This window comes from Vulpes vulpes, chromosome 16 (assembly GCF_048418805.1).
Source record: "Vulpes vulpes isolate BD-2025 chromosome 16, VulVul3, whole genome shotgun sequence".
Lineage (NCBI taxonomy): Eukaryota > Metazoa > Chordata > Mammalia > Carnivora > Canidae > Vulpes > Vulpes vulpes.
Window position 1 is genome coordinate 14,812,774 of NC_132795.1, and position 288,358 is coordinate 15,101,131.

Below are 288,358 nucleotides of genomic sequence, written 5' to 3' on the forward strand. Positions count from 1 at the left end.
ATTTCCAAACTTGGATTCAAAAATCACTACCATTCTAGGAGCACCTGGCTGGCTCAGTCAGTGGAGGGTGGGATTCTTGATCTCCAGGTTGTAGATTTGAGCCCCACGTTGGATGAAGAGATTACTCAAAAAAAAAAAAAAAAAAAAAAAAAGATCTTTAGGGGCGGCTGAGTGGTTTAGTCCATTAGGAGTCTGACTCTTGATTTCGGTTCAGGTCAAGGTCATGATCTCAGGGTTGTGAGGTCAAGCCCCAAGTCGGAGTCCACACTGGTACTGGAGCCTGCCTGAGATTCTCCCACTCCCTCTGTCCCCCCACTGCTCGTGCTCTCTCACCCTCTATAAAATAAATAAATTAAAGTATGTAATATTGGGCAGACCAGGTAGCTCAGTGGTTTAGTGCCGCCTTCAGCCCAGGTCATGATCCTGGAGACCCGGGATCAAGTCCCACATCGGGCTCCCTGCATGGAGCCTGCTTCTCCCTCTGCCCCTCTCTCTCTCTCTCTCTCTCTCTCTCTCTCTGTGACTATCATAAATAAATAAAAATTTAAAAAAAACTTCTAAAAGAACGAGGTACGGGGGACGCCTGGGTGGCTCAGGGCGTGATCCCAGCCCCGGGATCGAGGCCCACATCCGGCTTCCTGCCAGGAGCCCGCTTCTCCCTCTGCCTGTGTCTCCACCACTCCGTGTGTCTCATGAATAAACAAAATCTTTAGGAGAAAAAAAAAAAAAAAAAAAAAAAAAAGCACGAGGTAGGCAAAGTAAGTCTAGGACCAATCATGATGTGACCGAGAGCCGGCACACAGACACTCTTCCGTTTCCGTCAAGAGGAAAGGCGTCCAGGCCGCCCGCGCCGGGCAAGGTCTCCGAGGAGGCCCCCGACGCTGGTCCCAAAACCCGCTTCCGAGGACAACGGGGTGGGGGGAGGCGACGGGAACTCGCGGCTCCTTACAAAGGTCCAGGGCTCCCCGGGGTCGCGGGACGAGGGCTGGGGTCCCCGGCCCGCCGCGTCTGACGAGGACCACGGCCACGGGTGGGGGACAGGCCAACACGTGCCCGCGGTAAAGGGGACCCTTCCGGACGCGAATACTCGGAGCCGCGGTCTGTAGAAATAAAAACCTACCGGAGAAGCGGCGGGCTCGGGGCTCCGGGTCTCGGCGGGGCGGCGCGGGCGGCGCCTCAGGCGGCCTCGCAGGCGCCCGACTGCACCACGGGCTCTGCGCGCGGCGGCACGCGGCCTCCCCCGCCCACGTGACCCCCCGCCCACGTGACCCGCCCACGTGACTCCTCGTCTGCCAAGTGGGCGCCGCAGGGACGCGTAGGCGTCGGCAGCGCCCGGGCACAGCCAGCGCCACGAAGAGGTAACCGCGCGCTCGTGTCTCCCGAGACGGTGCCGGGCTTTGGCCTCTGGAAAAGCGGAGCCGGAGCTGCCCCGTCGCTGGGCGGAAGCCGGCACCCAGCCCGCGGCCGCACCCTCGGGAGCCGGGGCCTCCGGCCTCAGTGGGGTCCCGGGGCCCGCAGGCCGCGGCTGAGGCGGGCGGGCGGGAGGGCGGCCCGGCGCCTGCGGCCCACGCCCGGGCCACGAGGGCATCCTGCTCGAGGCGTCGGCCTGAAAGGGCTGAGGCCGACCTGCGGCGCCCCGTGGCTGCCTTCCCGCCTCCCGCCCGCCAGGAAGCGGCCGCGCCTCCGTCCTTCCCCGGAGGTTTGGGAAGTGCAGTTTCTGGGAGAAACATGGGCTCGCGTCTCCTGACAAGGCCCCGACCAGACTGTTTTTTAAAAGGAACGGGAGTGGGGAAGGAAGGGAAAAAGGAGGGAAGGACAGCTTCCGGGAGGGGGGACCAGGAAGAGGATTTGGAGGCGTTTGGCCGTTAAACCCAAAAAACTAAAAAAATCCTCAAATATCCCACCTAATGGACAGACGACAGACCTTTTCCATCCTCTGGGACAGAATCCAAAAAAGTTTTCCAGTTGGAGAAATAGCGGAAATGAGAGACAGAGAAAAAAACTGGGAGGGGGTACAGGAGGAGGGAGGGAAGGAGGGGGTGCAGAGAGGGGGAGGGGTGGAGAGGGTACAGGGGGAGGGGGTGCAGAGAGGGGGAGGGGTGGAGAGGGTACAGGGGGAGGGGGAGGGGGTGCAGAGAGGGGGAGGGGTACAGGGGGAGGGAGGGGGTGCAGAGAGGGGGAGGGGTACAGGGGGAGGGAGGGGTGCAGAGAGGGGGAGGGGTGGAGAGGGTACAGGGGGAGGGGGAGGGGGTGCAGAGAGGGGGAGGGGTGCAGGGGGAGGGAGGGGTGCAGAGAGGGGGAGGGGTGGAGAGGGTACAGGGGAGGGAGGGGGTGCAGAGAGGGGGAGGGGTACAGGGGGAGGGAGGGGGTGCAGAGAGGGGGGTACAGGGGGAGGGAGGGGGTGCAGAGAGGGGAGGGGTGGAGAAGGTACAGGGGGAGGGAGGGGGTGCAGAGAGAGGAGGGGTAGAGGAGGGGTACAGAGGGAGGAGTGGAAGGGGTACGTAGAGGGGGAGGGGTAGAGGGGGTGGGAGGGAGGGAGTGCAGAGGGGGAGGGGTGGAGGGGATATGGGGAGGGAGGGGGTACAGATAGGGACAGAGGAGTCAGGGGGAGGGGGAGAGGAGGGGTGCAGAGAGGAGGGGTACATAGGGAGGGGTAGAGAGGATGGGAGGGAGGGGGTGCAGAGGGGGAGGGTTGGTGGGGATATGGGGGAGGGAGGGGGTACAGATAGGGGCAGAGGAGTGGGGGGGGTAGAGGAGGGGTACAGAGAGGGGATGAGGAGAGGGGATATGGGGGGAGGGATGGGGTACAGATAGGGGCAGAGGAGGGGTCAGAGGGGAAGGGGTACAGATAGGGGGAGGGAGGAGGTACAGAGGGGGAACAGCGGCAGGGGTGGAGGGGGTTACAGAGCAGGAGCTGTAGGGAGGGGTGTGGGACGCAACAACATAACTTGGATGTAAGTTCAGTTTTTTGGTAACTTTTACACAAAAATTAAAAAAAAAAAGAAACACTCATCTAATGTCTAATGCTTTTTTTTTTTTTTTTTTTTTTTTGTTTCCTGCCGCTCTGCAAACACCGACTAATGAATTCATCTGCCCAGGACGGCCCTCCACGGGGAGGTAAACAGTTACAGGCTCTTAGGCCCTATCTGCTAAGTAAACCCCGGCTACAATGGGCTGGAAGTTAAGCAGCTCGCGCCGGAGAGGCTGCATATAGTTAATTAATTGCATCACGTCTGTAGCTGATAAAGCAGGTCTGGAGGGTGGCTATTTTCAAGTCACACAGCTTTAGGTGGAAGTTGAAAATTAAAATAGCTGCTTCTCTGAGAGATTGGAGGTTTCAGGATCAAACCTTATTAACACTAGGGCTTCAAATGAGGGGGCGGGGTTGATGAGAGAAACCCCAGGAGCTGGGGTGGGCAGGAGGAGGCCCCCAGCTGGAGAGTCCGGAGGCCACGCAAGCCATTAACCTGGATTTTTAATTCAAAAGACAATAAAGACACACAGGCCAATAGGATGTGGTGAAGGCACCCAGGAGAATCCATGTCTCTCCAGCCACAATGTCTTCCCATCAGACCTACCCTCCCTTTGTCTACTGTGCTATTAATTCTTTTAACTTTTTGTCACAGATGATTTCACCCCCACGTGTCACCCAGCTTCAACAAGCATCAACTCAAGGTGAATCTTGCTTCATCCAAACCAGTCCTTCTGACTTGACTTCGCAGCAGCGTCACCTTAGGGGGCATGTTAACACTGAATTTCTGAGTCAGTAGGTCCGGAGTGAGACCTGAGAATCTGCATTTTCCCATTGCTGCTGGTGCTGCTGGTCAGGAAACCCCATTTTGAGAACCACCAGTCTATACAGAGACTCACTTTTTTATTATTATTAAAACTAGGGGCACCTCGGTGGCTCAATGGTTGAGCATCTACCTTCAGCTCAGGATGTGATCCCAGGGTCCTGGGATCGAGTCCCATATCGGGCTCCCTGCAGGGAGCCTGCTTCTCCTGTGCCTGTGTCTCTGCCTCTCTGTGTCTCATGAATAAATAACTAAAATCTTTTAAAAAATAAAGAAATAAAACTAATCTCACATAGCATGTAATTTTGTCTGAAATACTCAGTGCTCAAAAAATGATGCCATCATCACACCTAAAAAAATAAGGATAATTCACAGACACTGCCAAATATCTAGTAAGGGCTCAAACTTCCAAATGCCTCATAAATGTCATTTTTGTAGTCTATTTTAATCAGAATCCAAATAAGGTTCGTATCGTGATTGTGTGATGTATGTCTTTAAGTCTTTTCATCTTTAACCATTAATCCTCCTTCAACTCTTTTACTTCCTCGCAATTAACTCGTCCAAGAGGGTTTGTTATTTTTTAAGAGGTAGAACAGCATGGTGGTGAGCTCCCCGGGGTCCAGCTGCACGCTTGTGACCTTGCTGGGTTAGTCACCCTCTCTTAGCACGGAGACACTGGTAAATGTTTAACAACCAGCTCTGGAGGGAGAAGCAGTGGGGGAAATACAAGCCCCGATTTGTACATTTGCCAATTTCTGTGGTGTCAACACCCCCGCCATGGCCGACTTCAATTTTCCAACGTGCTGTCAGGAAACGGAGAGCCTGGAGATGTGTGGGGTAGCAGCCCGTTGCACGGACTGTCCACTGTAGGGACACAACAGATGTGAACAACCCCAAAGTGCAGACACCAATGAAACATAAGAAAATAATTAAGAAGTGATGAGTTTTGAGTATTTATTACCTTTTTTAAAAAAATAGAATTTATGTAATTATAGGCTTATTCAATTTTTAATAATGGCCATGTTTGACCACCAGCTTGCCAAATTCCTGAAAGTTTAACCATCAGTGCTGGGCTCCTGCACACAGCTGTCTCTCTGTCTCTCAGCCGAGCTGAGTGGCGGGGATGAGGGGAGACAGGCTTGGGGTCTGTGCTCCCTCGGCCTACAAAGCAACCATCTGGGGGGGGCGGTGCTTGTGTCAGATCCCTGCCTACAGGGGAGCCAGTTTTCAGAGTTCCAGGGGAAGGAAGAAACAGCCAGAAGGGTGTGAGCCCCAGAGGTGGCCCTTGGGCCTGGCCTGATCACCACACAAATTCCAGGGGTCCAGAGGAAATGCGACTTAGGGGAACGGACTGAGGCCTGCGCTCCACCCCTCCACTTCACACGCCACTTAATCTGTTTGCTAAAACCAAGACCCTTCTTTTGAGGTAGATCAGGTTACTGGCAAGGTGATTATTGTTTCTAATGGTCTGCAAACAGGTTTTCAACTGTTAACCCCTCCAAGCAACTGGGGACAGGGGGACAAGCCAGACTGGGCACAGGGAGCTACCAGGGGTTGAGGGATGCTAAAAGAGTGGGGCTGGCTTCGGGAAGGGTCCTGTGCTAGCGAACAAGTTGGAGCTGGACTGCAGGCTGAGCACAAGGCACCTGCATTTGTTCCTTTGTTTCCCGCATAGGCTGTGACTCCCTGGCTCCCAGGAGGCCCCCCCGGAGTGTGTGTGGGGGGGTGCTGGGCAATTCCTAGGCTCTCCAGCACTGAGCACAGAATAAGTAAATAGAGGAAGATCGTGTGACTAAACCCTTCGTGCCTGTCACACGGAGCTCCTGGGCCACCACTTCCCAGTAGGCTGAACTTGGGCACATTATTTAACATCTCTGAGCCTCAGTTTCCTCATGTAGCCGGTGAGGTAACAATGATTTCCACTTGTGGGGTTGGGGGTGAATTCTAGATAATGTGTGTAGGGCACTTAGCAAAACACCTGGCACCTAGTAAGAACACAATAAATATTAGCTGTTTATTATTATTATTTCAATGCATGTAGATACTGTCATCATTACTAAATGCAAATCATTTCATTAATAGCTTTTCCTTTCCATGTATTTTCTCATTCAATAAATATTGAAAGTGGTGATTCCTGGGTGGCTCAGTGGTTTAGCGCCTCCCTTCAGCCCAGGGTGTGATCCTGGAGACCCGGGATCAAGTCCCACATCGGGCTCCCTGCATGGAGCCTGCTTCTCCCTCTGCCTGTGTTTCTGCCTCTGTGTGTGCGTCTGTCATGAATAAATAAAATCTTTTAAAAAAAATAATAAATACTGAAAGTGTCATAGGGAATGTCTTTGGGGGCATTGAGGATTTAAGAAGGGGTCCTCTCTCTTAGGAAAGCACTCATTGGGACTGTGAGAGCAGCGCTGTCTCCATGCACCTCAGGGGGGCTCCAGCCCATGAAAGATGACAGTGTTTGGCACAGTTGAACTGGCAAAGAGGCGAGGTGCCTGGGTGGCTGGGTGGGTTAAGCGATGGACTCTTAATTTCGGCTCAGGTCATAATCTCAGGGTTCTGGGACCAGGCTCCACGGTGGGCTCCACACTCAGGGCAGAGTCTGCTAAAGTTTCTCTCTCCCTCTGCCCCTTTCCGACCTCAAATCAATCAATCAATCTTAAAAAGAAATGGCAAAAAAGTAGCAGGGGTCAAAGGGCACCACCTGAGATGTCAGAGGGAGGCAAGGATGAGGTCAGGGAGCCTGGGGTCAGCAGTGGAATGTGGCTCCCTTAAAAGAAAAATTATTCTTTTAAGATTTTTAAATTTACTCATTTGAGAGAGAGAGAGAGAAAGAGAGAGCACAAGAGTGGGGTGGAGGGGCAGAGGGAGAAGGAGAAGCAGACTCCCTGCTGAGCAGGGAGCTCAATCAATGTGGGTCTTGATCCCAGGACCCTGGGTTCACTACCTGAGCCGAAGGCAGATGCCTAACTGACTGAGCTACCCAGATGCCCCAAGAGAAAAATCATTTAGAAAAATATGGTGCCACCAAGGCATTCTTTTGCCCCTTCATGGTATCCACAAACTCGAAGCATGCTAACATGGAAAACCAATGAAACTTCAACATGAAAATGGGAAATTGTTGACACCCAGAAATGGCTGTTTCAATCTTTTCTCTCAAGGGTCTTCCTTCCATTGGATGCATTGTCACAGAGCAGATTACAACACAGTGGGCAGGGGGAGCCCATTTCTGTGGAAGGATGTGACCAGAAAGAGCCTCTGGAAGGTGACATGGAGTAATGAACAGCAGTTAGCTTGGAAGTGTGAGATTTGGATGTAGGAAAAGTTTTTGCTTACTTCATTACTTCTTTATAAAGTTTTGCAACAATCACGTACCTACTTCTTTTCCTATTTTTAAAATTTAGATATAACTTCCAATCCTCAAGTGCACAGATCTTAAGTATACTGATTGATCAGTTCTAGCAAATGCACGAACCCTTATAATCCACACCCCCGGCAAGAAATGGAACATCTTCAGGAAACTGGGTGGCTCAGCGGTTGGGCAACTGCCTTCAGCTCAGGGATCCAGGGTCCTGGGATCCAGAGTCGAGTCCCACATCGGACTCCTGCAAAGAGCCTGCTTCTTCCTCTGCCTAAGTCTCTGCCCCCCACCCCCCATCTCTCATGAATAAATAAATAAATCTTTTTTTTTTAAAAAAAAGAACATCTTCATCATCCCAAAGTTTCCTCATGCCCCTTCCCAGTTAATCTCCTCCCCCAACCCCTTCTGTTTCCCTATCTTTCCAACCCCTGCAAGCAAACAGGGATCTGGTTTCCAGTTTAGGCTGTTCTGGAACTTCATACAAGCAGAATCATAACTAGGTACTTGTGTCTGGCTTCTTTCACTCAACATCTGTGACATCCATCCATGTTGTCACATTTACCGGCAGTTTGCTCCTTTTTATTGATGACCAGTATTCTGTGGCATGGACCTACCCTTGTTTGTGTTATCATCTATCAATGGACACCTGCTTTCAGTTTTTGACTATCAGGAATAAACGTGTAGAAAAATTCATGTCTGGGGCACCTGGGTGGCTCAGTGGTTGAATGTCTGCCTTTGGCTCAGATCGTGATCCTGGGGTCCTGGGATCGAGTCCCGTATCAGGCTCCCCACAGGGAGCCTGCTTCTCCCTCTGCCTCTTTCTCTCTCACTCTGTGTTTCTCATGAATAAATTTTTAAAAAAGAAATGAAAAGAAAAATTCTTTTCTTTTTTGAGGGTACCTATGTTCTCTCCCATAAGCAAATATCTGGGAGTAGAGTCACTGGATTACAGTTGACCCTGTGACACATTCTTCCTCAGGACCTCATGGTCAGGATGAACTGGAGCCAGAGAGGTGGTGGGGCGAGGCGGGGGGGTGGCATTCTAGAGCAGAGGATGCCATGGACTGATTGGAGGACCTCAGCTTCAAACCAGCTCTCCGTCTGGGCAAATCACTCACCCCAGGGTCCAGTTTCCTCATCTAGAAAAGAGCAGCAATCAGGCTAAAGAGATGGAAGGTGGGAGCGGATGGTTTCTGGTAGACCCACCGAGAACGTAGGTGGGTCACTATCAGACCTCTTGCCCTGACTTGCGGTGAGAAAGCATGAGCAGCATCCCTATCACTGAGCCTAAGTGAGGAAAAGAGCATGCTGATCTCGGCTTTCTGGATGTCGCTAGGGGAGAATGACTGAGTGACCAGCTTCAGGAAGTCAGTCCTGTATGTTCTCCAGCTCACAGCTCCCCAGGGCCAATTTCCTGTCTTCTACGCCTCTTCTTCCTTCCTCCATAATCCAGCAGAGCAGGGGATCCAAGTCCAGATCTACATGCTGGTTGTAGGTGAATTGTCCAGGGGGAGAGGAGTGTGCCATGGAAGGATCAAGAAAGGTACGGGGATGCCCTTCAGTGCTTGTAGAGGGGAGTTCCATGGGTGAGGCTTCAGCGGCTGGCGCTGGGGAGGCAGCACGCCAGAAGGCTGAGAGATGGGGCACCTCGGTGGCTCAGTGGTTGAGCGTCTACCTTTGGCTCAGGTTGTGATCCTGGGGTCCTGGGATCAGGCTCCCCGTGAGGAGCCTGCTTCTCCCTCTGCCTGTGTCTCTGCCTCTCTCTGTGTCTCTCATGAATAAATCAATAAAATCTTAAAAAAAAAAAAAAGGCGGCTGAGAGCAGTCCCTGGGCTCCCCCATCACCTCCCACCCTGACCCTGTACTTACTCTGACACATGCTTATCTTCCTGCTGCTCACATACGCTCGCATGGAGGTCAAGAGAGTTATTTTCACTCTGAATCTGTCCCAGTTCCCTGCAAATAGTAAGAGACCACTGACCATTGAACAAATGAATGAGCCATCCTTCTTGTGGCTTCACGTTGGGAAGAGGCTGAGGCAACATTTCTAAGGCTGTGCAGGATGGCTGCGTTGCCCAAGTGACCTAATGCTGGGATCATTATTTCCAGAGCGTTACATTTTCCCACTGCCAATTCCAAGTTAAGTCTCAAAATTCTCAGTCCCTTGTATGAAACCTTCCCCTTTGTTTATAGGCAGGAATATTTCCCCTCTGTGTTCCTGCCTCTGGCAAGATTTTAAACACCGTCAGGATGTTTAAAAGTACACCACTCAAAGTAGAACTTTGGGGAGGGGGGGGTAGAAAAAGAGGATAATGTGAGCATTATTTTACAGATTTTTTTCCCTCCTGCCCAGTGCCATGGCTGTGGCTCTGATTACAATAATTTTCCCTGGATCCATTAGGCCTTATTTTATCAAAATGACTTACTCTTGTTTTTCTTTCCTTGCTCCTGAAGGCATGGCCTTGGGAGGGAGACGGTCTGGCAGCTGCGAGAAGCACTGGAGCAGGAGGCGAGTGGGGCTGCTGGGCCTGAATGTAAGGAAGGCAAAGGCCTAGCAGCTGAAGGGGTCGCCTGTCCTTTCTGAATGCCGCGGAGTGCCCTCCGATGACAGCGCCCAACCAGCACCAGCACCACTGACTTTTACTTTGCTTGACAAAATAAGAACCAACATAACCTGGAAAGTAAGCTGAGGATCTTGAGAGTTTTGTCCTGACGCACCACCAACCGCCCTGAACAAGCCACTTCCCAGGTCCCTCAGGGAGCTTCCACCCAGAAAATGGAGCAAAGGAGTAAGATCATAAAGATAAAGAAGTTACAGAGAGAAACTGAGCCCCAAGGCTTAGGGATGAGGAGACAAGTAATCGAGAGAACTGTGCCATCAGCTACTTTCAGGATCTTCCAGTTTGTTCCTCACTGTCCTTCCTGGTGTCCCAGCCACAGAGAACTGTGCTGCTCAGTCTCAGCCACCCCCACCCACACACACAGTGATGTCCCACTGGGCTGCAGGCCGTTCACCTGGTCTGGAATGCTCTCCCCTCATCCCCGAAGGGTCAAGCGCTTCCCAGCCGGGCTGTGGAACTTCAGGGTGAAGAGGGTGGGCCCCACCCCGAGCAAAGCAGGCCTGGGGTGCAAGGCCTGCCCCACTCACTCCTGGGCATGTGTGGATTTGAGTGAGTCCTTCCATCTTATTTTCCCTGCATGTAAAATGGGGCCAGTGTTACCTTCCTTGGAGGGTTCTCGTGAGGACGAAATTAGACAGTATGTATTTAGCATAGTGCTAGAATATGATAGGTACTCAGATAAGTATGGGGGTGAATAACAGTACAGAACGATCAGTGGGTGTCCAGCAAGCCATGAAGTGTCAGACACAATCCAAAAAGGATTCAAGGGGATCCCTGGGTGGCGCAGCGGTTTGGCGCCTGCCTTTGGCCCAGGGCGCGATCCTGGAGACCCGGGATCGAATCCCACATCGGGCTCCCGGTGCATGGAGCCTGCTTCTCCCTCCGCCTGTGTCTCTGCCTCTCTCTCTCTCTCTGTGACTATCATAAGTAAATAAAAATTTAAAAAAAAAAAAAAAGGATTCAAGATCATGAGCTCCACGAGCTTGGAACCTCTACCTGACTTACCTGTCACTGTGCCTGGCGTATAGTTGGCACTTGTTCAATGCTTGTTCAGTGTGTTATTCCATGTGGAAGGCCATGAATGGCAAAATAAAAAGCCTAGTGATTACTTTGTCTTTTTGTTCAACTAACACATAATAAGTGCTGTGTGCCAGGTACTACAGCAGCCTCTGGGGAGAACCTGCTGGACCCTGCCTTCCAGCTGGCCACGGAAGTCAGGTTTTAGGATGGGATTGCGGATGGGGGTGAGGAGGGCTGGATGGACAGGAGAAAGAGGGAGCCTGGGTGGGGGGAGGCCAGCAGAGAGACCCCAGCAGTGTGGCTTGCCAGGCAGAGCTGTGAGTGTGGCCAGAGGGCAGCTTCGGGAGGCAGGCCAGAGGAGAATTCTTAGCAGGAAGGGGGGAGGGAAGATCTCAAGATAAATTCAGGTTTTCATAGTCAGATTTTCTATCCTTGTACTGGGCCATTAGACAGAGGACCTCATTTTCTGCTTGGTACCAGGTGGTTCAACCTCCTCTCGTTCCAGAAGGGGAGTGGGTTTGGCATGAGAGATTTCCACAGGGGGACTCCAGAATCTCAGGAGCCTGTCCCATCCCTGAAAGGCAGGGGTTTTCCCATTGCCTCTGGGAGGAGGTAGCCCTTTGGCCACCTCCCATCCTCCACCCTCCACCCTTAACTGGAAACTCTGTCCTGCCCACAGCAGAGGAGACTGGGGTTCACTCTGGCCTTCAAACATAGGGAACAATTTCCCAGTGAAACTTGCAGTCCCAGAGCCCAAGACCCAAGGCTTGGAGACTTTTTAAGAGGGAAAAAATTGGGCTGAGTTCCGAGGAGCTTAACAGAATGTTACACAAGCACCTGTCCTTACACCAACTCAGTGCATTTCCATCTCCTTAATGTGCAATTAAATGTTCCCACTTTATGCCAGATTATTTCTCTCCCTCGGCCCTCCTTCTCCCTCTCTCTCTCAATGGCGTGACCTTTTAATTTATCCATCCATTTAACAATTATCTGTTGAATGCCAACATGTCAGAGATACAAAGAAAAATAGGATAGAACTCTAGCTTTCCAGCTTGGCAACAGTTACTGAAAGTTAAAAGTCATCACAGCCTCTGATTCAGCAGTTCAACTCCCAAGAATTTATTCTAAAGATACACTCCCACAGGTGCCAACACTATTATGTAAAAGGACAATTCCTGAACTATTTTAGTTATTTTTTTTAAGATTGTATTTATTTATTCATGAGAGACACAGAGAGAGAGAGGCAGAGACACAGGCTGAGAGAGAAGCAGGCTCCATGCAGGAAGCCTGATGTGGGACTCGATCCCGGGTCTCCAGGATGACGCCCTGGGTCAAAGGCAGGCGCTCAACTGCTGAGCCACCCAGGCGTCCCAAAGATTTTATTTAGTTTTTTTTTTTTTTTAAGATTTTATTTTGAACTATTTTAAATACGAATTCAAAATTAGGAATGATAACAAATGTCCACCAATAGGGAACTGATAGAATTGATTATGATAAATTTAGACAATAGGATACTATCACAAAAAGGGTTGATCTTTTGTGTGTATGTGTGCCTACATGCTGATTTCATTTGATTTTTATTGAAGTATATACTTGATACAATATTATATTAGTTTCAGATGTGAGTTAACAGTTATATACACTGTGAAGTGATCACCACTGATAAAGCTAGCTCCCATCTCTCACTGTATAAAGTTGTCACATATTAACTCCCATGCTGTGCATTGTATCTCTGTGTCTTCTTTATTTTATAACTGAAAGGTTGTGCCTTTTCAGCCCCTTCCTTTTTCTCACTGGTCAACCTACCCTCAGACCCTCAGACAACCACCACATTGATTTTTGTATCTATGAGTCTGTTTGTTTTGTTTGTTTTGGTTTTTAGAGACCACATATAAGTAAAATTATATGGTATTTGTCTTTCTCTTTCTGAGTTATTTCACTTAGCCTCATACCCTCTAGGTCCAACCATGTTGTCACGAATGATGAGATTTCATTCTTCTTAGGCATGAGTAATAATCCATTGTGTGTGTGTGTGAGGTATATATAAATATAAATTTCTTTATCCCTAGCTTGGCTATTGTATATAATGCTATAATGAACATAGGAGTGCATATGTCTTTTCAACTTAGTATTTTCATTTTCTTTTTAATAAACACCCAGAAGCAGAATCACTGGATCATATGATAATACAATTTAAAAAGTTGATCTTGGGATCCCTGGGTGGCGCAGTGGTTTGGCGCCTGCCTTTGGCCCAGGGTACGATCCTGGAGACCCGGGATCGAATCCCACGTCGGGCTCCCGGTGCATGGAGCCTGCTTCTCCCTCTGCCTGTGTCTCTGCCTCTCTCTCTCTCTCTGTGACTATCATAAATAAATAAAAAAATAAAAAAATAAAAAGTTGACGATAAGAAAAGATCAGCAAGAAAGATTACTCAGTGAAAAAAGCATACATATACTATTTTATTTTATTATAAAATATTTATATTTATATAGAATATTTACAAAATATTCTATATTTTATTTTTTAATGTATGTAATTATATACACACAAACTCTATCTAGGTTCTACAGCTGACCTGTCCAACATGGTAGCCTTGGAACTTGGAGGGTGTCTAGTTGGATCTGCAATGGGCTACAAGTACAAAATTCACGGCAAATTTCAAAGGCTTACTATGAAAACAGGAACATATTTCAATATTTATTTATTATCTGTTTGTTTGTCTTTAAAGGTTTTTATTTGAGAGAGAGAGAGAGAGCATGAGCAGGAGGAGGAGCAGAAGGAGAGGGAGAAACAGACTCCACGCTGAGCACAAGCCTGACTCTGGGCTCAATCCCACAACCCTGAGATCATGACCTGAGCCGAAATCATAAGTCAGGTGTTCAACTAACTGAGCCACTCAGGCGCCCCAGTAATTATTTTGATTATATGTTGAAATGATAACATTTTGGAAATAATGGGTTAAAAAAAACATACTATTGAAATTGATTTTACTTGTTTTTAAGTTGTTTTTTAGTATATCTATGAGAAAATGTAAAATTATGTATGTGGTTCCCATTATATTTCTATCAGAGAGCAAGCACCATTCGCGATCAGGAGCCAGCAAATGATTGTCCCAGGGCCAAATCAGGCTGAAGCCCGATTTTACAAATTAAGTGTTATTGGCATAGAGCCACACCCATGTGTTTAGATACCGGCTGTGGCTACTCCCCTGCTATAAGGATAAAGCTGAGTAGTTGTGACAGAAACCGTATGGCCACAAAGCCAAAAGTATTTACCATCTGGCCCTTTACAGAAATGGGGCCTCGGTGTTGTCCCAACCCCTATTCTAGAGGAATCTCTAGAAACCACAGTCTGTAATGATTATCTTTACATTGATACTAGATGGGAGGGTTGATACTAAAGGAAGGCTTTTAGTTCTTGCCTCCATCCCACCGTAATAACACACGATTTGTGTCGGCAGGGAAGAAAAAATGATTAAAATAACTTCTCGTTAAGAACCTGCTTTCAAGGAGGACACACATTCTAGTAGGAGGGGGTCAAGCAAGTGAATAAAGTCAGGGAAAAATACAAAGTCATTGTTGGATATTTGGAATGCCAAGTAGAGAACAATAGCCTGCTGAAAGCTTGGAGATGGCCACAGCATGGGAAGTAACGTTTTATATATATACCTTACTTTGTTTGATCACAACATTGTCATTTTAGATTTGAGGAAACTGAAGCCTAGAAGTATGTGGCTTGCTCAGTGAAACACACCGGCCTCTGCTGGGGAGTTACCCTGGAGAGGTGATCTATTAGATCCAGGAAGATTTTTATTATCCCTCTCCCTGCCTCCATTCCCCTAAATAGCATTTTTGTCTATTTTCTTCTTTCTTTCTTTCTTTCTTTCTTTCTTTCTTTCTTTCTTTCTTTCTTTCTTTCTTTCTTTCTCTTTCTTTCTTTTTTCTTTTCTTTCTCTCTCTCTTTCTTTCTTTCTTTTTCTTTCTTTCTTCCTTCCTTTCTTCTTTTTCTTTTTCTTTCTTTTAGATTTTATTTATTTGACAGAGAGACACTTGAAGAGAGCCCAAGCAGGTGGAGCAGCAGAAGGAGAAGGAGAAGCAGGCTCTCCCCTGAGCAGGGAGCCCCATGCGAGACTCGATTCCGGAGCCCTCGGATCATGCTCTGAGCGGAAGGCAGATGCTGAACCGACTGAGTCACCCAAGCACCCCATCTGTTTTCCTATCATAGGCCTGAGCAGGTGGGAGCTGTGCTTCTCTGGGATGCACAAAATACCTTTAAGAGCCTTTTAGTTATAAGCACTAACCTGCCTGTAAAATACTGTAACAACTCAGAAGTGACTTTGCCATTCTGCACCCTCCTCCACCCCATCCCTCCGTGTCCCTGCTCAGGGGTGGCCTCCCAGACTTCATACTTGCCACACATGCAGTGCTTTTAGCAGGAGCAGCGTGTGATGATACTGTCAGGAGACTTGTTTTTATCACCTAACAGTGAAGCACGGACTTCTTTACATGATGGCACTCATAATCTACTTAATTTTTTAAGAGCTCCATGTTATTTTAGCAACCCTCCCCCTTTTAAATGAAAACATCAGTTAACCTTCTGATTGAATACTAGAAATACCTCTTAAGAACTACTTTTACCTTCTAGTCTTTGCTTTCAGGAAGTGGATTTGTGTTTACAGTTTCTCAGAGCAGCAAGCTAGGTGCAGCCCTGGCTGCGATGGAAAACATGTTCTGCATTAATTCTCAATCCGTGACAGTCTGCAGACAAAGAGCCAGCGATGCCACTGAACGCCATGTCCATAACCCTCGGGTACTTACACAATCGCCTGTGTTATACACCTGTAAAACCCAAGATAATAACTGTCCCAGTAATTATGACTTGCCAGGGGAATGTCAAAATCATGTCCAGGCAGGATAGGTGGAGGAATAACACCTAGATGTCTGCCTTTCTTTTTCTACTTTTCTGGCCACCAGCCTAGCTCGGGCCCCTTTCCTCATCCCTGGACTCCTGTTGAGGTCTCCAGGAGTCTCCTAACCTCAGGCATGCTCTGCTACAATCCATCTGGCATAGGGTGGCCAGATTACACTCCCCCAGACACTGTTTTGTGTGTGTTGCCCCTGGCTCGAACACCTAAACAAAATTCCAGATCTTTATCTTGGCGTCCAAGGTCCTCTTCATTTTGCCCCAACCCACCATTCTGGTCTTACCACCGAGTCATTCTCCAAGCCCATCCTCCCATCTCCACCAAAGAGGTCCTCTTTGCTCCCAATTTGCCTTGCTGGTTTCAGACTCTGCCTCTGCTAAGAGAGACTCCTGCCTGGCTCCCACAATCCTCTTGTTCTACCTAAACCCTGCCCTAGCTCAAATGAAATTCTCCTGAAGACTTCTGAGGCCCTCGAGCCAAAACTTCTTCCTCATCCTAACATAACGCTGATTCGACATTCAGTCTCTGGTATGATGGGTTCGATGGTTAGCTATCTTGTAGATATAAGGATTGTGTACACTCTAGTTCAGCTGTACCAGATGAGAAGGACCTTCACAGATATCATTTTATATCTTCTATAAAATATATCTGAGCACCTTCCATATAATACCTAGTCAATAAGTGTTGGTACAGATTGATCAAGAAAATTTAGGTTATTTCCAGTGTTTTACTAGAAAAACAAAGGCTGCTTGCATAATTTTGTACATCTGTGAGCTATATTTCTATAGAACAACTTCCTCAAGTGAGAACTGTTAGAACGAAGCATGTTCATTTATAGTTCTGATGTCTATTTTCACATTGCCTTGAGGAACTATAACAATTTACACCTTCACCTATAAAGTTGGAGACAGAGCCATCGTATTTAAGGTTTTCAAAGCAATCCATTGAGCAGAAGGACACGCTCGATTAAACCATCTCTTATTTTTGTACATTTAAGTTTTGTCCCTACTCCATACAGGAACCTACTTCCATAGTCAGAAACTAAGGCACCTTGAACAGAACAACAAAAATTCAAGTACCTAACTCTTTCATATACAGAGATGTACTCTTAAAAGTGTGTAAAAATAACATTTTAATGAACATTTCTACTTATTTATTTGACACAGAGCACACAAGCAGGGGGAGCAGCAGAGGGAGAGGGGGAAGCAGGCTCCCCACTGAGCAGGGAGCCTGATGCGGGGCTTGATCCCAGGGCCCCGAGATCATGACCTGAGGCAACAGCTTAACTGACTGAGCCACCCAGGTGCCCCCAAAATAATATTTTTATAGATAAAATCAAACAACCAATTGGAAGATTCAGCATAGTTCAGTAGAAACAACACAGATCTAAGGTCAAAGGTGTAATTTTTCATCTTTTTCTTACAAGTTGTGTGACTTTGGACAAGCCACTTAATCTCTCTGAGCTATAATTTTCCCCTCTGAAAAGAGATCTAGTATTACGTGTCTTTTTTTTTTTTTTTTTATGATAGTCATACTGAGAGAGAGAGAGGCAGAGACATAGGCAGAGGGAGAAGCAGGCTCCATGCACCGGGAGCCCGAAGTGGGATTTAATCCTGGGTCTCCAGGATCGTGCCCTGGGCCAAAGGCAGGCGCCAAACCGCTGCGCCACCCAGGGATCCCTATTACGTGTCTTGATGTGAATGACAGTGTTTAAAAAATTCATCCAGCCTGAGCTAGTAGCCAGCTGGGGAACACTGTCTCACTCACTGCTTCATCGCCAGTGCCTGGAGCAGGTCCTGGAATGTAGCATGTGATGATCAATACACAATAAATGAATGACTCGTATTTCATCTACTTCTCCAAAGGATAAGTGACTTGTCAAAGGTCAGATAATAAACGAGGAAGAAAAGGTGGCCAGGGAAGGAGCTCACAAAGACACACCTCACTGCTAATCTAGCCTATTACCTCTCCTTCTGACCAAAGAATCCATAATTGTCCCCAGCCTCCCTTTGTTCCAAGCAAAGAGCTGTCAGGAAGGCACCTTCTGTAACACATTTTCAAGAGTATTTATGTATCCTATGCTCCTAGGACAGTGTCTTTGGTCTCTGGGGAAATGAGACTTGTTATCTGGGCTCCAAGTCTACCTCCCAGCTTTTAGACCAAACATATTCTCCAAAATCATCCAATTCCCATCTCAATGAATCTGTCCCTTTTATTTGGGCGGGGGATATTCTCCTACCTTCCCCACCCCTCTCTTAGTTCCCTACCAAAGAAGTTCTAGGGCCTATACTAGTTTTCCAACATCTTCTCAAGCTCTCATGGTATCTGCATGAAATCTGCATCTGCAACCACCTCTGTAATTTATGATAAGACCCAGAAAAGTTAAATGATCTGCCCAAGTTTACAGAGTGAATTGGGGGAGTGGAGAGAATGTTAACTCTGGTCTTCAGGTTGCGGGTCCAGAGCTTGTTCCACAGCCCACCTCTCCCCTCTGCCCACTCTCCATGGCTTCACATTTGCAAAGTGCTTTTGTTTCTCATACAATCACCGCAACAGTCTCAGAGGGCATGGGCTCATTGCCACTGCTGGGTACCAACCATCTCAAAATTCAGAGGCTTAAAATAACAATCGCTTCCTACTCCAGCTCCTGCATCTGCAGTTCCTGGGAAGGTTCGGTAGGCAGAGCTGCTGATCTTGGCTCCGTTTCTTCAAGCATCAGGCTGGGGGAGGGGTGCAGCTGGACAGCCCTGTTCCAGGCAGGGCGGGGCTGGGCTTCCTTGGGGCAGCTCTGCCCCACATATCTCTCATCTCCCTCCTGGGACCAGCGGCCTAGGCCAGGCAGGCTCTTCTCGAGGAAATAACAGAGATGCAGGAGAGCCAGCCCAATCACACAGGCTTGCTTTCAAACCTCGGTTTGTATCCCACCTGCTAGCATCCTACTGGCCAAAGCAGATGTCATGGGCAGAGCCTGGTGGGTCAGAGAACGTACCCATCTCTTGATGGGAAGAGCTGCAGAGCCACATGGCAGAGGACACCGACAGAGGAAGAGATGAAGCCTGGAGGCCCTCATGCCATCTACCACCCCTGTCAAATACCAAGCCAAGCTGGCGAAGGGCAGGCCTCCCTGTCACACAGGGGCACAGAGCCCAGGGTGAAGCAGGAGCGGCCCTGAGGGCACTCCCGTGGCTGGTGACCTGGGCGCGGGCCGCACTTGGGCCGCTGCAGGCGGTGAGCAGGGGACCAGGGCGACAAGCCGGCACTGGCTCAACCTCCCGGCCCTGTCTCCGGCTGTCCCCACCCTCACCACCTCTCGAGGCATGATTCACTGCTCTAGGAAGAGAGAAGTAATTGAGGGTGTAATTTATATTGGAAAACTTGCTCTGAAACAAAATTAGAGAGCAACAGAGCGCGCACCCTGGCTCCAAGGGAGTTTCCTGCCGAGAGTCCAGCGCAGCTGGAGGGCAAGCAGGGCGCGGGCAGGGGCCTGGGGGGCGGGGGGGGGGGGGGGGGCGACGCAAAAGGCAGCAGCAGGCGGCTCCAAAGCGATCCTGGCGGAGGAATATAGATGGGCTGCAAACCCCACCTTTTCTGAGACTCGGTTTGCTTTCTGGAAGCAAAGAGAAGTGAGGCCTGGGCACGTGACACCAGGTTTTCTGTGCAAACTTCTTGGAGGATGAGTCTCGCGCCCTGCGCTTTCCGTTGCCAGGAGAGACGGGAGGAGGCCGATTGCAGAAGCTGCGAGGTCCAAACACCCTGAACAACCTCAGGGAAACTGAAGATCCCGTTTCCAACTCAGAGAGCCTCGTGATCATCCTTCCTCCGGCTCTTAGAGGTTAGGAGCTCGCTCCGCAAAGGCTTTTCGGCTTGGAGAGCTAACCTCACCGGCACCTGCTCCGAGGGTTGATACCAGCAGGCACATCCATCACCAGGCCCAGCCGGGAGCCCAGAGGGTCGCACATGTGTGCCCAGCGCAACCTCCCGCCCTTGCCCCGCCAGGGTTCCGCAGCCCTCTAGCTTTCTCCCATTCAGCTTAAGGCACCTGAAGCCTTTCTTGGCCTGTTTCTCTAACTTTCTCTCATTCAGCTTAAGGCACCCAAAGCCTTTCTTGGCCTGTTTCTCATCTGAAAAAGAAGGAAGCAAAACGACACCCTCATCAAGGTCCATTGCAGCACCCTTCGAGGTCCTGTGATTCTCCTTCCCTGCCTCGCCAGCAACTTGCACTGCACCTTGGAAGAGAGAAACGAGAGTGCCCTGAATCTCTGGGCAAGTGTTTAAGAGGCAGTTGGTGCAGATATTTAAAATAAAAACCACAGTGGAGATACAGCAAGCAGAAGCTCTGCCATTGAAGCTATGCCCATGACAAACTGTGCCCTCGGGCAACTTACCTCATCTCTTTGTGCCTCTGTTTGCTCAATCTGTAAAATGGGAGAAATAAATTAAGGTACTCACAGAGTACTCCAAGGATGGGCTGGGCTGGGCTGTGAAGTATTCAGTAAGGGGTTTGGGTACGTAGTAAGCACTCCATACATTTTTAAAATTATCTGCATATGAGACTTTGGTAACCCTCGGGATGGCAGGTTATTCCTTCACTAAGAAGTGAATGCTGAGAAAACTTGTCTATAAAGGATTTTGTTAAAAAAAAAAAAACTTGTTTCATTCTCATTGACTTGCTGATGTGAAATAGGACTTTACACATGTCACGCCTGGCTTGAGGCGGAAATGTAGCTTGCATTTATTTGCTTTCATTTTCTTACACTGTATCTGTGCACTTGCTTCCACCTCCAGTAAGACAACAGTTCTCCATCATGGCTGCACGTTAGACTCCTTTGAGGGAGCTTTAAAAATCCTCCTACCCAAACTCTGCTGTTGGAAGTCAGGATAGCGGTAAGGGGGTGGGGTGAGCTGGTCAATGAGAGTCTGCATGCTTCTCGGGTGATTGTGATGTTCTGATTCTTGAGCTGGGTGGTGGTTACACAGGTCCCTGCAGTTTGTAAAACATTCACTGTGCTGTATACTTAGCGCAGTGCACGTCTCTACATGCATAATATACTTCAATAAAAAGTTACAGGAATCTCTATGCTGAAGTTAACACTGGGGAGCAATTAAATCAAAATCTTTAGGAGGGGGGCCCTGCAATCAACATTTTTGTAGAACTTCCCAGATGCTTGCAATGTGCGCCCTAGGTTAAGAGCCACTGCAGAGGTCCCGAAGGCCACAGTGGGTCCGGGTCTCAGAACTGGCATTCAAGCCAATAGTAGAAAGCCCCATGGAGCAGCCAGGAGTCACTGGGATTGACCCCGGGATTTGCTTAGGCAGGTCCCAAATCCAGAGGTCACTGGGCAATACAGTGGGAGCACCTGGAGAGACACCTGGGTTCAATGTCCAGCTCTGTCACTCACTGGTTGAGAAACTTTGAGCTAGTCATATAGATAACCTCACTGAGTTGCCTCCTCATCTGTTAACTGGTTCTCACAGTGGACTTCTTATCTCACGTGGATGCCCCCCCCCCATATATCAAGGGCTCCATAAATAAGCTATTATTACAAGATGTTGCAAATTTTCAAGAAATCCCAAAAAAAGCCCTTTTGTCTCTGCCTCTGATTTCCAGTAGGACTTACACATTTTCACTACTATTGTTCCTAGCACTCACTTTTCTTGCACCGAACCTATAAGGAAGGAAGAGGCACTGATTTGAGTTTCTGTTGCAATCAGTGATTTGCTTATTGCACATTGATTTGTAAGAGCAAAGAGAGAGAGAGTGTCTTAGAATAAAAAAAATTATAACCTATGTGCTTCCTGAATTGCCATTTTATTTATTGCGATTGTACCTACATCTTCCCTTGATCTGTGGGGAAATAAAGAACGATCCTGCTCACCATGACTCCTCCATATATTTGAACATCATTAATATGCTCTTTTTTTTTTTCCTTCCTCCTTTGCTCTATAGTTTAACATTTCAGGAATTTTGGACTGTTTTCCTGAATGCTGTTCACTTAAAAAAATTTTTTATAACTGTGGTTCCTCAAAACCATAATTGTCTTGAGTATCATTGTAAGTCTAACTTAGTATTATTGGATAAAGATTTAACAGATTAATTCAGTGAGCAGTTATAGGGGCTCACTACATAGAAGATTCTGAGCTGAGCTGTGAACACCATTGATTCCTGCCTTTGAGGAGCACACATCGAGGTAGATTAAGAAACAATATTGGTACAAGGTAGGCTGTCAGACATTCGGCAGTATAGTTTGCAAACAAACCAACCACAGCAGTATGAGGTCAAGAAGATAAATTCTGTAAGTGACAATTGCCAATGTTGCGTTATATAAAAGAGCCTTTTATCTTTGTTGAACAAGGATACTAGGAAAATTACTGATCATCTAACTGTCCACAAACCGTTAGAACTATTTATTTTGTTTTTGTTTTTTTTTTAATTTTTTTTTAATTTTTATTTATTTATGATAGTCACACAGAGAGAGAGAGAGAGAGAGGCAGAGACACAGGCAGAGGGAGAAGGAGGCTCCATGCACCGGGAGCCTGATGTGGGATTCAATCCCGGGTCTCCAGGATCGCGCCCTGGGCCAAAGGCAAGCGCCAAACCACTGCGCCACCCAGGGATCCCAGAACTATTTATTTTGTATTATTCTCTTGCATGATGCCACTGCCAATTTGAACTTTAATGCTTTAGTGTCAATTTTTTTTTCTTTAAAAAAAAGTAACTTATTGTCTTTTAAAAATAAGTGACAGCTGTTTGGGTCTACTTGTGTCAGAAAGATGGGATCGATTTAATCATTTTGTTAGAGACTTGAATAGTTTGCTAGCCTCAGAAAAATCACTTACTGAGTAAATCATCAAGGCCTGAGGAGAAATGCATATCCAAGAACTCAGTCTAAATCTGTCCTCCTCATAAAATGCAAGCTGATGAGATCCCCACATGCTACAGAAAGATGTGAGCAATAGCATGTTCAGTCCAGGAGCAGTGACTGAGGCAGGGAAGGTCTGGAGAGAGTTGGTGTTAGTGGTCCAGGCTGATGCAGAGCCAGCAGTCACCTTAAAATGCTAGAAGCACAGCTCATAATGTCCCTTCCAGGATTTTTCAGGCTGCTTCCTGGAGTCCAGTGATCTCTTCAGGACTTGTTTCCCAGCCATTAAACACCTTTATAGATAAAACACCATGATTCATGAAAGGAAAATTCATATTGGACTTCATTAAAATTAAAAACCTCTGCTCTGTGAAAGACACTGCTAAGAATATGACAAGCCACAGATTTGGAGAAAACACTTGCAAAACACATATCTGATAGAGGATCTGTATCCAAATATACAAAGAACTCTTATAACTCAGCAATAAAACACACACACACACACACACACACACACAGTTAAAAAAAATGGTCAAGGATTTGAACAGACACCTCACCAAAGAAGATACACAGATGGTAAACAAACATATGAGAAGGTGCTCCGTATCATATGTCATTAGGGCATCGCAAATTAAAACAATGAGTAACTACTACATGCCTATTAGAATGGCCCAAATCCAAAACACTGACAACACCAAAGATTGGCTCTGATGTAAATAAGTAGGAACTCTCATCATTGCTCACGGGAATGCAAAATGGTACAGCCACTTTGGAAGACAGTCTGGAAGTTTCTTATAAAACTAAACATATTCTTATATACATATAATCCAGCAAGCTCATGCCTTGGTATTTACCCAAAGGAGTTGAAAACTTATGTCCACACAAAAACCTGATCACAGATGTTTATGGCAGCTTTATTCCTAATTACCCAAACTTGGAAGCAACCAAGATGTCCTTCAGTAGGTGAATAAACTGTACTATGTATAAACAATGGGATATTATTCACCGTCAAAAAGAAAAGAGCTATCAAACAATGAAAAGACATGGAGAAACCATAAAATGTATACACTACTGAGTGAAAGAAGCAATCTGAAAAGGCTAAAGACTGTGATTCCAACTATATGACATTCTGAAAAAAGGCAAAACTATGGATCAGTGGCTGCCAGGGTTTGGAGAGAAGGAGAGATGAATAAGTGGGGCATAGAGGATCTTCAGGGCAATGAAACTATCCCCTACAATACCATAATAGTGGATACATACCATTATACATTTGTCAAAATCTACAAAGTGAACAATACCATCAGTGACCCCTGATGTGATTATGGCTTTTGGTGATAATGATGTGCCAGTTATAGGTTCATTTATTATAACAATGTACTACTCCAGTGTGGAATGTTGATAATGGGTATGGCTGTGCATTTGCAGGAATAGGAAGTATATGGGAACTCTCTATACTTTCTGCTCATTTTTGCTGTAAACCTACAACCATTCTAAAGACAACAACCACCACCCAGGGGCACCTGGCTGGCTCAGTGAGCAGAGCACACAACTCTTAATCTCAAGTTCATGAGTTCAAGCCCCACACTGGGCATGGAGCCTACTTTAAAAAGTAAAAAAAAATATGGCAGTCCGGGTGGCTCAGCAGTTTAGCACTGCCTTCAGCCCAGGGTGTGATCCTGGAGACCCGGGATCGAGTCTCACGTCAGGCTCCCTGCATGGAGCCTGCTTCTCCTTCTGCCTGTGTGCCTTTCTCTCTGTCCCTCATGAATAAATAAATAAAATATTTTTTAAAAAGTAAAAAAAATAAAAAATATAAAACACAAAAATATATATTAAAAAAAAAAGAAGAGAAATAAGCTATCAAGCTATATCAAGCCATGAAAAGACAAATCTAATTGGGTACTACTAAGGGAAAGAAGCCAGTCTGTAAAGGCTACATACTGTATGATCAACTATATGACATTCTGGAAAAGGCGAAACTATAAAGAGTAAAAAGATCGGTGATTACCAGGGCTTGGGTGTGGGGTGATGGGCAAGTGATGATTAGATGAAACGCCGAAGATTTTTAGGGCAGGAAAGCTATTCTCTACAATATTGTAACAGTGGATATGTGACAGTATTTGTCAAAACCGATAGAACGTAAACACTGAAACTTTTATTTTAGTTTCAGATATAGAATTTACTGATACAACACTTAGCTGCAACATCCAGCGCTCATCACAACAAATGCCCTTCTTAATCCCCATTGCCTATTTAACCCATCCCCCTGCCCACCTCCCCTCCAGTAACCATCAGTCTATTCTCTAGAGTTGAGAGTCTATTTCTTGGTTTGCTTCTCTCCCTCCCCCCTTCATTTGTTTTGTTTCCACATGTGAGCGAAATCATATGGTATTTGTCTTTCTTTAACTTATTTCACTTAGCATAGTACTCTCTAACTCCATCCACGTCATTGCAAATAGTAAGATTTCATTCTTGTTTGATGGCTGAGTATTATTCCATTATATATACATATATAAATATAAACATATATATTATATATACATATATAACATTCTTTATCTGTTCATCAGTCATCTTTCCATAATTATGCTATTGTTGACAATGCTGCTATAAACATCAGGGTGCATGTGCCCCTTCGAATCAGTAATTTTGTATTCTTTGGGTAAATACCTAGTAGTACAATTGCTGGATCATAGGGTAGTTTCATTTTTAACTTTTTGAGGAACCTCCATACTATTTGCACCAGTGGCTGTACTGGTTTGCATTCCCACCAACAGCGTAAGAGGGTTCCCCCTTTCTTCATATCCTCCCCAACACTAGTTGTTTCCTGTGTTGTTCATTTTAGCCATTCTGACTGATGTGAGGTGATACCTCATTTTAGCTTTGATTTGTATTTTCCTGACAGTGATGTTGAGCATCTTTTCATGTGTCTGTTAGCCATCTGGAGGTCTTCTTTGGGAAAATGTCTACTCATGTCTTCTGCCCATTTTTTAACTAGATTATTTGGTTTTTGGAAGATAAGTTTAATAAGCTCTCTATATATTTTGGATACAAACACTTTATCAGATATGTCATTTGCAAATATCTTCTCCCTTTCTGATAGGTTGCCTTTCAGTTTTGTTAAGAGTAAATTCTAATGTAAACTATGGATCTTAGTTAAAATATTATTAATAATAGGGGAAGCTGTGAGTGGGAAGAGGGGATATTGGCAACTCTACTATCCACTCAATTTTCTGTAAACCTAAAGATGCTCTAAAATAAAAGTCTATTAGTTAAAAAAAAAATACAGCCCCTTACACGACCAGTTCTGTAGGTACCATTTACTTAAACAGTAAATCATCTCTGCGACGTGTCTTTGAGCAACAAGCAATGATGCAGTATAGCCCATATGGGCTGAAGAATTTTGAAGCCAGCAAGCCTTCAAAGTCATCACCCAGCTAGAGTGTGAGTAGGAAGGCAGAAGGGAGAACAAACTGTGGTGTTTGGTACACTAGGTTCTCCTTTTAGCTACAACCAAGTAGTCACTGAGCACACCGAGGCAGCCTAGCAGGGGTAGCACTGTTCTAAGAAAAAGTTACACTTGTGATTTGGTTTAGCCAAATAATCCAAACAAGTAAATAGTAGCCAAACAGTTCATCCTCCATGATCTTCAATCTTCCCACTGATACAACACAGAGTGTTGCTGTGATGTTTGCAAGTCTTCCTTGAATGCCTTAATGAAAACATTAAATCATTCTTGCATACCATGATGATGATCATGACGGGGATATGTGTGATCATGTAGGACATTAGATACATCATTAAGGAAGGTAGAGGAGGATTCTTTTTTTAGAGTTCATGCTTTTAAAAAGCCTCTCCTCCCTAGGGATCAGATATATTATTTTATTACTTTTACTACTGTTATTCTGCTACTTGTCACTTGAAATCTAAGAGTCTAAGACTCTATACCCTAAATCTAAGAGTCTATACACTCCGTGAATTATAAAGATCTTGATCCAGCAAATAAGTTTCTGTAGAGCAGGGCCTTCGGCGCTGCTTCTCACTATTGATAGAGTTTGCTAACACAACAGCAAGAAGCAATCTGTCCTCCCAGCCCGGTAGCCCTTCAAGAGTGGTGACTCTGCAATGAATTTAAAAATCAGAGATGAGAAGCATTCCAAACTTGAGATTGGCAAGTGAGCATCCAGTAAGAGGAAACAGGATGCAGAGCTGAGGACGTGGGTTGGAGCACACGAAGTTCTAAGTGTCACAACTGTTGACGACGTATCCAGCAGACCAGAAAAGCAGTGCTATGAGTCTGAGCTGAGTGAGCTGAAAGGCCTTCCTCTAGCCCCAGACAGTGACTGCTTTCTCCTTCTATATGGAAAAAACGATTGGGAAGAGATTTCAGATCGCTTGGGATTCACTTGAGTCATTCCTACCGCATTGCTCACTGGACAATATTCTTTTTCCTCTCCGAGGTGGTCATGCAGCAGAGGCCGTTGCCCCGTCCATCCCTTCTAGTCACTGGGCATGAAGCTGTGTCCACACTGCTGATCCCCGCATGCAGCTGTGAGAGCAGACTGGCTCCTGGGAGCAAGCCTGGAGGGAGCTCTAGGGATGTACCCCGGCACCCCAAAGTCACAGGCTGCAGGAGCTGTCACTTCGCAGACACAGTCAGAATCTATTTTTGGTAATTGAAGCCTAGTTCAGATTCTGTTTTTGGAAAAAGATAGCATTTGTTCTCCAAAAACTAGAGGATATTTTCAGGGGGAGCAGGGGTTCTCTCCAGCCCCACTTTAGAACTAAAAAAGGAAAACTGTTGAGAGTACAGGCTTTTTCTTCCCATGAATTCATTTAATAGATATTTCAAAATGACTGGCAAATACATGAAATTCATTGAGTGTTAAAGGCAGAAGGGTGCAACAGGGCCCCCTGATTGAATCTCCTCTTTCTATAGCTGAGGAAAATGAGGTCCAGAGAGGTTAAGTGCTATGCCCAGGGACACACAGCTGGCTCACAAGACTTGAATCCAGCTTGTGCACGTCCCAGCCATTGTTCTTCCCACTATACTGTGCTCCATTTACCAGCCCCACAAGAAGACACCCATTGCCTCTTGCAGAATTTAGAAACTATTTTATTTATTTATTTTTTAAAAGATTTGATTTATTTATTTGAGAGAGGGAGACAGAGCATGAGTGGGAAAGAAGGGCAGAGGGAGAGAGAGAAGCAGACTCCCCACTGAGCAGGGAACCCAACATGGGGCTCAATCCTAGGACCCTAAGATCATGACCTGAGCAGAAGGCAGACACTTAACCTACTGAGCCACCCAGGTACACTGAAAATATTTCTTTCTTTCTTCTTTCCTTCCTTCCTTTCTTTCTTTCTTTCTTGGTTTTTTTCTTTCTCTTTCTTTCTTTCTTTCTTTTTTTTTTTTTTTTTAGAGACTAGTTTTTACAAACTTGGCACTAAACCTGTGACCAATTAGAATAGAGTCTCCCACCACCTTTAAGTCACCAGCTAAAATCCACTGCTCCATGTGGCAGCACACCTTAGGCCTTCTGGGTGACCGCCTCAAAGCAAGATTATTGTCTCAACTCAGTCCTCTGTGTCTAGGTAGCCACAAAATGGAAATACCTTTACTTGGGGAAGAACAAGAGGACAAGATGGGATGAAAAGGAAGCATGTTTAAAATGGATAAAAGGAGGTACTTTTTTCCCCACTACACACAATTGACCTGGGGAACTCACTGCAGCAGGATATTAAGATCAATGGTGAAGATTTGTGTTTTAAAAGATTAGACATTTCACATGCATATCATCAACAGCGAGGCTCAACAGGATGAAAGTAGGATGAAAGTTCTCGAGCTTCAGTGCCTAAGCTGATCACCAGCTGGGGCCGGTAAAAAGAAAAAAAGTGGTCTCCTTGGTCATCTAAGATTTCACAGGAAGGCAGATTTGGGGTATTCCAGTCACCACCACTGTGTAACAAACCACTCCCAACTAGTGGCGTAAACCCAGTAGGCATTTTCTTATGTTCATGGATGCTGTAGAGCACAAGTGAGGAGAAAGCACAGCAGGGATGGCCTGGGTCTGCTTCATGACACCTGGGGCCTCAAATGGGAAAACTTGAACAGCTGGGGAGGAGTTGAGGCTGGGGGCTGGAATTATCAGGAAGCTCCTTTATTCATATGTCAGACTCCTGGCCTGGGATGACTCGAATGCTCACTCCACTGGGACTGTCACCTGGGGCATCCACTTATAGGTCCCAGGAGGGTGTGCCCCAGAGAAGGAACATTTCAAGAAACAAGGGCTCCAAGGGAAGCAGGTGGAAGCTGCGTGGCCTTTTATGACATCAATCTTGGAAGCTCTATAGCATCGCTTCCAACATAATCTATTATTGGTCAAAATCATCACAAGCTCACTGAGATGCAAAGCAGAGGACGTAAGACCTCCTGTTTCCCTCCCCGGTAGGGAATGGCAAGTTTGCATTGCAGAACATGTGGAATGGGAGACGTTTTTGCAGCCACCTCTGGAAAATAACCATCTCTCGGGAAGGGGTGAGGGATGTGAGGTTGCAAGAACACACACTCTAGTGGGAAAAACTGATAGGTGAACAGATAATCCCAATGCGATAAAATAAACTTCAAAGTAGTTGTTTCCTTCTCTTTTATTTTTATTTTTTTAAGAGGTATTTATTTATTGGAGAGAGAGAGGTGGGGGGAGGCGGGGCAGAGGGAGAGAGAGACTCTCAAGCAGGGTCCACACCAAGCACAGAGCCTGTGGCAGGGCTTGATCTCATGACCCGGAGAACATGACCTGAGCTGAAATCAAGAGTTGGCCGCTTAACCCACCAAGCCCCCAGGCGCACCTCCTCTTTTAAATGCTGCCATAAGAATTCTTTTTTCCCCTTTGACAAGAGTCATCATATTTAAATGTTTTTGGTCATCTTCTGTCTTCCTGCTAGACTGGGATCTCCATGCCTCTAGTTCCCTGCTCTACCCCCTGGGCCCAGAAGATGACTGAACCTATAACACGTACTCTGTAACTATTTGTTGAAAGAGAAGGAGTAAGATGCTGTCATAGAGGAGTGGTGGAAGGGTTGTGGGAATAACAAACAACTCAGCCAACCCAGGAATGACATCTGAGTGGGTCTCGAATACTTTTGAAGGAAGAATAACAGTTATTCTAGAATAATAATAATAAATTTAAAAACAGAGAGAGGGAAAAAAAAAAAAAACAGAGAGGGGGGGAAGGGGATAAATTTTTGTCTTTAAATGTCCTCAAGAGACTTCTATTTGCCAAGTTTAAGTAGGAAGATCCTCTTCCTAAACCTGCAGGCTGTGTGCAGCAGTCACGATGTTCTCAGTGGTAAGTGGCAGAAAGCAAGGACTCAACTGGCTTTAAAAAAATGAGTAGTGTGTTCCATCACGTACCAAGAAGTCTTCAGGCAGGCAGCTCAGGAACCCCGTGTCATCCCTCCTGTGCACCAGCTTAGCTATTTCTTGGCTGCAAGATGGTGCCTGCGATGGTTGGCATTGCAGGCAGACGAAATGATACCCAGCAAGAGAGAGGGCTGCCTCTCTTCTGGAGTAAAATCTTTCCCAGCGCCCCCTGGCAGATCTACCCCACATGGGCCCACTCCCGTATGGGCCAGAAGGGTGCCCTGTGCCCCCAGGGAACCGCAATACTGATAAGAAGAAGGCAAGCAGCATGACCAGTTGGACCAATCACATGCTACTTCTTGAGGCTTGGGCTGGAGCTCCTGCCCCTCCTGGAGCCCATGGCTGTGCAGAAAAGAGTAGATTAAAACCCAAACCAAAGAAAACGCCTGGGGTCCCGTTAGGAAGGAGAAAGGGGAGATGACTCTTGAGTATCAACAGTGTTTGCAACATTAAGCTTGGAGAAGTTTAAGTCTCTGTTTTCTCTCTTTTTTTTTTTTTTTTTAAGATTTTATTTATTTATTCATGAGAGACAGAGAGAGGTAGAGACACAGGCAGAGGGAGAAGCAGGCTCCATGCAGGGAGCCCGACAGGGGACTTGATCCCAGGTCTCCAGGATCAGGCCCTGGGCCGAAGGCAGGCACTAAACCGCTGAGCCACCCGAGCTGCCCGTCTCTGTTTTCTTTGTGTGCACGAATATCACCTAATACTTTCATTTCTTTCTTTCTTGTGCCTTTGGCTCACTTTGTTTCTCCTTCTGCATTAGCGGACAGTTGAGTACGTCAAGCGCAGTATCAGTAAAAGCGTGTTACGTGTATGTATGGATCTAAATGTAAACCTACGTTGATTAGACATGAGTGTCCCTTCTGGTGAAAACTTTGATTCGGATGCTTCTGTGACTCACTGATAGCCACGTGCTCTCTGCTCTTCCGTGACCTTATGCCCGTTGCTTGTGCTCATTCCTCTGTCCAGGAAGTTCTTTTCAGTTTTTTCACCTGTAGCAGATACAGAGGATTGCTTCTGTTATAGCCTTCTTCTAGTAATCTAGATGGAGAAATTGGACACTTCTAAACTTCAGTTCCCAGACTCTCTTGCAGCTCAGGTCTGGATATGAAATAAGTACAGTCAACCAGGTGCCTCCGACAGGATCTTGCAGGGGGATGCAAGGAGAAGGCACCATGCTGCTGCTGCTGCTGACAAGCAAAGTGTGAGAGATGATGCTAAGAAGCGCCTAATGCTGGACTCGGCATCCTGTCTTAGTGTCTAGTCACCAGATTCATGGGTATGAAGGCAGTGGTGGCGGCAGCACCATTGTCACTTGTAGGTCACAGCTGCTGTGGTGGCCCCTGGAACCCAACAGACCAGGTAGCCTGATGACTTCTGCTCCTCCAGCCCTTCCAACAATTCTGTAAGCCTTTGCTTGATTCCCAGTACTGTCTTCCTCCACTTGAAATACCCAGAGTGGGGGCGCCCGGGTGGCTCAGTCATTAACCACCTGCCTTCGGCTCAGGTCATGATCCCTGGGATAGAGCTCCACGTCGGGCTCCCTATTCAGCGGGAAGCCTGCTTCTCCCTCTCCCTCTGCCTGCTGCTCCCCCTGCTTGTGCTCATTCTCTTTCTCAATATGTCAAATAAATATTTTTTTTAAAAAAAAAAAGAAAGAAATACCTAGAATGGTTTCTATTTTCTGTACCAAACCCTGACTGATAGATGCCTAACTCATATGCAGCCTTCCGGGCACAGCCCGGGTCTTCTCCGACAGGTTGGGATAGGTGCCTCTGCTGTACTCCCACCATGCCCTGCCTGGAAAGTCCACGCCTCCTCATCTTTGCACTCTGGCACCAGTGCTCAGCCCACAGCACAGGCCACATCAATATTTACTGAACTGCAGCTTCCCCTGCCAAATACCCAGGAAGGTTCAGGTCTAAGGGGCATCCCACCTCCTGCGTAGTCTGCAAAGGCCAAAGAACAAGTTGGCTCTCAATTCACACTGGATTCTAGATGAATGCAGAGCCCTCAGCATTTTCACGTTAGCCACACATACACACACACACAAAAAAGGCCAGCTCACTGCTGAAGATTCAGCTTGGTCCCCAGGAAAGAGATGCAAAGGAACAAGGGAAGTTGCTTATCCCAAGACTTACCTCCTGGTGGTTCTCAGGACCCTCTCTGCCGGGCTTCACTTGGGGTCTGCAGTCGATGGCAGCATAGGCTTTGGAGTCAGAAACTCTAAGTCGGAAGGTGCGTGACCTTATGTCACAAGTTACTTGTCTAAACCTCAGTTTCTTGGTCTATAAAACGGAAATAATAATATCAACCTTACAAGATTCTTGGGGGTAAAAGAGATCATATATGTACAACGTTATTATGGTCCTCACTGCTGTTAATGGTCTCACCCCTATAACCACAATCCTGTTGCTTTACCCGATTTTTCCTACAGCCCAAACACACCCACAAGCAATTAGACTGTACTTCTCCACACTTTCTCCCGAGGTGTTCCATTTACACACTGATGTGATTAACCCTTTCTGTCGAAGATCCAGCTGGGCCTGAGTTTGGGGCCGTACTGAGGAAATACAGAATCAACTATTTCAGTCATTCCTGACCCTTGCTGAAAATCAGGATCACTTGGAGAGTTAAAAACAAAGCACCGACAAAAATAAAGAAATAAACAAACAAAACCAAAAAAACAAGATCTCAAAGGTCCCTGAACTAGAGATTTCGATTTAATAGGACCCACGCATCAGTATTTCTTAAAGCTTCCTCACATGATCACAATGCGCTGCTGAGAGCCAGAGGTCAATGTGGGAAAGATGAGTACTGCCATTACCTCTGGGGGAAGAGAAAGCTTTTACCTTTTTATAATCTCCACATGATGGAGGAAGGGAAAGGACTAAAGATTATGGTTGAATTACTCTGCTTATGATATGAACAAGACATTCTCATTATGCACATGGAGAAATGACTCATTAATCCTCTGGTCAGTGTCGTGCTTTCTCATCTAGAAGTGTCTGACCTGATAAGAGAAGTGGTCAGAAATGCTCTAGGACAGGTAAAGAGCTAGTCTGGAAACACCCGTGAGGGATTCATGTTGGCCAGCGGGGTCTTCCCTGAGCCAGCACTGTGCATGCTCGCACACTCATTGTCTGGTTGCATGCACTTGGGTTCAGGGCATGTGCAATGATCCCTGCCTTGGCATAAAATTTTAGCTAATATCTAAATACCGGAGATAGCTGGTGACAGCTGAGAGTGTGCTCAGACATAAAGTATCACTTTTCTCCTATTATTAAAGTAATACACACAAGAAAATATAGAAGATCGGGAAAACAGAAAAGTAGAACGAACCATAGTAGAAACTAATAATAATGACTAAGACCTATTATACACTTACCAGGTGCTAGATGAGGTGCTAAGCTCTCAACCATATCAATTCATTCACCCCTCCCTACAACTCTATGGGGTAGATAACTATTTGTATCTCCATTTTATAGGTAAGGAAGGAGCATCTGGAGCTCTTAGGTGGTTCAGCTAGTAAAGACAGAGACAAGGTTTGGACTCGTGATGCATTTAATAGGGTTTGGTCAGCCTCAGAGATATAGGTCATAGGGATTCAATGTCAGTTGCTAAGGTTTGGAAAGGTAATCTCTTTGATGTTTCAATCACTCATTCATTTATTTCACAAATATTTATTGAAGGTGTCTGTGTGTAGCATTACTGTTCTAGGCTTGATTATGAAGATATTGAAGAGTATACAAAGTCTATCTGTCCAGTCATTCCTAAAACATTGAACTCTCAAGTATCTCAACAGGATAATGCACGCAGAAGGAACACCATCCTCGGAAGATTAAAAATGCTCCAACTATTCCCTGATGACAAAATCCAAAGCCATGACCTCAAAAGTTTTGCAATATCACGCACTTTTTTTATTGAATATTAAGCATTGTCCTCTGTATTATCATCAATTAATAAACACACCTTGGACAATAATTTAAATTGAATTTCATGAATTTGGCTTTGTAGAAACCTGTTTAACATAGCAGTTGTGTCTTCAACTCAGAAATTTGGTTTCTTGGATGGATGGATGGATGGATGGATGGATGGATGGATACACAAATGGCTAGATGAAAGGATAGATGGGTGAATGAATCAAAGAGAATGCTTGGCTATGTTCTAGATACTTACAAATTGTACCTTTAAAAGATCATGTAGTGTTTTTCAGCTTGTTGAATAATAAATTATGACTCAAGAGAGCATTTTGACTTCTATCCTTTCTGTGGACTAGATAGGTAACCTCAAGCAAGTTGTGATGAGGCCCGCTTCCATCTGATTGTTGTGAGGGATTAAATGAGATAATGTAAACGAATTTGCAGCCTCCTTAATACAGGCTAAACCATCACCATGTTTTTAAACTGTCCTTAAATTGAAGTAATATGGGGATCCCTGGGTGGCGCAGCGGTTTGGCGCCTGCCTTTGGCCCAGGGCGCGATCCTGGAGACCTGGGCGCGATCCTGGAGACCTGGGATTGAATCCCACATCAGGCTCCCGGTGCATGGAGCCTGCTTCTCCCTCCGCCTGTGTCTCTGCCTCTCTCTCTCTCTGTGACTATCATAAATAAATAAAAAAATTTAAAAAAAAATAAATTGAAGTAATATGTATTAAAAAAGCAAAAATTTAAATGATGCAAAAAAACTACACGGTGCAAAATAAGTCTCTTTTGGCAAAGTTTTCTGTTATTACTACTATTAGTAGAGACCTCCAAGCAAACATAACATTTCACTCTTGATTAAGAAGAGGGAGGTTTGTAGGCCAGTAGATAACATCGTTTGAATCAGAACCAAGTGAAATAACACAAGTATTCTGGCTAAATTCCAGCATGAGTGATTAACATTCTCCAACTTCAAATGATTTTTATTATTAGCCAACACTTGTCCATCCCCAATAATACACACGTCGCATAAAGGGCACAGAATGAGACAGCCCTTGCTTGGCATGTTCAGAGTCTGCACATACTTTCCACTGAGGGCTTCCCTTTCTTTTTGATTTGATATTCCATAGCTTTTCAATCCCACTACTTGCGACCCTGGGACGTTTGCTGACCCAGAGTGCCAAGTGTTTCCAAAACACAAAAGAGGTTAAATATGAACACCTGTAGAATGTCGGGGAAGGAAAGACGTAAAGTATATTCTAAACATATTTATCAATAGTTTTGATGCTTGTGAAACAATTGTATTTATTCACTTTAAACTTTGAGTCTGGGATGAATAATGCACACTTTCTTCATTATTGTCCACAACGCCTTGCTGACCAGCAAGAGGGAGAGGGCTATTCTGCAATTCAGTCTCCCAGCCTGTACAGACGGGATCCGGGACAGAAGGACAATGACGGCAGTCTATCTCAGCCCTTTAGTCCAGTCCTGACTCCTTGAAGTACCCAGGCCCTCCTGCTTTTTTTCCGCCTTCTTCCCAGAGGAAGGAAGGGGTGGGGGAGCGGGAAACAATTCAAACCCTCTTTGTAAGCGTGTGAATGAATTTCAAGAATGCTGAACACCTCAGTCTTCCAACCTAATTAGAACACGTAGAAAAGAGACATTTTTAGGACATTTAAAACTTGCAGCATAATAACGTATCTGGAGAGCGGGCACCCGGAGGGTCTCCCCGCCGGCCGGGGCCGCTCCTTGCGCCCCAGCTCCCCCAGGGACGCGGGTGCGCGGCTCACAGCAGCCAGCGCCGCTGCTCTCTGCAGCCCACTTCGGAACTGCCTGGGATTTTAAACTTTGACTGATAAAGGACTAACGTCCCTCGAGTCTTCCAAAGACAGGAAGAAAATCACATTCTTATCACGACCATAAGATTTTGTGACGAGATGCAAAGGTCAAGGTTGAAGACTGGAGGATAGAGATAGTCCATGGGGGGGGGGGGGGGAGGGAGTGGTTAACATTGGGATGCAGCTACGTGGGTTCGGATCCCGAGTTACCATTTGAGCGCCCACTACGTGCCAGGCGCTCAGCCGACCCGGGTGAAGACCGCCTGTGTTGCGGCTTTCCCGGGCGAGTATTAGCTCGGTGGCCGTGGTCAAGTTTCTGTACCTTGGCCCGTTCACCTGTCAGGAGTACCTGTCTCACGGAATTGTAAAGACCTGAGTTCTTGCGTTAGGATATGAGCGACGAGCGCGCCGTCGGGCACACAGTAGGGGCTCAGCTCAGTGGGCCTCGGCTCTTCTCTCAGCGTGAGCTCACCTGGTCTGAGCGCAGCGCGGAGCGGACACAGGTGCCACGGCTAAGAAGGGTTCCTCGAGCAGCTCTTTTGAACAAGCGCTGGACGCTAAGCACTTTCGGCTGCAGAGAGACCCGCTAGGGGCTCTGGAAGCAAGCAAGGGCCCGCAAGCTAAGTCTGTTAGAGGCAAGGGAGCCCCGGACCCGCAGGCGCCCGCGGAGAGCTCCGGGAGGACTCGCCGCAAAGCTTTCCCGCCCCGGTCTCAAGAAGGAGCGATTAGCATTCGCCCCGCCCCCGCCGCTTTCCGGCCCGCTCATTGGCCCGCGCTCCGCGGCGGCCCGCTCGGGGGCGGGGCCGGAGGGCGCCCGGGGCGGGGGGGCGGGGCGGCCGAGCCCGCGGGGCAGTGGGCGGGGACGCGCGGGGAACGTGGCGGGGCGGCCCACCAACCGAGCCCCGGCGCGAGGGGGCGGGGCGGGGCGGGGCCTCCCGGCGGGCTTTAGAGGCAGGTGACCCGGGCGGGGCGGGACAGGCCAGTCCGCCCGCGCCCGTGTCTCCGCTGCCCTCGCCGCCGCGCGCCGCTCCGGACCCGCCGGAGGTGGGCCAGGGAGTGCGAGAGCGCGGGGGAGGAGCCGCGCCGGGCGCGTCCCGGGAGCGCCGCCGCCGCCCCCGCCCCCGGGAGCCCGCTGGAGCGCGGAGCCCCCTGCAGGGGAGGAGGCGAGCAGCGGGCTGGACGCGGCGGCGGGCGGGCACCATGCAGTCCCGGCGGGGCCAGCGCCGGCTGCTCGCGGCGCAGTGAGGCGGCGGGACCCCGGCTGCCGCCCACCGCCTTCCTCGCGCCCAGGTGCTGCCGGGCGCGCTCGCCCCCCGGCCGGCGGCCGGACCCCGCTGGAGCGCGCGGCCTGCTCCCGCTCTGCCCGGCTCGGACCGATCATGCAGGGGGCCCCGGAGGAGGCGAGGGCGAGTGACCGGCCTGCGGCGGCCGCGTCCCGGGCGCGACCCCCTCTCTGAGACGCCCCCACCTGCTGCCATGCGCCGCGCCCCGGATGCCCAGCCTCCCGCCAAACTTTCCGGGGGCTCCGAGTCGCGTTTGTGAGCGAGTGTCCCGGGGCCGGAGCGCCCAGGCTGGCCGCCGACCGCCTGCTTCTCCCGGGAGCCGCGGAGGTGAGAGCCCGCGCCTTCCCCTTCCCGCGTCCGCGTCCGCGTCCGCGTCGCGGCTCCTCGGCCCTTGGGCGGCGGCTGAGCGCTCGGGCCCGGGGTGCAGCCCGGAGGCCCCGGCCTGGAGGGAGGCGGGCTGGGAGTCGGCGGTTCGGTTCCCGGAGGTGGAGGGGAGGGAAGAGGCAGAGACGCTAACTTAGAGACTCGCAGGGCGCCTGCGGGGACCGGCCGTGGGCTCCTCTCTAATGGGGAGTGGTTGCGATCTTCCCTCTAGAGCCCTCAGCTTCTCGTTTCAAGTGCTCGCCCCGGAGCCGGAGCCGGAGCCGGAGCGGGAGCCGGAGCGGGAGCCGGAGCCGCCCCTCCCCGCGCCGCCTGCGGAGGCAGCGCCTTCCCGAAACAGTTGATCTCCGGACGGATCCGAGAGAAAGAGAAACCAACAGGTTGCCGGCCCCGGCGCCACACGCGCACGCACACGCGCACACACCCGAGTCGGCGGAGAGGCCGGCCCGGTGGCGGCGGGCGGCGGGCGGCGGGCTGCGGGCTGCGGCCGGCGGGGGGGGGGGCGGCTATGGCTCGGCCTGACCCGTGCGCGCCGCCCTCGCTGCTGCTGCTGCTCCTGGCGCAGCTGTTGGGCCGCGCGGCGGCCGCGTCCAAGGCCCCGGTGTGCCAGGAGATCACGGTGCCCATGTGCCGCGGCATCGGCTACAACCTGACGCACATGCCCAACCAGTTCAACCACGACACGCAGGACGAGGCGGGCCTGGAGGTGCACCAGTTCTGGCCGCTGGTGGAGATCCACTGCTCGCCCGACCTGCGCTTCTTCCTCTGCTCCATGTACACGCCCATCTGCCTGCCCGACTACCACAAGCCGCTGCCGCCCTGCCGCTCGGTGTGCGAGCGCGCCAAGGCCGGCTGCTCGCCGCTCATGCGGCAGTACGGCTTCGCCTGGCCCGAGCGCATGAGCTGCGACCGGCTGCCGGTGCTGGGCCGCGACGCCGAGGTGCTGTGCATGGATTACAACCGCAGCGAGGCCACCACGGCGCCCCCCAGGCCCTTCCCGGCCAAACCCACCCTCCCGGGCCCCGCGGGGGCGCCGGCCCCGGGCGCCGAGTGCGCCGCCGGGGGCCCGTCGGTGTGCAAGTGCCGCGAGCCCTTCGTGCCCATCCTGAAGGAGTCGCACCCGCTCTACAACAAGGTGCGCACGGGCCAGGTGCCCAACTGCGCGGTGCCCTGCTACCAGCCCTCCTTCAGCCCCGACGAGCGCACGTTCGCCACCTTCTGGATCGGCCTGTGGTCCGTGCTGTGCTTCATCTCCACGTCCACCACGGTGGCCACCTTCCTGATCGACATGGAGCGCTTCCGCTACCCCGAGCGCCCCATCATCTTCCTGTCCGCCTGCTACCTGTGCGTGTCGCTGGGCTTCCTGGTGCGCCTGGTGGTGGGCCACGCCAGCGTCGCCTGCAGCCGCGAGCACAGCCACATCCACTACGAGACGACGGGCCCCGCGCTGTGCACCGTCGTCTTCCTGCTGGTCTACTTCTTCGGCATGGCCAGCTCCATCTGGTGGGTCATCCTGTCGCTCACCTGGTTCCTGGCAGCCGGCATGAAGTGGGGCAACGAGGCCATCGCGGGCTATGCGCAGTACTTCCACCTGGCCGCGTGGCTCATCCCCAGCGTCAAGTCCATCACGGCGCTGGCCCTGAGCTCGGTGGACGGGGACCCGGTGGCCGGCATCTGCTACGTGGGCAACCAGAACCTCAACTCGCTGCGCGGCTTCGTGCTGGGCCCGCTGGTGCTCTACCTGCTGGTGGGCACCCTCTTCCTCCTGGCGGGCTTCGTGTCCCTGTTCCGCATCCGCAGCGTCATCAAGCAGGGCGGCACCAAGACGGACAAGCTGGAGAAGCTCATGATCCGCATCGGGATCTTCACGCTGCTCTACACCGTGCCGGCCAGCATCGTGGTGGCCTGCTACCTGTACGAGCAGCACTACCGCGAGAGCTGGGAGGCCGCGCTCACCTGCGCGTGCCCGGGCCCCGACGCCGGCCAGCCGCGCGCCAAGCCCGAGTACTGGGTGCTCATGCTCAAGTACTTCATGTGCCTCGTCGTGGGCATCACGTCGGGCGTCTGGATTTGGTCCGGCAAGACGGTGGAGTCGTGGCGGCGCTTCACCAGCCGCTGCTGCTGCCGCGCGCGGCGGGGCCACAAGAGCGGCGGCGCCACGGCCGCGGGGGACTACGAGGCGAGCGCCGCGCTCACGGGCAGGACCGGGCCGCCGGGCGCCCCCCCGGCCGCCGCCGCCTACCACAAGCAGGTGTCCCTGTCGCACGTGTAGGAGGCGGAGGCCCGGGGGGGGGGGGGATGGGGGCCGGGGGGGGGTAGCTTTGCCAAGTTCACTTCCGTTTACCTGCGTGGCGCTGAGGCCCCCTCCTGGGGCCCTTTCAAGGGAGCACCTGTCCCGGGACTTCTCAGAGGGGCTCAGCTCACGTGTATTCTGTTCTGCGTTTCTTACTACCTTGTTTTGTTTTTGTTTTTGTTAGTGGAACCCTGTTTTTAATTTATATGTAGTTTTCTTAATTTTTAACTTTGTTGCATTTTGGCAACGCAATTGACCTTTGCTTTTTTGGGGGGGGGGGGCTTTACAATCCTAAGGTTGGCATTATAATGAAGTTCCGCTTGGTTCAGGTTTCTTTGAACTGTGTGGTCTAAATTGGGAAAATAGATTTCCTATACTTGTGTCTTTTTTTTTTTTTTTTTTTTGAAAAAAAAATGTGAACAGTGAAAGTTTAAGTTGCTATGACTGGGAAGCTGTCGAGTGCGCTTTTTCAGCTCGTCTTCTCTCCTTTCACTGCTTAAAGTGTCCAAGATGCTTTAAGGCGAGCTGCTTGTCCCTGTTTATAGTCCCCAAGTTAGGGGAAACCCCAACTCAAGCCAAGGAGGGGGAGCATAATGCGGTCAGGGCCTCCCTAAAGTGACAAGGTTAGAGAGTGTTTAATGATTCTGTGTGCCATCCTGGCTTTATTTATCGAGCTTCGGTTTCTTTTCTGTAGTGCTTGTAACCATTCTTAACAGCACCCAGCGTTGTCTTGAATAAGTTAGAGGTGGCATTACAGAGTGCCGGTATAAATATTTGGAAAAGTGAAAACCTAAGGGATGGTGATTGGTTGAATTCTAGACTGATAAAATGGCAGCTTTGTGCCAGAGGAGGAGTGGGTGGTTCTTAATAGGCTTCAGAGTGATCCCATTTAAAAAAAAAAGAAGAACTGGTGTTCTGATTTTGGTAAAAGTCAACCTCACTCCCTTCTTCTGGAAGTACTTAGAGATAGTTGTTAAAGGGGCTGCTTTTTAGGTTTAAGGACTAAAAAGGATATACCTCCAGTAATTAAGTAAATTTTCAACACTTCTCTTATCTGCTCCACCCCCATCCCACCTCCTTTATCATGTTAAACAGTCTTTTTGCTTTTCTTATTCCTCCTCTCCTGGAGAGCTGTGATTAAGAAACCACACCCACCCTTGAATGGGGTGCTTGAACTGGGGAGGGGGGGAGAGGGAGGCTGGTTACCTGTGAACAAACATTGGCAGCAATGAGAGAAAATAAGTGTCCCTGGACTTTGGACTAGTTTAATAGCCAGATATTCCCAAAGCAGCAAAACATGGCTCTCTGCAGGCTCTCAAAACAAATGACACCCGGAATACACCTGCGTCTGCTTTTAAACTATGGATCAGGGCACTGCTACTGCAGGAGGGAAGCTGTCCTCTCTCCCCCATCTCAATCTGTTTTTCTTACTTTTTTCTGAGAAAGCCTATATATTGATGAGTACACACTTGCACACACACACCCACATGCATTTTGCTGTTAGAGAATTGTTTGCTTTCCTAAATCTGCTTGACCATTCATTCATATACAAAAGCCTAAATATGAACACACACACACACACACACACACACACACACACACGGGTTTCTTTACTATTAAAGAATTCTGTTTGCTTTTCTAATCTGTTTAACTGTTCCTTCATGAAGACTGTGAGGCCACGACTTGGGGAAGGAGGTGATAGTGCATTGGCCAGCAAAATACCAGTGACCAGGGTTGAGTGGGGACTACATTTACATTTAGAAAACTGAGATGGCAAAGACAATTACAATTTTAGGATGGGTCCCTAGGAAAATGACGAGTCTAGGCATTTGTGCTTCCTTTATACTAAAGTTGGAAAAGTAAGATTTAAATCCAGGATGGTTTTCACTTCAGAGATATTAAGGAAAGAAATGCATAGTTCCCATAGTGAATTGAAACACTTTGCTACAGGGAGAAGCCTGGTGGTGTAATTTTGCAAACTCTCCAAAGCTGTTTGTGTTCATAAAAATGCACTGCTCTTACACATTCATACTCTGAATCAAAGTTAAAATTTCAATGGAATCAACAAAACTTAATGCCCAAAATTTTTTGCATGCCTTATTCCTGTCCTTATTCAGAAGCTGCTTTTTTAGAACCTTGGAGTAGATCCCCTGTCTGAGGGCCAAGTTTTCTGTTTTTCAAACGAGGGCCTTTCGTGATCACCTCGACCTCTTCCCTAATATAGTGTGTCTTGTCAGAAAGTACACTGTTCTGCGGCCAGCAGTCACTGTGATTAATTTGGGTTGTCCCCCTTCTTTTGCTTTGTGGAGGAATCGAGGAACGATGCACAGTGTATCTAAAAGTTGCGGCATGAAATGGATAGAAGTGGATTAATCCTTTCAAAAAATTTATTTTTTTTTTCATTTTGGCAACTTGCCAAGCCTAAAGGAACAACCGATTTATTTGAAATAATAATAATAAGGCCTTTGACAAAGGTACTAAGCCAAGAAGAGGCAACACAGGTAATACCTTTTGGGGTCTAGTTGCAGAACCTACTTTCAGAGGTGCTGCTTTCTTTTCAGTCTCTGTCCTCACCCCTGCCCTTCCTCGGAGATAGCGCCCACCTACTTCCCTCAAGTCTTATTACTATCAACCACCCACCTCTACCCAAGGGAGAGAGAGGTCGGATCTATTTACTGTCACCCTCTACTTCCATCGCACACTCTATTTTCCCCTGATTTGCATTTTTATTATGCAAACAATCCATACTCACAGAAACATGAAAGCTTAGTATGTGCGGGTCTAGCAACTTCTTCACAGATAGCTTTGTGGAGTTGGAGAGGATTTACCATTCAGTTTAACGTCACAGGCACAGCTTCCAGGCTCTCCCTTCCACAGTTCAGTGTGGAGTGTTGTCTCACTTCATAGATTGGGGGGGCGGGGGCAGGATTTAGAAGGTTCTCTAAAGGAACTCCCATGACCTCTCAGTGAATCAGTTGGCCAGACCTTAGGAAGTCTCTTTAACTCACACTACTTCCCTCCTCACATTTTGATATTGTCTAAATTGGCCGAAAATAATTTTTCTTGGTGCCTTATTGGTTTATCTTCGCAAACCTTTGTCACCTTTCCACATGGCCATTTCCAATGACGGGCCTGTGTGTGTATGTGTGCGTGTGTGTACGTGTGTGTGTGTGTGTGTTGTGTAATTGTGCACATGTACGAGCTTAAATAATGTGCCAACAGCACTGTTTCCAAGTTGGTATTCATTAGGCTGTTTCCTCCTGGGCCAGGGCTGCACTAATCCTGACACTGGCTGCCAGGAGAAACCCTCATGGATCCCACATAGAACCTTAATAACAGCATCCCTGACCTGCACTCTCAAGTACAGAATGGGAACCCCAGAGCTAGGAAACGTAGTTGTATATTTTAATGAACTGCTGCCCCTGCTAACGGGGCTTCTTTCACTTTTGTGCTCTACAGAAAGACCAAGGGGGGTTGGAGGGACAAAGCTTTGAATAACTGCTTTCTAACACCAAATGTGGCAAACAGGACAGAGAACATCACAAATCTAGGCAGGTGTGAGGTACAGTGGCTGAGAATTGCCTGTCTGCTCCCTCTCTCTGCATGCCCTTTCTTGCCTCCAAAGTCCAATCAAGGGATCCTGGGAAGAAAATATGCCTGGAGTGGGGGAGGATGATTCTGAGGGGGGAAAAAGCTACCAAGACATTAAAGCGGGGCAAGGGGGGGGGGCAGGATGTAAGTAACTAAGTAACCTGACTCATAACTCTCAAAAGCTTCTAGCAGCTCAGTGACAATTACAGGATTTATTTCGGCCAGGATCATGTCTGTGGTACATCATTTTGAGACAATATTACTTCATGTTGTTACAAACTGTGTGTGTAGTATGTGTGTGTTGTGGGTGTGTATATACATAATATATATTATATATATGAGAGATTTAGTGACTTTCGATACGGGTTTGGTGCAGGTGAATTTATTACTGAGCCAAATGAGGCACATACCGAGTCAGTAGTTGGAGTCCAGGGCATTCAGTACTTTTTATGATTTTCCTATATGTATAGTGCCTATCATGCAGCATCCTCACTGTCGTGTCAAATCCAGAACTCACAGATCAGAGCCAGCAATATTTTATTTGTAGACAATCAGCTTGGATCTATAAATTATTATTGGCAGATGATTATAATTCTGAATCCATAACATTAACAAAAGGAAACCCAGAGCATCTTGATAAGTTTTTGTTTCTTGTTTTGTTCCTGGAAGTCCGTAGAACAGCAGTTGTATGTGGTTATGTTAGTCTCAAGCTACTTAATTTGCTGACCTTATTATTTCAGAAAAGATTTTGTATGTATTATATTTGTGGGAAGGTAAAATAATGGTTTGAAATTTTTATCAAATATGGAGAGTAGTTATTTATGAAAAACAAAGAAATGTCTATTTTTGTTTCTTTGTTCCCAATTGATGTAGATAAATTTTAAAGTGCATTAAAAGCAATGGTAAAGAAAATAAAAAGATGCTGTACACGTCTTTTTCTCCTCATGCTTTTATGGAGACACACACTGCTTTCTAAGAGTACCTGAGGAGATACGTGGATTCTAACTTCACAATCTGATTTCTCAGACGGTACTTAAAGCGACAATGTTTTTATTAATGTGAAAATCAAGCAATTCCAGTCACCAGAAGCAAAACTAATGAAAACATGTTTTACTTGAATATGCTTCATAGGTTTCTCCTGCCGATCCTGTGATTGTATCATGATTCACTTGGAAGAAATGAAGGGAAATACATGTAAGACCAGAGACCTTGCCTGAGATTGTGTTCTATTTTATCAACCCTCCATCTAGACTCTCTACTGAACCTCTTTGAATAGAGGTGATGCTGTTGTTCTGTGTGTCTGGTTGGGGGGCAGGGACTCTCAAAACTATTTCTCATTCAGCAGTTAGACCTGCAACATGGTGTTAAGCTCTAAATACAAGTCAGGGAGCCCAGATAAGAGGATAGAAATTGATGTAGGGTTGGCACCTCCCCAGTTACCTGGACAGATGTTTAGTAAACCTGAGATACCATTGTCAGAATACTTTCTTCTGGCTGCTGCTTTGGCAAAATGCAGTTTAGACACCAATCTATGAACTACGGCCTCACGTGAATGCCCAGTATGTCAGTGTTCTCCGGCAATGCTCTGAGGCCTAAGTATGTAGGAGAACCTAGGTAATTAGGAGCTTAAAATTTTGTTTGGGGGGAGATAAGACAAATCCGATTAGAGGTGAATAATGATATGAGAGTATGTAATTTAATGTCAGAGTGAGCGCTATGAACGTTATCAGATTCCTGTATAAGTTAGGGCAGTTGGGAGACGCAGAACGGAAAACACACTAGTTGAGCTCGATCCTGATGGAAGAGTCAAGGGTACCTTACGTGTACAGGACTCTATCATTGGCATGTCTTCCCTGGGCTCTCTCATTGCTCACCCCCCCCCCCCCACCTTCTTCCCTCAGTGGAAAAGGGGGTGGGGGCGAAGCCACAGGCTAGAGCCAAGGGCCTGTAGAGGCTTAGCAGGTTGGAGAAATAGGTGTGTCCATAGTATTAATGGTAATTCTTTTAGTGATCTTGAGCTCTTTAGTTTGACACTAATGGAAACAGGACCAAGAGGCAGTAGAATGGTTATGCTTAAAGACTTGGCAGCTAGACGGCTAGGGACTCAAGTTCCAGCTCCACCATTTATGGGCTGTGTGATCCTGGACATATTAATCTTTGAGTATTTCAGTTCTCTCATCTGTGAAAGAGAGACAATAGTACTTATCTTAGGGTTGAGAGGATCTAAAGGATTAGATCGGGTTAAGACACAAGGAAGAAGCAACTGTTCAGTCATGGAATGGAAAGTGATAGAATCTTTTGGGGCTCCTATTTTTAAAATGTAGATTCCCAGACTTTTTTAAGCTCCAGGAATTGAGACTCAGGAGGTCTGAGGCCCTAAAAGCTGCTGCCTTTTTTTTTTTTTTTTAAAGTAAACTTATTTTGGAATTATTTTAGGTTTACAGAAAAGTTGCAAAGATAATTCAGTTCCTGTATACCCCTTGCCCATTTGGCCCTAATGCTAACACATCCTCATAGTACACTGTGAAGATGAAGAAGTCAACACTGGCACGTTACTGTTAACTCCAGACTGCAGTTGGATCTCACCAGATTTTCCACTAATGTTCTTTATCTGTTCTAGGATCCAATCCAGGATTCCACATTGCATTTAGAGAAGCTTCGTTTTTCATAGGCACTTGCAGCTGATGAGAGGTAGGTGGTCTGGGGACCGTATCTTGAAAAATAATAGGACACGTGAAGGACGGAGCAAGGTCAAATTGCCCCATCCTGGCATTGGGAAGATGGCAGTTTTGAAGCAGAAGGGGATAAACTGATGGAGGGGTGATGTAGAAGGCTGGTGTTAAAAAGTTGAAATGGAATCCCCGCCCCCCCCCCCGCCCATAAGACGGGAGAGGCTACATTAAGAAGTGAGGCATCTATTCCTTATGCCAGATGAAATGAGTCTTGGAGCTGGAAGGTGGGGTTGCTACCTAGGCTGAGAAGCTCCATCTCGGGGTTGTGGGCATGTCGGGAGTCAATGAGGGCAGTGTGTGGGGAACAGCTGCCCTGGGGAAACCAGGAGTGCTCAGGTAGGTGACCATAGGGGATTACAAGGGGCTGGTTAGCCTGGGAGCCACAGAAGTTCTGTATTTCCTGGAATCTGGTGGAAATGCTTTGGAAATGGGTCCCAGTAGTAACCAATATCAAGCATTGCCATGCTGGACACTAGCAGAGGTGAGATGATCTTATTGAGGGAGGACCCTCATTGAAGCCCCCATCTTGGGGGCTGGAAGGTTAGTAGAATTGAGAATGGTAAGATGATGAAGGAATAGGTGTTTTAAGAAAAAGCTAGCAGGGGCACATGGGTGGCTCAGTCAGTTAAGCATCCAACTCTTGATTTTGGCCCAGGTCATGATCTCAGGGTCATGAGATCAAGCCCCACGTTGGGCTCTGTGTTGGGTGTGGGGCCTGCTTAGGATTCTTTTTCCCTCTCCCCCTTCCTCCTGCCCCAACCTTGATCACACACTCTCTCTTTAACTAGCAGAATAATTTGAGGTCTTGAAGTGGATGCTATTGGTACCTTTTATTTTTTTTTAAGATTTTATTTATTCATGAGAATCACAGAGAGGCAGAGACACAGGCAGAGACACAGACACAGGCTCCCTATGGGGAGCCCGATGTGGAACTCGATCCCAGAACTCCAGAATCACACCCTGAGCCAAAGGCAGACTCTCAACCGCTGAGCCACCCAGGTGTCCCTATTGATACCTTCTTGGGGACCTTAGGTTCTGAGGTGACCACTGAATTTCTTGAATGCATTCAGATTTCTTAGTTCCCTTCCCAGCAGTTATAATCATTACCACCTAACCTGAACTTTAAACTTTTTTCGATTTCTCTTCATTTCTATACTATTTTTCTTAATTCTTTCTGCACCCTAGAGATCCCCAACCACAAATTGGTATTCTTAAAATCTGTATCACATTAAGTACATGTTCTTAAAAATAGTGGAAATTGCCTCAGAAACCAAACCGACTGCACCTGTGAACTACAGGGCTGAAGGGCTCCTAAGTCTCTTGCTTTCTTGCTGTCACAGTGTCTGGCCGGTCAGGGCAGTAAGTGGCGAACAGTTAAGACTTCAGGCCATCTAATCCTTAACTTGATAGACACTGCATATAACCTGTAGATTCAAGGGCTTTTCCAAGTAGCCCTGTATTCGTGAATGCAGCTTCTAGGTGAGACAACAGTTGTAGTCATTTCATATGTGAGTACAGGTAAGTCTTGGTGATGAAAGATTTCAACTAGCTTATGTGCTATGGCTGTGGCTAAACTTTTAGCTGTGGCTAAACTTTTCCAAAAACATTGTATAACCTGGATACAGAGTGAATGATTTTCCCTAAGTACTGGGTTCAGCAATTTTTTTTTTTTAAATCAAGGACTAGTGTATTTATACATATAGGAAAACTAAATCCAAGAAATGAACTTCAAACTGTTACAAAACCAAGATTCAGTGGTGTTGGATTGCAATAATGAATGCGCATGTGTGGGGCACATTAAATGTCAGAGAAGGTCGTGATAGAATCTGATACGCCAAGAAAGTTTCTTTAACCAGAAGCATTGGGCCTCAAGGTCTTAGGATGAACCGTGTGAAACTGCTAATGAGCAGCCATTTTTGACTTATAAAAATGGGAATTTCATCTGGTTCAGACATGTGACCTTTGTCTTTTCCTTGCAAAGACCTAAAAGCCCAGTTCCCAATAGATCAGAGTTAAAGTTTCACTGCAGTCAGTATTCCAATAAGGAAAAAAGCTAAAACTGAAGATAAATGAGTTGAGGTAGATCTTCTTTTAGTCTTGTTTAGGGGACCAGCCTTTCCTAGGTACGAAACCCTGAGAACACTGCCATAGTTACTACCCTAGTGGTAGCGAGTTTCTGTGCTCTGTGACATTTGTCGGAGAACCTACCAGCTTTCGGGGATGTTTATTACTTTCACCCTAAGTTGACTCAATTTCCCATTTATCAAAATGGCTGTACTGCCATCTAGAATTAAAGCCAACAGGGAAAGAACAATCTGTGATTCTACCTCATTCTGCCAACTTGTTCTTGAAGCTACTCAGGTCGCGTTCCTCCCCACAGATTTTCATTTAACCTTTGACCACCCTTGTCAGCACTTCTGCTTAGTAGTCGTAGTAGTAAAGGGTACAGTCTTACAGTGATTTGTGACAGACTGTCCTCCTACATGAAGTCAGATCATTTAACCTCGCCAGCAGTTTATCAAGAACAAAGGGATCAGCTGAAAAGTTGACCTTATGTAGTGGATTAAGGTAGATGATGAAAATACAGCAGCTCTCAGGCTTTAGAGTATTGCTCAAGCGGAGCAGCTAAGGTCTTAATTTTTTAAGATTTCATTTATTCATGGGAGAGAGACAGAGACTGAGACACAGGCAGAGGGAGAAGCAGGCTCCCTGCAGGGAGCCCGACGTGGGACTCGATCCCAGGCCTCCAGGATCAGGCTCTGGGCTGAAGGCAGACGCCCAACTGCTGAGCCACCCGGGCTGCCCAAAGTCTTAGTTTTAAACCTGATGAAGATTTGGCATATTTCTCACTGAAATGTGACTTTGAAAATAGTATCCTAAAATGTCAAAATAGGTGGGTTGTTTCTCTTTACAGCGAGGATTATTCTAGTTCTTCCATTTTCTTTCCTAGGTTTTTTTTTTTTTTTTTAAAGGTTTTATTTATTCATGAGACACAGAGAGAGGCGCAAGACACAGGCAGAGGGAGAAGCAGGCTCCATGCAGAGAGCCTGACATGGGACTCGATCCCACGTCTCCAGGATCAGGCCCTGGGCTGAAGGTGGCGCTAAACCGCTGAGCCACCGGGGCTGCCCTCTTTCCCAGGTTTTAACTGCTTAAAATCCTCACGTTCTGTTTCTGTAGCTTTCCTGTAATTCCTTGCTCTCCGGTGTATTTTACCTTTCCTTCTGGTGTGCTTTTTCCTCTTGGCACAAGGAGCCGTTCAAAGATGCCGTCTAATGTGTGATGCCTCTGAGTACTGTGGCCAGTGATTTTAAGTGTACTAAATAAAGGCCTTTCGGCTGAAAAGAGCAAAAGCCAAAGAAATACATGATGATACTAACTAGAGACAAGGGTCAAACCAAATCACGAATGGTCAGTTTGAAAATGCTGTCAAGACCCTACTCACGGGTCAGAGCCGACTCAAAGAATCCAAGTTAGGCAGAGATGGAATGCTACATGAACCAAGAGATGGGGTACAAACACACTAGCCGGATTTTAATTAAAATAGAGTTTATTAGCTTTTAATATAAACATGAGGAAGAAAAACCACATAAGTTGTAGCATTCTTTTCAAAATAAAACTGCAATCAATCAATACTTAACTCTCCAAGCTCCGAACTCCATAAACAATGTTTTTTGAGGTGGTAGATTGTAATATTTGATATACTGTTACGTATCATTTATGTGTCTGTCCTTTAAAAATGATGGAACCTGCAGCACTCAATATAATATGAAGCCTTGCTATACTGAGAGAAAGTATCCCTGGCCCAGACATGCTAGGTAGGTTTTACAGGCAAAATTCCTAGATTACATTTGAGAAGGCAGGAGAAAGATTTCACATGGTTAGGAACACTGATCTTTTTTTTTTTTTTTTTTTAACATTTCAAGTTTAAGTGACATCATTACCAATCTCCTAGAAGACTGATTACTTAACTCCCTGCCCTTTAAAGCCTGAGGTGAGGGTTCCTCTTAAACAGCAGGACTGGAAAGAGACCCCTCCAGCCAGGTTAACCCCTTATCATTTATGTGTCTGTCCTTTAAAAATGATGGAACCTGCAGCACTCAATATAATATGAAACCTTGCTATATACTGAGAAAAAGTATCCCTGGCCCAGACATGCTAGGTAGGTTTTACAGGCAAAATTCCTAGATTACATTTGAGAAGGCAGGAGAAAGGTTTCACATGGTTAGGAACACTAATTTTTTTTTTTTTTTAAACATTTCAAGTTTAAGTGACATCATTACCAATCTCCTAGAAGACTGATTACTTAACTCCCTGCCCTTTAAAGCCTGAGGTGAGGGTTCCTCTTAAACAGGACTGGAAAGGAGACCCCTCCAGCCAGGTTAACCCCTTATCATTTATGTGTCTGCCCTTTAAAAATGATGGAACCTGCAGCAATCAATATAATATGAAGCCTTGCTATACTGAGAAAAGGTATCCCTGGCCCAGACATGCTAGGTTTACAGGCAAAATTCCTAGATTACATTTGAGAAGGCAGGAGAAAGATTTCACATGGTTAGGCACATTAAAAAAAAAAATTTTTTTTTGACATTTCAAGTTTAAGTGACATCATTACCAATCTCCTAGAAGACTGATTACTTAACTCCCTGCCCTTTAAAGCCTGAGGTGAGGGTTCCTCTTTTTTTTTTCTTTTTGTTGTTGTTGTTTTTGTTTTTTGTGTTTTTTTTTGGTGAGGGTTCCTCTTAAAAACAGCAGGACTGGAAAGGAGACCCCTCTAGCCAGGTTAACCCCTTATCATTTATGTGTCTGTCCTTTAAAAATGATGGAACCCGCAGCAATCAATATAATATGAAGCCTTGCTATACTGAGAGAAAGTATCCCTGGCCCAGACATGCGAGGTTTACAGGCAAAATTCCTGGATTACATTTGAGAAGGCAGGAGAAAGATTTCACATGGTTAGGAACACTAATCTTTTTTTTTTTTTTTTAACATTTCAAGTTTAAGTGACATCATTACCAACCTCCTAAAAGACCGATTACTTAACTCCCTGCCCTTTAAAGCCTGAGGTGAGGGTTCCTCTTAAACAGCAGGACTGGAAATGAGAACCCCTCCAGCCAGGTTAACCCATAGGCTCGAAGAGCTGTTTCAGATCACCTACTTTCAGATCACTACTATTAAGAGTCCAGTTCCTTTCAGTTATTCCATGTGAATTACCATGGCTCTTCATAAGTTTTACCAAATGTAGAAAAAAGAAACTCAGGTGGTCAAAAGAGGTGAACAGCAAAGCCCCTACAAAGAACTATTTTAAAAAGGGGAGGGTACGAGGCATCTCTCAAGTCTTAGTACAATTTTAAGCTTTGATACTTGTGGAAGTATAAATGCTACCGACTTACAAAACCCCATTTGAAAGTGTAGTTATGTCTTGTAAACTTACCTAGTTTTGTAAATTTTAGATACTAGACTTTTCGTTTTAACTATTTTTTTGTTCCAGCCAGCATTTGCCATCTTCAAGAGGGGCGACCATCGAAAAGTCTAGTATCTAAAATTTACAAAACTAGGTAAGTTTACAAGACATAACTACACTTTCAAATGGGGTTTTGTAAGTCGGTAGCATTTATATTTCAGCAGTGCCCTGGAGGGCCCAAGCACACTATATTAAAGCTTAAAGTTGCACTAAGATTTTCACCTCCTTTTCACTATCTCTGCTTGTTACCACCGGACCACCATGTTGGCTGGAATTATGAAAATATCTTTTAATACACGTATTTAAGAATGGAAAATCATCAGAAAATGAGAAGCACCATTATAGTTCACAAGAAATGCAGCATGGACCCAACAGAAGTAGATAATCAATCGATAACATACTTTCTCCGTTTATGATTCTCAACATACTAATATGCTAATAAGTAGTGCTTGCAAAGAATCTGAATGACAAGTGTTACTCAGCAGCTTTTTGGTTTAAACTGATTGCCAATAATGACTAGCAGCTTCAATGATAAAATAGGGAGAAAGAACCCTTCAATACCTAACAATGCTACAGTCTGTTCCTAAGTGGCTTTATGAGTTGTTAGGAGTCCCATGTTTTCATGGTAATACTGCATTGATTCTAAAGAAATATGCAGCAATATTGGGGGAGAGGGCAAGAAAAAAAATAGGAAAAACAAGTCATATAGTTAGTGTCTAAAAATTTGAATTAAAAAAGAAAAAACCTCTCAGCTCATAGCTATCAGCCAATATAGTAAGCAAGTATCTGTGTGTGGGTTGGAGCTTTTGCTTTGGAGTGGTTTTTGTAACTCTGTTTACATTAAAAAGGACAAAAGAGTGTTGCATTGACAAAGTCCCGTTCTTTCCTATGAGCATAATCCTTGTGGTCCACGAGTCTCTTGAATTCGAGGTCTTTCTTTTAGATGAAAATATTAACTTGGCTGGTTTGTGAGGAGGAGAGGTGGTTATTTCTCCAGTCCTTGTAGAATGAGGGGTTCACGGTGTTCCAACCCCTCCCACACCTCCCTTAAGAAAGGATGGCATTAGAGCGCTGAATACCAATGAAATTATCAGCGCTGAAAGACCTTCTCATAGCAGCTCGAGACCAGTCTTTGTATTTGTCTTCACACAATCTGGAAATGGCCTGGGAAAGTCAATCAAATAGAACACAAGAACAATTAAAAAAGAGGGTTCCAGCCTTTAAAAAAAAAAAAAAAAAGCATCACTGATAAGCCATATAGTTACTGCTACCCTGGATAGCGGGGGTCTACACACCCAGGTTCTGAGAATGCTACTTCCTGCCAATTCACTAAGGTGTAATATCCTTAAAAGGCTAGGATTAGATTGATGGGCAAAGAAGAATTTGCTTATTTACAAACTGGATTCCAAAAATGTCAAAGGTATTCTGACGGGCTCCTAACAGCAGTATCACCTGTTCCCGGTACACCTGTTCCTTCAACGTAATGAACATACACCTGGGGGAAAATCAGCATTTACTCAGCCATCCAACTTCTAGGCTTCATTGGTTCTTTTATCCTCTAAGCGAATTCTAACAGGGCAGGCATGTCTGGGCTTTGTTGGAAGGCTGGAGGTCTAATGACCGAAGCACCAAAAAGTGCTATTTCACCTGCACATTAACCATCGCAGAAAATAACTTATTCTAAGCTATACCAAGGTGCCACAAAAGTGTCCATTTTAAATGTGTCTTGAAGTTTCAGTTGTGAATCACTTTGCTGTATACTCAAAGTCATAAACCATAATGACTTTGTCTCTTATTTGTTACCATTCCATTAAAAATCCATGAACTCTCTACAGCAGTACTGGAAACACACATTGTACAGTCTCTCAGGTGAGCCTCTCAGGTGAGCCATGCTTTCTCTACTAAACTCATGGGACTGACCTGTGTTATCTGTAGAAAACACTGGCATGAATTTGCAAACTAAGTAAAAAACAGTTAAGAATGGTGGATAGATTATGTACATAGATATGATTAGGGATATAATCAAACTATCCACGTATGATTATATGGAAGGGTAGAGGCTCAATGGGAAAACCATTACCATTAGGAACAGGTTAAATTTGAAAAAAAAAAAAAAAAAAAAGGTTAAATTTAAGATATTCTGAACTATGGTTACAGAAGAAATATCTGTATTTTTTTCATAATGTAAGATCCTCATATAAATCATAAAAGATAAAGGGAATCTGCCACCAAAGGGTTAAGCTCTTCGATGTTTTTTTTTTTTCTTCGATGTGTTAATTTAGAAGCTTTCCATGTTGCTAATCACTGCTTAATGAGATTTAGCCACAGATGCTGGTTTTGGTGGCTAACAGAAAACCCCGCCTAATGATTTCACAGCCTTACCTCTAGGTTTTGTGCTCTTTCTTTGCTAAGAGGAGCAAACAGAAAATTCACGTTGTTGTCATCTGCTAAGGAGCGAAGGTCAAAGTAGTATTTGGCATAAACACTGGAGGGAACATTAATATTAAACTGAAGTAGCTCCAAAAAATGCCTTTCCATCTCATTCCTAAGGGAGGAGACAACAAAACCAACACAAGACAATTTTAGTCAATCGGGCAATCTTCAAAAGTCTCCTTCTGAGCTACTAGGAGGCTCTAAATTCTGTTTTGAGACAAATAGAGGCTACCCAGTAGCTCAGTAAACTCACGCTCAAACAAGGTACAGCTATTTGTGGTCCTTTCTGCATCCCAGCACTTTGAGTTTGGGACAAGGGGGAAGAGGTTATGGCCCTCTTATGCACTCCTGCTGCTGACTCAGGGGCTCATTCTTCAGAGTTCCATTAGTGCAGCTGTACGATTCAGGCTCCAGGCTCACTCACAAGGCCCCACTATAGTGATCAGATGAAAGGAATGATGTATGCTGTTTATTAGCTCTGAAGAACTCGCAGACATTTTCACCGGGCCGATAACAGGAAGGGGCTTATTGAAGTGGAGACGCGCCAACAAAAGGAGTGGGCACATCACCACGGCAACAAATGGATCCATCGAGAGCCACTGCTATTATCTCTGAGGGCGAAAACTCTTGAAGCAACAAGGATTCATCTCAAATAAATAAATAAATAAAGCTAGATTCGATGGAAAGGGGAATCCCCTCCCCCGCCCCAGTACATGGGGCTGTGTCAAAGGGCACACATAAATGCAAGTTTCCCCTCACCTTAATCTTACTACGGCAAGAAATTGTCACTAAGACAGGCCAGGATGCACTTTTTAAACTCTGGAGGGCAGAATGATCAAAGAGATGCCTTGGCTAGACTAAACTCACTATGATCTGACCTCTGGTAGAGCACTGGACTCAAACAGCCTTTCTCTCGGGTTGGGAATGCAAGCCCGAGATGTGTCACCACCCCTTGCCAGAAGAGAATGAACACACCCGCAGGGGGCGAGTTCAAGAAAATAGGAAAGAAAAATGTTGGGAGTAGTCCTTTGCTCCACGTGACCACAGAAGCTCACTTGTTAAATGTTTAAGTAAATAAATATAAAATTTGCCACTTTCACAGTAATCCTTTTAAAAAATTACATAAAAATACCTGAACAAACACAAAGGAGCTTACTTTATAACATTTGGTTTCTTGGTTTTAAAGTTTTAATATTTTATCCGTTGGACAGATCAACAAATGTTGATGTTCTCCTCTCCTATATGGTACAGGGAACATTCAGAATATGAGCAGAGAGGAGGTTTGCATTTGTTGAATTTTAAACCCAATTGAACCTACTTCCAAATTTAATTTCCTGTTCATATGGCTGTGAGTCTATAGAAATGTAAATCAGATAATGTTTTGATAATCAGCTAATCAGGACTTAATTTACTAGAGGAATAAATGCACTTCACGATCCCTTTTATATTTTCTCCACTAATACATTTTAATTGTGTGGAAATATAGTACTTCATAGGATTAACATGTCTATTAATAAAGGTTTAATCACTGGAGAAAAGCCTTATGCCTATAGAATATGCATCTTCTGGGTTTTTTGTTTTTTAAATAGCCAAATGTCTGAATAGCACACCATTTACAGGCACAGCAAATCTTCTGAATAGCAGCTGCTCAGTTTAACTTATTCTTTTGAAGGGGAACATATTCTAAAGCATGGATGTTGGAAAGTTTGAAGAAAAAGCTGAAAGACACCAATTTTTCAATTTAGACTCAAAATGAGACTATTTCAAATGGAAGTCAACAGCAGGGAGATAAAACAAATGTGTATTAAACACATTTGTTTAATACAAATGCTTTCCAATTTCCAAAGATGATAAACAAAAGCAGCCTATTATAAACCTAGCTCCTGGTGCTGCTCTGTTTGTACACAAAATGTATTATTAGGGAAGCGGTCTTCCTGTAGCTAGGCACTGCCACCCCTGCTCCTGGAAAGTCACTCTTAGGAGCTCAGACACTTCGCAGCATGTGCTGAGGTTTTCACTAGAATCTGTCTCAGCCAGCTGCGTTGAAGGTTTTGAGAAAATTTCAGCTGTCACCATGGTAGGGCTAGTGTTCACGATTGCACATTTTTCTTCCTTCAAGGAACCAGAGTTTGCAGACTGATGACTGTGGTGATCAAAGTCACTTTAGCTCCTGCAACTTCCAGAGGTACTTTGATTCGTTTCCAATTATTTGCCATTACATCATTTGCTACCATGGCTGCAAGCAGCATCTCTGGGCCCACTCAGTTTACACTACTATCAAGAGCCACCCTGACAGCCACCAATAATCCCCTTCTCCTAGTCACCTAAGTATCCTCACTTCAGTTGTAAATATGCACTTTGGTAATTCTGAATGACAATCTTATCTAGAGTAATGGGCAAAGGTAACAAAAACAAACCTGCCACTGCCTGCCATGATCTTAATCTTCCCATGCTGTTCTGTAGAATCAAGACGTGTTCTTCCGCATTTTCCCCAGATGCCACCCACAAAGACATACATACGTTTTCACTCTCAGGCGGGCACCCTGAGAGCGTCTACTGGAAATACTTCACTGGCTCATCCTGCTTATCACCCTCAGGGCCCTCATGGAAGTCAGGGTGGCCAAATCGAAAGCCCTCACTAAGTCTGGTGTTTCACTCCCGTGTCAGCATGCCACCTGTGAGGAACACCCTCAATGGCTAACAGAAGGCCCCGCAAAGCACTGCTGTGGTTCCGCAGTGCCCCAGGAGACCCTCAACCACCACAGGCACGTGGTGACATCCTAGTGATGCTTTTTGGGACAGCCTGAGAAACAGGAGCTTCCTAACTCCTCAGACCTATTTTTAAGCAGGTGCAATACTCCTAGCAGGGGAGGAGGCAGGAGCACTGGGATCTGAAACCTTCATACACGTGGCTACTTTTGTACCATGGTTTCTGGAACAACAGAACTTCAGATAAAGAGGAGAGAAAGACCAGCAGAAGCTGACTCGAGCTGAAGGTATAACCTCTCACTAGTCTGGAGACCCTAAGACCTTAATAGTGGCCATTTATTTTAAAGGTCAGCACGGGCCTCTTAAAAATGGACTGGAACTGGCACACAGCCTTAAGAAAGCCATGAAGATACTTATAATACTGTGTTGATAGTAAGCCTGTAAAATGCCAAAACCACCAGAAAAATATACTTCAATTTACCACACACATTATTAAAACAGTAACACATCAAGACCTACCAATTAACGATGGTGAACAGGAATTGTCATACCACAGCCAGATAGGAAGGCTGTAATTTTTGCCTATTTCAGTTCTCTGCCCAATGTAACCTTTAAAACTGCTTCTTAAAATGTAAACTTTACCGGAGCAGAAGCGGCGCTGGGAAATGGTTAGAAGTTCACCCAAACCTTACAGACTCACATGTCCTCAACTGTAATGTCCTTCAGGATTTGGCAGTAGTCCACATTCCATACAGCCTGATCGTCCCAAACCTTGGAGGCAAGAAGAATGGCTCCCAAGACAATTCTTTTCCAGTTAGTGGGACAAATGTCGATCTCAGCATAAGTTAAAAGCCTTTCTAAGTAAACCTGCAAAAGTAGAGCACTGGTCTTTGATTTTAGTTCAGTTTAAGTGCTGTGATAAGAACTGTTAGGAATGACAGATTGCATCTGTTTTTGACATGCCTTTTATTCTTACAAAGGTCTACAAAGACCTGGCTCCGCCAGCCAAAGCCAGCGGCCAGGTCACAGCCGTGGGTCGGATACTTCTGTTGCCTACTCTGCCCATGTGAATTCCTAGCCTTGGTCACAGCAATGAATGGATATCTCGGTGAAGGGCATCCTGAGCACAGGCACTGGGTTGTTAACCTTCCCATTCATAAAGCGAATTGATTCAGTACAACTGATTACAGATTCAAGCTGTTCAATGAACCCGAGTGCCTGCCCCGAGCACGGTACCCTACCTGGCTGGTTGTCACATGGTCATTGGTCATCTTCCAGATGACCCGAATACGTAAAACCCCGGGTCCTAGGAGCATGTTTGCCTTCCCCCTTCCACAGCAAGGAGTCCTTCTGCGGCACAAGCCCGAAGATAAAAACTGGTGGTCAAGAGAGCCTCCCAGTGGCTGCCGTGTGGTGCAGCAGGACAGGAAGTTCAAACAGGTGTGCTTGAGGCCGGTCTTGCCGACTGTCAAGTATTCCTCTAATATCTGGTGTCTTTTAAAGAAACATCCGTGCAAAGGCTAGTCCTCCTCTTATTCCCTCATCTTCACATCTCCATTATCATTTCACAATAATTTGTTTCTGTCTTACGTAACCTGCAGCTTAGTCAATTCTGCCGCTTTTAAAGTGCTAGAGACCTGCCAGGTTCTGCAACCCTGGGACTCCTCTAAACCTGCCGTGAGAGGACTCCCCCGGATTTCTTTCCCCTGTTTCAAAAGTCTGCTCTATAGAGACCTGGGCGGAGTTAACAGCTGAGGAAAGATTACAGAGGTAAGCCCTGATTTGTTGTTACTTCAAAGGGTGCTCTGCAGAAGAGTATATATGCCATTTGACAAGAAGAAAAGTCCCATTTTAGAGTGTTTATCATCTGAAGGCTGTCAGACTGCCAGTCAGATTTGCCCATATTCTCCAAACTCGACTGTTTTCAAAACAAATGGTTCTTAGAACACTGTATGTTCTTAGTGAAATTCTGCTCCCATTCCCCTCAAACTCATGAACCTCCCTACAGGGCTCAACTCCGTACTTTCTGGGAAAGCACTTCTATAACACTGGCAATCTCTCAACTTCCTATCATCGTTACTGGCAAACTTGGAATCCGCCCAACCTCATTTACCCCCTGGCTCTCCTGTGTCAGTAGGAATGATATTTCCTTCTCACTGAAGTAACTCTTCTTTCACTTGTGCAGAACTGTTCACACAATGTCTTTTTAAGAGTTTTTTTTCCTTCTCTGCCAGAGATCTTCCCCAATATGAATGTATTTATATTGCCCACGGGCCCCCCTCCTCTTGTTTTGCTCACAGAAAGTGCCCCATGCTGGCTTCTCATCTCCCGGTAGCCCGCCGCCTGCCGCTAGACTCCCCAGGGGCCTTCACCCCAACTCTGCACTCAAGTCTTCCCTAGTAACCTAAAGGGCACTGCTACTGGCCTAGCCCCTGACTTAAGGCCTTGGCCTCCATCTGACTTAATCCTGTTCCAATCCATCGGCAATTTTTGTTACCTCTACCTTCATCAGTGATTTGACTAATTTCTATTTGTCACTTCGCAGCTGTATCACGGTCACTGCCTCCTTACCTCTCGTCCTCTGCTCTGACTCCCACTACAGTCTATTGTCCCCAGAGCAGCCAGGACAGCCTCTTAAGAGCACTTCATACCCCTGCTCAAGGTCTGCCAGAGGTTTCTCATCAAACAAGTTTCCCATCTTCCAAGGCCTGTGAGCTACTGGCCCAGGAAGATATGGCACTGCCCTTCTGGAACCTCATCTCCCATGTTGTTCCTCCCGTTCTTCATCTGACCACTGGCCACTTTGCTGTTCCATGAAAACACAAGACATGTTCCCATCTCCATCTTGCCCTTGTCCCCTCTGCCTATAAGGCCAGAGCTCATATCTTCATCATGTGGGTCATGGTTTGGGTGTTACCCTCCTGTCCTGATCATGCTATCTCCAACTGGTGCGCCCCTTAAACCACTTTGCCCCTTCATGCTGCCTTCTCTTCTCAGGATTTAACCACTACCTGAAATATTCAGGTAACGCTCATTTGAAAAAACAAACAACAAATCTCTTCCTCGCTAGGATATAAGCTATATAAAGGCAAGAACTTTATTCCACTTGTTTTCTTCTCTGTCCCCAGGACTCAAAATAGTGACACAGACTAGGTACTCAGTGGGTATGGAATGGGCAACTGCTTTTGGCCTTTTCACCACTCTCTCCTTGAACCTCTCCGTCTTGGCATCTCTTTTACTATTCCCTCCTGGTTCCTACCACTCTAGCCTCTCCTCTGACAACTTGTCCTCTAAGTGCTGTTTGTCCTTACAGATCTAGCTTCTATCCACTTTTTATTCTATCCTTTTCTCTGCATTTGAACAGCTACTAGTTAATTCCCTACCTCTAGCTTGGATTCATGCTCAGTTCCACATATTCAAGTGATGACTAGACAGTATCACTCTGTCTCATGAGTATGTCATGCTTAACCTGTCTACAAAGAATTCCCCCTCTTCCAACCCAGCTGTTCTCCCTTCTGGCATCACCTTTCGGTCCATAGGGGAGTATGACTCTTGCCTCCCTCCAGCATGGGCTAAGCACTCCAAATGGTCTGTAGTTCAAAGACACGGCCCGAGCACCCACTGATGGGTCTCTACTCAAAAGCACAAATCTCCAATCCTAAATTCTAGCTGGATACTAAAGGAGTACAGGCGCTGACCTAAGTATTCTTTCCCTCTAGACCATGCAGTTAACTTCCTCTCTGAGTGTGCTATAGGCAGGAGTAAAAATAATCCCAGCTGCCTTCCACTTAAATAGGATTTATTTTTCAAATGATAAAATCTTACCACAGGAATTCTGTATGGATAACGTGAAGGTCCCTATATGGCTATAGCTTAGCAGGCTAACTAGCAAAGCCTTTCCAAGTACTTCTGGCACTATATCCCTGGGCAGATTCACAGGCAGCCACAAGAGGACAGCAGGGGTGGATTAACATGCATCAAGCAAGGCACAGAGAATTTAAGGCAATAGTTCTCAATCAGGACACATGTTAGAATTGTCTGGAGAATACAGGGATAATCTGGGATTCAGCTTAGGGCTATATCAAAGGAGTCTCCACCTCTGGACCAGATGGTTTTGTAACTGCCTACCTACCCTATCCCTAGCCCCCCAGCACACCTCCTATGGATATACCTGTGTGCACTGTGTGTACATTTGTGTGCTGAGGTATGGATGGAGAAACCAGAAATCTCTTCTGCTGCCTTTAATAGCAATTCTTTTGTGATGAAAAAGCAATAGCAATGTTTTGAAGAATAAGGAGTACATTATTAAACTCGGATGTGTGTATTTTTACTTTTGATAGGTTTCTCTTAATAAACTTCTGATGATCATTTCAGGCACATACTTCTATGTGAAAAGCTGGACCATACCCTAGGCATAAGACAGAAACAGAAGAAAGAAGTAGCTTACCAAAGTTACTATTGCACATTCAGCTGTTAGCTGTGCAGCACTGAAAAGAGTACGAACAAATCTGTAAATAAATTTGTGTTCAGGATCATGCTTAAAGTATTCCTCTGGAACCTTTTCTCGCTGAAAGAAGAAAAAAACGCAGTGTAAGTATCCACTGAAGAAAAATACTTAAGTGCCCGTAACACAGTAGTCTTTATACTCGGGCCCACATGCCCCGTAAGATAATTTTGATTGGATGACATGTCTTTTAGTCTTTTAAATATAAACAATGGGATCATAATATACCATAGCAATTCAACACTACCATCTGTTAAAGAAAAATATAAGCATGACCTCAGAAAACGTATATATATATATTCCTTTCTAACTTCCCCCTCCCAGAATTCTATCCAAACGTAAGTTATTTTTAGGCTCAAGAGTCTGGTTGATCACCACGTTACACTTCTCTGCAATCAACTTTGAAAAAACATTTTTGAGGTGCCTCAGTTGGTTTTGGCTCTTGGTTTTGGCTCAGGTCAGGATCTCGGGGTTGTGAGATGGAGACCTCACATCAGACTCCAAGCTCAGCGGGGAGTCTGCTTGAGATTCTCTTCATTTCCCTCTGTCCCTCCCACACTTGTGTGTGTGTACATGTGAAATAAATATTTTAAAAATCTCAATTCTTAAAAAAATCTTTTTTCAGTTTCCTGTAACCATTAAGACTGTGCTGACCTATGCAATAGTCACCAGTCACATGTGTCTGTAGAGCACCTAAGGAAGCAAATTTTAAAATTGCTATTTTAAAGGATTTAAAATTTAAGTTGTTTTCTAATTTTCTTCACAGAGATCATAACATATGTTAGGTTTATTTGCAAATACTTATATTGTTTGTGGTTTATGAAAATTATCTTTTGAAAAGATATACTTTCTGTTATCTGGGGACATTTACTCACTTTAACTCACTAATTCTACAAAGCTGCAACTCAGTTCTTACTCTATCATATCCCCTATGCAACATTCCCTTGTAAAATGATTAGATACAACATGGGGTAGGGAAGAAGACTTAAGATGATTTTTTACTTCAAGCTGGAGTAATTTTCTCCTAGTAATTAATTTCAAATCAAATCAGCATGAAATAAAGACAACTGCATGAGAGAGAAAAATACAACTTAATAAAACTGACACTGTGAGTGGTAAAACTGACACTTACTGTGAGTGGATGTGATCTCTCATCAAAAATATCCAAAGATCTATTTGCATCTCTATAAAATAAAAACATGCGTTTAAAAAATTATTTCAGGAATTAACATCTTAGTAAATATCTGCTGGGAGTAGAGAGGGGAGTGGAAGAAGCTTAACCTTCAACAAAGCAAATCATTTTACAAATTCTTTTGCATTAAGAGGGAGGGATTCCTCACCACTGTGAAATCTCTTCTACAGTGACCAGCCAAGCCAGAGCGGACTTTAAGAATACTGACTTTCCCTAGCAGGCAATGCTAGTAAACCAAATATATTTTCACTATTCTAACCCCACAATGGAATATACACGAATATTTATTTTATAAAGCAGTAGTGGTGGGCAATAAAGTCTTTAGAATTTAATAAATGTGATTATGAAATTCATGTTTTCTCCGTTTTTTTCTCTGTAGTTCTCTACATGTTATCACGTATTTCTTGTTTCTCTTAAATAGGCTGAGTTAAAAATGTAATTTTTTTAATTTTAAAAAAGATCAGTCTTTCCACTAAAAAGATCACACTAACATGTTCTGCTCATTTTTATTTTTTTAAGATATTATTTACTTATTCATGAGAGACACAGAGAGAGATAGAGGCAGAGGCAGAGGGAGAAGCGGCTCCCTGCAGGGAGCCCAATGTGGGACTTGATCCCGGGGACTCCAGGATCACACCCGGAGCTGAAGGCAGATGCTCAACCACTGAGCCACCCAGGCTTCCCTGTTCTGCCCATTTAGACACTGGTTCTCCAGGTGTGGTCTGCAGGCCTCTAGGGCTCCCCTTTTCAGGGGCCCATGAAGTAAAAAATGTTTTTATAGGAATACTAACGACGTTACTTGCTTATATACTTCTGACATTTGCAGTGACTATATAAAAAATAAAAGGGAGTAAAACTACTTGTTTCTTAGCATGAATCAAGGCAGTGGTGCCAGCTGTACCTAGTCATTCTAGTCTTCACTGCCACTTGCAGTTGAAAAAATATTCTGCTTTATTTAAGAACATCCTTGATAAAGCAGTAAGATTTAACAGTGCTATTAAACCTCTATCCTTCTAGTACTCTGCATAAGTAGAAAGTATATACCAAACACTTCTGCATGCTGAAAGACAGTTAAAGGAGAAGCATGTGTGACTTAGCTGTGAGCTGAACAAGCCACTTTTTTTCACAGAGCACCAATCTTTATTTTTAAAGTACAACTGACGGTCATTCTCTTAAAAATGAACAAAGTGAGGGGTGCCTGGCTGACTCAGTGGGTAGAGCATGTGACTCTTGATCTTGGGGTCATGAGTTCAAGCCCTATGTTGAGTATAGAGTTTACTTAAAATTAAACCTAAAAAATCTTTTTTAAAAAATGAACAAAGTGAGCCTGAAACTTCAAGAAAAATAACTTAAATATTTGTTGCCAATGATAAAATCCAGGCTATCAAGCTAAAAGAAAAATCAGGATTTTGGAAAATTTGTACCTTTTACTGTGACCTTCATCTATTGTGAGCTTGACAGTTTCTCAATACTTAAAGACTCTTCTGATAAGATGGGTGGTGATACTAACAAAAGTGATTTTTTTGACACTGTATGAAGAAACCTGAACTAGCACTTTCCAACTGACCGATTCATATTATAAAACCACATAACAGGGCAGCCCGGGTGGCTCAGCGGTTTAGCGCCACCTTCAGCCCAGGGCATCATCCAGGAGACCCAGGATCGAGTCCCATGTCTTCCTGCAAGGAGCCTGCTTCTCCCTCTGCCTGTGTCTCTGTCTCCCTCTCTCTCTCTCTCCGTTTCTCTCATGAATAAATAAAATCTTTAAAAAAATAAAAAAAATAAAACCACATACAGGTAAAAGATCCAATCAGTGTGCAAGATAGATCAATGGGTTCCATTAGAGTACAAGTTCACTGTTACGCTTTAAAATTCCATTATGATTTAAGAAATTAGCACTTGTGGACTTTTAGTAAAGTATCATAGAATATCCACAATTATCTGAAGCCTTTAAAAGTACACCTTTTTCCAACTACATATCTGGGTGAGGCTGAGTCTACTCCATATTGTTTCTTCAAAACCGATCACTGAGGACAGGATATGAAAATGACCTGTCTTCTATGAAGCCAGGTAGTAAAGAGATTTGTAAAACTGTAAATCAATGATATACTTTTCACTCAACCTTTTATTTTGGAACAGTTACTTTTTAATTTAAAAAAAAAATTTATGTTACCACTGGGGTTTCCAATCAGTGGAGATTCTGTTCCCCAGGGTTATCTAGAGACACAGTGTGGAGGGAAGGAGACGTGCTACTGACATTTAGTGAGTAGAAGCCATGGGTACTGCTAACTATCCTAGAATGCACAAGATGACCCCCCACAACAAAGAACTATCTAGCTCAAAATTTCAATAGTGCCACATAAAAACCCTGTTCTAACATACAGTAGATTTAATTTTTAAAACTGAAATTTAATTTCTAATATGGTAAATATCAGTATAACCCACCATCAACAAATACTCTTTGGGTCTTCAGTAATGTAATAAAAGCACTATATAAGTTTAATAATACCTATATTGTTACCTAACACTTAACTTGATATCTCACAAATTAACTAGCTGGAATAAAAAGATTTTAAAAGAGCTCACCTGTTCTTTATGTGGTAATATATTGCTAAGGTCACACTGTGAAAGGAAAAAGAAAATTGTAACAATTGATGTTATGTTACCCATGAAGACTTTTTTAAAGGGGTTGGGGGAAAGTCAGGATCCTTCCAGGGGCCCAGGCGCCCTGAAATCCTCTTATTCAGAACAGTTCGTATGTGCACTTTCCCTCGTTTCAGTTCTTTGGCTTTTGGCAAAAAAAAAAAAAGGATTACCAAACTGCTAGATTATACGCTGTTAGAAGATCTGTTTTGGTCCACAGTTATATATAAATTATTATACATTTTCCCTGTCATTTGTCCTTCTACCCACAAAATGTTTCATCCTTCTAGATAAGCTTTATTGTTTGTACACACGCTTAAATTTAAGCCATACAGTAATTTCTGTATTAAAAAAAAGAAAAAAAAAAAAGGTTAGGCCCTGCATTTCAACTGATTTAATTTACTATCCATCAACCCGCCCACTTTCCATTATTTCCATAAAAGAAAATAATTAAAGTGTTTCATATCAAATAAAATAACTTAAAATCATAATTAGAAAATTTAATAGCAAATATAAGAACCCACAAAAACAATAGTAGATATAGCTATCCCGAAATAAGCAGTGCTAACAAGGCAGCATAATACTACACAGAATAATATTTAATGACAGGTATTTCCAAAATAGTTTAAATAAAATATTAATGAACAGATACACTCTAAGTTACTATATTCTTAAGTTATTCACAGATGTTTTGTACTAGGCAACAAAGGAGTTCTCCTAGTTAAGTTAAATGCTTCCCTTTGCCCTCAGTATCTACAATGAACCTCAAAACAATTGAGGGAAGGCAAATCTGAATTTTATAACTAGGTCTATAGAATATGAGCACTTGCGAAAAAGGCCTCTAATGCTATTAGCATCGAAGATGGATACTTCTATAGTGCTTCAAACAGTTTCAATCTTTAATTTGATTTTAAAATCACAGAATCCAAGTTCTATGATGAAAAGGACCACTAAATCTTAGATAGCATTTAATTAAACAACCCATTTTACACATAAGGAACCAAGGCTTAAAAATAACTTGCCCAAGGTCCCACCAATGGTCAGAAGCAGTTCTCTTTCTCCTACACTCTAACCAGGCAGTGGTTCTCCAAGCTTGGCTGCATGCTAGATCACCTGAGGAGCTTCAAAAACTGCTTGGCTTCCACCTCCAGATGTTCTGACTTAACCAACACTGGATATAACGTGGGCATCAGAAAGGCTTTTAAAGTTCTCCAGGTGACTGCAATGTGCAACGAAATCTGGGAATGAATGAGTCATCCCGGATACTTTCGTACATATAATTATGTCTCATATCCTTCCTCCTCCTAGGCTTGTGAGAGTGTGGTAGGAGAGGAGGAAATACATGTATTTTGAAATAGAGATTTTTGGAAAATGTTGCATAAATGATTCTAATAAGCTCCCCCACACTGAGAACAATGTGCTACCCCCAATGTAAACATTTTTCAGAATCATTCCTAAAAGCCAATTTGCCCTACTTTCTCAGTAAACCTTTATTTTATCAATAAATATACTAAATTATTTTTAAAACTTAATGAGAGTAAATTAAGTTTATTGTACTTTCACAAATTAGACAAAGCTGGGAAAAACAAGCATGAAACCTACTTGTTTGAGCAAGGTTAATCTTTAAAACCACTTTTGAATTATAGTAAAACATCAGAATCTTTTGAATTCAAAAGCTGGGGACTCTAGCCAAAGTAGAGTTTTTTTTGTTTTTGTTTTTGTTTTTTTAAACACATGGATTTAGTGTCTTGGCTGAGTAAAAGCATTCAGTGATTACTTGCCAGGTGCCAAAACTTAGGATTTTAGACTTTTGGGGCTCGGTTTTTGCTGAAACACAATTTGATCTCAACTACTGTTACAAAGGAGAAAGTTACATTAATATGATTGTGAACTTGTGGTTTTTAATTAAAGTAAAAGCTACTGATAATTTAATTAGCTGACAAAGCTGGTGCATTAGAAGCAAAATTAAGTTTATAAGCTAATTGTTTTCAAGACTGAAAAAAAAATTAAAGATGAGGATATTAATATTTTGAAGTAGTGTTCTGGAAAGTCGACATTCATGTCCCAAAGAGATGTTAAAAATGTTCTTTGGCCCAATCTCGAAGTCCAGAAGGCTCTGCATGTCCAGGTCTGTTTTTTCTCCCTCTCTTAAATAAACTTGAAAGGTTCATCTTAGACTGTTCTGAAAGTGCAACTCCAATTTTGGATTATAAGGTGCTCCCGGAAATTAAGGAATAGTTTCCATCATCACAACACTGTTCATGTTTGCTGAAGTATAAACCTGACCACAGCTATGTTTCCAAAACTATTTCTTTCATTGTTCTCTGCTGTAGTTTTCTTATATATGGACTGACATAGTGTTCTGGAGATATATTTCTATATCTATGCACATATATAAAATAAAAATTAAATAATCTATTAACTTATAATTTTCAGTTGAGCAAAATTTCATCCATAAAGAAATTAAGCATAAGAATATGTTCCTTAAGATTGGCTTGGTATATTTTCCCCCTCTTCGGGAGAGAGAAAGGAGAAGTTAACTTTCATACAGAAATAGTGCAGGAAAAAAATATGCACCATGGGGAAAATCTGACAAAAATCCAATCAAATTTAAATGCAGATACTCTCTGGTGCCAGTAGGGGGCAAACTACTCCTTCTTTCAAGAGTAGCATCCAAAGTAACGCACATTGTGTTAGGCCTATAATTCATAAAGAAATGCTTTTTTCTAGAAACAGCCAATGAAAAGCGCCTCTCCTCCTCATTATGTTCAACAGAAATGTATTAAGTAAGAAGTGTACTTTTTCTGGGACTTATTTGCTAGCTGGCTTTCCCTTCCACCATGCACTCTAAGATTAAAATGGAAATTAAAGAGTCACAGAATTTAAGTCCTTGAAAGTAATATAAAATTGACACCAGTTTCTTAAACCTGATCATTTAAAAGGACAATCAAATGACTGAAATGACCAAGTATGGCTAGGATGGTTTTAGCATGAGGGGGTCTGTCACTCAGCCCTTGGCAACCTAGTTGTACTCACCATTTTATTGTGGTTCTAAGATTAGGTTGGCTGACTGTGCTGTCATCTAGAAATATTGTTGAGCATGAGCTATACTTTTTAGTAAGCTGCCCTGGAGATACCTGAAGGGGAAGGGAAATAGAAGAAAATGTCACAGTAAGTTAAACCTATAAAGTGTGTTTTTTCCTCGGTTAAAATGTCAAACGATAAAGCATTAAGATTTTTCTTATACTTCATGAACTGCTTGAGTGTGCTATCATGTGCAGCTCTAGGGAAACCCAGTGGATACTCTAACCTCCCACATGAGATATAAGGAATGGGTTATAAACTACTGCCCTTGATAAATTATCTATTACCAAGTCTGGCAAGCACCTATTATAAATTCCCTTTATAATAATTTAAGAAGCTTAAAATAAGATTTCAGTGTTTTTTTCTTAAGTAATGAAGAGCAGCTGAGATTTTCTATTTCTACTATTCATTTACTACAATAAAATGTAATGCCTTACATAATACTGGTGCAAGAACATTTTGTTGCAGAAAATGAAAGCCCATAATAAATGTATCAGTTCAGGAGACAGTGTGATGAATCAAATGTTCTTGAGTCAGAGGCTATTTGTGCCAGGGTTTGCTCTATCACTAATAAGCAAGAGGGCCATAGGTCTCTCCGGGTCTCAGTTTCCTTATCTGGTGGACAAGAGAGCATTCCTTTAAGAGTCTCACATCCAAAAAAATAGATAAACTAGCTTATGAGAACTTAACTTTAACCTTATGTTTAAATAAGACTGCCATCACATTACTCAAGTGATAACCTCAGAGTACTCTCCATTCATTTAAAATTTTTATTAATTCTATTCTGTAAGTTACTTGACACTCATCTCAAGTTCCTGCCTCACTCATGCTGGTTTCTTTGCCTACAATGCCTTTTTCTTCCTCCTTGTCTGTCCCAGCAAGCTTGACCCCATTGACCTCCAGGATACCTTTGCCAGCAGCCACATCACAAAACTTCTCCTTTTTCTGTATGCTCATACTTCTAATCTGCCACTAGTTAGTGATATCAATTGCTTGCAGGGTGTTCCCCTCATAAGAAAGTAAACTCCAGGGAAGGGAAGACTCTTACTCCACCTACCTCCAGCTACTACTGAACACAGAATCTGGAACAAATTAGTTGTTCAATAAGTGTCTGATAAATTATTTAAAATCAATTACAATTGGAAGGTAAATCTTACTACAAATCAGTGAGAATTTATCTGCAATGTTGTCAGAGAGGTGACAATGAACTTCTGGAGACCCTCCATAGAATAAACCATCTTTAAAACACTTTAGAAGTATCCATTTATCTGTGAAGAGCCTGAGTATATACCAACAAATACTGAAATAGCCTAAACTATGTTAAGATAATTCTCTTCCTTAATGTAAGACCAATATACAAATTCCAGTCACTCTAAGTAGTTAAAAATAATAGCAGCATTCAATACCAAAGAATATCAACAATTTAATGCTTGGTTTTGTTGGTTTTTTTGTTTCTATTTTTTACTAATTCAGATGAGCCTTCCTTCTTCCTATTAATATAAAATCGCATTTGCCGTGCTGTCACACTCTCCTGTCAGCATCCCCCTCCTATACACGACAGATGGGGCAAGGAAAAAATCTAGTTGATACTTTTTAAGATAGAGCATTTAAAAACTGCCAGTAGCCAATAATCGGAAATATCCACGTGGTATATAAAAACACCATTCTGCTTATTTCAGATATTTTCCTGCAAAGCCATTTACCTCTTATTAACAAAAAGTTCCAGACATTCTATTTTTGAAAAGAATCACTAAATTCTCCTTCAAGCCAGAAATGTTCAACTCCATTTAGAACTGTTATGCTCCTTAAGCTATTCAGTTAATATGTTATTTTAATACTCTCAAATACAGCATGAAAAATGAAGGTTAACTAATTTAAATACTTTTGCTCTAAATGGAAGAAAGTTTTCTTTCAGACCACGACTAGTAAGGTGTATATGGTATATATTACATCATAATAAAAGTAAATTCTGGGGAGTCATAAAAAGAATAGGAAGAAAACACACCAAAATATAGACTAGTTGGTAGAGTTCTAAATTATTTGCTCCCACTTTCCTCCCTTGAATTTTTTTCTATTATGAATATATATTAGCTTGTCTTTGAAAATATTAGTGTGAAACATTTAAAAATTTTAACTAGATGTGATCTTACAGCCATATGGGGGGATGGGGCTAGTGGATCAGCAACTTAAGTCTATTACTGGCTAGATCCAACCAAAGAAACATTCAACACTTCTCATCAGTCCAGGCCTACTTCTCGGTATTCAGTAATACTGAATACTGAATACTGAGTAATACATTCAGCTAGAGGGCAGTAGAATTAAGTCTCTGGGCAAAGCCTAGATACATCAGCTATAATTATTTATTAGCTTAAAATTAGCTGAAATTTTAAGACAATTGTCTTTTATGGTTAAAGGCTTAGGATTGCCAGCTTTCACAGCCCCGATAAACTACACTGACAAACACAGGGTTATAAAATGCAAATACTAAAAAAACAAAAAACATCAAATAGCAAACACAGTATTGGCAGCTTGGTGTTCATAGATATTATTTCAGTTGGTTACTAGGATAGACAGGGACAAAAGCAGTATTTATATTCATTCATTCAGCACTAACAGAATAGATGGACTTTTACAATCTTTAACACAAAGGTAAGGGGTTATTTCACAGACTTACGGTTTAATGGCAAAAACTAGAAAATAATCATACATAGACATCTGTGGGGAAATCACAACCCAAATCTTACCATCAAAGGTCAAACATCTGTTGAAATCCTGCCCCCCACCCCCCCCCCCCCGCCCTGTGGGCTTGCCCATTGTGCCTACTGCTAAAGCTCACTTTTGTGTCTCCCATTTTCACAGGACAAGTTCTTTTTCCTAAGACAACTTAGAAATTTCTAACACTATGCATTAATGAAAACTGCTTCATCCATGTTGCACATTAACGGGACAATATGACAGGATGCATGGTTTGAATTCTTAATCAAGGCCTTAGTAGAAAAGTGCAATATGCTAATTACAGGTATAACTGAAAATACTGTCTGAATTAATAACAGTAATTAAATTGAATAAACACTTTAAACTCAAGTCAATCAGAGAAAGACAATTATCGTATGATCTTACTCATAAGTGGAATTTAGATTTACACTTTCAAAACACATTCTGAGTTGAAGACATGGTGGACTCATCACAAATCTATTTCTTCTCCCCCTCCTTTCAGAGTTATACTCAACATAGGATATAAATAGCAGGTGCTTTTTTAATGTTTGAAAGGTGAAAAAACTAGACAAAGGAGTGGCAACTGACACAGCAGAAGAGACAGCACAAGCTGGATGCCTACAGAGACTGGGACAGACAGGAACAAGAAAGCCAGTTTGTCTTACAGAACCTCAGGCAGGCTCAGAATTCAGAGTCAGCCCCCAAATGCCCGCAGTGAGGCCCATCATTTAACATGCCCTGCTCACCTGTGGTTCTTCCAATGAGACCTTAGACACAGGCAGGGATCATGACACATTTGAGAGAAGACTCCAACAAAAGAGATCAAAATGGGAAAAGAATTGATGGGAATGATAAAATTAAGCAAACAAAAACTTTAAAAATTCTTAAAAACTCTAAGATGTAAATGGCACTGGTGAAAAATAGATACTATAAAGAAAGATAGACTATAAGAAAACTCAATAAATTAAAAATAAGATAGAGAAAACTCAGTATTAAATAGAGATGTGTTAGGGATCCCTGGGTGGCACAATGGTTTAGCGCCTGCCTTTGGCCCAGGGCGCAATCCTGGAGACCTGGGATCAAATCCCACGTCGGGCTCCCGGTGCATGGAGCCTGCCTCTCCCTCTGCCTGTGTCTCTGCCTGTGTGTGTGTGTGTGACTATCATAAATAAATAAAAAAAATTTTTTTTAAATAGAGATGTGTTAGAACATAAAGTCAAAGAAGTCCCCAAGACGTAGAACAAAAACACAAAATGGAAAGCAGAAGGGGAAAAAAATCAGAGATCTGTGCAGGAAAACTGGAGACCATCTAAGAGGTACAACATCTGAATAACAGAAATACCAGAACAAAAACAAAAAGACACTAAAAAATTCACTAGAAGGAGAGATGGTCTGCAGACTTACTGGCCCCAATAAAATGAAAAGCTCCATATCAAGCCATATTATGAAATTTCAGAATCTCAGACATTGAGAAGATGCTAGAAGGTTGCAGAGAAAGAAGGGATGGGGGAACAATGACTAAAATGGGTAACGTACAATGTATCACACAATGTCAACAGATTTATGAGCAACATTGTAAATGAGAATACAGAGATGTCTGCAGAACTACAAAAATTAATTTCAACCTAGAATTCTCTACTTTATCAAAGAGCAGGAGTTTTGGAGAAGCTAGATCTCTAAAAACTTCTGCCCATTCCCAGAAAAATGTGCTCCATTAAAACAAGGGCATATAACAAGACAAAGGGAAACACAGAATCTAGGACATAGGGGATCTGACACGAGACAGCAGTTATGTGAGATCTCAGATAACTTCAAGGAGATATCCCAGGAAAACAAACACAGCCAGCCTACTGAAAACCAGTCTAGTCTACTGAAGTAGAGTGACAAAAGCCTATCTCCAAGAAAAAAAATGGAACATATGTGTTTTAGTAAACGAAAAATATTTTTGATGGACATGTGACAAATGTTACCACATCTGGGGGGAAAATTTGCTGTTAGAAAATAGGCGAGTGCATATCATCAGGAAACTAATTCCACAAAAAAAAATGAAGAATGTGAAAGCGGGAAGACCCGCCAGGGAGCTCAGCATTTGGCTGAGATCATGTTGGCTAGGAAAATGGGGGATGGATTATCCTGGAGAAGTGCAGAAGTGCTCGGGTTTCAGAAATATTTAAGAAAAAGAATGGAGCGTATACAGGAGAAGGCTCAGCAGAGGCTCTGCCATAGGCAGAGAACTATGGCTCAGCAGGGAACATTATTTGCACAGTCATAACAACATAAACATTGATTCTAAGTTAATTAAAACCTGATACAGGTTGAGGGAACAGAGGCTGCGAAATAAGGAGTGATGAAGCTAAGCTTTCACCTGGCACTACAGGAAGTAGGCAGACAGTGCTAAAGATTAACTTAGGTATTATATTTTTGTTACTTCGGCTAAAAAATAGAAAATTAAAGCAAAAAAATCAAAGGCAGAACTTACACCATACCCATGTTACTGAAATAAGTTAAATGTCAGACCCCTTAAAAAATGGGCACTACTAAAGCCGAAGACTTCCTGAGTACATGTGACAAAATGAGGAGACTAGAAGAGATTTAGGAAATCTATAAAAAGATGTCCTAACAGTGCTCACAGTATTGGATCCATTATATTTTTGAGAAATAATGGCAGACATAACTTTTAATTCAAACTATTAATTTCTTACTTAACTTTTCAACTGTTTACTTACATGGTTTAAATGGTTGCTCTTCCTCTTTTCTCGCACTAAGAATAAAAAAAATTAACTGATCAATTCTGATACAAATGCCACAGAAAAGTTAAAGTAGTTGCGACTTATCTGACGGATTACCAACGCACAAAATGAGATGAAATTCCATTTTTTAAATTTCCAAACAAAATTTATAATTTAAATCACCTACCAAGATGAATCCTATAAAGTAAAATCTAAAAACTTAGTTTTATTTTTTGACCTAACAAAAACAGGTATTCTTTGTTAGGTACAAGCAAAAGGCTCCCCAGGTACAAAAGAAAAGGACAAAGCAAACGAGGCCAGGTGAAAAATTTATTAAAAATGTTTACCTGTTGAATATCTGAACCACTATACAGTATTTTCTAATTCTATATTCATATACAACTTACTTTAATTATCAGGATCTGACAGCTCTAAGAATCAGTTTCTGGCCAGGCACTAATCTCTAGATGCATCAGTATCCTGGAAGCATCCTGAAACACTTACTGGTGATCTACTAAAATGTGTTACTAAAAAAAATAAATGGGTATTACACAATTGGAAGCTATCTATCTTAAAATTATATTTTAATGAGCATGCTAACCTAACTGAATACATCTACAGCACACAAAATCACGTTGCCTTAAAGATCAGAACCTCCCATGAGGGTCTTGGACCCCACTGTTTCCCACACTGCCTCCTTTAATGGGGGGGTGACAGCATAGGTACACATTGCTTATGACTGAGGACAAAGAGGAGATAGCTTTGCTTTCATGGTCTCTACACTGTCTAGATGTGGGCAGCCCATTTTCTGGAAGAAACGAGGAAATCTAGCAATCCTAACCAGAACTGATGTGTTTAAGTCAGGCTATGTACATACACTATGAAAATGCAGGTTAAAACCCCCCATTTTTTATTGTGCTGCGTATTTCAAATATCATGGAACCCTTGCTTTTTATATTCCTGCTGTCTTCATCAACTGAAAAACTTGGTCATGTATACCTTTTTAGTTCAAATAAAAAAGAATTTAATATAACATTAAGAAAAATAAGCAGGCAAGCAGAAGTGCTAAATCCTACAGTTCTGATTCTCATTCTAAATCAAGGACACAGGCAATTTATACTGGTCTCCCTTGTTGAAGCTAACCTTCTAGGAAATGCCACAGGGCATGTTTGTTCCCATGTATCCTGGCACATCACTACATCAAAATGAGAAAATTTTGAATAGCTCAAGTTCTGAGTAGAAAAAATGCGGATGTGAGACGAGCTTGGTTGAGCATGGTGTAAAATGAATCCCCATGAATGAACAACGGAATTTTTTTTTTTTTTTTGATTTGTTAAATGAAAACCTAACTGCGGCCTAAATCCTATCACTCATCTTTAAAACCTGTGTTCTCTGGAGCAAGGGGAAAAGGACAAGGTAGCATGGAAAATCAGACCATGTCTAAATCATGTGGTCACAACTGTGTTGATAAAGAGGTGGGCAAAATATGTAAGCAGTCTCCCGCATTCTGCTCACTAAATCAGTAACTAAAGTATATCATCACATACTGCAATAAGATATGACTATATGAAAAAGTGAAACATTCAAACCAATGTAGGAGTTCTTCTAGGGACTCTATAATAAAACAAAAACCGTTTTCAATCTTTTTCTGAGGAAAAAAATACTGTCTTACCATCCGTTTGAGATTTGCTCAGGAAAATTGTGCTTGCCCTTGGATGGTCAGAAGGGTTTGATTCCAAAGCTAAGTCTGTATAGGAAAAAAGAGAAAAGGGTGTCAACTTGAGTAGAAAAATGCATGATTTTAAAAATAGCTACACGTCAATTTTTTTTTAAGATTTTATTTATGAGAAAAACAGAGAGAGAGAGAGAGAGAGAGAGAGAGGGAGGGAGGGAGGGAGGGAGGGAGGGGCAGAGACACAGGCAGAAGGAGAAGCAGTCTCCATGCAGGGAGCCCAACATCGGACTTGATCCCAGATCTCCAGGATCACACCCCCGGGCTGAAGGCGGTGCTAAACTGCTGAGCCATCAGGGCTGCCCCTACACATCAATTTTAATCACCAGTCCTGGAGAAAGTTTTTAGTAAAGATAAAAAGTCAATTTTAGTAAAGACAACAATATAAAAATTATACTGGAAACTGCAAAATTGTAGAATCTCTCCACATACGCAAAATAAAACCAGGCTAAATAATAAAACTTGCGCCTAAATAATATATACAAATTTTATTTTTTTATTTTTTAAATATTTTATTTATTTATTCATGAGAGAAACAGGCAGAGGGAGAAGCAGGCTCCATGCAGGGAGCCCGACACGGGACTTGATCCTGGGACTCCAGGACCACACCCCGGGCGGAAGGCGGCACTAGACCACTGGGCCACCCGGGCTGCCCTATATGCAACTTTTAGATGGAATTATGTATGTGCCTTCCCCTTCCTACTTATCAATTAAAAATCCCATCACCATCCTTTAAGCTGATATTACTAGCATATTCTAGAAGCAGTCTCAAGAAGCAAGTTCTGCTGTGGCTAATTACTGTCAGATACCAGCTCAATGTATCAAATATGCCAAAACCAAACAAGCTGCTTTTGGCAAGCGAATGTTCTTAAGACAATCAAATAGCTAATCCTAACTCCATTCAACAAATGAACTCATTCAGTTAGCTGTGGTTTATGTGGGGGGCTATCCATCATGACAGATTCAAGCAAATTGTATAAAAGTTCAAGGTTTTTAATCTACAGGTACACTTCCATCATAGTAAGTAATTTTTAACTTTTGCCCTCAATTTCCAAAGCTAAACTCCTACTTTTTCCATCCATGCTGCCTGATTAATTTGGGGCTTCAATAAGAGTACTTTCTGGAGCAGACCATGGGGCTACTTGTAAGAAATTTTGTCCTTTACCTATTTAAAGGAATGTCTGCCTGTACTCCACCTTGCACCAAGGTGGGGAAATTCTCTAAGTACACAAAAATACAAAACAGGTACTTGAATTTTGATAAAACATGGTTCGCCACCATATGGAATAATAAAGTTGTCATTTTTTTAAAAAGATTTTATTTATTCATGAGAGAGAGGCAGAGACATAGGCAGAGGGAGAAGCAGGCTCCAGGCAGAGAGCCGGACGCGGGACCAGGGTCTCCAGGATCAAGCCCTGGGCTGAGGGCGGCATTATACCACTGAGCCACCTGGGCGGCCTAAAGTTGTCATTTAAAAACAAACAAAAAAACCCTCTGGTGTGTCTAAGATTCCAAACAAAATGATCCCTGCATCTTCTCAAGACACTTAATGACAGTCTGAGCAAGAAATAGGAAACGCAGAAATAGGTTATTGTCTGGTTGCACATTATCTTTGTTCTTTTAAAGTCTGTGAGCTCTGAAATGTATTTTTGGGTTACTTCATTGCGTTTGTCAAGACAGCCTGATACTTCTATCAAACAAATGACTTTCATATTGCAACCTTTGGAAGATCCACTCAAAATTCTCTTACAAACAAACAAACAAACAAAAAACCTCCTTATGACACTCCTCACCAATGCGCATCTCCAAGTACTTAGCCAATCTTGTAAGAAACCAGACCAAGATACTGACAGAATAATGGTTAAGTCTAGTATTTCCCAAACCACATAACTGTTCTGTTTTTAAAAGGGGTGTTGGCAGTCCCATGGAAAATACTATCCCTGGATTTTAGAGAATCAAAATGTCCACTGATATATTAAAAACTAATCAGTCTTATAGTGAATTCTGTGTAATCTAGCATCTCACAAATTTATCTACATAGAATCCTTTTTTCCTCCAAGTAATATAGTTAGAATCCTTCACAAACATCATTTGGGACTTCCTGGTCTAACAGGAATCTGAACCATCCATTTTAATGGTACTGCCAGCACTAGAAATTTACATAGCTAAACATAGCTTTGTTCTTCATGGAAATTCCTTCTCTGAATTTGAAGTTTGTTAGACTGCTTTTGGAGAAACTATTCTATTCAACATTTTTATGTAAAAGGACCATAAAAATTAAATTTTTTTCACATATTTGAAAAATGAGACAATGTTAGCTATTTGGAAAATAAATGAATTCAGCTGTGCTCAAAGTGACAAAGATTTTCACAGCTGCCTCTAACCTAAGGCTTCCTAAGGAGTTCATGACCAACTTCTTACTGAAAAGCAAGCAAATATACTACATATGAATCTAAAAAATAAGCAGAAATGTTTGCAGAAGTAAACATATTATGAATCAGTGCCTATGGCACAAAAGAAGTTAATTAAAACTTTTCAATCAGAAATCCAGGAAAAATAAGTGCCAGACTCAAAGGGGAGCAGGCTACACACACACACACACACACACACACACACACACACACACACACTCTCTCTCTCTCTCTCTCTCTCTCTCTACGCCCCCCCGCCCCCCAAACCAATATGTGCTACTATGGATCTAAATAGTAGAGACCTTGGATAAAAGAAATAGCAACATGCAGGAAAAAAGCAAAATTAGCTCAGTGACAAGAAGGAAACTGGCACTTCCCCTACACCAATAGGGGTTCTAGGGTAGCACATGCCCAAAGCTGGGCTGGCCACTGCTGCCTTGGGACTTCCCAAGAACCACTGACTGAGAAAGGCAGAGCTGGGGCGCCTAGGTGGCTCAGTCGGTTAAGCATCCAACTCTTGGTTTCAGCTCAGGTCATGATCTCAGGGTCTTGAGAGAGGGCTCATGACATTGGGCTCCATGCTCAGTGTGGAGTCTGCTTGAGATTCTCTCTCCTCTACCCTTCTTCCTGCTCATGCTTTCTTTCTCTCTCTCTAAATGAATAAATCAAATCTTTTTTTTTTTTTTTTAAGATTTATTCATGTGAGAGAGAGAGAGAGAGGGGAAGAGGCAGAGACACAGGCAGAGAGAGCAGGCTCCATGGGGGGATCCCAATGCAGGACTCAATCCCGGGACCCCAGGATCATGCCCTGGGCTGAAGGCAGGTGCTAAACCGCTGAGCCACCCAGGGATCCCCGAAATAGAAGAAAGAAGGAAGAAGGAAGAAGAAAGAAGGAAGAAGAAGAAGAAAAGAAGAAGAAAAGGAAGAAAGAAGAGGAGGAGGAGAAGAAAAGAAGGAAGAAAGAAGAAGGAAGAAAGGAAGAAGGAAGATGGAAAATGGAAGAAGGAAGAAGGAAGAAGGAAGAAGGAAGAAAGAAGAAAGAAGAAAGAAGAAAAAAGAAGGAAAGAAAGGCAGGGCTTGTGGATTTCTTAGCTAGTCTGGAGCTACCCCAGGCTTCTCTTCCTTTGCCATCATGTGGGTGGGTGGGGAGGGAAGCCTTTCTAGGATATATCAACAGAGGAGAGAAGAACGGAGACAGACTATTTAATTTCTGGGTCAAGTAGTACCCAATTCACTCCATGAACTCTGGTTATAGAAGTCAATATTTTGGCTCAGTCGGTTCAATATTTTGACCTCTGCCTTCAGCTCAGGTCATGATCCCCAGGTCCTGTGGGATCAAGCCCCACATCAGGCTGCCTGCTCAGGAGGGAGGCTCCTTCTCCCTCTGTCTCTGTCCACTTGTGCTGTCTCTTCCAAATAAATAAATAAAATCTTTAAAAAAAATTTTTTTTTTAGATTTTAATTTGTAACTGAAAGAGACCTGGTTAATCAGCAGTACTGATGACCATATTAAAGGTACAAACAGATAAAAATCATTTATTCATTCCTTTAACAATTATCTTATCATGAACAAAAATTTTCAAGAGACAATACTTTGTCTAAAAATTACTCATAAACTCACAACTATTACTTTCTTACATTTTTTTAAAAATAGCTCTAATCAGCATACCATTTGTCTCCTATTTTGTTCTTTTTTTTTTTTTTAAGATTTTATTTATTTATTAGAGACACAGGGGGAGAGAGAGAGGCAGAGGGAAAAGCAGACTCCATGCAGGGAGCCCGACATGGGACTCGATCCTGGGTCTCCAGGATCACACCCTGGGCGGAAGGCAGCACTAAACCGCTGAGCCACTGGGGCTGCCCTATTTTGTTCTTGACATGCAGTCTCTACCCTATTCTAGTATATTCACTGTTTATGGCCTACCAAGTGTTACTCCTATACTTAGCCAATCCCCTATTGTTATTATGTGCTTATAAACTCCTATACTTATATTATGAGGAAAATCTTCACATATATATATATATTTTTAATAATTTTGCTTTTTATCTCCTTAGGAAAGATCTCCAAAATGGGATGACTAGACCATAAAGTTAGATAGTTATAGCTCCATGTATAATACTAATTAAGTTGCGTTCTAAAAGAGGTGGGGCTATATTAGTGTATAAAATCAATTGTATCAGTTTTAGCTCCTACCTCAATTTTGGATACTTGAAAAAATTCTTACTGATGTAAATGAGGAAGTTCATGGTCTCTAATTTGCATTTCTCTGATTATACAGTTTTACTATTTTCTCCATAGTTAACAATGCTATTTTCACTTTGGTGAGCTGCCTATCACTTGTGTGTATTGTATGTATTACACCTGGTAGGACCCTAAAATGTCTGTCTGCATGAGGTTTTCAGAAAATAGTAATCTTCTGTCTCTAGCCTATGACAACTTTCTATGTAACTTGCACTTTTTGCTAATGACAAAAACCATATTGCTATTTTATAGAATGGATATTTAAGCTATTAACATAGTAAACTCAGATGCACAAATTATTTCTGCACTGTCCATTACGGTTTTCTCAAGAACCTAAGACAACTGTGATAAACTGTACGACCATATTTGCACTATCACAAAGGTACCTTAGACTGCCAACTATTAAGCACTACCTCCCACCAACATGAGCATATGTGCACACAAGCACACAGTGATTTAGAGATGGCATGAAATTACTGTACATCTTGTATGTGAATCTAGCCAAAAATTACTTCCTTAGAATGTTTTAACCTAAGAGAAATACTCCTGAGTTCACAATTAGAAGTTATGATTAAAATCGTATTTAAGACCCATCACTTTTTAAAAATCAATTTAAACTGCAACTTAATTTGACAGCATGACAGGCTGATGTGGGAAAAGTAAGACTTCAAAAAAAAAAAAAAAAAAAAAAAACCTTGAACTTGGATTTTAATATAAATACAGAGGAAATCTGTGAAACCAATGATATCCAATACTGTTCTTTCCCCTTAACTAAGATTCTACCAATTACAAGATGCACAGATGTTAAAAATGTGAAAATACAGGCAATTTAGAATAAATGAAATGCATTATTAAAGGCTAAGTGTGTAAAATTATGCAACTATAAAATGTCAATAAATGATTTTTCCTTGTCAAAATATTAAGGGGAGAAGGTAATGACCAAGAAACTGTTAGAGGAGCATATTTCAGAGAGACTGATTTCAATACATTGTTTTCGATATGTTCCAATTAAATAGAAGGCAGTTTCTGGGCCAAATGCTAGGTACCTGTTCACTTAGGGCTTCCTGCACTTACTGAACTAAGCTACCATCTCTATACTGCACGCTGCATTCATTTTATGGCCAATTAACACAAATATTTCAAGTCTTACCATTACCATGTACACTGATGATTTTATCCGTGAATCCACACTTTCCAGGTAATTCCCACCCAATGGCCTTGGGCTGGCCTGGCTCACCAGAGGGCACACAACATGGTCCTGTGTCTCCCAAATTACTGCTTGAGCCCTTTTACTGCTTCCTAATTCTGGCTTCCAAACCACCTCTATACCTGCATCTATCTTGGTTCTTGGTCTTGACTTATTTTAATCCTCAATGATTAAATCCGCATGATTAGGGACTGTAACTAAGATGTGACATTTCATATAGTGATTTCTTCTTTTATACTTTATACACTTCTAACAAGTATTTTTGCTCAGTTTGTTGAATTTCTAAGAACATTTCTGGGTTGCAAGTTACCTTTATTTCGTTTCACATTGTGCAATGTTAATATTTTAATTCTAAAGCTTAATTATTTTAAAACATGAGAGGAAAAAAAGTATCCAAAGTAGCCCACATTATGAATCATTCAATAAATTCTATTCCCACGTGCCATATATCTATATTTTATATCCTTGATCTATCATCTCAAATCTTGGACAACTCTCACAGCCTGTCTTCTCATGTGTAAAAACATATAATTCTTTTTTTTTTTTTTAAGATTTTATTTATTCATGAGAGACCGAGAGAGAGAGAGAGAGAGACAGACAGACAGACAGAGACAGAGACAAAGGCAGAGGGAGAAGCAGGCCCCATGCAGGGAGCCCGGAGTGGGACTCAATCCTGGGACTCCAGGATCACGCCCTGGGCTGAAGGCGGCACTAAACCGCTGAGCCACCCAGGCTGCCCAACATATAATTCTTATATTGTATAACTCAAAACATTGTGAGGATCTAAAGAAATGCAAGAGCAATCTATGGATCGTATAAAGCACAGTAAATGACAAAACAAAGCTTTTACAAATGAACTCAAAAAGCAAAAAGTGAACATTTAGCATTTCATTAGAAAGTGTATGAAATGTCCACTCATTACTCACACCCAAATATCACCTTAAGCAAATATGTGCTTTGGCTAACACTAAAGGAATAATAGTCACACAATCAGTAAGAAGTTCTCCCAGTGACTTTGGCTGCTTTAAGGAAATACATATTTCTCCTGCTTCTGTCATGTAGATTACTGTATGTCCTTCTCCTTGCTTTTTTCATGTAACATATCCTGGAGATCATTTCACAGAAGTGAAGACAGACTTTGCTCTTCTTTACAGCTCTCCACTATGTGGATGTGCCAGCTGATTTTACCAGCCCCTTACTGGACATTTGAGTTATTTCTAATACTTTGTTTTTGAAAAAAGCACAACAAAAACTTTGTGAATATGGTTTCTTATTCGTGGGAAATAAATAATAAATTATTTAATAATAATAATAATAATAATAATAATAATAATAATAATAAATTCCTCAAAGTAGGATTTCTGGATTAAATGTATCTGCAAAAAACAAAAAAAAGGTAAAAAAATAAAAATAAAAATAAATAAATGTATCTGCAATGTTGTGAGATTGTGCTCATTTCCCCTTGGGTCAAATCATTTTGCGTTTCCATCAGCAATATATGAATATAACTGTTTCTTCATAGTCTCACAAAAGAATGTGGTGTCAATGGATCTTCTTCCAGTAGGAGACAAACTACAGTATAGTTTTATTTTGCATCTCTTCTATGAGTGAAGACATGTTTGAGGGCCATCTGCACTTTTCTGTGAGTTGCCCATTCATATCTGTTACCATTTAGATTCACTTAATTTCTTTAAGTCTATATTTTAGGCCCATATTGTTTTCTGTTCAATCCACTGTTGGCTCTCACCTGAAGTACTGCACCAGCCTTCTATCTGGTCTCCTTGCTTCCATGCATGCCTACGTTATACATTCTCACACAGTAGCTCTAGTCTGGTCGGTCGTTTTTTTTTTTTTTCTTTTCTAGAATTAACAATCATTCTCCTGCATATAATCCTCCAATGGTTTCCCATTACAACTAAACTAAGATCCATATTCTTTGTGAAGGCCCAACAGCCACACGAGGTCTAAATCCACCACATCCCTCTTGGCATCCCTCTCTGTCTTGCTGCAGCCACTCCTGGGTCTTTCTGTCCTCTGCCTGTACCTAGCATATTCCCATGTGCGGAACTGGGCACAGAGCCTCTTTCTTCCACATCCTCCCACACCTTTTCACCTTTAGGGCTGTGTACTTGTCACTTGAGAGCAGTAGTCTTTTAAATCACTTCACGTAAACCTGCCCTCCTCCCATTCTTTTCACCTTCTTTCAGCACCTCACTACCTGAGGTTCTTGATGATTCCTGTGTTGTCTGCCTTTAGGTCCTCTAGAATGTATGGAGTTAGGGGTAGGGGCTTTGTCCCGTATACCACTGTCCTACATCTGGAACAGTGCCCAATAAACACCTGCTTCAGTGGATCCAAACCCAATTAAGTTTCTCCCAATTTTACAGTCTTTTCTAAGATTTCTTCTAATGCTTCTTTTGATTAGTCCTCTTATTTCAGATCTTAGAGTAGTAGTTACTCAGAATTAAAGACACAAGACAGGCTACCAAGTATCACAAAAATCCGAAAGAGAAATTCTAGTATCAAGTGAAAACCCAATAGTCACTTCAATTTGGTATAAGGACATTTAATGTTAAAGTACTTTACCTACAAAATGACTGAGTCATAAGACAAAGTATATCATCTGAATTCTAAAGGGAGATACATGCACCAGTTTTTAATCTGTACCCAGAATAAGACATGATAATGGGGTTATGTCCTGTTTTACTATAGAAGATGCCCAACTATAAAGGGATGAATGGTGCTCCAACCATTCAGTGGCATACTAAACAGTTATTAAAAGGCATGTGGTAGCTATGTGCAACTACATGGAAATACATCCTGGAGTGCTCTCTAGGTGTCAAGCACAGATCTGGGAGCTTTAGGTCATTATTTCTCTTTATTTATTTATTTTTTAAATATTTTATTTATTCATGAGACACAGAGAGAGGCAGAGACATAGGCAGAGGGAGAAGCAGGCTCCCTGTAGGGAGCCTGACGTGGGACTTGATCCCTAGACTCCGGGATCATGCCTTGAGCCAAAGGCAGATGCTCAACCGCTGAGCTGCCCAGGCGTCCCGATTATTTCTCTTTAAAACAAAAGGCTATAAAGCAGCACATGAAGAGTTATCTCATCTTTATAAAATAAACAAAATGTTATGTTTATAAACACAAAAGGTTTAGGAAGAATAAACATTAAAATATTAATAAAAGTGTTCTGGATAGTCTGACTATAAGTGAATGACTTTTTTGTAGTTTCTAAATCTTTTACAGCAAATGCCTATTGTTTTCAAAAGAAATAAAAAAGAGGTTTAAAATAGCTACTGGAAAGAGGAAAGGTCTGCTGCTCAGATGTTTTTTTTTCCACATCATATTGCCAATTCCTTCCCCACTCACTCCTCAGGGGAAGGGGGAAGAAGGGGTCACTTGAGAGAGCACTTATGTCCAGCTAATTAGTGAAGCCTATAAGGTCAGAATGTAAAAGGCTGTATGAAAAGTTGATGAGTAATAATAAAGTTGGAAAATAGGACTTTTGTACCTTATTTTGTGTTATTACCACAAGTTATTGTGGATATGCTGTTAGGCAAAGGTAACATAGTAGAAAAATTCTTTTGACTCTATCTGAAATCTATACTAGATTCTTAGGAATATCTCTTTGAAATGGCTTGAAGAAATCGTGTTCTTCTGAAATGCTTCAGGAAAACAGTACAGCATCATTTACAGATGATTTCTGCCTAAGAAATGAACTAATTAAAATCATCATAGAAAAGCCAAAATGTTTTATATTTAAGTAGGTATTTCTTAGTTTCCAGGGAAACTGATGCAAAATTGTCTGAAATAAAGACATTAAAAGCAAACTTTCAATGTGCCTATACTTTATATTTGGTGTTCTGACCTTGTTTCTATGGAAACCTAATAGGCAAATGCCGAAATTGAGGCTTATCATTCTATTGAATGCCAAAGAAAATTTTAAGACAAACGAAATTTTAACTATCATGTTAAATATAATAGTGTATTCCAGAATTTTTTTTTTTTTTAACTCTTCTTGTTTAATGCTCATTTAGCCCTATGCCTACTACCTGGTACCTCACCTTATCAGCTTTTCCTAATGTTCCTCTGCCCAGGGCGTTCTTGGCTTCAATTTGAGATCACCAGAACAAAGTCTTTTAAATGCATCAATCCGTTTACCTGACTGGTTACTCTAGGCTATTTCATGACTTGTAGCTTTAGTCTTATCTACTGTAATGAATTACAGACATAGAAGGAAGAGGTAAAAGTTGCTTCTGAATTGCAAACAATAAACTGAATGGAAATAATCAAGACCAGTAAGTTGAGATAGGCCTATCTTATGAATAAATAATCAAATACCAGATGTACTCCAAAGAGTTTTTTAGGCACCGCAAGAACTGAATTTGGCAAGGTACCTCCATGTCAGTCTCTTCTGTTCAGTAGCTACGTTAGTCATTGCCCATCTTGGAGTCTCTCCTCCTCCTTTGGAAGACAGGGAGAACACACACGGGCCTTACTTATAGTTGGAAGGGTCCAATGAGATGGACATGAAGATGTGTTGTAGATCTTCAAAGAACTGCATACAGCTCCAACTTTGGTCTCTCATCCAACACTACCCATCTACTGACCAGTCTGTTAAAATCACTCAAAGGCTTACCTTACAGCACCAAGCAGAGCTGAAGTTTTCACAAGTACCTACATGTTTTGTGTTTAAAAGCACAATTAATGCAGAATTCGTTCGTTCTTTTACAATATTTCAGTATTCTGAAAAGCAGTACTTTCCACTTACAAAGCCACATCTATCATAGGAGTAAATCCACAGGCAATTGTTGTAACTCAATGAAGAGCCCAACTAAAGTTTAAAAAAAAAAAAAAAAACCACACACACACACACACAAAACAAAAAACTACAAGACATTTCCTCTAGGAAATAATGAAATAAGCTGGGGCGCTTAAATGAAACAAATGGGCTTTAACATCTTTATGATACAATGTTTTCTACTTCAAGACTTCATGGAAGAGCCCAGGGGTTACTCAGAATTATCTTTACATAGTCATCCCTTTCCTAAATTCCAGAGGCAAAAATCAAACATTTCCTCTCTTCCCTCCCCCTCCCCCAACCATTTGGCCAGAAGAACTTTTACCCTAACATTCTTAGAAGTTGAACAGGATTCTATAGATTGGGGGGGGGGGGGCTTTGAAGACAGACAGTCTTGTGCGAGGTCTGACACCTTAACCGCCAAACCTCTGTATTACAGATTAAGGTCTGAATTTATGGGGGGGGGGGGGGGGGGTTCTCTTTGGAAACTTTCGACCAACAACAGTCTCATGAACCATCCCGCGCCTCTCATCTTTAGAACAGTCAACACAGTAAGCGAAGTCTTAAGTCCCTGAGATAGGGCTGAAGACCTATTCGGGTCAAAGTGGGAATTTTAAAGTAGCGAGAACTCCCCGGGCTCTCCGTCCGTTAGGAACCCTTCCCACCGCTCACAGTTACTTCAAGCCCCTTCGCCCCATCATTTTCTCTCCGTGTGTCTCCAAACCACAGGCAGAGTCAGGCGGCTTCCATCGAGGCTGTCGAAAACAGCCGACTACGGACAACAGCACCACACGGACTCCCACAGGCCAATCAATCTGTTTGGAATTTAGGCAAACAAACCCTACAGTCCAGTCTGAACTGTACCGCGAATCCAGGACCTTAACGGGTGGGAGGAAGGATACTACCCTCACCCGGCTTCCCCGCCTCGGTTAGGAGACGGGGACGGGGACGGGGACCGGGACGGGGACGGGGACGGGGACGGGGACGGGGACGCGGACGGGGATCGGGACAGGGACGGGGATGGGGACGGGGACGGGGATGGGGACGGGGACCGGGACGGGGACGGTTAACTCTGAAGTTGGGGTATTTACATGTTCATGGCGAGAATACACCAAAAAGCGTATGACAGAGTCCCCGAGGCGTTAGGTGGACCGACCAACGGGAAACGGGTTGCGGGCTGGAGGGTCGGGCCGGGGCTGGGAAAGGACTGAGCGAGCGCGGGGCAGGGAAGCGGGAGCGCAACCGGCCGGACGCGACGGGGGCAGAATGAGGGGTGGGGACGCCGGGCGGAGGCAGCCTTCATCCGCGGCGCCCGGCCCGGGGAGCCCGGGGAGCCCGGGGGTCCGCCCGCCGCCCCGCCGCCCCGCAGCCCCGGCCCCCGGGAGGCACGGCGCGGGCCCGCCGCCGCCTCCTCCGCCTCCTCACCTTCGGGCATCTCCCGGTCGCTGATGTGCTGCAGGTGGTGGCCCTCGCCGGCTCCGAAATCCAACTCGGCGGGCTCCACGGTAGCGGGCGCCGGCGCCACTGCCACCGCGTCCCCGGCCGCCGCCTGGTACACGTCGGACTCGTAGTCGGGATCCGCCGGCCCCGTGCCCCGGCCCAGCTTGGGGCTGGCGTTCGAGGACACGCAACAGGTCAGCGTGTTCCCCATGGGGCGCCTCCGCTCCTCGCCGCCGCCGCTCGCCCCCGACTCCGCCGCGCTCAGCAGCTGCCCCCTCCCCCAACAATGGCGCGGTCGGCACCGGCAGCCCCGGGGCTACGCCGCGCAGGCAGCCGCGGCCTCGCCCGCCCCGCCGCCGGGCCCGGAGCAGGGCTCCGGTCCCGGCCGCACCCCCGCCGCCGCGCCGCCGCCGCCGCCTCCCCCGAGCCAACTAGTCTGCGAGGGCGGCGACCAGCCCTGGTTATTTAAAAGGGGTGGGGACCCGACAGGCGCTGAGACGCGCAGCCACTGCCGGGAGAGAGCGCGGCCGCAGCTCCTCCTCCTTCCGCTGCCGCCTCCCGAGTGAAGGCCGCTGGCCCGCCGGCACCTGCCAACCGGAACGCTTTGTGCGGTCACCTGGTTACGGGGGACCAATCAGGCCCCGAGCTCCCTCCCCGCGCCCGCCTCGGCGCGGAGGCACGTGACCCGAGCCCCGCCCCCGCCCGCGGCGGCTCCGCCCCCCGCGCGCCGCGCCGCGGACTCGGGTTTCCATTCATCTCGCGCCGTCGGGAGCTTTCCGGTCGCGCTGGGAGCGCGGCGGGCGTGTGCTGCTCCGAGCCGACCCGCGGCGCTGGGCGTAGGCAGGGTCGTGGCTCAGAGCCGCTGCCGTCCGCAGCTCGGTTCCACCGGCCCGACAGCGGACTCCTCGGAGGTCTCGGTCACCGAACTTAGTTCCACCCGAGTTGTCGGGCGTTTTTGCAACTAAGATGCGCCGCCTCCTCTCGTGCCTCCCGAGTGTTCGTGTCCGCCTGCAGCTGCCCCGCAGCAGCTCGCCAGCCGCGGTCCCGCTCCCAGCACAGCGAGCGCTGCGCTGCGCGTCTTGCAGGAGGCTCGGGGACAGGTCGCCCTCCTCTTCGTTGTCGGGAAACCAGGGGCCGATCTCGTCCCTCCCCGCCCGCTTGTCTCCCTCTGCCTCGCCCTCCGCGACACAGGTTCAATCCTCTTTGGCCAACAACGCACGAAGCACGGTTTTCTCATACAAAAGTGAGGGCCACAAAGTGGGCTGACACGGTCCCGATCTGATGGTGATAACGAGGGTTAACGTTTGTCAAGCTCCTAAGTGTGCGCCCAACCCCGTCCCAAGGGAGGTACTCATTTAACCCCCCAAAACAAGCCTTTTACAAATTTTGCAGAGGAAATTGAGACGAGGGGCGCCCGGGTGGCTCAGTGGTTGAGCGTCTGCCGTCTGCTCAGGTCCTGATCTCAGGGTCCTGGGATCAAGTCCCCCACGGGGCTCCCCGCAGGCACAGCCTGCTTCTCACTCTGCCTATGCCTCCGTCTCTCTTTCTCTCTGTGTCTCTCATAAATGAAATCTAGAAAGAAAAAGAAAAGAGAAAGAAGAAAGAAAAAGAAAGAAGAAAGGAAGGAAGAGGAAAGAAAGAAAAGAAAAAGAAAAAGAAAGAAAGAAAGAAAACAAAGAAAAAGAAATCCAGATGAAGTAACATTCCTGAGGCCACATGATTGCTCAGGTGTGGGGCCAGGATTTGACCCCAGATAGTGTGGGTCACCAAACACCTTATAGTGACTGCTAGCAAATAAAGGTAGAAGTAAACCTTGAGAGGAAGTTATATGATATATCAGGATTTTTTTTTAAGGAAAGACAATTTTTTAATGTAGATTTAAAAATGTTTTCCCTTTGGGGATCCCTGGGTGGCTTGGCGGTTTAGCGCCTGCCTTTGGCCCAGGGCGTGATCCTGGAGATCCGAGATGGAGTCCAACATCAGGCTCCCTACATGGAGCCTGCTTCTCCCTCTGCCTGTCTCTGCCTCTCTCTCTCTGTGTCTCTCATGAATGAATAAATAAACAAAATCTTTAAAATAAAAATAAGATAAAATAAAAATGTTTTCGCTTCATTCAACAGTCTCTCCCATCCACTGTCCACTGTATGTGGGAAACCCTCCCGCCCTCAGTGAGCTCACACAGAGGACAAAGCAAAGGCGTGGAGAGTCCAATTGTCTGAGGGTCAGCCTGCTGGAAAAGGGACTCAAACCTAAATCCCACTGACCCCAAAGTAGATGCTGGGGGGAAGAGGATGGATTTTCATCCAGGGAACATGAGACAATTGAATAATATGAAGTTGAGGAGTCACTATCAGATGGTTTGTAGAGAGGTCACTCCCAGCAACAAGGCCAATTCAGAGACTTGATGTTCAAGGGGGATAGAAGGCAGCGGCAGTGACTAGAGTGCAGGGAAAGGACTTGAGATCTTTTGGGAGGTAGAATCGAGGTGCTTGATGCCTGGGTATGGAGGGAGAAGTGAAAAGGGACGCAGAATGGCTGCTAGGGTCCCAGCTCAGAGGACTGGGTAGATAGCAGTGACTTCCTCCTAGAGAACGCAGGAGGAGAAACAACAGCTTTGAGGAAGAAGAGCATCTTCCCCTGTTAAGTGGAACATCCAGAAGGAGCTCTCTGGTGGAAAGCTGGATATATGTCTCTTTTGACTAAGTCTGTTTTGTGATATCCCAACTTACATTTTCAAAAATAACACACATTTTAAACCAAAAAGAAAAAAAGTGAGGAAATCTCCTAAAGTTGACACACTAAGAATATAACATTTCTTATTGAGTATTTTGCTAGAACAACCTGGAATCTATAGTTTTCGTAAATGAAGCATTTTATATAAAATACTGTTAAGTGAAAAAACATTTAAAGTTGTGTTGTCTTTAGAATATATAGAAAAATTGTCTTGAGAAGATGTGTATGATTAAAAAGCCTTAAAAATATTTTTTAAAAAGAAAGACTGGAGAATAGAGAAATTTAAGTGGCATTTAAGTGAAGCCTGAAAAGGTGCACAGTCAATTCAAAGGATCTGAGTATTAGGAATGGCTGGTCCATCGAGTGAGTCCCGTGGGGGGTTGGGGGGAGGTGTCACATTGGCCTCTCATTACATGGCTGCACATAGAACGGTGCCTGACCAGTAGGCGCACAATAAGAGTCAAGTGTGGGAAAGCTACAAATGCCATTGCCTATGGCAACTGGGTGATTGGGGATGTGTGTGAGCCAGCCAGCAGGCAGTGAGTAAAGAAGTGAATAGGAGGTGAGAAAAGGAAGACCAGAACTGAGAGCTTCTCTTCCCAAACATTTGACTGAGAAGAGAGATGCAGTAGAAGTTAGAGGGAGATGTATGGTTAAGGACTTTTTTTTTTAATGCAAAAAAAAAAAAAAAAAAGTGAGTCTATATGTTAAAGTTCATATGTTATATATTATGTGAAGAAAAAAAGTTGGAAGCTAAAGAAGATGAGAGAATTCAAGGAGGAAGGTCGCCAAGAGGCAGAAGTGGATGTACTCCAGAGCCGGGATAGATTCGTTTTGGACTGATAGGAAAGCAAGGAAGAAGGAAGGATCCATGTGGCCACACAGACATTTCTGATAAAGGAGAGGCTTAGGAAGAGCTCAGCTAGGGACCTCTACGTTTATCTATTTTAATAAGCTTCTATTTGGAAAACTCCTCTGGGAAAGAGAGGACAATGTGTAGAGAAGTCAACCCTTCCTAAAAGCTCAATATGCATATTTACAAAAAGTAGGTATCTCCTCTCAAAGGTGGGTAAAAAATGATTTGACCAAAAACCAAGAAGTTCTAGTATAAACAGCTATGTCACAAAGGTAGATGGGGTTGATTATTTTCCCCAAATAGATGAAATCACAACAACTCTGAGGTGCAAGTAAAAACAAAATTAAGAAGAAAAGGACATGGGATGCCTGGGTGGCTCAGTGGTTGAGTATCTGCCTTTGGCTCAGGGTGTGGTCCCAGGGTCCTGGGATTGAGTCCTGCATTGCACTCCCTGCATGGAGCCTGCTTCTCCCTCTGCCTATGTCTCTGCCTCTCTCTGTGTGTCTCTCATGAATAAATAACTTTTTAAAATCTTTTTTAAAATGACATGTGGGCAGCCCTGGTGGTTCAGCGGTTTAGCACTACCTTCGGCCTGGAGTGTGATCCTGGAGACCCGGGATTGAGTCCCATGTCAGGCTCCCGGCATGGAGGCTGTTTCTCCCTCTGCCTGTGTCTCTGCCTCTCTCCCTTTCTCTCTTCTCTCTCTCTCTGTCTCTCTCTGATGAATAAATAAAATCTTAAAAAAAAAAAACATGTAATTGCAAAAACGTGTATTTTACAAACCTTTTAACCACATAAGGTACCCAAAAAAGAACCAGAGGGAGGACTGTTTTTCTTTTATTAGAATGGCAGAAAGAAAAGGTAACCTCAAAAATCAGGGAAGCAGGCATACTCAAAACTAATGTAACATTGTGTGTCAACTGCACTCGAAAAAAAAGATAAAAATCCAAAAATCAGAGAAGCAGGGATGATTCATGCTTAATAGTTTAAAAGATATAAATAAAGTTTGGGGACAAAAATAGGCAATACATTGAAATGTGGGAAACCACAGTAGGATGGTAAAGGATTCAGTATAGTCAGGTTTCAGTGAACAACATCTTGTTAAATCCTAAGTGACTACATTCCAAGATACTAATAATGTCTGAGATTCTAGGAATGTCATGAGATGCCATTTTATTTTGGTTTTTTTAAAGATTTATTTATTTTAGAGAGAGCGAGAGCACACGTGAACATGCGGTGGGGATGGGCAAGAGAGAATCCAAAGTAGACTCTGTGCTGAGCGTGGAGCCTGACTTGGACTCTATCCCACAACCCTGAGATCATGGCCCCAGCTTAAAACAAGAGTTGGATACTCAACTGACTGCATCACTGAAGGGCCCCATGGGATCCTATTTTGGAGGATTCTTGTAGAATTGAGACAATGCCTAAGATTATATTATAAAATAGTGCCTGCGTTTAATTATAGACACACATCAAAATAGATTAGCATGACCTTGAAAATGAAAGAATTTTAAACCTGCTAAGAAAATATTGGAAAGCGTTGTTATAAAAATGGATTTTAAGATATTTTGTTTGAAGAGGACATTGGAGGACATTAAAAACAAACTCCATCCTCCAATGACAGAGCAAAGGGAAGCAAAGAGTAGTAATGTGATTTGAAATATGCAAGAGTTTGATTCTGTGATAGAACCTGAGACCTTGCATATACCTACTGATGGCTCAATAGCCCCTGGGAGGACTTTTTTTTAAGATTTTTTTTTAAAGATTTTATTTATTTATTTATGAGAAATAGAGAGGCAGAGACATAGGCAGAGGAGAAGCAGGCTCCTCATAGGCAGCTTGATGTGGGACTTGATCCTGGAACCCCCGGATCATGCTCTGAACCAAAGACAAACACTTAACCACTGAGCCACTCAGGTGTCCTGACTTTTTAAATTTTTATTTTATTTATTTATTTGAGATAGAAAGAGTGAGAGAGCACAAGCAGGGGGAACGGCAGAGGGAGAAGAAGCATGAAGCAAGGAGCTCCATGTGGAGCTCAACCCCAGGATCCCAAGATCATGACCTGAGCTGAAAGCAGATGCTTAACCAACTGAGCAATGCAGGCACCCCAGGAGGGCTTTGTAATTAGAGTTTTACATGAGTTTTAAACTCATATTTTAATTCAATACCTGTTCAATAGGTAAGCCCTTACCACAGGCCACACACTTTTTAGATGCTGAAGATGTTGTTTTGATCAAAACAAACAAGGTTCTCATGAAATTTCTCTTCCAATAAGGTAGTCAACAGGTAGCATTGTCCATCACACCTCAAAACCATGGCCCAGAATGACTATTAAATCTTCATTGCAGACATCAGGGTAGAGGAAGGGTACGGAGATTTTTAAGAAGATGCACATAGCATAGAACTTACATTATCATTGACTTAAAGCTTAGTCAAACGGCCCCATGTAGCTGCAAGAAAGGCTCAGAAAAATGTAATCATATAGCTGAGTAACTAATGCAGAGGGGATAACTGGGTATTGAATGGTAACCAGAACTCTATGCTATAATCTATAAGGACAGATTAGAGAAGTTTCAGCCTAAAGCAAGAGGGATCATGATAAAATTTCACATCCCTTTGCAAGCATATATGAAAACTTATACAGAGAGTTCTGTAATGATCTTTTCTTAAGCTAAGAAGACAGAAAAAGTGGAGAGAGGCTTAAACTATAGAATAAAACTAGCTTAAATGCAAGAAAGATTTTATGGCAGTCAGGTGATTAGGATTATATATTATAAGTATGTTGTGACTGACTGGATTCCACCTCAAGTATCCTAACTAGTCGTATAGAATAGAATAGGATTTTGTGTGTAATACATTTTTTTTTTCTGGGCAGAGAGTCTACCCTTATCACCATATTCTCAATAGCATATGTGAACAAAAATGTTAAGAATTATTACTGTATCTGATTTGATGTGGAACAATCTTTTTCATTCCTGACTTTAGAAAATTATAATCAGCATTTTTTAGTGAAGTGGAGCATTTGATAGCGCTGGTATTCATATTTAAGTAAAGTATCCAGTGCCTTTCCCATCTGTCTCTTTCAGAGACACTCAGGGACCCCATAAGTGGGGCCTCTACACTCTCTAAACTACACCCTCTAAACTATTCTCCTACCTTCTCTCTTCTCACAGCATGCAGGTTTCTTTCTGCCTGGTGAGCCACTTGAGAATGTTAATTTATTTGAAATGATACTCTGAAAAAAAATGTTAAGATGTTAGTTCACCATACTGTTAGGACAGTTAGTGTTCATTGGACAAGTCAGTGCTGGCCCCAAATGTCCACTGTTGATTACAACTCCACAAACAGCAAGGCACTTTCTAGGACAAATTCTAGGAAGGGCCTATGGTTTTAAGAGCCCAGGGCTTTGTTTTTGCCTTTCTGGAGACTTCTTTGCCACTTAATGGTCTGTTTGCTTCCAGTTGCATTTGTCTAAGTGCTAAAGGAAATGTAAAATCTTAGCCCACAGCTATTCAGACTCCCGGTTTTCTACAGCAGATACCAGCTTGACTTCCAAATCCCAAGGCTATAACCTCATTTAATCTGCACTTAACTAGTTTCAGGAAAGAGCTGCCCTCCACACTTGCCCCGGAAATAAAATCCCTGCCAAATCCACTTTAGAACTAGGCCGAGTAGAAATAAATACATTAAATGCTTTCAGTTGTTTTTCCCCAATCCTACTGATGCTCTTTACCACCACCCCCAAATTCCATGCCTTGCTATTTCTATTGTTTCACTTGTGTGATATCTTGTTGCTTTTAAGATGTGTCCATTTTGGATGTGTCAGTTTTACTCTTAAAATGGAATCCTTGAAAAGAAAAATGGAATCCTTGACCAAGTTGGCTTACTGAAGTTGAAACTTTTTCTTGCAATGATTTAAAGTGTTCCCTTCAGTGTCTTCTGGTAGCCTTTTTGACAGCAGCCTCCTGAAATCAAGCTGATATTAGAAACACTGTAGGAGGAGTCTTCTCATTAAACTTGACAGCAGGGAAAAGTTTAAAGGAGTCTTTGTAACCAAGTTTGTCCCCTAGAAACAGAGCTCATAGATTTTAGGGCACGATCTCTTCCTCATGATGACTCTCTTGCCTTAGAGTGGAGACAAATCCATTTTTATCCTCACAGCATGGAGTCCATCTTGCGCTGCCTCTAGAATTTTCCTATCAGAAGGGATTAGGGTAGCAAACTGGGAAGATGTAGGGACCAGGAAATTTATCTTAAGAGACGCGTTTGTAGAGAAAGTGCAGTTGAAAAAAGAAGAACGACAACAAAAAACGAACCATTTAGATTGCATTTGGTGGTGGTGGTGGTGGTGGTGGTGGTGGTGGTGGTGGGGTTGCTAGGACCTTGGCCCCTCTGGAAAAAAAAAAGATCTGGTTATATAGTCAAAGCTTTGCTGGGAAAAGGCAAAGAAAAAGTGACAGAACAGGAGCAGGAGCAGCTGAAGCCAGTGCCCAAGCACAGTCTACCCTGCTCTTCGTAGACACAATGTTGGAGCTGCCCCACCTGGGCCATCTGGTAAACCTCTACTCATTCTCTGAGGCTTGTTTCAAGCAGAGCCCACTGCCAAGCTTTTTTGACTCCCTTAAGGCTGTAAAATTCTGCATCTTTCATGCCACAAATTCCTTCTGCAAACGTCTGCTATGATGCAGCCTGGTATCACACTGGATAATTGGATACTTGTTTGAACACCCCCCCCCCCCCAATTAAACTAGGCATTCCCCCGAGGACAGAGCTATTTTATTCAGCTCTTGTATCCCCAGCGGTAAGTGTGTAATGCCTGGCTTGCAGCCGTCTCATAAACTTTTCTTGAATGAATGGATACATGAATGAAAAAGCTGAATTTGAGAGTACCAACAATCGCAACTCAGGAGCGATCATAACCATTCCTTATTTTTCGGTACTCCCTAGTCCCTTTTGTGCCTCTACTTCTAGTTTCTGCTGTCTGATAGCATTTTCTTTGAAAACAACAGCGATTTTATAATACTGATGTGTGGGAGAGGAAAGCAGCCAGGACCGAGCGAGGACTGCACATCCCTGCTCCAGGACCACAGTGGCCTCACCTGCAGCGCATCTAAAAGCCGGAGCTGGCCAGGATGGCTCACCTGGGGCCCTAGGTCTGGAGCAGCAGTTCTGGCTGTCGGCTGGGCTCCCCGAGCCTCTGCACGTCGTGACTCCTGAGGCTGGAGGGCCCTGCAGCTTCCTCACTCGACTCAGGTGCCTGGCCTGCCGAGGCCGGGACGTCTGGGACTGGTTGCTATCCCTCACAGCACAGTGGTCTCAGAGTAGTCAGATTTCTGATTGGACACGAATATAAAATCCCAGTGAGTTTCACTTTCCCGGTAAACACTATTTAATACAAAAACCTAAGGGAGGAAGGAAAGGGGGGTGATGAGCAACATTGCTTCAATTAAAACAACTCCACCTCCCCCCCAAAAAATAAAAAAAATAAATAAAACAACTCCACCCCACCCCAAAGCTGGTTCCTTCACTGTTAGGAAGTTTGTCCAGATCATCACCTTACAACGGATCACTTTAAATTTACTGTAACCAAATCTAAGTCTTCTGCATTACCTGGCATTTAAGCAATCCCTTTCCTCCCTTGCTCCCTGAGCGTTTTAGTAGTTAGAAAGAACGCAGAGTTCTGCAAGTGTTCTCAGAAACAAATTTGCATCCGTTACGTGCATTTTGTGATGTTTCGAATTGTATGTTTGAAACCAGCATTTACATTAAATAAAACTTAGGAGCAATAGGAGAAATCTCCTAAATTTTACATTAATAAAACTTCGAATTGTATGTTTGAAACCAGCATTTACATTAAATAAAACTTAGGAGCAATAGGAGAAATCTCCTAAAGTCTCCATCCTAAGAACATTCACACTTTCCTAGGGATTACTTCAGTAGAGCCACTTAGAATCTATGGTTTCAGCAAATGAAGTGTCCAGTGTAAAATGAAACCATCACATGAAAGCAAGACTTTAAATATTACTCTCATTGCTATGGTTAACCAGTAATTTCCCTGTGAATGTGTACTGGGAAGTGCTTTACCTGTGTAAACTAATATACCCACAAAAATCTCAGGATGTGGTGATATGAAAGCCCCTCAGGGCAATGCTCCACACGAAACCGTTGACCCCTCTGGTCTCATTACGTAAGGATTTTCCCTTCTCCTGGGAAGTAGGTGGAGGGAAGATGCTGTTTGCTGTTGCCTGTTCCTGAAGCCAGGTATGCCAAGGTCTGTGTGCCCTTCCCCAGAAGTATCAGGGCAAGAGCCTGCCACATCTGTAAACTCTGCTTAGCACTCTGTTGAGTAGAAATCATGCTTTGCTGGCATTTTATGTTTCTATTAAAAAATAAGGAGATGCTTGCCCTCAGAGTCCTCGCTGAGGTAAGAAGGCTGATGAGTTAGCAATTGTGATTAGGTGTCTTTAGAGGAGAAAGAAACAGGGTCCAAAAAATACACCTTTCCCTATGGGTATCCTTACAGGTGCTTGACTAGAGGCAGAACCATCATAGAGTGAACAATGGTGGTTCTGAGGTTCAGGATAGTTTGGATAATTAATTATAATTAAGTGGTAATTAATAATAATTTACATAATGGCAGGTTCCCTACCTTCGGGCTGTCGGCTGGAAGCAGTAACACATTGAGCCATAAGGCAACCGGGAAATTGCTAATACTTATCCCATCTTTATTCAAATTGCTGATATTTTGTTCATTATAGATTTTTTACATAATATTATTTTCCAAAACATCCCATTTATTTATTATTATCTTGATTACTGAGCATTTGTACCCCCTTTCACAGGGCTCCTATGGCAAGTGCCTCACTCACCTGTCCTCAGGCCAGGTCTTAAGCCCAGAAACAACGGGTGGGGTATCTGATACTGCTTGGCCTGCCTGGAGAGGGAAGAGAGGGACAGCCAAACCCTTAGACTGGTCTCTGATCCTTGGTGTCTTAAAATTTCCAAATCACCCAGATAAGAATAATCAAATTCTAGTCAGGGATGAAAGACAGCTCAGATCTCCTGTGTACCACTCTTACCGCATTTTACAAATGAGAAACAGAGGGGATCCCTGGATGGCTCAGTGGTTTAGTGCCTGCCTTTGGCCCAGGGCGTGGTCCTGGAGTGTCGGGATCGAGTCCCACATCAGGCTCCCTGCATGGAGCCTGCTTTTCCCTCTGCCTGTGTCTCTGCCTCTCTCTCTCTGTGTCTTTCATTAATAAATAAAATCTTTAAAACATACAAACAAAAAGCAAATGAGAAACAGAGACTCGTGCATGTGACAGACATGCATGAGATGATGACAAATGTAGAAAGTGGCAAAGGAGGACTTGAATCCATACCGGGTCAACTCCGTAGCCTGTGTTCCAAGAGACTACCCTCTCACTATGTCCCTACAAAAATGATTAATGATGTATTTTTTTTTTCCTCTTAGTGGCCTGCTAAAAGTCATGACAAAGTATCTTCTGTTAACTTTTAATAACTTTTTTCCTGGTACAAAAGTAATATATATTCATTGAAGGGAAATAAAATACACAGAAATGAGAGAAATCAAAAGAAATAAAAATCTTACACCAAGAACCACCCACTACTAGCATTTTGTTGCAACTCCAAGTTTTTAAAAATTTTTAAATTGAAATTTTAACCTTTTAAAGATTTTATTTATTTATTCATGAGAGACAGAGTCAGAGATACAGGGAGAGGGAGAAGCAGGTTCCCTACAGGGAGTCTGATGCAGGACTCGATCCCAGGACCCCGGGATCATGACCTGAGCCGAAGGTAGACGTTCAACCACTGAGCCACCCAGGTGCCCCTCCAAGTTTTATTTTAATAAAGACAAATTATATGCATACAATTTAAAAAGAAAATGATGCTACACAGTTGTTTTTAACATGCTTTCTTAACAGTATACCATGAGCGTCTTTTTCTGTCGCTGCTTTTTTTTGCAGAGTAATTTGCAATAGCTTCATAATATGCATTCACTGGTTCATGAATATTTATTGAGGGCCTGCTACTCTCCAGGCAGCAACTAGGCAGGCACTGGAGATGAGTCAGTTAACAAAACAAAGAATTTGTCCCTCTAGGGTTGACATTTAAATAGAGGGAAATCTTTGAAAAATGAATGAGTAAATGTGTGTCAGTTAATAGGGACTCTATTTTGAATGTTGTCTGGGAGGCTTCCATGATAGGAAGCTGTTTGGGGCTGAACCCTATCCCCCTCTCATTCATATGCTGAAGTCTAAACCCCACTCCCTCAAAATGTGACTGTATTTGGAGATAGTGTCTTTAGAGAGGTAGTAAGTTAAAATTAGATCATTAGGATGAACGGGAATCCAAATGACTGGTGCCCTTTATTGGACAGGGAGGGAAGACGGTGTGAACACGTGGGGAGAAGACAGTCCTCTAGAAACCAAGGAGGGGGACATGGAACTGATTTTTCCCCCATGGCCCTCAGGGAAAATCAATCCTGTCAGCACCTTCTTGGATTTCCAGCCTCTAGAACTGTGAGAAATTAGTTTCTGTTGTTCAAGTCACCCAGCTGGGTGCAGCCCTAGAGGACTAACAGGGGCAGAGAGATGTCCAAGTACAGCGAGGGGGTGCAAGTCCTGCTGTATCTGGGCAAGTGAGTGCCAACGCCCCGCAATGGAGCTTGCTTGCTTTGTCTAGAGGAAAGGGGCCAGGTATTCGGGAAGGGTAACTGAGGGGAGGATGGAAGGAGGTGAGGTTAGAAGAGGAAGCAGGGGACTGTTAAGTCCTAAAGCCCCCTGCAGGCCTCGGAAAGGAGGAAGCCTCCGGAGAACCATCGGACCTGACATACTTTAACAAAGGTCCTTGACCCAGTGAGGACCCCAAAAAGGTTGTAACCTTCTCATCAGTAGATGAACTCACGTAGCAGTGAGTGGTAAAGGTCTGCAGTGAGAGGCAGGGGCAGGGGCTTCAGGGCCACTGGCCCAGGGTCCTAAGCCCTCTTGGTACCTCCACCGTCCCACTCCGCCATCCCACTCCCCTATCTGAGAAACTGGATAAATCTCCATTTTGAACCAGCCTCGGACTTTTTCCATGAGTCCCCTTCCACAGGGTCATTGAGGAAGACCTCGTTCCCCAGGCTAAGGCCTTCTGGTCGCTATTCCTTCCTCTCCCTTACCTCTTTCCCATTTGCCCTATCTTACACCTGCGTTCCCAATCCTCGGACTCCCTCTACCCCAACTTAAGCCTTTCCAGTTCACTGGCACCAACTGCCATCTGCTGGAATTCCATCTTACTCTTACTCTTCTCCTCCCACAACCACTCTCCCCTTTCCCTCAGGCTTGGCTTCCCCCAGGGAGCAGAGAAATGGAAGTCTTATCCGTTATCTGCAAGTGAAATTTCAGGGAAGGAGGCATATGGGACTGAGGTCATGGCTACTCTGCCCACTTAGAAGCCTTCTGCCTTCTGCCAAATCAGAGGTACCGGCCACAGGGACAGTAACCAGCTCAGGCTTGGACCAAACTTTGACCAGTGTGCCCCTCTAGGGAAGCCTTGGTTAGTTTCCAGACTCCTCTTATGTTCCCGAGAGGTCCTCTCTCGTGGGAAGAGCCCTCACCAGTAGCTTCTTTAAAGAATGTACGTATGTTTGCCTCCAGCTTAAGGCCACGACAGACATCCTCCCACCCCCCCGCCCCAGCCCCCATCCAGGGCCTATTGACTCTATCAATATACGCTTCATCTGCTCTAGCTACATTTTGACTGTCACGAAATTAAGAGATCAAACTGGTTCTCTTCCTCCAGAGCAATAAAACACATAGAACTGGGGAAAAAACAAATAGATGCCATTAGTAAGGGTGCCAGTTCAGCCCCAGATTCTTGGGCTGATCTGTTCACTTGACCACAGCGGAGAGTTGACATTATAAAGACACGCAGCTGGATATTGCCAAGTGCAAACACCCCAGGCTTAAGAAGGGGAACACCAGGAGGGTCACTGGTCTGGGTCCTCACTGTCACACAGGGCCTCAATGCCACTAGGTTATACCTATATGTACAGAGAAGCATTGGTCTGTTTGAAGAAGGGAATATTATTTTCTCCCAACTTAACTCTGTGTCTCATTACCGGGCCACATCTGTCCTGAATGATGAACCAGTATTTTTAATTAATCCTCTAATAATTCCCTTAATCGTCTTGGGAATAGCATAATTGCATTAAACTGAATGTGTGTGGGTGTGCATTTGTGGGTTGAAATTGTTTACTTCTTAGATACTGACATTTAAAATGCACCACCAATGCTGTAACCCTATTTTGGCATGTCTTTTTCTTCTTTGTCTTCTTTTTGTTCTGTTTTGGTTTGCTTTGCTTTAATATGGAGGTTGCCTGTGCCTCTCTTGACCTCTGAAAGGCCATATGAAAACCTGAAACCGAGGCAAGGTGACAAAGTCTGGTCATTCGGCAGTCGGGCCTCCTCATGTTACTTCTTTACTTAGAAAAATAAAATGTTGTTGCAGAAGATCCAGGGTCACCAATGTTCTTCCCAGGCCAGCCAGTTTCTGAATTCTTAGATTTTTGTTGTTGTTGTTGTTTAATTCAGCTGGCAGGGGATTTCCTAGACTGGAAATATCTAAGCAAGACCAAAAAAAAAAAAAAAAAATCTCAAGTGTGAATCCACACCTTCCAGGTTGAGAATCATATGTGCCTCTGGGATGAACTGAGAGCAAGGGAGCTGATTTTCACCCTCCAAGATAATCTCAAAATCAGAGAGAAGGTGAGTAGAAAGTTACACAGGTTTCCCTGGGTATCTTACCAGATTTTCATTCCTCTTTTCTTGAGCAAAGTAGCAAAGTGCCTCGTGTACTCTGTTACGAATGCTCATAAAACTATAGTTAAATCCTTGTAACTCCCAGACAGGCATGTACCTCTGTGTTTAGAGGACAAATGACAGCACAAAACTTTTAAGCAACACTTGTACTTCATAATAGTACTGTCATCTTGGGTTTGAGGGATCATGCATGACACTATCTGTATGTAGTTTTAAATTCCCCAGTGATGCCAAATATATTTGTGTCAACAGACACTGTTCCAAAATGCCGGAGTTCAATTTAGCTAAATACCAGGGGACTGACTCAAATTACTTTGAAGGAAAAAAATATATCCTTAACTCAGATGGCAAAATGTTGAAAACTTAGAAAAATCTGTGTTACAAAAAGTTGGAAAGTAGTAAAATAAGACATTTCCATAAAGGCTAATATATTTTGTATTTTCTTTAGGTATATTATTGCCACCCTTTTCAATTCCACATGTGGAAATGCTGTTTTAACCGACTAATGATAGCATCTAATTATTTGCTCTTAACACATCATTGTTGCTAGAAATGTAGAAGTTCGTCTTATATTACGGAACTATTCAATATAGTGAAATACCAATAATCGTAGTAATAATAATCACCAATGTAATATCTAATACTAAAGTATTTCATATGAGCTAGAAGCTTTGCTACTTAAGCACTTTTATGGATTGTTTTATATAAACCTACTAAAACTTCATGAGATGGGTAAAGTAATTTGCTAATTCTTATTCCAGTGAATGGCTAAGATTTCTCTTGAGAGTTTCCTGTGTGCCAGGCACTGTATATGTATTAACTCACTCATTGCTCACAACCCTCCACAAAGCAGGTGCTCTCATTATTCCCATTTAAGGTACAGAATTGAAGCAGCCCGCCAAAGGCCACATAGTTGTATGTGACATCGCCAACACTCAAACTCAATCTGTCTGACTCTAAGCTTAATCTCTTCCTTACTAAACAGCTGCTCAACACAAATTACATTTTCTTTGAAGCTTTTGTGCACCAGGCACTGTAGCAAATGATCTTCATGTGTTAATTATTCCTCCTTGAGGAGCTTATTGTGTTCCCATGTTTCAAATGAGAACCATAAGGCACAGGCCACTTATGCAGGGTTGAAAACCTGGTCTGGCCTGAGTCCCGAGCTCATTCGCTTTCCATTTTGTTGCACAGGAAAAGGTGGTATGGCTTCTAAAGATGCATGGTGACTCCAAGGGAAATGTATACGCATTGTGGGAGTCCAACTGATCAGGTCCTGAAGTAGGAGAAACACTCCATAAGCACAGCGTGCTGTACATTAGACTCACAGGAGTGGAGACCGGATGACACCCTCTCCCTGTGTCACCCTGCACCTTCCAGGGTGTTGGCCCAAGAAACAGAGAGTGAAGAAGGGCATGTGAGGCTGCCATCCTCAGAAACCAGCCCTAGAAGGCCTCCCAGCAGTCTTGTGGCACATCCGACTTATGCACTTGCCCAGGTTGGTTGACACAAGGTCCGAATCTGTACTCACTGGTCCTGATTCCACATTTTTTTAAAGTCATTTGTGTGGTGTAGGTCAGTGGTTTGAAAGGTTCAAGTGACAGGCAATCAGTTGGAAGCACCAGAGAAACCATTCTTGCAGATTGAAAACCAGCCTGTATTTTTCCTGTTATTCATTTTGAGTTTCCTCTTCCTTACCATTGAACATTGTTTAAGGAATTACTGAAGTACTAAGAGTCATTTCTGTTTTCTTAAATTACTTTTTGACATACATTCCTAGCCTCAGCTGTTGACAGCAACCTTCTGAAAATTTTGGCAATGGTGCCACCCCCGGTGTGCGCACCTCGCAAAAGATATTTCTCCTGAAAAAGAGATGTTTCATTTTCCTGAACTGTATACACCATTGTCCCTTTTCTTTGTTTCTTCAGAAATGAGTATTTTCACACTATCATCCACTGTCATTTCCTCTTTCTGCAGTCATCTCGGCTTTTTGTATTTTATCTATACATACAGACATTTACATAATCACAGTGTGATTCAAAATGCTTCAGTCCTTAATCAGGGCTCACTGGGAATTGGGGGCCTCTAGGATTATTTCATGTGCAAGTGCATAACCACAGGCAGTGCCTCCCCCCAGTTACAGCTCTGTGCTAGAAGCACCAAACACTGGAGCAGAGAATACGACAACAGAAATTTCCTACTCTTACCCCCCCACACTTTATCTACAGCCCTTTACCTTATTTCCAGATTTTAGCATTGTGATTTTTAAATTCTTTCTCTCCTATTGCAGAACCTGTGCAAATAAAACAGTGTATCTATCTATGTGCATAAGACAGAAAATCAGTTGCTGGCCTATTTGAAATAGGTTCCATTTATTATTATTATTATTTTAACTTAGGTTTTCTGGAAAATTGTTGCTGTGGGGTAAATTTGGTTCATTTGCTCAAGGGTTAGTGTTGCTTCTCTTATTTGAAATATGTCATAAAGAGCTGGAGTTTGTAAACTTGGCCCTGAGTGGTGTATGTTTTGGTTGAATAGACATTTTGGTAAGCTAACATAGTTTTTGAACGTAGCTCTAAAAGTTGTCATCAAATCCTAGAATATTAATAGGAAGAAAGTCTGGGAAGGAGGTCATATAACCCACATTTCTGGTTTAACTCAGGCATATTCTAAAGATCAAACGGATTAAACCAGCACTCACATTTCCATCTAACCAGTAAACTTGTTTTGCAAAATTTTTGAGTGCCCCACAAAAATTCTAATTAGAGTTTTCTCTTTGCTGGCTTAGATCCTAAAAGCTGAACACAGAAGGTAACTGAATTTCCTCATGCTTCCTTTTTCCTGCTCTTTCCCTTTTATACACACACATACACACACCAGCATGCATGAGTGCACACCAAATTTTCTACAGTGCATATGATGATTCTGGCAATCAAAAGAAAAAGAAACACACAATATAAGTGTATAGAGAAAGGTTATATGGTAAATAGCAGGTACTTAATAAATTTGTTGAAGTGAAATAGAATATATTTGAAAATATAAATTGTAAAAGATGAAAGCTTGTTCCTTTTTTTTTTCTTAAGTAATCTCTACACCCAATGTGGGACTTGAACTTAAAACCTCAAAATCGAAAAAATAATAAAATAAAATAAAACCTCGAAATCAAGAGTCACGTGCTTTTTGGACTGGGCAGCCAGTCCCTTGATTGTCCCTTGATTTCAAAATCATACATACATACATATAAGCCTCAGGACATAGTCAACCCCATAATCAAAGATTTACGCACAGATATTATTGCAGAGTTAGAACAATGAAAACATAGAAGCAATGTAAGTAGGCAATTATAAGATAATTCTGAAATAAATGGCATATCCATGAAGATATTTTTTATTTTAGAGAGAGTCGGTGGGGGGAGGGGCAAAGGGAGAGGACGAGATAGAACCTCAAGCAGTCTCCTCCTTGAGAGCAGAGCTCCATGCGGGACTTGATCTCATGACCCTGAGATCATGACCTGAGCTGAAATCAAAGAGTTGGATGCTTAATGCCTGAGCCACCCAGGCCCCCCTGTCCATGAGGAAATATTATGCAACCATGTAAACTATACTCAGAACACATTTAAGAACATGGAGAAATAAATGCCTATGACATAATGTAAAATTTATAAAATAAAAGGAATACAGATTTTATTTCAGTATATGTTGAGCTCAGTAAGGATATACTGAATAGAAGCAGAGCTGGAAGGGAATATGTTAAAATGTTAATAGTGTTTCAGGGTAGTGAGACTATTTCTGCTTCTTTTTCATATTTCACAATTTGTCCCAAATAATGAAGATATATTATTTTTATAATTAGAAAAAAGTGAAAAACTAGGAAACATTTCTATGGATGAAATTTATTTATATAGGAGCTCAAAATCAGTGAAAAATTTATACATTTATGATATAAGCTAAACCCATCAGGTGGTTTTAAATATAATCCTATGAGAGTCACATAATCCAGTTTCCATAATCCCCACAGGTAATCTCTTCCAAAGTATAATGATCAAAAAATGTCAAGCTTATCTTCAATTTTTTGGTTTCAGTTTCAATCCATCACGAATTAGTTTAGTGACTTTATAGGAATACGTGCATGTGCTGTCGAATTCTAACATCTTTCTTTTGTTGTTGTTTTTTTTTTTCTAACATCTTTCTTTTACTAAGCAACTCATCATGCCATCTTTTCCTCCGTGTGTTTTCTTATTTGATAATCTCTGGATTGTTTTATTGTATCACTCTATTATCTCAAGTTCTTGGGGTGCTAATTCTCCCATTTACTGTCTCCCAGCTCCCTCCTGTTGGATCATTTCCTCATGGAGTCTGTAATTTTTCATTGTGAGCCTATCTTTAGCAACGTGCGTTGTTCCTTTTGATGTTCCGTGTGCCTTGAGTTATAGAAGTGCCCTTGAAGAGAGATCTTGCATTTGCTTCTCCATGGCTCTCTGGGATTCCATCCCATTCAGGACCCATTTTTATACTAATTTCTGGGCTTGGGAGTCTCATATACCATGTGGACAGTATAAATTCAGATCTTATACTTTTGCGTGGGATTTTCCATTTCTCAAAGGAGACTCCTTCCTACACACAAAGTGCCCAGGGCATAAGCTTTCTATGGACTTGGGGTACAGTGTGGGTAACATTCTTTTCATAGAAGGGTCAGCCCTCCCTGGACTCTGCCCTAAAGCAGATATCTTAGTTCCAGGTCCCTACCTGGGGTGAACCCTCAGTCACACACGGTTTCTGTCCTCATAAGGACAGTACTAAAACGGCAGCCCATGGCCATGAGTACGTATGTCTGGGTACAGTGTCCCTAGGACTTACTCATTATCATCACCCACACCTATTGCTCTTGTTTTGAGTTCCATCTTTTATTCTGACACCAGGGTGTTTTCTTTTCTTTTTTTAAGATTTTATTTATTTATTCATGAGAGACACAGAGAGAGGTAGAGACATAGGCAGAGGGAGAAGCAGGCTCCTCCTCGCAGGGAGCCCGATGTGGGACTCGGTCCCAGGACCACGGGATCACAATCTGAGCCAAAGACAGACAGATGCTCAACCACTGAGCCACCCAGGTGCCCCTGGCACCCAGGTGTTTTCTTTCAAAAGCTATATATTCATTTTTAAGGCTATTGCATTTTATTCAGGAGCCCTGAGGTTTGAAGTGGGAAGAGTTGCCTCAGCTAAATTTTGAGTCCTCAAGAAGTGTTTGAGAGAAGAGCACCTCAGTCTGTGTTATTAGCACACCTGGTGTGTTGCCATTGCCTTTTGAGGAGAGTCACAAGAGATTAATCATTACTGACAGCTAGGGCTTCTAAGTTTTTCCAATTTTTCATCTTTTAAAATAAATTCAAGTCTCCAGGCACCTGGCTGGCTCAGTCAGTGAAGCATGTGACTCTTGATCGCAGGATCATGAGTACAAGCCCCATGTTGAGTGAGAGATTACTTAAAATAAATTAATTTAAAAAATAAATTCAAGGCTCATGCATGTATAACATCATCTTCATTTCCTGAAATTCTTCACTGGGTAGAAATGCTCTAAGAACATCATCCTCTATGTGTGTCAAGGTGGGGGAAGAAAGCTAAGAAGTTTCTCTGAATTGTATTCACCATCCTCATAGGGTCATCTAAAGACATCTTCAACACTAAACCATTATCAAATTAATTCCTAAAAAGTAAACATCATGCCTCATAACAACAAGCAGAAAACTAAATTTACTTTCTGCATCTTTCCCAAGATTTTTCTTTTTCTTTTTCTTTTTTTTAAATATTTTATTTATTTATTCATGAGAGAGAGAGAAGCAGAGGGAGAAGCAGGCTCCATGCAGGGAGCCCGATGTGGGACTCGATCCTGGGACTCCAGGATCACACCCTGGGGCAAAGGCAGGCACTAAACCACTGAGCCACCAGGGATCCCTCCCAAGATTTTTCTTACGATTAATTCCAAAGAATAGTTTCACCCAGATGATACATAATTTACAAAGTATGTGGCTGTGGCTGCCCAGTTACCATAATAGGGAAATGAGAACCAGGCTTCTTCCCTCGTGGTGAGTCAGGCCCTGAGCTGAGGCAGAGCCGGACTGTGGGAGAAGGAAGCCCACCTTTATGGGGATCCCTCCCCTCGTGCCTCTTCTCCACCACAGCGATCACTCTCGCTCCTGAGATCGCAGGCATTTGCACCCACATCCTCCTCACTGTGAAGAAAAACTCAACAGGTGGGGGTGGGGGGAACACTGGGTGCAGATTAGTATAACCCAGGGATAAGTGACCAATGAGTTCTGATTTTTATCTACATCAATACAATGAATTTTATTCAAATATATGACACTTTGACAGAGAGTAATGGTTTTGGGTGTTTTTTTTTTAAGATTTTATTTATTTATTTATTCATGAGAGACAGACAGAGAGAGAGAGAGAGAGAGAGAGGCAGAGACACAGGCAGAGGGAGAAGCAGGCTCCATGCAGGAAGCCTGACGCAGAACTCGATCCTGGGTCTCCAGGATCAGGCCCTGGGCCGAAGGCGGTGCTAAACTGCTGAGCCACCTAGGCTGCCTGAGAGTAATGGTTTTTAGAAAACATAAAATTTGTTTCTTGCTGGGTAGAACAGCACCAAGATGTTTGTAAGCTCTTTTTGTCTGTTATCTGTCACCCCATTGGCTCGGTATTACTCATTTCACAGCAGAAGCTGTGGGGCCAGTGCTAAAGGCCCCCAGGTATCCGCTGGGCAAACCTGGGCCATCCAAGTTAGCATTGACCTGCGGCCTTCCCAGGCCCCCGGCTTCCCTTGGCAACCATGAGCTCCATTCAGTGCTTCTCTCCAAACTTTCTCTTCGCTCACGAGGTGGGTCTAATCCTCTCATTCTGATCGCTCTGCACCTCAGCTCTGCCACTACTAGAATTCCCACACATGTCACTGCCCTGCCACCATAAATCTTCCTCCTGTTATTCCTGAAATGAGTCCACATGGGCGTTCACAGGCGCCCACTGTGCATTTGTCACTTCAGCTTGTGTTGACCATTGGCCACAATCTTCTAAGTCATGACAGACGAACCAGTGTGATTCACGCAGGAATGGTAGAAATGACGGTGACAGATCTTCGGAAAGACAAACATGACTTGGTACCTCACTTGCAGTGGAAAAAGATTCTGACATATAAAAGGCATCTGAATTTATGGGGTTGGCGTGGCTTCAAGGTAACTACTAATAGATGAGCTTTTTCTCACAGTGTGATAACAGCTTTATTACATGCTAGCCCTTGTCATTTACTGCTTCCACTGACTATAAACACTGAAAGGGCTATATTATGCCTTGACTGGCTGCCTTGGATTTGTGATTTATTTGATCAGAAATGTGTGCTCTAACCACAGCATTTTAATTTATGGTCATAGTTGGCTTGATTGTAAACTAAAAAAAAACAACTAAGGATCATGTAGGAAATGGAGCTGTTTCCCCAAATTAAAGCTTCTAACCTGCTGATTATTTCAGCCCCAAAAGCTGCTTGAGTTTTGATTTTCGCTCCATAACTTTATAAAAGGTATAGGGACGAGTCAAAAGGGCTAAGTAGGTAATTAAAAGGCCGTGAAGTCTCTTCATGTTGCTTCAGCCTGAAGAGCAGGACCGGTCCAGGGTCACACTTCTGTGTGTGAAGAGCAGGAAACAGCAGGGAGTGGAAAGGGCAGGGGCCTTGAGCAACAAGTCTATGGTACGAAGATGAACAGGGCTGTGCCAGCTACAGAGAGTAGTAGGCAGAGAGGAGGGAGGCCAGGCCTTCGGCTTTGCCCAGTGCTCAGGGAGCAGGAACAGTGGTACAGCATCGGTCCAAAGAAAACATGAGAAACGCAGATCTGCAAAGTCATGGCTGGTGTGTAATGTTGATAGGGATGGTCAGCAAGGTCATGGTGCCGTGGGGTGGCTGCTGTGTAATGCTGATAGGGATGGTCTGGGATCATCTGAGGATCCCAGAGGAGAGCAACTGAACCTGGCAGGAAAATAACTATGAGTGGGATTATTGATTTCTTTGCAATACTTACTGGATATACTCATTCTGGTTTTATTTTTTTATTTTTATTTTTTATTTTTATTTTTTTAAATTTTTATTTATTTATGATAGTCACAGAGAGAGAGAGAGAGAGAGAGGCAGAGACACAGGCGGAGGGAGAAGCAGGCTCCATGCACCCAGAGCCCGACGTGGGATTCGATCCCTGGTCTCCAGGATCACGCCCTGGGCCAAAGGCAGGCGCCAAACCGCTGCGCCACCCAGGGATCCCTTATTTTTATTTTTTAAAGACTTTATTTATTCATAGAGACAGAGAGAGAGAGAGAGAGAGGGGCAGAGACACAGGCAGAGGGAGAAGCAGTCTCCATGCAGGGAGCCCGACGTGGGACTCGATCCAGGGTCTCTGGACTCTATCCAGGGTCTCCAGGATCACACCCTGGGCTGCAGGCAGTGCTAAACCGCTGCGCCACCGGGGCTGCCCACTTGTTCTGGTTTTAAATCTCCCCTAATTTTTTTTTTCCTTTCAAGCAAAAGATTGGTTGAAGCCTGAGACAATGACTTATGAGAGTAGGTGGGAAATTCTGAGTTGGTACTTATGGGTCCTTATTCGGAAAACTCATAAAAATCTCAAGTAGACCACAAGGTAGAAACATGAGGGGCAGTAACAAAGACAGAAGCTGAAAAATGGTGAGGAGGTCAAAAGCTAAGACACGAAGGCCTTCACATGATACTCAAACTTTTTTTTTTTAAGATTTTATCCATTTATTCATGAAAGATACAGAGAGAGAGGCAGAGGGAGAAGCAGTTCCCCAAGGGGAGCCTGACGCAGGACTCAAGCCCAGGTACCCAGGATCATGCCCTGAGCCGAAGGCAGATGCTCAACCACTGAGCCACCCAGGTATCCCAGTACTCGAACTTTTTCAAATCTCACTATCCTCAAGTAATCCTCAAAAAACATAATTTGTTTTCTACTTAATATCTGACCAAGGGCTAGCAGTTCCCCATACAGACCATGTGAGAATTAATTTGATATGTCAACATGTCTGGGCTAAAGGATGCCCAGGTAGCTGGTAAATATTATTTCTGGCTGTTGTCCAGGAGGGCATCTCTGGAGGAGATGAGTATCTGATTCAGTAGACTGAGTAAAGGGGATCCACCCTCACTGGCGTGCGTGGGCAGCATCCAAACCACCAAGGGACAGAATGGAACAGAAAAGGTGAAGGGAAGGCAGATTCTTGGCTTTCTCTTCTCGAGCTGGGGTGTCCACTTGCCCTTGGACATCAGAACGCTAGGTTCTCAGGACTTTGGCCTCTAGGACTTACACGAGGCCCACTCCTACCCACTATGCAGTTTACAGGCCTTCAGACAGACTGAATTATACCACTGGTTTTCCTGGTTCTCAGGCTTGCAGAGGTCAGATCGTGGGACTTCTCAACCTTCAGTCATGTGAGCCAACTCCTATAATTCCTAAAATTCCTACAATGTATGTACTATGATATATACACATATAATATATGATATGCATATATTATATATACATTATATCCAATTGGTTCTGTTTCTCTGGACAATCCAAATGTAGGCCATTTCTTCACATAAAAATCTTCTATTACAGGGAGAATATAAACCACACTTAAAAGAATAGTAAGTCTTTTGCTTCTTCTATTTCTTTTCCTTCCTTTCTTCCTAAAAAATCTGGTCTTAAAATCACGAGGTATAGCAAAATAGAGTTATGTGTCTGTTGTAGTAGGGGGTTGAGTGGGGACCCGCAATGATCCAGTGTGGGATTCTAGAGTCTGAGCAGAGGGAACAGGTACCCCATCAGAGGTGCAGCCTGGTGCCAGTGTCAGAACCCCAGTGAAGTGGGTTGTCCCAGGGGCTGTATGAGAGGCAGGTGGCCTGTTACAGTGGGGGTGAAGGTCCTAGCCTGATTAGGGTGAGGAGGTAGGGTTACCCAATTTAGCCAAGAAAAAAAAAAAAAGCTAACAAAGCAAAACATGACACCCAGTTAGGTTTGAATTTCAGATAAACAGTGAATGATTTTTTTAGTATAAATATGTCTCAAACCTTGCATGAATTATTTGTAGTTTTTCTGAAATTCACATTTAACTGGACACCCTATATTTTATCTGACAATATTGTGAGGAGGACACCAACACAGAGGGTGGCCTGGTATGGGGTGTTAGCTCAAGTGGGGGTGAGGAAGGCATCCATGAGGAAGGTGGGAAGTGGCCCAAAATGGGGGAGGAGGCTCAGAGCTGGAGCCAAGAAAGGAGGGCCTTGGCATGGGAGATGGGGCAGAGAGGAGCTATGAGGTTCCTAGGGCTGCTATAAAAAATGACCACAGATCCAGTGGCTCAAAACAAGAGAAATCTATTCTCCCATCGACTCGAAGGGCAGAAGTCTGAAAGCAAGACGTCTGCGGGGCAGTGCCACCTCCAAAGACCCTAGGACAGAATCCTTCCTTGTGTCTTCCAGCTTCAGGTGGCTATAGGCATCTCTTGGCTTGTGCTGCGGCAGAGCTCCAATCTCTGCCTCTGTCTCTAGGTGGCCTTCCCCCCTTCTCCCTGTGTGTCTCTCCCCTGTGTGCATCTTTTATAAAGACAGTGATCACTGGATTTAGGGCTTACTCATATCCCAAGATGATCTTATCTACAAAGCCCCTCTTTCCAAATAAAGTCACATTCACAGTTTCCAGGGCTTATGATGTGGACAAATCTTTTGGTGGTGGGTAGGGGGACCATTCAACCCAGGACAGTAACATATAGGGAACTGATCATATAAGCAAAAATTTTTTAACATTTTATTTATTTACTCATAAGAGACACACACAGAGAGAGGCAGAGACACAGGCTGAGGGAGAAGCAGGCTCCCCACAGAGAGCCTGATGCAGGACTTGATCCCAGGACCCTGGGATCATGACCTGAGCCAAAGGCAGACCCTCAACCACTGAGCCACCCAGGTGCCCCCAAATAAGCAAATACTTTAAAGATAATACAAGCCTGGTTTTTCCTACAGGAGAAGACATTGAACTGGAATTAGGTATATCAGTGTTAATTGATGGTTTTTAAGTATATAGGTAAGGATAGAAAATTCTAGATGTAAATGCCTGTGTGTGTGTGTGTGTGTGTGTGTGTGTTTGTGTGTTCGTGCTGTTTACCGGCAGTAACATGCCAATAGCAGGGAGTAGTATATCTAGTGCCCAGATCTTGGCTTTTAAATACCATTTCCTACTAAGGGGAATCAGGTTTCCTTGGAGAGAGAGTTGATTCCAGGGCTGGTTAGAAGGGAAGTACAAGGGACACCTGAGTGGCTCAGCGGTTGAGCGGTTGAGCGTCTGCCTTTGGCTCAGGGCGTGATCCTGGAGACCCAGGATCGAGTCCTATGTCGGGCTCCCTGCAGGGAGCCTGCTTCTCCCTGTGCCTGTGTCTCTGACTCTCATGAATAAATAAATAAAATTAAAAAAAAAAAAAAAAAAAGAAGGGAAGTCCAAAACAAGCCTAGAATATTTTGCTCTACCAGAAAGCAAAAAGTTACTCAAAGAATAAAGGTGACATGTCAAAGGACACAAAGCCAGCTGAACAGGCCCCCGACTGCCAAATCAAGGACAATTTGAGCATCAACATAAATGATGATATCAGTGGAGTATAATCCAATGAATAAAACAAGAATCTACAAGACCATGCTGATGTACAAGGATGAATAATTAAACTGAACGTTTAATAAGAAATGGGATTTTCTCATGCTTTTAAAGGACAATCCCACAAAATATCTGCCAGTTACAAAGGGGAAGAGAGTAATTTTACAATGAAAAAGCCTGGCAGACGCTTAACCAAATGATCAAAGTGACCATCATCAGTAATGAGACAAAGTTAAATCATGTACCACCCAGTAGGATGCAAAGAGAACTCAGCATCAATTGAGGGTCATTCTACAAAATAACGGACTTGTACTCTTCTGTAGTGTCAAGCCCAGGAGATCAAGAAAAGGCTGAATCAATGTTCCAGTATGGAGGCCGCTGAACAAAGCAACCAAATGTAATACCAGATTTTGAACTGGATGCTTCTGCTCTAATGGGAGCAGTGGTACAGTGGGTCAAAGCTGAATGAGCACCGAGTATTATGAAGTGGTAGTGGTGTATCAACGTTAATGTCTGGAGTTTGGTTGTTATTTTATGGTCATGTGGGAGAGTGTTCTTAGGAAAACAGAGAAATATTTAGGGGTGACGTGGTATCAGTTTGATGACTCTCTCAAAGGATTAGGGAACATAAAATTCTTTGAGCTGCACTTCCAACTTTCCTGTGATTGTTTCAAAATTTAAATCTATTATTATTTCAAAATTTCAAAAATGAAAAACTATAGTTGGACAGGCCAAGATTTATGTTCATATATGTCCACTGCAGCATTATTTATAATATCAGAAAACTAAGAACAATGAAAATATGTAGCAATTTATAGAGAACAATCTCTGCTGTGTTTAAAGAATAGAAAAAAAGAGGGGCACCTGGGTGGCTCAGTCGGTTAAGCATCCTCTTGATTTCGGCTCAGGTTATGGTCTCAGGGTCATGAGACTGAGCCCCATGTCAGTATCTGTGTTCAGAGTGGGATCTGCTTGAGATTCTCTCTCTCTCTCTTCGCTCTTTCCCCCCAACCCTGCTCACACTGTCTCTTAAAAAAAAAAAAAAAAGAAGTAGAAAAAAAAATTAGATTAGAAACATTTGAGGGGGTGCCAGGGTGGCCTCAGTTAATTAAGGGTCCATTTCTTGATTTTTGGCTCAAGTCATGATCTCAGGGTTCTGAGACTGAGCCCTATGTAGGGCTGTGTGTACCCAGTGTGGAGTCTGCTTGAGATCCTCCCCCTCTCCCTCTCCTTCTCCCCTACCCTCACTCAAATCCATGCTCTCTCCTTCTCTTTCTCTCAAATAAATAAATAAAATATTTTTTAAAAAAAAGTATTTAAAGGGATACCTGGGTGGCTTAGTGGTTGAGCATCTGCCTTTGGCTCAGGGCGCAATCCCAGGTGCAGGGATCGAGTCCCACATTGGGCTCCCTGCAAGGAACCTACTTCTCCCTCTACCTATGTCTCTGTGTTTCTCATGAATAAAGTATTTTTAAAAAGTATTTTTTAAAAAATATTTTTACTTATTTATTTATGAGAGATACACAGAGAGAGGTGGAGATACAGGCAGAGGGAGAAGCAGGCTCCATGCAGGGAGCCTGACGTGGGACTTGATCCTGGGACTTCAGGATCATGCCCTGAGCCGAAGGCAGATGCTCAACCGCTAAGCCACCCAGGCATTCCTGAAAAAAGTATTTTAAAAACTTTTTAAAATAAAAATATATGAAAATGTTAAGATTATGTGTACCTATAAGGAAGGACTGTGGCTCCTTTTTTTTTTTCCTTTGCAGAGGCATGTATGATATGCAGAAAGAATAGTAAAGTTCATGAGGATTAAACAGTTGCATTTAATCATAAGCTAAACAGATATGAGGGAAGTGACTAGATGAAATAATCTAAGGCAAACAGAATTTAACAATACAGTGAAATGGCATCACATATGACTTTAATTTCTGACAAGTCAACTGTGCACATTCAAATTGTATTTTTCACACAACCTAGGCCTGAAACGCAAGCCAACATCTTCATCTGTCCCCTAACAATAGAAACAGTGATGGACTCTGGGAAGAAAAGGTGGCTGTGCTGGACTTATTAAGAAATGGTAAAAAAAAAAAAAAATATATATATATATATATATATATATATATATATATACCAATGCTGACTATTACTACACCCAAGGCAATTCAAGGGATTTTCCAGAGTAACTGTCATAAGCAGACATAATTTTCATTTGACCTGCTGTGTAAAACATAACCTTTGTAACCAGTGGCTTTAGTCTTGATTTTAGGGTAAATTTTAACATTTACTTTAATTTCTTCCAGGATCTTAACTAAATAGTCTGAATTTGTTTTTAAGTTGAGATATAATTCATGTTGCATAAAGTGTACCTTTTTAGGGTATAAATTCGTTTTAATGATGAGTTTCACATGGCAAAAGAGAACTATGGAGCAAAGAGAAAAATCTTGTTTTAAGTCATTCTACGGATTTTCTTAAAGAAAAGTAAATTCAGGTTTTAATATTTGGAAAGGAAAGTGATCAGACTGTGTCAGTGGGGAAAGGTCTGACTGGTCCCTTCATTAACATGGTAGGGACCCTTCTGACCCCTGCGACCCCAAGCCACAGTAAAGTACGCAAAATTCATCTTTAGTGCCCCCACCCCTCTCTCTTTGGTTTTAACAACTCCTCACTTACTTCCCTTTTGCCCTGCCTCTGGACACACTGTCTTTCCCCAGTTAGAATCCACCTTGGGGTGAGGAGGAAAGTGAAATAACAGGTAGGGCTGGAGCGTCATCTTGTCATTGGTGTTGTTTTCCATGTTTTCCAACCATCAGTTGGAAAAACTGGGGAGTCCCTGTGTTTGAGGCACTGTGTGGAGCTGTGGGGATTCACGCTCCCCCTGGCTACCATTTCTCCAAAGTACATCTCTGCCTGTCCTGCTCACCCCGTTCAGGCCACTTTGTGGTCTTCCCAATGCCAGAGGAAGCCCGGTGTCCAGAAAGGCCACAGTCTAGGCAGTGGGTAGGACTGGCTGGAACTCTGCTTTACGGTTTGCCACATGTGAGATGTGGCCAATTGTGCAATCTCTCTAAGCTTCTCTTTCTTCCTGGTAAAATGGTTCTAAGAGTCATTCCAGCTTCCTAAAGACATTGTGAACATATTTTAAGGATGCTTTAACGTTACTTCTCTTTTGTATTGGTCTCCTGTTGTTGCTAAAACAAATTACTATGAGCTTAGTGGCCTAAAACAATACAACTTTGTTATTGCACAGTTCTGAAAGTTAGAAGTCTAACACAGGTCTCACTGGGGAAGGACCATGGTGTTGGCAGGGCTGTATTCCTTCTGGAAGCTCTAGAAAATAATGCATTTCCTTGCCTTGTCCAGCTTCTAGAGGTTACTTACATTCCTTGGCTCATGGACCCTACCTCCCATCTCTCCAAGCTCTGCTTCCATGGTCACATCTCCTTCTTTAACTCTCTTGCCTGGCTCTTGTAGATAAGGACCCTTATGATTGCATTGGGTCCACCCCAATAATCTAGGAAAATTGCTCCATCTCAAAATCTTTAATCTACTCACACATGCAGAGCTCCATTTGCCATGTAAGGTGACATATTCACAGACTTGGGGATTAGAATATGGACATCTGGGGTGGGTGCGTTATTCTACCTACCACACTTTCCCTTCCCTCCCACATATGCTAACACCCAAGTATCCCTCAACCAGGCCCAAACCTCTCTTTCCTGCTTGAGTTCTCTTAGGTCTCCTACTCATGCCTCCTGCACTTCCAGCCATCACCTTCTCTTTGTCTTCTAGTCCAAATCCCACCTATTCCATGAGTTCCATCTAATTATGAGTGCTTTGGTGTCACCTTCCCAAGCTATCCAACCCACAAACATCACTTCCTAAGTCCCACTGCATGGAGTAGCTGCATCACTCATTTGACAAACCCTCTGCTTTTTTTTTTGTTGTTGTTGTTCCCTCTGCCTTCTTATCATATATTCATGGCATGTAGGTGTTGCAAAAATGTTGAATGATTAAATGAACCTCCAACACTAGATCCATAACCAAATTGAGAGCCATGTCTTTTTTTTTTTCAGCCTTATTGAGATATAATTGACATATAACATTGTGTTAGTTTAAGGTCAGTAATGGTATGATATAGGTGTATATTGCAAAATGATCACCATAATAAGGTTAATTAACACATCCATCACCTCCCAGAATTACTATTAGTGTGCATGTATCTACGTGAGAATATTTAAGATCTACTCTTTCAGCAATTTACAAGTATACAATACAGTATTAACTATAATCATTAGAACATACATTAGATTCCCAGAATTTATTCATCTTATGACTTTGTACTCTCTGACCAGCATCTCCCCATTTCTCCCAACCTCCAGCCCCGGCAACCACCAGACTACTTTAAGAGCCATGTCTTAGGCTACTTTCCAATCCAGCAATGGAGAGCAGCGAAGCGGACATAAATGGCAATGATGAAAGGATGAAGAATGTCCAGGAGCCCCCAAGGAGGAAGAGTTCTCAGAGTCCCCTCTGCTTTTTTAGTTTGGAGCAACACCAACTTACCCTCTGCAAAAACATACCTAGGGCATATCTTTTTTCTCTTTTAGTTGGTGTCAATGATAACCTCTAGTAACAATTTTGCCTCAACCCTTCCTACCCAACTTCTTATGCTCTCTGGACTTGATACCCATGCGTATGGTCTCAATAGAAGCTCTTGCAGAAATACTTGCAGCCACTCTGAGAAGTGCTCTGGAGGCCACCACGGCCTGCGAAGGGTACAGTAGAAGGGAGAAGTAAGAAGACTCCTTAAAAAAAATAAATTAATTAAATAAATAAATAAAATAAATTAAAAAAAAAAAAAGACTCCTTAAACCCTCTCAATCTACTGCAGGATGACATTCTTCAAAATGTGTGGCCTTCGGGACGTCTGGGTGGCTCAGCAGTTTAGTGCCTGCCTTCAAGCTGTGGGCTTGATCCCAGAGTCCTGGGATTGAGTCTCACATCGGGCTCCCTTCATGGAGCCTGCTTCTACCTATGCCTGTGTCTTTGCCTCTCTCTCTGTCTCTCATGAATAAATAAATAAAATCTTTAAAAAAATGTGTGGCCTTCCTTAGTGTGCATACTACTCGTATAATATTTAATGGCCAACTTATTTTTCATTTAAGGCTTTTGGAGAGGGGGCTTACTAATCCTGCATCTATTATTCTCTCTTACCCCTACAAGAAAAATATCATGTTTTTTCTAGATACTGAGGATCACTTTCTGTGTTTTTACTTTGCTATTCATATTTTGAAAAATAACTTTAAGAGAGATTTTTCATCATCAGCTGATAGCATTCATTGGGCAATTATTCCAGTCAATGAAAGGGATAAAGACATTTCTGGGTTACTTTTGGCCTTATGATTCTAACCACAAGGCTTAAGTTCACATCAATATGCACATCACAAAATGCTACTTGTCTCACATTTTTGACAGATGAGCTGAAACCTTTTTAATACAATTCAGCAACTTAATTCAGGATTCAACATTTCAACTTTAATAAATTAAAGTTCATTTAATACTGGAACTTTGCTGGGCTTTTGTGGAATAATTAGATGAATAAGAGATAGTCCTGGCCATCCAAGGACGATAACACAGGAACACAGAAAACTGTACATGAACTATTTCAGGCATCCCTTCTGACTCACCACTGTTGGTGCACTGGGCCTTAGACCAAGAAACATTAAGCCCAAGATTCAAGCGGGGAAAAAAAGTCCTTTCAACTTACTGGGAGAACAACCCAAACTATAGATTTCTCAGGTTTTAAGTAACATTACAAAGAATCTTTACCAATTGTAACTTTGCTTTTCTAGCAGTGTAAAACTTTTTTGTGTGTTTATAGTTACAGTGCTGTTTCTGTGACTGGGTTTTACAGTTGGGCAGAGATGTGGAGTTTTGCTTGTGTTCAACTGTGGAGGATGAATGTGCAATGCTCCCCCTCCCTTTAAGGAAAAAAAATCAGGAAGGAACTTAAATACAAGGCTTTTCCTCCCATTTTACATTCAAACATGTCTTACAGGAAATGAACAAATAGTGATTCTCAAATATAACATTGTGCTTCTATGTGCTGTAGCACAAAAAGAGCTTTACAGGAATTTCGTGTGTTCCGGAAGTTGAGTTTTTAAGGACAAACGTGGAACTTGGATTGTCACTTCCTGTAGTGCAGAAATGCCAAATTCTTGAGCCCAACATGTAAGATCTCCAAAATCTCATCCCAACTCACTTCCAGCCTCCTATGTGTGTCCTTCCTCCAGGAACCCCACAATGTTCTCATAAAAATAAAAACTAAAAATTACTTAATAGCTTTGAAATAAAATTTGAACATAGTTTTTTGAAAAGGGCAAGAAGTTCTTTCAGAATCAAAGATTCATACCTTTAAATACTTTCACTAATAAGAAAAAAAAGAGATGGAAGTTCCAGTCAACGTAGGAAATCATAACAAGATAGAGCTGTCCCATGGGCCACAAATAATTACTTCTAAGAAACAATGGAAAAAAGAAAAAAAGCATTAAAAAGCTAGAATTACCTTTAAAAATTGAAAGTAACCGGGAATCCGTGGGTGGCTCAGCGGTTTGGCGCCTGCCTTTGGCCCAGGGTGTGATCCTGGAGACCCAGATCGAGTCCCACATCCGGCTCCCTGCATGGAGCCTGCTTCTCCCTCTGCCTGTGTCTCTGCCTCTCTCTCTCTCTCTCTCTCTCTCTCGTGCATTTCATGAATAAATAAATAAAATCTTAAAAAAAAAAAAAGAAAGTAACCTACAAAAAGAAAATAAAAATCATTGTAATGGGAGATCTAAAAAATGACATATTAGTGCATATCATACTCCCGTAAATTATCCTCAAATTTAATACAAATGCTAATAAAAATTCCAGTGTGATTTATTTTTTATTATTTATTTTTTAAAGATTTTATTTGTTTATTAATGAGAGACACAGAGAGAGGCAGAGACATAGACATAGGCAGAGGGAGGAGAAGCAGGCTCCATGCAACGTGCCTGATGTGGAACTTGATCCCAGGACTTTGGGATCATGCCCTGAGCCGAAGGCAGATGCTAAACCACAGAGCCACCCAGGTGTCCCAAAGTGATTTTTTTAAATTAGAAAAATGAAGTAAAGCTTATTGAAAAAAACTAAATAGATAAGAACTAAAACACTTTTTGAAAAAAGAAAGAATAATGCAGGTGGGACTAATTCTACCTACTATTAAAATATATAAAAGCTGCAATAATTAAAGTAGAATGCTATTAGAAGGTGACTAGAGAAGTAAATTAATAGAACAGAAGAGATAGCTCAGAAATAAATCCTATTATATATAATACTTTAAGGAGCGACAATGAGAAAATATATTTCAATAAATGATATTGAGAAAAATCTTAGCTCTTCAAGAAGAAATTCTCCATCTCATGCTTTATAATCAAATGCATCTCAAGTGGAATTTAAAAACTAAAGATTCATTCAGTGCCTCGGTGGCTCAGTTGGTTAATCGTCTGACTTTTTCTCTCAGCTCAGGTCTTGATCTTAGGTCATGAGTTAAATAAATAAATAAATAAATAAATAAATAAATAAATAAATATTCAAATAAAGTAGTAAGGTCTTCAGACAAAGTGGATAAAGTATTTATCCAACGTCAGGAAGAGAGAATTCTTTCAGGTTAGAAGTATGAAGAGGAATCACAAGAGGAATGAAGTGATATTTGATCACTTTGCATGTTAAAATATAAGCAGTAGTAAGCAACCCATGTCCAGTTAAGGCTGCAGAGTCTCATGCTCTGATAAAATGTCCCCTTCTACTTCAGTCACATAAAATTTGGTTCAAAAAGCATAAAAAGAAATACCTCCATGGAATAGAAACAAACAAAACGACCACCATGAAGAGAACAGAACTGCAGCTGGATATCTACCGGCCTTGCATCTGCACACCCAAGGCTTCAGCTCCCAAAGTTCATGAAGACAGTGTACAGACTCAAACAGATCTTCCAGGACACAGCCCAGGGCTGGAGCTCCCTCTTGTCACATGAGACTAAAAAAAAGTTTGCTCATACATTGTTTAGAGTTATGGATTCATAGAAAGCTACAAATGTTGGGAAGTAGGAATTCAAACAAGCTGAGAAGGAATTGGTGCTGAGAAGGAATCGGTGACATCTACGATACCAAAGTTAAGTCAGGAACACCAAAATACTACTGTGTACCCTGTTTTGAGCTGGAGGCCCCAAGGTGCTAGACAGCAAAAATAATTTAGTTAGACAGGAAGAGGTGAGCATGGAGGGAAAGAGAAGTAGAGGAAATAAATACAAAATGAAACACTTCTCTATTAAAAATGAGCCTCTTGCAAAATAAAATTCCAAAGCCATATTAAAATATCTAACATAAGAAAGAGTATGAGTCCCATTTCCCCACTCAAGATAAAATTAATTTTTTGGAATTATTGGACAAAGAATTGAAAATAAATGAGCTGATGAGATCAAAGAGATACATGAAGATAACCTTTCAAATAAAAAACAACACAAAAGTATGAAGCAAAAAAATCGCTGAAACAAGAATGAAACAAGAAACAAATGGATCTGAAAGAGAAACAAACAGGAATATAAAATGCATACATTAAAATTAAAAGATCAATTGAAAGAATGGATATTACACTTGAAACTTTCAGAAGAATTACTACATTGGAAAAGAAAAAATCACCCAGTTCCTGGCCAAAGAAAAGAAAAATAGGAGAGAACAATTAAGGGGAATTGAGGATATATTGCCAAGGATTCCTGAAGAAGAAAATGAAGAGAAAGAGCTGAAATCCTCATACTAAAAGTGTATTGTACATACCTAAATAAATAAATAAATAAATAAGAAAAGGAAAAAAAGAGAAAAAATTAAATAATTGCAGGATGAGCTCAAAACGTTAAGAACAATGAGAAAAAAAATTTTTTTTAAAGATTTTATTTTTTCATTCATGAGAGACACACAGAGAGAGGCAGAAACACAGGCAGAGGGAGAAGCAGGCTCCATGCAGGGAGCCCAACATGGGACTCAATCCCAGGACTCTGGAATCATGCCCTGAGTCGAAGGCAGGCCCTAAACTGCTGAGCCACCCAGGCGACCCAACAATGAAAAAATCTTAGGTCCTCCTAGATGAAAGACTTCCAATCAGATAACACACACAAAAAAAAACCAGTGAAGTAATATCTTCAAGGAACTGAGGGAAAATAGACGTCTACACTGCTAAACTCTTGCCATGTGTGTGCAAAAATGAAACCACTTTCAAATAGTAAACCATAGACCAAGAGTTTAGCCACCTGCAGACTGGGGCTTAGACTCATCCAGTATGGCACTGGCACGCACAGACTGCTGCTTATGGCTAGTGTCTCTTCTGGTTGATAACTACCACGCTATTCTAGGATGTAATATGTTTAATATGACCCCTGACCACTTCCTTCCTGGTTAGTAAATGCTGTTGCCCCAAACACTCAGGTTTGCTTCTGCCATCTTAGGCCTCCCTTGGGACCCTGACCAGACTGATCCATAATTTTACAGCTACAGAGTTAACAGCTGTCACAGTAGGGGATCGCCCAAGATCCTGCTTCTACCCAGGGGGAAGATCTCATTCTGATTGGTCAACTCCTTTTGACTGCAGGGTCTTGGCTGTTAAATATTTTAGATAATACCTTTGCAACAGGTCCTCTATGAAAGCTAGCAAAGCATATACTTTGCCAAGAGAAAAAGTGACCCAGATAGAAGGTCTGTAAACAGGAAATAGATTTTAGCAAACGAATTGATAACTTAAGACAGAAAATGTATTTACCAATTGATTGTAGAAAGGATTAGGTTGTGTTAAAGTGGTAGTGGGGGAAAAAAAGAAGGGAAGGAAATGGATAGTAAATAGTTCCTGGTGGGAGAGCCTTAAAAAATATCCATGTTTATTGGAACCCCTGTGTTCTGTTGGTGGGAATATAAAATGGTGCAGCCGCTTTAAAAAACACTATGGCACTTTCTCAAAAAATTAAAAATAGAATTACCATATGATCCAGCAATCCCTCTTCTTGGTGTATATCCAAAAGAACTGAAGCAGGATCTTGAAGAGCTATTTGCACACCCATGTTCATAGCAGCGTTATTCACAAGAGCCAAGAAGTAGAAGCAACCCAAATGTCCATCCATCCATGGATGAATGGGTAAATGAAATGTATATACTTCCACATGGAATGATGTTAATGATGTTCAGCCTTTAAAAAGAAGAAAATCCTGGGGCACCTGGGTGGCTCAGTCGTTAAGCATCCCAACTCTTGATTTTTGTGCAGGTCATGATCTCAGGGTTATGAGATGGAGCCTCACATCAGGCTCCACGCCTTGCTTAGGATTTTCTCTCTCCCTCTCCCCCTGCCCCTCCCACCCTTTCTCTCTTTCTCAAAAGAAAAAAAAAAAAGGAAATCCTGTCATGTGCTACAACATGGATCAACTGAGGACATTATGCTAAGTGAAATAAGCCAATCGCAAAAGACAAAACTTGTATGATTCCATTTATATGAGATTAAGATTCTACGTTTATGAGTCAAACACATAAAAACAGAAAGTGGAATGGTGGTTGTCAGGGGCTAGGGGGCAGGGGGAAATGGGGAATTGGTATTTAATAGAGTTTCAGTTTTGTAAGATGAAGAAGTTCTGGAGATCCATCACACAACAAAGTGAATAAATATACTTAACATTACTGAACTCTGTACTTAAAAATAGCTAACATGGTATATGTTATATATTTTTTACTACAAAAAAAAAAAAAATAGGGATGCCTGGGTGCCTCAGGGGTTGAGCGTCTGCCTTTGGCCCAGGCCATGATCCCAGAGTTCTGGGATCAAGTCCCACGTTGGGCTCCTTGCGAGGAACCTGCTTCTCCCTCTGCCTATGTCTCTGCCTTCTCTCTGTGTCTCTCATGAATAAATAAATGAATAAATAAAATCTTAAAAAAAAATAACCAAGCAATTCTAACATAATACTTCTGTGGGGGCAGGTGAGAAGGGTAGGCGGTAGATATTTTTAAAAATTTCCCAGGTGATTTTTAATGTGCTGCTAAGGTGAAAACCACTGAATTATGCCTAAAACAAAATAGTATGAAATTTAAAAGAAAAAAAAAAAAGAAAATGGGAGAGTGGAGAGATAAAAGACAAATAGAGAAATAGAGGAAATACTATTTTTAAAAGGTAGTACAGCAGTTATCATATTAGACAAAATATAGAACATGAAGCAAAAATCTTTGAATAACCTGGGATGCCATATCAAGATCAAGGGGAAAATCACGTACCATCATGAGTGTTATGTACCCAACAACACAGTCACTACATATGCGAGGCAGAAACTCAAAGAATGATAGGAGACAGTTACAAATGTAAAATCATGGTAGGAAATGTTCATCACTTTCTTCAAAAACTATCAGATCAAGGAGACAAAAAACTTTAGCAAGGATAAAGAATATTTAGGAAGTAAAACTAACAAGGTCGATCTAGTTGGGATCCTACAAGTGGTAAACAGAGACTGTTTCTTCTTTTCAAAAGCAGATGAAATCATTATAAAAACTGACAACATACAAGGTCACCAAGCTGAGACAAAGAGTCCGATGCCTAGCCAACTGAGCCACCCAGGTCCCCCTTCCATGTTTTTTGACTCTGTAATTCCATTTCTGAAGATCTGGCATATGGACATGATCCTAAATCTATTAAAAACTCCATGAGGTTCAGAGCCATGTTATTTATAAGATTTATTTATTTTTATTTTTATTTATTTTTTCATGATAGACATAGAAAGAGAGAGAGAGAGAGGCAGAGACACAGGCAGAGGAAGAAGCAGGCTCCATGCAGGAAGCCCGATGTGGGACTCAATCCCGGGACTCCAGGATCATGCCCTGGGCCAAAGGCAGGCACTAAACCGCTGAGCCACCCAGGGATCCCCTATTTATAAGATTTAGAAACAAATTAAATATACAAATATCAGGAAAATAATCCCATAAATTATGACACATCCTCTAGAAATATTTTGTAGCCACTACAATTTTGCTTACAAAGGTTAGGGAATAGGGCAGCCTGGGTGGCTCAGTGGTTTAGCACGGCCTCCAGCCCAGGGTGTGATCCTGGAGACCAGGGATCAAGTCCCATGTTGGGCTCCCTGCATGGAGCCTGCTTCTTCCTCTGCCTGTGTCTCTGCCTCTCTCTCTCTCTCTCTCTCTCTCTCTGTATCTCTCATGAATAAAAAATATAAAATCTTTAAACAAAACAAAGGTTAGGGAATAACCGAGGAAATGCTCACAACAGCATGTCACGTGAAAAGACCATATTCAAAACTGTTCATTATGATTATTAATATTTGTAAGACAAAGCTTGGCAGAAACTACAATGTTAACCACAATGTTAAACCTGATTATTTTTTGGATGACGGGTCGCCTTTTTTCTATTAATCTTATTTTCCTGTTGTTCTTTGTGTTTATATTACGTTAATAATAACCTTTACACAAGCTGCTTTAATGTTCCTGCATTTTTCCCAGGTCATGAGTGATTGGCAGATTGTTAAATATAATATACACTGTACACTTTCTCCCCTTGGGAGGTGCCCCTTAGAACCTTAACAAAACAAAGACTCCTTCTTCGGTCCCACAGCTTTCTCGTGTTGGTAGACCACAGTGAGGCCCTGGCATGGAGGGAGGCTCAGCTCCTCAACTGGCTGCTTGTGACAGCCTGAGCCTCAACCCTCGATCTGCAATGGACATAATCTCCCCACTTCAGAACTGGGACAGGAGAGGGGAGACAGGCTAGCAAGTGCGCTTAGGTGGAAAACAGTTATGGAATCTTTAAACTCTACTGTACAGACCGGCTCCCCTGTGGTGAAATGTGAAATTTAAATAGTTCAAATAATTTAGAACAAAGCAGCAAGTTGAAGGATCCTGGGAGGATTTTAATTACTGCAAGACTACTGAGTCCCTTCAAAGATATTCCCTCTCTAAAAAGACACTAAGCCTAATTCTAAGGGTGTAAATTTAATACTGATTGAGGCCACACAGAAAAGTAAGATTATAAAGGAGAGATGAGTAATTTAAACAAAAATTTTTCATCAAAAGCATCTTTTTTTAAATAAAAATATTTTGGCGGGGGGGTGCACCTGGGGTGTTTGCCTTCAGCTCAGGTCATGACCCTAGAGTCCTGGAATTGAGCCCCAAAATCAGGCTCCCTGCTCAGCGAGGTGTCTGCTTCTCCTTCTACCTCTCTCTCTGTGTTCTTTTTCTCTCTCTCTCAAATAAATAAACTCTTTATAAATAAATAAAAATAAAAATATTTTGGCCTATCTTCTTTTTACTAACACACATTCACAGACACTTTCCCAAAGACAGACAACATCTCCCAGACAAGAAATTGTATTTTGCAAGCATTTGAATGAGAACACGTGTCCAAATCAAACATTTGTTTTGTCCTAATGATTGAAATAGGTTCTTGTTTTATAAAGGTGGATTTGATCCTCCTACCAAATAAAGTATGTTTTGATTATTACAATGTTTGCCAAGGTAGCTACAGTCAGAAAGAACATGTACTGAATTCAGCCTTCCTCTCTGCCTCCCTTCCTTCCTTCCTTCTTTCCCGTCTTTGGTCTCTCCTTGATTTACAATCTCAAATGTCCATAAAGGCAGGCGAGTAATGGACACGAACAAAGGTGGTGGATATCAGCGTAGCGAGTGTGGGGACAATGGTGAGCCAGAGAGCACCGGCTCCATGTGAAGTGGGAAGTCACTGGTCAGCAAGAGCCACCAGACGCCTTGCAGGAGCACAGGCCCAGTGCTGGGAGATCGTCGTATTTTTGCAATAAGCTAGACTTCTAGATATTCATATGAACCCTGAGATTTGGAAATGGCTGCAACTAATTCAAATATTTGTCCAAACTGAGCAGGCCAACAGCGAACGGCCAGTCTGCAGTTTCTGATTTGTCCTGTTTGAGCTTAACAGTCTCTTCTAAATCATATGATTATTATATGGATTAATACTTAACGAAAGCTGGGCAGCCCGGGTGGCTCAGCAGTTTAGCGCTGCTTTCAGCCCAGGGTGTGATCCTGGAGACCCGGGATCGAGTCCCAAGTCGGGCTCCCTGCATGGAGCCTGCTTCTTTCTCCCTCTGCCTGTGTGTCTGCCTCTCTCTCTCTCTCTGTGTCTCTCATGAATAAGTAAATAAAATCTTAAAAAAAAAAAAATTTAACGAAAGCTATATTCATTAAGTGCTTACTTTGTGCTAGGCAGTGTTTGAAGTGCTCTACAGGTATTCATTCTTTCCTGACAGCAACTCTATAATGAAGGTATCTTGTAACCCCATTTTATAGATAAGAAGTTGAGATATAGAAAAGAACAGAGGAGATGAGGGACATTAGCCACATTTGGGACACCAGACTGTGTTACATGAATACAAGGTAGTCCTAGAATTCTAATGGGGGAGAAGAGGACTGTCTTGAAGCATCTGAGGGAAAAGTTGAACAAGAGTATTCTGAAGAGGGATCCCTGGGTGGCGCAGCGGTTTGGCGCCTGACTTTGGCCCAGGGCGCGATCCTGGAGACCCAGGATCGAATCCCATGTCGGGCTCCCAGTGCATGGAGCCTGCTTCTCCCTCTACCTGTGTCTCTGCCTCTCTCTCTGTGTGTGACTATCATAAATAAATAAAAAAAAAATTAAAAAAAAAAAAAAGAAAAGAAAAGAAAACAAGATTTAAAAAAAAAAAAAAAAAGAGTATTCTGAAGACCAGAGAGTATAGATGTGTTCCAGGTATCTTACTGTGTAGCAAATCACCTCAAAACTCAGTGGATTAAAACAACAATGTATTGTTATCTATCATGGTTTGGGGGTTGATGGACTCACCTGAGAAGTTCTCATTGGGGTCACCCACACAGTTGTAGTCAGATAGCTTCTGAGATCAGCATCATGTGAAGGATTCTTCACTCACAGGTTAGCTGCCTGGGCCAGGATGGCAAGGAGAGCTGGGTGCTGTTTGGGCATGATTCTCCACAGCATCTCTCCAGGTGGTTAGCTTTGGCTTCCTCACAACATGGTGGCCTCAGGACAGCTGGACTTAAATGGTGGCTCAGGGCTCTAGGAGTGCATCTGCCAAGAGACAAGTGGAAGCGGCCAATCTATGAAGACCTAGGCATTGACACTGACACGGTCACTTCCATTTATTCTTTAAATTGCCCACGTTGAAGGAAAGAGGCATAGACTCTGCCTCCTAATGGGAGGGCTGACAAAACATGAGTAGCCATCTTTAATCTGCCAAAGAATGGCACAGCCAAATGGATAGTCTCTATTCTTCTAGTGGAGAGGTTACCACTGGGATGAGTTCCTGGAAACTTCTGTCCTTATTCTGCCTGAGTCCTGGCTCCACGAGAGTGTGATTTTATCCAGGCCAAGGGTGGGCAGGCCCCCTTGATCATCATCCAACCAAGGGTGTGCAATGGTAGAGCAGTAGTCCCCCAAAAGAAAATCAATGTGTTGTCACCACAAAAAAAAGGGTGAGTGGAAGCTACAGAGGTGAAAAACAAAGTTCACCTCAAGCATTTATTGTTGGTTTTAAATCTATTTTTGTCCAATGTGAGCATCTTCACACAAACCCATGCCCCTCCCCCCAGCCCATTTACACTCATACTTATTCTCCACGTCCTTCTATTTTATTCAAATAACAAATGTCAACTTGCAGCAACACTAGGCAGGTGTAAGCAAGGCTCTGCGGGGGGATCAAAAATGAGTCAGACCTGGAGCTTGTCCTTGAGCTGTTCACTCTCCAGTAAAGGGAAGAGAGAGAAATAACAATAACATCTGAGAAGACAGGGGAAAGTGCCATAAGAGGCATAGATAAAGTGTTCTGGAAATTCAGAGAGAGAGAGAGAGATTACTTCCAGCTGCACCCTTAATCACATACTGCCTCACCACATCTCTTGTATTGTTGTCTTGTCTGGTTATTAAATCCTATATTATTGAACAACAGCAAACCAGTGATGCTGAATAATTCATGGAACTACTCCCTTCTCTGCCTCCAGAGTATCAGCTCCTCCAGTCAGGGCCGAAGAACTGATAGGCATATGGCAGGGGCCAAGATCTAGGGACTGAAGAATACCGGCTTCAACAGAAGAGAACATCGATAAACTACTATCTGAACAAAGCCTATAACGGGCCCATAAATATAGACCTTTATCAGCTTACTAATATTTCTTCAATGCATTAAACAAAATAAGAAACTCAAAGATTGCTTTTCTCCATGGCCCCATACTTTTATTTTCCTGGTAGGAGGACACATCCTTCTATTGGCATCACTTTCCAATTACTGACGTCACAGGCGGGTGTGTTCTTCCACCTTGGCTATGCGGAAATGTCAAATAAAGGTGATGGACTGTAATAGTAAAACACACCTCGGTGATGGCTCTAGAAGGAACTTCTACATATAGCAATCTCAGATTTCTTCATGGGAGGTTCTTTTGTGTGTGTAGCATCAAAGTGTTGCCTTTTGGCATCACGTCCAAGTCTTTCTGGAAAAATGTACTACGTTATCTTTTTTGTTTCTTATTTTTAAGTGACAGATGGTTAGGAAATATCTTCTTCACTCTTATAATTATTTTCCCCAGTTTTTCTCCATTAAACAGCAATTACCCTCATGCATAATCTTTCTAAGTACTTATTTTCTAGCTCCTGAAGAGAATAATCACAGTGAATGGCATTCATCTTATGTACTTCATGCTTTTTCTCAGCATGAAACTTCTATTGACTATAATTTGTACCACAGTAACTAACATAGACACTCAAACATGCTTGGTAGTTAATTTTTTTTAAGTGGACCAAGTTTTCAGATGAAATACTCCTTGGTTTTACAAAGGGTAGTTTTCCTGGATTCTATCCAAAAGCACCTTCAAAGAAAATTAGATCTATGACTGCTGTGCTTTAAATATTTTCCAAGGGAGATGTGGAGTGAAAACATCCCCCCCCACCACCCCGGGTTAGATCACCTCACATTTGTACTGTGCTAAGCATTTTACAAAGCATGCAAACGATTTGCTTTACAGAGAAGGAAAACCCCTTTTGGATTTACTTCTTGGTGCTAGCAATATTGAAAAATGATTTAATGAACACCATAAAAAAAAACTTTAGATAGATTTGACAATTCAACATATAAAGCAAGTCATAGCAAAGTAGCAGAAAACAGAAACTAGTAGTTATGATATCTTTAGAGGAATTATACTTTCTCTAAGCTTGGAAGCAAGAAATGAAATATCAAAGGACAAAAACAAGAGATTTGATGATTTGTAAATTAAATATGATTTTTTTTTACATTTTTAAAATTTAAATTCAATTTGCCAACATATTAAATATGATTTTAACAAGCAACATTATTTTACCGAAGGTCCTTCATGATTAATCTAGAAGAAATTATTCTTGGTCTTTGGCATTCAGGAGTGTCCACATCTCGTAAGTAATTCCAAAAGTCAACGACATAAAGACCCGTGTTGGGGATCCCTGGATGGCTCAGTGGTTTAGCGCCTGCCTTTATCCCAGGGCATAATCCTGGAGATCTGGGATCGAGTCCTGCATCGGGCTCCCTGCACGGAGCCTGCTTCTCTCTCTGCCTCTCTCTCTCTCTATGTCTCTCATGAATAAATAAATAAAATCTTAAAAAGAAAAAAAAGACCTGTGTTATTTTGTTGAGTCAAAATCTGAATTGTCCCGGACAGAGCCCCTCACTTGAAGGGATCCCATCTGACCCCCGCACCTGACTTCCCCGATGGCCTCATCCTGTCACCCACTGAGTGCGACACCCTCCGTGTCCAGAAATCACATGTTAATGCATTTGTACGAAGGAAAACAAACACCACAAAGGTTTTTCTCCAATGTGGGGATTCAAAAAGGCTTCACCCAGGATGCATTTCTGGAGGATGATATAAGTGCTGGGGAATTCCACAGGACGCAGATAAAAGGCAGATAAATGGAAAGTCACTGAATTTCTAGAGAGGTTGCCAGAATCAGGACTCTCTTTACTCAGCCTTAGGAGAACTGCAACTCTGAATACGAAGGACAGTGTCCAAGAGTCGTGCTCCTCTTAATAAAAAAAGAGAGAAGGAAGAAAAGAAAGCAGCCAGGGGAGTGGGGTGGGGAGAGGACCCTGTCAGAGCCCCACGGGGCAGTGGCCCCCGCCCCGGAGTCCTCCTGACTCAGCCCATCTCGGGGGCAGGAGCAGCCGCACTCCCCGCTGGCGACACTCAGCTGCCCAGGCCTCGGTGGCCTCAGTCACACACCCCAGGCAGGACGACCCGGTTCCCAGCCCCGCCCGCATTCCTTCCCGCTGTCACATCTCCTTCCTCTTTCTCTCCGAGCTTGTCACACCCTCGGCAAACCCTTGGAAGGCCCTCCAGCTGGTCCCCCCGGGGTTCCAGACTGTTCCATCACTATCCATGAAACACTTTCCCCAGAGGCCGCTCCCCAAAATGCGTGTGACCGGGTCGCTCCCAGCTTTACAACGCTTCAGGGAATGGCCCGCTGCCTGCAAGAGAGGGTTCCCGATTCTTTCTTTATTATTGTGGTAAAAAAACAACTACAAAAAAAACCCCACATAACGTGAAATTTGCCATCTTCATCATTTGCAGGTGTACGACAGTTTGGTGCTAACTGTATTCACACTGTGCAGTGGAGCTCTAGAAATTGTTCCCCTTGCAAAATTGAAATCATACCCATGCGACAGCTCCCCTCTCCCGCCTCCCCCAGGCCCCTGGCAACCACCATTCTACTTTCTATTTCTGGGAGTCTGACAACTTTAGATACCTCACAGAAGTGGAATCATGCAGTGTCTGTCCTCTGGCTACTGGCATATCTCACTTAGCAGAATGTCCCCACTGTTCCTCCATGTGGTAGCACGTGTCAGACTTTCCTTTCTTTTAAGGCCGAACAACATTCCAGTGCATGTGTTTACCACACGTGGTCTAGCCATTCACCCATGGACGCACGTCGGGGTTGTTCCCACCTCTGGGCTACTGTGACCCATGCTGCTGTGAGCACAGGTATACAGATACCTCTTCAAGACTCGGCTTTCAATTTTTGTGGACAAATATCAAGAAGTGGGGTTCCAAAAAAAAAAAAAAAGAAGTGGGGTTGCTGGATCATATGGTAATTGCATTTTTAACTTTTTGAGGAATTGCCAGACTGTTCTCCTTAATGGCTGCTCTATTTTACATTCCCACCAACAGGGCACAAAGGTTGTAATTTTTCCACCTCCTCACCAACGTTTCTATCATTATTATTATCTTATTGTAGTGGTCATCCCTTGGTGATGATTGAAATTGAGCATCTTTTCATGTTTGTTGCCCATTTGTATGTCTTCTCTGGAGAAATGTCTATTTGAGTCCTTTGCCCATTCTTTAGTTGGGTTTTTTCTTTTCCTGTTGTTGAATTGTCGTTCCTAATTCCTTTTTCTTTATGATTTTATTTATTTATTCATGAGACACACACACACACACACAGAGAGAGAGAGAGAGAGAGAGAGAGGCAGGGACACAAGCAGGCTCCATGCAGGAAGCCCGACGTGGGACTCAATCCTGGGTCTCCAGGATCAGGCCCTGGGCTGAAGGCGGCGCTAAACCGCTGAGCCACCCGGGCTGCCCCTGTTCCTAATTCTTAAGCATGGTCTATATCCTTTATGACCTAGTTGTAAGCCTCATTTCCCTCCTCTCTGTACCTCAGATACTTCTTTATGGCAGCTCATTTCCATGAGCTCCTTAATGAAGGAGCCATTGGTATTGAGCTCATCATGTGTTGTTCCTGCCAGGGTACTCCCCTCCCAACCTCCAACATATCTTGACTACTGGAGCACAGTCTACTTCTGCCAGAAAGAAAAATCCCTTGAGGGAATTGTCGTTGGGAGGCTTTGTTTCACCGTGTTCTGAAGCCCACTATTCCCTCCAAGCACCAGTCAGAACCAAAACTCATTTAATAACCAAACTCTGATAACAAGCATGGAGACTTGCACGTCGTCTGTATCATTAAATATTTTCTGATGAGGGCAGCCCCGGTGGCTCAGCGGTTTAGCTCTGCCTTCAGCCCAGGGTGTGATCCTGGAGACCCAGGATCGAGTCTCACGTCAGGCTCCCTGCATGGAGTCTGCTTCTCCCTCTGCCTGTGTCTCTGCCTCTCTCTCTCTCTCTCTCTGTGTCTCTCATGAATAAATAAAATCTAAAATCTAAAATCTAATAAATAAATAAATAAATAAATAAATAAATAAAATATTTTCTGGTGAAAAGGAGGGGAGGAGGAGGAAAATCTGGTAAGCAGGTGAGCAACCCAGGGCAGAGGAAAACACATAACTAGGCTTTTCCTCTGTACCCCTCCTCGACTCCCTATGCTGCCCACTTCCCATAGGACAGCCCCGAGGACCTGGTGACATGGTGTGTCACACTCAGGTCCCACCTGAACCCTTATCTCATCTTCCCCAAGCTGAAATGGGTTAGTCCTCACAAAGGGTACCCTCTGCTTCCCGCTGCAGTATTCCAAATGGGAGTTTAGATCCAGGGATGAAGATCCAGTGCAATCTGGCCGATACACTGTCACGTCTTGGCTTAGTGAGTAAAGTACCATTTCTGAAGCATCTCCTCTGAGCCAGCCAACATGTAAAGGCCTTTGGGTTTGTTAGCACATTTCAACCCCTTTTCAATCCTTTGAGAAGAGGTATTAGCCTCACCTTTCTAATGAGGGAAATGAGACCCAAGCCAGGATGTTAGCCAAGTGGGTTTTTTTTTTTTTAAATTTTAGATTTCATTTATTTGAATGAGAGAGCACAAGCAGGAGGAGGGAGGAAGAACAGAGGGAGAGGGTGAAGCAGACTCCCCACTGAGCAAGGAGCCTGACACAACACGACACAACACAAACAAACACAACCCTCAGGCTCCATCCCAAGACCTGGGATCATGACTTGAGCAGAAGGCAGATGCTTAACTGACTGAGCCACCTAGGCGCCCCCTAGCCAAGTTTCCTCGATGCTAAGGCCTTGCTCTCATTATTATATCATGACGCCTCAAGGTCAGGGTCTTTTTAGATTTACAATAGACATGGTCTGTTGTTTTGATAATTATGTATTAGGTGTGTGCTTAGAATTTTCTAAGCCTGCAAGATATCTTAGAGAACATCTAGTCTAATCCCCTCACTTTACAAACAAGGAAGCTGACAACCTGACATGACTTAATAACTGTATAGTGAATAGAATGATATAATCATGCTCTGCAGAGATTTTTTTTTTTCTATTTGATTTTTAAGTGTTCTTTTTGGAATTTAAAAGCAGTACAAGTTCAGTGCTGAAGAACTGTAAATGAGAAATTTTAAACATCCATAATTCATATTCCAATTGCCCTAACACTTATTGATAAACATGGTTTTAGTCTTGGCTCATTGGTGCCTCATGTTAGGCCTTAGGAAACAGATGTATCTATTAGGCAATTGACTATATATTTGTATATATACACATGTACATATGTAATTAGTTGATATTATATTCTTTATAAAATATGGTATTCTTATTGAATATTATGAATATTCTTATTTTATTAAGATTCTTTATAACTTTTCTTAAATGATGGAAACAATTTTACCATAATCATAAAAATAAAACTTTCTCAGTGGGGATAGATTTTTTTTTTTAAAGATTTTATTTATTTATTCATGAGAGACAGAGAGAGAGAGGCAGAGATACAGGCAGAGGGAGAAGCAGGCCCCATGTAGGGAGCCCGACGTGGGACTCAATCCCAGGACTCTGGGATCACACCCTGGGTGGAAGGCAGGCGCTAAACCACTGAGCCACCCAGACATCCTGGGGATAGATTTTTTAAAAATATAATTCCAAAGTAAACACTATCTATTATCCCATTACCAAGAGATAACCACCATTAACACTTTTTGCTGTGGGGAATGTTTTTTGCTCTGTTTGTGTGTGTGTATATATAATTGAGACAAATGGAACAGATGTTTTTAAACTGTTGATACATTTTTCCAGATTGCTTTCCAGAAAGTCTGTGATTATTTAAATCAGCACCATCAATTTTTTTTAGCACCATCAATTAATGAGAATGTTCTCACGATATGCTCACCAACTTTAGATACTTTGTTTTTTAACTTTTTGTTAATTTTATCATGGGAAAAATGGTTATGAATGTGAACTTATTAAAAAATACTGATTGTGAAAATTATTGCTTATAATTATTTTATGAAGCAAATGAGGTTATGTATGTAATATTAAGAGCTCTGTATAACTAAACTCTAGCTTATATCATGCCTATTTAGACTATTTTAAACCAAGGTAACAATGGCTTAAAAACAATCTTGCAAAATTGCATTATGTTAATTGGAAATTGACAGAATAAGTACCAGGTAAAGTAGGTCTAAGTGCTTCAAGTAAGAGTTCTATAGAAGAGATGAAGACAGAACCTCTCTGTAAATCTATTCGTTTGTCTCTTTCCTAACTCGTTCCGAAACAGGGAGATGTGACGTGCAGCATAGTGGGAACAAGGAGACCCCACTCGCAATCAGAATTTCTGAAATGTTCTACTTGGGTATAGTTTACAACCATGCCAGCTGGGAGGGATATACATCAAAGTCACAATCAGAAAAGGTTTTTGGGACACCTGGGTGGCTCAGCGGTTGAGCATCTGCCTTTGGTTCAGGTCGGAATCCTGGGGTCCTGGGATCGAGTCCCACATCAGGCTCCTTGTGGGGAGCCTGCTTCTCCCTCTGCCTGTGTCTCTGCCTCTCTCTCTGTGTCTCTCATGAATAAATAAATAACATCTTAAAAAAAAAAAAAGTTTTCAAGCCCAGTTACTACTTTCCTAAGGCTCCCCAATGTTATTGTATATGCCCCTCCTGTCCCTTTGCACCCAAATATTTTTAAACAAATCTTTATGCCCATTAAATTTCCAGTACGATTTACATGCCAGGGTGACCCTGATGCCGTGAGGACCGCTGTCTGCTGGGGATGAAGGGAATCACATTCACGGGCTGTGCAGTGATCAGTATCCCTATGGAGGAGAGGAAAACTCTCGAAAGGCCTGATGTATAAGGAAAGCCACTTTAGGTTTCTAAGTTCTAACGTGGGTTCGAATAAAACTCTCTTTCTTACTTTCAGAGATTCTAAAAAGTTTGTCCATTTTGGGCCAACAGTATTCAGAGTTCGCAGCCCTAGAGAGGCCTCCTGCCCCGCCCTGGGGGGGGGGGGCACTGCTGGTTTGTGATGTCAGTGTGTAAAGCTACCCTCAGCGTCTCTAGTCTCTAGATAACTATGTGAGATAATCCTGGGAGAAGGCGCAAGAGTGAAATGGAAATGTTTGGACTGTATTTTGTACGTATCCAGACACGTGAGAACAGACACAAACTTCTGAAATCGATCACAGCCTGTGATGTCATATGATGCTGTCATTAGTGTTACCATCTGAAAAATGAAATCCCTTCATAGTGAATGTATTGTCTGCTCTGTGACTGTTACTTGTTAGTGATTAATGCTGTCATTGTTCGGGCCACTTTGTGTTAAAAATGCACGATAATCATGATAAAGGAAGCATAGAATTCCAGCTCTTTGTCCTGACATTCAGGGCCTTACATGACAATGACCTAAAGAAACTTTTAAGCTTGGTCTCTCTCCTATGCAAATCTTTGTTCCAGGAAAACTAGTTACTCAACATTCCCTCCCTCCCTCCATGCTTCCTTAGCGACAGTCACTCCATCTAGAATGTCCCACTTACCAACACGTGGTCTGGCAGTTCAGTCAATTGAGGATCATCTCAAATGCCACCGCCTCTGTGACATTTCTCTCCTGCGAACTTTCTTCTCTACTCTGGCAAAGGTCCTTTGAAGATAGAAGCTATATCTTACACAATAGGAATAACAGACCTCTAGCTTGTTCCCTTCCTCCCCAACTATAAAGTTGTTGCCAGGAAGTGACTACCTAGCCAGGGACAACACTGGCCAATCTCCTATGTCCAGGTATGCCAAGTGACTTGTTCTTACAGGTTGAACACAAGTGAAAGTGACAGGTGTTGCCCGTGGGGTGGGTGTTTTAAGAAATCTGCGTGCTTTCTTTACTCTTCTACCATTTAGGCAGCTTGAAGCAAAGATTCTGATGCCCTAGAAGATGGCAGGAATTCAAGATAGAAGGGTCCAAAAATACCTGGGTCACCAGGAGGAAGAAAGGTGCCTGCTGACCTAGGACAGCATCATTGAGCTGTTTAAGTGAGCGTGAAATTAAGTTCCATTGAGTTAAGCCACTGAAATCTGAGGTTTTCTTTCTTATAAAGCTAGAGCCATCTCCTGCCTAATATAGCTTGGTATCCTTTTTAGTATTTGGCTCATTCTGTTTTATACAGCAGGTGCTCAAAAAGTATTTGTTAAATTGAAGAGAAAATTCAGAGACAAACATAAAGAAAGGTAAATTAGGTTATACAGTTAGAATATAGTATGAGATATCTGATGACACCAAAATGCTCCTCCAACCTCTCTTAAAAAATATTCCCTGCTCAAGTCATTTGTTTTACATGATAAGTACTTACACATTGAGATCAGTTGTCACTTTGTTCTTAGCCAAGAGAAAATAAGGATGTTTTGTGAATTGACGGTCATTCTAGTTGAACGTGGGTGCCAAGTTTCTTCTGGTTATATGAGCCAGATGGCATAACTGTGAACAAATAATGGTAAAATGAAAGATAATCCGTTTTGATTGTCAGATTCTTGGGTCAGATTTCCCATTAAGACATAACTAGTGGATAGGGGCCCTTGGCCAATAGCACTTCCGTTCACACTCTAATTAGACTTTCATTGTAAAATAATGATGTTATTATTGATGGTATTATTTCTTAGGTTGTGCTCAGTCATACAAAAGGGAGAAATCTATTAGCTCCAAGCCCCAAATGTCATCAAGTCAAAACAAGTATGTGTCATCAGCTCTCTGAACCAAACATCAGGCTATTTCAATATGACTGGATGTTTGGTGGATATTGCATTAAAAACTCAGAGAGTAGGGGATCCCTGGGTGGCTCAGCGGTTGGTTTAGCGCCTGCCTTTGGCTCAGGGCACCATCCTGGAGTCCCGGGATCGAGTCCCATGTTGGGCTCCCGGCATGGAGCCTGCTTCTCCCTCTTCCTATGTCTCTGCCTCTCTCTCTCTATGATAAATAAATAAATAAATAAATAAATAAATAAATAAATAAATCTTAAAAAAAAAAAAACAACTCAGAGTGTAAAGCTTGAAGAGTAAGAAGATAAGGTAACCAGAAATTTGCTATATCTGCTCTTTTTCTCCACATTCCTAGTATTCAGTATGGTCAAGGGTGAGATCTTTTTTTTTTTTTTAAAGGGTGAGATCTTTATCTCATCATGTGTTTTCAAGTATTGTCCAGTGTCCTTTCATGTAGCCTGAAGGACTCCCTTGAGTATTTCTTGCAGGGCAGGTCAACTAGTGACAAATTCTCTCAGGTTTTGTTTATATTTGTTTATTTGAATGTCTTTTAAGAATACATTTTTAAAAAAGATTTATCCATTCATTTTAGAGAGAGAGAATGTGAATGTGCAAATGTGGGTGGGCAGTAGGGGTGGGCAGAGAGGTGAGGGGAAGGACAGAGGGAGAGAGTGAGAGAGAGAATCTTCAGCAGACTTTTTACTGAGCACAGAGCCCAACTTGTGGCTCAATCCCACCACCTTAAGATCATGATCTGAATCAAAATCAAGAGTCAACCAACTGAGCTCAACCAAATCAAATCAATCAAATCAAGCTCAACCAACTGAGCCACCCAAGCACCTCTCAAGAATACATTTTTGATGAATAGTTTGCTAGATGTACAATTCTGTTGTTTTTGTTTTAGCACTTTGAATAGGTCATCCCACCAACTACTGGCCTCCACAGCTTCTGGTGAGAAAGTCAGCTGTTAGTTCACCATCAATTGTACATGATAGGTCATTTTTCTCTTGCTATTTTCAAGATTCTCTCCTCATCTTTAGCTTTAGACACTGTCTATGTTGTATTTTAGTGTGGATCTCTTTGGGTTGATTGAGTCTGTTGCATTTCTAGGATGTGCAGATTAATCTTTTCCAGGAAATTTGGGAAATTTTGGCCATTATTTCTTCACAGATTTTTTTTTTTAAAGATTTTATTTATTTATTCATGAGACTGGGAGAGAGAGAGAGAGAGAGAGAGGGAGGCAGAGACACAGGCAGAGGGAGAAGCAGGCTCCATGCAAGGAGCCTGACGTGGGACACGATCCTAGGTCTCCAGGATCAGGCCTACGCTGAAGGCAGCGCTAAACCGCTGAGCCACTCGGGCTGCCCTTCTTCACAAATTCTTGCTACCTCTTTTTCTCTCTTGTCTCCTTATTGACTCTCAATATGCAGATGTTGGTTAATTTCTATTTCCATATTAAATTGTTTCATGCAGGCATAAGTACTCCTAGACATCTATTCCTATAAATAAAGTCGCTAGGTTATGGCAGTGACATTACAAGTTTTGATAGATACTGCTAATTGCTTTCTCAGATGTTTATAACAAGCCACCCCTGCACCAACAATGTCTGGGCAAGCCCATTTCTCTTAGGGACTTTTAATTGATTATGCTGGAGATTCTTTTTAAATATTGGATGAGGTACTTATTTTCAGATTGAGCTGTAGTTCCTTAGATGAGACTTACTGCCTCTCAGAATCTTTCATCAACGTCGTTGTTACCTGCTCTGCTAGTTCCTCCTAGAATCACCCTCAGAAAACATTCATGAAGTAGGAAGAAATGGTGAGCATATTTCCCAATGTTTTTTTGTTCTATTCTGCTTTGTTTCTCGCTAAAGGAAAGTCTGTTCATTCTAAATGACCTCTGTCTCAAATGATAGGGTGAACTGTGACCCTCCTCTGGGCACTCAAGGCTGTGAGGTGAGGAGACATATATATTTCTGTTTTGTTGTTTTCTTCCACTCAAATTACCTGATGTCTTTTTTTTTTTTTTAAGTTTATTTATTTAAGTAATCTCTATACCCAACATGGGACTCAAACTCACAACTCAGAGATCAAGAGTGGCACCCTCTACCTACTAACCCAGCCAGGCGTCCTTCCAGTGTCTTCTATGATACAATCTATACTGGCTGCATAGGAATTCATAACTGCAGAACAACAACAACCTCATCTTGGTCGTGTTCTTAGTTTCTATTTTTCCCCGTTATAAATAACACTGCAATGATTATTAATAATCTCTAGGAGAGCAGAGCCCTATTTTACTTTTTTGTTGTGTGGTAGCACAGAATCTGCCTCAAAAAAAGACACCAGGAAGTATGTGTAGAATGAATAAGTGGTTGAATAACAAGCTTTTATGTATTTAAACCTTTATTTCCAAATTTGATTATTTTCTTCAAAAAATACCCAGAGGTAAATTGATGGGTAGGTAGATGTGTATATTTTTAAAACTCTTTGTCAGTATTTTCAAATTGCCTGCAGAAAATTTCTGCCAATTCACACACCCACTGGGCGTACATGGGAATGCCTATTTTTCCACCTTGGTCAACTATTGACTCTTTAAATCTATGTAATTGATGGTCAAAAATGGGGTATTCCTACTAGTTTTATTTATTTATTATTTATTATTATTTTCTTACTAGTTTTAATGTTTTGTACGACAAGTGATGTTGAACTTTTTAAATATCTTCCACTATTTGCTCCTTTGACCCGCAGAACTCATTGCTTTGGGAAGGAGAGCTGGTCTCTCCAAGTCTTGGGGGCCACGGCCTGGGGTGACTCGGGGAGTGAAAGGGCCGTCCTGTGTCTCACAAGCCACCTGCTTCTCAAGCAATTTCACAGGTGTCATCCTCACTGGTAAAAAGAAAAGCAGGCAGAGTCCAACTGTACCTTGCTTCTGGCCGGTTGGCCTCTCCATGCACCTTGACCCAGGCAATTTGGGTTTATCTTTTGGATCTTAGGAATTTAGCGGCAGGCTTTTGTCACCACCTCCACTGATTTTTGTCACTCACCTTCCCCTAGGCAGAGAATCTCCAAGCTTTTTGGGTTTTGTCCTCATGCTGGCAAACTGTTTTCAAGCATGTTTTTCCAGTTTACATGTATTAACTAATAAAATCTATGCATGTACTATAACACTAACGTATTAAGTACATATAAATCTCTTACATGAATCTCAAGATTTTAAAGATTGTATTTATTTATTTGAGAAAGTGTGCGTGCGTGAGCACATGTGCAAGGGCGGGGAGAGGCAGAGGGAGAAGGAGAGAGAATCCCATGCTGACTTCACCTGAGCCGAAATCCAGAGTCAGACGCTTAACCGACTGAACCACCCAGGCGCCCCTGAAACTCAAAATTGTAAAGGGTGAGATTAAAGAGATATACATAGCTGGGAGCTCAGTGATACTGCTGTTTGGACTCTGCACACGGGAGTCCAGGGCTCCAGGGTAGTTGCAGGAAAGTGGACTGTCTCCTTGTCTGAGCAGGTGGGCTGTTCACACATTTCTTGGAGAGCTACACCTCCTCCACCACTGACCAGCTGGCTGTACCAACCAGCACTTTCTATGGGGTGCTGTAGAAAGGCACTTTCCACTCTGAAGGGCTGTTCAGTAAAATGAATGCTGTGTCCACACTCTGGGAACTGGGACTGGGAACCTTTCTCGCTCCACCCACTCTCCGCTATCTCACAATCTGTGTCTAATCTGCTCGTTCAAAGATTGCCTTGACATTTGAGTGAAGGCAAGTGAAGCAGGATCCTAGTCAGGACCCACCCTTAGCTGTTATGGTAGATTTTGTGTCACATGATCCAAGTGAGTAAAGAACTCGCTTCACACCATACTGTGTAAAAATGGAAGGTCTCTGTACAGAGGAACAAAATGATGTAACATCGAACCGATGTAATAATAAAAGAAGTAACACACAAAAGTTATGAGGGGATTTCTTTTGGGTAAAATGTACCACCAAATGCTTTCAAGGAAATGCTTTTCCCTAAACAAAGAAGAAAACTTCCTCAAATACATTTTTTTTAAAAAAAGATTTTATTTATTTATTCATGAGAGACACAGAGAGAGAAAGGTAGAGACACAAGCAGGCCCCACGCAGGGAGCCCGACGTGGGACTCAATCCTGGGTCTCCAGGATCACACCCTGGGCTGAAGGGGGCACTAAACCGCTGGGCCAACTGGGCTGCCCCCCTCAAGTAGATCTGAGTTAAAATCTCTGGTGAAGAGGAAATGAGAAAGTCAGGAGCAGGGCCTCCTGACACCACCTAGAAGGGCTGCGCTGTATTTGAAAGGGCAAGCGTCTCTGGAGCCAGATAACTGGACTTGAACTAGCTGTGGGTCCCACGCCTGCCGTGTGCTAGCAGCGTAACCTCGGACATTGGGATTTTCAGTCTACAGACAGGGGAGAAAAAGAATCCTTTCATCTTAGCAACATCATGAAGTTCACACAAGAGAATGCCCACCAATCATTCTGCATGGGGCAGGTGCTCAATAAATACTTGTTCATTCCTTCCTCATCCCCTTTGGGCCACGGGGATCTTTCATGCCTGCTTATGAAGAGTTGGCTTCTTCTTTCTTTCAGGATTAATGACGTAGATCATTTCTCAAAGAGTTGCCTTAGCTATGCCTTAAATATGCCTTGGATATGAAACTTCTATTTCAAAAGTCTATGCTCCATTTAATCATTTCTAAGTCTGTAATGCAACCAAATGCGTTCATTTCTGATAAAAGTTAGTGGATACAGCCTCAGGTACTTCCATAGTATGACTGGCATCAGAACTGTTTTTGGCATCAGAAGCTGTTTTTCTTTGTTTAATTATAGGCAACTCTAGTGTCCTGCGAATTCACATATACAGCAAAATGCACACTCACACCCACTGGAAAAAAAACCTGTTTTAGGAGAAAGCTTCTCCATCCGGCTCTTTCTGTTCAGCTTTTCTTTGCTCCTTATTCAGTTCTGTAAATACAGGTTTATATTTAGCCCTTTTTTGATTCCCCATATGTTCCTTCTAAAAACATTCCTTATTAAGGGACTTTCGCTAGTTGATCTCGTGGAGAGCTGCTGAGCGAACATGACCTGTCTAGGTGTGGCTTTAGTCTGTTATGTCTGTGGCATCACAATTAAACCAGGAGTGAAGGAAACCCCTCCGACAAAGTCATGCCCTATAGCTCTCCCTCCTCCCTGGAAAAATTGCTGCTGATGGCTCAGGGCGGTCAAACAGGGTGTGCGTGGAGGCCCATGTCATGCCCCTCTCCCCATCTCTGCTCTGTGGGGAGCGGGCAGCCAGAGGATGGGAATGCCAGGTCAGGGCATCACAGACCAGAGGTAACCAGCTTACTAGGGAGAGGCCAGGATGCCGATTGGCCTGGGGACTGGGCAGTTCTCTGCAGGAGGTGACCCTGGCCACCTCACCAGGCCCCCAGCTGTCCTGTTCTCTGGAAACAACGTATAGTCAGCCCAAAAGCCAAGCAGGGAGAGGGGAAGGGTTTCTGAGCCAGTGAGACTGGCCCAGGAATCCCTCCACCAGCCCTCTAGAATCAATCACTTGGGGCCTCGGTTTCCTCATCCCTAAATGGGTTAACATTATGGACTTTGCATGGTTGTGAATGTGCATGGCACTCACTAGTGCTCAATGAACAAGATGACACCTCAACGTCCGGCCCCTGGACTCTACTGCTCCCTGCCCATGCCAGGGCTCGCTCTGGTTTTCCTAAATTTGGCTCCCATGTCATAAAACACATCTTGGATTGCCTTTCAGGTCTTTGTCTTTTTATTGTTGTTTTTGTTTTCTATGCTTTTCATTCCAGTTGATTTACCCCAGTAGATAGTGAGTTCTGCTTCTTTCTTTCTAGAAACTTTCCTTCTTCTTCTTTTTTTTTTTTTTTTTTAATTTAATTTATGTGACAGGGAGAGCCAGTGCACATAAGGCGTGAGATGGCAGCCAGCAGAGGGAGAGGGAAAAGTAGGGTCCCTGCCCAGCAGGGAACATGGGGAGGAGGGGGACCCAATGGGGGGGGCATGACCCCAGGACCCCAGCAGAAGGCAGATGCTCAACCGGCTGAGCAACGGCAGGTGCCCCTAGAAACTTTGTTTCCATGGCTGCCAAAGGTTACCCCATTCACTAACCTTGAGCTAAGGGCCCCTGCACAGAAAAATCACCCCAAGCACAGGAGGGATCTGGTGTTCTTTGCTCAGCTTGTTAAAGAACCCTTCCTCCAGCCTTCATCAGCCCCAGCAGCTCTGAGCGCCAGTCCTCCAGGATCGTTCCTCCCCGGGTCCGGGAGTCCCACGACTGTCACGCCAGGTTTCCCTGTTCTTTGTCATGCTTTGGGAAGACTAAAGCCTATCATGTGGCTCCGTTGTGTCCAGCTTCCTCTGAGAGCAGGCCTGCACTCTGCAGCCCCTCTGTGCTGTGAGGAGGACGTGGGAGGCTGGCCCGATCCAAGGCCCCTGGAACCCAGCCGGCTAAGTCTGCTTGGTTTTACCTGCAGCTAGACGCCTTGCCTTCCAACATTTTCCCTCTCGGTAAATAAAGAAGATTATATATATATATATATATATATATAAACGCTAGATAGATGCTAGATATATTTATCTATATCTATTTTTTTAACACTGCTGAGGACATCAAGCCCCATCACACCTTGGGAAGGTGTATTCTACTAGAATATGTAATGGAATGTCCTACCAGGATGGATGGGTTACTTTGCACCTTTAGGTGAGGAGCAGCTACATAAGCTCAACTGGGACTCCATTGTCCTGCTGCAAGCTGTACTCCTTGAAACACATTATATTGGCATGGAACACACACCGTTTAAAGGAAGAGAAAGACAGAAAGCCTGGGTTGGTAAATCCTGCTCCTAGTCCATCTCTCTGCATCTGACAGTGCTGCTTCCCCCGGCATCGTAAACACAACAAGCTCAAACTCTTGAAGCTTCAGCCACATTAACACCTAATGATCAGGGCACAAGTGTAATTTGTATACAAGGTGAATATTTTCCCATACAATTTCCTAGTAAATATCTATCTTTTCAACTTTGGACTTTTGCTGTTCTTCTGGTGTCTGGTCACAAGATGGGCACCTTGATGGAAATACCTTTCTAGCATGAGAAAGGTATCTAGCCTTCTAGTGTGTGTGTATATATATATATATATATATATATATAAATGTATGTATATACATACACTCTAGCATATATATATGTATGTGTATATATATATATATATATATATATACACACTTTTTTTTTGCCTTCAGCTTTATTCACTGTCTCACCTCTCAGCTTGTGTAGAACCCAGAGAACAGGAGAGATGCTGTTTGCTGGGATGCCCTCAAAGGCCCCGACAGTAGTCCATGAATGAAGCTGGCTAAGGGAAGGGCAGGGGGAGTGGAGGGCCCTCGCACACAGCAGTGGGAAGTAGGTGGAGCCAGCTCAGCTCTAGATCATCGCTCACTCGTGGGGATCTGGGCCCACGTGGCCAGATATTTCAAAAATTTTTAAAGATAGCCAGAGATCTTGTTTGTTTTTTTTATCTAATATCTCTCTACTCATCTAAATGTTGACAATGAAACTAAAAAACAAAACAAAAACAAAAACCACCCAAACCCCATGGTGTGGGACAAACAAAACACATCTGTCGCCCAAAGCTGTCTGAGGCTGCCTGTCTGAGACGGCTGCCTGCACCCTGTCCCGGACCCTCAGGGCTCCGTCCCCCCTGGTCACTTGGGCACGTAATTCTAATTCCATCATCCTGCCTGGAAAAACCTCCTTAGATCCCATCGAGACACTCAGACTCCAAAGGCCCCGCATCCTCCGAGGAGGGGCACTGTTGTGAGCTATTTTAGAACTGCGAGCAGCATTTCTATTAGCTACTACACCGTCTCCTTTTGATGATCTCTTTTGACCTCAAGTAAAATATATCCACTCTGATAGTCACACACAAATTAATAAGCACTGGCAAAGGAAAGGCAAGTGGTTCCACCCCTTTCTTCAGAATCCTCGGAAGATTGAGTCAACAGCTCCTTAGCCACGGAGGCCCAGCGCCTGGGGGTACCGCTGCACCCCATGTTGATAAAACACATCCAGAAGATGAAAGCCCTACGCACTCCTGAGCATCGACTCCGAAGCATCTAATAAGTGGAACTGGAGCTTAAAAACTCTCGAAGTAAAGGTGGGTGATAATTTGGCACGATGATTCTGAATTGTGACATTCAGTCGTTCATTCATTCATTCATTCGACGCATTTTGCTCAGCAGTCCCCTGAACACCACCACCGTGACTGCCAAAGCCACCAGGCCGCAACGCCTGGAGACTTCTCCCCACGTTGCTGCTTCTGTTGCATTGTTGACGGAGAACATGGGGCTCCCGTGGCCCGCAGCTGGGAGCAGGTGTTAAGTGAAAACTCCAGCTGTTGCCCCGTGCGTTGCACATGCCCTCATGTGCACTGGGCAGTTCTGGGTCCCGTGGCAGGGAGGCCCTAGGAAAACGTGGACACCTGGACACCGAGAAGCTACGCTTAGGAAAGACGGTGGTGACTGTATGTGAGTGTGTTTCCATGGCACCAGCTGGAGCTTCATTCCTCAGGCTCCTTTTTTTTTTTAAATTTTTTTGTTTGTTTTTATTTTAGATTTTATTTAAATTCAAGTTAATTAACATACAGTGAGTTATTAGTTTCAGGGGTAGAAGTTAGTGATTCATTACTTGCATATAATACCCAGTGCTCATTACATCACAGGCCCTCCTTAGTGCCTCACCCAATTACCTCATCACCCCATCCACCTCCCCTCCAGGAACGCTGTTTGTTCCCCATAGTTAAGAGTCGCTTATTGTTTGACTCCCTCTCTGTTTTCATCTTATTTTATTTTCTTTCTTTTTAAAATGTATTTATAAATTTATTTTTTATTGGTGTTCAGTTTGCCACTGGGTGTCATTCCTCAGGCTTCTGGTACATCCCTAAGGCTGTAAGTCTTTGACTCAATGGCAGGCCCTGGAGGGGGGCGCGGGGTAGATGCTGCGGAGATGCCTCCCCACAGGCTGCAAGCCCCAGGGGGTGTGGGTACCCCCCCCCCCAAAGGTTGCAGTGCCCCGGGGGGGCTTACTCCTCACACTTGTCTCCTCCACTTCCCCCTTGCTCCAGGCTGGTCTCTGCAAAGTTTCTGGCTTCTGCCTGGAGGCTTTTGCATACTCTGTTCCCCTGCTGGAAAAGCCTCCCTACCTCCCCTGAAGGTAGCTCTTTCCTTCAAATCTTCTAATTTGTGAAGCTTCTGATCTTCTAAATTTCTGTTTAAATGCTACCCCCTTGGCATCCTCTCCTTCCATTCAGAGGAGTTCCAATCAACTCCCTGTCGCAGGGTTTCAATTTCAATGGTTTACCACCACCACGGGTTCGGGTACTTCCTTGCTCACGCCACAATCCAGGGGCTCAGAAATCCAGCTCTTCTGGTTTGTCCACCTCTGAGGGTGTGAGATGGGCAAGAGAGGGCTCTCAGGCAGGTGCCAAATGGACCTGACTCGAGGCACATGGCCCCAGGTTACCTGGGAGGGGGCTGGGAAAGTAGTCTTCCTTTACAGAGATTATTCCAGTCAATCCTCACAGCAAGCCTCTGAGGTCAGTGGGAAGAGCCTGCTCATTTTACAGAAAGGACTCCGAGGCTGAGATAGTGACCCCCTCAAGGCCGATCAGCTAAGTGGCAGAGCCGGGATTAGAACCCAGGGCGCCAGCCTCCAGGGCCCCCTCGGAACACGAACTCTGTATTGCCTATGTTACTTCCATGTTAAAGATACCAAGAAAATTGATAACATATCAATTGAATATTTTATTCAGTGTTAGAAACTCAGAGTTTTACAAGTATTCTTGTTACTTATTCCTTTTTTTTTTTTTTAAGATTTTATTTATTTATTCATGAGAGACAAAGAGAGAGGCAGAGACACAGGCAGAGGGAGAAGCAGGCTCCCTGCGGGGAGCCTGACATGGGACTCAATCCCAGGTCTCCAGGATCACACCCCGGGCTGCAGGCGGCGCTAAACCGCGGAGTCACTGGGGCAGCCCTTGTTATTTATTCCTTGAATAGCCACAGTTGAGACAAAAAATTCAGTTTTGCTATGAAGGCGTAGCAACTGTTTAGACAGAACAGTTCTCAAAGCCTGGCTTGAAGCTCCTGGGGAGCCCTGAGACCTAGCTACAGAATCCACAGGATCAAAACCGTTTTCATAATAATACTAAGATGATTGTTATTTGCCTTTTTCACTCTCATTCTCTCAAGAGTGTACCATGGAGTTTCCAGAGACTCCCTACATATGATGACATCATTGCTGTGATGCTAATGTGTAATCGAAGTATGATTGTGGCCTTAAAACGAATTAACAATTTGTTTTAGGTTTTAAATTCTTGAAACTAAAAAAAAATAAAATTAAGTAAATAAATAAATAAATAAATTCTTGAAACTTAAAATTTCTGATATGATATATATCAGTAGATACAACCCACACAAATGGGAAGTTCTTTGGGGTCCTCAATACTTTTAAAGAGTGTAAAGGATCCTGAGACCTTTAGTGTGAGAAGTGTGTGAAGTGCTACTGGGTTAGAAGTTCAAGGCAATGTGTCTTCTGATCACACTTTAAACTCCAGTGTGTGGTAATTAAGAGTCTCACTTTAAAAGATATCTCTTGGGGATCCCTGGGTGGCTCAGCGGTTTAGCGCCTGCCTTTGGCTCAGGATGTGATCTTGGAGTCCTGGGATCAAGTCCCGCATTGGGCTCCCTGCATGGAGCCTGCTTCTCCCTCTGCCTGTGTCTCTGCCTCTCTCTCTCTCTGTGTCTCTCATGAATAAATAAATAAAATCTTAAAAAAAAATAATAAAAGATATCTCTTAAAAATGCCAATGTCTCCATTTCTTTATCTTTATTTTTTTTTCATTTCTTTATCTTTAAAATGAAGTTATAGCACAACTACAAAACTAATCTATATTACAACATTAAATAAAGATTTACCTAAAAACATTGACAAGAGTAGCTTGGGTTAGAACCAGGAATTCTAAAAACAAAACAAAACAAAAAAACTAAGAGAAGAACATTAACAAGAAATTTAAAGAAATTTCCTCAATTTTCTGTTCCTTTTTTCACCTCCATTCTTTCTTAAGAATAGTAGGAAACTGTGTCCAATTTGCTTTTAGCACAACGTTCCACCCATGAAGGCTTCTACTATTTGGAGATTAGTAGTCTAATCAATTTGCCTTGGCCCCAGGTAATGAAAAAATCACTACAGGTGAAATTTCATGGTAACAAAATTCATTTTAACTGCATACTGTATAAATAGCGCTTGGATCTTGGGTGATGGCAGTGGGTTTTCTCCTGCTGCTGTTGTTATGGTAAATCTCAGTTTACATAAATCAAACAGCCACTCCCTTCCAGCTAGCTGAAGTGGCTATACAGTGCCCCCATCGCTTGATATTTATAATCCATTTTACCTTCACAGAGAGGGTTAGCCATGTGGGCAGAACATTCACTGCAAGAGAATACAATGTGAGAATAACTTGATATTTATAATCCCTGTTGCTTCAATAGAAGGCAGGCTGTATGAGCAGAGTAGTCCATCGACGGGATGACAGGTAAGACCTGCCTAAGTACACAACGATGTTTGATTTATGGCTTAATAACAGTGGATTTATTTAAAGTATTCTAATTTTTGGAAATTTTAAGATTCTAAATGGGAAATTTTTTAAAAAGTATATAATAGATGGTCTTATTAAGAGATTACGGCAGCCCGGGGTGGCTCAGCAGTTTAGTGCCGCCTTCGGCCCAGGGCATGATCCTAGAGACCCGGGATCCAGTCCCATGTCAGTCTCCCTGCATGGAGCCTGCTTCTCCCTCTGCCTGTGTCTCTGCCTCTCTCTGTCTCTCTGTCTCTCTCTTGGTATCTCAGGAATAAATAAATAAAATCTTTAAAAAAAAAGAGATTACTACATGCAGGTGTTACATGTGGGTGACTGACATGTTTTAGCTCATTGACCATCTCCTCCTCCATACAGTCTAATGATGTCGGCATTACTATTATTCTACTTTTACAAAAGGAAGGCCATAGATCTTTGCAGGATTTAAACTCAGACACTATAATTCAATAACCCATGCTCTCAACCACTATCTTATACCACCTTCCACTATAAAATTGTGAATTTTAGTCAAATCCGTAGTTAACAAAAGTATTTTCTTTCTTTTTCTTTCTTTCTTTCTTTCTTTCTTTCTTTCTTTCTTTCTTTCTTTCTTTCTTTCTTTCTTTCTTTCTTTTAAATTTTTTAAAAATTTTTATTTATTCATGATAGTCACACAGAGAGAGAGAGGCAGAGAGAGAAGCAGAGGGAGAAGCAGGCTCCATACACCGGGAGCCCAACGTGGGATTCGATCCCGGATCTCCAGGATCGCACCCTAGGCCAAAGGCAGGCGCTAAACCGGTGTGCCACCCAGGGATCCCTCTTTCTTTCTTTTTGTTCAGAGAGAGTGAGAGCACGAGCAGGGGGGAAAGTTAGAGGGAGAGATGGAAACAGGGAGAAGAGGAGAGAGGGGAGACAGAGAGACAGGTAGACCTAGAGGAAGACTCCCCACTGAGAAGGGAGCCCTAAATGGGATTCCATCCCAGGACCCTAAGTTTATCACTTGAAGCAAAATCAAGTCTGATGGTCCACCGACTGAGCCACTCGGGTGGCTCGGAGGTGGTACTTTTGGTATGGGAAGGGGCCACCTCTTCGTCCTAGAATCAGCAGAAAGATGTCGATGGAGATCGTGCTTCCATTCCACCATATTATCAAGGTCTGTGCTAACTCAGGTCATCTGCTGACCATGTGTGGAGAGGAGACTTTTGTCTTTTTTTTTTTTTTAAAGATTTTATTTATTTATTAGAGACACACACACACACATACACAGAGAGAGAGAGAGAGAGAGAGAGAGAGAGAGAGAGGCAGAGACACAGGCAGAGGGAGAAGCAGGCTCCATGCAGGGAGCCCGACCTGGGGCTCGATCCCAGATCTCCAGGATCACACCCTGGGCTGCAGGCGGCGCTAAACCGCTGAGCCATCGGGGCTGCTCGATGTTTTGTCTTTCAAACACATGTTCATCTGTCAGGATCATATTTGTTGTTTGGCAAATAGGACAGTAAGCCAGCTATCCCCGAATTATATGCCAGGACCTTATAGAATGTTAATATTCTGAGTACTTTTTCTTCCTAAAAACACACCACTCATCAGGACTCCTGATTCCCAGTTGTATGCATAGGGCACTGAAACCAGCTTAAGCAAGAAAAGGAAATGTGCTCTCGGGTTACACTGGTGTCCCACGGCTCAGAGAGGCCAGGTGCAGCCAGGAAAGGCTGTGGGCAGGGGAGTCCCAGCCGCTCCCTAGGACCAGCTTCTCCGAGGCTCTCCCCGTGCACACTGGGGATGGCTCTCGCTGGTGCGACTTTACACCTCCTTTGCTCCAGGGACCAACCCAGACTGAATGTGTCAAGACTGTTTTGCTTCTGGAGGGGACAAAGAAAGCAGTTCGACCTGGCATAAGCTAATTAGGGAATTTGACGGCCCAAATAACTGAAAATTCTCGGCCAGCTGGATCCAGGGGGTCACAGGGCACATAAGAGGCAGCCTCTCCCGCTTCTAGCACCTCCACTGGCTCCATTCTCGCTGGCTCAGCCTTCCTGGGACCAGATGGCCAACAGGACCTCCAGACTTACATCCTTTGCCAACACTCTGCTTTTCGGAGAGTCCCAGCAAGTCTCGGGAAGGGCTGCAGGTAAAGCCAGCTTTGGGCACATGCCTGCTTCTGGACCACCCGTGGGCAGATGGGAGGAAATGCTCATTGCTAGGCCTGGAGCCCGGGCCAAAGTCCTCCCTACCCCAAACACAACAGCAGTAAGAGCAAATGCTACATGAAGTTGACTGTTGGTGCAGTTTCAGGTACTTTAGATAAATTAAATTGTTTTTAACTTAAGCTTCTTACTTTCTTAGTCTGATAATGTTGATTACATTATCAGGTGATGTAATCAGGTGCTGATTGCACCTTGTCCCCTTTTATAGGTGGGGAAATCAAGGTGCACGTGAATGTGTCTCGGTTAAGGCCTCAGAGTTATAACCTGCAAGAGCTGGGATTTGACCTAAACTCTCAGGCCCCAAAAGCTGCGCTCTTGACCACTAGCGGAAGGGATGTGCCACCAGCGAAATGGGACATGGATGCTGGGCTAATAACAATAAGAACAGATGTCCAATAGCCGCTCTGAATTCTTCTCTGTGGAGAGAATTACGTACCCAGCCTGGGTTGGGTATCCACCCTGGCCCAGGGTGGGATCATGTTGTTCCAAAGTGGCTGCTTCTACTGTGACCTAGTGCAGGGACAAGGTCCAAAAACAGGAGGGACAAAGGAATAACCACCCTTCCACTGTTATTCCCTGGGGAGGTGGTTGGGGAAAGGCAATGTAATCATGGGGATAAAAATAAAAAGCTATCAGCCATAGGCCCCTGGGTGTACTTATGTATATTTCACCCCATCCTAAGTTCTGCTTCCCACAAGGGGCTGTGTGGGCATGGAGAGACAGTTCGACAGTGCGCAGGTGTGCAGGGAGCCCACTGGGCTGCAAGAGATGCCCAAGCACGTTCCCTTATTAGCTGTCTGGGAGAGGATCAAGAAAAAAGCCCAGTTCCCCTTGCTATTAGGAAAAATCATTTTTAGATTATTATATTACGGTTGAACTGCACTTTGAAATTTGGATAATGCAGAAATGGAATCTTTTTTTTTTTTTTTTTTTTTTTTTTGCATATTCCCAGCAAGACTGTCAGCAGAACTGTCTTCAAGTCTTAGACTCCCAGTTGGATGAAGGCTGGTCAGCAGTCTCAGCGGACAGTGACATGGGGGTCTGGGCGTCATCAAGAGACAGGCCGAGCTCCAAGTTAGGACTTACTGGACTGCAACGCTAAACTAAGCCACCCCCTAAAGATTTCTCCCCGATGCTTGACAGTTCCATCTCTTTCGAACCTGTGTTCTGTCAGCTTCTGCTGAGTTATGCTGTTGTGACAACCCCAAATCTCGATGGTCCTCTCAACGGAGGCTTATTTCTCACTCGTGTTTCCAGGCCGCACAGGGGACCTGGTTAGGGAGCGCCCCACTCTGAGATAGGCAGTTCTTGAGCAGCAGGGAAAGCCACGACACAGCTGTGCAAGGCACCCATGCTCCTGCTCGGAGGCGGCAAATATGTCTAGACAGGTCACGCAGCCAAGCCCGATCCTTCCTGGCCCTGGGGAGGTATCACTTCCTCCAGGAAGGACACCGAGGACAGGCCTGTTGAAGATGGACTGGATATTTATTTATTTATTTATTTATTTATTTAAGATTTTATTTATTTATTCATGAGAGACAGAGAGAGAGAGAGAGAGAGGCAGAAGCAGGCTCCATGCAGGGAATCTGATGTTGGGACTCGATCCCGGGTCTCCAGGATCAGACCCCGGGCCCAAGGCGGCGCTAAACCGCTGGGCGACCCGGGCTGCCCTGGACTGGATATTTAAAATAATGTCATCTACGACATACCCAATATTTTTTGAGGATTAAACATTTATTTTCAAGCAGTCACAGAAAACCGCTGGCTGTTTTGGTCCATTTTTATGAAAACAGAGCTCCAGGGGCATCTGGGTGGCTCAGTGGTTGCGTGTCTACCTTTGGCTCAGGTCGTGATCCTGGGATTCTGGGATTGAGTCCCACATCAGGTTCCCCATGGGAAGCCTGCTTCTCCCTCTGCCTGTGTCTCCCTCTGTCTCTTTCTCTCTGCGTCTCTCATGAATAAATAAATGAAATCTTAAAAAAAGAAAAAGAAAACAGTGCTCATGTCATGTCTGTACTGCTATACAGGCTGCATACGCCCTAAGTGTTCTTTCGGCTGCTTTCTGAGCCAGCTGGCACCAATGAGACTATTGGTAGGGCTACTGGACATACCGAAAAAAAAAGAGAACAAAAACTTTCTAGATGAAATGTAAGTAAATATACGAGGCAAACGTCCTGTGTTAGCGGAGTGCTGGAGAGGTTGGGAAGGTTTTGTTTTGTAAAGTCGATGCCAGATTTCAGCAAAAACAATGGAGAATAGAGAGGAGGAGGGGGAGGGGCCGGGACCTTTGTGCCAGGCTTGAGGCTGAGGAGCCCCGGATCTGGGGAGCTTTAGGCATTACTCAAGGTCATCCCAATTAAAGTGTCAGACGCAGAATTTATATTTTCATGGTTCCTCTGGCCCCAAAGCCTGTCCTTTTTCTTGTGCCCAGTCTTGGCTCCCCAGAGGAAAGGGAGGAAGAAAGATAAGAAGAAAATGGGAAGAGAGGAAGGATGAGAGGCAGTAGCAGCAAAGATGCAGAGGAGGTAAGAGAGAAAGGAGACCCTGGAAGAGAGAAAAGGAGGAGAGAAGGAAGGCCAGACTAGGAAAAATAATATTGAAGGAAAAGAATGCCCCTACCCAACTTCAGACTTACTATAAACTGTAATAATCCAGGCCGTGTAGTACTGGTGAGAGGACAAACGGATCAGTGGGTAGCCCACATATACATCCACATAAATATAGTCAACTGATCTTGGACAAAGTGGCAAAGGCAACACAATGGAGAAAAGATAGTCTTTTAAAAAAATGGTGCTGGAACAACCGGACGTCCACATGCAAAAACATGAATCTAGACACAGACCTTATACCCTTCACAAAATGAACTGGAAATGACTACAGACCCAAATTACAATGCAAAGCAATAAAACTCCTATACAGTAATATAGTGGAAAATGCAGATGACCTCGTGTTTGGCAATGACTTCTTTGATGTGATGCCAAAGGCAATATCCATGAAAGAAAGAATTGATAATGTGGACTTCATTACAATAAAAATTTTCTGCTCTGCAAAAAAACACTGTCAAGAGAAGGAAAAGACCAGACACAGACTTGGAGAAAATATCTGCAAAAGAGCTACCTGATAGAGAACTGTTATCCAAAATATACAAAGAACTCAACACTCAACAATAAGGGGTGCCTGGGTGTCTCAGGCAGTTAAGCATCTGGCTCTTGATTTCAGCTCAGGTTATGATCTCAGGATCCTGACTCTTAAAAAAAAAAAAAAAAAGCAAAACTCAGCAATAAGAAAATAATCAGATTAAAAATGAGGCAAACCACAAACACATGAAAAGATGCCCAGCATCACTATTCATAAGGGAAATGCAAATCAAAACCATAATGAGATATCACCTCGCATTTGTTAGAGCAGCAACTATCAGAAAGACAAGAGATAACAAGTGTTGGAGAGGATGTGGAGAAAAGGGGACGCTATTGCACTGTTGGTGGAAATAAAATTTAGTATAGCCACTATGGAAATCAGTATGAACAGTATGGAGGTTCCTCAAAATACCAAACATAGAGCTACTGTATGATCCAGTAGTCTCACTTCTGGGTTTATATCTGAAGGAAGTGAAACCATCTCGAAAAGATACTTATATCCTCATGTTCATTGACTGCAGCATTATTTACAACGTCTAACACATGGAAACAACCTATGTTCCATTGACAGATGAATGATAAAGAAAATGTGGTGTGTGGTGTGATATACCTCACATAATATATATCATGTAAGATATGTTATATGTAGACAAATATATATTGGAATATTAGCCATAAAGAAAAGGCAATCTTGCTATTGGCAACAACATGGTTGGACGCTGAGGGCCCCTATACTAAGTGAAAGAAGCTAGACAAATACTGTATGGTCTTACTCCTACGTGGAACCTTTCTCTATTTTTTTAGAGAGAGAGCATGAACACATGAACAAGAGAGGGGGGGAAGGTGGAGAGGGAGAGAGAATCTTTTTTTTTTTTTTTTAAGATTTTATTTATTTATTCATGAGAAACACAGAGAAAGAGAGAGAGAGAGGCAGAGACACAGGCAGAGGGAGAAGCAGGCTCCATGCAAGGAGCCTGCTGTGGGACTTGATCCCAGGTCCCCAGGATCACATCCCCGGCCGTAGGCGGCGCTAAACTGCTGCGCCACCAGGGCTGCCCAGGGAGAGAGAATCTTAAACAGGCTCCACACCCACCATGGAGCATGACACAGGGCTGGGTCCCACGTCCCTGAGATCACGACTTGAGCTGAAACCAAGAGCTGGATGCTTAACTGGCTGAGCCACTGAGGTGCCCCTATGTGGGATCTATTTTTTAAAATAGCCAAATTCATAGAAACAGGTTAGAATGGTGGTTGCCAGGGGCAGGGGGTAGGGGAATGAAGAGATGCTGTTTAGAGGGTACCAACTTACAGTTATAGGATGAGTAAGTTCTAGGAATCTAATATTCAGCATGGTGATTATAGTTAATAATACTGTAGCCTATACTTAATAGTTGTTAAGAGAGTGGATTTTAAATGTTCTCACTACACACGTGCACAAAGTAATAATTATGTGAGATGATGGATGTGTTAACTAACCTCAGTATAATAATGGTTTTGCAGTACATACACGTATCAGATTATCACACTTTATACCTTAAACTTAAATATGTCAATTATATCTCAATAAGGCTGGAAAATAAAATAGGACCAAAAAATTAGGCCAAAGACTCCACAGGCACTTCATTAAAGAAGATCCACGGATGGCAAACAAGCATATGAAGATGTTCCACATCACATGTCACTAGGGAATTGCAAATTAAAACAACTAGTACACACCTACCAGAGTGGCTAAAATTCAAAACACAACATCGAATACTGACAAGGACGTGGAGCAACAGAAACTCTCATTCATTACTAGTGGGAACACAAAATGGTACAGCCACTTTGGAAGAGAGTCTAGTAGTTTCTTATAAAACTCAACATACTTTCACCATAAAATTCAGTAATCACACTCTTTGGTACGGACCAGAGGAACTGCGTAAAAAGATTAGCGGTCGCCAGGGGTTATGGTAGAGGGAGGGAGATCCACAGGTGGAGCGCAGGGGATGTTTAGGGAAATGACACTTCTCTATATGACACTATGAGGGTGGATATTTGCCATTACAGATTTGTCCAAACTCATAAATAAAATGCTCAAGACCAAGAATGAGCCCCCAAAATAACCTATGGTCTCCGGGTGATAATGCTGTGTTCAAAGTAGGTTCATCAATTGTAACAAATGTACCACTCTGGTGGGGGGGCGGGTGCTGATAATGGGGGGAGGCTAAGCATGTGCTGGTGCAGGGAGTGTATGGGAAATCTCTGTCTCTTCTCAACAATTTTGCTCTGAACTTAAAACTGCACTAAAAAATAAATCCTATTACATACAATCTTAAAAATAAAAATAAACAAGCTGAGCAAAGACAAAAAAGTTAGCCAAAGGCCTTCTTCACTGCTGACCCCTTCCAAGTCTCCTCTGCGGCCCGGCCTTCCGCTGGAAGGTTAAAGAAAAGTGGAGAGAGGCTCGCAGGCCCCCTGCAGGCGGGGGAGGCCAGAGAGCGGCGGTTTAGGTTTGGCCTGAGGCTCCTGCAGCAGGTCGCAGGGCGGCACCGGGAAGGGCCCACGCTCGGTGGCCCGGCAGCAGTAGAGACGTCCCCGCGGCAGAGCCCAGGCGGGGCAGGTGGCGGGCGCCGCGGTCCTGCTCACGCGGGGACGCGGAGAACCCCCGGGACAGGACGAGCGGCGGCAGGTGGGGCGGGGGGGGGGGGTGCACAGCGGGAAGAAACGGAGGACGCCGCCCCCTGCGCCTCCCAAGGGCCGGCAGCTTGGGTCGGTGACTGTCACGTCCAGCAGGGAGGTCCCTGGGGCAGGTGCGCCCACCGCCGGCCCTGGGAGGAGGGGGAGCGGGCCCCGGGGAGGAGGGGGACCGGGGTCCCGGGAGGAGGGGGACCGGGGTCCCGGGAGGAGGGGGAGCGGGCCCCGGGGAGGAGGGGGACCGGGGTCCCGGGAGGAGGGGGACCAGGGAGGAAGGGAGGAGGGGGACCGGGGAGGAGGAGGGGGCGCGGGCCCGGGGAGGAGGGGGACCAGGGAGGGGGGGCGGGCCCGGGGAGGAGGGGGACCGGGGAGGAGGAGGGGGAGCGGGGCCCGGGGAGGAGGAGGACCGGGGTCCCGGGAGGAGGGAGAGCGGGTCCGGGGAGGAGGGGGACTGGGAGGAGGAGGGGGAGCGGGTCCGGGGAGGAGGGGGAGCGGGGTCCCGGGGGGAGGGGGACCAGGGAGGAGGGGGGAGCGGGTCCGGGGAGGAGGGGGCGTGGCCCGGGGAGGAGGAGGGGGAGAGCAGGGCCCGGGGAGGAGGGGGACCGGCGAGGAGGGGGAGCGGGTCCGGGGAGGAGGGGGCGCGGGCTCGGGGAGGAGGAGGACCGGCGAGGAGGAGGGGGAGCGGGTCCGGGGAGGAGGGGGAGCGGGTCCGGGGAGGAGGGGGCGCGGGTCCGGGGAGGAGCGGGCCCGGGGAGGAGGGGGATCGGGGCCTGGGTCCGGGGAGGAGGGGGGAGCGGGTCCGGGGAGGAGGGGGCGTGGCCCGGGGAGGAGGAGGGGGAGAGCAGGGCCCGGGGAGGAGGGGGACCGGCGAGGAGGGGGAGCGGGTCCGGGGAGGAGGGGGCGCGGGCTCGGGGAGGAGGAGGACCGGCGAGGAGGAGGGGGAGCGGGTCCGGGGAGGAGGGGGAGCGGGTCCGGGGAGGAGGGGGCGCGGGTCCGGGGAGGAGCGGGCCCGGGGAGGAGGGGGATCGGGGCCTGGGTCCGGGGAGGAGGGGGAGCGGGGCCCGGGGAGGAGGAGGGGGACCGGGACCCCGGGAGGAGGGGGAGAGCGGGGCCCGGGGAGGAGGGAGAGCAGGGCCCGGGGAGGAGGGGGAGCGGGTCCGTGGAGGAGGGGGCGCGGGTCCGGGGAGGAGAGGGCCCGGGGAGGAGGGGGATGGGGCCCGGGGAGGAGGGAGAGCAGGGCCCGGGGAGGAGGAGGCGGCGCGGGTCGGGGAGGAGGGGCCCGGGGCCAGTCGCGCGCGGACTCCGAGTTCGCGCTCTGGATGACAGGGGCTTTGTCACTTCTCCTCTGTTGCCACCAAGCGGCGACGCCAGCGCCTCGGACGCGGAGGGCCGAGGACCCAGCACGGGGTAAGGCGAGGACGAAGGGGCGGCCGCGCACTCCTCGGAGCCCACTCGGTCCGCCGGCGACTGGCGACCCTCCGCGCTCGGGCCGGGCGGACGCTCCCAGTCGGCAGAGCCGGAGAAGCGCGCGGAGCCGCCGGGCCCCGGCCGGGGAGAGCCCGAGCCGCGCGCGCCCCCAGCCGGCCGAGGCCTCCCTGTCTCCCGCCGCCGGCGCCCCGCGCCCTCCCGCCCTCCCGCCCTCGGAGCCCGGGCCCGGACTCGGGGGCTCGCACCCCTCGGGCCCCGGAGGGAGGGAGGCGGGCCGGACCCCCCCTCGGCGCGCCCAGCTCACCTGCAGGCGGGGCAGGAAGCGTGTCTGGGCCGGGAGACGCTCGGGGCGGGCGGAGCGAGGCGCGCCGCGCGGGGCGGCTCCGGAGCCGTGAGTGGAGGCCGGGGGCCGGCTCGGGCTCGGCCGCTGTGCCCGCAGGGCCTGGGGGCGGCCTGGGCGCGGCCGGAGCTCTGGGGCCCGCGCGAGGGGGTCGCGGACGGGCGGGCTCGGGGCTCGGGGCTCGGGGCTCGGGGCCGGCGGCGCGGGCACGGGGGCTCGCACTTCCAGCCGGGGCGACCCGGGGCTGCGCGCAAACCGTTAACACCCGGTCCAAGTGCAGGCTCGGGCTCGGGGCCGTCGCTGGGGGGACCTACGAGCCGGCGGGGGGCGACCCAAGCTGCGGCCGCGGCTAGAGCTCCCGCGCGTCCCCGCCCCGGGCCGCCGCCCCGGGCCCCCTGCAGCCGCGGCCCGCCCGCGGGGTCTTTGGCCGGAGCCGTCTCCGTGGCTGCGCTGCGGAACCCGGCGGCCCCTCCCAGAAGAGGAAGGGCCTCGCGAGGGAATTAGCAAGGCCCCCTCCCCCCACCTCGGTTGTCTTCTTTTGAACTTGTGAAAAATGGCCTTAAAAAGCATTTGGAGCTACTTAAGAGACAATGCTTTTTTTTTTTCTCCCCCTGGCCAGAGCCTCAAGAGCTTTGAGGGTGCAGAGAGCTGAGTGCCTGCGAAATGGCCCTGGTGCCCTATGAGGACACAGCGGGAGTGGGGTTGCAGAAATTCCACAAGCCTCTTGCCACCTTCTCCTTTGCGAACCACACGATCCAGATCCGGCAGGACTGGAGGCAGCTGGGAGTCGCAGCAGTGGTTTGGGACGCGGTAAGTACAGCCACTGGGCCTCTGAAGACAACCACAATTCATTGTAAGAATGGTCTTTATTATTATTATTTTAATTTATTTTTATTTTTTTATGATTTTATTTATTTATTCATGAGAGACAGAGAGAGAGTGACAGAGACACAGGCAGAGGGAGAAGCAGGCTCCACACAGGGACTCGATCTCGGGACTCCGGGATCACACCCTGGGCTGGAGGCAGCGCTAAACCACTGAACCATCCAGGCTGCCTATTTTATTTATTTTATTTTATTTATTTTATTTTATTTTATTTTATTTTATTTTATTTTATTTTATTTTATTTTATTATTTTATTTTATTATTTTATTATTTTATTTTATTTTATATATTTTTATTTTTTTATTTTATTTATTTTATTTATTATTTTATTTTATTATTTTATTTTATTTATTTTTTATTTTATTTTATTTTATTTATTTTTTATTTTATTTTATTTTATTTTATTTTATTTTTTATTTTATTTTATTTTATTATTTTGTTTTATTTTATTTTATTTTGTTTTATTTTATTATTTTATTTTATTTTATTTTATTTTATTTTATTTTATTTTATTTTATTTTAGGTTTAATTTTTTTTATTTATTCATGAGAGGGGCAGAGACACAGGCAGACGGAGAAGCAGGATCCATGCAGGGAGCCCGATGTGGGACTCGATTCCAGGACTCCAGGATCAGGCCCTGGCCTGAAGGCGGTGCTAAACTGCTGAGCCCCCCGGGCTGCCCAATTATTATTATTTTTAATAACAGGTTTATTGAGATATAATTCATATACCAAACAGCAAGAAATTAAAGGTGCCAGATGGAGCAGGACGCTATGCTGTGTGGGCAGTGTCCGTGACCCCTGCGGTCCCCAGGAGGGACGTGGTGGGGCGAGGCTGCGGTGTCTGTGCCCCCTCTAGGGGGTCACCCACCAGCAGCTGCTGAGTTTCTGCACGTCGCTAAACTGGGCCTGGAACCATGCAGGGTGAGGGGGGCGTGTGATGTCCCCCGCTAGTGGGAAGCTGCCCGAAATCCTTGGGTTCCTAAAGCACTTGTTGACTTGGATCGTCCCGCTGTGTTTTGACTCAGGCTGTGGTTCTTTCCACGTACCTGGAGATGGGAGCTGTGGAGCTCAGGGGCTGCTCTGCGGTGGAGCTGGGTGCCGGCACCGGGCTGGTGGGCATAGTGGCTGCCCTGCTGGGTGAGTGCCGTACCCTGGCTCACTCCTTTGTGAGCAAAACTCATTGCGAGGTGTGTTTGCTTATTTCCTCGACACAGACCCCTGTCAGTTTTCCCCTTACTGGATTTTCTGTGTCATGTGCGTCTGAGTCAACCGCTGGTGCCCCTAACTCCAGTAAGTCTGATTTCTGTGCTCTCGCTCTCATCCTTTTATACTTCTCATGAGGGATCGCTTTGTTCTCTTCAGCTTTTCTTTTCTTTTTTTTTAAGTGTTGTTTTGTTCTTTAAGCAAACACATTTATTTATTTGGGCAATTATTATTTTACAAAAAAGATTTTATTTCTTTATTAGAGAGAAAACACGAGTGGGGTAAGCGGCAGAGGGAGAAGCTGACTCCCCACTGAACAGGGAGCCCCACACCGGGCTCCATTCCCAGGACTCCAGGATCATGACCTGAGCCCAAGGCAGATGGCTTAATCCACGGAGCCACCCAAGCGCCCCTTATTTGGGCAAGTAGGGTTGCAGTTCAGGAGACAGGTTGTCTGAATTGGGTTCCTGCCCCCTTCAGTGTTATGCCAATAGTATGATTTGAAGGCAACTTTCAGCTCAAAGACAATTGTCACATTCATACACATAGTTTTTTGTAGTTTCGTGAGCCTTCCCATACTCTGTTAACCTGTTAAGCGAGTAGAGCAGATTTTCCCATTCTTATAGTGTCCTTGTTGAGGAAACTGCTGGGTTTTCTCTTCTAAGAAGGGTCAGCCCTACTATAGTTTGTACTGATATATTTAAAAATTGTATTCACAGTATGCAGTTCTGAATTGATATCAAGGTTTGTCATTTTTTGTTTGCTATACAGACATTAACTTAGGCCTAGAGCACTTTTAAGCTTTGTTTTGTTTTTAAGATTTTATTTACTTATTTGAGAGAGGGGGGGGGAAGGGGAAAGAGGCAGAGGGAAAGGGAGACGGAGAAGCATACAAATGTGAGCAGGGAGCCCAGTGACCCTGAGATCGCCACCTGAGCCGAAGGCAGACGCTCAACCGACTGTGCCACTCAGGCGCCCTTAAGTTTTTTTATTTTATTATTCATTATTGACTCCTTTCTACAGCTTTTGACTCCTGCAGTTCAAACCAGCTTGTAAGATGCAATATATAACATTCATCACTTCAGTATTGTCACCCAGGGCTCTTGTTAAAATGCGGTTTCAGCTTCTGTAGGTCTGGGGTCGGGCCCCGTTTCTAACAAGCTCCCAGGAGATGATGATGCCGACTCTGTTGGTACTCAGACCCCACTTTGGTGGTAAGGAGATAGAATTCCGTTATATTACAGGTACTCGAGGACCCACGAAAGGCCCCCCCCCCCCCTTGTGTCCTCTTTCTGGTAACTTCTTTCTTTTTTCAGAATTCCTTCCTCTGTTTAGATCCTTGCTTTCCCAAATGTGATGGGGAGCATGGGCAGGGTGGTGGTTAGCAGTATATGTAAATGGGTCTGGGTTTCCACCTGTCTAACATCGCAGCACTTGCAGGCAGCAATGAGGCCCTTGCTCATACACTACCTTTGTTATAATATCCCCATGAGCGTCAGCTATTATTTTTAACTTTTCTTTTCTTTTTTTTTTTTAAAGATTTTATTTATTTATTCATAAGAGACAGAGAAAGAGAGAGAGGCAGAGACACAGGCAGAGGGAGAAGCAGGCTCCACGCAGGGAGCCCGCTGAGGGAATCAATCCCGAGACCCCAGGATCATACCCTGAGCCGAAGGCAGGCGCTAAACTGCTAAGCCACCCAGGGATCCCCCTATTTTTAACTTTTCATTTTACCAATGAAACTGGGGTTCTGGGAGATTAAGCCCCTTTGTGAAGTCCTGGTCAGTGGAGACCTGAGAGTCAAATCAGGTTTGTAAGACGCTTTGACCCTTTATTATCTTTCCTTGACGCTACCTTTGCTGATGTGAGAGGAGTTAACTGGAGGGGAAATGAAGTTTCTTCTGCTTCCCTGGGAGAACCGAGGCTTCACAGCACCATCGGCTGGTATAGAGACATGTTAGTTGGCAAAGTGCATAGGAGTTAGACTTGGTTTCGACCCCTCTTTTATCTCTTACTAGCTGTGTGACCTGGGGCAAGTTGCTTAATCTCTCAACTTGTTTCCCTATAAAATGGGGATAATTGGGCAGCCCCTGTGGCACAGAGGTTTAGCGCTGCCTACAGCCTGGGGTGTGATCCTGGAGGCCCCGGGATCGAGTCCCACGTCGGGCTCCCTGCATGGAGCCTGCTTCTCCCTCTGCCTGTGTCTCTGCCTCTCTGTGTGTGTGTGTGTGTGTGTGTGTCTCTCACGAATAAATACATAAAAATATTTTTAAAAATTGGGGATAATTATCAATTCATGCCACAGTGAGGATCCAATGAGATTAGGCATAGAAAGTGGTTAGCCCATTGGCACAAAGCAAATGCTCAAATAAAAGTGATTGCCCCTCTGAGTATTTCTGTTTGTGATCTAGGAATCTGGGTCTGTGGGGTTGGGAGAATGGGATGAGCTTTTTCAAAGACTAGCGCAGAGTGAGGGACTAGTTAGTTGTTGCCACACAAGATGGATGGCTCCGGGAGTGGGGTGGAACAGAACAGCAGACGACGTTCTCGTGACCTGGGGACGCGTGTTTCCTGGCCCAGCTTCACTGCCACCTCCTTGAATCCTTTCCTGCCCCAAAGCAGAACTCAACGTTATTTTTCCTGCCCACAGTGCCAGGTCTGCTCCCAATTCTGTTGAGACACATTTTGTAATAGGCAGTTGTTTCTTGTGTCTGTCTCCCCTGGCAGGCTGAATCATGAGTTATGGGCTGGGTCTCACTCTACGTGTCCTCGGTCCCTGCTGCCACGCAATAGATGCTCAAATAGTTCTGGAATAAGAGCTGGACAAGCTAGAAGATCATGAAAAGTAATGTTTCTTTTACAAAAGTGATGTAACTCCATTTCAAAAATAGCCCTAGGGGCGCCTGGGTGGCTCAGTCGGTTAAGCGTCTGCCTTTGGCTTGGGTCATGACCTCAGGGTCCCAGGATCCAGCCTCTGCATGTGCATGCTCTCTCTCTCAAATAAATAAGTTAAATCTTAAAAAAAAAAAAAAAAAAAAAAAAAAAAAGCCTTAGAAGCATAATAAAGAGGGAGATGACAGGCCCATCAAACATTCTAATTATTCATGATTCTGCAACATAAGTACTATTGCTGTTTTGGTGTATTTCCTTCCATTCTTTTTCCTCCACCTGTATTTTTTTTAAAGATTGTATTTATTTGAGATAGAGTACACACAGCAAGGGAGGAGGGACAGAGGGAGGGGGACAAGCAGGCTCCCCACCGAGCAGAGAGGCCCATGTGGGGCTCAGTCCCAGGATCCCAGGATCCCCTTCTGAGCTGAAGGCAGATGCTTAACTGACTGAGCTACCCAGGAACCCCACCTCCACCTGTATTTTTAATCATAGTTGTGATCATGGTTATAGAGGTGTGTGCATATGTACGTGTACTCATATGTATATGTATGTACATACATGCAAGTTACGTGTGTACCTCTGTGCTGCTATGTGATTTGCATACCTGTTATTTGTTGTGTTTGCAAAGTATTAGGCATTAGTTTTGAGGTTGAAATCTGAGGGTAAAGGAAAAGTTAGTCTCTTTAGGAAGAAGGCAGTGAGAACTAGAATAGGTAGTGATCTTGAAATGTCAGAGGTTGATCGTTCTCTTTTTACAGTATTTTCACTTTTTGTAACCTGAGTCACTTATTCCCGAATTCAGGGAACACCCACCATATATCTGGTCTGGTTTTAGGTGCTGTGCATACCTGCCTCCTCAGGAAGCTTCCATTCTAATTCTGAGGGGGGAGGGAGGACAAGATGGGGAAAAAAAAAAAACCTAGTGAGTTCTCTATAGAACTTTAATAATGGGTGATGAGATTTTCCTGTTAAAAGAAAATAACACCTGTTTATTACAGGTGTTCCCACTTCCTGGGTCTTTAGTCTGTCCTCACTGTTCCTCTGTGTGGTTGGTAGGTCCACTTGGAGCTCTCTTCAATGGTGAAATGAAGGCTTAATAGAGGTTAGGTAACTTGCCTGAGGTCACAAAGCTCATGGATGTGGAGTTAGAGTTGGAATCCAGTCTGACTCTCAAGCCCTGGTTCTTAGTTTGAAAATCTCTTCATACTGTGTGGAAATTATTCTTAGAAAAAAGTATCTCATTTTAAAGATAGGGTTCTAGAAGTTGGGGTGGGGTCAGGGAATCTGGATTTTAAAAGCTTCCGAGGTCATTTGATGCCAACCAAGTCTGGGGAACAGCCTTAAACTATAACGCTCAGATCAGGAAAGAGCTGTCTTAGTTTTCTGTACTTTGTCTCTACCAAGCTTTTCACTTGTATGTTTAACCGAAGGCTGAGTGTCTCTACCTGCCTATTTCTCAGCACCTCAAACAGTACGTGTGTTTACACTTGAACTCTTCTCGCCTCTGCAAACTCATCCTTCTCTTTTGTGAGTGTGGCCATCCAAGTGCTCACTCAAGCCAGCTGCTTGACCTGCTCCCCAGCCCCACCTCCCTCCCTGAGCCCTGCTGACCTTCTCCTAAGGATTTCTTATTGCAGTTCTCCCTTTGCATACCCCTCCCCACCAGCTCTCAGCATCTGTCTCTTCCCTCATCATGGATGCAAGTATGTGCATCCCACTGCCTGACCTCTCTGCCTCTGCTTTGTGTTCTCAGACCTAGTCTGGGTAGATCCTGTTGGCCAGAGCAGGCCCGTCCTCTGTGCAGAAGTGCTGGGGTGGCCTGGACTTAAACACCCTGTGCCTCGGGGGGCCTGGCTGGCTCAGCAGGTGGAGAATGTGACTCTTGATCTCAGGGTCATTTGTTCAAGCCCCACAGTGGGTATGGAGTCTACTTTAAAAAAAAAAGAAAAAACCCTGTGCCTCGCCCCGGCCTAAGACTCTGAGGCTCCGACCCCCTCTTGCCTGGCTCTTCAGGCTCCTGTGTCAGAGCGGCCACAGTTTGCGGTTCCAGGGACTCACCTGCGACTTCTGGCCTGTCCCTTCTGCCCCGGATGGCCCTTCCTCACCACCTTCCCCTGCTTGATGCCACATCTTCCCAGTGTAAGCTCAGATTTCCCTTCCTTCCGAATTCTTTCTCTGACCTCTGCCCCTCTCAAAGAGTGTCCTTTGGGTCCACGTCATTTCCTGGCAACCCAGGTCTCCATAGCTTACTCCGCACGTTCGTTGCATCACAGTTGTGTCTGTGTTTCTGTGTCTCTGTCCCTCGTGAGACCTCATGAGACCGAGCTCCTGGCAGCCAGGGATGGTTTGCTCATCTCCGCGTCTCCGGTATGTGCCTGCGCTCACACGTTCGAATGATGTCAGGTGTTGCTCACAGAAGTACAAACGAAAGTGATGGTAGGTGTTACGTGTCTTTTCCTGTGACCCAGTGAGTGGCGGCGGGACATGTCGTGTGGGGTCAGCTCCCATGAGTCTGTCACCAGCTGCGTGTTGCAGCGCGGGCCTCCCGGGGGGTCGTTTGCTGGGCCCTGGGCTCTCTGCCGCCCTCGCTTCTCCCCACGAGGCTGCGCGCCCGGCGGAGGCTGGGCTCCAGGCCCGAGCTGCCCGGTGGCCCCAGTGCGGCTGCTGCTCCGTCTTGCCTCACGTCGTCCATCAGCACGTGAGGGGCAGTCGATGCCACTGAGCGGCCACTCTGCTTCCTCTCCTCTCTGCTGACCTGCTCCCAGCTGGTGACGCTTCTTGTTTCTCTGAGGAGATTGACACAGCCGGAAGAGGACTTCTGTAACCTCCCACCCCCCTGGGGCTGGGTCTGCGGGCTCTGTCACACCCGTTGGCGTCTGCCCTGCACAGGCCAACCCCCTCTCACCTCCTCAGTGACACTGCGGTCCACCTTCCCTCTCCTGTGTTGTCTCTCCTCTTCCCTCTTCCTACCTGACCATTCCCAACAGCATACAGACTTGTTCTTTCCCATCTAAAGAAAAAAAAAAATCAAAAAAGTTTTAAGTGGCTGAAAATGTGTAATGGAAATGTATTTTCTGTAGCAGGAAATGTCTGAGATGACCCCAAAATATCTTGTCATACCAGATAGCAAGGAAGAAGCTAACAAGGATGACATGGTGTTGTGTCAAAAGCCCACTGGCAAAAGATAGGACAATCTGAACATCAATACTGACCATGGCACTGGACTTAAATATATCAAATATGTTTAACCCCTGAGTTCATGATACAACAGCAGAATGAACTCAAGTAGTCATCTTTTGAGGATGCTTAGAAACCAGATCTTTGGAATCTGGTGTATGAAAGGGGAGGGAAGAGCACAGTTGACCCTGCCTTTCCTATTCAGTTTCTATTCAAAATGAGTAACCAAATAGTAATTGAAAGAAACTTCCCTTTGTAGAAATTTCTCAACAAACAACCACAGAAGGAATATAGTGAATTAAAGATCTGGGCTTTGGGTATTTGTGCCTGCTTACATCACAACAACAGAGCCTACCGGGCACCACATGCCTCTTGATGAAGAACACACCACCACCTCTGAAATAGTCTTGCTCAAAAAATTAAACTCAGATTTACAGGAGACACAGAGAAGAACATGCTAGACCACACAAATGGTACGATCCACAAGATCCAGATGGTAGGAAGCTACAGGACAAATGATCTATTTCTTCTCCCAACTAAACTGCAAGAGGAAGAAAGATTCAAAGGAAACTGATAGATTCAAAGAGATTTAAGCCCTCCTCCGTGCCCCTCCCCCTGAACAAACACCTAAAGGGAAACCACAGGGGGAGCTGCCCAGGTGAGGGATGACCTCTTGAGTGGTTGGTGAGGGAGTGCTGCTCAGGAGAGTCAGGAGACTCTGGGCTGGTGTGTTTGGGAGCTGGTTTGGGGTGGCGGCCTGGGGTGCTTACAGCAAGGGGCAGACCACCTGCCTCCAGCAGCATCATTGGGTGGCCTCTTCACACCACTCTTTGCTTCTGGCCTTGACCTACCCTTAGAAATTCTGTTAAAGCCTCAACTCCTCCGTACTTCTGCTCAGCACTCTCCACTGGCTTCCCATCTCAGAAAAAGCCAAAGCCTTTCTGAAACGTGACCTATGTGTCACTGCCATCTCCCTTCTTTCTGGACATTTCACATCTCTCTTTCCTGCTTTATTTCTTCCCTAGTGCCTATCTTCAAATAACATACTAGAATATTCTTTTTTTTTTTTTTTTTTTTAAGATCTTCTTTATTTGAGATAGAGAGGGCATGCATAAGCAGGGGCAAAGGGGTAGAGGGAGAGAGAAGCAGGCTTCTCGCAGAGCAGGAAGCCAGATACAGGGATTCGCTCAATCCCAGGACCCTGAGGTCATGACCTGAGCTGGAGGCAGATGCTTAATGGACTGAGCCACCAGGCACCCCTATGCTGGATATTCTAATATTAAAAACACATCTTATTGCCTGTCTCTCCTCACTTGAATGGAAGCTCTATGAAGGTAGGGGTTTTTGTCCCTTGGCTGATGGTAGCTACTAGGATATTTGTACAATTGACAGATGTTACAGGGTAGTGGCTAGCTCACGTGAGGATCCTGCCAAAACTCCTGGAACCCCTAACACCATAGAGGTAGCCTCAGAAACCCCCGAGACAAACATTGAAAAGACAAACATTGAAAAAAAACATTTAATACTTCTTACACGTAAGAAGTATTAAAATGAACACTGAGGGGATGTGCAAAAGACTAGATCACTCCAGTATTGCCTGCAAATGTATAGACTGTTAAGAAAGCCAGAGATAGGGGCCCCCGGGGGGCTCAGTGGTTGAGTGTCTGCCTTTGGCTCAGGTGGTGATCCCTGGGTCCTGGGATCAAGTCCCGCATTGAGTTCCCTGCAGAGGGAGCCTGCTTCTCCCTCTGCCTATGTCTCTGCCTCTGTGTCTCTCATGAATAAGTAAATAAAATCTTAAAAAAAAAAAGTCAGAAATAAAGTTCTGAGTCAAACCAGGAAAAGGCAGTCTGTGATTTTTTATTATCAAGGGAGATGAGAAGTATCTCTGAATTCTCATCATGTAGCATGCTGTCTAGCACTGAAAGGTCAAAGTGGTAGGAGTACATCTGTAAAGTCTACAGCTTGAACGTTTTCTTCAGTATCACACTTAGGACTGTAAATGCCAGATTGAATTACATGTTGTCCTAACCTTACAGGTTAAGATACGCAACATCAGTGGGAGCTGCCACTGAAACAGTGCTTGCTGTTTCTGGTCTGGAATCCCGTGGGGGATTACCCATGGCGATTACAAACTAAAGAAGGGTACAGATGAGAGATCATGTTATGAAAGAATGAATCACGGTGTTAAACTTCAGAATTTATGAGGCCCAAACTAAATAGGATTACACATACTGGTACTGCAATGCAGATGAGGTATTTCCGGGCTGACCTTGCGTGGTTGCTTCACCTTAAGGATAACTCAGTTCAGTCTTCTCTCGCCATATTGGTCCATGGTAAACAACTCACAGGAAACATTAACAGAATATTGCCTCATTAACTGTATGCACTGCATGCAGACACCTAGCATTTAGAAAACGTGATCTTATATTTTAACCTCCAGTACTTTGATACAATCTAGGAATTTCTAAGTTTACCACTTTTCAAAAATTATATATATGTAACTTATATAAATAGTATATATACATATATATGTGTATATATACATCTTTTAAGTGTATATGTACTATTTATGTTACATACATATTTTCATATATATATAATTTTGCATGTATATGTATGTACATTATATATGTGTGTATATATAGAAACATAAATACAAAGAACACATAATGCTGCTTCCTAACACCAGAAGGAGATGTGGGCTGGGGTTTTGTCGTAGCCGATTAATCTCTTCTTTGATTCATTTTAAGGCTTAGACTCCAGAAAGTAGCCTTTCCCTGTTTTTGGTATCTTGTCATCGTCATAATCACTTGCTCCTAGACTTTTCTTCTGTGGATTCTATTTTACCCTGAGGTCTGCTGACTTGAAGATCACAACCTCATGAATGAAGTATAGTGGTAGATGCCAGGGGTGGGCCAACTCTGCCTGCAAAATTCAGAAGCTTCGGCTTGTTGTCATTTGGAGACTGTTTTCCAGGCACAATTTAGCAAACAGGTGTGGCAGAGAGGCAAATCAAAGGTTCACTTTTGCCAGTAGGCAGTGCAGAAGGAGCACTGGTCATTGCTCTGCTCTTTTGCAGCCATCTGTGAAGGGCATGACCTTCTGGATATTGGGTGGGATATTAGAGACCCTCACCCTGCTGTTAAACTTGACCCCCCTTACCTGTTAGTTGTATTGGTGTGCACATGACTCTTTCTCTGTCCCACATTCTAGGTGCTCATGTGACTATCACGGATCGAAAAGTAGCATTAGAATTTCTTAAATCAAACGTTCAAGCCAATTTACCTCCCCATATCCAACCCAAAGCTGTTGTTAAGGAGCTGACTTGGGGACAAAATTTGGGGAGTTATTCACCTGGAGAATTTGACCTGATACTTGGAGCTGATATCATATATTTAGAAGAAACATTCGCAGATCTTCTTCAAACTTTGGAACATCTCAGTAGCAACCGCTCCGTGATTCTTTTAGCTTGCCGAATTCGCTATGAACGGGACAACAGCTTCTTAGCGATGCTGGAGAGGCAATTTACTGTGAGTAAGGTTCACTATGATCCTGAAAAGGATGTACATATTTACAAAGCACAGAAGAGAAACCAGAGGGAGGACTTATAGTTGACTCTAACTTATAAGAAGGTTGTTATTGAGTATGTCAGTTAAGGCCTCAGACTGGGAATTGAGACTGGGAATTGAATCATATTTAATGAAATGGTGTATTGAACAAAAAGTCTAACCAAAGGTGTTCTCAAGGGGCAAAGCACACGTGCAGTTTTAAAACGAGGCAGCACTTTATCCATTGCTGTGACTTTTTAGTTGTATTTTACTCTGAAAAATTCAACTAACATTAAAAGAATGTATATCTGTCCCATACTGCTCCCCCTTGATACAGTTTTCCCTGATGACATAATGAAGGGCTGGTATAAGGGTGTCTTCAAAGCAGTGAGCTTGTTTTGGTGAGGCCAACCCACGCTGATATTTTACATATGTTCTCGGAGGTTTCATCTCATGCTTTTCGGCTTAATTTCCAACTTAGGTATATAAACAAAGGATTAAGTAAAAAAAATATTTTTTTACTTTCTGAAAACCCCTAAAATCTTGGCCCTCCATGTGCTATGCACAGGCTGTCTTCTCCAAAAGCTGCAGGTTTTTCCTTACCACTCCCCCTTCTCAAATGTTGTTTTTATATTTCTTGCCTAGGTTTTCCCCTCCTCCTGTAATGCTTAGGGTAACAATGAAGGCGGTTTTAAATCACACCCCTTCAAGGGAGGTTAGCTCCCTGAGGAGAAGCTCCTCCTATACTGTACTTGTAAGTGCTTATTCCAGGTCTGGATTCCCCAGAGGATGGGGAGCTTCTTAAAGGCCAGGACTGCTCATGCCTCTTCCCCAGCTGCCTCTCAGTAGCCAGTGTCTCATAGCCAAATACTGGTTGAATGAAAAAGATACATTCCATTTAGAGGGTACTGGTCTTGAGTTAAATAATTGCTACGTTATTTTATGATTGTCTTAGACTTTATGAATGAAGTCATACATCACATACACATTTCATTTTTTAACAATGTACAAGCTTAACAGCTTACATACAATTAGATGACAAGACTATTATAATCTCAGTATGGTATTTGGTACTAGAGATAGATTTCCCTTGCGAAACATTAGGAACAAGACTTCCTCCTTCCTCTTAACCTTTCAGTGACTCTCTTGGATGTGAAAATACCCAATACATTATTTTCTACAAATATTTTAGAGATTTTACTTTAATAAAGATGAATTATGCATTAAAAGTTCTGAGCATTCTATGATGTACTGGTTCAACACAATTCTGATAAATGCACATGAAATAGAAATATGCATAACATATTAGCAAATCCATAAAATGCCAGTAGTGTGCCACGGATGAACACGGAAGGCAAGTGAAAGAGGAATTGAATTTGAATAATAAAAAAACAAAACAAAAACCAACAAGGCGGATCCCTAACGAAAGGCCAGTCCCATTCAGGTATGTTGTTAGAAGTGAGTATTTTCATTGGAGTTCGGCTCCTTTAGTATCCCTGACTTAGGAGAACAGATACTGAGATGATTGTGGATGTGGATGGAAACTACATGGGATGGAGTAGGTGTGGAAAGCTTCAAGATGTCTGGATGGTTTACCAAGTGAAGTAAGCAATTGGTGGTTTTAAATGTTCATAAACATTAGAGAAAAGGTTGAAGGTAATTTTTTTTTGTCTTAATGGAACAAAATAAAGGGCAAGAAATATCCAACAGGAAGAATTTGGTTGTTTAAGTAAAAAATCAAATGTTTTTTTTTTTTTTTTTTTTGCTTTGGGTTTCAGATGTTGTCATGGGCTTAGTTCCCTGGGGAAGAATCCTCAGAGATGGAGTTTAGGGTGCAGAAAGTTTAAATGGGAATGCTTTCAAGATGGACATCTCTGAGGGAATGAAAGTAGCAAGACTGGGGAAGGAGGAGAAATTGGGCTGGGATGCAGTCAGAAAAGCCCTCAGAGAAGTGAGAGCTGTGATGGCCCTGCAGTTGGGCCATAGTCAGGCAAGGGGGCAGGACTTTAGATCCCTGTGGAGGAGATTAGTCCTGTGATCTGAGGAGCAGGACCATAGGATGAAAATACCTGGAGGGGAACCCTGGGTGGCGCAGCGGTTTAGCGCCTGCCTTTGGCCCAGGGCGCTATCCTGGAGACCCGGGATCGAATCCCACGTCGGGCTGCCGGTGCATGGAGCCTGCTTCTCCCTCTGCCTGTGTCTCTGCCTCTCTCTCTCTCTCTCTCTCTGTGACTATCATAAATTAAAAAAAAAAAAAAAAAGAAAAGAAAATACCTGGAGAGGATCTCAGCTGAGAGCCATCAGCCAGCATTCCCAGAAGCTGGGAAGTGACTGCTTCATGAGTATGTGGGAGTGAGGGATGGGGAGAGGATATGTCTGGATAGAATGCCACTATGTACACTGTAAATGTCAATAAAGTTGTGACATCTTTCTCTTATATTAAGGGATTAATTGGTCCCATGAATATGCATTCTATGTGTGCTTGTTTTATCCTCAAGGATAGAAACCTAGTCTAAACCTACTGTACACTTAGCCTTGATTCTCACATTGCTCAGTTTCTTAGAATTTAGTTACCCTGTGGTATCAACGACTTTTCCCACGACTACAAATACTGGCGCCCAGATGTGTTAAAATATATGTATGTATGATACTGGGTTCTCACCACTGTAAGGTATGCTGTCGTCTTCTAAGTGGTATCTTGCTTTTTTAATTTTAGTTCATGATAGAGCCATCTGAAGCCCTGGTACTATCGTTGGTTAGTTTCTAGTGGAACATTTATTCTTTCATACAAAAGGATCAGAATTCTAATCAAAGTACTTTACCTAAATTAACTGAACACTAAATGAAAAACCCAGGGCAGAATAACAACATTGCCTGGGATGTTTTATCTTCCCAATTTATGCTCCTAGAAGACACTCTTTCAGGTATTAGTGTGGTGCCCTCTTCATAAAGGGCAAGTGTTTTCAAAAGAGTAAATGGGGCAGCTTGGGTGGCTCAGCGGTTTAGCACCACCTTCAGCCCAGGGCCACATCAGGCTCCCTGCATGGAGCCTGCTTCTCCCTCTGCCTATGTCTCTGCCTCTCTGTCTCTGTCTCTCATGAATAAATAAAATCTTTAAAAGAAAAAAAAGTAAATAAATGTTTACTCATGAAAAATACAGATTAAAAAAAACAACAACATATTCCTTTACTGATTCCTTACTGCCTCATTTCTGTACTTTATTTTCCCTTGCCCAGGATAGGAATAGATAATCAGGGAGGTAAAAAAAATAAAGCATACTTTCAACAAGATTATCATGAACTTATATAAAAGATTCACCTCTAATATCAAATCCATTTACTCTCTATGCTTTTAGTTTATGGTGGTTAAAAGAAGCATTTATCAATTTTTAAATCAAAACAAAAATAAAATTTTAAAGTAATTTAAAAAATCATTTTAATGTACCAGTTTGGTAAAAGAGGTCCTAGACATAGGGCTTGACATCACAGTTGGTGAGATTGTCATGTGACTTATTTTAGTGTCAGAGACGTGGTCATAATTCTGCTGCTACCCCAGAACCTCTACCTAAACAGAGCATCTTCAAGGTCTTTAACAAGAGTGAGGCAAGACATTGCAGTGAGTACAGAGAGCCTTATTCTGGGAAACAAGAGACTTGGTTTCTCTTAACACTGGCAGGAACTGTATGGAATCAGGGCGGACCTCAGTTCTTTTTTGTCACTTTAAAAATGGAGGATTTGTTAGCTTAGAAGTTTCTTTCCACTCTTAAATCATGTTATGCCTTTCTTTGTACAACCAGCAAAGTGTTAAAATTTAACACTAGAAAAGCTGGCATGATGAGAAACTGTTCCCTAGCTGAGACCAACTGTTTCTGAGGAAGATCAGAAGAGAAAACCCAGTAACAGAGGTGTGAAAAGGAAGGCCTACCTACCAAAAAGCCTTGTGTTAAGGCTGGTTCTGCTACTTCTAACTCCTAAAAAAAAAAAAGCAAAACACACAACTATGAAGTTTGACATAAAAAATACTAACTGGCATTTTTTTTTTTTTTAAGATTTTATTTATTTATTCATGAGAGACAGAGAGTCAGAGAAACAAGGCACAGCGAGAAGCAGGCTCCATGCAGGGAGCCCGATGTGGGACTCGATCCCAGGACTCCAGAATCGTGCCCTGGGCCAAAGGCAGGCGCCAAACTGCTGAGCCACCCAAGGATTCCCCCCCGCCCCCCCTTTTTTTAAAGATGCATGTTTTTATTATTTAGCAGATTCTTAATGCTTAGGAACCAACCTCCACATATGAAGAAAACCATACTTAATAACAATTTCCTCTTCTCACTGTCTACCCTAAAGATAAACTAGCTTGTATTTATACTAACGTGTGCATATCTGTAACAGACAAAAGTCACAACCAAAATGTCCACAGAAGAGAGTGCTTACTAAATAAACTAGGATACTTAGACAATGGGATACTGCACACCACTTAGCAACACTGACGCAGATGTACATATATTGAAATAGAACTGTCAAGACACATTCAGTGAAAAAGTACCATTTATGTAAAAGGGGGAGAGGAGGAGAGAATAGACATTACATTTGCATGTACATGCACAGATTGTCACTAAAAGGACGCACAAACTGCTTTGTACTGCTTCCCATTTGTAGTTTTTTCCAAATGTACATACTACTTAAGGAAACAAAGTTAAAAAATAATGAGGGCATGATCAAGAAAGTGAAAAAACTTGAGAAATGACTGAAAATCATATTACCTGATAAGGGTCTAGTATCTAAAAATATGTAAAAAAAAAAAAAAACCCTTAAAACTCAGCAACAACAAAAAACACCATTTAAAAAATGAACAAAGGACTTCGACATTTCTCCAAGATACACAAATAACCAACAGACGCGTGAAATGATACTCAACATCATTAATGAGTTGCAACTCAAAACCACAATGAGATACCTCTTCACACCCGTAAGGATGGGCATAACTAAAACAAAAACAACAAATGTCGGCCAGGGCATGGCGAAATTGGAACCCTTGTACAGCACTGGTAGGAGTGTAAAGTGGCGCAGGAGCTTGGGAAAAATTTGGCAGTTCCTCAGAAAGTAAACATAGAATTACCATATGGCCCAGCAATTCCACTCCTAGGTATATATCCAACAAAACTGAGAACAGGGACTCAAATACTTGCACATGAATGTTCATAGCACTATGTACAATAGCCAAAAACCCCAGAAATATCCAAATGTCCATCAGTGGAAGATTGGATAAATTGGCATATATAATGGATTATTATTCAGTCATAAAAAGGTCCTGGTAAACGCTAGTGTGGAGCAGCCTCTAAAACATGCCAAGTGAAAGAAGCCAGACACAAAAGGTCACATATTATGGCTCTATTTATATGAAATATTCAGAGTAGGTTAACTATAGAAACAGAAAGCAGATTGGTGGCTGCCAGGGACTGGAAGGGAAAATGGAGAGTAACTTTTTAATAGGCACAGACTTTCATTTTGGAGTGATGATGTTCCAAAACTAGATATACAGGTAGTGGCAGGTAGCATATTATGAAGGCACTAAATGCCACTGAATTGTTCATTTAAAAAGTCCATTTTATGTGAATTGCACCTCAATTAAAAACAAAAATAGCATTCAAGTGGCTGGAAATACCTTTCCTCTACGATCGTTAGGCCCTCACTAGAATTCTAAGTCCCAGTTTGGTTGATGTGCACAAGAAAGATGTGGAGAAATTAAAACACACAATGGCAGGATAATGCTGATTAAGGCAATGCTTTTCTGGGTTTTTGCCTTAAGCAATTTAGTGGAATGGTGGTATCATTTATAAGATGGAAAAAACCAGCTGAAGGATGAACAGATTTAGAGGAGAAATTAGAGCTCTGTTCTGGACCACTTTTGCAGCCTGAGTGTAGATGACAGGAGCGTATAGCACAGAGCTAAAATTGTATGAACATTTTAGAGTGGTTTCTTTGGCTGTGTCTTAGACGGATCTTCCTGAGGACAGACTTTTTTTTAAAATCTGAATAATTTCTTTTTTTTTTTTTTAAGATTATTTATTTATTCAGAGGGGAGAGAGAGAGAGAGAGAGACAGGCAGAGGGAGAAGCAGGCTCCATGCAGGGAGCCCCACGTGGGACTTGATTCTGGGTCTCCAGAATCACACTAAACCGCTGCCTGACAGGGACTTCTTAATGCACAGAAGTGTGTCTTGAAGTATTTGTGAAATAAGCAACTGTCAGCAAAGGTATGGATAAAGAGAAGATAGGTACTCTAGGCTTTTATTGGAGGTTCAAGCACCTGAACATGGGTTACAAGTAGGGTGGCCATAGGTCCTGCTTTGCTCAGCACAATCCTGTTTTATGCCTGTTGTCCCTATTAATTAGTATCACCCTTTCACTCTCAAAAACGTCTGCACAGTAACTTACATATGGTCATGCTTTGTAGAAAAAATAAAATTCACGTAATTCCTTCAATACAATGCCAGGTGTATCAAGCTTAACACATCATGGTGATTTTTTAAAAGGTACTTGGAATAAATGCAACTGCTTATTTTGAGAAATTGAATAGGAGAGAATCTTTTATTATGTTTTAAGCAAAGAGCAGATTAACCACACCCCCTCCCATTTCCTTCCATCTTATATGATCACAGAACTTTAGAATTACAAGGGGACCTGAGAAGTTATCTATTTTTATTGTTCTTCCAATGCAAACATGGATTTTTAAGACACTAGAGACAGCTGGTCGTATGTCTCCCATTGGTTTTCTCAATAGGGTGGTAACATCTCCGAATCTTCAAATAAGCACTGTTCAATCTTACTGAACAAAGAAATCTTGTGCTAAAAATGAGGAATACAGTAAAGTTAAATAACTGAAGATATGTTCTTGTTGCTCAAATTAGTTTTCTGTTGCTGTGCAACAACAAGCTTGTGAAATATTCTAACATGAATTTTGCTCATTTAACAAAAGTAATAAACTTAAGGTCAAGAAAATATAGCTTAACACTACTGGCAAAAAAGAGAGAGGTCCCATCCCCAAAAAAGAGACTTACAGAGTTTTTAAAAGCATGTTTATGTGACTGCACATAAATGTGTGTAAAAAGGGCATTATGACAGTTGATACCACAAAGATTACAGTAAGAAAAAAGCACTTTATGACAATATTTCACAAATTCACAAGGATCACTTTAATATACAAAGCAATTGCTACCATTCTGAACACAAAGCAGCTAATATGTACATAGTGTTAATAAAATGCATTATAACTCAATACATTTTCTCTCTTTACACAGAGCACAAAAAGATTTAGGTAAAAAAATTAAAACAGGGATGTTTCTAGAATGTAGGGAATTTTATTAGAAATGTATTTCCCTCATTATAGTTATTTATTTAGTATTCAACTCCAATAGCAACATCAGAGTTAAAAAAATTAATACCCTGTTTTGTGCTGATAGTTTTGGGGGGAGGTATTCTTTACCCCAATCCTCAAGGAAAAATTAAAACAAAAACAAAACCAAAAAAAATCGTTCTCTCTAGAAACTTCCCTGATTATTTTGTTTCTAAAAAGTTTCAAGTGATACACCTAGGTTAGAAAGAATTCCTTTTGTGGGTGGGGATGACAACTGACATGTGGACAAATCAGTTGAGGACAATCTACATGGAAAACTGCTAACTAGCACTCTTTTTGCCACCCCTAATAAATCCATACTCACAGAACAATGTTGACAAATTATTTCCCACTTTTAATATAAATAATTTTATTACATACACAAATTGGAGTGGCACCTGGATAAAAATACGTCTATAAAGCATTTACCAATTCAATTTTAAAAACATAGGAAAATAAAACCTCCCAAACACAATGATAGATCATTTCACTTGGCCAACTAACGTTAAGATTATTATCTGCAGGGATTTTCTTCCTTCCCTACCAATTTTTAAACAATCTCAGGTTTACTCTCACATTTCTGAGATGTTCTTCAGACAGAAGCTTGGAAATGCCATACTTCTATAGGCAAGTATCATATAATGCCTGTATAAGGTAGGTAAAATCTGAATTTCCTACCCTTTGACCCTTTTCAAAGACATTTCCCACAGATTGTTCATTCTTCTTTTACTTGCTGGTGAGAATAATTAAAAACGCATCATGTTATGCCCAGCTAGGACCTGCACCCACAGTACCAGAATGCAGACAGGTCAATATCTTCTCTCTGTGCTAAAACAACTCTGCCTGTTTATATCATCTTGCTTCACAGGCTTTGTTCTATTTTTTTTTTCTATTTTTATTTTTTTAAAAAATAAATTTCAAGCTAAAACACCTGAAATATAATCCCTCCATTCAAACGTTATCTGGTCCCTCTTAAAGTTTGTCTGCCCCCTGAGGACACATACAAAGGCTTAAGCTACATTCACTAATCAGTAAGAACTTATCAGAAGCAGGAGTCAGATGGAACTTCAGCACCCTGTTTGATTTATTTGAAATTCTTCCATACTGACTCAGCTTCATGATAATGGTTCAACCCCTCAGGGATTAGTGCCTCTCCTAGCCATCGATTCGAGAAAGTCAAGGAAACCAGTTCCCAGTACATACAGTGACTGTGCAGTCAACTTAAAAAAGTCAACATATCAACATTAAAAGTATTCAAGATGTATGCAAACCATCCAACAAAAGTTCTAGTTGTGCTTTGTACAATTGAGTGAGCAAACGAATCCCCCAACCCTTCACCTACAGGCTTGCTAAAGCACACCACACTTTCTCCCTTCTCACCTGACAGTCAAATTTAGGCGGCATTTCTTTGATATAAAGAAAGTCAATTTAAAGTGAAAAAAACCTTAGTCAAAACGATTACATGTGGCTTTCATCATGACCATAATTAATTACCTTGAAAAGTATTTTACTGCTCTGGACAAATTCATGGATATCCTGGCATCCTACAGACAACATCAATGTTGGAAATGAGAATAGTCTCATTTAAAATTGGAAATATCAATTCACTCAAGATGCTTTTCTTTCTGTCTTTATCCATGATGAAAAAGAGTAACACTAGGTTCAAACCATCTTTTAATTAACTAGGCTAGTCAAATCTAATTTCCTGTTATTTTTCTTTTACAGCTATTTGTAAGACTAGCCTTTAGGTACTAATATATTTTAATGAAGAGTTTCCATTTTAAGAAGTCACATGATTTCAAGAGAGGAGAAAGACATCAAAAGTCAGTTGACAATTAACTGATGAGGGAACTTCTCAAGTTGTTAATACCCAACTGGGTCATTTTTTAAAAGTGCAAGTTACACCAAACATTTACAAAGAATACAATGTAAATATAATCCAAATAAATATACAACTTTTGTATTAGGTCAATGGGAAACAATATACCAAAAGTTTTCAGAGCCATAAAGGCAACAAAATAAAGCCTCTTGAAAATAACTGAAAAGGTGTGTAACTTATATTGTTCTTAAAACCCACTTTAAATTAAAAACCTTAACTTTATGATATTGTCTTTATTTAATCCTGCAAAATGAAGCAGGATTTTGATCTTCAAAATAAAGAGACCAATTTAATAAGCTAGTAGCTGACTGTAGCTGGTCATAAAATTAAGAACATTTTAAAAATGTAAAGAAGAAATCTAGATTGAAGTCACTTCAAGTAAGTAAAAGCATCCTGGTTTAAACAAACTTGTTTCTTCCTAAGCCTTTGTATGATTCCACACGTCACCCCACATGGTCAAAATGAATAGTAGGGATGAGGCCTGAGAGACCGAGAGAAACTTCAGCCAGATGACCTCTAATCACACAGCCTGCCTGACTGGTGTGTGCTTTCAGACACTAGCGCTGCTGCTGACCTACCATCCAAACACATTTTCTGACAAAATCCCTGCTCAAATGAAAACACCAAAATTCCTCCCCCAGGATGAGTTTTGAGAAATCAGTGGTACCTTTTAGAAGCTATCTTCAAAATGTTCTTACCACTGTTATAGCTGCCAGAGACAAAGCAAAAAACCGAATACTTTGGGGGCGGGGGAGTTTTCAAGTGACTAGTAACACATATAAAAGTATCAAGCCAAAGAAAACGAACAATAAAAAAAAAAAACAATACTTGGAAGAAAATTAGAAGACAAAAATCAATCATGAGTGCTGGAGTAATGCAGTCCAAGAAACTACCAAAAGGGATGCAATAGAACACGCAAAAATGTAAAATTTCATCTGACTTCAATATACTATAATACTCAGCATTCCTGACTTAAGAGCTCTCAGAGCTTCAGATTATATACTGTATGTATTTATATATATGTACACATATATTATACAAATGCCATTCCCCCCCCAGATAATATCTAAATGAACAGAGCACCTATGACAATATGATGGTTGCCAATATGGTACTTGAGTTTGAAAAGAATGAAATTAAAATTATATCTGATATCATTTTTTTAATAATGTGAACACATTGGATCTAGCCCTTTCTAAACCACTTTTCAGTTAAACACTATCAAAGCTTGAAAACTCATAAGAGTAATATATCAAAAATAAACCCCTCCCACTTCATTTTCATTAGAGTTAATCTGTCCTATAGATAAAAGTGCCACATGGCCCTATATTTGCAAAGTAAGCGATACCAAACTTGCTATTTTCTAGGCAAATCAGTAGCATATGTACAGATTCCTATGATGATGTTTTCATTCCCTTTTGGCCAATATGAAGAGAAAAAACATTTATTACTGGTAACGTGGCCATATATGTTCTTGGCTACAAGATTTTTTTTTATTATGTCATTTTCTTAATAAAGATTCTCAAAGTTGCATGCTTAAAAACAAACACCTTTTTTTCCCCAATTCTTGTAAAAAAAAAAAAAAAGTCTGCACAAAAGATGCTTAATTTCTATCTGTATAAACTGAAATCTTCAAGTCTCTTTAAGGGTCTAAAACAGATTTAGCAACAGAATACATTTCTTACCTCACCATGAAGTAACTGACCAGTGCAATCATCCTCAAGGTACAAAGGACCTGGTGTTTATAAAAACTTATAAATTCAACCAGTTCATACGGATGTGATTGCCTTGATTTATGAGGGACTAAGAGGACCACCAACTTTTCTAATTAAACTGAATGCCTCAACTTTTGGAAAATGGTTTACTTTAGAGAATACAACTTGCTAATTACTAGGCAATTTTCATTTATAGAGTTTATGACATTTAAAACATTCTGACCGATTTAGAATTCTAGTTTGTGAATAGATTTGTGATTTTGCTTAGTTTCTGTTGAAGTTTTGGAAAATGACATTCTATGCTGGTATACAAATAATTTTTATGCTACAAGTTTCCCCATTAGCTCAGCAGGATAAACATCAAAGTTTACAGTCGTTTGAAAGCCTTCTTGAGAATCTGGTGAACTGTCCAAATATAAGACTACATCACTCAATTCTTAGAATGATGCTCCTTCATAAACTCTGTTCATCCTTGAAAAAAGACAATGGTTTGTTACAAACAAAAATATACCATTTACAAATATTAATTACTTTTCAAACTGGACCCAATAATTAACACCTATATCTGCATATTTTGTTAACACATTAACAAACTTAACATTTAAAAACAACCCATGACTAAATATAAAATATTTTCTATACTCTTTTAAAGGAATAACCTTCTCGAGAAATTATATCTAAAGTTATGTCAGTCTCCAATTTTTAAAATCCACCTTAGTCCTATTTTTCTTTTAAAGGGTAACTTTTAGATTTATCAAGCTTAGTGAATAAAATGAGTAATTAATAATTAGAAGTATTACTGGAAACCATGTATGATACATATAAATACAGGTTATAGTCAGGGGTTCAAACAGGTACCTCCTTTGTAGGACAACAAAGGCTATACAGCATATAGGAAAAGCTAAAGCACAACTGTCCTTTTTAGGAGAAACCAAAATAAATGTTTTGCAAGAATGACAATCCAAATATTGTAGTACAGCAGTCATTCAAATATATCTGAAGAAAATAACTTTCCTTGTACATCTAATACTGTACTTTTTATGACTATATCCTTACAACTTTTGTTTAAAAATTCACTAGAGATACTCTGTAAAAGTATGTTAATATGGAAAAGATTTCAAATCAGTATTTTTCTACAACACATAACATTTTATAAACAAATACATGACTTTATTTAACATCTTGAAGGCTTTCCTGTTGGTGGTATAATGTAAGTGCAAATGGGAACAGTTTACTTAGAAATACCTTTTTAAGTAAATGAGTGAGATAAATATTTTTGAAGGCGAGGACAAAAACATTTATTTAAAAACCTTGTTATATTCGAGGGGCTGGTTTACTAATGAGCATCTTTTTACTAAGAATTTAGTACTAACTAAAACAAGTTTTGTACTTTTACTTACTTCAATTTAATTTAAAATTCAAATACCATGCTTTTCATTCAGTTGGTTACTTCTTTTAATGTATTCAAAAATGTTGAACACATACAGAACTGAATTAAGAAGCAACAACTGCCCTATGGAAGAGCTATAGTTAATACAGAATGTTTTTAAGAACCAAGGACAAGTTTTCAGTATTGAAGAAGAGAATGTACATAGAAAGCACTCCGAATTCATTCTTAATTTCTTCAACACCATACTAAAATTCTTTTAGAGGGTATATCTCTTAACAATTTTACATAATTCACAATGAAAATGTGAAAACATGTCAATTTGGCAATCAACACTTCTTCATTGCACCTTACTTACTTTATGCATGCGGCCCACACATTACTTCAGCTCAAGAGGCTGGGGTAATTCTGTCCCTAAGGCAATCAAGGAGCTCAGCACAAACCTTGAAATCATTTTTAAAAAGATTTTCTTTTCCTCATTTCCCCCATCAATTTACAAGTAAACAAATTATTACTTCTTGAAGAGGGAGGGGGATGAAAAGCAGAAGTCTCTTCATGATTCCTGGTGCTGAAAATTTCTTGAGGGGAGAAGTGGAGGCAGGTGTTGGAACATTCACAGTTTAATGCAAAAGCACAAATGAATGAAATTCTGTAGTTGCTTTCAGGCAGTTTTGCGCATAGAAAAAAAGAAATGTTTAGAAAATAAAATGTTTATTTTATCTTTCTGGTTGTGGCCAAGCCAGTCCTTTTCCACCGTAACAGGTGAAATTTAAATCCCAAATTAATCTGATTTGTGGCAGTAAAGGTCCTTAAGTGCTTTTAGCTCCTCAATGAGTGTCTTATTTTGGTTTTCAAGCACTGCCACTCTGTTTTCTAAACATTTCACATATTCTTTCTTCTTTCTACGACACTCTCGTGCTGCTTCCCTATAAGCAAAAAAGGACAGGAAAAATTATGCAACATTTATTTCTATATCATTTATTTGGGGCTAGAGTACTTTTAAATATTTAGTTAAAAAACCCAAATATTTTAATATGTTATAGATTAGGCATTTAAAAAAACTATACACGATGACTTACAGATGGTCTGATATAAAATTTTAATTTAATATACCATAAGTTTGATTAAAAAACAACCCCCCCCCAAAAAAAACAACCCCAAATGTGGAAACCCCACAAATAACCCAAAGGGCTGAATGATCACTTAAAATTTAGAATTATATCACTGTTTATCGATATATTCTGTATTATATCTATAAAACTTGAAATTCTGTCGATATTGATAACTAAGATATTAAGGCTAAGTGTCAGTGTAAAAAACACCCTAAATAGAAATACCTCATAAATTCATCATTTCAGGCATTTAAAAAAACCTAATGAGTCTTTTCCTCAAATGATGTTGAGAAAACTGTATATCCACATGCAGAAGAATGAAGTTGGACCCCTAGGACCCCTATCTTATACCATATACAAAAACTAAATGAAAACGGATTGAAGACCTAAAACTGTTAAGACTTCTAGAAGAAAACAGGGGAAAAGCCTCAAGATGATGGATTGGCAGTGGTTTCTTGCTATGCCACCAAAAGCAGACAACAAAAGCAAAAATAAACAGGACCATACCAAACTTAAGACTTCTATGCATGAAAAGGGACATAATCAATAGGGTGAAAAGGCAACCTAAGAAATGGGAGAAAATATTTGCAAGTCCTATATCTAATAGGGAGTTAATATCCAGGACATATAAAGAACTTTTACAACTTAACAAAGTAACTTGATTAAAGAATGGGCAAAGGACTTGAATAGACATTTCCCCAAAGAAGATACGTAAAATGACCAACAAGCATGTAAAAAGATGCTCAACACCAATCTAATTATTAGAGAAATACAAATCAAAGCCACAATGAGATACCACCCCACACCCTTTAGGATGGCTACTATATTTACAACAACAAAACAAAACAAAAAACCATAAAGCCCAAACAGAAAACTCTGTGCACTACCCTCATGACATAAAATGGCCCAGCCACAATACTAAACACTAGAGTAATTCCTTAAAAAATAAAAAATAGAATTACCCGATGATCGAGCAATCCTCCTTTTGGGTATATATCCAAAGAACACAAAACAGGATACTGAAGAGAGATGTGCATGTCTATGTTCATAACAGCATTATTCACAACAGCAACCCAAGTATTCATCAATACAGGGATACATTTTAAAAATGTGGTCTATACATACATGGAATATTATCCAGCCTTAAAAAAGAAGGAAATCCCATCACTACAACATGGATGAATCTTGATGACATAATGCTAAGCAAAAACTAGTCACAGAAAGACAACCATATGATTCCACTTTATGAAGTATCTAAAGTAGTCAAACTTGTAAAAACAGAAAGTAGAATGGTGATTGTCTAGGATTTGCAGAAGGAGAAAATGAAGGAATTTGTTTTTAATAGAGTTCCAGTTTTGCAAGGTAAAAAAGTTCTGGAGATCTTTTGCACAACAATATGAATATACTTAACACTACTGGACTATACACTTAAAAAATGGTTAAGATAGTAAATTTTCCTACCACAATTAAAAACTAACTTAAAAGGAGAGTAAGAATAAAAAACATTCTTTACTAAGCTAGAAAGTTTAAACTAGTAAACTCTTTTTTAGCTCCATGTGAAAAAGGACCATATATTCTTAGTCACTAGCTGAGAGACTGGCACAAGGTAGGTCCTTATTCCTGAGTTGAAAGTAAAAAGGTTCCAGTCTTTAAAAGATGGAAAAAAGCAGCAATTTACAATCATTCATCTACAATGGTGGCAGTACAGTACAGTACTTAGGAGCAATAACTTCATTCAGTGTCAGGTTCTTAGGTTTAAATGGTTACCTCTTACCAATTATATGACCATAGGCAAATTACTTAACCTTACTTTCCTGGCTCTAAAACGGAGATAATATTACCTACCTCAAAAGTTTTATGAGGGTTAAAGGAATTAATATATAAAAATTGCGTGAAATACTGGCTGGCACTGTGTAAATGCTATGTATGTGTTTGTTATAATCATTTCTAGATAACTTGAATGCCTCCATTGATGTCTTCATCCCCATATAGCCTATTGATTTAGAAAAAAGGAGCAAGCTGACTTTTGGAATAAAAAAAGTTGCACCTGATGTTGTGTTATCCATGACAGATAGGGACAATATATGATCCACTGCATCACTATACTATTGGTGAAAACTAGTTTGGAAGAAGTTAAAAATGGCCCAACATTCTAAAGCACAGTCAAGACAACAAACCAAGAAGTGCCATGAGGCCAAGAGTGATCTAAAGGATCACAGTGAGAATGATTCTGAGGTCAATCTGGATATTCTGTATGTGGTGAAGTCTAACAATATATAGAGCATGTAGGATATATGTACACACTAACAAATCTACTTTTACCCAGGGCTGAGTCATCTTGTTTTCCTTGCTTTCCCCTCCAGCATTTGAGAATTTACAGTCCACAAGTGCTCATACAAATGCTGTATCTACATGCTAGTTTCCAAAAGTTAAAACTAGTATGATCCCATAGGTTTAGTATCTCCTAATTTTGCTCTAGCAAAATCAGTATACTACAGTATTGTTAAAGATTAGGTTTCTCAAAAGGTGGGGGGGGGAAAAGGGCACACTAGGCTAAGAAAATTAATTTGTTTCTTCAACGTAGACCTTGGATCCTTTCAATATACTAAATGTGAATTACTACTCTCTCCAAAGAAGAATTCTAACTAGCAAGTCCCAAGCTGAATGTGACTATAGAATACTTTTTGGGGGAAACGCCAAATAAATTTCAAATAACACACTGTCTTGCAAAATGATGGTCAAGTTCGGCACAGTTTAAAATAAATAAACTTGGATATAAACTTATGACAATATATAATAGCAAGAATTTTAAACTGAGGATCAGTCTTGGGTTAAGATCCTGGCTTTGCAACTAACCAGTTGTATAGCTTCTAACAGGTCCCATGCAAGAACTATTTCTTCATCTGTTTTTTAAATAAAGGTCTAATCAAGATGTCTCTACCTAGAACTGATCGGTTTGTAAAAGGAGTATGCAAAATCAGGGGATAAACCTGCCATATCATTCTAAAACACTAATTTTGATTAATGGGTAAGAGGGGTGGCAGGCATTTTCATATTAAAAAAAGCATTATTATATTTTGTAGTGGAATACAGAATACAAATGAACTTTAATTAAAAAATTTAAAGAAATCCTTAGCCTGGAAAATGATACTTAAAGCTTCTAAAAAATTTCTAGCTAAATATAAAAAAACAAACAAACAAACAAACAAAAACACTAGACAAATGAAAGGACCCTCCTAGTGGATTGGTCTGACAACATGGTGTGAAGATTAAATTGACCACTGATGTTTCTTCAGTACAGAAATAGGATTTTATGATTTTAAGCATTCATGCAAACAGATGGCTTATAAATTCTGAAATTGATGTGATAGGCATATTTTTAGAAAAAAGTTCTTTCACATAATGTGTCTCAACATCCTCCTCCATTCACTGAACTAATTCTCTGCTTCTATATGATACTTTTTTCTTTGGGACGAATGGGTGGCTCAGCGGTTAAGCATCTGCCTTTGGCTCAGGTCGTGATCCTGGAGTCCTGGGATTGAGTCCCACATCGGGCTCCCTACATGGAGTCTGCTTCTCCCTCTCCCTGTGTCTCTGCCTCTCTCTCTGTGTCTCTCACGAATAAATAAATAAAATCTATAAAAACAAAACAAAACAACCAAATTTTTTGTTTCATTGATTTTCTTCTATTGGTTTTCCTTTTCAATTTTATTGGTTTTAATTTGCTCTTCCTTTTCTAGTTTAAGATGGAAGTTAGGTTGGCAAACATTTTTGGTAAATACTTTTGGCTTTTCAGACCAAATGGGTTCTGTCACAATTACTGCTGCTGTAGCATGAAACTAGCCATGGGTAACACACATAATTGAATGAACATGGCTGTATCTCAATAAAACTTTATTTACAAAAATAGGCACTGAGGTACAGTTTGTTAAGCCCTGACACAGATGATTGATTTAAGACTTTCTTTTCTAACCTAAGTATTTAATAGTATATATTTTCCTCTAAGCACCAAATGAATTTCATCCCACAATTTTTTTTTTGTATTTTAATTTGCACTTAGTTCAAGATATTTGAGACTTCCTTTTTGACCTACAGACTTAGAAATGTTTGATACCTATTTAATTTCCACACAACTGGGGATTTCCCAGGATGCTTTATGGGCCAAGGACATATTTTGTATTATTTCTCTTCTCTTAAATTAACAAGCCAAACAGGTATAGTTGGTTGATTATGTCACTCAGGTTGCCTATAGCTTTATTTTCTGTTATCACTGAGAAAAGAATGCTGAAATTTCAACTATTCAATTCTCTCTTTAGTTTCATCAGCTTTGGCTTCATTTAAGTTAAAGCTCTAATCCTTTCATCATTATATTATGTCCTTTTTTTATCCCTGACAATGTTCCAGCTTCCTTTTGATTGCTATTTGCATGGTCTATTCTTTTCTACTCCCCTTTCCTTCTAACTTACCTATGCTTTATATTAGAAGTGAGATTCTTATAAGTAGCATATAATTAGGTCTTGGTTTTTTATTCTGTTTTGTCTTTTATGTGAGTTAGACTAGGGTTAGCAAACTATGACCCATGAGTCAAATCCACATAGCCTGTTTTTAATAATTTTTAAACTTCTAGCCAGACTAACCAAAAAAATGAGAGAAAAGACAAAAAATTTTCAATATCAAGAATGAAATCCCCATTCAAAAGTCCTTTACACCCCCCAAAAAACTCATAACCAAAGCCCCAGAAGTGTTTAGGTATAAATCTAACAAAATGTGTGCAGGATCTATATGCTAAAAAATGGAAAATGCATTGTATTCATAGAATGGAAGACCCAGTATTGTTAAGATATTAATTCTCCAAAGTTTGATTTATAAACTCAACATAATCCTAATCACAATCCCAGAAAACTTTCTTATAGACATCAACAAGCCAATTCTAAAATTGATATGAAAATGCAAAGGAACCAGAATAGCCAAAACAATTCTATAAAAGAGCAAAGTCAGAGGACTCACACTGACAAATTCAAAACTTATTATGAAGCTATAGTAATTAAAACAACGGGACACCTGAGTGGCTCAGCAGTTGAGCTCTTGCCTTCAGCTCCAGTCGTTATCCCAGTCCTGGGATTCCCACATTGGGTTCCCTGCATGGAGCCTGATTCTCCCTCTACCTGTGTCTCTGCCTCTCTGTCTCTGTGTCTCTCATGAATAAATAAATAAAATCTTAAAAAAAAAAAAAAAAAAAGACATCAAGGTGTTGGCTAAAGGAGAAACACAAAGACCAATGAAACAAGCTAGCCAGAAACAGACCCACACAAATATGGTCAAATGGTTTTTGCCAAAAGTGCAATGGCAATTCAATAAAGGATAATCTTTTTAACAAATGTGCTGGAACAAATGAATGTCCATACACAAAACATGAACCATGACACACCTCACACTTTATATGAAAGTTAATTCAAAAGGGGTCATAAACCTAAATGCACAACATAAGGTCAACTGGAACTCATACATTGCTGGTAGAAATGCCAAATAATACAGCCACTTTGGGAAACAATTTGGCAGTTTCTTACAAAGTTAAATAAATTGTAATGTAAATCACTTACCATTTTATCTGGCCAGCTCACTCCTAGATACTTACTCAAGTGAACTGAAAGTTCATATTAACACCTGTGAATGTTTATAGTAACTTCATTCATAGTCCTCTAAAACTGGAAACTATGATGAACATCAAGGTCAACGGACACACCAACCACAGGATATGTGTACAATGGAATACCAGGGATAAAAGCAACTACTGATCCACGTAACACTATCAATAAATCTCGAATGCATTTTGTTCAGGGAAAGAAGCCAGATCCTAAAGGCTACATATATTGTAGGATTCCAGTTATATGAGATTCTGGAAAAGGGGGCAACAGTAGACTACCCACGGGGTATCATAGGGATTCATTCTAGGGTGGTGTAACCTCTGTAAGGCACTGTGCAGGTAGAAGCATGGCACCATACATCTGTTAAAACCAACAGAACTAAACAGCATAAAAAGTAAACTGCATGCAATCCCAGAACTGAATGAAGGGGGTGACGAATCTAACCATGCTACAATCTGATATAACCTTACTGAATAAAGTGGGAAAAAAAGGAACAGACCGAACTAAACAGCTTTGAAAACAGTGCTTTCACTGGTACTTCAAAGGTAAAAACAAAAATAACTGTACATAAATACTGTATCGTATTTGGTAAATTTGTTTCTCATAGGTATATGAGTTATCAATTCTCTATTTTAAAAGTATACCAAAATTAAACAAATATGTAAAAAAAAAAACTATATTGGGGACACTTGGGTGTCTCAGACACTTGAGCGTCTGCCTTTTTGGCTCAAGTCGTGATCCCAGGGTCCCGGAATTGGATCATGCATCAGGCTCCCAGCAAAAGCCTGTTTCTCCCTCTGCCTAGGTCTCTGCCTCTCTGTCTCTCATGAATAAATACAGAAAATCTTTAAAAACTTAAAAAAATAAGCAAACAAACTATACTTAATGGTAAGCCAAGTTTCTGGTCAGAGAGGCTACTATGAATTCATATTTATTTTAGCAGTATACAGATACAGTAAATTTTTTTTTTTTTTTCAGATACAGTAATTTAGATGTGTGCATACATAGGTTAGTACACCATCCTTTGAGAGGGCCCAGAAGTGTGAAACCTGGTAGCAAAGAGCAAACCTGACACCCAGTTCTTGATTTCTCAATATCATTTTCTAGTAAAAGGAACTAGGATTTAAGAAGAAATGGTTGAGTCCAAGACTAAGGCAGGGAACACACAAATGAGAAACTGAACCTGGACAATCTTGTAGTGTCAGAAAGTTAAGGATGTGCTTAAAAAAGGGGGATATGTCAAAAGGATAAAAGGAAACCAACTTGTAAGAGCTCCCAATGGCCAAAGCTGGAATAATCTGAAGAACAAGGTAAAATAAACAATATTAAATATTTACCCATATATATATTATTACAATATGACAAGACAGACATACTATTCTGTGGTATTCTTCCCCAAAATCTATTATTTCAGCCTAACTATAAGAAAGCATTACACAAGCCCAAATTGAGAGATACTCTAAAAGAAACCTGAACACTACTCTTCAAAAGTGACAAGGCTATGAAAGTTTAAAAAAAAAAAAAAAAGAGAGAGAGAGAAAGAGAGAAAGTGTCACAGATTGTAGACAAGGAGACATTGTGACTAAATGCAATGTGGTATCCTGGACTGGATTCTGAAAGAGAAAAGGAATAAAAGTAGAATAACTGAGGAAATCCGGATAAAATGTATAGTCTAATAGTATCGTTATCATAGTATACAACACTATGTTAATTATCATACACAGTATGCGACAGTATGTTAATTTCTTAGTTTTTTTTTTTTTTTTAAATTTCTTAGTTTTGATAAATGTAGCCTGGTTATGTAATATGCTAAATCACAGGAAGCTGGATAAAGAGGATGTGGAACTCTGTACTACTTTTACAACTCTCTGTGGGGATCCCTGGGTGGCTCAGAGGTTTAGCGCCTGCCTTTGGCCCAGGGCGCGATCCTGGAGTCCCGGGATTAAGTCCCACGTCGGGCTCCTGGCATGGAGCCTGCTTCTCCCTCCTCCTGTGTCTCTGCCTCTCTCTCTCTAGTCTATCATAAATAAATAAATAAATCTTAAAAAACAAAACAACTCTTCTGTAACATAAAATTACTTAAAAAATTAAGAACTAAGGGTTGTTGGAAGGAAGGTGGGGGGGATGGAGTAATTGGAGAGGATAGGCTTTAAGGAGTGCATGTGGCATTAAGGAGGGCATGTGATGAGCACTGGGGGTTATATGCAATTGATGAATCACTAAACTCTATACCTCTGAAACCAATACTACATTATAAGTTAATTAATTGAATTCATGTAAAAAAATAAATGTAGAAACATAAAAAAATTAACCACTATACATTAAAAATGTATGCTTTATTTTTACACATATATATTAGGGAAAAAAAATATACTCCAGAATTTAACATTTTGGGTGGCACAATTAGTGGTGATTTAATTTTTAGCTTATGTTTTCTAATGTGCTTATATATTATACATAGTCTTTGGTAACTTTTTTCCAACCATGAGCATAGATTCTTTTTTTTTTTTATGAGTATATATTCCTATCTCAAAAAAAAAAATACCATCTATCTTCATTCTTTTTTTTTTTTTTTTCTATCTTCATTCTTAATTATTGATTACATGCAGTGGAATGGATACAATGTATACAAACTGAATATACACATTATTTTTAAAAAAGATTTTATTATTTATTCATGAGAGACACGAGAGACAGAGAGAGAGAGAGAGAGAGAGAGGCAGAGAGACACAGGCAAAGGGAGAAGCAGGCTCCATGCAGAAGCCCGATATGGGACTCGATCTCAGGAATCCAGGATCACGCACTGGGCTGAATCGAAGGCAGGCGCCAAACCTCTGAGCCACCCAGAGATCCCTTGAATATACCTTAATTTCATAGCAGACCCTTTTTGTTTGGAATTAAAAAATTTTTTTTACTTCATTTCTAATTCATTGAAAATAAACCTGCTTATTTTTATTATCTCTTTAACTCATTAGTGTTCTGACTTTAGTTAAATGATTTTAGTTTATTTTGCTACTTTATCTTTTTCTTGGCTGTTAAACAGAGGCTTTATTATATTTTCATGCAAATGCACCTAACCTTTATGTTTATTACTTTTGCCTTTAGGAAATCTATTAAAATCCTCCTGTATTCTAAAATTTTAAGACAAGGATAGTGGATTACTTTCATTAATTTTTTATTCCTCCTTTTCCCTCAGGGGAAGAGCACACATTCCCACTCCACTGACACTGGGGCTTGATCTTGCCTGTACTTTGGCCACTGGTATAGAAGTGGATGGACACAATGTTTACCACCATCAATCAGAGAGGACTTAAAAAGCACTGCCTTTTTCCCTTTGCTACAAAAATGACATGCTTCAAAAAAGGTGCTACTTCTTTAGCTTGGAGCATGTGGAAGAGAGGCACAACAGCTGTCTTGCAGCTGTCAAATGTAATGTGAAGAAGAAATTTTGTTGTTTTAAGACACTGAGATTTTGGAGTTTTTGTTGATACTGCAGCAACAAAAATTAATAACCATCTACACTTTCTTCTAGACTGCTTATCACTTTTCATTTCTGAGTAAATGGTAATTTGGACAGTGTAGAATTGGGGGTAACTCTTTTCATCAAAGTTCAATTTAAGATAGGCTGTGTTTGAGGTACATATAAGGGACATTCATCCTAGGGAGTATGTTTAGGAAGACAGCACTCCCCCAACTTTTCCACTGAAGTACTCCTAACAGCAGAGAAAAGTAAAATGGGGATTCTGGAGACACAGCCCAAAGCAACCACGGCTGGTGTGAATTTCTTTTAAATATCTTACCTTAAAAATATTTATTTCTAATTTTTGAGCAAGACAAACATTCAAGGAAAGCATTCCATGTTTACCTCTTGGGGTTACATTATCTCAAGCACATTCTCATGTGCTCTGGTTTAAGAAGCACAGCAGGAGAGAGCTGCATACTAGAACCTCAGAATTAGCATGTCCACAAGGCTCTCTGGCACCAAACACAGGCTCAAATCCCAGGTCTACCACTTAAAAAATTAAAAAAAAATTTTTATTTTTAAGCAATCTCCACAATGTGGGACTCGAACTCAACCCCAAGATCAAGAATCACATGCTCTACTGATTGCCCCTTAATAAATTGTATCTCAGGGAAAATGGTCAAAGCCAGAATACAGAACCAGAAGATCTTAGCATATATACTCAATGCCTGAAGTACACGGATATGAATGAGTGCTCCAAGGGAACACTACAAATGTAGTCAGAAAATTAGATGAATAAACCAAAGAAGAGTTCAGGAGAATGAGTAAAGGGTCAAATATTCCACAGAAGTAAAATGAAATTAAAAGAGTGTACCAGATTGCCAAGTGGGAGGGAATCGGTATCTTTTAAAGACATAAGAATGCTATGTTGATCACAGAAACCAGATTTTAATGAATGGAAGTTGGAAAAGTAGAAGCAACAGTGATGTGGGAATAACGGGAACTATAGCAGAGTCAGAAGTTTCCTTATAATGAAACTAAATCCAAACAAAAGTATTTTATTAGAGAATCTATGATAAATCAGGTAGCTACCCTGAGGATCTCAGGCCAGGAAAGGCTGTTAGGAACTGTAGCTATGTGCACTCTGTCCCTAACTTGGTGTGTATGTGTAAGGTGAGGAGGGGGGCAGGGAGAGAGGAGGAGTACGTAAACTAAAGAAAAAAGGAAATCTGGTCTGCTAGTCAAATGAATAAATGTTCATATATGGGCAGCTCCTCTGATCCATACAACAGAGCAGACAAGAGGCTATAGTGCTGCCTCCTCACCCACGCATTAATGACACCACCTCTTAGTCTTTTCTGTATTAGGGGAAACATTTCTGGGGTGCCTGGGTAGCTTGGTTGGTTGAGCGACCATCTTGGTTTTGGCTCAGGTCTGAGCCCCAAATTGGGCTCCATACTCAGCTGGGAGTCTGCTTAAAGATTCTCTCCCTCTGCTCCTCCCCCCACACTCACTCACACTCTCTCTGAAATGGATAGATAAATCTTTAAAAAAAAGGGGGGGATAGGGAGATGTTTCTGTCCCACAGAGCCCACTACATAGACCCAACATAAAGTCCTTCTGCTGTTTTTATAATCAAGAAGGTTTTTTTCTGTCTGATTGCTCTGCTGTGTCTTGCTTAGAACCGATTTCTTCAGTAAGTGTTATTGTCTTAAGTTCTAGCCTTCACTTAACACTTCTTTAATCAGGGATACCTGGGTGGCTCAGTGGTTGAGCGCTTGCCTTTGGCCTGGGGCATGATCCTGGGGTCCCAGGATCAAGTCCTGTGTTGGGCTCCCTGCAGGGAGCCTGCTTTTCCCTCTGCCTGTGTCTCTGCCTCTCTCTCTCTCTCTCTGTGTCTCTCTCTGTCTCTCAGTAACAGAAAAAAAAAAATCTTAAAAAAAAAAATAAAGTAAAGTCATAGCAAAAAAGGTAGATCCAGGCCTTGAATCCAGACTGTCTAAATTCTATCCCCATATTTCTTTATCATAATGTTTGAAAATTCTTGGGATGAATAGCAGAGGAGTATTTCCAACAATTTCAAATTTTATCATTATGTACCTTTATTTTCATTTTCTATGATTTGTCTTTAGTCATTTCTATATGAAATCCTAAGCTAAATATTTAAGTCCTAAACTAAATCAATAAAAATATTAAAGTAAATATAATAAAAACATTTTACTATTTTTTGGGGGGGAGGAAGGGCAGAGGGAAAGTAAGAGAGAGAGAAAATCTTAAGCAAGCTCCACACCCAGTGAGGAGCCTGACATGGGGCTTGATCTCAAAACCCTTAGATCAAAAAAAAAAAAAAAGGGATCCCTGGGTGGTGCAGCAGTTTGGTGCCTGCCTTTGGCCCAGGGCGCGATCCTGGAGACCCAGGATGGAATCCCACGTTGGGATCCCGGTGCATGGAGCCTGCTTCTCCCTCTGCCTGTGTCTCTGCCTCTCTCTCTCTCTCTCTGTGTGACTATCGTAGATTAAAAAAATAAATAAATAAATAAATAAATAAATAAATAAATAAATAAATAAAAATAAAGATTAAAAAAAAAAAACCCCACAAAACCCTTAGATCATGACCTGAGCCAAGATCAACAGTCAGATACATAATCAGCTCAGCCACCCAGGTTACTTACTGTTTTTTGGATGACAAAACCATTTACAGCTATGAATTTACTTTATTGAGAGTCACTCTGCCCACATTTTATAGATTTTGATGAGGGGCATTTTCATTGTTGAAGACTATTTTAAGATTTTGCCTAAGAATAAGGTATCTTACATTTAATATATTTTTGAAAAATCTTTAGTTAGGTGTTAAATTGTTAATTTTGAGTAAATATGGAATTCATTAAAACATGGACTGGCCATCATACATTTACTTTATTATAAATAAGTTTAATATAAATGAAACATTTAATTTTACACTACATACTTGAAACTCTTGATCTTCTTGAACAATACTACTCATGTAAAGAAACAGTATTTAAATAACTTAGCTTGTTGGTTAGAGCACAGTGAAAATACAGCAAGAGTTGTGAATTAAATCTTTCAGAGAAATTATACAAAAGAAAACTATGATTAAAGACTGACCCATAATCCTAATAGCCATTTTGTAAGTGTCACTTACTAAATAAAGAAGTTTCAGCAAGATTCATTAATTCTACCTGAAGAGAATTCAATGCACAGATCCTATTACCAGCAGATATAAGAGACACATGTCCGGCAGAATCTGAAGATGACCTGACCTACCATGATCTCAGGAAATGCAATGTACGTACCTGTTTTTCATTAGGCGAACCTCTCTCTTTCGTGCTGCTTCTTCAGCAGGCTGTGTAGGAAGTGCTGGGGAGGATGCCATAACAACTCCAGGGGCAATGGTGCTAGTGGGTGCTGTGCGAATCTGGTATGTCTGTACATCTCCGGAGGCAGCTGAAAAGAACAACAGTGAACATGGCATGGTGTAAGACACTGAAGCACTAGGACTTAGGAAAAACACAGGTGTCAATCATCAATCTAAACATACATTTTGGATTGAAAGGGGAAAAAAGGAATATGATTCTAACTAAAACACTGAAAGAATCAGCACTCTTTGGGTCATTAGTGAAATAATTTCCAGTTTAATATATTTATTAGTATAGACACTTAGGTGAAGAGGCCTTAACCTAGGTCTGCTGGGTTTTGTATTTATCTTTCATTTCAATGAAGTTCTATTCTGTTGTTAACATGCTTACCAACCTTAAGTCTAAAAGGTTAAGTAGGGCACAGCCTGGATGATCTTCCTAGAGAGAGTATACTCCTCAATGTCTTCCTTTGATATTGGTAAATTCTTATTAAAAAATTTCAAGTAGACTCTTGCCACGACATAAAAACGACCATGATTTTTCATAATAGCAAAATGGGAGAGAAAATAAAGCATTATGGTCAACTATTATAAATTTCTAATTGAAACAAAACTGAAAGTATGAAAAAGTGTATCACTTGATGCCAATCATATTACTTGTTTTAATGTAAATGCTAATGGCTAAATAAACTGAAGTTTATTTTTCTAACTAAATGCTGTAAAGAAACAAAATCATTATTTGTCAGATTGCTTCTAAAAAGAATTTAGTAATATGCCCTCCTAAGAATAAAGAACCTAACATTATCTGAGAGAATTTGAAGGTCTTTATTCTTTATAAAATTATCCACATTTGTTATTAATATCAATTAAAATGTGTAGTTTGAATGGAAAAGATTTATATACTAAACATGTTACCATCTTCAAACTGACGTTCAGAATTCAAATTCACTGACATCCTGCTTTACAATTTTTGAGTACCTGCATGTAAAGTGAAAAGGTGTTTTACTCCCATTAATAAGCAAAATATTATCTTCTTCAAATATTATTTGTTTATAACAGAATATGTTCTGTAAATACATTAGGGACTTTTATATAAATGATGAGTCTCTAGTTGGTGTCTTAGGATTATTCAAAAATTATCATTTATGGTGAAGAGGTACAATGGTCATATTTAACAGAGGCAAAATATATTAATAAAAATATTTTTAGATGCAGATTTTAAAATTATTTCCTCAGTATGCAAATTTCAATCTGGCATAAAACATATTCTTAAAATATTCAAATAGATTCAAAGAAAAATGATCAACTCCTATCCATAAAGATTCCTAAAGCAAGAAAATTAAATAAAAAAATAAAACTGAAAAAAGCTATTTCTATAGTTCATCAAGGATTTAACTACTACTTTTTCTCTGCAGACCAGTAGACTTGCATATTGGTACAAGATTCTTCAGAACATATTGTTTTCACTTGAAATAAAAAATGATGATCTTAGGAATGAGGATGTAAATTTTTCTTCAGTAAAAAGCAGAGAAATAGAATTTTAAATCTTCAAAGGTTCTTTTTCTTTCTTTCTTTCTTTTTTTTTTTTTAAAGTTAGCTTGACACCCACCAATGTGGGGCTTGAACTCACAACCCTGGGATTAAGAGTTACATGCTCTGCCAGCCAGGCACCCAGAACCTCCAAAGATTCTCATCAGTGATTTAGCATAACTCTTTGACACATAAAAAGAAATAAATTAAAAAAAAAAAACACAAAAAAACGAGGCCCAGAGAGGTGTGTCTTACTCAAGATCAGACAGCAAATCTATGTAGTTAGATCCAGAATCTAGCTTTCCTAAAGTTCTGATTTCACCATCTTGCCCTGTAACCTACCCTGTTTCTATTCCCAAATGCTAAGAGTGTTAAGGATGCTATATTTTTAAAACTGAAAACAGTTGTTTTTATGCCATGACATTTGGGTCCAACTGGAATAATGGAAGAGTTCATGGAGAACATTATCTATAATGAAATAAGTAACTATATTTTCATAGTGCTTTGCAGTACCATACTTACTTTTTCTGAGTTTATAAAATTTTAACCTTTCAAAGAATTAACCATACCTGTGAATTCAGAATTCTCTTACCTTGAACAACGACTTGGTTGCTGGGCACTAAGATCTGCTGTCCATCAGTGGTCTGTGCATACTGTAGAATGGTAGTACCCGGCTGAGTGGCAGCTGCATTGGTCATGGTTAATGTTTGCAGGCCCTGTACCCCATCGGTACCATTGTTAGCCAGTTGTATTGCTCCTCCCTGGGTAATGGCAACTAAAACCCAATGGATTTTATTGTTATCAGTTTAATTTATACCACATAAGACTTACAACACACTAAATTCAAAGTAGAATAATGTCTAAGACATAATCTAAGGGAAATTATTATAGCAAATAACACTGCCAAAAAAGATTTGGTATACTTAAGTAACTTTCTGCCCCAGAAACCCACATCCAATTGCTATAATACAAATGCACTCTGAATCATATTCTAATTTATAATACTACATTAACAATTAAAAAAAAATAAATTAGAAGATGTTAAATTCTTTTCAAAGTTGTTTGGTTTAGAAGAGGTACCACTTTGTAATCCATACTTCCTTTATTCTAGCCTTAATTATGCAGTATTTTAAGTATTTAATATTTGCTGCTCAACTAGCAAATTTTTTAAAAAGATTTTACTTATTTATTCATGACAGACAGACAGAGATAGAGGCAGAGACACAAGCAGAGGGAGAGGGAGAGGAGGAGGTTCCATGCAGGAGGCCTGATGTGGGACTCAATCCCGGGTCTCCAGGATCACACCCCGGGCTGAAGTCAGCACCAAACCGCTGGGCCACCAGGACTGCCCACAAATAAATTTCTTAAAGTTAGGAAATGTGATTTTTTTTCTTCTCTACTTTTATATACTTAGCACAGAAATAGGCAGTAACATGCACCCAATAATTGGTTGTTTTAATGAATAATTAATAAAAAGTTCAGTAGTACATTCTATTCTATAATTCAGCTAGCAATGCATAAATTTTAAGTAATATATCCATGCATTTTCAAACAGAATCCCTTGATATTCACTAATTAAACACACTGTCATTCATCTGTTACAAAGTAATCAACTTTGGCTCACACTAAGATATTTCACTGTATTAAAAAAAATGAATTCACCGCTATGCTATAGTACATAGAAAGAGTTAATAGAAAGAAGTAGGTTATTATTTTATTTGAACAAAGTAATCCTTCAGATACTAACATCAAGATAGGTGGTTAGATCCTCTCTACACATTCTCCTTTGTAAAGTTTTCCAAAAAGAGGACTAAAGATCACAAAACATCTAAAATTGCATAATGAATTTGAACTGAGTAAGCCAACAAACATGTTTAATTTACACGTTACTTTTTATCTTTTTGTCTATTAGAAGGGAGTTATTGGGGACCAACTGTCAGCCAGATCGAGGTAGCTAAGATCCCAAGTCATCTACATAAGGAAAACTGATTATCTACTGTTCAATCAAGAAATAACAGTAAATAGCTATCATTTGATTTAGCAAATGATAAATGGTACCTATGGGAATTAAAATACTGGCATAATAAAATCTCAGACAATTAAAAAAAGGAATATATAAGAACTATTCTGAGTTTAATATTGCAGATAACTTGAAGGAATCAGAAGATTAACAGATTCATACCACATGTTCTCATATAGAGCTAATAAGCAAATTCCACTATATTTAATATACACAGCTTTCCTCTTGACTAAATACCAATGAACTCAAGGTGGGAGAAAAGAAGTAGGAAGCTGGGTATCAGAAGATCTGGGTTCTAGTCCAGATTCCATCACTAAACTGTTATTTGAATCTGTTATCTCTTCTATAAAAATAAAAATATCTGGTTCTAACCACTAAGTACAACTATAAAAATCAAATGAGATCATGTATATGAAAGTACTCTGAAAACAGAAGTCTGATGTTATCAGATGTGTTTTTCTTTATAATATTTATTTATATACTTGATTATTCCAGAAGGATCTGAGATGGCTTTCAATAAAACTAAATTCATTAAAACAAGCAGCAGCTAGGAGTCAAGTATCTGTTATGTCTCTACTACAGAGATTCTACCAAAAAATCTAGAGGAAGAAAAGAATACAATTAAACAGAAATTTAGCTGAGATCCTGAGTAGCCAAAAAAGAGGAAAACACCATGGGTTACAATTATATTTAGTGAAACAAAATATTCAAGTTAAAAATGATAGACATATGTGCTTCTACCTTAGAAGAGAATTTCTCAAACACGACTTTACCAGGAATAGTGAACTAAGATATGGATAAAATTACTAACAGCATTTAAAATTAAAAAAAAAAAATAACCAATTTATGGAAGAAATACAAACTGGTACACACACTGGGAAGGGAAAATGGGCAGGATGTGCCTTTTTTTTTTTTTTTTTTTTTAGGATGTGCTTTGATTCACAATTTCACTCTTTGGATGTTATTCTACTGAGACCCCACTACATATATAAGAATGTTCATGTCACATGTTTGAACAGTAGAAATGTCTTAAATGTTCATCAGTATGTGTGGGGGAGGGAATACTGAAAGGGAGAGAGAATATTTAAATAAAAGTTATATTTCTATAGTGAAACACAATGTAGCTGTTAAATAACATATACATCTATGTATATACATTTTTCTATGGTATATAAATAGTGTAGACTCACTTGTATCAAAACACATAGCAACATTTTTATGTATAAATAGAATGAAAAACAACTGATAGATATATACCAAACTCTCAAACTCTTACTCCTGGGGAGAGATGAAAAGGATTGTAAGTTACGCAATATATAATGTTGTGTATGTTTAAGTAGTCATTATACGGATTCTTCACAACAATCAAGAACATACTAAATCAATTCCTTCAAGATTCTATGAGTATATAAGGGATGAAGATAATATAATAAAGCTTAAAAAATCTGAAAGTATTAATCTTTAAAGCTAGCAATTTTCGGTTGCTTGAAGAGAGTGGTGTGCCAAACTAAACCTCTACATTTCTTAATTTCACTCCCGTATTTGAGAGCATGCTTTCTCGTGCAAGTGAGAATCCCTGCAATAACTGAATCACTGTCACTAACAGGAGTATGCTGTATCCCTTAGATTTCCGTTGAGGCAAGGGAAACAAAGTTCATATATCAATGTCTTAGCACACACACATCTGGAATAACTCAAATTATTCAGGTATAAGACTAAAAATATGCACATCTAAGTCTATAGATAGTACCTGTTTATCTCTGTCAACGAAGAATTCAAGAAGGAAAAGGGGACTGAACTCCAATAAACACAGAACGGACAAGAAGCTTAGTCAAAAATGCCATCCTTCTGCTCACTTTTAAAGGTCTCAGCTTTGGGAGAGCTAAAAAGTCTGCTACTTGGGAATTTGTTTTTAATACAGTTAGAATGCCAATTAATTATGAAAAGCAAAAAAAAAAAAAAAATCATGAAAAGCAAGGTAGAGCTGTACTGTGAAAACTATTAACTTGGGAGTCAAATTCTTACATACCTTCCTGACACAGACCACTCCAGGGTATTAGAAAATTAATCCAACAAGAGAGTGTCAATGTGTACATTTCATTTGTAATAAGGAGGAAAGAGGGGGAAAACTACATAATGGGAAGTACTGGATTTAATGAACAAATCAAAATGAAGAAATCTATGTATGAGGCACTTTGGCAGCAAAAGGTATTGAGAAAAGATAAAAAAGCATACCATTCACATAAAGCTTCTGATTAAGCAAAGCAGAACGGGAAGGACTTTATGACAGATTTGGGTGAAAGACAAGAGAGAATTAAGCGTCACTCAGAGACAGACAGAAATGGAAACTCTGGTAACTTTGCATAAGAAATCTTTGCTTTCTGTGAGCCAATTTCAGCAGTCCTTATGTTTACGTTACTAGAATTTACATTACCCTTTACACTAAAAATAGTAATTGAACATGCTGGTAGACTGCAACCAAACCTTTCAACTCCTATCACAAAACATTAAATATGATTTTAAAATGCTATTTTGGAAGGGAAGCTCAATTAATAAAACAAATGAATAGTGAGACTTTTTGTCCTTAAATATCATCAAAGAATGGTTAACTTATCTGAAAAAGTATGTCCTCTATTAACATCATATATTATACAAGGACTAAAATCTAGAGTTTCAAGCAGTGGTCCAAGAAACTTCTAAGACTCTCCTGGCATGTGCACAAAACAAAAGACCACCTGAAGGGCTAACACACCTGAGCAATCCTAACAAAATCCTGAAGAAAAAGAAATACTTCTGTTACACAACTCGCATGATGAACAGTAAAGGAAATAGAATACTAGCATCCAAGACTGAGAAAAGGGTTGGCAGGTGTAGGATTCCTTTACAGTGAGTAAGTGTCTGTGTCTCCCTTTCCAAAGCAGAAGCATGTTTTACTCACTGTACTGCCCGCTGCTAGTTTGGTAAATCGGGGTTGGCACCGTGACAGTGGTAATGGCAGGTGCCGATGTCTCCTCTTCAGACTTCTCTTCTTCGATCCTCGGCACTCCGGGTGCATCTGAAGATAAGTCATTCAAAATTTTTCTAGAAAAACAGAAAACTATATTGACTAAAATAAAAATAATACTTATTGGCTAAATACATATAATAGGAAAAGAAAATGGGCAGAAAGTAGCTAGTGCTTACTTAGGCAAGACACAGTTTATATATGTACTTATTAAGAGAGAGAGAGAGTGGGCGGGAGAAGGAGCAAAGGGAGAAGGTGGAGCAGACTTGGTGCAGAGCCACATGCAGGGCTCCATCTCCTAAGATCATGGGCTTAACTGACTGAGCTCCCCAGATGCCTGATGACAGCAGTTTAAAATGTAAGAACAAGAATAAACCATACATGGATGAAGGCTCTGTATGTCAAAATGAAATCATATGAGGACTAGAAAAATAAGAGATGAATTTCTCTTCAATCTGAAAGTAACAGAAGGCTATGATTGGAAATCTAGGTGTAAGTAGAGATTAATAAACACAAACTACAGAAAAAAAATCCTTTTGCAGGGCAAAGAACACCAAAAAAAAGTTAAGAGATGTTCAACAGTACTAGGAGAAAAAAAATATTTTAAATTATATATATTGTTTACATATATTATATATAATTGGCCAATATCCTCAATACATAAAGAACTCTTAAAAATTTAGGCAAAAAAAAAAAAAAAAGAAAAGAAAAAAAAGCCAAAAACCTGATTTTAAACTTTTCAACTCTCAGATTGGCAAAAAGTAAAACAAGTTTATTTATTTATTTATTTTTTTAAATTTTTATTTATTTATGATAGTCACACAGAGAGAGAGAGAGAGAGAGAGAGGCAGAGACATAGGCAGAGGGAGAAGCAGGCTCCATGCACCGGGAGCCTGAAGTGGGATTCGATCCTGGGTCTCCAGGATCGCGCCCTGGGCCAAAGGCAAGCGCCAAACCACTGCGCCACCCAGGGATCCCAGTAAAACAAGTTTAACAATATATTCTGTTACCAAAGTTGTGAGAAAACACTCTCACTGTTTTAAGTATAAAATGGGCACAATCCTTACAGAATGAATTTGCTGACATGTAACAAAACCATATATTTACATGGCAATCTTATTTCCAGTAATTTACCCTTAAGATGTATATGTATGCTATATGTATATGTATGCTATCATACAAAAATACATATACATAAGGTTATTCATGGTAGCATCTGCAAAATACTGAAAATAATCTATATGCCTCTACATAGGAGAATGGCTGAATAAACTATAGTTCATCCAGATATGGGTACAGCATGGTACCTTATGTATAAGAAAGTGAAATATATATATTATTATAAAATATGTATAAAACACACACACACACACACGCGCACACACACACACACACACACACATATATGTATTTGCTTTTCTATTGAAGAAAAAACTCAGAAAGGATAAACCAGATGGGAGTTTAATGAGATTACTTAATCTAGTGGGGGCAGTAAGAAAGAAGTAAAAAAAGAAAAGATTGGGAGAGAGCACTTCTGAGTTTATTTTTTGGTACAATTCTGACTTTTGGAACCATGTTAATGTTTCACATATTAAAAAATGCTATCAGGGCAGCCCGGGTGGCTCAGCGGTTTAGCACTGCCTTCAGCCCGGGGCCTGATCCTGGAGACCCGGGATCCAGTCCTGCATCGGGTTCCCCGCATGGAGCCTGCTTCTCCCTCTCCCTCTCCCTGTGTCTCTGCCTCTCTCCCATCTCTGTGTATTCTCATGAATAAATAAATAAAATCTTAAAAAAAAAAAATAAAAAAATTAAAAATGCTATCAATAAAGATGGGGGAAAAATTCTAAAATGGAATACAAATAAAATCAAATGAACCTTGCTATATTTCAAATGAGTAACCATAATCACAGAAGAGGGGGGAAAAACTCAACCCAAGTAATTTTTGACATCTTAAATTTCTAACAAACCAGTGTGAATTAATAACTGAGATTCAACAGTCTACCCAAACTCTGCTCCTTTATGTCGCTATTGTCACAATTACATTTTCATACACTGTGTTGCTCATTAACAAATTTGTAATTATTGTTTTATGCATTTGTCTTTCTAATCATATGGAAAAAAAGAAGACTTTCAAAGCAATGTATTATAATACTACCTTTATATTTACCCATGTAATTATCTTTACTGGAATTATACAAAATATTCTACTATTATCTCTTTCAGTATTTCTTTTGGCCCAATTTCCCCTTTGGAAATTCTATCAATGCTTTCACAGGAGCACCTCTATTGCACATGACTTTTCACCTCTTTCCCATTTTCTCTGTATTTCTGTTCTCAGATATTCAGAGTTTCTTTCTTAGTTTCTTTCCAGTTTACCAATTCTCTAAGCTACCCATATCTAGTTTATCCCACTTACTGATTTTTTTTTATTCCACTAATTGTATTTCTCATTTCTAAGATTTATTACTAATTTCTTTTCCACATTTGCTTGTTCCCATTTAGTAAACTCCTATTCTTTTTTTTTTTTTTAAAGATTTTATTTATTTATTCATGATAGTCACACAGAGAGAGACAGAGAGGCAGAGACACAGGCAGAGGGAGAAGCAGGCTCCATGCAGGGAGCCCGACGTGGGATTCGATCCCGGGTCTCCAGGATCGTGCCCCGGGCCAAAGGCAGGCGCCAAACCTCTGCACCACCCAGGGATCCCAGTAAACTCCTATTCTTATTGTAAGGATGATTTTCTCTCCCTTATCTCTTTGCAAATGAGAAACACAACTATTTTAAACAGCTTATAGACTGACAAAAGATGATACTCCAGAGGGTGCCTGGTTGGCAAAGTCCATTGAGTGTCCAACTCTTGGTTTTGGCTCAGTTCATGATTTTATGGGCTGTGAGACGGAAGCCTGCGTGGGGCTCTGTACTCAGTAGGGAGTCTGCTAGAAGATTCTCTTCCTTTGCCCCTTCCCCCATGTGTGTGCTTTCTCTCAAATAAAGAAATCTTAAAAATAAATAAAAGATCTTACTCTGGGCATCACTGCTCTCGAGCATCATTTCAAACTTTAGCATTGAAAAGCACTTGTTAAAAGCATGTTAAAACACAGATTCCATGGGCAGCCCCAGTGGCTCAGCGGTTTAGCGCCGCTTTCAGCCCAGGGTGTGATCCTGGAGACCCGGGATCCAGTCCCACATCAGGCCTGCTTCTCCCTCTGCCTGTGTCTCTGCCTCTGTGTGTGTGTGTGGAGCCTGCTTCTCCCCCTGCCTGTGTCTCTGCCTGTGTGTGTGTGTCTCATGAATATATAAATAAAATCTTAAAAAAAACAAAAACAAAACACAGATTCCTGGGTCTTCATTCCACAGATTTTAATTCATTAGGTATGTGGTAGGAGCCTGAGAATTTGCACTTCTAAACAGATTCTGATTTGCCAGTATGGTCTGTAGACCACATTTTGAATAGTACTGGTCCTCAGAGCAATGTTTTTTCAGACTTAGACCACAAACCATACATGAACCATGAAAAGAGTTATGTATGTTGTAACCAAAACAAAACAAATAAAAAACAGCTGAATATCACACATGATAATGGTGAGTACTGCTGTATATTTTGCTTCAGATGTTTACTTATAGAGGCTGCCCGGGTGGCTCAGCAGTTTAATGCTGCCTTTAGCCCAAGGCCAGATCCAAGACTGGGATCTAGTCCCACATCGGGCTCCCGGTATGGAACCTGCTTCTCCCTCTACCTGTGTCTGTGTCTCTGCCTCTCTCTCTCTCTGTGTGTCTCTCATGAATAAATAAATAAAATCTTAAAAAAAAAAAAAATGTCTACTTATAGACAGATGTTATGTGTGTACTATATATGTTTGTGTATATATGAATATGGATAATTGTATGTGTATACAGAGAAAACTGTAAAGATAAATTTCTTATTGTCATAAAGAACAAAAGTTTAAAAGCTACTACTCTAGACCTGCAAATAAATCCACTTCTCTTTTGCTTGAAGCCAGTGATCATTTCTTATCTTGTCTTTCCAGTTTCTAATATTGTTGCTCCAGACCATCTTGGTCATTCTTGTATCTTGGAGATACATTTCACTTTTTCTTAAAGTATTCTCCAGACGTGGTCTGAGCAGTAGGACTAATCCCTCCCTTAATCTAGACACTAGGCTTTTACCAGTATACTATAGCCTTATGGTATACTGGGTTTTTTGGCACCATATATATCTCCTAATGATAATTAAAGAACACAATTATCTTTTAAAAACAAATTCTTGATCCAGAATCTTGTACTTAACTGGTTTTATTTTATTTTTTTAAATATTTTTTAAAGATTTTATTTATTTATTCATGAGACACACACACACACACACACACACACACACACACACACACACAGAGGCAGAAGCAGGCCCCATGCAGGGAGCCCGATGTGGGACTCGATCCTGGGTCTCACCCTGGGCTGAAGGTGGCACTAAACTGCTGAGCCACCAGAGCTACCCTTAACTGGTTTCATTTTAAACTCAAGTTCAGAAATTTTATAATTGTCACCAACAATTAGTTGTTGATAGTGTTTCCCTTGGCTGATATGATCTTTCAAAGTACTTATTCTCCCATCCATTAGGGCACTTCTCCCTTAAAGTTCTGTCACCTGCAAATCTGGTAAGCACGGCTTCTCTGTTTTTCAGCTGAACTGCTGGTAAAAATACCAAGCCAGGGGAGACTAAGTGAGAGCCTTTCAAGAACCTTCTCTGGGTATAATTTCATCACTACAAAGCTGGGTGTATCAATTAACCTCCATTTCTCCAACCTTACAAGCATATCATAAGGATTCTGTTAAAGATCTTGTTATTATAGTCAAGACATAAAAGCTAGGTTTCAAGAATTTATAAGCTTAAAACAAAATAATGGTACATAATGATTGTAAGGGAAGATATATTATCCTTCACGAATGTAATTTCTCTACCTATGTGTGGCCTCAGGCACCTTCTATTTGATTATGAATTAAGGTGTTACTATTTAAATGGTCTTTGCTACGATATAGGTTATCACAAAAGATTTTTCTCAATATAAAGCTCTTATATTACTTTATTTTTTATTTATTTTTTATTATTTTTTAAAGATTTATTTATTTATTCATTCAGAGAGAGCGAGAGAGAGGCAGAGACACAGGCAGACGGACAAGCAGGCCCCATGCAGGAAGCCCGATATGGGACTCGATCCTGGGTCTCCAGGATCACACCCCAGGCTGCAGGCGGCACTAAACCGCTGTGCCACCAGGGCTGCCCTTACTTTATTTTTTTTAAGACTTTATTTACTTAGAAAAAGAGCACGAGTGGGGGGAGGGGCAGAGGGAAAGGGAGAGAGAGAATCTTAAGCAGACTCCGTGCTGAGTGTGGAGGCTGATGCAAGGCTTGATCTCACAACCCTGAGATCATGACCTGAGCTGAAATCAAGAGTTGGGACACTTAAATGAGTCACCCAGGTGCCCTAAAACTCTTATTTATAAGGTCTACAATTAAAATTTACAGAACTTATTTACAACTCTTTGCCTGGAATTTATATATAGAGGAGTCTTGTGGCTTAGTAACACCTTGTTTGATTTGCTTCAGGATCAAATGTGTTAAAAATTAACATGAGACTGGTATTTCAAAGTTCAAATCTAAACTAGCTATATTAAAAAAACTTATGAGCATAAATGCATATAACATCTACTTGGTAACAAAGTTTCTTAAGATCTCAAAATCAGTTTATGGATATTCATTTTTAGGATCCTTCATTTACTTGTGAGAAAAGAAAAAAAAAGGGCTTAGAAGCCAAGTGCAAAAAAATTTTTAATCATCCCTTTGAAAAATGGAAATAACTTAGGCTATAATAATAAGAAAAAATATTAGGAATTTGAAATTTATTAGATTTTGAGGTAAGCTTATGAATATATGGAATTACTCTTTCTGGAGATATTTAGCATGGAGTCAATATCTACATATAAAAAAATGGTTTTAGTACATCTTGGAGGCAAGGCATGGACTAGGCAACCTCTAGTTGAACACAAAAATTACAGTAAGGGGCAACCCAGATGGCTCAGCAGTTTAGCGCCGCCTTCAGTCCAGGGTGTCATCCTGGAGACCCGGGATTGTGTCCCATGTTGGGTTCCCTGCATGAAGCCTGTTTCTCCCTCTGCCTGTGTCTCTGCCTCCCTCTCTCTCTCTGTATCTCTCACTAATAAATAAATCCTTAAAAAAATTACAATAAGGTACCCCTAAAATTAGGGGCTATCAGCAAAGCATCACCCTGAAACTTAAATTAATGAGCAGTTATCTAATAAGTACCATGGCATGAGACATGGTTTGCAAATGTGCTATTTAAGTAGATAAATGCTGTAGTGTTAGAACTGACAGACAACTAGAAATGCTCTAACTTTACAAATATATTCCAAACTTTTTAAGAGAAAAGTAGCAATTGGCATAATCTACAAAAACAGAAGCAGGAAAAAAAAAAAAAAAATCACTGTTGATCCAGGACTTTTAGAGTAAAAAAAAAACTCTTATTTTGTATAATAGACTTCAACTTGAGAGAAGTACCTCAAGATGAAGTGATTTCTGTGGTCACTAATTGAGCAGCTAATTGGTCTTTTGACACCTTTTCATCTCCAACTACCCTAAGGCTTCCTGACATCTTTGATTCTTTTAACTATTGAATTTCATACCTGTAGGAAGGCCTCCTTGAAAGAATTTCTCTTCGTTTTTGGGAATCAGTTACACTATCCACTGACTCCTGTGAATCTTCACTTTCTGCAATAGTTGAAATCTGAAAATAAAGAAGAACTTTATCTTGATAATCGAATTTAGTTCCCATAAAATTTTTATGAATTTTAAGAAAAAGTGAAAGATCAAAGGACATATATAAACCTTACACGTGCTTCAGTAGAAAAAAGTCAATTTTTATGGGAGACAACCACACCAATCACACTCCTCTTCTCTTTACTTATCCTATAGAAGTCAGAGGGTCTAAATTTTTTTTTGTCAAAACCAAACTTTTGTGATACCGAAATTCAGCTTTACTTCTTTTAGGACCTCACATAATCAATCTTGAATGCATCAATATTACTGTCAGTTGTTTTCTTAAAATTGTTAGAAGAAAACTACCAAGTAATACAAGGTTTCTGACATGAAGGAAGAATAAATGAGCAAATATTTGGTCATAAGTCTACATAGTGACTATAAATATATTTTCCTTTACTGTTAAAACACTTATGACTATATTTACAACTGTATAAATAAGATCAGTGATCTCCCACCATGTTCCAGATGGTTGTTTCTAGCATGTTAGTCCACATATAGACTTTCAAAGTTGGCATTCTACAATTTCTATTAAATGAAAACTCAAGAACTGTGCATTTCTGGAAAAGTATCTCTGGACTGAAAAGTAATAAAGATAAGCTGAACAAAGATTTTATATGGGATAATAATAATAATAATAATAGCAACTAGCATTTATTGAGAACTTACTATGTGCCAGGCTCTATGCTAAAGTATATACATGTATTATATTACTTAATACTAATACAGTAATATCAGGTATTAGGTAAGTACAATTATATTCATTTTGTAGATGGAAGAACTAAGGCACAAAGAGGTTAAGTAACTCACCCGAGTCACAAAGCTAGGAAGTAGTGGAGCCACTGTCAATAGTTGGCATCTCAGTTTTAGACATCCTTACCAGCTTCAAAATCCTGTTGGTTCCAATCTCAAACCAGTTTTGTCAGAAGCAGCCACCCAGAGGTGTTTTTAGACCATTTTTAGACTAGAAGTTCACTCACCTGGGCAAGCCTACCTGTCAAGTTTACACTGTCAAGCTTCTCTAATCTAATCAGCAGGAGCCCCTTGCTCTTCCCTGAACTAGATGTGCATGATGTTGTCACAGTGAGAATTAGATTTAATGAAGGCAAAAGAGTCTGTGTGGTTCAGCTCCATGTCAAAATTTAGGGCAATGGCAACCAGAAAGAACATGTCTCCAAAGGACTTAAGGAATCCCACAGGGACTCTGTATCTGGTCTGAGCCTATGGGTTCTGGAGACCGGGCATTTTGTTAACAGGCACTCATTCTACAATGAAATTGGGTAAATCCAGTCATGCTTCACAGTACATACCTACAGTAAAGCAACATGCCCCACCCAAACACTTTATAGTGTAAGAACTATACTCTTAAAGGCCTAGATATTAGCAGGCAACACTTAATGAGTCCAGAAAAGACAGATAAAAAGATACGTAAGACTGAATTTAGTCTGTGCTTCTGCACAGAGTAACAATGCTATCATTACTGCCAAAAGAGCACAGAAAACAATTCCCACCTATCTGCAGCTGATGTAAGCGGGCCGCTCAGCACCTTCTCTGCACAGAAACTTAGATGTACGGCAGATGAGGAGCTGTGAAAAGACCTGAGCAGTGTGTCAGAATTTCAGGGAATAACAAGACTGAACTCAAAGTGGACAGGACTATGATAGTGGTGACCATCATATTTCTCAGAACCTCTGTATCTCTGTTGTTCTTTGCATGACCCTCATCCTTACAACCTTTATTTAAGGACAGACAGTGACTTACATATACTCTCCCAAGTTACAAGTCATGAAAAAAACAATTTTAAAACATTTTGTATAAACTACCTATAGGGCAATTTTGAAATGAAATAAATTAAAGTTGCTTTTTAATATATGACCTTTGATTTTCCTTTTTTCCAAACTCATGTAGATCTATTACTCTTAGTAGGAAAAAAGCCTCCTTTCCTCTGATCTAAAAGATTTTGTGATTTCAGACAGAAGGAATTAACTGGTCACTATGTAGTGATCACAACTTTTTCAATGTAAAGGGAATTCAGAATTATTCAATAACACATAATGAATGTAACCTTTCCTTTTTGGGAATATCATCCAGGGAGAACTCAAGAGTTATGAAGCCAATTCCTATGGATTGTCTACCAAAAAAAACAAAAACAAAACCCAAAGCACGCACTGGATCCACATTTTTGAGACTAATAAAAATCATGTCATAAATTCTTTTTAGGGGCACCTGGGTGGCTCAGTGGTTGCAAGTCTGCCTTTGGCTTAGGTTGTGATCCCAGGGTCCTGGAATCAAGTCTTATATCAGGGTCCCTGCAGGGAGGCTGCTTCTCCCTCTGCCTGTCTCTGCCTCTTTCTCTCTGTGTCTCTCATGAATAAATAAAAATAAAAAAACATATTTGTAAAATTTTAAAATATAAATCATCTCACTTTTTATAGAGTGAGAATGATGTGATTTAACATGCTTCATTAAAAAAATCATTTAATATTTTATAACATGACTCAAAAATCAGATTCTAAGCTTGGACTTTTTAATCTGATTTAGCATTTGCTACTGTTGAAAAGAGGACTTATGAGAAGTAAACAGAAAATGCACTGGGACGCCTGGGTGGCTCGGCAGCTGAGTGTCTGCCTTTGGTTCAGGGCTTGATCTGGCAATCTGTGATTGAGTCCCACATCTGGCTCTCTGTGGGGAACCTGCTTCTCCCTCTGCCTCTGTGTATGTGTGTGTGTGTGTGTGTGTGTGTGTGTGCGCGTGTGTGTGTCTCTCTCTGTGTGTCTCATGAATAAATAAATCTTTAATAAAATAAAAAAAATAAATGCATTTTTGACTGGGCTTACTAAATACTAAATTGTTTTTCATTTTCAACTGCCAATTATATAAACTTTTTTTTAAAGACTTTATTTATTTATTCATGAGAGACATAGAGAGAGAGAGGCAGAGACACAGGCAGAAGGAAGAGTAGGCTCCATGCAGGAAAGCCCGACGTGGGACCCGATCCCGGGTCTCCAGGATCATACCCTGGCCTGAAGGCAGCACTAAACTGCTGAGCCACTCGGGCTGCCCCAATTATATAAACTTTTAATGAGATTTGCCTAGAATATTTTCATATCTCTGGCTCTCAGTTATTGTAGTATGCTAATAACAGGTGTTACAGTTTTATATTTTAACAAGCTCAAAACCTACTGAAACTGTAGAAGACTTATGAATGATTAGTTCAGAGAATTCTACTTCCAGGGTTTTAAAAATATACAGATCTGAGTTTTTAGGTGACAAATTTATATTGTTTGCAGTTAAAAAAAAACAAGTATGAAAACATTTCCAAACTTTTTTCAAAATGCTCTCTCCACAGCACAATTTCCTTTCAAAAAGCAGTTACTCTCTTGCATTGTTAAAATGTCACTTTCTCCCAGGAGAGTTGAAAGGGATTTTTTTTTTCAAAAATATCCTTTAGGGGGGCAGCCTGGGTGGCTCAGTGGTTTAGCGCCACCTTCAGCCCAGGCCATGATCCTCGAGACCCGAGATCGAGTCCCACATGGGGCTCCCTGCATGGAGCCTGCTTCTCCCTCTGCCTCTCTCTCATAAATAAATAAAATATTAAAAAAGTATATCCTTTAGGGTAATATATCCCTTACAAATCCTTGCTTACCATCATTAAAAAGATGAGAAACTTTGGAACACTTGTCTCATGTAAACCACAAACAAGTAACTCATCCTTATATGATACAACTCTTAAATACTCTGCTGCATAACACTGCATCCGTATTTTGCACAAAAGGTTCCTTTGGAACTTAGTTTTACTATTTGCACAGCTTAGCCTCCTGCACTGCCTTCTGGTTTCTACTCACTGTGCGCCCTGACCACCCTATGTAAAAAAAAAGAACACCCTTCCCTCCACATTCTCTATCCCTTTCCCCTGCTTTAATCATCTTCCCAGCACTTATCCTCACCTGACATATTTTATTTTTTCATTGTCTCTCTTCGCTCAAATGTGATCTTCATGAGAATAGTGAAGTATTATTTGTTCACTGCTGTTTTTCATAGCACCTAGAACAGTGACTGGCACATAGCAGGTGATCAATAAAAATCCGTTGAATATTAGAATGTAATAATTTAAGGTAACATAACCCATAAATCTTGATACGTTTAAACTGCACTATATTAAAAATGCATTCAAAGTTAACAAATTAAAAGTGAAGATGCCACTGTTAACTGCTATACATTTGTGTAACTCCCACTATTTTTGTGAAGATTATCATATAATCTGTGAGACTTGATATACAGAGGATAAAGTTCGGGCACTAATGTCAAGCCGTATATGAAATATTAATACAGCATAATTTCTAATATTCTTAGGTTAAAAAATATACACACGGGTCCTAATATCTTATTCTCACACCAAGAGAAATGTGTCTTATATCTTTTTAAAATGATGTTCTAGAGTACTCATATTTTCTCGAAGTTTGAGGGACCATTTCTCTCCTTGTTTGAACAATCTCTTCTGACGTAAACTACTTCCTAGTTACTTACTAATATACTAATCGCTGTTAACCAGCTGAAATGACCTTCAAAGTTTAATATATGCTTCATGGTTTAGGCCCTTTAAAGAAAAAGTAAATAAATTAAAAAAAAGTAAAAAAAAAAACTGTGTCTCTATAGAATTCAGGCTTTCAATTATAAACATAGCTCACCTTGACGGAAAAATGCTCTTGAAAATAAGAATAAATATTTCTATGAAGTTATTAGCCATACAACCCTCAGGCCCAAATTATTATTGTCACAAAGTAAAGAGTAAAATTAAAATATAATCACAATTAAATATCACATATTATGACCAATTATAATCTTCACAAGTTTTGGTAATTTTGGTGTGTTCTTTATAGAAAGACCTCTTACTCTAAGTGAAAAAGAGAAAGTAAGGATTAATGTAAGGTCTGGAATCTTAAGTCTCCCGACTAGCAGATCAGATTCTTTCCACTATTACCAAGATGACAATATGAGTGGGAAGTAAGTAATGGCATAGTATAGAAAACAGTAAGGTAGCACTCAGTGAAACAAAAACTGAGGCACAGGATAGGAGACTACTGTTCATTCAGTGTGATTCCACAGAAATGTCAAATTCTTCAGTTTTCACCGGGACAACACTGTCTCCATCTTGGTAACAAATTCCATTCAAAGTATCCTTCAGTATGGAAATTCATACACGATGATGTTTTTACATGAAAATATTCTTTTCTTTTTCTTCCATATAAATGTCCAAGCAAACCAAAAGCATAAGGACAAAATGAAGTAGAGGTGGGTAACAGTGGCTCAAGGACTCAATAGTATAATATGGCTGACTAAATCGAGTATATCCTTTGAGGACATTAACAGAATGCTTCCAGGACAAAGGAAGCACTTCTCCCCTCTACAAAAATCAATCAGTCTGGCTACCATATCCAAGGAAAATACAACAGCTCTTATCCACAGGAAGACAGCAAGGATAGTAAAGAGCAATCAAAGCTATCCTGTATAATAAATGGCTAAAGAAAAATAGACATTTGCTTAGCCTGAACATTTTTTTTTAAAAGTAGGAATGGTGCAGGAGATGAGGGAGAAGAAGTGGTCCAAAAGAAAAACAATTAAATATGCTTACTTAGTTTCTGAAGATGGAACTGGGACCACTAGGTCGAAGTTTTAGAAAGGTATATTCTGGTTCACCACAGGAAGAACAGTTTAGCAATTACCCTCTTTATAAATCGGTTACCTCAGGAGACAGGGCTTCCTTTCGCTAAAGCATTCAAGTAATGCTGGACTATCATTTGGGGGAGAGGAGAAAAGCCACACAGGGAAAGTAAGCAAGGCAGGTAATGAGTTTGGCCTAGACCTAGAAGATCTCTAAGATCTTTACGCAAACCTTAAATTGCATGTTTATAGAAGGATAATGACATAAAGAATAATTTCTCACCTTCCTTTCTAAAAATAGTTCCTTCCAAATCTAGGACCTAGGACTCACCTGAGTTCCGGAGAAAAGTCTTTTTAAGTCCTTACAGGAAGACTGTGAAGCAAAAAATATGAAATGGGAGGCTGGGGTTATGGCCTACTTGAATGAACGTTCAAGTCTTTTTTTTTTTTCTTTCAATAAGCTCACTGCAAAGATGTGTACTGCTCTAGGTTCCCTATAGTTCAGTAGAGTAGTCACCTTCAGAGCTCTACATGCTTTTACTCCCTCTGGATTCACACCAAAGGAACAATCTCTCCAAAGAATGAGATAACATGCGCAGTGTAATCCCTGAATATATCATTATTTCAAAGTTATGTACTCTAACTTATACCCCCAGACATAGGTGGTTTTACACAATGCTTTCTATGATCTCCAAATTTAAGTAATATCTTAGGTAAGGTTATTAATTTTGACAAAGGTTTATTTTTTTCCAATTGCATGTTTAGAAAAATAATTACAAAGTTATTATTTTTATATCTCAATTTTCCTGAACTAAGGTATATTAGCCTTAGTCTTTCTCAAACGTTTCCACTTTATCCCATGGACTTAATGATTTTCCCCAATCAACTCTTTTTCTTCTGTAGCTTAAGAAAAAGTCTTTTTCTTATATCTGTTCTTGTGTACATATGTACCTATACATAAGGTGACTATACAGACGCAGCATACTCCTTTACTGTAAAACAAAATAAACTCTGAACTAGGTATGTTCCTATTTCCATAACTAATGAAAGGAGAGAGATATGGCTATAAACGACAGTTATGAAAGTAGATGCAGAACTTTTTATACACATACCTGAACTGTCTGGACTTGTGGAGACTGAATAACTGATGGCTGGGCCGCCTGAATAACGCCATGGACTTGAACTGTCTGCCCATTGGGCAGCTGTACTAAAGTTACGGTGGGAGCAGATGATGTTGCATGAGCTGCTGGCATAGATACCTATGGTGTTGAACATGGAAAAAAATTACCATCACAGATACCTCCTTAAGAGTAGTCATGTTCAATATGAAGCAACGTTTTTAGCAGGAAAAAGATGACTTTTCTGCTAGACAAGTATTTCATTGGTGTGAAAGAAACTAATGATTAAATTTAATATTCTCAAAAAAAGAAGAAAAAAAAAGACTATAAATGCCCCTCCCTTTCAAATCCTTTTATGTGACAAAAACTATTTTAATGTAATATCAAAATGTATAACACAGACTTCCTCTGATTACTAAATACACTTTAATTGTATGGTGCTTTACATTTTCCTACCTGCTTTCATATCCGGTTTCTCATTTTGCTCTTCGAAGAAATCAAGACTGTATTATAATAAGGATTATCTCCATTTTAGAGACAGAATATCAAGTGCTCAAGAGATTAAATAACTTACCCAAGGTCAAGAGATATGCTAGCTTGAAGAAATATAAATGTCTTCAGGATATTATTATGTGTTAAGTTACTCATATTCTAAAATATAAATGTTCTCCAACTTAGGCAAAACTTAACTGTTTAGAACAAATACACGTCTTGAAATATACAGCATAGTTTTCTCTTTTAAACTGATTACAAGTATGCTTTTATTAGTGAGAAAGTGTTAATATGTATTATAAACTGACAATTTCTACCCGCCCCCCAATCAAACTTATATAATAGTTGTATTTTAAGGATTTGTTTTCTCCTGGAAGGAATAAAAGAGCAGACTTCAGGGAATATAAGAAATATTACTTTCTCCTGAGGCACAAAGAAGGCAATTTTAGTGAGTCTATATCCAGGTCCAAATGGCTGTTATGTCATATGTCTATCCGATGGTATTTATTGTTCCTGCTTGAACACACTCAGGGGTTCAACATTTTTTGCTCATTCGGTAAACAGTGATTGGGGACCCACATGCTAGGAGCAATGTCAGAACTGAAACTATAAACATGAAGGAAATTATTGGGGTATATGTGTGAAGGAAGGGGGAAAAAGAACACAAACAAATATAATCCAGTGAAGTAATGAGACTTGCCAGGAGAAAAATGAACACACTGAGGAAAGCTACCCAACCTCACCTAAGAGGAAGGGAGGGCAAAATAAGAATTTGAAACAAAGAATACAAATTAGGCTGTATTTTGACTCCTAAGGGAGAGCCACAAAATTTCAGGGAAGGAGGGATGAGTAACAGTCAGTACTACTGGACCACATAAGGGTATTACTATATGAATTATGAACTGGGGCAAGATAATACTGTAACAAGTAGGCAGGACTGAATGAGCTAGTCATGAAAAACCGTATCTATGTCACATTAAAGAAGTTGCACTTTATCCTGAGGAGACTGAGAAAGGCACTGAAGGGCTTTTTAACTCTGGAATATCATGGTGAGATTTGCATTTCAAATAGATCACTTCAGTGGCAGTATGAAAAACATTTATTTAAGAGAAAGAAAAATGTGGAGAAGAGGAGACTTAGGAGAAAACTTATATAGTAGTTAAGGTGAAATGAGGAAGCCAGAAATAAAGCATTAGTTGTGATGGGGGGAAAATGAGAGAAGTGATTTAATGAAAATTCAGGAGGCAGACTAGAAAGGATATTATGAATGACTGCTTGAAGGAGGTCAGAGAGGAATCCAGGATGACCTATATATTTCATGTTTGTGAGAATTGGTAAACTATGCCATCAACCAACACCAAGAACACAAGAAGTAAGGAGAAGCTTTTGCGTGGCTGGGGTGAAGGTGAATGGTGGAACTGATCTGATACCTGAATTTGTTCAGCAGGTAGTTAAACTTCTGACTGTGAAGCTTGGGGGCGGAGGGTTGGGGGGAAGATCTTTATTGAAAGCTGATGTTAAAACTATAAGCATCCATCTTTGGGTAGTTACGAAGTCCCTCCTTATTAATCATTTTCTCTCTGGCCACTATAAATCTTGCTTAGTTTTATCTGGTTCTCAAAATGTAGTTCATGGACTACCTCCATTACCTGTTGATAAAGTCGGACTCTCCTGGCAAACCTAAGGACACCTTCCCCTACACTGAGTCTGAGAATCACAACATTAAGTTACTCAGAGTATCTACTCTTACTTCCATACAAAAGTTCTTCTAATAGTTCAAGCATTTATTATATCCTCTTCTCTATTTTATAGAACAAATGTGAGAAGCTAACTCAGTTAATCCCTTTTCTACCCTGATCATTCTACATAACAGCTCCTAACACTGTAATTTTATAAATGGTACAGATATACAAGGTAAGATAAAAATTCCTTATGTTCCTACCACTAATCACTGTTAATATTTTTGCTGTAGATGTAGGTGTTTTGAAAGGTGCATATATGCACTCAATTTTTATACACTATCATGGAATCTAATTTATCTTTTGAATCCATTATAAATCTCTCTCCATACCATTAACAATTTTCTTCAGTGGTTTTAATGGCTGCATATTAAAAATTACATACTTTTGTTTAATAAATTCCATTTTTTGGATATTTAGGTTTTCATATTTGCCTATTAGAAAAAGTTGGAATGATCATCCTTTTACCTCTTTAGTTAAATCCATAAAAATTTACAGTCTCTTATTCAAAACCATTATTTTTTTTCCTTCCCACTTAAAAAAAAAAATTCTGTAGGGGCATCTTGTGGCTCAGTCAGTTAAGCATATGACCCTTGAACTCAGCTCAGGTCTTGATCTCCAGGTTGGGAGTTCAAGCCCCACACTTAAAACAAACAAAACAAAACAAAACAAAACAAAACAAAAAAAAACTTCTGTAAATTCCAAAAGCAAAATGAGGCATTTTGCATTATTGTTTTAGATTGGTTATCTTCCTTTACTAGTTGGGCTGAATTTTTTTCTGTTCATTGTTCAAATCACTACAATCTTAAGATTTGACAATTTTATTATATTTTTCTAGTATTAAATACTGACAACCAAAAAATACCAGCTATCAAAATTATGATAGGAAATTATGACAAAAAATGTATAATGTGTATGGTAAGGACTTGGATGAGCAAGTGAAAAAATTCTGTAATTAGGAACAAAAAGAACAAAAACTATATAAATGGGAATAGAAAACTAGCTTTTCTAAAACTCAAACAACATGTCATTGTTCTTGGACTGCCTAATAAAGATGACAGATTAAACATGTGTATATTATTTTGCTCCTTTCTGAATCTCCAATTAAATTTCATAAAATTGATTTTGTTTTTACAGGTCCAATCACATGAGCAAAGAGTGGGAAAAGAGATGAGAGTAATAGTTTTGGATGCTGGGAAGACGGATGAATGGTAATGGACTTTGAAGATCTCAAAAGGCCAACTCATGATGTAGAGGCAAGGAAAGCCTGATTTGCACCATAAAATCCTTAAGAGGCTCAGTATCTAAGACACCTTGGAAGGTGGAGTAAAGAGAGAGGCTGAGATAATAAGGCTAGTTGAAGGTTCTTTGAGAAGCAACTGGATCCCCTCCCCACACTTCTTGTAGAAGAATAATTAATCTACCCCATGCTGACAGAAAAACGGAGATTTAATTTCTGGATAGTGGTCTCCTGACTGCCTATACCAGACACTGCTGACAGTGGAGTTACTAACCTCCAGTCTTCTCTCTCTTAGCTCCCAGGCCTTTCCCCTAAGCAAGGGATTAGGAAGGCCTTCCCTCAGGAACCTAACCAATGACAAGGGGCTAAATTAAATAGACTTAAAAGATACTGACACTGGGAAAGCCATAATCACCCTACAGTGAAGCTCGTAATTCATAGCTGTTAGGCCCCAAACACATCCAGAGCTTCCAATACAGTTTTTTGGTTTCCTGCTTTAAACTTGAACAGACAAGCACAAATTCTAAGACATTCGAGGAAAGTTTCTAATATAAAAGATGGAGACCAAAACAAATTGAAGGGCAAAAAGCTATACAGAGGAAAATCTATGTGCGGAGAAGAAAACTTAAAACCTAATTAATATTCTCAGAGATGACAGAAAATACTGCCTTTGTAAAACATAACAGGATGCTATTAAAACACAAAAGGACCATTCAGAGAACAAAAGGAACTTTTTGGAACAGGAAGCTGAAGAAATCTCCCAGAAAGTAGAGCAAAAAGATGGAAAGCAGTAAAGATGAGAAAATTAGAGAAATAATCCCATAGGTGTATCATTTAGATCACAAGGATCCTAGAGAAAAAGAGAGAGGAAAAAACACCTTCAACCAAATAATTTAAAGAAATTGCCCAGAATCAAACACATGAGTTTGTACCATAAAAGGGCCCACTAACTATATATATAGTACAATGGATAAAAACTATCCGAACCAAGACCCTAATAATGAAATAGTGAAGCACTGTGAACAGAGAGAAATAAGATACCAGAGAAATAAAATAAAGCTGGGAGGGGCAGAGGGAGAGGGAGGAAGAATCTGAAGCCGACTCCACCAAGTGTGGAGCCCGATGTGGGGCTTCATCCCACGATCAGGAGATCATGACCTGAGCTAAAACCAAGAGTGGGATGCTTAACCAACTAAGCCACCCAAGTGCCCAAGAAAAAATATTTTTACCAAGAATTTTTTTTACCCAAACTTGCTTAAGAAACCACTGGAAAACGTTTTACTGTATCAAGAACACAAAGTCAATAACAGAAAGACAGTAAAGGGAAAGGAATTTCCAGGAATGCATTATATAGCAGACTTAGAGGACAACCAGAGCAGACAGGATAGTGCCACCCAAGAGATAGGTATGAGGGCTGTCAGCACCAAGATTCCTTCTGGAACTGTACCCTTCTTTTTACCAGAGGGTCAAATGCTTGTGTGAGCCCAGACTCTGGCTGTCGTGTTTGCCTTGACCATGTACTGATGAAGTCCTGGCTCTTTCCCCTTTTCCTGCACCTGCCTTATCCAAGTATTTATTTCATTCCCAGATATATTCTGCTTTGTCTCTCCCCTGAGGGTTGGAGGTCAGCCCTAGTACTCTTAGTAGAAAACATAGAGCAGCCCACTCCTTCTGACTATATCCCTGCTGGAGATCCAGTATTTGGGCCATACTTTAGTTCAGTGTAGTAACCATCTGTGTTTAGCCACAGATTCTCCAAGACCCATTCTTGCTCAGGGACTCTCTGAGGAGAGCGTTTAAATTCTTCAGGAAGGCGAAGCTCAACATTCCAGAACCTCTGCTGGAATTATTTTCTCCCAGGAGCCTTTATCAGAAAAAGGCAATATGATACTCTGATCTAGCAGGTTTATGTCTGTTACTTGGTTTTTATATTAACTACCTTTCTCACTCATATATACACAATTAGTGGTTAATAAAATATTTGAGGAAAAATACATCAGAACAAAAAATAAAAATGAGAGAATATAACTCTAGAGATAGAAATGTTTAAGACAGACAAACAGAAGGAATCATGAATTATATTTAAAAGATATAGGAAACAAAAACCCATTATCATTCTTGAAATTTACTTGTGTGTCAATCTATTTGCTTATCCTACTTTTTGGTTTAAGCACATAGAAAAGTTAGCCTGTCAGGTTATCTAAATTCCCATGCCTCAAAAAATCTGTGTGATTAAAAAAAAAAAAAAAAAAAAAGCAGTTACCTTATCAGGTATTCTTCCCTTGTTTAAGAGAAACAATCTCTTTCCATTAGTTAAAATGTCATTATTCTGAATCAGGTCACTACAAATAGGTAATTAGTGTTTTAACAATACATTTTTCTGTTCTGTTACTGAATCATTTCTAAAATTATGCTAATATACTAAGTAAACAGGAATTTTGATATTCTAAGAATGTCTGTGCTCATTCTATGCATATCTCTGCAATGAAAACTAAATCCTTTTGTCTAAAACATATTCCTCTTGGAAGAGACGTAACTTGGAATCTCTCCATGTATTTTATACCTGGGCTAATGTGGCAATCTGTGGCTGGGCTTGAACTGTCATTTGCTGGTTTTCAGCTTCTGTTACAGCTGCATCTCCACTCTGCTGGTTCTCTGCTCCAGATTCCATGGTCATTTAGTTACCTACAATAATATGGAAGAGTGTTACAAGCACTACAGTGCTTTGTGCTTTTGTGACTTTAAACACAAATTTCAGGTTATAAATAGGTATATGTGCTCATTAGGTTAGCAAATGTACTTCGAAATCTAGTTAAAAGAAAAAAACTTGTCTTTTCCCTTGTTATTCCAACTAGAAGGAAGAAGGGATTCCTTTCTTCCACAAATCTCCCTTATTAACAAGGGGAGGAGGGTGCCAGTAAAATTCTAATTTCTTCAAACTGTACTCCTCAGGTATGGAGAGAAGGTAGAGTAGAAGAGAGCTGATGCCAGGGTCTATGAAATATTGCCTTCATGGTACTTCCTATTAGGGTATTCCCTCCTTTTACAGGGAAGAAGTAGAAAATTATAAGCTACTTCCACAGGAAATTACTGGGGGTAGGACAAAATCAGCCCAAGTTGCGGGGTATCAAGATAGAAAGGTGGGATAAACAGCCACAGGGCCCAATTAGAGGCCCCAAACACTGCAAATCTTGGTGTTCTGACTCCTCACCCCATGTACAGTGTACAACACTACACATGCACACAAACATGAAATAAAATTTTGAGTAAGTTAATCAAGGCTGTTCTTTTTCACTTTGGGGCCCTACTTTGCTAGTCTATTTGTTGGGTAATCTAGCACTAAATGGCAGCATAAGTTAGTGGAGAACAATTCCTAGCAGCAGCAGCTACATGCAGATGAGATATTTCTTTCTGATAACAGAAATAAACTTCTGGTGATAATTATGTCTAAAAGATTCACAATAAAAGGGATTACTTTTTACTTGTGTACTACTGTTATCATTTAGTGCTTGGTATATTACCTGTCAAAAATGAATTTATTAAGAGTGATGATTGCCTATAGTGATTCCATAAATAACACAATAGCCCCAGTTCTTTTCCAGAATTTATTAGATTTATTTTATAACTCTGAAGTTGATAACCAAAATTGTGACTGATCCTTATGTGATTACTACATGTCATCAGAACGTATCACATACTAATACATTTTGCCATGATTCACAGGGTTCTATAAAGTTTTACAAGTGACAAGTAAAAATGAAGTAAAAATATCTCTGTGGAAAGGAGTATAAATAATTTCGTAATACAGAATCCATAAAAGAGATGACGAAAAGATCAACAGACTTGACTACGTAATTATTTAAAACATTCATATGACAAAAGACACTAAGACAAGTACACAATGAGAAAACATCTGCCAGACATAATCGACAGAATTACATCTAGAATACAGAGAAACTACTAGTCAATAAGAAACTCCATTGACTAGTTCACAAAGATATATGTTCAAGGATATTCACTGTAGAATTTTTTATTATAGCAAAAACCTGGAAACTATCATTCGAAGACCATTTGAGAAGTTACAGCAATGAAAAAGAGACAAGTCTAGCTGTAATGTAGTGACATATAAAGTTTTCCAAGACAAACTGAGTAGAAGGGCAAGTCACAGAACATATCGTAAAAGAGATTTCTGCTTATGTTAAAAAAAAAAAAAAAGGCAAATTGTTGTAAAACGTGTCCCATGTATATGCATCAAAAAAAAGTGTGAGAAGTTATATACTGAATTGTAAGTGGTGGCTCTGAGGAGAGGAAGATGTGGTGGAACAGGATGGAACTGGATAGGGTAAGGACTCTCACTTTTCACATATTTTAGTATTTTATTTTCTTCCCATCAAGACCATTTCAGGATTACTTGCACAATTTAATAAAAGATTTTAATACCAGAAGTCATGAATAACATTTTGAAAACTATGAACCAAAAACTATGTTTCAATCAGGATTCTGAAATACCTGTTGAAAAACAATTTTAAATCCTAGGTTTTTTTTTTTTTTTTTTTTTAATGATAGTCAAAGAGAGAGAGAGAGGCAGAGACACAGGCAGAGGGAGAAGCAGGCTCCATGCACCGGGAGCCCAACGTGGGATTCGATCCCGGTTCTCTAGGATCGCGCCCTGGGCCAAAGGCAGGCGCCAAACCGCTGCGCTACCCAGGGATCCCAATCCTAGGTATTTTTATATGAAATTACTAGTTTTGTTTAAATTTTGCCTACACCGTTTACTCCACATTTCCAAAAAGTAAAAATACTATTCTTAAAAATTATCAAATCACTGTATTATTACCTGTGATAACTGAGTTACATACTAACAATCAGTGCTCTTTGAAACTAAATAATTTAAGACATCAAAAATAACAAAGCAACAACAAAATAGTTTATAGTTTATGTATCCTAATGTCCATATTTTTTGTCTGCAAGAAAATGGCATATGAAAATAGAAAACTTCATCTCAGTAATAAGTAAGTGAGTCCATCAGAGGACAAAAGTGAACAGAGTCAAACTAAATAAGGGCAGAAATCATGAACTTTTCTTCATCCTCTCCCTAAGCCATCATTTTAATGAGAACAAAAACAAATACAAAGTGATCATAATACATCCTTTGTAGACAGAGTAGACACCACCATTTTTAGAAGATTTTACTCCTGGCCACCTTTTGTTTTTAGAACTTGTGCTGTCATTTATATATTTCACTTCCTCATTTGATTAAAGGCAATCTCCAGCACAGATAGCATTTCTTCTGTTTCTGTTTATTATACAGTATCAGAACTACTTATTTTTTCTGACGTTTAAGGCATAGGGCATCATAATTTTTTGTTGCAGAAAAAAAATGACACTATGATAATAAACAAAACTACTAGTTAACATAAATAATTGTAGCTACAAGGACACATTAAAAACAGGACTGTGATTTGCATTAACTAGATAAAATGCTTTAAAAAAATCACCAACAAAGTGTGATCCTCTCATGTAAACTATCAGGGTTTTTAAATTAATTAATTAATTAATTTATTTTATGTCAGGGTTTTATGATCATTTCTCATTCAAGCATTATCATTTCTCTCATTAATCCTTTTCATATAAGGGAACAGCCTTCTTAATTTTTATGACTCTTAGCTCAAGTAGGTGATCAACATCCAAAGCAACAGCACAAATACGGTCTTTTATCAGAGAATTCTTAAAGTGCTTTGTTCTCAAAGTGCAAGTGAGAATTATTTAAGGAATAACAATTTGCTTCAGATGAGGAACTCTCTGAACTAAAATAGCCACTATTCTTTTGGCTCTTACAGTAAAGGTTTTTTTTCTTTTTTGTTTTTGGGTACCGTAAAGGTATTAAAATAGTCTCTCAACTAGACTAAACTAACATTTAAAGTGGGTGTATTCTTTTTGGACTCTGAAAACTTTTGCCCTTTTTCTGTTTATATCTTCAGGTGGTGAGAGAAGAAATACTACAGTATCATATCTACAATCTTCAATTTTTCTATCAACCCAGGGGCAGTCTAGCCAGAACTGCAATATCCAGACACAGGATCAATTACGATAGCTAATATGTGGGTTTCCAAAGTTGTTTGAAGAAAGAAGATTCTTAATTCACTACACAAAGGAATGCTTTTCAGGGATACAAAAAATAAAAAAACACCGAATACTACTATAAAATAAGTAAAAGATCAGGTACATATAAACTTGGAATGTTCTACAAATACTGGACCTGGATTGGATTGGATCTTACTTAGAAATCACTGAAAATCTAGTAGTATTAGCTGACTGGTGTTTCTTGATCCGACTGGTGATATTGATTCCGGTAATTCAGAACTACAAAATTTGGGGGATACTGATATTTAAGATTGGGGATTTTCATGATTTATCACTAAAAACATAATCCTTTGGAAACAGTAAGTTCATAACAAATTTCTAAACAGTATCATGCCTAAAAGAAACAAAAATGGGCGGCCCCAGAGGCGCGCTGCCTTCAGCCCAGGGCGTGATCCTAGAGACCGAGTCCCGCATCAGGTTCCCCGTTTCTCCCTATGACTGTGTATCTGCCTCTCTCTCTCTCTCTCTCTCTCGGTCATGAATAAATAAATAAAATCTTTTAAAAAAATGCTCAAACCATTTCACAAAGATATGTATCATTTTGCTATAATGCTTTTGAGAGTTGTGCCTTTAATATGAAAATTAAAAAGTGAAGTGATTCTTAGTATTATTCTTGAGAGAATAAACAATGCTGCTGTGAATAGGGGGGAAAGTGAGCTTAACACCTGGTGGAAAGCTGGATCTGTCACCAAGTGGTCATTGGAAAAACTGAAAAATTAAACTTTTTGTGTTTCAGTTTCCTCAACTGTAAAAACTAAGATTGAAAAAAAAAAAAAAACTAAGATCGAAAGAGCTCTTCCAATTTTAAATGCTCTGATCTAGGAAATGACACCACCAGCTGTATGTATACACACATAATGCACATAATTATGCAGGCACTTAACAGTATATATAATAAATGAAGTATTTCGTTTTATTCTACAGTAATATATATACATACAGTAAAAGCAGAAAGATTCACTAAGAATAGGTCACCCAGTCTTCTGATCTTGGATTAATACAGAGTCAGTACCACTTACTGATTTATAAAATCATGAGAATGCAATACAATTTGAGACAATTAACAGTACTTTAAGAAAATGCTACAACACCAGACTACCAGTCAATAAAGATTCTCTTGCATGGTGGACAGCATCTCTTTTACTCGTTATGTTGCTCTGGTCACAACTGTTGTTATTAAGTAGTTTTATAGCCTCTTTTCTTAAATTTAAAGAGGACAAAGAAGTTTTTCCTTTTCATCTTAGAAAGCTTCAAGGAACTTAACTAAGGCTGTATCACTTTTGTACCCTTTACGTAGAAAAGACAGTAGACATTTAAAACTTTAAAATGTAGTTTAGATAAACCTCTCAGTTAAGTGTCAAATGAGTGGTTCCATGACATTTAAAAGAAAAGAAAATGTTCTGCAATAGTCAAGAGAGTGGGGGAATTCCAAAGAAGCACTGAGGATGGACACAGCATCATAAATTTAGGGAAGAAGAATAACTTTTCTGATAAGAAAAATGGTATGAGCAAAGGCTTACATTAGTATGCCTGCCTTTAGAGAAATGAGTGAATTTCTGGCTGGTGTCAGATTCTGTACAGAAGCAAGGAGAAAAGACAAATGATAACAGAAGAGTCACTCTAATCAGTAACTACTTCCTAGGACAAAATGAAAATTGAGAATGATGTCTCTTTAAAGTTATTGAGTTTAGAATTTTTATATTACAGTGAATTTTACTTCTGTGCTATAAAGCCATATATCCTGAAAGAATTCACCATTTTTAACTACATAAAACCATCAATATCTTCAATTTTAACAACTCACATTATATACATTATACTTGTAATAGGGTATCATATCTGAGGACATATCTCAGGCACCATCAAATTACTGGGGAAAAAGAAATAGACAAAATAATTTGTTTTTAAAAAAACTTTGCCTTTGTGGAACTTACATTCTAGTGTGTGGGAATGGGGAAAGAAAGTATGTAAAATGTATAATAAATCAGATGGTGAGAAGTATCCTGTAAAAAATAAAGGTCAGGGGTGCCTAGGTGGCACAGTCAGTTCAGTGTCTGATTGGATTTTGGCCCAGGTCATGATCTCAGGGTTGGGAAGATGGAGCCCTGTATCTAGCACCGCTCAAAATGTGGAGCCTGCTTAAGAGTCTATCCTTCCTCCCCGCCCCCCTTCACTTTCTAAAATAAATAAATAAAGCAAGCAGAGAAGGATGCTGGAAGGTTTTCAGTATTTTTAAAGCTAACAAGTGAAACTCTCATTGATAAAAGAGCATTTAAATTCACTACTCAATACCTATACAGAACTAACCAAATCAGGAACAATTTCTGGAAGTACTATTTCCATATCTGGCTCTACCAAGTTGACCTAAGCTCATCAAACAAGAATGCAAGTCCGTATCATCACTTTTGCTAAAAATTATTAAGCAAAAGGAACGAATGGTACAGATCTTCACTCTGTTCTTTTTCCTGAACTATTTTTACCTTTAGGAAATAAGTACCTCAGTCCTTAGGATCCTAAATCTTAGGATTCTATTCAGGTTCATGTTTATAAAAATAAACCCATCTTCCCGAAAACCTAGTTTACTTTTTAATTCCTAAATCTATGGCCAATTTATTCCAGTTTAGTTTGAGATGAATACCTACCATATTCAGAGAAATGAACTATGAATTTTGACTGAAGGACAATGTACCCATAACTAACGGAACATATGAATACTCGCTGTGCTTGTTAAAAATGTAAATGACCTTAATTATAAATAAGGAAAACACATCCTCCTGCACTCTAGCAAGTGGCCAACTCTTTCTAAACTCAAAAGCTCAAAGATATAAGGAAATCACACTAGAAGAAGTATAGTCTCCATCCAGGGCAACCATAGCAAAATGCACATTTGGGCACATGATTTTAAAACTACAGGACTGGGATCCCTGGGTGGCACAGCGGTTTGGCGCCTGTCTTTGGCCCAGGGCGCGATCCTGGAGACCCGGGATCGAATCCCACGTCGGGCTCCCGGTGCATGGAGCCTGCCTCTCCCTCTGCCTGTGTCTCTGCCTCTCTCTCTCTCTCTGTGTGACTATCATAAATAAAAAAATAAAAATTAAAAAAAAATAAAACTACAGGACTATTTTGATGTCACAGTCAAATATACTGCTAAAAATATTTTGCAGAAGTGTACCTAGAAACATCCCTGGGTGATAAAGAATATGCTGTACATATTTTATACCTATTTAGTTTTTAGGATAAACGTTTGAAGCATTGCTAACATATTCTCAACAACGCCAATATGTCTTAATTTTCTTAAGTGTTATGATTACTTTACTAAAGAAAGTAACAAAATGTTCAGGTGCTACACTACAGACTTTGGCTTTCCAAGCATCAATAACTATGTTGCACTGCCTTTTTTCCTCTATTTTTCCCCCTGTACATTTTTTGGGGGTTGTTAACTTTGAAATACTTGTCATTTATCATATGCTCAATCTAGTGCAACTGAGATGTATGCCATCAATACTGGAAATTTACCAATGCTCCAGGTTTCTAATGCTAATAAGTCTTTTGGTATTAAATTTAGCATATCTTCACTAAAACCAGAAAGGAAAATAGCAGATTCAATGTTGTATGTGTATACATAACATATAGGTATGTATATATGCACACACACACCTCTCAACACAACACAGATACTGACTTCAACTCTAAAATTTTATTAAGTTAGAATAATCACACCCTTCCAAAATGAAGTTATATATGATTGAGAAAATATGAACGGATGTGTGATAAACTAAAATAAATCTGTGTCTTTATTAAATAAATTCTGACAGAATTTTCAGAAAGTTTACTCTGTGCTCCTACCAAGGTCCTTCTCCCTTAATTAGGAGAACAAATCCATATTTCTGCCTCTCATCTAGGTTTTATAGAAAGGTAAGAAAAGTTGTACATGAAGTTGATTATGTGATTTGAACTTGATGAGATTTAAACATTTTAAGACAAAAATAAAAGCCTAAAAATTGGCTTATATATTTTAATAAATTCTTTGTATTAATAGTAAGTATCAGTATAACCCAACCACCACTACCAAAAAAGGCAGCATACTGTAAAGGGAAAATTTTCAAGGTTATTTACTAAAATTAATTCCCTGATATATTTGTTCACTGGACTGAAATCAGAGACTGCTTTAAGTTCAATATTCATATTCTACAATTTATTGCACTTTTGTGATTACCACAGTATTTGAATGCTATTTTTTAAAAGATTTTATTTATTTATTCATGAAAGAGAGAGAGAGGCAGAGACACAGGCAGAGGGAAAAGCAGGCTCCATGCAGGGAGCACAACGGGGGACTCGATCCCTGGACTCCAGGATCATGCCCTGGGTCAAAGGCAGGCACTAAACTGCTGAGCCACCTAGGGATCCCCTGAATGCTATTTTTAATGTTATTTTTAAATGTGTAGCATGTGCCACAAGACATTGTTCTCAAAGAAATATTTAGCAGAATTGAATTAGAAAAATGTTACATGATTTATATAAAATTGCAAGATGATAGCCATCCTATGTGACTAATTCTACAGTAACTTTCAAGAGAAAAGCTTAGTGCTTTCTCAAATCAAAGTCATTATTTTCTAAGTACTGGCAAAATGTATTTAAGTAAGACTGACTTATCTGGGCTCTCAAATAAGGCTTCATGTATCTGGTCACCAAGAGACAAACAGTGTTGCTTAGCAAGGCAGCAACCATGACTGTGCATTATTTTAGATGATAACATTTTATCCTATCCCTCCCTATTTTCCTTTCTCGCCCATCCAACACTATGTTTACAGCTTTTTACACCTTAAGCATTTCAAAGATGTGATCCTATATAAACTTCCTGCATGAAGTTCTATTAAATGGATTTTTTGAAGCTAAATTTTTTTTTAAGGAAAAAAGGATTATACACCTCCTACATGCAGTTACTTATAGAAAAGCAATTTCTGTGTTGACTAAGGAGTGAAACTGTCTTCAAATTTTAAGTTCTGATTCATAAACTAGCTCAATGCTAAAACTGTAAGGATCCACAAAAGTTATGCCCTCAAGTTAAATATTTAAACCCAAGGGACTACGTGAAAATCACTACATTCAAGTGGAAAATTAATACCCAAGTGTGTTTAGAGAGTTAACATTTATTACTTTGACAGATCTGTTTTGAACTAAATTTTGAAATGCTATTCTTCGTGAATTATTTACAAATTAGACACTGAAGAGTGACAATTCACTTTTCCTGAAGTGAGACAGCATGTGTTACAGGAGAAGTCATAAGACAGGAATCTTGGTTTTAGCTCTGACTTCACAGATGGAGAACTAGACATGTGAAGAGATTTGCAAGGAATTTACAAGACTGCAGAGGTATACCACATAGCCTCCAATATTACAAAATGTGAAGAATTCTTTGTATATTTGGCAGTTAAACCACATGGACAATTAAGCCACATGCTAAGTGTATGTATATGTATATGTGTGTGTGTGTGTGTGTGTGTGTGTGTGTGTGTGTGTATATATATATATATATATATATAATTTTTTTTGGCTAAACATTATTATGCTTTGCTTGCTAGAAAAAGCCCAAGCACACCTAAGGCACCAAGGATATATTGGACTATATTTACAAATTAGCCATGGTAAAGCTACAAAGCCAATAAATAATAAGCAGACAACAGCAAAGACTGTGTACGGTTTTGATGAAAGATTCACTTCAAGCTTAGGTATCTTTATCTTTATTCCTTAAAGAATCAACATCAAGTATAATCAGTGATGTACTTTTTTTTTTTTTTTTTAAACCAACCTGCCAGTGATTTCTGATAAGGTCATTTTGATTAATAGTACAATCTCATGCCATTTCTCAGGTCTCAAAGGCAAAAAGTGTTAGTAAAGCATCAGAACTTAATGAAAACTCCAAGTAGAAAAACTTCTTTTTAAGCTATGGAAAAATGAGCCTAATTTCCTTGGCTCTTAAAAAGAATGAATCTGTATTTCACTAAGTTTTAACTGTCTGAAGCATATATGTCTGCTTCCTTTAATCTGTACCTCTCTATAGGGGGGCTGTATTTGATCCTGCCTTTCAAAGTTGTGACCCTCCCAAGAAGGAATCATTTATTAAACAAATAAAATTTTAATTTTAATTTTAAATTAAACAAATTTTCTGTGCCTATTACATAATAAGCGTTCTGCCGAAAACTATGGGGACTAGAGTATAAAACAGACAAGAAATTTTCTCTCAAAAAGCTTACAAGCTAACAAGAGATAAAATACGTATTATATATAAAGATATACATGCAGATCTATACACACATACAGAGCTGGGCAAGTACAAACTAATTTTTATGACCAGGTTGCCTATAAATTCCCTCCAAATAAGTATTTAATAACAATGATTTAAGCTCATAAATTTCCGATTCAAAATGACAGACATACAATGAATTATGGAAAAAAAATAAAGTACGAGCTGGCTACTTATGGTAATCTTTCTACTGATGTAGATTTTTGAAAAATTTAATTATTTAAAGTAGGCTCCATCACCAAAGTGTGGTTTGAACTCATGACCCTGAGGTCAAGAGTCACAGATTCTACCGACTGAGCCAGCCTGGTGCCCCTCCTATTGATGTAGATCTACTTAGTATAATAATAAAACCTATGTATTTTTTAATACCTTAGCTAGAACACTTCCTCCAAGCGAACTTTTATAAACCTAAACTATTACTGTTTAGGAAAAAAAATCCTAGTAATCATTAATAAAGCTAGAAACAGGAAAATTTCCTTTACAAAAAGATAATGCTACAAAAACAGTGATGACTATGCTTACTGTTATTTCTTGCACAGGGAAAAGGCTCTACCAGCAAATAAATCATTTAAGCTCTCCAGGGTTCAGTTTAGTCATCTGTAAAAAATGAAGGAGTTACTACTTCCTTAATGATAAAAGTTTGTTAAGTGTGAATTCCCCCAACATCGTAGAGTTTGAGTAATACACTATCCACATACAAACAGAATAAGCTCTTCATAACAAATTAATTCTCAAAATATGGTACTTCAAATTAAAATGTTTCACTGAAAGTGGTTATTTCTTGATTTTGTACCTCATTCTACTTCCATGTCTTCATCTTTGTCCTTGCCACAGCCTAGACTCCCTTTAATCGCTACCCATCCAAGTTCTTCAGTATTCAACTTATATTTTCTCATAAAACTTTTCCTCATTAAATTCCTCTTCTAAACTCTACGGCCCTTCAAGGCAGTAGTGAAGAACTGATATTGTGCCATGCATACGTCTTTTTCTTACACTACTTTTGTCTCTCCACTACTGTACGTAGGTTCTCTGGGAGCAGGAGCCATATACTCAGGCTTTACTGTTTACAGCAACTAGCATAATGCTTCATTTCATATCTATAAAAATACTAACTGAATAAATTTTCTCATGATTATTTCACTTACTATAAAAAAGTCAATGGTCAATAAATGTTCATGGAATAAATGCCTAGACTGATTAAGTGACAGTAAATTAAAAAAGCATCAGTATTACTGGTCATAGCAAACAAAGCTACTAACCAATACTTAAATAATGGCTATTCAGCTTTGGCTAAATTACAAACATTTTTAGTTACATCTATACTATCATATAATTATAACCAGAAACTCATTAGAAACAACTCATTAGATATATTCTAAATAACCAGCTTATTAAACATACTCTTAAAATTGAAGAATTATTTTTTTTTTTTAAGAATGAACTCTTAAGTTTTAGAGAAGATTCACTAACCTTTGGGAAATAAATTTTCTATTACCATTGGTATAAGTCAACTTCAGATCTACCCTCTACTCTTAACCAAGGTCATTCTTAGCAATTTTAAATTCCTACTTAATTCTCTCTTCTACAACAAAATGTCAGTCTGCTTCTTGCTTTTGCAAAAAACTCACTATCAATCCTTCAGACCTCTTACTCGCCAAAACCTGCTCCTTATTATTCAGAGATCCTAAATTAATCCAACAGCAGAAAGAAAACTTGTGTTTTTCATCTTTGTTCTGATAGCCCATCTCATTCATGGTAAACTCCTTTATTACTTCACCTCAATCATAAGATTATGCAACTTGGGCATTTAAGTTTATCAAGGAGTACTACTTTTTTAAAGTTGAAATTTATGTAACTAGCCTCAAGAACTGATTAAATATATATTAAAGGTAATTTTTCATCATTGGAAATGTAAAAGAGTGTCTTCTATTTATCTATCGGAATAAATACCAGAATATGAATGACTAATCTTTCCCCCCCTTTTTCTTTTGATAACCTAGAAAACAGGTGAGTAAAACTCTAGGTAAAATATAACAAAACATCTCTCTGTAGGGCCAAGTCTGACACAGCTAAGAATGCAAAACAAAACAGAGTGTTTATGTATTTTGAGGAGAGAGAAGTATTCTGAATAAGAAAATCCAATAGCTACGCTTTATCCAAGTTTCAAACAAGTCTCAAAAACTGACACTTACAGATATTAGTACAGAGTTTAAAACCATCCTTTCATCTTACAGCTTCAGAAAGTTAGCCAGGATTAAGCTCTTCTATCATGACTAAGTTAGCATATAAAATAGGCAGAGGAAAACAGTCATTTTCACATTAGCATATTGTCCCATTAGTTCATGATCTTAACCCCCACCACAAAAGACAATTTCCTGGATTCCAAGATATGGTGGGAAATCATTTAACTCCCTGGTAGTCGATAGATAGGTTCCAGAAGGAAAATGTTCTGCCTTAAGATTTCAATTATCTTCATTCCCCCTAAATCTGTAAAGATTAGTCCTTTGTAAACATTTAATCACTGAGCAGATAAAAACCAAATATGTCAATATTTTATATAAATTACTGTAAATCCTCAAAATACTAGTAAGGCAATATTCTTACATTAAGAACTTTCACACATATAACTGTCGACTTGAGCACACAAAAAATGATATGCACCACAACAGCTTCATTTAATGACTTGGTTTTTTTGAAAGATAAGAGACTTATGTGTGTCATTGCTGCTGGATTATATATCATTTTCTTTCTAAGTTTAATCAACTTAAAACACAGCACGTGTATTTAAAAGATAAATACACTAACTGCATGTAAAATGTACTATAATTAAAGGCTACGTAGATGAGCCACGAAAGAAAAAGAGAAGTACTGAAACTTGTTTTGTGTTCTAGTTGAAATGAGTATTAACTGGTTCAATTGGTTGACCAGGGATTTCCACCCACCCACACACGCACACACACACGCACGCACGCACCACACAATCATCTAAGCAGTAAAGTCTAAGTAGACAAACATATCAGTGAAACTCAATTTTTTCTTGTTATCTATGTATTATTAGCTATTACCATTGCTATCTACTCAGGTATCAAATATAAAACTCACTGATAATTACACTAAGAAATACTAGAAAACCATCAAAGAAAAAGTTAATGAGAATATAAGGGAAAAAAAACTGGGAAAAGGCTAGTACACTAATCAGCATTACTGGGTAGTACTATCGCATGAAAATAGTCTGCTTAAAAAAAAAGACTGGACTACAGGGGATGTTCTTTCTCATTTAAAGGAAAAATTACAGACACTTTTTTGGCTGCAGTAATAGAAAGAAGTCTGTTCCGGGTATAGGAATCTCAACAAGAGAGTTAAATTCAGACTGAACTAACTTTGTGAATTAACTTTTTACACAACTTGCCTTTTCATGCACATCTGGATCATTTCACTAAAACTTTTAAAAACTAGAGCTAAAGAGGCAGTAAGGCAGTTCAAATAACCACTTCCTGTCAGAAACTGGTCTTTCATTTAAAGAAATAAAGGCATAATGACAGATTCCCTTAGTTTAAAAGGTCATACAAGACCGAAAAATAAAATCAGCTAACTGGTTAATAAATACAGGTACATCCATACAACGAAACACCTCATAAAAAAAATGAAGCTCTATGTACTGATATAAACCAGCGGCTAACCCATATTAGGTGAAAAAAAGCAGGATACAGAAAAAAAAAAAGTGTGGGGCATGTGGTGGGGAGCACATACTTTTATAGGAACAGAATTACCTCTGAAAGGACAAAGAAGAAACTGACAACACTTGGGCCATGGGAATGAGCGTGAGGCTGTTATCACATGGCCATCTGCTATATTACATTTTATGTGTTTTGAATTCCGGATTATCTGCATGAATTACTTATTAAAAAATAAAACTGGAAATATAAATACATAATCTTCCTTTCTTCCATTACTTCACCAAGAGTGTTCTCTCCTTTGGTTGCTTTCTTATGACATATATTCTGCCTTAGATTAGTCATCATGTCCCCAAAATTCCTTGAGTGTAGAGATAAAACAATGTAAGTCATCTTTGGATTCATTGCCACTTCTGGCCAAGTGTATTAAATGCAATAATAATGAATAATTTTTTAAATTATAGGAAATGTTTGCTGAGCACTTGTAAAATGCTGGGCATTTAATATGTATTAACTTACATCACACCCACATTTCTATGAAGGTAGATATAGTACGTCTGTGACCAAGAAAATTGAGGAGTGGAGAAGAAAAATCTGCTGAAGGTCCCACAGCCAGGAAGTTAAAATAGAGCTTAAAAATGAATAGGTATCGTTAATTGTGTCCCTAAGGAGGTACCTTATAATTATCTCACAGCCCTATAAAGTAGGTGGTATTCTAATTTAACAGATAAGGAAACCAAGGTTGAGAAAGATTAAGAAACTTCCGCAGGTCACAAAATTTGAGGGTAGGCACATGAATGATAGTAAGTGGCAACAAGAGGAATGAAACCCAGGCCTGTGAACCCAACCCAATGCTCTTTCCACAACTACATTGTCTGTCACAGTAAATGCTAACTAAATATTTGAATTACCACAAACTGTTGCCTCAAGTGATTCCTCAGTAGAGATGAGTTCACACATGAGTGAGGGAAAAAAAAAAAAAAAAAAACCCTTGCATTTTTCCCCATTCCCGGACTACCTAGTATACTATTTAATAAAGAAGCTATCACACTGGAAGGTGACATTGTACATCAAGAAACATATGCGTGGAAAAAAAAAAAAAAGAAACACGTGTTTAAGACTGACACAGCCTGCAATAAACAAGCCTATATAACCATATCTGGGAAGCTGTTTTATGGAATAAATAAAATTATAAATTTCAGTGATACATTGGAAGCATTGTTTAATTTTTTCTACTGTGTAAAAAAATGAAAGAAACTTTTAAAATAAATGAAGTGGGGTACACATACTTGGTTTTACTATAACCATATATTCAAAAAATAAAGCTCAATGACTCAGGATGAGATAAAGCTACTTCTCTATAAAAATGAAAATTTCTATTAATCAGATATAATCAAGAAAATTAATTTCAGAAAGCAGGAAAAGGAAGGTATGATTTTATGAATCAGGTTTCTAAGTTTCCTTAGGTTTTTAGGTGAAAAAAAAATCATTCAAAAAGAGGTAGCACTATTGTTTTAAATTCCACAAGAAGTGGCCTTTTAACATTTTTCAGTTTGAGTCAAAGATTTGCTCTCTGAATCCATGTATCAATTTAAAAAAAGGTACAAGGAGATTTAGCTGTAATATTTACTGATCCCTAGGTGACCTAAGTGTAATTATAACCATGCTCCAAGTGAACATTCAAAAATTAGTAAGTTTGAAAAGTTCCACTTGGAATTGCTAAGAAGTGCAGATTATGAATCTATAAATAAAACAAAAAAGTTCTTTTGGATAAGACAAGAAAAAAATCCACCAGAAAATAAATATATATATTTTTAATTCACAGAGAAAGAGTCGCTCTCATACATTCTCACATAAGGGAAAACTATTGTGCTCGGTTGATCCTGGCTTGCAGAAAATCTGAAGGAAAAACAGTAATCTGTGGCATCATCAATACTATAATTTCTTCAGTGTTTGTAAATAAAATCACCTCCCCAATCCTTATGTAAACACTCTTTACTATATCTCTAAGTTTCTCAGCAATGGCACTGCTAATGTGTTTTTTTCTGGACTTACAAGAGAGTAAAGTAGGTTTTGAAAAAAGGGGCTCGGATAAATTAAAATCAAAAGACAGTGCTTACATTACCAACCATATTTATTCTTAAGAATCCTCGTACCCGTCAATCACAATGCTATCCTACTACGACAGGGAGTAATTTCAAAACAAATAGCTTGTTCATCTTTCGCACCACCTAAAATAAACCGTTTTGGCTTTACTCTTAAATCAGGAAATGAGCTGTGAGTGTGAAAAGATTTCAATAGCTGGCAACCAAAGTTATCTTTTAAACCAAACCTTTCGAAGGCAGAACTGATGCGAGCTACGGCTAGGATAAAAATCCTAACTTCTCGGGACGCTTACGACAAATTTAAATAGGTCATATTCCAGATCCTTTAAAGACCGTCTTTTAATCTTTAATGTGTCCGTGACTTTTCTGTCGTTCCTTTTCCCCAAAAGGCAAAGAAATAAAAAATAAATAAAAATAAAAAATAAAATAAAGGCTTGTGGCTTCAACTTCTGTGGGTCCCCAGGCCGAGGTTACTTACTGCATGGGAGGCGAGGCAAACACCGGACAGTTTTAAATGCCTATTTTTAGAATTAGTATTAATCAGTCTCTTATTTAAGTTTCGACAGCAATATGTGGGAAACTTAGTAGGGGGTGAGAGATCCAGAGGACCCAAGCTCGCTGGCACGGTTGACCCCCGTGCACACCCCCCCCCCCAAAAAAGTGATGTAAAACAAAAGTGCATCGGCTAATACTCGTTTCAGCGAAGTGTTTCAGAATGATAGACCTCAAGGGTTGTTATTACCTTATTGAAAAGGGTTAAAACCGAAACCGTTTTTCAAACACCAGCTTCCCTTTTACAGGATCCCAACAGTTTTTTTTTTTTTTATACAAAAGTTTGACAAATGTTTTTCTTTGCATCCCCCCCGCACCCGGCCTTCCTCCCCAAAAGAATGCATTTCCATGACTACTGAGTTTAAAAAAAAAAAAAGAGAGAGAGAGAGAGAGTGAAAAATCATATTCAAAAGCACGGTTCTCCTCATCTCAACTTAAGCAGAAAAGGAGAGAAAACAGTCTTCTCTCCCCAACGCGGTGAGAGCGGAGGGAGGAGGAGGGGGGGGGGAAAGGGCACGAATAAAATACAGTACGAGAGGAAACCTTTGGTTTCGAACTTTATTGCACAAAGAGAGTGGAGAGGAGAAGAGTAGGTCAGACGTCGCGGCGCTTCCCGCGGCGGAGCGGGCACGGCAGGCACCGGGGCTCCGGGAAGGCAGGCGCCTTCACCTCCTCTGCCCTCAACTGTCGCCTTCTTCCTCCTCCGCCCCCCGCGGCCGCCCCGGCGGACGGCCCGGCCAGGTCGGGCCAGGGCGGGCGAGGTCGGGCCAGGTCGGGCCGGGCCGGGGGCGCGGCGGGCGGCGGGCGGCGGGCGGGCGGGCGAGCGGCCGGGCCCGGCGGGCGGCCTCCCCCGGGGCGGCTCCGGGCTCCGGGCTCCGGGCTCCCGGCTCCCGGCCCGGCCCGGCGGCGGGAACGCGGGCGCCAGCTCTCCGCGGCCGGCCGCCCGCCCGCACACACACCCCCGGCCGCCGGCTCCCACCCCGCCCGCCGCCCGCCGCCCGCCGCCCGCCGCCCCCCGCCATGAGCGCCGCCGCTGGCTGCAGGCAGAGTCGCTGCCGCCCCGGCCGCCGCTGGCTCCAGTCCGCCGCCATTATTCTTTGTTCGCTGCGAGCGGCGGCGATGTTGTGGGGCTCGGGCGGAGGCTCCATCTTTACCGCGGCCCCTCCTGCGAGGGGAAGGCCCCGAGCGCGGCTGTCCGGCGCCTCCCCGTCCCCCCTCCGTCCCCCCGGCTCTCTCCGGCTCCTGCCTCCTCCTCCTGCTCCTCTTACCGGTGGTACAAGCTCCTCCGTCACTGCTTTCGTTCGCGGCCCGGATCTCGCTGGAGTTTTATTCTCTCCCCCACGTAACACACCGCGTCAAACTACACCTCCGCCGCGTCACTCACCAACACTCCGCTTCTCCCAGCCGCCCGGGCCACAGGCAGCAGCAGCCGCCGCCGACTGAGGAGCCGCAGCCAGGGAGCCAGCCAGCGCCGCCCAGTGCCGAGTGCGCAGCGGCCGCGCACGGAAACAGCCGAGCCCGGCCCGGAGGAGCTCGAGCGGCCCCGCCCCCCCGCGCCGCCGGCGGAACTTGCCGAAGGCCTTCGGGCGCCTCCGGCCGAGCGGGGAGGCGGCCGGGGTTCGCGAGCGGAGCGGAGCGGCGCGGGAGGCGTGGCCCGAGCCCCACCAGCCCGGCGGCGGAAATCGGCGGCAGGAAGGCGGGCGGCTTCGCGAGTGTGGCCCGCTGGGGGAATTCCCCGGGGGTGTCGGCGGCTGGGTGGAAACCCCCGCGGCTGCCTGCCCCCCCCCGTCCCCTGCGGCGGGCCCGGCCTGAGCCCCGGGAACTTTGGAAGGCTGCGGGGCCGCGGCCGAGCGAGCCGGGAGGAGGGGCGGCGGGGGCTCTGCAAACGTCCCGGAGCCTGCGGTCTGCGGGCCGGGGCGCCCGGGAGGGGAGGGTTTGCGCGGCCCTGCGGCCCCTCCTCTCCGAGAGTCAGCGCGGGGAGCCCTGGGGGCCGCCCGCCGGCTCCTCCAGCTCGGGGCGTGCGGGGGCGGGGGCGGGGGCCCCGGGGCACCTTGCGGGGTGCAGCCCAGCAGCCGGGGCCGTGGAGGACCCGGTGCGCCCTCGGGGGCCTCCGAGCGAGGACCGGTCCTGACCGAGGTTGCTCTGGGACCCTCCGAAGTATGACCCCCCCCCCCCCGCCCTCACTCCCCCACCTGCCCGCCGGCCCGCCTTTTTTTTTTTTTTTTTTTTCCTTTTTCTCCTGGCACCGCCGGGTCGCTGTCTCTTCACCGCCGTTTCCCCCTCTGGTTTGCACCCACGGCGCCCGTTTCTTCACCACCTACTCCCACTCCAAAGCCGACAGTGTGACTAACGTTCCCTCGACTACTGAAACTGCTTTCTCAGAGGTTGCCCAAGGCCACGATTCTGACTCTTCTTTTTTTTTCCTCTTTAAAGATTTTATTTATTTATTCATGAGAGACACAGAGAGAAGGAGAAGCAGGTTCCATGCAGGGAGCCCGACGCGGGACTCGATCCCGGGACCCCAGGATCATGCTCCGGGCCGAAGGCAGGCGCTAACCCCCCTGAGCCACTCAGGGACCCCCTGACTCTTCTTATTGAACTCTGCAGCCCTCTCCCTGGGCTCTCAGGTCTATTATAATTCTCCTCCTGTGCTTCAAAGCAAACCTGCCTTTGGCAAGCACGCCGGGGGGACCCAGAGGGTTCAAATCTGCCCGAGCTCCACCCCTTATTGGCTTCCTGTTACAAAGCGGCAAGCGGCGTTGCTCTTTCTGGTGCTCCAGATCCGCCTTCTGCTTCCTCGGGGACTTTGGGCTGAAAAGGATCCCTCTCTCCTGCTGTTGTATTCAGTCCTTCCTTCACTGCTGGCTTTTCCGTCTATTACTTGAACATGCTCAAGTCTCTCGTTTATTTGAAAATACCTTTCTCCTTCAGTCGTTCTCCAGCGGGGCCTCTTACCCAGTGCACGTCCTCACGTGTCCCATTCCCCAGCCCTCTCCTGTCTAGCTTCTGTTCTTACCACTCACCTGAAGCTGTTCTGAATTGTCACATACAAGCTTCAGTCCTCACCTTACATAACCTCACTCTAGCATTTGAAACTATTGACCACATCCTCATTGGAATGTTCTCTTCTCTCTGCTCTTATTTTAAAGTTTTCCTCTTATTTTTCTGATTGTTCTTTATTTTTTAAAAAAGATTTTATTTATTTGAGAGACAGGGCATGAGGGGGGGCTCCCCCACTGAGCAGGGAGCCCAGTGTGGGGCTCCATCCCGAGACCCTGAGATCATGACCTTGAGCTGAAGGCAGACCCTTAACTGACTGAACCACCCAGGTGCCCCTCTCGTTTATCCAGATATTGGAATCCTGCTGAGCTGAGCCCTCATGTACACTTTTCTCCACTGTCTCATCCTCATCCAGCAGATTCAGGTACCCTCTGCCAAAGACTGTCCAACCCATAACTCAAGCCTAGATCTTGGTCTTGAACTCTGAATTCATATTTCTAACTGGCTTTGCGACACTTTCATTTGGATGACTGGGCCATGTCAAACACAACCTGTATATCTTATTCCCTCCCAAATCCTCTTCCCATAACCTTTCGATCGGTTATGGGCATCCTTTCCATCTACTCAGTTCAAGCCAGAAACTTAAGATACATCTGTTATTTTTTTTTAAACTTTATTTTAAAATTTTGGTTACAGTTTCATTTTTGTTTTCTTAACAAGTCTACTGTTTAATCTCTCAGGATTAAAAAAAAACAGTTATTAAGAATTCTAAAGAATTAAACAACAAAGGAATGTCAAGGGAAGGGCACAACTGCCCCATTCTCTGGGGTATAAGAGCTATTCCAGTTTAACACCTAGCTTCAAAACAAAATGAATTTTTATATTTTCTAAATGAAATAATGTACAACCACCATCTTCTAACTTTCAAACACAAAGCTTCATTTTAAGCTTGGTAAAAAACTTTTAACAGGAATGATGGCCGACCTTGGTATGTAGTATGTACATTACAGGAAATTTTTTTTTAAACAATCATAACACAGTAATAATGCCATTAATGAAGTCCTCAATTTAGAATCTGCAACATTTTTCCATCAAGGGAGGGGAGGGGGAAATTCAGTCCAATGAGTCTGTCTCAAGATCTTCATCTCTTGTTTGCTCCACTTGTATTCTCTTTTCAAAGATACATCTGTTATACATCCGAATCACCTAGACTTGTCTGCCTCAAAAAATTGGGTTTGTGGGGTGCCTGGGTGGCTCAGTCGTTTTAGTGTCTGATTCTTGATTTCGGCTCAGATCGTGATGATCTCAGGGTCATGGGATCGAGCCTACCATTGGGCTCCTTGCTCAATGCTGAGTCTGCTTGAGATTCTCTCCCTCTCCTTCTGCCCCTCCCTGCCTTGTGCTCTCTCTCTCTAAAATAAAATATTTTTTTAAAAAAATAAAAAATTGGATTTGTGGTCTTTCCTTTCCTATGGCTACTTTTCATACTCTAGTATAAGTAACCTTCATCTTTTGAAGTCCTGCAGTAATTACTATCTAGGTCCAACAGAACTGCTTTTGGCTTGCTCCAATCCATTTGGCATGTTGTAGCCAGAGTAATTAAAAAAAAAAAAATCTGATCAAGTGACTACTCTGCTTGAATTCTTTTAATGGCTTCCCTTTGCTTACTGAAAATAGTCTAAGCTCCTTATCGTGGACACCAGACCCTCTAACATATGGGCTTCTCATTCTCCCCAGCTTCCCCAACTGTCTCCCTACCTCTCAGCACTCCAGCCATATTAGTCTTTTTAAGTTTTCTAGGCTCTTTTCTCTCTCTTTTATTCTCCCCCTACCTGTAGGCTCTCATCTCAAGGTACTTACAGATGTTGTTCCCCTCCTCTAGAATTCTTTTCTGCTACCCAGCTCCCCTACTAAACTGTAACTTCTCACTTTCTTTTCTGACTCAACATACATAAGGTTTGTGCAGGTAGGGATTTTGTCTGCTTGTTTACCACAAGCTTTTCCCTTCCCCTCCCATTCCTAGCACCAGCCCAATTTCTAGAGTGTAGAATGTAGACCACTACATGTCTCTTGACATGAATAAATAATAAATATGTGTGGTCCTGGGCAAAGTTCCTTAATATCTTGGGGTTCAAATCCTGGCTCAGCCACTTACTAGCTTTGTGGCACTGGGCAAATTGTTCGTTCTTGTCAGTCAGTTTTCCCATCTGTAAAATAAAGATGAGAATAGCACCTACATCATCGTGTTATTGTGATGAGTACATGAGACCATTAATGGAATGTGTTCTTGGAACAATGTTTGGTGTGTAATGAGTTGATTAAAATGTTGTCTATTACTCACTTTTACTTGTATATCTCACCCTTGTGTCAAATACGTTTTCAAAATTGAGATTATCATCTTGCTCTTCTTATCCTATACATGATACCAAATTCTTGGAATTATTTACTCATAGCCTGTTTTTATCACCATCAAAATGATAATTTTTTTTATTTCAAAATTTCCTCATATTCTTCCTGTCTGTTCACACTGACCTTCAATTAGGGCCTATCTCTTCATATCTTACTTTGCTAACTTCCTAGATGTGTTCTGACTGCAGACCCACTTCCTTATTCTCTTGTGCCCTACCGCCAGACCTATGGGTTCCAAACAGTTATTAAACGGTGTATCCTTGAATTTGCTCTCTTGGCCTCTGTTCTCACCTAATTTTGATCATTCACTCATGCATTCAACCATCCATTCATGCAAGTGCAAGTTACTTTACTCCAGATTTGAAATGGAGTCTCCTGATTTCACCTATTCTTCTCTGGCATCTCCATGAACCATGAAAACAAATGGAAATGTCAAACTTCCAGCATCCATTTTTTGTGTGTGTCTGGGACTTGGAAGCTACCATTATTTTTGACTCAATTTTACCCCTGGAAAATATGATCAATATTGGGAAAAGTAGAGAACAGCACATGGATATAACCTGATTTAGTATATGATAGGTAAGTGTTCTGGGAAAGATCCAGAGAAGGGGGAAGGTCTATAAGTTGATTATAAAAGGCTTCAAGGAGAAAGTGATATCTGAGAGCTTCTCTCTAACCACGGCTTCCTTTTCCTGTTATTTTTCTCTCTTGCTTCTGCTGTTGAACCTAATTATCACTCTTACTACACACTCAAGCTCCATGAACCCTGCCTATTCTAGTTCATCACCTCTCATGACTTAATTTGGTTTCCTACCTAACCCCAAGGCTATAGTGACCTTTTTCATTTATTCTAAAAGAATCTGTTAAATACTTACTTTGTGTCATGCACTCCTAGAAACTGGAGGTATAGTAGTAAATAAAACATTGCTTCTCTCTCAAAGGCACTAAAATCTTCAACCTCTCCGCTTTCTGACATTTCTTTTTGTCCACTGCTTTGTGCTCTCATTCAATCTTGTGGTTGTAAATACTAGGTCTATGCTTATACATTTCAAAATTATACCTTCCCCACAAATCGCTCTCCCAAACTCCAGGCTCATTTAAACAAGTACCTACACACACCTCCACTTGGTTGTTGTCTTAGCCTGTGTTCGCCCCTAGAAAGCAGACCTGAGGCATAAGGCTCTGTGCTGTTATTAGGGAATATAATCATTGGGAAAAGAGGGTAGGGAAAAGTAGTGAGTCAGGAGAAGAAGAGGTCATGATTTAGTCAGTGGGATTTTTTTTTTAAGATTTTATTTATTCATGAGAGACACACAGAGAGAGACAGAGACATAGGCAGAGGGAGAAAGAAGCAGGCTCTCTGTGGGGAGCCTGCTGCAGGGACTTAATCCCAGGATGCTAGGATCAAGAGCCAAAGGTTCAACCACTGAGCCGCCCACATGTCCCTAGTCAATGGGATGTTAGCGCTACTCTCCTCACCCAAATTCAGATACTTCCATTTTGTATGGGCCAGAAGATGAAGCAAAGCACTTTCGGGTGCTTATGGCTTGAGTATGTTGGCTATGGCACTAGGGACAGAATAAGAGGCCGAAAGCCCCACAGTCAAGGAAACCAGAAGGACCTGAGATGCTACAGACATCTAATAGACACCTCAAACTCAATACATCCAAATCTGAGCTGATTTTCGCCCTTTACATCTGTGCTTGCAGCCTTTCTCATCCTAATAGCTGAGGTTGAATATCTTGGCATGATTCTCAGTACCTTCCTTTCTCTCACATCTCACATCTATTCCTTCAGGAAATTTCATTGGCTATACCTGCAAAATGGATCTAACTCTGACTGCTTACCACCTCCATTACGAGTAAGCCAAGTCTACAATACCTTCATTCCTTGCCTGAATTATTGCAATCACTTCTGAAAAAGTTTCCCTTCTTCTTGCCTTGCCATACACCAGCCACACTTCTGCCTTAGCACCTTGGGGCTGTTTCAGTCCCTAAAATGTTCTTTTTCCAAATATGGAGAGAGTTAACTCCCTCGCTTCCTTCAAGTCTGCTGAAATGTCACTTTATCACGAGGTCTTGACCACAGATTGCATGATTGATCTATTTTTTGCTTTATTAATGAAGTTTTATTTAGAGTTACTTTCTCATGCTGGTTGTAAAATTACTGGGGCAAAGATAATGAAGCATTCCCAAGTCTTTGATTGTCAAATTGCTATTCCCAAGGGTTATATTAGCAATTTACACTACTTTAAGCAATGTATCAAAGAGCCTGCCTCAGTCCATCTTTACTATGATTGCCCATGTATGGGTGAAAAAGGGCATCTCATTGTGGGGTTTTTTTGGACCATATTACTTAAAATTGCAACTTGACACCCACCTCAACCACCCCCCATGCCCACCCTATTTTTCTGGAATCTCCGTACCCTGTTAATATTTTTTTCTGTGCTACTAATTTCCTTCAAATATACTATTTTATTACTTTTTATATTTGTTGTTGACTGGCTTCTCTGCTAAAATACAAGTTATCAATGCTCAAGAAGTCATCTTGCGATTTTGATTGTACTTTCCAGATTGTTTTCCAACAGAGAGGAAAAAGCACTGACCTATTGCAACTATTCCTGGTCTGTTCACCAGTTATAGTTCCCCATGTAAATTAACACATTGTTTCTTAAAATTAATCTTAAAAACAACAAAAAAGAACTCTTGACTTCCACTTCCTCCTCTAGCTACTGTCTCATTTTTCTTTTTTCTTTTTTTCCTCTCTCTACAGTACATACCCTTGAAAGAGTTCTATATTCACTGTCCCAATTCCTTTTCTCTTATTTTCTGTGAAATCTACTGCAACTAGCTCTTGCCCCCAGCATTCTACACGACTGTTCTCCATGTTACTTAATCCAATGACCTGTTTTTAGTCTTCATCTCATTTGACCTGTCAGCAGTATCTGACACAGTTGAGCCCGCCCTCCTCCCTGTAACACTTTCTTCACTTGGCTTCCAGGACGCTCTGTTCTCCTGGGTTTTGTCCTACACTACTGGTCACTGTTCTCAGTTTCCTTTGCTCACTGACCTCTTAATATTGGAATGTCTCAGGATTCTGTCCTTGGACTTCTTTTGTTCTTTTTTTTTTTTAAGATTTTATTTATTTGAGATAAAGAGCAAGAGAGAGAGAGAGCACAAGCCGCAGGGAGGAGCAGCGGGAGAGGGAGAAGCAGGCTCCCCACTGAGCAGGGAACCCAGTTCAGGGCTTGATCCCAGGACCCTAAGATCATAACCCGAGCTGAAAGCAAACACTTAATGGACTGAGCCACCCAGGTGCCCCAGGACTTCTTTTGTTCTTGTACTCTCTCCCTTAGTGATCTCCTCCAGTCTTATGGCAGTAGATATAAGTAAGGTCACCACTCCCCAGTTTCAGACCCAGACTTGTATATCCAAGTACCGCAGCATCCCTCCTTGGATGTTTAATGGACCTCTCCATTTTATTATAGCAAAACTGAACTCTGGATCTCCTCTCCCCTCAAAACCCTTCTCTCCTTACAATCTTCTCTATCTCAGTTAATGGCAACTCCATCATTGCTGTTGCAGAGGCTGCAACAAAAGAGAGCAACTTTTATACCCTATGTCCACTCTGTCATGAAATCCTGTTGCTCCCTCTTCAAAATATCTGAGTCCCTCTCTCTGTCTCCTCTGATGCTGCCACTGTCCCCTTTGACTAGGATTCTGTCTCAACTACCCTTAATCTTCATTCTCTTCTCAACATAGCAGCCAGAGTGATCCTTTTAAAACATAAAGTAACCATGCTATCACTGTCCAGAACTATCCAGCAGGTCCCCATCTCACTCAGAGTGAAAGCCATGATTCTTGTAGTTAGCCTACAATTCCCATTATCTCTCTGCTTTCACTTCCTGTTATTTTCCCCCTTACTTTTTTTTGTTTGGTTGTGTTGGCCACCTTGCTGTTCCTCAAATGTCTCAGACACACTTTCTCCTTAGGGACTGTGCACTTGCTGTTCCTTGTGGTTGGAATGCTCCTTCCAGACATTTTCATGTCTTCCTCATCTCTTCAGACATTTTTCCTCAAATGTCCCCATTTCTGTGAGGCCTTCTCTTACTACCCTGATGAAAATTGTTCACCTTACACTCCACCTCTCTTTGCTCTTTTGCTTCCATCTCCCTTTGCTACTTTTTCTCCATAGCACTTATCGCTCTCTACCATGCTATATACTTAGTTCACTTATTGTGTTTATTGTCCAAAGGGTCCCTCTAGGGCAAGGACTTTTGTCTTTTTTTTTTTCACTGCTATGTCCTTAACCTCTAGAACAGTGACTTGTACATAGCTGGCATTCAAATATTTGTTGACTGAATGCAGTTGAAATTCTGGATTTAATATTAATTTCCTAGTATTTGGTTAGCAGAACAGATGCCCTCAGCCTTATTACCTCTGCATGAGTCTAAAGATACTGAGTTTCTGTATTGCAGCCTGAATCATGATGGTTCCACCAAGGTACTGCCTTCCTGTGGGGCTTGATTTCAGCATGGACATGCTGTCTGCCATCTCTGTCTTGGTTCTACATAACCTGAAAGAGATGAGGACCTCTTTGAAGGTTTCTGATTTTTCCATGTCCCAGGGAGAACTGAGGAACTGACCACTAAGATTCTGGTTACTTTTGATTTCTATTTTGAGGACTACATGGTAAATTACCAGTACTGCTACAATCTCAGCTTCCTGTGACTGAACACAGTGTCCCTCTTATCCTAGAAATTACCAAAGGACCAGCAGACGGTGATTGACATCAGTGGTGATAACCAGGTGAAGATTTATTGAGTCTTACTTTGTGCTGAGCGTGCTTCAAAACACTTCTGCTGTGTTTATTAGCTTAATCCTCACAATAACCCATTGAGGGGAAATACTACCATGACTAATGTTTAGATTATATTATAGATGAGTAAGCTGAAGCACAGAAGGGCAAAGAAATGTCTCCGAGATCTTAGAGCTAGTTAAGTGACAAGGTCAGAATGTGAACCCTGGCTTTGCTTCAGTAGCTCCTACTCTTTAACTGAGCTTTGAAGGGTATATCATTAGCTCTGAGCCCTACCTGTTTTCCCCACCATACCAACACCTTAGACTGCTTTAGGGGCCTCTGTTTTTGTTTCCATCAAAGTGCCTATCACATTTACTGGTCATGATTTGTCTAGTTCCCTGCTAGGGGACATATAATCTCTATGACAGCAGAGAATGGATCTACCTTATTCATTGCGATATGCTAGCATAATGTTTTTCACGTTGGAGGAGTTTAGTAAAATTGTTTTGAATGAATAAAAGTGGTTTTTCTATAGCATATTATATCCATGCATTAAGGTGAATTTTCTTATGGCCAAGCTAGTCCATCTAGCCTAAAATGGAAAAGATAATTTTCTTTTAGTTTGTCTTTCAGCTTTTGGGTTTCCATGTTACCATTGCCTATACTATAATGCTAGTTATCATTTGGTGCTTCTTTCCACCTCAGATTCAGCAATCATCCAACTGCCATGTGATGTCTCATGAAGGTTTTTGACGTATATATACTAATTTAAAACTGAGATAACTTTTCCGGGTTTCAGTTTCCAAGACACCTAATTGACTTGCACGAGATGAAACTATAAATTTGAAGACGGATTTGAATTTAGAGCTCCCGATTCTAAATTTAACTTCCTTTTTTTTTTTTTTTCATGTATAATGTTGTCTTCCTATTCCTATCTCTGATACGTGTCTACTAGGCCATGGGTAGCACCCATATTACTGAGTGACAACCATGTTTCATAATCTGACCATGTGTACCTACTCCAGAAACCCCCCCCCTTTGTTCTGCTTATTACTTTTTATTCATTTTCTTTTCATTTCTACTCTGCTGGCTTCTCCCCCAATGAGTGGCATTCAGGGTCTATGAAAATATTCTCAGGCCTGTCCTAATTGTGTATATGGATTGAGGGCCTTAGTGATAATTGGTTATTTCTGTTATATGCTCTCATTACTTATATCTATTTCAGAAGTAGATATGAGAAGAGTTTCAGAGATTTGAGTAAGGACACATACTATCTGGGCTCCTGATCAAACAAGATGATTAAATACACACTTTTTCCTCTGTTCTTTCCTGACCCTCCATAGTACAGGAGTAAGAAAAGTATGAACCCTTTTGGTATAGACAGAGTAATGCCACCCTACCCCCAGACATTCACTTCTAATTCCTGAACCTACATATATGTTAGGTTACCTGACAAAAGGAACTTTGCATGTGTAATAAAGGTAAGGATTTAGAGATGGGGAGATTGTTTTAGATTATTTGGGTGAAATCACAAAGATCCTTATAAGGGAAAAAGGGATGGCAGGAAAATTTAAGTCCGAGAGGAAAAAAAAATCGAAAGATGCTCTGTTTTGAAGATAGATGATGAGGTTGTGAGCTAAAGAATACAGAAGTCTCTGGAAGCTAGAAAAAGCAAAGAAAGAGACCCTCCCCTGGAGTGTCCAGAAGGAGCGCAGCTCTGCCAACACCATGATTTTAGCTCACTAAGACTGATTTTAGACTTCAGACCTTAAGAACTATAAGATAATAAATTTGTGTTTTAAGCCATTAAATTTGTGGTAATTTGTTACATTGACAATAAGATATTAACTCAGCTCCTTAAGGACAGAAAGAACAGTAAAGGAAACCATAGCAGTTGAGAGAATTCAGCACATATTTAGAAGATGGGATAGATGGAAGAAAAGTAACAGATGGAAGAGGTTGATACCTGGATGCTGCAGGAGGGAGGAGGGATAGCAATAAGAACAAGGTAATTTGTCCTGTAGAAACCCGGAAGGGTATAGGAATTAGAGGTCAACCTGATACATCCCATTTACAGGGAAAGAGTACAAAGAGAGACCTACAGAACGTTTGGCTAAATATTTAAAATATCTAAATATTTAATTCCAGCTAACAAAGTATATTATGTCCTATCTTGAGAAATGTAGAGAAAGGGGATACCTGGGTGGCACAGTAGTTTGGCACCTGCCTTCCACCCAGGGCATGATTCTGGAGACCCAGGATTGAGTCTCACATTGGGCTCCCTGTATGGAGCCTGCTTCTCCCTCTGCCTACGTCTCTGCCTCTCTCTGTGTGTCTCTCATGAATAAATAAATAAAGTATTTTTTTTTTAATGTAGAGAAGGGACTTCCATTTGGGGGTATGCCCATGAATTTAAAGAAATTGATCAGCATGAAAGAGAGAAACCAACAAACTATTCAGCCAAGTAACCAACCAAACAGAAAGCCTGATATGTCTGACTATATTGAGATGGGAGTTAAAATGGGGGAGAGTTTTGAATTAGTGGTAGGTTCTTAGACAATCACATAAATGCAAAGAGAACAATAATACAGTTAGTAACTCCAGAAAGAAACAAAAAGTTGGGCAAGAGAGGAAAATTAATTGTAGTCTATTATATGGCTCAAATAGAACTAGAATACAAGGATCTAAAAATGTAACTACCAAAAAAATAAAAAATAAAAATAAAAATGTAACTATTATTAATTATTAATAATTTATTATTAATAATTATTAATTTAATTATAATTACAATGGGGTGCCTGGGTGGCTCAGTTGGTTAGGTGGTAGACTCTGGCAGAGGGAGAAGTAGGCTCCTTACAGGGAGCCCGATGTGGGACTCGATCCCATGACTCCGGGATTGTGACCTGAGACAAAGTCAGATGCTCAACCACTGACCCATCCAGGCGCCTCTCACCCAACATGTTTACCATGTAGTTCTGTCGTCACCTTCATAGTGGGACGGAGGGACACGGAGCAGCCTCTGCCTGGGACAATATGGCTAGTCTTGTGGCAGAGGGAAAGAGAGAGAGATAATAGATCTCGTACATCTCTTACACTTCTATCTTGGAGTGACACATGGTTTGGCAAGTGACATGGTGACTTCTGAGTTTAACATGGTGGAGTTGTAAAATCCTTCCATAGGGTGGGCCATCCCAGGTCATGGCCTCGACCGTCAAAGGGGGTAAGGAAGAACAATCTACCCATTGTAGGAGCAGCAAAGATTTTGAATGATAATATAATCTCTCTCAAAGGAACCCCTGTAGAGAAAAGAGGCAAAAGGAATACCAACCACAGCACCTGGGAAAAGGAGGAACAGAGCTTCACAAGGAAGGTCAGGTTGGCAGAGAGGGGAAGAATTGACAGTGATAGCTTTGTGACAGGTCTCACTGTTAGATGGCCACCTCTCTGGGTAGACACTAGAAGAAATAGAGTGGTGGGGGTAAGAGACTTCTCTTTCCTCATCAGCTGTTTTTTGTATGAAGTGAGTTTTTTTCAAAAACTATGTATTGTAATATTTTAATATGAATTTAAATTAATTTTTAAATGGCTAGAAGTTTACCTATATGATGTCTAGTGTGCTTGTGTATGTGCCTCCGTCACATGTGCATGTCTGGTGTTTGCATCTATGTGTGTGATTAGGCCATTCTTCTGAAAGTGTAGTTGGGAAGTTTTGCTCCCTGTCTGCCACAAGGTCAGTATGGAAATTGAGAGCAAGCAATTATAAACTTTAATAGCAGTTCAACAGAGTATTTTGTGTCTATTGAAATCAATAGTACAAAATGTGAGGATTCTATTTTGTATTCTTAGTTTAAAATTTTTTTCTAGTAATTTATTTTTTAAAAAAGATTTTATTTACTTATTTGCAAGAAAGAGAGAGGGAGAGCATGAGTGGGGGGAGGTGCCAAGGGAAAGGGAGAAGCAGACTCCCCACTGAACAAAGAGCCCGATCCCAGGACCCCGGGATCATGACCTAAGCTGAAGGCAGACGCTTAACCTGAGCCACCCAGGCCCCGTAGTAATTTGTTTTTACTGTGTTTTACAAGCATCTGCATTAGATTGGAAATTTTAAAAATGTGGTCCTTCACCAGAGTTGTAGAAGCTCTGATTTTATTTTTTATTTTTTATTTTTTTTTAAGATTTTTTTAAAGATTTATTTATTTATTTTTATTTATGATAGACACAGAGAGAAAGAGAGAGGCAGAGACACAGGAGGAGGGAGAAGCAGGCTCCATGCCGGGAGCCCGACGTGGGACTCCATCCCAGGACTCCAGGATCACGCCCTGGGCCAAAGGCAGGCTCCAAACCGCTGAGCCACCCAGGGATCCCGAAGCTCTGATTTTAGAGTATTAAAGTCAAGTTCAAGGATGAAAGTATTTGAGAATGATCGTCCTAGGACAATCAGCAAATAACCAGTACCACACTTCTAACTCTGCTGCCTTCCCCACAATTCTACTCAGAGAATTTTATGTAGCAAGAACAGAAGCATATTGAGGTCAGCGCTCCCTGTCCTTCTGTGGCAAAGTTATTTATGATATGCTTCGCTTCATCCAGCTTGCCCCCTCAATAAAGCATCTGGAAAGAGTCCAAAGAAAAGAGTCGTGTTTTCCAAGAAACCATGGGAAAACAGCATTAGAAACCCTGAGGTGAAGACATTTGACTTTCTAAGGCTAACAAACTTACTTTTTTTGCAGTCCTGTCCAAATTCTGCGTTTTTGACTGCATCGCTCTCATGTTAATAGTCAAATACTTAAGGCATTAGTAATAATAATATAAAAACATAGGGGTTCTCAGGCCTATTTAACTGGCTCATTAGGTTCTTGCTTCTTTCCCTTCAGGCTTTATGCTCATGGTACTCAATGCTTATTTTTTAAAAATTTTTATTTATTTATTCATGAGAGACATACAGAGTGAGGCAGCGACATAGGCAGAGGGAGAAGCAGGCTCCCTGCAGGGAACCCAATGTGGGACTCGATCCCAGGACCCCGGGATCATGCCCTGAGCCAAAGGCAGCCGCTCAACCACTGAACCACCCAGGTGCCCCTACCCAATGCTTACTAAAAGGAGACACAACATCCATACTAAATGTCTTCGAGGGCTTAAAAACTGATGCTTTACTGTGGTAGAGTAAAAAATAATTTATCATAAAATGCATTTCAGAAGTACCAGAGCACATTTCTTCGCCAGAATAGTGACATTTCTTTTCAATATATGAGCAGAAATGATGAAGTGGTCAGTAACTCTGTCAATTTTAATGTTGAAATTCACATATATCTTGATAAAATGCTTCTGGTCTCTGTTAGTTGTGGTTTAGTCATGAACGTTGTCTTGGTGACCCTGGAAAACAACTCCGCTCCGACTCCTGTCCTAGCAGGAATTCTTACTACCTAAACTCAGGTGCAGGATATAGAGGTTTAAACCACACCCTGAGAAGCATCCCATCTCTGCCCAGTGAAAGGCTGTCAACACTGGTTAGCTTCTGAAACAGGGGTCACTGCGTCTTCTAGAACTCACCATGTCAAGGTAGTTGACTTATGCAGTTAGGCACTTAATAGGTGATTTTCAAGTTTTCTTTTCCTCACACAACACATTTCTACCAATCACATCCAAAGGTGGAGTGGGGGAGAGGTGCTGTCTATTTTCAAAAGCTCCTCCCACCATTGCTTGTAACTCTTGCCCCTTCTACCAGGGATTTAGATAGTTTTCTTGTTTGGGTGTGTAAGGAAGATAGGGAAATGGAGAATAAATCTTTTTACCTGTACACATCACCAGGCAGCAAATGAGAATAAGAACCCTTAAAAATGTCAATATCGTGATTGCCAGTGTCCCTTCTCTGTGTAGACTTTTCTTAGCAAGGAATTTGGTCCCGTCAGCCAGATTCTTATATTTCAGTATTTGACAGACTTTTTTTTTTTTTAAAGGACTTGTCAATGACAATTTAGTGTATGTTTCTGTACGCTGCATTAACCACAGTGTTGCTTCTTCCAGGAAATATTGGAATACCGAACTGTTACTGCTTGCCAACAGAACTTTGAGGAAGACACGCATGCCCATGCCTCCTCAGCACGAGCATTTTCTATCATTAGGGTCATGCATTTACAGATCAGAAAAACAACTCTGTTTCATCCTAAGCTATTGGTTGGAATGAATATCTTCACAGCTCTGAGATCTTCTTAAAATAAGAGGTCCCTTAGTAGTCTATTCTCAAACAACAAATGAAATGGAATTAAATATACTAGACTTTGGTATGCTCACAGCCCTGGCTCTTGACAGGGTAGCTTCTTATTCTAGGATCACAGAGTCTTCCTATCTAGACTGATTTCTTCTAGGATGGATGACATCCTTTTTTTTTTTTTTCCTCCCCCCACCCCCTGCTTCCTGTACACTTACCTTGTGTAGATTCATCTAATGAATCTGTAAACATTATTGTCTAATATGTTACTGACACCCTGTAAAGGTTATTAATATCTATTCTCTGGCACAGTGCTAAATAGTTTTTGTAACTGTGGTTTTGAATTGAACCAATAGAATACTTTTGTATTTGTATGTCAGAATTTCTCTTACTTCTTCCAGGAAGGCAGCTCCGAATCATTTTTAGGCCCCCTTTTTTTTTTAATTGAACTCTAATCGACATACAACATCCTAGTTTCACTTTTATATAACGTCATCTATCATTGTTGGTCCAAGATTAAACAGTGTTTTTGCTCTTTGGGCTCACATGACGCAAGGTATGAAAACACTTATAATCAAAACACTCCTTAAGTGGCTTGGTGCAGCCCAGGAACTTTTTCTGGAATTACCCATAACATAGCATGAAGCCAAAGGAGTTTTAAAAACACCTTCTCTTTCTTTCCATCAGGACTTGTCCTAAGTTGTTGCTCACTGTCAGGGCTCGCTGCACACACATGGGCAGAGTACCTCTTGTGTGTAAGGAGTTATATTATCTGTTCAGGTATTAATTTGCCTAACCAGATGGGCTCTAAGTGCTCCCCGGGGCCAAGGACAGAGTCTTACTCATCGCTTCAGGCACCTTGTTCTGTGCCTGTTTATTGACTTAAACAGGGTGAACCAAACTCCACACCCAAAACCCAGGACACAAAAGACTGGAATCAGAGGGCTGAGTGGAAGAGAGGGGAGGCATGGAAGACCGGGGCGAAAGATCGCGTTCTTAAAATTCTTAAAGGTGAAGAATTTATTAAATTAGAGGCCGAAGATTTCTTCTAAGAAAAAAACAATGGCAAAGTACAAAGATCGTATAGGGCATACAGGGAACACATTAGTTTTCTTCACAGTTTGGAGCTTTCTCTATGAAGGGCAGGCTGGGTGGGGGTTGGAAGTACTTTGCTGGGTTGTTGTGAGGTGGAATGAAAAAAATCCCTGTATTCTCTTAGCGCTGTCCCTAACTCGTGATTAGTAAGTATTAGATTTTTTTTGTATTAGATATTTTTATCACCATATTTATTGCATCCAATTAAAGATAGCTTTGTGTCACTAAGAAAAAACTGTCAATTAAATGATTACATGATTTCTTATCATCAAAATTATTTTCTATTTATTGAAAAATTTTAGACTTATTTAGATTTTAAAAAATCATTTTCCATCCTCAGGCCATACATAAATAAGAACTGTTGCATGTTCAGAGTCTAATTCGTCAGAATCACTTTCTGACTCAGAGATGTTGATTTCTGTGTTTTTTTTTTCTCACAATGTTTTCTGTGATATCAAGTGTCGGAAATTAGAAATGCAGCACTCCTAAAATGAATCCTCTGCTGAATCCCAGGTTTTCTTGCAAACCATTGACACACATTCTCCTTGTGCTTGTTCTCTCTTTCCAGGAAGTGTCCACAGAGCATTCTCAGGCAACAACCAAATTCACACTCTTTCTTGAATTCCTGTATGTCACATCCTAACCTGCTTCTTCCATAGTCTTCCCCACATTAGTTCATGATAAGTCCATTGTAGGGGCTGCTCAGGACAAAATTCCTGGAGTCACTTTTGGCTCTCTGTTAAACCCCACATCCAATCCCACCAAGATGTTAAATCCAGAACCTGGCTCTCATCTGCCTTCCTCCACTGCTGCTTCTTTAGCCTAAGGCATCATCATCTTTCACCTATAATCACCTCCAACAGGTTTTTCTGCTTTTGCCTTGGCTCTGTTACAGTTCTATCGTCAACACAGTGGCCTGAATGAATCTTGCAAAACTAAGTCAGCTCTCGTCCCTCCTCTACCTGAAACCAAGCATTAGCTGCAGGTTTCACTCAGAGTGAAAGCCAAAGTCTTTGGCCCTACATAATTGATGCTCCCTGCTACACTTCCCTCTTCCCCTCCTAGTCTTTTCTGGGCACTTCCTCCAGACTCACTAGCCTCCTGGCTGGTTCTCAGTTTCACCAGGCATGCTCTTTTTGCCCTCTTTCCTCTGCTTGGAAACTGCCTCCAGGATCTGCGTGCTTAACTCCCTCACCTCCTTCAGGTTTTGCTCACATTCTCACTGAAGCCTTCCTTGGCCACCTGAATTAACACAGCAACCTGAACCTCCCCCTGTATCCTAGTCTACCCCGCCTCCCTTAACACACCCCACATTTTCTTTTTCCATAGCACTTAGCAATATAATATATACTATAAAATTCACTTAGTATGGTTGATTGCTTTTGAGATTTCTCACAAAAATTGAGAGGCAGCTTTAATTTGTTCAGCAATGATTCCCAAGTGCCCAGAACAGTACCTGAGAGGCATCTGTTAATACTTGTTGAATTGTACTGAACTGTGATAAATTCCACAACTGAGATCAGAGCAAGGTGGGATGGGAGTGTATGGAAATGGCCCGCACTGTGCAGGTCAAGAAAGACTTTGTGAAGGAGCTGATGGTTCAGGTGAACTTGCTTCCCAGTAAACAGACAGAGGTGGCCGAAGGAACCATGAAGAGCAATGAAATCACAGATGCAAAGTACTCCCTTGAGTATTGCTTCAGGTGAAAATTCAGATTGGACACTACCTATGATTACAATTCACAGTAAGCAAGTCAAATCCCATAGGTAATAAACTTTGTAAACAAATGTTTCAACAAAGCTTAGTTCTGTCTGGGTGTACCCCATTATTATAGTGAGCACTAATACCATTTCATGGTCAAACTGCCTTGGCCAGGAATTCCAGTCTGACCAGCCTCAATCTTTGTTTTGGTCAGTGGAGTGGCCAGTAATGAAATGCTAAGGTTCTGCTAGTCAAAATAGTAGTTAAGGAAGTTGATAGTGATTATCTTTAGAAAAGAATGCTATGACATAGAGATTTTTCTCATTTGAGGTGTTCTTTCAGTGCAGACCAAGGATTGTCCTCAGAGATAGAGCTCTAGCTATATCGGTGCTTGGGATGAAACACAAATCTACTCTCAAATCAGCTTTGTAACTTATAGTATATGATTTATGTGTCCTTAACAATCTGTGCCATCTGGTGGCTTCATATTAAATAATTATTCTTGATAATTAGATGTCAAGTTCAGTTGTTTCTAGCTGTTGGAGGAGTGTATGTGCTGTCAGCATGTAAATATAACACATTTTAGAATTGTACACTTTTTACAATGTTTACCTGTGCCCATTGAATTTCAGTAGGCAGATACAAGTCCCCTTCTGCCTTCCCAATGTTGACTCTTTTCACAGAGTCACTTAAGTTCAGGGGATCCCCGGGTGGCTCAGCGGTTTAGCGCCTGCCTTCAGCCCAGGGCGTAATCCTGGAGTCATGGGATCGAGTCTGACATCGGGCTCCCCACATGGAGCCTGCTTCTCCCTCTGCCTGTGTCTCTGACTCTCTCTCTCTTTGTGTTTCTCATAAATAAATACAATCTTTAAAAAAATTGTAAAAAAAAAAAAAAAGAATCACCTAAGTTCAGTCCCTGGATGACACACATTAATCAATATGGATTATTACAATGACTAAATCAAATACATTTTGATCCAGAAGAGACAGGTAGTTTAAGCCTCAAGGTGCTGGGGAAACTAAACTTAGTGTACTCATGTGTCTGTAAAATAGGTCTCGTCATAGTACCTATTTCAGTCTTTAGGAGAATTAGTATGTGTAACAGGAGTTAATATATGTAGGTCTTTGGCATATTTCTTTTATTAGTAGACTTTTTTTTAGAACAGTTTTAGATTTACAGAAAAAGAAAGCAGACAGGACAGAGAATATATGTACACCTATATATCCTCCTCTCATCCTATCTTAAGCTCAGTTTCCCATTAACATTGTAGGTACATTTGTTACAATCCATGAACCAATACTGATATAATACTATTAACCAAAGTCTGTAATTAATTCAAATTTCCTTAGTATTTACCTCACGTCCTTTTCTGTTTTAGGATCCATCCAGAATACTATATTATAATCCAGTAATTAGGCTCTATTTGCTGTGATAATTTCTCTGGCTTTCTTGTTTTTGATTACCTTGACAGTTTTGAGGAATACTGGTCAAGTATACTGTAAAATGCCTCCCTACGGGAATTTGTCTTTGGCACATGTCTTTGGTTACAAAAGTGTTGGGTGTTGTTATTCTTACTTCATATTCAGGTTAAAATGCGGAATAGAGATGGGAAGTTGGAGATAGTTTTGTTGGATGTTCAGTATTTACTATTATTATTATTAAAGATTTTATATTTATTTGAGAGAGAGATAGTATGAACAAGGGAAGGGCCAAGGGGTGAGGGAGAGGGAGAAGCAGACTCCCCATTGAGTGTGGAGCCCAACATGGGGCTTGGTCCCAGGACCAAGATAAAGACCTATGATCCAAAGTCAGGTGCTTAATCAACTAAGCCACCCAGGCACCCCTAGATGTTCAGTATTTAAAAGAAAGATTTATTTTGAGGCTTGGTCAGTTTATCAGTGCTGAAAACTGGACAAATCTGGTTTGCCTACATCTGTCCATCCATCTGTCCATTCGATTTAGTAAATATTCACCAAGTCTCTATTGTGAGGGTAGAAGTGTGTTAGATGTTGAGGATTCGATGATAGAGAAAACAAAACTGCCCTCATGAAGCTTCTGGTCAAATATGGAGACAGTCAATAAGCAACTAAAGAAATAGCCTAAAAGATAGCTTATGATAAACAAGGAAAAGAAAGTATTTTTATATTTTATATTAAAGACTATCTCAGTAGGTGAGGGGAAGAAGGATTACTTTATTAGGATGGTATGTTAGTTAGGGTCAGATTTAACTGAGAGGGATAGAAAACTTTAAGAAACAGAGGCTTAAGCAAAATAGGAATCTCCTTGTCATGTTTAGGAAATCAGGGAGTCAGTCTGGAGCTAAAGTGGCAGCTCCATAGAGTCAGAACCCTGGCTCCTTCCATCCTCTTGCTCTGCTGTGCATGGTTTCATTCCCTAGGAACATCTCATGGTGTAGGACTCCAGCCATCACATTTGAATTCCAGCCAGCATGAAGGTGAGAGATAGATAAGGGAATGCCCCCTTTCCCATTTTTGCTTATTTCTTGCTGACCAGAACTTAGCTGTGGCCTTACCCAGCCATTTTGCCTAGCTTTATCCAGGTGGCCAGATGCACCAGCTAAACGTCACAAGTGTTACTGCTATAGAACAACAGTTGTAAATGCATCAGAATCACCTGCAAGACTTGTTGAAACCCAAGTCTCTCATTCAGTAAGAGGCAAGAATCTGCATTTCTAGCAAGCTCCCACGTGTTGCTGATACTGCTGGTCTAGGACCACACCTTGAGAACGACTACCCTAGAAGAAGGGAGCATGGGTATTTGGGAGCAGTCTCTGATTTGGAGAATAATTTAGATGTTGATCATTTACATGTTTATACTGAGACAGGTTATGCTTTCTGAGGTCTAGTATCTCATCTTTGATATGTCAGATCTGGATAGCTCTACACAATTTAGTCATTTTTGTAAGAGGTTGGTGTTTGAGTTATCTACTGTTTTGTAACAAACGACCCCAAAACAAGCTTAAAGCGTTCGTTAGCTTGTGATTTTGTAGGTCTGCAATTTGCGCAGGACTCAGTGCGGAAGGCTTGCCTCTCTCTCTTCTCCATGTACTGGCTGGTCATGACTAGGGCTGGAAGATGCCACATGGCTTCACTCGTACATCTGGGCCTGGGCACCTTGGTGCTTCTCTAGGAGACTCTTTCTAGCAACATAGCCTAAACTTCCTTACTTGGAGGCTTAGGGCTCCAAGAGGGTGAAATGGAAATTCTAAGTCTTCTTAAGTTCTAAGCCTAGAAGTCATACCGAGTTTCTCCTGCCAAAATCTGTTGGTTAGAGTGAGTCACAAAGTGAGCCCAGATTCAAGGGGAAAGGAGGTAGATGCCAAGCAGCGATGGGAAGGAAGAGTGGCAAAGTCCCATCACGGAAGAGCACGTGATTGAGAGGGATTGTTGTAGCTGTCTGGTTATTACCTGTCGGCCACAGTCAGGAATGAGAATGCCAGTTTCATAGTGGGAATCCCTTATAATTGTAACCACGGACATAGACCATTCATTATATTTTATCCTTACCAAGGCCAGAGTATGATTTGGATAAAGCACTTCCAACTTTTCTTTTTGATGCACTGCTAGAAAAGAAGTGTGGCAAGAGCAAACAGAATTTTAGAAAGTCTTGTTAGTTATCATAAATAGCTTTCCCATAACTTTATAGGTTCAAAAGTTCAAACACAAGAACATAATTTGGAAATATGTTCATAAATGTTTTCTCGCTGGCCTTCTTCAGAGACATGGGTATTTTGATTGAAAGTTGTGATCTCAAATTTTGAAAGTCAGCATTTAAAATATAAGGTTCTCACACCCATCCAATGTGAATTAATGCTCTAAAAGAGGACACGTTTATAGTGTATTTGGATACAATGGTGTATTGTATTTGTATTGTATTGTATTTGGTGTATTGCGTTGGCTGAGGGTAAGAGACTCCTCTCTCCCTCCTCCCTCAATGAAATCTCTGCTCTCTGCAAGCGCTTGAAATTTTACCAGGAGTGATTATTTGTTCAAGGATTGCTCATTTTCACTGGCTTCTTACATAGCAAATACTTCTGGGAAGGGAAGGGTGGAAGTAAGTAGCACTGTACTATGAATAATTTAGAGGAGCAGTTGTCTCAGAATCCTGAGAGTCCTGGATGCCTTTGCAGGAAGGGGGTGCTGACGGCAGGAGCTTGGCCAGATGGGGATGGGAGGGTGAAGACAGAGTTACTGAGCCCCAATTTCTTTACTTTGAACAGACTGCTGCTTAGGTGGCATGCATTAGGCTTATGGGATGTTAGAATAACCAATTCCATACTGGCTTTTTATTGTGGAGAGAACATTTTGCTCCTATAATATGATATCATACATTCTTTGTGTGTGTGTGTGTATTTTTTTTAAACATTTCTCCAAAAAGAGTATTTTTTACCCCTAAAATAGCTCCAGGGGTATTTGAGGTTTTCCTGCTTTGAGGTTTTCCTCTTACAACAACGCTGAGCTTTTGTGATTTTCCTTTGGAGTGGAGTATCTCCTCCTGCCCTTCCTTCTCAGCCTATTTTCCAAGGTCCAGAAGAGAGTGCTGGTGTTCTCCTGGGCCTCTGAACTTGCCTGCCTGCTGTGGGACAACTCCAGCAGGGGCAGAGACTGTGCAGCTTGCTCACCAGGTGTTGAATGGACCGCAGGGTGGAGCTGCCCCACAGCCTGTGTTTTCCCCGCATGAAGAGCAAGCTGATTTCCCTCTTTGATTCCTTAAGGGCACTGGGGTGCTCCTTTTCATGTAGGCCTTCACCCAGTGTAAACGAATCCAACTCAGAAGCCCCGAAGAGTTACATTCTTGGGAGCTGCCTTTGTTCGAGGAGCTAGTACAGTGCAGAGCTGTGATTTTATTATTCCCACAGAAAGCCAGAGCCTGTTCGCTGGTTCAGATGAAAAGCTCTGTGACTAACAGGATTCTTTCTTCGTTGCTTTCTTTTTTTGGGTTACATTTCTCCCATTAGCTGCCAGGTTGTTTCACAACATTTCTCCCGGCTGCAGTGATTTATCACGCAGCGTGAAGGAGAAGTGGGGATTGTCTGCTTTCCTTTTACCCCCTGATGGCAGGGCTTCTGCTCCTGTAATCAGGACAGGCCAACACCCATTACTTAGGTGGTGTGGGCCGAGCAGAGGAAACTCGACTCACAGTTGTTACCGTTCTGGAGAAGTCCCGGGATATGGGGCGGTGAGCCAGTTGGGGTGCAGTCTGCCTCCTGGTTCTCCCTTCTAAAGCCAAAGGCTCTTGGAAGACGAGCCTTAGTTTTGCAGCCAAACTAAAGAAGGAGGTCCTTCTGCTGTAGTCCTGGGGATCGACTCCATACGGATTTTACAGTTAGCCAGAGGCTGCTGTAACCCCAACTAGAGTGACCAGGATCCTTTCTCTTTTAAGTCTCCATGTAGGCTCCCACTCTTACCCCAGCCCCCGAGCTGGTTGGCAGGATCCCAGGGGATACCCCCAGGCTGTTGACAGGACACCCCTGTCTTGCTCTTCTTAGCCACTCTTCTTCCCAACCACTTCATATAGACAAGAATGTTTTTTTGAAAATAAGTGGCAGATGGGCAAATCCCATTAGTTGTTTAGTGTCATGACAATAGCTGAAGAACAGCTAGGTGATAACAACACTTAAGTCTTGAAAGCTTGCAGGGCTCTACCTGAAAAACAGGTGAGCCACAGGCAATGAATGAATTGGAGGAAAGTGCTAATTTACTAACAAGGTGGCCCAACAAGATGTCAGCAGGTGCAGAACCAATGTAAATACAACCCCTGGTATCCTCCTGGGGAAATTTGTGCTGGTGGGTCCTCCAGCCCCCAGCCTCGGTGCATGGGCTCCAACTAACACCTAGAACCACCCCAGTTTCTGGGCCGGTCCTGACAAGTTGGGAGCAGGTCAGCTCAGCGTACTGTAAAAGTGTAGCCAGGAAAAGGGAAACCATGCTGAGCATTTGAAACTGAGGGAATTTAATGTGGGTGTTTATTAGGAAGATGGAAGAGCTGAGAAGCCAGACAACTGATGGTGAGATCCCCCAAAGAATGGGAACAGCTGGAAGCCACTGCTATTTCTCAGCTGGAGGTCAAGTAGAGGGAGGTGTTTTTTCACTAACGTGGAGGAAGCCTGAGGGTCCTGGGGTGGAAGCCACCGTGGGTGGGCCTGGTGAAAGCTGGGGTGGAGAGGAGATGCCAGAGACACTGCCTGGGGGTGGGGGGTAAAGTCCCCTGGGAAACACAGCTCACAAGGGTCAGTCTCCTGCGACCCAGCGTAGAGCAGCAGAGATAAGAGCTGGCCCAGGCAAGGAGCCTGTGTGTGTGTGTGTGGAGGGGGGCATGGGGGATCAGAATCCAGTCTTACTGGGAGCAAACCTTGTGTCTGCAGGGACTCCTGGCTGCCGTGACTTCTACTGGCGGCCGCAGATCGTATGAGAGAGTGCAGTGGTCAAGACCGCTATACAGTTCTCGCTAGGAATGTGGGTCACGTGGACATATGCATGGATTCAAAAATCACTGAACTGTAATCTCTATTTTTTAAAAATTTTTATTTATTTATGATAGTCACATACAGAGAGAGAGAGAGAGAGAGAGAGAGAGAGAGGCAGAGACACAGGCAGAGGGAGAAGCAGGCTCCATGCACCGGGAGTCCGACATGGGATTCGATCTCGGGTCTCCAGGATCGCGCCCTAGGCCAAAGGCAGGTGCTAAACCGCTGCACCACCCAGGGATCCCTGAACTGTAATATCTAAATTGCACCTCGATAAAATGTTAAAATACACACACACACATAAAGAGTATTAGGCTCTGGAGTGACATGTCTGTTTGCTACTAACTTGCTCTTACAGACGGGATTGTGTTCCCTCCTCCCACCCCCCTTCATGTGTTGAAGCCCCAACTCCCAGGGTGACTGCATTGGGAGATAGGGCCTTTTAGAAGGTCACTAAAGTTAAGTGAGTCTCTAAGGATAGGTCCCTAATCTCATAGGACTAGTGTCCTTGTAAGAAGAGAAAGAGAAGCCAGAGATCTTTCTTTCTCTACACAAAAGAAAGGCTGCGTGAGGACAGCAAGAAGGCGGCCACCTGCAAGTCAGAAGAGAGGCTCCACTAGACACCAACCCTGCCAAGCACCGTGATCTTGGTCTTTGAGCCTCTAGGACACTGAGAAAATAAATTTTTGTTTTTAGATCACCCAGTCTGTGGTATTCTGCTACAGCAGCCTGAGCTAAAGACTCGCTGTGTCACTTTGAGCAGATCACACATCTTATTTCTTCATCTGAAGAATGGGGATATTCAAGTTCCCTCCTCACAGGGTTTTGGGGACAATGAAGTGAGATAGGAGTTCAAAGCCCTCAGCATATAGTAAGCATGTACTTGTAGCTCTTGCTATTCATACCTCTGAATCTCTGCCTCAGTATCCCTGCCTGAAATTCTGGGCCTCCCCTATTCTCAGATGCTATCTCCTCACACAAGATCTTGCTGGTCCTCTCCCTGTCTCCAGCCCATGTTAGGGATCCAGCCGGCATTGGTCAGAACTGTCACCTGCCTTTTAGCTGTCTGTGTGTCACTTGCTGACACCATCTCCACCCTGAGAATGTCGTGTCCCTACAATTATGTGCTTTGGTCCGTTTACCAAGTGGCTTGTGGCTGAGCCAGCTGTATCGGTTTCCCATGACCCCATCCTTTCTGGTCCTGGCTGCATCCCACCAGCCTGGGTGCTGAGGTCGGCCCGACATACTTCCCATCTCCGTTAGCACTCCAGGCTACTTGCACAGACATATGGAGCTGTGGCAGCTCTAGAATTTTCTGTCTAGAAATGGATTAGGCTGGAAAGGGATGAGTGGATGAGCTTGCTTTCGTATGTATAGCAAAATGCTGTTTTATTATTTTTTTAGAGATTTTATTTATTTCTTGATGATAGACATAGAAAGTGGGGGGGCAGAGACACAGGCAGAGGGAGAAGCAGGCTCCATGCCGGGAGCCCGATGTGGGACTCGATCCTGGGACTCCAGGACCACTAAACCGCTGAGCCACCCAGGGATCCACTGTTTTATTTTTTTAAACTTACATTGTGGATTTATTTGGGGTGGAATTTGGGAGAAATAATGAAAATTATGTATATGTGTGGGGTTGGTAGGTGGATTAGGAACAACTTCCCAGCATCAGTCCCTTACTGGGCACATTGTTGCTAGTTTAATGTGTTAGAATCTGTGGCTGTCTGAGGTTTGTTGGGTCATTTGTAAGCAATGGTTCTCAGGTTTGTAATGAATGGTGTCTATTAGTTTCTAATTACCGTGTAACTCAAATTTAACAGCACAAACCAACACACACACTTATTATCTCATAGTTTCTGAAGTTTTTGGTCTTTTAAAATTATACACATGAGGGCAGCCCGGGTGGCTCAGCGGTTTAGCGCCACCTTCGGCCCAGGGAGGGATCCTGGAGACCCAGGATCGAGTCTCATGTCGGGCTCCCTCCATGGAGCCTGCTTCTCCCTCTGCCTGAGTCTCTGCCTATCTCTCTATGTTATCATGAATAAATAAATAAAAATCTTAAAAAAAATAAAATTATACACATGATACAAGCTGGTAATAACAAGTTTAAACATTGAGAAGTTTATTAAGTAAAAATGATAAGCCCTTATCCACCCCTCTATTCTAACTCTCCCAGAGAAATGATAACTGGTCGCTGTTAGTACATCCATACACTTTTTTTGGTAGGCTTGTATGAACATAGGTTCATGAGATATGCTCCCATTTTTATGTGAAACAAGGATGGACTCACAGTTCAGTTAGGTTAGGTGGGACTTCTGTTTGCAAGTGATAGAAACTCGACATCAGCCATTTTTGGCAAAAAGAGGAATCCACTGGCAGAAGAATTTAAACCACAGGACTCAATCTCTCTGTGGTTGTCTCTGCTTTCCACAGGCTGGAACTCTGGTCACCAGAAGCTGCCTGGCTCCCAACTCCAGGCTTCCCCTCACAGAGGGCTTATCGCTTCTAAATAAAGCATTCCCAAGAAGGATGTTGACTGGCCATGAGTATCATTTAAAGTACTTTTGGCTGCAAATAACAGAAACCCCAACTGTGAATGTCTTAATAAAGATTGATTCTTTTCATGGAACAAGATGTCTAGAGGTATTAGACTAGAGCCCAGTGATGCCATGCTTTTTGCGTCACTTTTTTGAGCAATTCCCCTGGTCTTCCCCTCAGGGTTGCAAGATGGGTCCGGCGGCTCAAAACATCATGTTCTCATTTGGCAGGGTCTTTCTCTACCTGGCTTCTCTCAAAAGCAAAACCCGAGACAAAGGCTGTTGTGTGGTGGCCTGGGGAGGTGATCGCAGGGAGTGGGAGTAGGAATCTGGGAAAGAGGGACAGCCAACATAAGGAAGCATTACTGAGTGGGATGGTGCTGTGGGCGACCTGCTGGTACCTCCTGAGGGGCCTTATGAAACACATCTCAGGACTGTCTGGTGGGGGACAGAGAGGGAGACATTTTTCTATCAGCGTCCTCCCTCCTCCCCTAACTAAACAATATGACAACATATTCTCCAGTCGGTGTATGTGTCTGTGGTGTGCACAGTTCGTAGCTGCAGTGTCATGCAGCTGAGCCACACTGCCGGTTCTGTTAATGGGTATTTAGACTGCAGTCCTGGTTTTATATTGAGCTGTCACAAACATTGAAGGGGGCAAGGCTTCCCTACCCTCCAGCCCCCCCACCCGTCCCCTTGGTCTCAGAACTGAAGAACTTTTATCCCCTTTCAAGACTTTGGCACATTGAAAAATACAGCAATATTTCATCTTGCCAAAACATAACTATTTCACACTAACCTATTCAGAGCGAAAATAGCAAAGAGGTAAAAATAGCTTTTAAGTAGCCAAATAGATGTCAAAGAGTTACAAATTCCAGCTGGACCGGGCAACCCTGTGTGGGACGTTGCTCTGGTTCGGGCTGAAATCTCAGGCACTTGCAAGAGAGGGCTTTGTTGAGGAGCCCGTTTAACCTCATTTTACTCACAATTCTGACTAGCTTGGTATCCTAGTTACTATTTCCACAAATGAGAAGGGGAAGGAAGCAAAAGGAAGCCACACTGCCAACTCAAATCAAAAAAAGGGGCCCCTCATGACAACAAAAACAAAACAGCAGAAACAATAGGCCGAAACCCTTTTAAAAATGTCCCAAACATGCAAAGGAATACAGGCATCCAATCTACTCCGTGGAACAGGAGAACCACGGGGGTTCACAGCCAGAGAGAACTGTTAAAATCCCATTCAGAGTCTTCTTTACGAGGCATGGAAATGGAGAATTTATTTTATGCTGTTATATCTTTTCACCCCGTATTGATTCAGTCCGATTGTTCTTTTTGCGCAATATTTTGGAAAGATTTCCTAATATGTAGGTTTCAAGTGATGAAAAAGTTGATTCTCAAACCTCTGGGGAGCATCACTGTCCAAACTGGTTTCCATGGAGTTTTAGCCATAAAATTACCTCCAGCAAAGTGGTTGGGTAACCATACAGAATGCTTTCTCTACCTCCCTGCATAAGGGGGTGGGTGACATTAACTTGTCTTCACCTCTAAATCAGGCCAGGGGTGCTCCATTTTGTGAGGGCCCAGGGACAGTCACTCACTAGGCATCCTTGTGCAGTGATGGGTTAAGGTAGGTAGGCAAATGTTGAGACATTCATCCATCCTCCTAGAAATTTGCCAGAAGTGTTAGAGGTGAACTGGAATGGAAGGGGTGAGAAAATCTTTTTTCAGGAGGAAAGGAATTCAGGAACTTTTTCTACAAATGTTCTGTATATCAAAATGTCATTCCTTTTTTGTTCAGTTTGTCTAATTGGTAAATGGTGATACCCCAGCCGTGGTACCAGTGAACCAGGATATTAGCGTGTTTGTGAGTATGATTGTGCACGTGCACCCGGTCACTTGAAATTGGCTTATAGCGTTGAATAATTTTTTTTTTTTGCTTTGGTCAAGAATCTTGTTACTTGTTACTCCTGGTATTAATGTTACCACTCCATTTTGTCCCCTCATTGTTATTTCTTCCTCTGTTCTTCCTGGGGTTTTTTTGGTTTTGTTTTACATGTTGTGGTAGACAAAATAATGCCCCCACTCAAAGGTATGCATGCCCTAATCACCAGACACAGTGTGTATGTTATATTACAAAGCAAGAGGAATTAAGGTTGCAGATGGAATTAAAGTTGCTAATCAGCTGGCCTTAAAGGAATGAGATTATCCTGGATTATCTGGTGGGACACAGGGAAGCACAAGATTCCTTAATGCAGCAAGGCAGAGGCAAAAAAAAAAAAAACAAAAAGTCAGAAACAGAGAAATGGCCCTGTGAAAAAGACCTGCCTTTGATGACTTTGAGGATAGAAGGGAGTCACCACTTAAGGAATGTACAGTCTTTAGAAGCTGGAACAGGCAAGAAAAACAGAATCTCTTCTATAGTCTCCAGAAAGGAATGCAGCCCTGATGACACCTTGGTTAGCCCAGTGAGACCCATTTTAAACTTCTGACTTCCAGAACTCTCAGATAATAAATTTGTGTTGCTTTAAGCCACTGAGTTTTTGCAGCAAATTTGTTCCAGCAGCAGTAGAAAAACGAATACACATTTAAAACATATTTAGGAAGTGTTTACTACATGCTCAACAGTGTATATGGAGAGGAGATACAAAGGTAATGTAAATGCTGTCACACTTTCTCACAAATGATGGATGGTTCGCCCAGAAGATAAAATAAGGTCTTTTTTCTTTTTTTTGTTTTTTAAAGATTTTATTTATTTATTCATGAGAGACACAGAGAGAGGCAGAGACACAGGCAGAGAGAGAAGCAGGCTCCCTGCAGGGAACCTGATGTGGAACTCGATCCCAGGACCCTGGGATCACAACCTGAGTTGAATACAGATGTTCAACCACTGAGCCACCCAGGTGTCCCAAATAAGGTCTTTTTAAACAAAATTTATTTATTTATTTGAGAGAGAAAGAGGGAGAGAGCAGGGGGAAAGGCAGAGGCAGAGGGAGAAGCAGAATCTCCGCTGAGCAGGGAGCCCGATGTGGGGCTCCATCCACCCTGGGATCATAACCTGAGCCAAAGGCAGATGCTTAACCGACTGAGTATCTCAGGCACCCCAGGTTTTATTCTATTATATAGACCCTTAGCTGTCATTATTTAATGCCCCTAGCTGCATAGGCAACTTGACTAATCTAATCCTCCACATTATTAGTGCCTTTTGATGCCAGGAGCTGTGTATGCAATGATAAGGGAGATACAGTGATGAAGTTACTTAATATGACCAAAAAGAATTCTTCATCTCTGCTACAACCCTATCTGCTCCTCCTGCAGTCTTTTTCTGATCTCCCAGTTCCTCAAATGCCAAATCTACAAAATAATTGGAGTAGAAGTTTCCAACCAGTGGTGTATACGGTTGCTGTGGCAGGTGTGAAGGGGCAGATGAAAATACAGTACCTAGGCTTGCCCCTGGAGATTCTGACTCAGTCTGCAGCAGAAGCATTTGGCTATATAGGTTTTTTGTGGGGAGAGCCCCCAATGTAATTGTTAATCTTGCTTTAGAGAGTAAGATAAACAGGCTACAAAAGAAATGACCTCTTAAGTGTTTTTTGTTATCATATAGGTGGTACTATATTATTTAGTTACAATGTAATACAGTTATAAATTTAACAACAAAGAGAGTCATTCAAATTCTATGCATTTGGGAATTAACAAAGCACATTTGTAAATAATTCAGCTTTTGTTTTTTTAAAAATGATTTTATTTATTCATAAGAGACACGGAGAAAGAGAGAGAGGCAGAGACAGGCAGAGGGAGAAGCAGGCTCCATGCAGGGAGCCCGACATGGGACTCTATCCCGAATCCCGGGTCTCCAGGATTAGGCCCTGGGCTGAAGGTGGCGCTAAACCGCTGAGCCACTCAGGCTGCCCTAATTCAGTTTTTGGATGAAGGAGTCAGGGTAAAATTGCAAAATACTCAGAATGAATGAAAGTAGTATGTATCAAAACCATAGAAAGCATCCAGAGTGGCATTCAGAGAGAAATTTATAGCCTAAAGGTTATTAGAAAAAAAGAAACACTGAGCATAAAGTACCCAGGTTAAGAAGATACAACAGGAACAGCAAAAATAAATCCTAAAGAGTGAATGAATTTATGGAAGATTAAATATAAAAGCAAAATTAATAAAGCAAAATCATCTTAGTAGAATTGATTAATAAGACCCAAAGTTTGTTCTCTAAAAAAAGAACGGATAAACAAACTTTGGTTATGATAAATAAATGATGTTAGTAGTAGTGGTGGTGGTGGCAGAAGCAATAAGGAAATGTGTATGTAATGCTCTGTGTCAGACATTTATTCCTCACGGGGCATGCATGTGCTTCCTACATTTCTGGGCCCTCTTTCCCATGAGCGAAATGCTGGTCACTGAACCGGCAGCAGAGTGGCATGTGCACTGCTTAGCCAAAGCATTTAGGAGCCTCTGTGTGATCCCAGAGCTCCCTCTCATCCCCCCACCTCTGCTGTTGTGAGCTTGAAAGCCAGGTGCTGAGATAGTGAAGGCCATTCCATGGAAGAGCCTGGATGACTGTCCATGATGACCGACATCCCCAGATGAAGGGCAGATACTCTGGGGAGTTGCTCAGTTGACATGGCAGTCTGTGGGGGCAAGAAATTAAACTTTGCTCAGTTAAGTCACTGACTCATGTTTTAATGTAGCATAGTGTGGCTCATCCTTACTAATTCATGTTTCATAAAATGTGGCCTTTCTAGAGGACCTCTCGGTCATTAGACAAATACATGTAACCTAGCCAATTTATTGTGGACGGGTAAGTGTAGGGAGAGAGTGGAAAAGGAGAGAGAAGCTGAGCTCTTCAACATTTATCATTTTTCCTTATCCATTTTCCAGACAAATAAATCTGAAGTCCCAATCAGTTACCAAGACCTGCTCGCCCAGGCTGTTTGTGTCCACAAATATATGCACACCTCACAGCCTGTAGAAGGAAAGGTTTCCAGGCACTTCCTTTACTGTTTTCTGTTTAGAATTTTTCTTTTAATTTGTTGATTCACTGTTGCTTTAGAAAGATAATAAGATTCAGGGCAGCCTGGGTGGCTCAGAGGTTTAGTGCTGCCTTCGGCCCAGGGCCTGATCCTAGAGACCCAGGATGGAGTCCCACGTCGGGCTCCCTGCATGGAGCCTGCTTCTCCCTCTGCCTGTGTCTCTGCCTCTCTCTCTCTCTGTCTGTATCTCATGAATAAATAAAATCTTAAAAAAAAAAAAAAAAGTAAGACTCAGCATCAGCTCTTTTTCTGTTGTTTCTAACTCCAATCTACTATTAGTGTGATTTATCACAATTAAGTCATTGCAGCAATTTTTTTTCACCAGAATGAGAATGTGGAAATAAAATCCAACCCACAGGTCTCTGCATTAAATGGCCTGTAAGTGAATTTGAGTTGGTTTTGATGCTTATTCTTGTGTTCAGAGTGCAAGAGAGCAAGCTGTTCATTCCCATTCATTGAAATGCTGGTTTGATGTTATTTGTACAAGAGTGTTTTAAAGTATCATATTTCAGAAATGTTGGAATATTTTTTTTTATTTTTCAAAAAAAAAAACTTTTATTTTTCAGTAGATTGAGATTTACAGAAAAATTGTGAAGACAGTACAGAGTTCCCATATTACCCACACTCCATTTCCCCCATGATTAACATCTTACATTATTATGGTACATTTGGTATAATTAATGAATCAATATTGCTTCATTATCATTAATGGCAATCCATTCAAATTTCCTTAGTTTTTACCTAATGCCCTTTTGCTGTCCAGAAATCCTATCTATTAGTTACTACATTGCATTTAGTTGTCATATTTTCTTAGGCTTCTCTTAGCTGAAGAAATGTTGGAATATTGAAGCATGCAGTGATTTGGTGTATGAGGTCAGTTTGTCTGAGTTCATATCCTGACTCCACCGCCTTTCTGGCTAGGTGAACTCGGGCACTGTTTAATCACTTGAGCCTCAATTTCCTTTTCTGTAAAATGGGAGTAATAAGAGTTACCACCTCAAGGGGTTGTGGTGGGGACCAGAGGTGATACCTTCTGTAAACTGCTCAACAGGTGTTGTTTGGATGCTGGTGGTGGCAATGGTGATGCTTGTGACTGAGCAGGTTTGAGAGTACTCTGGCCACACGGGGCTGGCATTCACGAGCTGCTTTGCCTCTTACTACCTGTGTATCTTTGAGCAACTTACCCTCTCTCATTTTCAGTTTTCTCATGTATGAGCGAGGATAATTACAGCTGTCTGGTACACCAGTTGGGAAGATTAAGTCAAATAGAGAATTACAAATAGTGTTTAGCACGGAGATGGGGACACAAGGCACTCAACAAATGACAGCTATTATTATGAAAACCAGAAATTGGAAAACTGCTATTTAGTTTACCTATATAGCACAAATATCATTCAAAACAATATTCTGTGTCACCACGCTCTCCACTCCTTCCTGTGGCCTTAAATATCACTATTATCCTCTTCTGAATTACAGATCCTTTTTTTTAAAACAGATTTTATTTTTTTATTCATGAGACACACACACACACACACAGAGAGAGAAAGAGAGAGAGAGAGAGAGAGAGAGAGAGGCAGAGACACAGGCAGAGGGAGAAACAGGCTCCCCATAGGGACCTGATGTGGGACTCGATCCCAGGACCCCGGGATCACGCCCTAAGTGGAAGGCAGACGCTCAACCACTGAGCCACCCAGGCATCCCTACAGGTCAGATTCTGAGACCAAGAATTCCAGTATGCTCTCTGATACTTTTTGGTTTTATGTTTCTTAATATCTAGATTTCATGAAGTTTCGTACCTGGAGACTTGAAAACCTTTTTGTTGCTGTTACATATTTTACTTGTCCCTGCTGGGCTTAACTTGGAGTCCATGTTTTTGTTTTTCCACTTTTTTCTCCTTTCTTCCTTTTTGCATCCGTCTTCCTTCTGGTCCTCCCTCCTTGGCTTCTTCCCTTCCTCCTTTTTAATTTGATACACCTCCAAACTGTAATCCTGAAAACTCCCAGCAGCAGGAAGGACTAGATCTGTTCTGTGGAAGAGTGACAATGAGAAAGCAATATCGAAGCTAACACTGACCTTTTTGGGTACCGTATGTCCATCTAATGTCACCTACCCTGCCATGCAGAGGCCACCATGACTTTCACTCTCATTTCTGCTTAGACTTTACATTCTCCAAATGCAGTGTTCATTTCAGGTCACAAACAATTGATAATTTTTAGCCTATTTTTCTTTCTTCCATGCTACTGTAAACATGTTAGCTCCCAATTCTCTCTTGCATACTAATTTTAAGTCGTTAAAGACGATGATAATCAAAATCCAATCTTGTCTTGCAAAGTACCTCAACAATATAAAAGGGTATTGCTTTTGGGTCAAGTCCTGGCCATGCAGGGGAAAATGTTCTAGGCAAAGCTAACGACTTTTTCTGAGACTATATTCGGAGACTATATCTATATCTATTTGTTTGTTTGGCACAAAGCTTGAGGGGAGGTGGCATTATCTAGATTGTCTCTGATAAAGAAGATTCCCACTTTTTGAAAATGGTATGTTTTATTTCTGGAGAAGAAAAAGGCACCAATGGTGTTGATGCTAATGTTAATATTTTTAAAAAAGATTTCATTTATTTGAGACCGAGAGAGAGAGAGAGAAAGAGAGAGAGAGAGGATGAAAGTGGGGAGGAGGGTCAGAGGGAGAAGCAGACTCCCCACTGAGCAGGGAGCCCAACGTGGAGCTGGATCCCAGGACCCTGAGATCTTGACCTGAGCCAAAGGCAGATGCTTAACTTACTGTGCCTCCCAGGGATCCCAATGCTAATGTTAATATTAACAGCTATTGTGTGAGGCTCATAATCTTTTCTCTGAAGAGGGGAGGGTCATTGTGAGGTCTGCTGAACCGGGGAGAGAGTCTTTTCTTCAGGCACATCTGACAAGGCTTTTGGAAGAACAATGGTGGGAGAAGCAGAGGCAGATCTGTGGTCAGCCTCTGGGCCCTTCTGAACTGTGGGAGCACAGCTGTGTCCTTCCACTTTGAGGGGGCAGGATGGCATCATGGGGAAGAGCACAGGCACTGGAGGCAGACCTAGCCAGCTTCGAGGGCCAGCTGTCATTTGCTTGTTGTATGACCTTGTATAAATTGCTTACGTTTGCTAAGCTTTGGTTTCCTCATCAGTGAAATTGGGGCAATAGTGGCACCTTTCCTTGGGGGCTGTCGTGAGGACTGAGAGTGCACGCATGGAGAGCTTGTCACATAGTGCCAGGCACGTGGGGAACTCAGTAAATATTTAATATTGTAGCAGCTGTTTTAGAATTACTATTATGTTATTATCTGTACTAAATTCTACAATTTAATAATTTAGTTGAGGAATGAGAGTCTTTTCCCCTCCTCCAAACAGTCATGTAATCCCTGACTTCCACCCCTGTGTTTAAAACAGGAATGGCTTATTTTCTTCTCCTGTGTTTTTTTTGTTTGTTTGACTATAAAGAGGATAAATCGTCTTCTTTTCTTCCTTCCCACTCTTTTTTTCTTGTTTATTTGAATACAATAAAACACCATGCCTAACGTGGCTTTCTCTGTAAGCCACACAGACATCAGAGAAAAGGGGTTTCTTCCTCTTGCCCTTTGGAATGTGGACTTGGCTACTGTGGGTCCCTGCTGATGAGAAACAGTTCTCGAACTCTCGGGAGCCTGACTGCTTGGGTTTGAAGGACTCAGACACCGGGTCTCACTAGGGGTGATTTCGTTCTTGGAGCCTGGGGACTTTGATGGGCTGTTTTGGTCTGGTGTCAGGGGACTCCCCAGACATCTGCGTGACCTTCCTGGAGGCCTCTTCCTCCCTGCTTATTTACGTGCTGGGATGTGAGAGGAGTGTCATCTCAGTCCCTCCCTGGCTTTTGTCAGCTACATGGAAGCGAGAAGTAAATGTCAGCCTGTGGCTGAAACTGAGAGGTGGCAAGGAGACAGAGGTCTGACAACAGACCCGGGCAAGGTCAGTGCTGAAGCTGCAGGGCTGAAATCAGAATGTGTGCACTGGGAACTTTTTTTGGCTTAAATGACCTGTGATTGCCTTATCACTGTGTTTTGTTTTTGTGGATGCATTTCTCTACTTAAAGAGTCTTTCACACCGAGTAGAAAAACGCAGTCTTTTCCTCCCTGTGTTTTCCTTTACTCTCACACGGCTATCACATTTGCGATGCCTCTGACACTTCTGGTCACCAGATGTGTGACCCCAGCAGGCAGTTCTCTGCTATCAATGGTGTTCTACAATTTAACTCAATTCTGAAATAGGGTCAGATCCCACTGGTCAAGGGCTTAGTCAGGAGACAGGCTCCGCCATCAGATGAGATCATAGGTCCCCAGGCTATGCACAACTTTACCCGATTGGCTAGAAAGGGGAAATTCCCATGACCCCCTCCTCAGGTTCAATTAGTTTGCTAAAGTGGTTCACAGAACTCAGGGAAACACTTAGGCTTACCAGTTTATTAAAGGATATGATGAAGGAAACAGGTGGAGAGCTGGTGAGGAGATACACAGGGTGAGGTCTGGGAAGGTCCCAAGTGCAGGAGCTTCTATTCCCGTGGAGTTGGGGTGTATAACCCTCTGGGATGCGGATGTGTTCACCAACCTGGAAGTTCCCCAAATCCCACGTTGTTGAGGTTTTAGGATGATTTTATGGGAGACAGGATCAGTGATTAACTCTATTTCTGGCCCTTCTCCCTCCTCAAGAGAATGGAGGGTGGGGTGTGGAGCTGAAAATTCTAAGCTTCTAATCATGGCTTGTCTTTTCTGTGGCCACCCTTCTTCATCCAGGAGACATCCAGGAGCCCATCCAGATTTCGCCTCATGAGAACAAAAGACATTCCTAACACCCAGGAAATTACAAGGGTTTAGGAGCTCTGTGACAGTCACTGGGGGCAGAGACCAATATATATTTTCCATTACCTTACACACATACATCAACAGGCATGATCCTCACAACAAGCGCCCCTACTTGACAGAAGAAAATGAAGACTTTCCCTAATATATCTTACTAATAAATGGCAATGTGGCTCCTGTTCCAACTGTAGAGTGTTTTTGCCTGGGCTTACCTTATTCCTAGGTAAAGACTATGATATGGGCTTAGGCCCAATCTCCAGGCACCAAAGTCCTTCCACTTTTCTGCAGTGCTTTTCTGAATTTCTAACTTTTTGTGTCAGTCATGTATTTGATTAATCCAGCACCTCTCTGAGCCTTCTCTTTCAAAATGCAAAGACTCCCTAGCAGGGGGATGTAAGTTGTAAATGGTAAATAAGTTTGCCACCAAATTCATTTCTCTCTTGGCAGCCAACTGGGATCAGGGTGGTTAGGGATGGGAATGTTGATGGCAGATGGGGAGAAGGAGCATTTGCAGTTTGAAGCACTGAGAAGAGTAGACCGTGGAACGGGTGTTGGTTTCCCATTGCTGTGTAAGAATTACAGAATTACCACAACCTTAGTAGCTTAAAATAACACACATTTATTATCTCGCAGTTTCTAGAGGTTAGGAGTCAGGGTGTGGCTTAGCTCGGTCCTCTGCTTAGGGTTTCACAAAAGGGACAAGCAAAATGCTGGCTGGGCTGCGCTCTCTTTTGGAACATGGGATCTTCTTCCAAGCTCACAAGGTTGTTGGCAGAATTTAGTTCCTTGTGGCTTTAGGACTGAGGCCCTCAGGTCCTAGGGACCGCCCGTGGTTCCCTGCCATGTGGCCTCCCCCACTGCTAGGCTGCAGTGCACAGCATGGCAACTTGCTTCTTCAAGACCAACCACAGATTTTCTCTCTCAGGTCCCTGAAGGGGAGTGTTAGACACTGTAATGTCATCATGGGACTGCCGTTTTGAGATTTCACCCGAAAATCTGGATCTTTCAGTGAAGATGGGCCCACATTCTCACTGGGAGACAGCCCGTCGGTGAGTAGCCGCTGCCCCACTGGACATGAGAGAACTCTTCCATTTCCCAGAGCTCCACCTTCCAGCACAATCTGTGTTAGTCACCTCCTGTGCCCTCCTGTTTATCATGGGCTTTTGAGTCTGTGACCCAGGATTATGTTCTGAAGAGCCTGAGGAAATGAGTGACTCCAGGAAAGGGAGTTAGGAGGCTGTGGTTGAAGACAGGGGCTGGGGCTGAAGCAAACATGGCTCTACACCCTCTCGCATGTCCAGGTATGAAATCAAGAAGGTGAGACTGAACACATCTGGAGTCTCTTCCTGAATCTGAACTCACACCTATGGATCTCGGTCTATAAGTTAGTCTCTCTGAACCTCAGCCTCCTCATCTGGAAAGCCTCCGTTTCCCCCAAATTTCTGATTCAAATGGACTTGGGTTGGGGCCCAAGAATCTATGATTTTGACAAGAGCCCAAGGTGACTCAGTGGCCAGGCCAGTTTGGATGATGAGTCCATTTGCAACTGGACATTAGCCAGCAGCTAAGGGATCAGGAAATCAGAGCCAGTTTTTTGTTTTGTTTTTTGTTTTTTTGGAGAAAGTCATTGACAGTTGGGGCTTACCCAAGCAGGCTAGGGTTCGGGGAAATATTTCAGTTCCAGAAAGAATATCCCAGGGAAAAAATATTGAGAAGTTAAGAATCTGGGAAACTGAGTCAGAAACTGAACTGTATAAACCAGGTTGTTATGGCAAGGGGCGGGGAGCGGGGGGCAGGGAGTGTGTATGGGGTGCACTGGATCCCGGCCTGCCAGCTTCCTTCCCATGCTGGCTTCCCACAGTTCATAGATGCAGTTGCTTGCTGGGTCACTGCAGGGACTGACAATTTATATCTTACGTCTCAAAATAGTTTGTGAGCTACTGATGGGGCAGGGCTATCCAGCCCAGCAAAAAACAGGGGCTTGGTAAATGCTGGTTGAATAAGCAAATCAATAAAAAGTCAACATTTGCCAGGGTCTGCTGCTTGGCATTCTCTCTGAACCTCTCTGGGAACACTGAGAGAAATTCTCCTGTGTCTCTCAACAAACTCTATTGAACAGAGTGCAATCTATAGGGAGATTATAGTTAACGAGGGGCCCAATTTAGAGAAAATCTCTTATTTCCAGCCAAGAACAAATCAAGTGCCTCCAATGTCCTGGTTTGAAAATGCAAAGCTCTAATTTGTCAATGAAAAAGAAATCCTTTTGGTTTCTGAATTTCGAATTCTGGAACACATGTTCCCAACCAAGTGAAATTTCTAGTAACTTACAGATGCAGAAAGCCTCACTGTAGGCAAACTTGGGTTTTATCATTACCCGATCATGTTTGAAAATATAAGAGAATTTTAAGTAGTCTGAGACAAAGTCTGATTGTTACAAAGCTTTGTGGTTAAAAGAACATGAGATTTATCAAACTGTGTGCTTTAGTATTGTGCAATCTGTTGTTTATCAATCATGTCTCAATAAAGGCGTAAAAACAAAAAGACATGAAGTGTAGAAGGACACATGAGCTTTATGAAGTTTTGCTTAGGGTAAGACATTACTTCCCTTAAAATATGTTTTGGTCAATTAATTCATATATTTTTGGTCCTATCTCCTTTTTACACACAACATTGCTTTGGTTTAATAACCCAAGAGAGCCTTTAAATATTTCATAGCTGATGGTCCTAATGAAAACTTAACTCATACCAAAGTTATTTTTTATTTATGGGCTTCTGAGAGCATCCATAGTGCTCCCCAAAGCATGGGAAAGACAAGTTTCTGCTCTGGGCCTTCTGTGAATACTTAGCATTTAGAAAGCAGTGACAGGTATGAGCGTGAGTGGCTTTGTGAGTTATTTGGGGTGATAGCCTCCTGGGAGGAATGACATGCTGTCCTGCTTGGGGGAAAATGATTGTACAGGTATGGTCACCAGTCACTGCATTTGGAGTCATTTTTCTAGAAGTGGTGATGAGCATTTAAGGGACAGAAGGATTGGGGAGGGTAAATGGGGAAAAGAAAGGCATTTGAGATGAGGGAAACAGTGTGACCAAGGCATAAAGGTGCTTACCAGTGTATTTATGGGCATATTTGAGGAATAGAATCTAATGGGGCTGGGTAACGTGATGAGCCTAGATTATGACGGCTCTGGAGAGGCAGACCTTGGTATTTTAGCAAGTGGAAATAGAAGGCTGGCTTTCTTTCTTTCTTTCTTTCTTTCTTTCTTTCTTTCTTTCTTTCTTTCTTTTTAGAGAGAAAGTGCCTACAAGTAGGGGGACGGAGGTGGGAAAGGAAGGGGCAGAGGGAGAGGGAGAGAATCTCAAGCAGACTGCCTGCTGAGTGCAGAGGCCAAAGAGGGGCTCGATCTAACAATCCAGAGATCATGACCTGAGTCAAATCGAGAGTTGGATACTTCACCAACTGAGCCTTCCAGGGGCCCTAGAAATAGAAGGTTTTCTATTGAAGGCTCCTGAGTACACAAATGCCACAATAGTAATAGATTTTTTAAAATTTCTTTTTTTAAAAAAGATTTTATCCATTTATTCATGAGAGAGACACACACACAGAGGCAGAGACACAGGCAGAGGGAGAAGCAGGCTCCATGCAGGGAGCCCGATGTGGGATTCAATCCCGGAACCCCGGGATCATACCCTGAGCCAAAGGCGGACGCTCAACTGCTGAGCCACCCAGGTGTCCCAGTAACAGATTTTTTTGAAGGATTACTGTATACAGATAGTGGTGCTCTTGTGTGCACTGACTCACAGCAACCTTGTGATATAAGCACTCTTTTCAGTGTCTCATTTTTTAAGGAAAGTAGCCGAGGTAGGATTTGAACCCAGGCTGTTTGGTTCTAGAGCAAATGCATTAAATCTGTAGGCTGTCTAGTACTCCACAAGGTAATAAGTGGATGTTTAAGGAAGGTTAATCTGGTGGTGATGTTCAGGGTTAATTGCAAGGAAAAAAAAGCTTGGTGATGAGCACCATGGGTAGGAGACTATGGCCATAATTCTAGGCATATCAGAAACCATTCACATCTTTGCTCCCAGCCTCTCTGTCACTTGATTTCATCCATCCCTACTAGTCCTATGCTGATTCCAGACACCATTACTTTCTGCCTCCTCTTTGCTCTTCTGCAATCCATTCTCCACTCTGCAGTCAGAAGATCTTTGTAAAGAGCAAAGCTGAATAGGTTGCTCCCTTGATTAAACCTTGCATGTAAGATCTCAACCCATGAGCTGGCTCTCATTTTCTTCTTCAGCCTCATTTCCAGGCACCGGCATCCTTTTGCACCAATTGATGTTAGCTGTTGTTATGTCCCCATCACAACCCACTTATCACACCATTGTATTTGCTGAATGAAGAAAGTCAGCGAGTAGGAGGAGAGATTAAGAGATGGATATGAGTAAGAGGCAGATGTCTGATTTAACACTTCCTCCCCACCTATGGGCCCAAGGCAAAGAAAGCCAAAGGAAGAGGATTTACCTTTCTATTCCTAGGCCTTGGCAATCTTGCCTTCCAGACCCCGTCTGGCAAATATTGTGTGTTCTAGCACCGCCTTTTTGGAGGATCTGTTTCCAGGCCTGCATCCTGTGCATGTCCCTTGGCTTCTGGCTCTGCTGCCCAGAAGCCTGGGGACTGGCCACACTGCATGCAGCTCCAGCTGTAGGAAGCCAGCCTCAGAGCCCCCAGACGGGCTCCCCCCACTCCCACCCTCTGCTGCCTTGGAAAGGGAATTCAGATCATTTCAAGGCAAAAGGAGAGGATGATTCAAAGATGAGTAGATACGTTCAAGATGGCTGACTCAGAGAGTGACTAAGAGAAGAAAGCTGGAGGGTGAAGAGGGTGGACAGCGGCTGTGCTGGTGAAGGGCAGGGGCCTTTGCGGGCAGCAGGGCTGAGCTTTGGCCCAGTGCCTGACCTCAGGCATGCCACCCAACCCCCCCCAGCCTTGGCTCACTCTCTCTTTTTGGGGTCAATCATGGTATCTGCTTTATAGGAATACCAAGGAGGTGAAAGGAAAATTGGCTCTCGGCCACTCAGCATGATGGCCCAGGGCAGGAAGCACCATCTAAAAGTCAGCTGGCATAAATTTAAGCAGGGAGTGGCAACAAAAGTGTATACTCTATACTAGCAACTTGCAAACTTCTTGGTCTCAGGAGGGCCTTTGTACGCTCTTTTTACACTCTTAAACATCACCAAGGACTTCAGAGAGCTTTTGTTTATACGTATACCTAGTAATATTTACCACATTGGAAATTAAAACCGAAATAGTTAAAATATTTATTAATTCATGTGAGAACAATAGCAAACCCATTATATGTTACCATATTTTTAAAAATGAGAAATAATCATTTTTTTCCAAGACAAAAGTACTTAGAAGAGCAGCATTGCTTTAGACTTTTGCCAACCTCCTTAATGTCTTTCTTAATAGAGGACACCTGGGCGATCACACAATCTCTTCCACCTTTGCATGTTGTGAAACTTCTGGAGAATTCCAGAACAAGGCAGATAACATTTTGGTGTTCCAAGGAAATAGTTGTAACCTCAATGACTACTTAAAGGAGTTCCAGGCATTTTCCAGGGTTCCCAGAACATACTTTGAAAAACACTGATCTAAAAGAGCATTTTGGGGGCTCCTGGGTGGCTCAGTCAGTTAAGCAACTGTCTTTGGTTCAGGTCATGATCTCAGAGTCCTGGGAGAGCCTGCTTTTCTCTCTGCCTCTGGCCACCACTCCCGCTGCTTGTGCTCTCTCTCTCTCCCTCTCTCTCTCTGTCAAATAAATAAATAAATAATCTTTAAAAAAAAATAAATGAGCTTTTTGGAAAAAAAAAAAAGAACCCTTTTCAATATGTGAATCAAGATCATGCCAAAAATGAGATTTTATATCATTTTCATCATGGGGGAAAAACTAAAGAGTCTGACAACATCAGGTGTGTCCTGAGGATGTGAAAGAAATGGAACTCTCAACCACAGCTAGCAGGGCTATGCATTGGTTCAACCACTTTATTCGACGTTACCATTTTCTGCTCTATTCATACTCTACCATCTAGCTATTCCACTTCTAGGAGAACTGAAAAACAAATTATATCTTTATATACTAGAATAGTACAATTAAATGATACAATGAATAGTAACAGGAATAGAATATAGTTCACCCTTGAACAACATGGCTTAGACTCTGTAGATCACTTACATGCAGATTTTTTCAATAAATGCAGTATAGTACTGTAATACTTATATTTTCTCTTCCTTATGATTTTCTTAGTAATATTTTTCCCTCTAGCTTACTTTGTTGTAAGAATACAGCATATAATACATATAACATACAAAATAAATGTGTTAATCTACTGTTTATATTAGATAAGTCTTCTAGTCAACAGTAGGCTATTAGCAGTTAAGTTTTTGAGGAGTCAGATGCACATGCAGATTTTCAACTGCCAGGGTTGTTGGCACCCTGTGTTGTTCAAGGGTCAACTCTACCATAATAATAGTAATGTGATATATTCACTTGCTAGAATGCTACCATTAAAAATAAATTCACTAGAGCCATGGTAATATGAATAAATCTCCAAAACGATGTTGAACAAAAACTGAGTAAAAGAGATGCAAGTCCAGAGTACCATTTATGTACAGTTTGAAAATGTGCAAACTATGTTACTAATGGATACATACTTATGTAGGGAAAGTATACAATCACCCATTGAATAAGAAACACCAAATTCAGGACAATGGGGCAGCCCGGGTGGCTCAGTGGTTTAGCGCCTCCTTCAGCCCAGGGTGTGATCCTGGAGTCCCGGGATCGAGTCCCACGTCGGGCTCCCTGCAGGGAGCCTGCTTCTCCCTCTGCCTGTGTCTCTGCCTCTCTCTGTGTCTCTCATGAATAAATAAATAAAATCTTAAAACAAAACAAAACAAATTCAGGACAATGATCACCCCTGAAGAATGAAGGGCAGGCAATGAAATCAAGGAGGAATTTTGGGAGGATTTAACTATATCTGTAATGTTTTAACTTATCTATTTCTAAAATCTGAATGACAAAGTAAAAGTTCTGTTTAAGCAATTATTTGCTGAGAAAGAGAATATGGCAAGAAAACGAGGCCATGACAATAAAAATTAAAACTCTCTGGAAAAAGCCCGACAATAAAAATTAAAACTCTCTGGAAAAAGCCCATGGGCAATGACACCCAATTCCTTCACTCACTCACATTGACTGTGTGAAAAGGGTCCAGGTGGGGGCAGCTGAGTTCCAAAGGCTCATTAGTAGTCGATTCCTTGCTACTTACCATGGATTTTCCCATAAAAACAGTTAAGCAAATTGCCTAAATGCCTAGACGAGGCTAGTCTGCCCAGCCACAGAGACCGGTTAACTTGACATCCTACCTGACCAACAGAAGGGGATGAGGAGGAATGAGAAGCAGTTCCCTCAGAAAGTTTGCTCTGGCTGGCAGCACAACCAGGAACAGATCCTTCCCTGGCAGGCTTGGCCTGACCCTACCTCTCCTTCCCGTCCAGCTCGGTTTTAGGGTAGGGGAGTCTCACCTTTCCGAGCCAGTCAAGGTTGGTGGTACAGGATCCCTGTCTGGCAGGACTGTCTGGGGTATATATTTCTATAGGCCAGTGGTTTGGATTTGGTGGGACAGGAGATATGGGGGGCAAATCTGCCAGCCCAAACTTCTGCATTGGGACAACTCTTTATCCTTGTCAGCTTTAGAGTCATCTCTCATCGATTTTTTGCCAAGATCTTTTTTAATTTCCTCTTTTATTGCCACTCTGGTTGCTTCTAGCCTGAAATTCTCTTCTCTGTTTCATAGAGGAAAATGCCTCCCAAGGCCTGCCATACAGTGGACACTCTGCTGCTGGTGACTCCAGAATTTTCTTATAGGCAGGCTTAGAGGTGCTGATTTAGCTGGAAGGAAGGGTTTGAAAGTTGTATTTATGTATCATTTTATAAGATGGAGCTAGAATCAGTTGTCCCTAGTCAATAGGGTGAGGGCTGATGAAGAGATAGAGGTTGAGGCCAAGATACCCTCCCCCCTTCCAGCCCCCAGGCTTCCTACCCAACTCAGCGAAAGTCAATTCTCCTTTTTCCCCTCCTCCAGTCTTCTCAATATCTGAAGTGAGCACTCTGCTTGGGGAAAAGGGAGAGACTGAAAATAAAAGACAAGTCAAGAAATCTCTGAAAGGGAGCACCTGGCTGGCACAGTCGGTGAAATGCATGACTCTTGATCTCCAAAGTTGTGAGCTCCACATTGGGTGTGAAGCCTACTTTAAAAAAAAAAAAATCTCTAAGAGAGTTCCATATATGTTGGCCTTGATATGCACTGAAACTTTTATCCATTTCATTCAAAGCACATTTTAAACTCCATTACAAGCTTTTATTGATAGTAATAACGTATATAAAAAAATATACTACTCATCATTCCAACCAAACTGCTCTCATTTTCGGACATTCCCTTTCAGTTCCTATTACATGTTTGTATGATTGTAGATTATGGGGGCATAGACTGTTTATCTTAATAGTCTAATGAATACACATTTCTTGGTGTTTCCATCTAACCTGTCACCCTTATTTCTTTAGAATACTTTGTTGAGTGGATATTAATGGATTAGAGATGAGGTACCTGAGTTCTAACTCAGGGAGAATATCAAGACCTCATAGAGTTACTCAAAGTATAATAGGCTACAATAGAGGTAGCATATTTACAAAAGCATCCCCAAAGAATAAAGGCTAATTGCATGTTGGCTGTTTTTAATCTATAACCGTATCTTCACCTTTGTTCTTTTAAAAAGCCCCACCCATTTAAGGAAAGTCTATCTCTCCAGAGACACCCTCCTGCTGCTTCCTTTTTTCCCCCCATTTACAGACCAAGGTTCACATAGTTGATAATTCTGGATCCCAGCCTAACAAAAGGACCTAAGTAGCTTCATTTCCATTTCAAGACAGTAGCTCAATTCACTTCACCTTCCCTCTGTACCATGCAAGAGTTACTCAAGAATTACTTCAGTGCGGAGTGGGGTGAAGACCAGAGCAGGGCCCTGGGATGAGACCGTTGGAGAAGTCTTGGGGCCATACATTCATGCTACAACAAATATGTTTTATTAAAGAATTTATTTAGTTACTCATGAGAGACACATAGGCAGAGGGAGAAGCAGGCTCCTTATGGGGAGCCCAATGGAGCCAGGACTCAATCCTGGGACCCAGGGGTCATGACCTGAGCTGAAGGCAGACACGTTCAACCCCTGAGCCACCCAGGCATCCCTACAACAAATATTTTTAGAGCACCACTGGGTTTTTTGAGCCAGTCACTGAGCAAGGCTGCTAGGTCCTAGAAATACAGATGAAAGATATTTTCTGCTTTCAAGCTGTTCACTGTATAGAAAGATGTTAAATGGGGGAAGAGCACACGAGAAGAATGCACAGCCTAGGAGGTCAAGGGATTGCCCATCCCACACTGGGCTGTGATGCTCTAGCTGACCTGGGTAGGGCTCCTCTAGGAATTAGTCCACTTAGGCAATTACATTACATTACATTAGCAAATTCAGGAGCCAGACCATGAAAGATCTTGTGTGTCATGGTCGGAGGCCTCTCTCCCCTCCTCGCAGCAGGCCATGTAAGAAGCTATAAGGAACAGAGGATGTGCGTGATGAAGGTTTACTCTTTCGTTCTCCCTCACATTTTCCTTGTTTTCTCCTCACCTGCCTGCACAGATTTGTGCTGAAATAGCATAAGAGTTGTAGTTGGGGAGGAGAAGGGAGAGGAGAGATAGGAGAAGGAAATCCCTAAGAACACAGGGTAAAGGAATGGAGGGTTTTGGAGACAACTGGCTGGTGCAGTCATTTGTACTTATGAGCTGTACGAAATGTAGGCATCCGCAAGCCAGAGACTGTCATGGAAAATAAATTTCCCATGCCACTGAGCAATTTATCAGGCCCAAACTTCATCTCCTTGTTATTTATGAGTTTATATAACTTGAATAAAGGCCAGGCAAGTTTTTCTGACTTTGGTTCTTCATCCAGTAAGTTTATTTTGGACTATTTTTTTTTTTTCCTATGACTAAGTTCACAGTTAGGTTCACATACTAACTAAAAGGTGAAGAGAACTGATGTTTGAGGTAAATAAAGCTGTCATTCGGGATCCCTGGGTGGTGCAGTGGTTTAGCGCCTGCCTTTGGCCCAGGGCGCGATCCT

At 41.9% G+C, this 288,358-nt stretch overlaps 4 protein-coding genes and 2 long non-coding RNA genes across 31 annotated transcripts; 2 read left to right on the top strand and 4 right to left on the bottom strand.

Annotated features, from left to right (window-relative positions):
- Positions 1-16,832: 16,832 nt before the first annotated feature.
- LOC112922608 (uncharacterized) lies at positions 16,833-36,478 on the bottom strand. Of its 3 annotated transcripts, none has more exons than XR_011997737.1 (3): positions 36,233-36,478; positions 32,142-32,288; positions 16,833-19,838 (listed from the first exon to the last, which is right to left on the bottom strand). It is a non-coding gene; the product is annotated as an uncharacterized lncRNA (long non-coding RNA). The 3 variants fall into 3 exon arrangements; XR_011997736.1 differs by lacking the exon at positions 16,833-19,838 and adding an exon at positions 22,189-22,870; XR_011997735.1 differs by lacking the exon at positions 16,833-19,838 and adding an exon at positions 28,031-30,992 and having other exon boundaries at positions 36,233-36,477.
- Positions 36,479-37,236: 758 nt separating this feature from the next.
- Positions 37,237-44,226, top strand: FZD5 (frizzled class receptor 5). The gene is made up of 2 exons (XM_072741042.1): positions 37,237-37,370; positions 37,639-44,226. The coding sequence occupies exon 2, from the start codon at positions 37,933-37,935 to the stop codon at positions 39,694-39,696; it is 1,764 nt and encodes a 587-aa protein (XP_072597143.1). The 5' UTR covers positions 37,237-37,370; positions 37,639-37,932; the 3' UTR covers positions 39,697-44,226.
- Positions 44,227-49,572: 5,346 nt separating this feature from the next.
- CCNYL1 (cyclin Y like 1) lies at positions 49,573-87,759 on the bottom strand. 3 transcript variants are annotated; one of them, XM_026002263.2, is made up of 10 exons: positions 87,338-87,758; positions 75,186-75,260; positions 73,511-73,545; positions 68,022-68,122; positions 64,929-64,964; positions 62,283-62,334; positions 61,094-61,213; positions 57,347-57,513; positions 53,887-54,049; positions 49,573-52,668 (listed from the first exon to the last, which is right to left on the bottom strand). In XM_026002263.2, exons 1-10 carry the CDS (start codon positions 87,561-87,563, stop codon positions 52,552-52,554), a joined length of 1,092 nt encoding a protein of 363 aa, XP_025858048.1. In that variant the 5' UTR covers positions 87,564-87,758; the 3' UTR covers positions 49,573-52,551. The 3 variants fall into 3 exon arrangements, with proteins under 3 accessions (XP_025858048.1, XP_072597144.1, XP_025858050.1); XM_072741043.1 differs by lacking the exon at positions 73,511-73,545 and having other exon boundaries at positions 87,338-87,753; XM_026002265.2 differs by lacking the exons at positions 62,283-62,334; positions 68,022-68,122 and having other exon boundaries at positions 87,338-87,759.
- Positions 87,760-94,143: 6,384 nt separating this feature from the next.
- Positions 94,144-160,002, bottom strand: LOC112922610 (uncharacterized). Of its 4 annotated transcripts, XR_011997733.1 has the most exons (8): positions 159,864-160,002; positions 138,035-138,159; positions 137,231-137,334; positions 128,340-128,582; positions 120,007-120,236; positions 97,814-97,878; positions 96,086-96,346; positions 94,144-95,336 (listed from the first exon to the last, which is right to left on the bottom strand). It is a non-coding gene; the product is annotated as an uncharacterized lncRNA (long non-coding RNA). The 4 variants fall into 4 exon arrangements; XR_011997732.1 differs by lacking the exon at positions 120,007-120,236 and having other exon boundaries at positions 96,086-96,277; XR_011997731.1 differs by lacking the exon at positions 120,007-120,236.
- On the top strand, positions 157,936-227,949 carry METTL21A (methyltransferase 21A, HSPA lysine). Of its 7 annotated transcripts, none has more exons than XM_072741048.1 (5): positions 158,202-158,247; positions 159,491-159,538; positions 160,519-160,709; positions 161,812-161,923; positions 171,275-172,838. In XM_072741048.1, exons 3-5 carry the CDS (start codon positions 160,563-160,565, stop codon positions 171,670-171,672), a joined length of 657 nt encoding a protein of 218 aa, XP_072597149.1. In that variant the 5' UTR covers positions 158,202-158,247; positions 159,491-159,538; positions 160,519-160,562; the 3' UTR covers positions 171,673-172,838. The 7 variants fall into 7 exon arrangements, 6 of the variants coding, with proteins under 6 accessions (XP_072597151.1, XP_025858057.1, XP_072597149.1 ...); XR_011997730.1 differs by lacking the exons at positions 158,202-158,247; positions 171,275-172,838 and adding exons at positions 221,109-221,182; positions 227,193-227,949 and having other exon boundaries at positions 159,368-159,538; XM_072741050.1 differs by lacking the exons at positions 158,202-158,247; positions 159,491-159,538; positions 171,275-172,838 and adding exons at positions 157,936-158,126; positions 221,109-224,692.
- On the bottom strand, positions 178,667-241,499 carry CREB1 (cAMP responsive element binding protein 1). 13 transcript variants are annotated; one of them, XR_011997723.1, is made up of 10 exons: positions 241,375-241,474; positions 223,775-223,896; positions 217,735-217,881; positions 216,954-216,995; positions 210,829-210,929; positions 204,066-204,208; positions 199,700-199,882; positions 197,516-197,666; positions 184,340-184,907; positions 178,667-183,065 (listed from the first exon to the last, which is right to left on the bottom strand). XR_011997723.1 is itself a non-coding variant. In XM_026002266.2 (9 exons), exons 2-9 carry the CDS (start codon positions 223,886-223,888, stop codon positions 184,763-184,765), a joined length of 1,026 nt encoding a protein of 341 aa, XP_025858051.1. In that variant the 5' UTR covers positions 223,889-223,896; positions 241,259-241,273; the 3' UTR covers positions 178,667-184,762. The 13 variants fall into 13 exon arrangements, 6 of the variants coding, with proteins under 6 accessions (XP_025858051.1, XP_025858054.1, XP_025858053.1 ...); XR_011997728.1 differs by lacking the exon at positions 241,375-241,474 and adding an exon at positions 214,909-215,017 and having other exon boundaries at positions 223,775-223,895; XR_011997724.1 differs by lacking the exon at positions 216,954-216,995 and having other exon boundaries at positions 241,259-241,489.
- Between the last annotated feature and the right edge of the window lie 46,859 nt (positions 241,500-288,358).

Excerpts from the sequence above, each read along its gene's own strand:
- METTL21A (XM_026002272.2), top strand. The coding sequence starts at position 160,563 with ATGGCCCTGGTGCCCTATGAGGACACAGCGGGAGTGGGGTTGCAGAAA. Across the intron at positions 160,710-161,811 it reads CAGCAGTGGTTTGGGACGCG|GCTGTGGTTCTTTCCACGTA; the intron begins GTAAGTACAGCC and ends GTTTTGACTCAG. Across the intron at positions 161,924-171,274 it reads CATAGTGGCTGCCCTGCTGG|GTGCTCATGTGACTATCACG; the intron begins GTGAGTGCCGTA and ends CCCACATTCTAG.
- CREB1 (XM_026002266.2), bottom strand. The coding sequence starts at position 223,888 with ATGACCATGGAATCTGGAGCAGAGAACCAGCAGAGTGGAGATGCAGCT. Across the intron at positions 217,882-223,774 it reads AGATTGCCACATTAGCCCAG|GTATCTATGCCAGCAGCTCA; the intron begins GTATAAAATACA and ends TCAACACCATAG. Across the intron at positions 184,908-197,515 it reads GTTCGCCTAATGAAAAACAG|GGAAGCAGCACGAGAGTGTC; the intron begins GTACGTACATTG and ends TTTTGCTTATAG.
- FZD5 (XM_072741042.1), top strand. The coding sequence starts at position 37,933 with ATGGCTCGGCCTGACCCGTGCGCGCCGCCCTCGCTGCTGCTGCTGCTC.
- CCNYL1 (XM_026002263.2), bottom strand. The coding sequence starts at position 87,563 with ATGGGGAACACGCTGACCTGTTGCGTGTCCTCGAACGCCAGCCCCAAG. Across the intron at positions 62,335-64,928 it reads TATTACCACATAAAGAACAG|AGATGCAAATAGATCTTTGG; the intron begins GTGAGCTCTTTT and ends TTTATTTTATAG. Across the intron at positions 52,669-53,886 it reads AAAGAGCACAAAACCTAGAG|GCCATTTCCAGATTGTGTGA; the intron begins GTAAGGCTGTGA and ends TGACTTTCCCAG.